This window comes from Mobula birostris, chromosome 10 (assembly GCF_030028105.1).
Source record: "Mobula birostris isolate sMobBir1 chromosome 10, sMobBir1.hap1, whole genome shotgun sequence".
Classification (NCBI taxonomy): domain Eukaryota; kingdom Metazoa; phylum Chordata; class Chondrichthyes; order Myliobatiformes; family Myliobatidae; genus Mobula; species Mobula birostris.
This window is the reverse complement of record NC_092379.1, coordinates 1,040,995-1,329,352: the sequence shown is the minus strand read 5'-3', so window position 1 is coordinate 1,329,352 and position 288,358 is coordinate 1,040,995. Positions and strand designations below refer to the sequence as shown.

General features: G+C 42.1%; 3 protein-coding genes across 12 annotated transcripts in view; all 3 read right to left on the bottom strand.

The window, feature by feature from the left end:
* Positions 1 to 85,424, bottom strand: part of LOC140203752 (WD repeat-containing protein 62-like) — a 140,533-nt gene extending 55,109 nt beyond the window's left edge. For both annotated transcript variants that reach the window (XM_072269799.1, XM_072269800.1), the window contains exons 1-20: positions 85,083 to 85,424; positions 57,172 to 57,263; positions 54,326 to 54,388; positions 45,113 to 45,170; positions 44,036 to 44,206; positions 38,924 to 39,061; positions 37,964 to 38,146; positions 37,716 to 37,876; positions 37,436 to 37,625; positions 30,941 to 31,090; positions 30,281 to 30,456; positions 28,232 to 28,323; positions 23,323 to 23,448; positions 19,248 to 19,318; positions 18,427 to 18,548; positions 16,929 to 17,004; positions 12,559 to 12,670; positions 11,181 to 11,244; positions 9,762 to 9,884; positions 2,883 to 2,998 (exon numbers count right to left, since the gene is read on the bottom strand). In XM_072269799.1, coding sequence (XP_072125900.1) covers positions 2,883 to 2,998; positions 9,762 to 9,884; positions 11,181 to 11,244; positions 12,559 to 12,670; positions 16,929 to 17,004; positions 18,427 to 18,548; positions 19,248 to 19,318; positions 23,323 to 23,448; positions 28,232 to 28,323; positions 30,281 to 30,456; positions 30,941 to 31,090; positions 37,436 to 37,625; positions 37,716 to 37,876; positions 37,964 to 38,146; positions 38,924 to 39,061; positions 44,036 to 44,206; positions 45,113 to 45,170; positions 54,326 to 54,388; positions 57,172 to 57,263; positions 85,083 to 85,199 — 2,401 coding nt within the window. In that variant the 5' untranslated portion in view covers positions 85,200 to 85,424. The remainder of the gene's footprint in view (positions 1 to 2,882; positions 2,999 to 9,761; positions 9,885 to 11,180; positions 11,245 to 12,558; positions 12,671 to 16,928; positions 17,005 to 18,426; positions 18,549 to 19,247; positions 19,319 to 23,322; positions 23,449 to 28,231; positions 28,324 to 30,280; positions 30,457 to 30,940; positions 31,091 to 37,435; positions 37,626 to 37,715; positions 37,877 to 37,963; positions 38,147 to 38,923; positions 39,062 to 44,035; positions 44,207 to 45,112; positions 45,171 to 54,325; positions 54,389 to 57,171; positions 57,264 to 85,082) is intronic.
* A 43,929-nt stretch (positions 85,425 to 129,353) lies between these two features.
* Positions 129,354 to 249,556, bottom strand: LOC140203750 (uncharacterized). Of its 5 annotated transcripts, none has more exons than XM_072269794.1 (30): positions 249,419 to 249,556; positions 247,887 to 248,786; positions 237,667 to 237,910; positions 234,733 to 234,837; positions 225,895 to 226,050; positions 224,231 to 224,356; positions 210,911 to 211,365; positions 207,762 to 207,876; positions 204,916 to 205,301; positions 198,886 to 199,018; positions 192,544 to 192,840; positions 191,801 to 192,025; positions 188,064 to 188,851; positions 182,992 to 183,065; positions 181,535 to 181,583; positions 179,479 to 179,640; positions 177,974 to 178,085; positions 176,793 to 177,235; positions 173,018 to 173,179; positions 167,517 to 167,628; positions 165,391 to 165,836; positions 164,218 to 164,312; positions 163,066 to 163,117; positions 161,419 to 161,496; positions 159,557 to 159,727; positions 151,319 to 151,430; positions 149,314 to 149,402; positions 147,042 to 147,096; positions 145,136 to 145,300; positions 129,354 to 135,213 (listed from the first exon to the last, which is right to left on the bottom strand). In XM_072269794.1, the coding sequence occupies exons 2-30, from the start codon at positions 248,559 to 248,561 to the stop codon at positions 134,402 to 134,404; spliced, it is 6,894 nt and encodes a 2,297-aa protein (XP_072125895.1). In that variant the 5' UTR covers positions 248,562 to 248,786; positions 249,419 to 249,556; the 3' UTR covers positions 129,354 to 134,401. The 5 variants fall into 5 exon arrangements, with proteins under 5 accessions (XP_072125895.1, XP_072125896.1, XP_072125897.1 ...); XM_072269795.1 differs by having other exon boundaries at positions 161,419 to 161,493; XM_072269796.1 differs by having other exon boundaries at positions 224,231 to 224,326.
* A 3,729-nt stretch (positions 249,557 to 253,285) lies between these two features.
* On the bottom strand, positions 253,286 to 284,325 carry LOC140203749 (uncharacterized). Of its 5 annotated transcripts, XM_072269791.1 has the most exons (5): positions 284,142 to 284,325; positions 272,947 to 273,139; positions 260,734 to 261,828; positions 254,283 to 254,378; positions 253,437 to 253,523 (listed from the first exon to the last, which is right to left on the bottom strand). In XM_072269791.1, the coding sequence occupies exons 1-4, from the start codon at positions 284,222 to 284,224 to the stop codon at positions 254,331 to 254,333; spliced, it is 1,419 nt and encodes a 472-aa protein (XP_072125892.1). In that variant the 5' UTR covers positions 284,225 to 284,325; the 3' UTR covers positions 253,437 to 253,523; positions 254,283 to 254,330. The 5 variants fall into 5 exon arrangements, with proteins under 5 accessions (XP_072125890.1, XP_072125891.1, XP_072125893.1 ...); XM_072269789.1 differs by lacking the exon at positions 254,283 to 254,378 and having other exon boundaries at positions 253,286 to 253,523; XM_072269790.1 differs by lacking the exon at positions 254,283 to 254,378 and having other exon boundaries at positions 253,286 to 253,523; positions 260,734 to 261,825.
* Positions 284,326 to 288,358: the final 4,033 nt, after the last annotated feature.

The following is a 288,358-nucleotide window of genomic DNA, read 5'->3' as shown; positions in this document are numbered from 1 at the left end:
CTGGAGAATAATAAAGGACTAACCTACTAATATGCTGCTTGTATGACAAACTCACCACCTCAGGTACCAGCCTAATGAATCTGAACTTCAACCTTCCTTTGGCAACTATATATATTTTTTTAAATAGACCAAGATTGTATATAGTACCTCAGGCATAGCCTTTTCTGAGCACTGTATAATCATAGGAAAATATCTTTACTATTGTACTCAAATCGTACTGCTGTGCAGGGCAGAAAACCAAAATTGTACTTCATCTCAAATTGCTTGCTACACCCACACATTAGTTCTTAGTAACCTATTTACAAATATTCCCACACCTCCTTCAACATTATCCCCGCACCCCTTCACCATTTTATAAAAAGTCAGCTTTTTCATTTCTCCACTGAAAGAAGATTACCTAATTTTCCTAAATAGTACTCAATCAACATGGTTGTCTACTTACTAGGTTTATCTGCTTGAAGCCTCTACATTCTCATCATTACTTGATTTCCCACATTGCTTTGTCATTAGTGAACTGAAAATGTATTAAATTTGATTCCCATATCTGCTGGGATGAGAAAACCAACCAATACAGTTTGTCATCACAAGACATGTCAACCAAAGAGGACCCATTTATTCCTAACCACTCAAGCCACTGAGTTACATGCTGTATATGCTCGAATATTATTCAATCAGCTCTATGCAAACTCACTGAAAGCCTTCTGAAAATCCAAACAGATCACATCTACTGGTTCCCTCTCAGCAAAGTACCTTCTCAAAGTACTCCAATAGATTGGTTAAACATGATTTTTCTTCTTGTAAATATGAGCAGAATTAATTGGTCAGAATCAGAATCACGTTTATTATCACCGGTACGTGACATGAAATTTGTTAACTCAGCAGAAGCAATTCAGTACGTAATAGCAGAGAGAAAAAAAAAAAGCAAATCTATTATGTAAATTGAATAATTTAAAACGTGCAAAAATAGCAATACTGTATATTAAAAAAAGTGAGGAAGTGTCTAAAGATTTAATGTTCATTTAGGAATCCAATGGCAAAGGGGAAGAAGCTGTTCCTGAATTGCTAAGTGTGAGCCTACAGGCTTCTGTATCTCCTACCTGATGGTAACTGTGAGAAAAGGACATGCCCTGGATGCTAGAGGTCCTTAATAATGGACGCTGTCCTTCTGAGACACCGCTCCCACTTTGTAGGCTAGTACCCAACATGGAGCTGACTAGACTTACAACTTTCTGCGGCTTCTTTCGGTCCTGTGCAGTTGCCCCTCCATACCAGACAGTGATGTAGCCTGTCAGAATGCTCTCCATAGTACAACTACAGAAGTTTTTGAGTGTATTTGTTGACATATAAATCTCTTCAAACTCCTAATAAAGTATAGCTGCTGTCTTGTCTTCTTTATAACTACATCAATATTTTGGGACCAGGTTGGATCCTCAGAGATCTTGACACCCAGGAACCTGAAGCTGCTCACTCTCCACTTCTGGTCCCTCTATGAGGATTGGTATGTGTTCCTTCGTCTTACCCTTCCTGGAGTCCACAATCAGCTCTTTCGTCTTACTGACGGTGAGTGCCAGGTTGTTGCTGCGGCACCACTCCACTAGTATGCATACCTCACTCCTGTACACCCTCTCATCACCACCTGAGATTCTACCAATAATGGATGTATTGTCAGCAAATTTATAGATGGTATTTGAGCTATGCCTAGCCACACAGTCATGTGTATATAGAGAGTAGAGCAGTGGGCTAAGCACACACCACTGAGGTGCACCAGGGTTGATCGTCAGCAAGGATACCTTGTCACCAATCTGCACAGATTGTGGCTTCCGGTTAGGAAGTTGAGGATCCAATTGCACAGGGAGGTAGAGGCCCAGGTTCTGCAACTTCTCAATCAGGATTGTGGCAATGATGGTATTAAATGCTGAGCTATAGTCGATGAACAGCATCCTGACATAGGTGTTTGTGTTGTCCAGGTGGTCTAAAGCTGTGTGGAGAACCATTGTGATTGCGTCTGCCATTGACCAATTGTGGCAATAGGCAAATTGCAATGGGTCCAAGTCCTTGCTGAGACAGGAGTTCAGACTAGTCATGACCAACCTCTCAAAGCAGTTCATCCCTGTCGATGTGAGTGCTACCAGGCGATAGTCATTAAGGCAGCCCACATTATTCTTCTTCTTAGGCACTGGTATAACTATTGCCTTTTTGAAGCAAGTGGGAACGTCCACACATAGCAGTGAGAGGTTGAAAATGTCCTTGAATACTTCCACTAGTTAGTTGGCACAGGTTTTCAGAGCCTTACCAGGTACTCCATCGGGACCTTCTGCCTTGTGAGGGTTCACTCTCTTCATTGGCGTCTTGATATCACATGGATATCATATAGTTTCCAGTATTTCCCCCCCCCCCCCTTACAATAATACAAGTTTCTTTGTTAACATTCACCTGCACTGCACCCATGGTTCACAGTATTTCTGGATAAGCTTTGTAGTAAAGACAGACACCATATTTTTTTTAAAATTCATCTCCATACAAGTCCTCTTCAGGTTACAATCACCCAATTTATGCACACCCTGTACATAAGAAGGAGCTTTAGGGAGACTGGTAGAATGGATTTGCTAGTTGCTGTAGAGTTTCAGGCATCTGCTGCTGGAGCAGTTCCACACAGCTTCTCTCTGTCTCCCACCAAGCCACAACAATTGAAAGCTGCATCGAATCAAGCAGAGTTGAGACCGCTGAGCAGACTCACTCACTAGTGCCTCTCCCACACAGTTCAGTGCTGACTTACAAACAGTTCAATTTACACATATTCCTCAGTAATGGAACACTCTTACCCAGGGAGGACTTGTATTCATTTTTAATACACTTCACAGTACACACAAATCTCTTCCTACCTCTGTCCACGTGGTCTTTCACAGGAGTTTGGAATGACCCGTCATCTCCATCTTCCTCACTCATATCATCCTCTTGATCATCTGAAGTTAACTTTTGTACCATGAAGGTCTCCCTTCTAAATTAATGCAGAAGAGTTAACAAATATTGAAGGTGAAATTTTTTCACCTTACTGAACAAATATTGAAGACAAGTTGCAATGCAAAAGCGGACAAAATTAAAAAAAGTGAGTATAGCCCTAAAGGTGTTATATTTAAATGCACACAAAATATGGAATTAGGTCAATGAACTTGTAGCTGAAAGAAGATTATAGCTGAGAGCTTAATATCCGAAAGTATACATTAAAAGGATAGGCTGGAAGGCAGAGGGGGTAGTATAGCTCTGTTGGTAAATAATGAAATTAAATTATTAAAAAGTGGTGACATAGGTGTTGAATCGTTGTGGAGAGAGCTAAGGAACTACAAGGGTAAATAGTCCCTGAAGGGAGTTGTATACAGACCCCCAAACAGTGACAAGGATGTGGTCTACAAGTTACAAAGGGAGATAGAAAATGCATGCCAAAAGGGCAATGTTACAGTTGTCATGGGGGATGTCAATATGCAGGTAGACTGGGAAAATCAGGTTGGTGCAGGATTCCAAGACTGAGAATTTCTAGAATGCCTATGAGATGGCTTTTAAGAGCAGCTTGTGGTTGAGCTCACTAGGGAACCAGCAAATCTGGATACGGTGTTGTGCAATGAACCAGAACTGATTATAGAGAGATTGATGTAAAAGAACCCTTAGGTGCAAGTGATCAAACCTTCCACCAGGCCATCAAACTGATTAATTCATGCTGACACAATTGTGTTTCTAAGCTACATTGACTGTTCTGTTGCGCATCTTACTGTACATACTATGACAAATTACAATAATTTGCACATTCAGACGGAGATATAACTTAATAATTTTTACTCCTCATGTACGTGAAGGATGTAACAAATAAAGTCAATTCAATTCAAATTCACCCTGAAATTTGAGAAAGAGAAGCTAAAGTCAGATGCATCGGTATTCTAGTGGAGTAAAGGAAATTACAGAGGCACGAGAGAGGAGTTGGTCAGAATTGATTGGAAAAGAACACTGGCAGGAATGAAGGCAGGCAGCAATGGATGGAATTTCTGGAAGCAATTCAGAAGGCAGAGGATATCCCAAAGAGAAGGAAGTATTCTAAAGGAAAGATGACACAACCGTGAATAACAAGAGAAGTAAAAGCCAACATAAAAGGTCAAAGAGAGGGCATATAATAGAGCAAAAAAAATTAGTGGCAATTTAGAGGATTGGTAAGCTTTTAAAAACCAACAGAAGGCAACTAAATGGTCGTTAAGGTGGTAAAGATGGATTATGAAAGTAAGCTACCCAATAATATTAAGCCGGATACCTGAAGTTTCTTCATATTATATATATATATATATATATATATATATAAAGTGTAAGAGAGAGGTGAGAGTGGATATTGGACCACTGGAGAGGTAGTAATAGGGGAGAAGGAAATGGTGAACAAACTGGTTAGGTATTTTGCATTAGTCTTCACTGCAGAAGCCACATGCAGCATGGTGGAAGTTCCAGGCGTCAGGGGGCATGAAGTGTGTGAAGTTCTCATTACTAGGGAGACAGTTCTTGAGAAACTGAAAGGTCTGAAGGTGGATAAGTCACCTAGACCAAATGGTGTTCACCCCAGAGTTCTGAAAGAGGTGGCTGAAGAGATTGTTGGGGCATTAATAATGATCTTTCAAGAATCACTAGATTCTGGCATGGTTCCAGAAGACTGGAAAATTGTAAATGTCACTCTACTCTTCAAGAAGGAAGAGAGGCAGAAGAAAGTAAATTGTAGGCCAGTTAGACTGACCTCAGAGGTTGGAATGATGTTGGAGTCAATTGCTAAGGATGTGGCTTTGGAGTACTTGGAAGCACATGATAAAATAGGCCATAGTCAGCATGGTTTCCATAAGACAGAATTTTGCCTGACAGATCTGTTGGAATTCTTTGAAGAAATAACAAGCAGAACAAATAAAGGAGATTTGGTTGATGTTGTGTACTTGGATTTTCAGAATGCCTTTGACAAAGTACCACATATGAGGCTGCTTAACAAGCTAAAGCCAATGGTATTACAGGAAAGATTCTAGCATGGATATGGCTGATTGGCAGGAGGCAGAGCGGGAGTAGAGGGAGCCTTTTCTGGTTGGCCGCTGGTGTTTAGCGGTCTTCTACAGGGGTCTGTGTTGGGACCAAAACTTTTTACATTATACAATCAATGATTTGGATGATGGAAAAGTTTGCAGACGATACAAAGATAGGTAGAAGAGCAGGTAATTTTGAGGAAATAGAGTACAGAAGGTCTTGGACAGATTAGGAGAATGGGCAAAGAAGTGGCAGATGGAATACAGTGTTGGAAAGTGTATGGTCATGCACTTTGGTAGAAGAAATGAAAGGGTTATTTTCTAAGTGGACAGAAAATACAAATATCTGAGGTGCAAAGGGATTTGGAAGTCATTGTGCAGGATTCCCTGAAGGTTAATTTGCAAGTCAAATCTGTGATGAGGAAGGCAAATGCAACGTCATCATTCATTTCAAGAGGACTAGAATATAAAAGCAAGTATGTAATGCCGAGACTTTATAAAGCACTGGTGAGTTCTCAGCTGATGTTGAGAGCAGATTTGTGTCCCTCATCTTAGAAAGGATGTGTTGAAACTATAGAGGGTTCACAAAAATTACTCCAGGATCAAACTGTTTGTCATATGAAGTGGCCCTGGGCCTGTATTCACTAGGATTCAGAAGAATTAGGGGTGACCTAATTGAAACATATTGAATGATGAAAAGGCAAACACCAGAAAATCTGCAGATGCTGGAATTTCAAGCAACACACATAAAAGTTGCTGGTGAACGCAGCAGGCCAGGCAGCATCTCTAGAAAGAGGTACAGTCGATGTTTCAGGCCAAGACCCTTCGTCAGGACTAACTGAAAGAGGAGCTAGTAAGAGATTTGAAAGTGGGAGGGGGAGGGGAAGATCCAAAATGATAGGAGAAGACAGGAGGGGGAGGGATGGAGCCAAGAGCTGGACAGTTGTTTGACAAAGGGATATGAGAGGATCATAGGACGGGAGGCCTAGGGAGAAAGAAAGGGGGGGGGGGGGAGGTGAAGCCCAGAGGATGGGCCAGGAGTATAGTGAGAAGGACAGAGGGAGAAAAAGGAGAGAGAGAAAAAGATTACATAAAATAATAAATAAATAAATAATGGATGGGGTATGAGGGGGAGGTGGGGCATTAGCAGAAGTTAGAGAAGTCGATGTTCATGCCATCAGGTTGGAGGCTACCCAGACGGAATATAAGGTGTTGTTCCTCCAACCTGAGTGTGGCTTCATCTTTATAGTAGAGGAGGCCGTGAATAGACATATCAGAATGGGAATGGGACGTGGAATTAAAATGTGTGGCCCCTGGGAAATCTTGCTTTCTCTAGCAGACAGAGCGTAGGTGTTCAGCAAAATGGTCTCCCAGTCTGCGTCGGGTCTCACTAATATATAGAGGGCCGCATTGGGAGCACCGGACACATCCTCCCGCCACCCCACTAGGAATAGGATTCCCCTTGTCCTCACCTACCACCCCACCAGCCTCTGGGTCCCACATATAATTCTCCGTAACTTCCGCCACCTCCAACGGGATCCCACCACTAAGCACATCTTTCCCTCCCCCACCCCCTCTGCTTTCCACAGGGATTGCTCCCTACTCAACTCCCCTGTCCATTCGTCTCCCCCATCCCTCCCCACTGATCTCCCTCCTGGCACTTACCCTTGTAAGCAGAACAGGTGCGACACATGCCCTTACACTTCCTCCCTCACCACCATTCAGGGCCCCAGACAGTCCTTCCAGGTGAGGCGACACTTCACCTGTGAGTCGGCTGGGGTGATATACTGTGTCCAGTGCTCCTGCTGCAGCCTTCTATATATTGGCGAGACCCGACACAGACTGGGAGTCTGTTTTGCTGAACGCCTATGCTCTGTCTGCCAGAGAAAGCAGGATCTCCTAGTGGCCACACATTTTAATTCCATGTCCCATTCCCATTCTGATATGTCTATCCACAGTAGTCTTTCCTCTACTGTAAAGATGAAGCCACACTCAGGTTGGAGGAACAACACCTTATATTCTGTCTGGGTAGCCTCCAACCTGATGGCATGAACATCGACTTCTCTAACTTCCGTTAATGCCCACCTCCCCCTCGTACCCCATCTGTTATTCATTTATTATATATTTCTTTTTCTCCCTCTGTCCCTCTCACTATTCTCCTTGCCCATCCTCTGGGCTCCCCCCCACCTTTCTTCCTCCTTATGCCTCCTGTCCCATGATCCTCTCATATCCCTTTTGCCAATCAATTGTCCAGCTGTTGGCTCCATCCCTCCCCCTCTTGTCTTCTCCTATCATTTTGGATCTCCCCCTCTCCCTCTCAAATCTCTTACTAGCTCCTCTTTCAGTTAGTCCTGACGAAGGGTCTCGGCCCGAAACGTCTTCCTATAGATGCTGCTTTACCTGCTGCATTCACCAGCAACTTTTAGTGTGTGTTGGATGATGAAAGGCCTTGACAGGCGAATGTGGAAGGGATGGTTCCTATGGTGGGAGAGTCTATGACCAGAGGACACAGCCTCAAATTAGAGGGGTATCCTTTTAGAATGGAGATGGAGGAATTTCTTTAACCAGAGAGTGGTAAATCTGTGGAAATTGTTACCACAGGAAGTTGTGGAGACCAAGTCTTTATGTATATTAAGGCAGAGGTTGGTAGATTCTCGATTGGTTGGGGGCATGAAAGGATATGGGGGGGGGGGGGGAGAAGAGAGGATGGGAAGCAAGGGATTGGGGCCGAGAGGAAAAATGGATCAGCCATGATGAAATGGTGGAGCAGATTCAATAGGCCAAATGGTCTGGTTCTAGTCCCACTTCTTATGTCATCTCCCCAAGCTAGAGTTAGCATCACTGAAGGAATTTGTGGAAAGGTCCACAACTCCAGAGGTTTCATAAGTAACACCAATTTTATTTCACAGTACATGGCCATCGACTTAATTGTGGATTTCAGGAAGGGGAAGACATAAGAACACACATCACTCCTCATTTAGGGGTCAGAAGGATGAGGGGGGGGATCTCACTGAAACCTTTTGAATGTTGATAGGCCTAGACAGAGAAGTGGAGAGTCTAGGACAAGGGGGCACAGCCTCAGGATAGAGGAGCTCTGTTTTGAAAGGGCGATGTGGAGAAATTTCTTTATAGCCAAAGGGTGGCGAGTTTGTAGAACTTGTTGCCACATGCAGCTGTGGAGGCCAGTTCACTGGGTGTATTTAAGGGAGAGATTCTTGATTGGACATGGCATCAGACATTACGGGGAGAAGGCCGGGAGCTGGGGCTGGGGGGAGAAGGGATTTTCAGCCATGATTGAATGGCAGAGCACACTCGATGGACCAAATGGCCTAATTCTGCTCCGATGTCTTATGGATCTTGGGGTTCAAGTTCATAGCTCCCTAACAGCAGCTACAGCAGATGCGAAGGTGGTTAGGGCAGCATAAGGCATGTTCATCTTTATTAGTCTGGGCACTGAGTTCAAAAGTCAGGAAGTTATGTTGCAACTTTATAAAATACTAGTTCGCCTGTATTTGGAGTATTGCATACAGTTCAGGTCACCCATTAGAGGAAGGATGTTGTGGCTTTGAAGAGGGTGCAGAAGAGGTTTATCAGGATGTTGTATGGATTAGAAAGCATTGACTATAATGAGGGGTTGGACACAATTGGGTTACTTTCTCTAGAGTGACAGAGGCTGAGATGAGATCTGATAGAAGTTTATAAGATTATGGGAGGCATAGGTAGAGCAGACAAGACAGTATCTTTTCCCAGGGTTGAATTGTCTAATACCAGAGGGATGCATTTAAGGTGAGGAGGCAATTTCAAAGGAGATGTGAGGGGCAAGTGTGTTGTTGTTGTTGTTGTTGTTGTTTTTTTTTTTTAAAAACAGAGTGGTGGGTGCCTGGAATGTGATGCCTGGGGTGGTGGTAGAGGTGGAAACATTAGGTACTTTCAAGAATGTAAGGAAAATGGAAGGATATGGATATTGTGTAGGCATAAGGGATTAGTTTAGTTACTAATTTACTTAGTTCAGCACATTATTAGAGTCATAGAAAACTACAGCACAGAAACGGGCCTCCCGGTCCATCTAGTCCATACAGAACCACTTAAACTGCCTGTCCCATCGACCTGCACCATAGCCCTCCATAACCCTCCCATCCATGTACCTACCCAAACTTCACTTAAATGTTGAAATCGACCCTGCATCCATCACTTGTGCCAGTAACTTGTTCCACACTCTCATCATCCTCTGAGTGAAGAAGTTTCCTCTCATGTTCCCTTTAAATATTTTACCTTTCTCCCTAAACCCATGACCTCTAATTGCAGTCTCACCCAACCACAGTGGAAAAAGCCTGCTTGTATTTACTCTTATCTATACCCCTCAATTTCGTAGATGTCTTATCAAACGTCCTCTCAACCTTTTACATTCTGGGGAATAAAGTTCTAACCTACTCTTACAACTTTGATCCACTAGTCCCAACAACATCCTGGTAAATTTTCTCTGTACATTGTGTTCCAAAGGGCCTGTTCCTGTACGCCACCACGAGAGACTAAAAGTTACAAATTACAGGGGCCTAATGGTGTGCATTTAAATTAATGTTCAATATAGTATTAGCACACATCTATGAATGGTGCCATCCACACACAAGTATTTGATCAAATTTTGCAATCTCCAAGATTAAAAATACTTGAAATCCATCTGACTTTCTGAAGCACTTTGCAAGCTTACAGCTTTAATTTTGAACATACCTTATTGGTGCAGGAAACTTGGTCCCAACTGTCTTGTCCTTTTTAGCAATCTGTTTAATTTGAAATAGACGACGCCTCATGCATGCTGTCAACTCAGGGTCCAAGTGCCATATGAAAATGCAACTGTGGATTTTAAATAAAGTTTAGAATTCTGAAAATATATTTAGAACCATAGAACCATAGAAACTACAGCACAGAAACAGGCCCTTTGGCCCTTCTTGGCTGTGCCGAACCATTTTCTGCCTAGTCCCACTGACCTGCACACGGACCATATCCCTCCATACACCTGCCATCCATGTATCTGTCCAATTTATTCTTAAATGTTAAAAAAGAACCCGCATTTACCACCTCCTCTGGCAGCTCATTCCATACTCCCACCACTCTCTGCGTGAAGAAGCCCCCTCTAATGTTCCCTTTAAACTTTTCCCCCCTCACCCTTAACCCATGTACTCTGGTTTTTTTTCTCTCCTTGCCTCAGTGGAAAAAGCCTGCTTGCATTCACTCTATCTATACCCATCATAATTTTATATACCTCTATCAAATCTCCCCTCATTCTTCTACACTCCAGGGAATAAAGTCCTAACCTATTCAACCTTTCTCTGTAACTGAGTTTCTCAAGTCCCGGCAACATCCTTGTAAACCTTCTCTGCGCTCTTTCAACCTTATTTATATCCTTCCTGTAATTTGGTGACCAAAACTGAACACAATACTCCAGATTCGGCCTCACCAATGCCTTATACAACCTCATCATAACATTCCAGCTCTTATACTCAATACTTCGATTAATAAAGGCCAATGTACCAAAAGCTCTCTTTACGACCCTATCTACCTGTGACGACACTTTTAGGGAATTTTGTATCTGTATTCCCAGATCCCTCTGTTCTACTGCACTCCTCAGTGCCTTACCATTAACCCTGTATGTTCTACCTTGGTTTGTCCTTCCAACGTGCAATACCTCACACTTGTCTGTATTAAACTCCATCTGCCATTTTTCAGCCCATTTTTCCAGCTGGTCCAAGTCCCTCTGCAGGCTCTGAAAACCTTCCTCACTGTCTACTACACCTCCAATCTTTGTATCATCAGCAAACTTGCTGATCCAATTTACCACATTATCATCCAGATCATTGATATTGATGACAAATAACAATGGACCCAGCACTGATCCCTGTGGCACACCACTAGTCACAGGCCTCCACTCAGAGAAGCAATTCTCTACCACCACTTATATTTACAATATAATAATGTGATACACAGATTTAATCAATAAATAGATGGGGCAATGTTTCATAATCAAAAAAGTACAACATGACAGTTTTTTTTAGTGACAATCAGTTACACGTATGGTGCTGGCTTACAAAATAAGGCCTTTCAATAATTCTGTTTACATCACAATGAGCAGATTTGGTGGCAAGTATTTACCTGTCTCCTGATACTGTTATCAGATATTTGCAATCATGAGTAAATTTCATGCCAGTTACAATTTCTAAAACAGAAGGATAAAAGTTAATTTGAAATATTGTGTGATTTGCAAGCTATATGCAATATTCTGTAACTGGGGAATGTACAATTCAAGGCAATAAAACTGTTTTCAGGGAAGGCAAAATACTTGATGTGAATTTCAGCACAAAACTAGTTACCTGTCAACTCTAAACACCTATGCCCCCCTCCCCTACTCTCCAGATGAACATGCAATAAGGATAGAAACTAAATTCCATCACAGCTTTGAAATCCTGGTATGTTTCAGCAACTAAAAAGCAAAGAACAAAAAAAAAAACAAAAATAATGCAGGTACTAGAAATTTGAAAAATAAATACCCAGGGGATCAGGCAACATCTGGGGTCAATGAAACAATCAACAGTTTCGACTGGTAACTTTTCATCACATCCAAGATAAAGCAAAAAGAAGGTTTGAAGTTGCAGAGAAGGGGAGGGATCGATAAGACAAAAGGGTTTTGTGACTAGATAGAAACTAACTGAATGATATGAATCTTGGTACTGTCAACTGAGCAAAATGAAGGTGGGGTGATGGAAGGAATGCTGAATCGCAGCCGATCTGTCTAGAAACGTAAACCGAGAAAAATGAAAGGGAACATTAGTGAAAAGAACGTAATGCTGGCGATACAGAACACGACAGGTTGCTGGAAACCTGGAAAGAGAATGCTGAACGCAGTCAGCAGCTTAGACAGAAAAACCTGAGTTAATTGACCGTTAAAGTAGATGGATCTGTATTCTTTGCCATTTACAATGACAAGTAATTTTATATTATTGAAACACAAGATGCGAAAGAGAGATTACAGGACAGAGATTGAGATGGGTTTTCTCTAATTGTAGAAGGACACAGGAACTGGGGTAGCCATGCTCATATTGAATGACAGAGTAGGCTTGTGGGACCACATAACCTTCATGGTTTTTTTTGGTGGTTTTGTATTTGTTGTAAAAATTCCATGCTAAAAATTTTGATTGCAATTGTTTACATTTGTACCAGTCACATTCATTTAGTCACATTTATTCTTTTAAATCATAAATTCTTTTCATTTAGAGACATTATACAATCCGATATCTTTTTTAAAATATCCATATTTACAAAAAAGATAGATGAGTAAATGGAAATAATTTCCAATTGACAAGTTCAGCTTAGACTTGCTCTGTGTACTCAAACCTCAAACAATTCAAACAAGAATGCACAAGATCACCAGATATCTCACAAGAGGAAAAAAACAAAATATGGGGCTCAAGGAATGAAAGCAAATTTAGTACAGACTGAATACAAGTTGTCAACTGCTTATAAGTTTAACTACCTGAATGTCCAAACATACTGGCTACACATTCTCCAGTGTAGAAGTCAAAGATGGAAATATTCTTGTCAGAACAACTAGTTGCTACGAATGTTCCAGAAGGATCCATCTGAACCTAAAATTGAAAGCAGACAATCTTCTAGGAAAATAGACCATAGACCAAATAAATTAATTCAAGAGTCACTGGTAACAATGCAGATAGTATGAAAAAAAAATCACAGAAATGAGTAATTCACTGCATAGGAAGCAATCATTCAGCACAATCTGGGACTTGAATCCATTTTCCTAGCTGTTGATCAAGAAATTGCGTGTTTATTTTTAATGCTCATTTTAAATCTTTCTAAAGCTGCTAAAACAATAGGCATTCTATTCATTCCCTTATATTCAAGTGCTTTCATTATTCTGGCAGCAGAGGCCAGCCCATATCACCCTTTGGTTTAAGGGTTGTCTACTTGCTTCAGCATACTTTCTATTTTGAAATAGATGGGAATGGAGGCAAGGAACAGAACTGTAGTTCATGGAACCAGATGACGGAATATCTCGAACCCCAGGAATACAAGCAAATTTCTGAAGATGACAAGCAATATCATATATTGAAGTGCAAAGCATTGGGATACACAAAACACCATAGGAACCACTTTGGTGGTCTTTAAAATATCTGTGCTCTTCTAACCTTTGCTTTGTTGTTTTCTCGCATATAATTGAGAAAGGATCATATGATAGTATGTATATAAACAAAGGAAAGCATATGTGCCCATTCACCAAACCGTAAGTTTTTCTGGGAAATTATTTAGTTAGCCACATTCCCAGGCTTTTCCTCTCATTCCTGCAGAAAATGAACAATCCACAAGATCATAAGATAGAAGCATAATTAGGCCATTTGCCCATTTGTCCATTTTTCCTCTCAGCCTCAATCTCCTGCCTTCTCCCCGTATCCCTTTCATGTCTTGACCAATCAAGAATTATCAACCTCGGTCTTAAATATACATAAAGCCTTGGCCTCCACAGATGCCTGTGGCAAAGAATTTCAGATTCACCACTCGCCGGCTAAAGAAATTCTTCCTTATCCGTTCTAAAAGGATACCCCTCTACTTTGAGGTTGTGTCCACTGTTCGTAGAGTCTCCCAGCATGGGAAACATCTTCTCCACATCACTCTATCAAGGTCTTTTCATCATTCATTAGATTTCAATTAGGTCACTCCTCATTCTTCTGAATCCTAGTGAATACAGCCCCAGAGCCATCAAACACTCTTCATATGACAAACAAGACATATGACAATCCTGGAATCAATTTCGTGAACCTCCTTCAGAACCTCCCCGGAGTCAGCACATCCTTTCTAAGATAAGGGGCCCAAAACTGCTCACAATACTCCAAGTGAGGCCTCAACCTTACATCCTTGTTTTTATATTCTAGTATTTGCAATGGTCTTTTAAATACGAACATCTGTCAAACGTGACTGTCAGCATCCTTGCTCTTCCATCTTCTCTCACATTTATTGACAGCAGATCTACAAAGGTGCTGTGATTAAGTGTGACTGATGCTTCTCAACAATACCCTCAACTTCCAACTACGCTAATTTCTATTTATTCTGAAAGCAAGGAATCATTAACATTTTTCACTGAATGCAAAATCCAGGGTATTGGGTCTTGTGGGAGGTCTGGGAGACTTCCAGTTTCCCTGATGATGTACCTGTGCATAATGCACCAAGCATGTTAAGGAGCTGGAGCCGCAGTTCGATGACCTTCAGATCATATCGGAGAATGAGGAAGTGTTCGATAGGAACTACAGGGAGGTAGTCATCCCCAAGTTGCAGGACACAAGTACCTGTGTAAGTGTCAGGAAAGGGAAAGGGAACAGGCAGCCGGTGCAGAGTACCCCTGTGGTTATTTCCCTCAAAAATAAGTAAACTGCTTTGGATACTGTTTGGGGGGGGGGGAATAAGGGGGAGAATGAGGAGCCTGAGGTCTTGGTACATATTGATATAACGCCATAGGCCAGAAATTGGGGTGGTCCTAAAGAGAGAATTTAGGGAACTAGGTAAAAAGCTGAAAAGCAGGACCTCCAGAATAGTAAACTCTGGATTGCTGTCTGTACCACATACCAGTAGGTATAGAACAATTGGGCAGATGAATGCGTGGCTGAAGGATTGGTGCAAAGGGCAGGGTTTCAGATTTCTTTATCATTGGGATCTCTTCTGGGGATGGTATGACCTGTACAAAAAGAACAGGTTACACCTTAAGCTGACGGGGACCAATATCCTTGCAAGCAAGTTTGCTAAAGCTGCTGGGGAGGGTTTAACTGATTTGGCAGGGAGATGGGAACGGAATGATGGGGCTTCGGATGGGGCAGTTGGTATACAATATATGCAGAGTGTAGTAAGTTTGTGAGGAAGGACAGGCAGATGATTGGGCAAAATTGCAGTCAGTGTACGAGTTGAAATGTAACATGGGGGCAAAATCAAAAAAGGGTGATGAATGCAGGAATGAAGGTGATACATTTGAATGCACACAGTATACGGAATCAAGTAGATGATCTTGCAGTGCAGTTAGAGATTGATAGGCATGACGTTGTGGACATCACTGAGACCTTGCTAAAAGATGATCATAGCTGGAAGCCTAAAATCCAAGAATACAGACAGTATCGAAAGGACAGGCAGGGTGGGGTGACTGTAGGTAAAAAATCAAATCAAGTCCTTAGAAAATGATGGCATAAGATCAAAAGGTGTAGAATCCTTGTGGGTAAAGTTAAGAAACTGTAAGGGTAAAAAGTCCCTGATGGGAGATATGTACAGGCCTCCAAACATCAGCCAAGAAGTGGGCTATAAATTACAACAGGAGAGAGAAAAAGGGTAATGTTATGATAGTCACGGGGGATTTCATTATGCAGGTAAATAGAGAGAATCAGGTTGGTGGTGCATACTAAGAGAGGGAATTTGTAAAGTGCCTACAAGGTGGCTTTTTAGACCAGCTTGTCATTAAGCCCAGTAGGGGAAAGGCAAGTCTGGATTGGGCATGGTGTAAAGAATCAGATTTGATTAGGGAGTTTGGGAGGCAGTGATCATGATATGATAGAATTCACCCTGCAGTTTGATAGGAAGAAGATAAACCTATTTTCTATTTATGATTTATAATTTAAATTTTTAATATTTACTATCGATTTGTAATCCAGGGAGCGCAAAGCGCAGAATCAAATATCGCTGTGATGATTGCACACTCTAGTATCAATTGTTTGGCAACAATAAAGTATTAGTATAAATGGATGTATTAGTATTAAAATGGAGTTAGGGGAATTACAGAGTCATGAGATGAGCAGGCCAAAGTTGATTGCAAGGGGATACTAGCAGGGATGACGACATCCCTGCTAGAGTTTCTAGGAGCACTTTGGAAGGCGCAGGAGAGATGTATCCCAAAGATGAAGGAATTCTAAAGAGAGGATGAAGCAACTGCGGCCGACAAGGGAAGTCAGAGACAGCACAAAAGCAAAATATTGCAAAAATTAGTGGGAAGGTAGAGAATTAGGAAGTTTTAAAAACCAATAGACTTGGGAGTCCTTGTGCAGGATTCCCAAAGATGATCCTGCCAGTAGTAAGGAAGGCAAATACAACGTTAGCATTTATTTTGAGGGGATTAGAAAATAAGAGGAAGTATGTAATGCTGAGGGTTTATAAGGCATTGCACAGACCATAATTGGAGTATTGCGAGCTGTTTTGGTCCCCTTATCTAAAGGGTATGCTGGCATTGTAAAAGGTCTAGAAGAGCTTCACGAGAATGATTCTCGGTTAACATGAGGTGTGTTTGATGGCTCTGGGCCTGTACCTGTTGGAGTTTAGAAGAATTTTGGGGGGGGGGGGGGGAGAGAGGAGAGAAATGAATCATTGAAACCTATTAAATATTGAAAGGTCTGGATTCCAATAGTGTATGAGCCTACAACCACCAGAGGTCACAGTCTCAGAATTCAGGGACATCCATTTGTAATAGAGATGAGGAGAATTTTTTTTTAGCCGCAGGGTAATGAATCTATGGAATTCATTGCTACAGATGGCTGTGGAAGACAAGTTATTGAGTATATTTAAAGTGGAGTTCGATAGGTTCTTGATTAGTCAGGGCATCAAAAGTTACAGGAAGAAAACAGGAGAATGGGATTCAGAGGGATAATGAGCCATGATGGAATGTCAGAGCAGACTTGATGTACAGGGATAGGCCTAACTCTGCTCCATGTCCCATGTTCTCTCCTTTCCCTGGTCTCAACTTTTGTTGGTGAGATGTCAAAGTCAGGACATGTATGAGGTTTTGTCATCTCATGTTAACCATGCACAGGAGAGTCAGCTCCCCATTGATAATAGAAGAAATTCTGAAAATGATTTTGAGATTACTTTGAGAAGGATCCCATCTTCACTCTGTGAACCTTTGAAGCATCTTTTTTGCTTTCCATTGCTGATGTTATATATTCTGCAAAATTGAAAAGAAGAGGGAAAAAAACAAATGAATTTTCTTGTACCTCCTTACTTTTCTCCTCTCATAGATCAGCCTAATTCTCAGTATTTCCAGTACAGTGTATGGCTCGAGAGCTTGAATGTTGGTAACAGTAATACCCTAGTTAAAACGAACTAACATACCTGGTAATTTAAGGTGTACACAGCTCAGATACTAAAATGAATTGATTTCTGGAAGCTCAGTTGGGATGTGACAGCAGATCTCTGCCTTCCTACCTGCAGGTAGCACACAGCGCATAATAAAGATTGCAAATGATACCAAAGCTCATCTTTTGGTTGACAGTAAAGAAGGATTTGCTTTAGTCAGAGGGTGGTGAATCTGTAGAATTCATTGCCACAGATGGCTATGGAGGACAAGTCATTAGGTATATTTAAAGTGGAGGTTAATAGGTTCTTGATTAGTCAGGGTATCAAAAGTTATACAGAGAAAGCAGGAGTATGGAATTGAAAGTGAAAATAACTCAGCCATGACTAAATAGCACAGTGGTTTTGATAGGCCAAATGGCCTAATTCTGCTCCTATGTCTTATGGTCTTATAAATCACTTGGTCAACTGGCCAAAGTGGGAAATAAAATTTTTAGCACGAGTATGAGTAATGCATCAGGGGAGGTGCAACAGGGCAAGGGTATTCAATATTGGCAATAGACAGACTTTGGAATATACATCTACAGATCCTTAAAAAGCATTACAAGCAAACTAAGGTGGCCAATAAAAGCATACAAGATGCTTTCTTTTGTAAGTCAACCCCAGAATATAAATGCTAGGAGTTGATAATACAATTATCATGCTAGTTAGGTCACAGTAAGAGTACAGCGGTAAAAAAGAATTGTGACTTCACTGGAGCGGTACACAGAAAATTTACAAAGGTGTTGCCTGGACTGGTTACAAGGAAAAATAGCTGTATTTGTTTGCAATAATGGAAGCCAAACGGAGACTTAACATGAGGCAAATAAGATAATGAGGGGCCTCAAAAAGGGAATTAGGAAGGGTCTATGCCAATTAGCTGAATGATCAAAAACCAAGGAACATAAATTTAAAAGTGATTGTCAAATGATCGAGGAAATGAAAATACTTTTCGCCAGTGTTGTACTCACTGCTTGAATGAGGGACAGAGGCAGAAGCCTTCATTAATATTAGATGTATTTGAACAGGGATGTCCTAATGTCCTGCAGATCGAGATCTGGACAGTTGGTACAAGTTGGATAGCACCTACTTTTGATCAACATGGACATAATAAAGAAATGACCTCTTTCTATGACATGCATTTTATAACCTTACCTTCTCAAGAGAATTTAAATTATAGCATCTGAATTGGGAACCCTGATGTAATAGCTTACAAAAAAATTAAGACCATTCCCTCTGAAAAAAAGAAACTTACCTAATATTTCTGTCCTGGCAGCCTATAGTTGCATATTTTCGAGAGATATCAACATCCATGTCATACAGTGTTGTCTTTCCAACAACATGATGAGTTCTTGTAAACAGAACTCCATTGACAGACTGTCAAAAGAAAATTTAAAGAAAATACTACCCACACTCAGCAAAACAACATTAACATATTGATGGATACAAACATTAAAAAGAGGAAAAGGGCAGGTCTTCCAGAAAGTCAAGTAATTCATGTGTTGATCAATAAGGAGTTTTACACCTCTGTGATCATTTCCCATTCTCCTATTGAATGTCCATTATTTTAAACATCTCCATAAGGTCATCCCTCATCCTCCTATTGAATCTCCATGAATTTATACACCTCCATAAGATCATCCCTCATTCTCCTATTGAAACTCCATGAGTTTATACACCTCCATAAGATCATCCCTCATTCTCCTATTGAATCTCCATGAATTTATACACCTCCATAAGATCATCCCTCATTCTATCGAATCTTCATGAATTTATACACTTCCATAAGTTTTTCCCTCATTCTATTGAATCTCCATGAGTTTATACACCTCCATAAGATCATCCCTCATTCTCCTATGCTCCAATGAAAAAAATTCCCAACCTGCTCAACCTCTCTCCATAACATAGTCCTTCAAGTTCGAGGAACATCCTCATAAATATTCCCTGCATTCTTTCCAGTTTGATGGCATCTTTCCAATAGCATTGTAATCAAACTGAACATAATGGCAAGTCACCAGAGAAAGCATGCATTAACTATAGAGGAAATGATGAAGAAAATAAACTAACGAGGTTTACCTTGTGTGCAGTTCGAAAGTAGATACTTTTATCAGCTCCACAACTAACCATTTTAACAATATCGTTACTGGCTGCAGGAAAGAATAAACAAAACACAACAAGGTTATCAACAATCTGTATCATAATACGTGGAGTGACTGGGACTTTGGCTCAACTAGACCATACTAAACAATTACTCTGCCTAGTCTTGTCAGGCTGCACCTGGACCATAGTCTTCTATATCTCTCCCATCCACCTATCCAAATTTCTCTGAAATGTTGAGATCAATCCCACATCCATCACTTACGCTGGCAGCTCGGTCCACACACTCACCACCCTGAGTTAAGTAGTTCCCTTTCATGTTCCCTTAATTTCACCTTGGCCCCCACAAACCCATGACCTCTAGTTGTAGTCTCACCCAACCTCAGTAGAAAAGCCCTGCATGTATTTACCCTATCTATACACCTCATAATTTTGTAGGTCATATTATATACATTTTGTTCTCAGTATGGATTAAAAAAATACACAATGAACCCATAACTGACATCTCATATAACTGAACAATACAGTACCTGATTTAATAGATTATAAAAGCATATTTCAAAACAATATGTAATGAGCCCTCTAAATTCCTCTAAGTTCATTAAAAATCCTATATAAAAATATTCAACATTCAACAGCAGTAACATAAAAATACATCAAACCACGGAAAGGTCAGTTAGGACCATGGAAGTTACAAGAGATAGAGGTGAAATATTACAGCAAGGTAACTCCAGAACTAAGTGCTTTGGTAAATCCAAGCCCCAAAAACCCAGACATTCACCACCCTCTATGAAAACCTCCAGCCCAGGTTAAATGATCATCTCCTTATTTTGTAGGAATGGCTCATCTGAGACTTTCCCACTAGTGGAAACAGCCCAAGACCTACAATGTCATGCTTCCTTAGAATCTTATACTACATTAAGATCACCCTTCATTCCAAGCTCCAGAGAATACAGATCATTTTTTTAGCCACTAGAGATAGGACAGCTCTCCCAGCCCACAAATTACCTTTGTGAATGACTTTTGGACTTCCATTAAATTTACTGGACAGAGACCATGCAGAGAACAATGTGACCTCACCAACATGCTGTAAAATTGCAAAATACTCCCTTAGTTCTAAACTCTAATCCCCTGGCAACATATCAGACCAATTAATTAAAATCCCATGTCATTTTATAATTAAGAGTAAAAGAGCACTAGGGAAGGAGAAAAACACCTCAGGTCCAAAGAGGCAATCTGTGTAGGGAGTCACGTATGCTTATCACATGAAACAATGCTGTTTGTCAAATACAAATTGACTTTGTTGTGATTATAGTTGGTAAGGTTTGTAAGTGACATGAAAATTAGCGTGATTTTTAGATTGCAGAATGATATTCGTCTGCTGGTGGATTGTGCGGAACAAAAACAGATGGAATTTATTGCTCTTCGGTATGAGAGGATGTATTTTAGGATGTCTAATCAGAATAAGACATGTATAAATGAGTGTTGGGACCCTAAAGAACATTGAACATAGAACAGTACAATACAATCTCCAGTCCATGATGTTATGCTGACCTATATAAACCTACTTCATGATCTAACCCTTCTCTTCTACAGAACCCATAACCCTCCATTTTCTTATATACATGTGCTTATATAAGAGTCTTTTATACGTTCGTAATATATCAGCTTTCACCACCACTGTGCAGAGTACATTCCAGGCATCTACAACTCTTTTGTATAAAAAGAAACTACCTCTGACATTTCCACTACCTTTTCCTCGATTGACCTTAAAGCCCTCTTGTATTGGCCAATTGCCACTCTGGGGGAAAGGTGCTGAATACCGACTCTATTTATACCTCAAAATTTTGTACAACTCTATCAAGTTGTCTCTCCTTGTCCAAACCTGTGCAACCTTTCCTCATACATCACGTCTCCAACCCAGGCAGCATCCTGCAAGTCTGTGCATTTTTATAAACCTTCCACATCCTTCAGTGGCTGGTAAATTGATGGAGAAGATCCTGAGAGGCAGGATTTATGAACATTTGGAGAGACATAATATGATTAGGAATAGTCAGCATGGCTTTGTCAAAGGCAGGTAGTGCCTTACGAGCCTGATTGAATTATTTTTTTTATATAAAAAGGATGTGACTAAACACATTGATGAAGGTAGTGCAGAAGATGTAGTGTATATGAATTGCAGAAAGGCATTTGATAAGGTACCCCATGCAAGGCTTATTGAGAAAGTAAGGAGGCATGGGATGGTTGTGGATGGGTCATATTCTGCTTGAAGGCCGGTGACCAGTGGTGTGCCTCAGGGATCTGTTCTGGGACCCCTACTCTTTGTGATTTTTATAAATGACCTGGCTGAGGAAGTGGAGGGATGGTTTAGTAAGTTTGCTGATGAGCAAAAGGTTGAGGATGTTACAGATAGTGTGGAGGGTTGTCAGAGGTTAGAGCAGGACATTGATAGGATGCAAAACTGGGCTAAGAAGTGGCAGATGGAGTTCAACCCAGATAAGTGTGAAATGGTTCATTTTGGTAGGTCAAATATGATGGTAGAATGTAGTATTAATGGTAAGACTCCTGGCAGTGTGGAGGATCAGAGGGATCTTGGGGTCCGAGTCCATAGGACACTCAAAGCGGCTGCGCAGGTTGACTCTGTGGCTTAGAAGGCACACGGTGCATTGGCCTTCATCAACTGTGGGATTGAGTTTAGGAGCCGAGAGGTAATGTCACAGTTATATAGCACCCTGGTCAGACTCCACTTGGAGTCCTGTGCTCAGTTCTAGTGACCTCACTACAGGAAGGATGTGGAAACTATAAAGGGTACAGAGGAGATTTACAAGGATGTTGCCTGGATTAGGGAGCACGTCTTATGAGAATAGGATGAGTGAACTCCGCCTTTTCTCCTTGGAGCGACGGAGGATGAGAGGTGACCTGATAGAGGTGTAAGATGAGAGGCATTGATCGTGTGGATAGCCAGAGGCTTTTTCCCCAGGGCTGAAATGGCCAACACGAGAGGCCACAGTTTTAAGGTGCTTGGAAGTAGGTACAGAGAAGGTGTCAGGGGTAAGTCTTTTACGTAGAGAGTGGTGAGTGCATGGAATGGGCTACCAGCGATGGTGGTGGAGGTGGATACGATAGGGTCTTTTAAGAGACTTCTGGATAGGTACATGGAGCTTAGAAAGATAGAGGGCTATGGGTAACCCTAGGTAATTTCTAAAATAAGTACATGTTTGGCAGAGCATCGTGAGCCAAAGGGCCTGTATTGTGCTGTAGGTTTTCTATGTTTCTACATTCTTCCTATAATGAGGTGACCATAACTGTACACAATACTCCAAATATGGTCTAACCAGTTTTCTAGAGCTGCCACATTACCCACAGTTCTTGAACTCAAGCTCCCAACTAATGAAGGCCAGCATACCACGTGCCTTCTTAACCATCCTATCAACTTGTGTGGCAACTTTGTGGAGGAACAGAAGAATCTTCAGGTGTAGATCCATAATCCTCTCAAGACTAAGAATTCAGCCATTAACCTTGGACTCTACCTTCAAGACCTACCTTCCAAAATGCATCACCTTACACTTTTCTGTATAGAGCTTCATGGGCCAATTATAAAAACACATTTGAAATAGGTTTTCTGGGCTCATGGCCACAAAATGGGACTAATGAGGAGCAAGGATCTTTTTGAATTCTCCCACCAAACTATTAGAGTTGCTCAACTAGCTACTTATAAAGCAATTCTGTTGTAATAAGGAAACTGAGTGAAGTTAGAAAGAACTGTATGTAGAATGTCAGTCATGATTTCACTAAAATCTACAACAGGTTTAAGGGATCTATGGCATATTCTTGCTATTTAATTTCTTTCCTTTAAGCAAAGATCCAGACGAGCAATACACTACTTGGTTTAATAACCCAGGTCTAAGAAATAATAAAAGTCACTATGACACCTTACTAATAGGTTAAAACCAGCAGAACAGAAGTGAAGGAATGAACATATACATCTTTTTAAGTGCTGAACAAGGAATTAAGTTCAATCAATATAATGAAGCAGAAATATTGCTTAAAGTACCTGCAAACTTCACAGCAGTAATTGAAGAGGAATGGTCATCTAGTGTCTGTGCCAGGCTATACTGTTTGTCCACATTTAATATATGGATTAGGCGGTCTCTGCTTGCTGTTGCCAACAACTTCAATCCTTAATAAAATTTAATAAATGTGTTAAAATAGTAACAAGGGATTGAAAATTATTACGGAAAAATAATGACAAAACATTAAAATTATTTGATATTAAATATTAATATCAAATAGTGGATTCCAGTTAATTGGGTCATTGGTTAATCGGCACAGTCATTTGAGACAACTCAAATTACAAGAACCTAATCGTGAAAATAACCAGGATTTTCTTCATTTATTTGAGACACTATGCTGCTTAACTGGGACATGAGGCTGTTATCAAACAATTTCTCACTAATGTCAGACAAGTGTGCTTGTGTGGCCATTAGACACTACACCGGATTTACAGCAAAACATTTTTACTGTCAGTTGCATGTGTGTATAAGTTCAAGAAGCAGTGATTTTTTTCCACTGATAGTTGGTGAGAAATAAGCAGCAAGACAATTCAGAATTGTTTTGCTCACTGCAGTTTCAAGCATTCAGGCTTGGAGATACCAGAAACAGCTGGGAGTGAAAATGAAATTATTTCACCACTTCAACAAGTTAAGAAATATGAATAATTTGAAGGTACTGAAAATAAGCTTAAATGTTACCTTTAGTCCCTACCAGACGCTCAGCTCTCACCTGTGGCTCCAAGTAGCTGCTTGTATGTGACAGTGGCCACACCTCGGTACATCACTTCAACAAGGGGGCTAAACCAGGTGAGAGTAGCCTGCGGGTCTCATACTTTGCTGAGGAAGGGACATGCCTGTCCAAGGATGCAAAGTTGAATCTGGTGGACTGGGCAAATGAGATCTACAGTGAGATCCAACTGCCAGGAAGGCAGATCTGCAACGCTCATGGAGAGCGAAGGGCATGATGAGATACAGAAGACATGGTCATCCATTCCAACCAAGGAAGACTCCAGCTGAGACAACTACACAAACCACTTCCGAGGCTGAGTGTAACTGCCCCATGCGATAGCTTTTCCACTTCAAAAACTCTCCTGGTCTAATACACTAGAAAACAAACAGTTGTATTGGTAGTGTTCCAATTTATTCTCTATTTCATTTAAATACATGGGTAACCCTAGGTAAGTTCTAAAGTACGTACCTGTTTGGCACAGCATTGTGGGCCAAAGGGCCTGTATTGTGCTGTAGGTTTTCTATGTTTCTATGTTACATAATTTGTTACTCGGTTAAACTCTAGTTTGTCCTTTTAATACCTTTTTAACTATTTCCATGAAACTTCAGCTAATTGGGGCATCCACTTAATTGGGTGGAAATGTACTGGTCCCAGTATGTCAGGGGAATCCTCTGTACATTGAAAAATACATTTGTAAAAGTTACTGATTTACACGACATGCAACATGAGAAATGGCAGCAGGCTGTTGAAAAACAACATTTAAGGCAAGGTTAAATACAAACCTATTTGGTGATTTGTTCAAAGAGTAATTAGACATGGAATAGCAGAAATAATTAGCCATTGGGAAATAAAAACTATCCTTGAGGTTTCCTCTCATTAATAGTTGACAAAATAAAAAAATCACTCTCTTCCACCAACTTTGGGTCAAGAACACAAGAGCACATATCAAAATTGGATTTCCATTGCTGGATTTCGCACTTTGGAAGCCTGTTCAAGTATTATGAAGAGCTGCTTCTGCATAAATCACAGAGATTTGAGCAGGATCACACGAATGGCCAAGCGTGGCTTTGGACACCACACCACAGGTGTGGTCTCGGGTGTTCTCAAGGATTAATTACCCAGAATAAAAACAGTAGACTTCTACAATCAGTTTCCTCAGTAATTGATTGCATTGTTACTTCCCTGAGAAATTGAGTGTTCAGCTAATGTTACAATGGGAATGGGGAATCAAAATGCTGTTGAAATCTGTCATGATCTTATCATCTGCTTGTGGCCTACTCTTTACTATCTTATGTTTAAATAAAAGCAAAACTTCTTCTGTATCATCTGATCGAGTAACCAGGGCCTCGATGCTAGATATTGATCTGAGGAAAGGACATTGGTATTGGCTTGCTTATGTTTCCAGCAATGTAACAGATTTTTGTGGTATTTTCTAGTGCCTTGAGATGTCGACTGTAGTTGGTCCATGCCTCAGAAGCACATGGAAGGGAAAGAGTCTCAGCTGCTCAGCAGACTGATTTTTTTTCGTGGCCAGGTCTGAAGTTGAATACTCCATTCCTCGCTTAAAACTGTTGAATTTTATGAACGTCTGTCTTGACTGAGAAATAGAACATAGAATAGTACAGCACGGTACAGGCCCTTCGGCCCACAATGTTATGCCGACCCTCAAACCCTGCCTCCCATGTAATCCCCCTCCTAAAATTCCTCCATATACCTGTCTAGTAGTCTCTTAAACTTCACTAGTGTATCTGCATCCACCATTGACTCAGGCAGTGCATTCCACGCACCAACCACTCTGAGTAAAAAACCTTCCTCTAATATCCCCCTTGAACTTCCCACTCCTTACCTTAAAGCCATGTCCTCTTGTATTGAGCAGTGGTGCCCTGGGGAAGAGGTGCTGGCTGTCCACTCTATCTATTCCTCTTATTATCTTGTACACCTCTATCATGTCTCCTCTCATCCTCCTTCTCTCCAAAGAGTAAAGCCCTAGCTCCCTTAATCTCTGATCATAATCCATACTCTCTAAAGCAGGCAGCATCCTGGTAAATCTCCTCTGTACTCTTCCCAATGCTTCCACATCCTTCCTATAGTGAGGTGACCAGAACTAGACACAGTACTCCAAGTGTGGCCTAACCAGAGTTTTATAGAGCTGCATCATTACCTTGCGACTCTTAAACTCTATCCTTCGACTTATGAAAGCTAACACCCCATAAGCTTTCTTAACTACCCTATCTACCTGTCAGGCAACTTTCAGGGATCTGTGGACATGTACCCTCAGATCCCTCTGCTCCTCCACACTACCAAGTATCCTGCCATTTACTTTGTACTCTGCCTTGGAGTTTGTCCTTCCAAAGTGTACACCTCACACTTCTCCAGGTTGAACTCCATCTGCCACTTCTCAGCCCACTTCTGCATCCTATCAATGTCTCTCTGCAACCTTCGACAATCCACTACACTATCTACAACACACCAACCTTTGTGTCATCTACAAACTTGCCAAATCACCCTTCTACCCCCACATCCAGGTCGTTAATAAAAATCACGAATAGTAGAGGTCCCAGAATTGATCCTTGTGGGACACCACTAGTCACAACCCTCCAATCTGAATGTACTCCCTCCACCACGACCCTTTGCCTTCTGCAGGCAAGCCTATTCTGAATCCACCTGGCCAAACTTCCCTGGATCCCATGCCTTCTGACTTTCTGAATAAACCTACTGTGTGGAACCTTGTCAAATGCCTTACTAAAATCCATGTAGATCACATCCACTTCACTACCCTCATCTATATGCCTGGTCATCTCCTCAAAGAACTATCAGGTATGTTAGACACGATCTGCCCTTCACAAAGCCATGCTGACTGTCCCTGATCAGACCATGATTCTCTAAATGCCCACAGATCCTATCTTTAAGAATCTCTAACAGCTTTCCCACCACAGACGTAAGGCTCACTGGTCTATAATTACCCGGACTATCCCTACTACCTTTTTTGAACAAGGGGACAACATTCGCCTCCCTCCAATCCTCCGGTACCATTCCTGTGGACAATGAGGACATAAAGATCCTAGCCAGAGGCTCAGTAATCTTTTCCCTCGCCTCGTGGAGCAGCCTGGGGAATATTCTGTCATGCCCTGGGGACTTATCCATCCTAATGTGTTTTAACAACTCCAACACCTCCTCTCCCTCAATATCAACATGCTCCAGAACATCAACCTCACTCTTATTGTCCTCACCATCATCAAGTTCCCTCTCATTGGTGAATACCAAAGAGAAGTATTCATTGAGGACCTCGCTCACTTCCACAGCCTCCAGGCACATCTTCCCACCTTTATCTCTAATCAGTCCTACCTTCACTCCTATCTTCCTTTTGTCCTTCACATAATTGAAGATGAATGCCAGAATATTGATAGTTGTCCACATTTTCAGGGCTTCTCTATTTATCGCCAATGGATAGTGAGACATAAATGGGGTAGGCTGACAAATGACCTCTGCATTGCATATATCAAGTTCAAGGCTCATCTTCCCACATGCATTGTTGAACAAGTTAATGACATAAAGGAACTTGGCCTCAGGACATGCACAAGATCAAATACGTGAGCAGCTTGATCAATGGCTTTCATCTGCTGAACTGTTGAATAGCCTTCTTTTGGATCTGAAGATTAGTTCTGCTCACACATGAAAACATTTTAAGGAGGTGAACATTGCAAAGAGAAGACTAAAAGTGCACAGTGATTAGTCTTCGATAAGATTAGTTTAGTTAGATACATTCTGGTTAATACCTTGGTTTACATGCTGTTACAAAACAAGTAAAAGATGGCAGTAATTAGGAATGCTCAAAGTCAGCTTCCATAAAAATTCATTTCCATGAAACATTTAATAAGTAAACATTTCTTAAATTATGTTGCCATGATTTTGTTGATGTCTCAGACAATGATGCGTCATAGTAGCTTTAAGACATTCAAGATGCATCATAAGAGTTTTAAGGTATGTATACAGAGTTTGGAGGATTTTTTTTTAATCAATTATGCTTATTTGGGAGTGACAGCTACTCATCTTCAGTCCCCAGGCCCTTTCCCTACAGACAGTGGGAGAAACAAATAGCAGCTGCCTTCAAACAAAAAGACTAAGCATTTGCAAACTCAATAATCAGTAGGCAGTTGAAAGTAAATTGTACAATTACTCACCAGTTTCAGGTTTTGAGTACTCAAGACAGAGAATCTCAGAATCATGAGCTTCAACTTTCATTAGTTCATCCAAGAACTGCAGATCAAAAATTCTGAAAACAAAAGAAAAACACTTTACCATGTTTCAGACTATTGTGTTTAATATAAAACTCTACTGGTTACATAACACAGTTGCACTTAAATACCCATCAGCCCCCAGCCCTCTATTTTTCCAAGTATAACTGGGAGAAGCAACATTTGCCAGCCAGGACTACAAATAGAGATAGGGAAACAAGTAATGTTCAATGTACTATTGATTGTTCAATAAATATTATGAATTTTAAATTAAAACAGAGGAAGATGAAATTGTTCATGAGGCCAGGCAGCCCCTGTGGATATAATGATGCTGAGGAAATTTTGCTTTTATTTAAGCATAAGGATCAGGAAAAAGAATAGGCCACACGCACTTGATAAGATCATGACAGATTTCAGCATTTTGCTCCCCTAATCTTCTTCAATGAATTCCTGTTACTCCTTGAACTTATTCCTTGAATAAACTTATCCATACCCCTGAAGGTTTAGAATTTCCAGAACTTAATGATTAAAAAGCATTTTCAAAAGTATATTACAATGGCTGTGAAATGAAGGCCAAGGGGTTTGGAAACACCCAGCAGTTCAGGCACAGTTCATGGAGAGAGAAAAACTGACTTATAGATAATATACAGCAGAACTGACCAATTCTGGAAAACAAAGGCTAAAATACACAAAACTATTGAATATGATAAGACACTAGTACGAGGCTCCATTAGCACAGGGTGCAAAGCCACAGATGGTCAGAGTGGATTAGGATCATCATCATCATTATGTGCAGTGTCATATGACATAGACAAACATGGTCTTCCATCTATCATGACCATGATTGTTCTTGGCAGAGTTTTCTACAGAAGTGGTTTGCCATTGCCTTCCTCTGAGCAGTGCTTACAAGACAGGTGATCCTAGCCATTATCAATACTTTTCAGAGGTTGTCTGCCTAGTGTCAGTAGTTGCATAACCAGGATTTATAATATGCACCAGCTGCTCATATGACCATCCGCCACCTGCTCCCACGGCTTCAACTGACCCTGATTGGGGAGCAAAGCCCAGGGTTGACACCACAAATAGAATGTGCATCTCCCACAAAGCAGGAATCAAACCTGCTTTTGCTTTTTCCTCAGTCAAGCGATGGGTGAACAACTGCAGGACTCTATACTTGAGGTTAAAGTGAATTACTGCTTCACTTGTAAAGACTGTTCAAGTGCCTGGACGACCAGAAATGAAGAGGTAAAAGGACAATTGCTACACTTCCTGCTGTTGTATGAGAAAGTACAATAAGAAAGGATGAGTGGTTGACGGAGCTGGAAAAGCACCCTCAGCATGCTGAAAGGGGACAGGTTGATGTGTGCGATGATGAAATCTTACTGAAGGCAGCAGAAACTGCTAAACTATAAATTCTGAAGGCACAGGCTGGGAGGGTATAAAATATAACTAAGGGAACTCTACCCGTACAGGAAAGGTTATAACTCTATCTGCAAGGTTATGTACAGGTACAGGGAATGTGATCAAGAGCTCTATCAACTATGGTAGAGATGTAGTCACTGCTCAGGAAGGAAGACGTTTCAGAGGCATCTATGGGAAAATTCATGGACCAGACAGTTAAAGTGGAGATTGAGGAACTCAGAACAGAATAGATTTCCAGCGAGATAGCTGTGGGAGTCTGTGGGCTTTTCATGGATAGGTTAGTGATAATCATCCATTGAGTCACATGAATTCAGAAAGAGAATGATGATTTTTATTTAAAATTCCTCTTTCATGTGCTAAAACCATTTATAACTGTCCAATGATTATCTTGCTGCCTTTTGAACCAGTATGTAAAACAGTTAGCTTAATTGCATAATAACACTTAGATTCTTCAAAGATCCTTTCACAATCATTTAAATGGCAAAGTAAAAGAATAAATCCTCACATATTTTGTCCCAAAGTCAACATTGATATTAGACTGTTGAAGAAATCTTCATTATCAATTATTTGTACCTCAGGGTCCCCATCCTATCCCCAGATGCCAGGTGTTGCCCATCAGGGCTGATGGTTATGACCCGAATTCCTGATTTTATCTCAGAATTTCCTCCATTTTCAGTTCGGTCAGGATTGTTACTAGCATCGTGGAGATACTGAACATTGTCACCAACATACACAATTTTGATCAAGTCCTGGGGGGTGGGGTGGGGGGTAAGGTAAAAAAAAACAACAAGAGTCAGATTTCTCGCTCACTGAATTCCATGTTTTGCTTTCTAATGTAAAGACAGGTGTAAAATATCTGTATAAACTCTTTAAAATGACACCCTCAGTCTGTCCAAGATAGCCACATTTAATCGCTATGCTGATTTTTTTTTGTTTCTCAGGATATTACCCACATTACCTCTTTAAGAGGTAGTGTTAATTTGCAGTTCCCTTGTCCATCATTAAGATTCTAAATTTCAATTAGCTATATTTATTTAAGCACTCTGCAGGGAATTCATTCTCTTCATTGTAAGTCTCTCTCCTGACATACATCCTGAGCAGTGACACCTTATTAAAACCCATCAAACATCCTGAATTGAAAAATAACATAAAATGCTGTTTTCATTACTAATTCTGGTAACTAAAATAAAATTGAATGTTTTCGATAAGGTTAGAGTGGAAGTTGAAACTCACTGTGCTATAAATATTTTTACGGAATGATGTGAATTGAAATTCAGGAGCATCACCAGGATTCCACAATCGTATAGTATTGTCCGATGAACAAGTTAGAAAAGATGCAGGTGGCAGACAAGCTAGATTACCATTTTCCAACTCTGGATAAACCTGCAAAGGCAAGGAAAAACCAAATTAATACACTGGGCTTTTAAATAAAGGAGTGACTTAAGTTAAAGTGAACACTATTATTCAAGTTCTCATCCACAGACTGGAGAATGAGAATCACAAAGGCAATTGCAGAGAGATAGCGAACAAAAGGGTTTCAGATTTGTAGATCATTTGGTTCTCTTCTGGGGATGGTATAATCTGCACAAAAGGGTTGGGTTACACCTAAACAAGGAGGACCAATATCCTTGCAGGAAGGTGTGTTAGAACTATTGGGGAGGGTTTAACCTTGGTTGGGATGGGATCCAGAGTGATGAATCAGAAGATGAAGCTATTAGTTTAAGTATAGAGAGACAGTGAGGACTAAGGTCACTTGGATGGGTTGAAATTTATCTGTTTTAATCCAAGAAGCAGCAAGAGCAAGGGTGATGAACTTAGAGCATGGGTCAGTACATAGAACAATGACATTGTAGCCATTATATAGACTCGGTTGTCACAAGTGCAGGAACAGGGCTGCCGAATTTTCTAGAATTTAGAAAGGAGTAGGGAGAGAGGGAAAAGATGTGGGGGAGAGGCATTGTTAATCAGGGAAAGTATCACAGCTGCAGAAAGTGAGGACATCATGGAGGGATCATCTGCTGAGTCAGTGTGGGTGGAAGTGGAAATAGGAAGGGAGCAATCACTCTATTAGGAGCATTCTATAGACAACAGAGACACTGAGGAACTGACCAAGAGGCAGATTTTAAGAAAGGTGCAAAAATAACGGGATTGTTGTCATGGGTGACTTCAACTTCCCTAATATTGATGGCAACTCCTTAATGGTAAAAGGTTTAGATGTGGCATCATTTGTTAAGTGTATCAAGGCAGAATTCCTTACACAATATGCAAACAGACTTACTAGAGGAGAGACCACACTGGATGTAGCATTAGGCAATGAACCTGTTAGTTGACAGATCTCTCAATGGGTAAGCGTTTTAGAGACAGTAACCATAACACACTGATCTTTACCATAGCCTTGTACAGAAATAAAAGCAGAAAGCCTGGAAACAAATTTATTGGGGGGAGAGCAAATTAGAATGCTAATGGCAGGAACTTGGGAGCATAAATTGAAAACACATGTATTCAGGGAAATGCACAACAGAGGTGAGGAAGCTGTTTAGGGAGCACTTGCATGGGGCTCTAGATAAGTTTGTTCCATTGAGGCAAAGAAAGGATAAGGTGAAGGAACTAAGAATGATTAAGAGATATGGAACATTTAGTCAAGAGGAAGGGGAAAAAAAAAATTTAAGATTTAGGAAGCAAGGGTCAGACAGGGCTGTGGAGAGTTACTAGTTAACCAGGAAGGAGCTTAAGAAGGGTCTCGGAGCTAGAAGAGAACATGAGAAGGCCTTGGCAAGTAAGATGAAGTTCTCAAGGGATATTGGAACTCTGATAAAGAAGGAGAGAGATGTATGACACGTATAGGAAACGGAGCAAATAAGGTGCTTGAGAATATAAAGTGCAAAAAAACACAAGAAATCAGGAGGGCTAAAAGACATGAAGTTGCTTTGGCAGTCAAGGTGAAGGATGATCTAAAGAGCTTCTACAGGTATATTAAGAGCAAAAGAACAGTAAGGGATAAAATTGGTCCTCTTGAAGTTCAGAGCAGTCGCTATGTATGGAACCAAAAGCAATGGGGGAGATCTTAAATGGGTTTTTTGCGTCTGTATTAACTAAGGAAACTGGCATGGAGTCAATGGAAATAAGGCAACCAAGTAGTGAGGTCATGGAACCTACACAGATTGAAGAGGAGGAGGTGCTTGCTATCTTGAGGCAAATCATAGTAGATAAATCCCCAGGACCTGACAGGGTATTCCCTCGGACCTTGAAGGAGACTAGTGTTGAAATTGCAGGGGCCCTGGCAGATATATTTAAAATGTCGGTATCTACGGTGAGGTGCTGGAGGATTGGAGGATAGCTCATGTTGTTCCGTTGTTTAAAAAAGGCTCTAAAAGTAACCCGGGAAACTTCAGGCCGGTAAGTTTGATGTCGGTAGTACGTAAATTATTGGAAAGAGTACTAAGAGATAGGATCTACAAGTATTTGGATAGACAGGGACTTATTAGGGAGAATCAACATAGCTTTGTGCGTGGTAGGTCATGTTTGACCAATCTATTGGAGTTTTTCGAGGAGGTTACCAGGAAAGTGGATGAAGGGAAGGCAATGAATATTGTCTACATGGACTTCAGTAAGGCCTTTGACAAGGTCCCGCATGGGAGGTTAGTTAGGAAGATTCAGTCGCTAGGTATACATGGAGAGGTAGTAAATTGGATTAGACATTGGCTCAATGGAAGAAGCCAGAGAGTGGTAATGGAAGATTGCTTCCCCTAGTGGAGGCCTGTGACTAGTGGTGTGCCACAGGGATCAGTGCTGGGTCCATTGTTATTTGTCATCTATATCAATGATCTGGATGATAACGTGGTAAATTGGATCAGCAAATTTGCTGATGATACAAAGACTGGAGGTGTAGTGGACAGTGAGAAAAGCTTTCAAAGCTTGCAGAGGGACCAGCTGGAAAAATGGGCTGAAAAATGGCAGATGGAGTTTAATACTGACAAGTGTGAGGTATTGCACTTTGGAAGGACAAACCAAAGTAGAACATACAAAGTAAATGGTAGGGCACTGAGGAGTGCAGTAGAACAGAGGGATCTGGGAATACAGATAAAAAATTCCCTAAAAGTGTCATCACAGGTAGATAGGGTCGTAAAGAGAGCTTTTGGCACATTGGCCTTTATTAATCAAAGTATTGAGTATAAGAGCTGGAATGTTATGATGAGGTTGTATAAGGCATTGGTGAGGCCGAATCTGGAGTATTATGTTCAGTTTTGGTCACCAAATTACAGGAAGGATATAAATAAGGTTGAAAGAGTGCAGAGAAGTTTACAAGGATGTTGCCAGGACTTGAGAAACTAAGTTACAGAGAAAGGTTGAATAGGTTAGGACTTTATTCCCTGGAGTGTAGAAGAATGAGGGGAGATTTGATAGAGGTATATAAAATTATGATGGGTATAGATAGAGTGAATGCAAGCAGGCTTTTTCCACTGAGGCAAGGGGAGAAAAAAAACCAGAGGACATGGGTTAAGGGTGAGCGGGGGAAAAGTTTAAAAGGAACATGGAGGGGGGGCTTCTTCACAGAGAGTGGTAGGAGTGTGGAATAAGCTGCCAGATGAAGTGGTAGATGCGGGCTCACTTCTAACATTTAAGAAAAACTTGGACAGGCACATGGATGAGAGGTGTATGGAGGGATATGGTCTAGGTGCAGGTCAGTGGGATTAGGCAGAAAAATGGTTTGGCACAGCCAAGGGCTGTAATGTTCTATGGTTCTATGGAAAACCCCCATGGTGTTCTACATGTATGTGAAAAAGACGAGGATGACTACAAGACATAGGAGCAAAATCAGGCCCTTCAGCCCATCAAGTTTGCTTCACCATTCCATCATGACTGATCCTGGATCCTCACCATTCCATCAAGGCTGATCCCGGATCCTACTCAACCCCATATACTTGCCTTCTCGCCATATCATTTGCTGCGCTGATTGATGAGGAAATAATCAACTTCCGCCTTAAATATAAACATGGACTTGGCCTCCACCACAGTCTGTGGCACAGTATTGCACAGATTTACTACTCTGGCTAAAAAAAAAATTCCTCCTTACCTCTGTTCTAAAAGGTCACCCCTCAAGTTTGAGGCTGTGCCATCTAGCTCTGGATACCCCCATCAGAGGAAACATTCTCTCCACATCCACCACATCTAATCCTTTCAACAATCAGTAGGGTTCAGTGAGAGCCTCCCCACATTCTTCTAAACTCCAGTGAGTACAGGCTGCCAATCGCTTCTCATATGTTAACCCCTTCATTCCCAGAATCATCGCCACGAACCTCCTCTGGACTCTCTTCAATGACAATACATCCTTTGAGATATTGGGCACAAAACTGTTGACAATACTCCAAGTGTGGCCTGAAGTGTCTTATAAAGGCCAGCATTATCTTCTTGCTTTTATATTCTATTCCTCTTGAAATAAATTTCAACATTGCATTTGCCTTCTTTATCACAGACTCAACCTGTGAATTAACATTCTGGGAGTCTTGCATGAGGACTCCCAATTCCCTCTGCATCTCAGATGTTTGAACCTTCTCCCCAGTTAGATAACAGATTGCACTATTGCTCCTTTTACCGAAATGCATCATCTTACATTTCCAAACACTGTATTGCATCTGTCACTTTTTTACCTTTTCTTCCAATTTGTCCAGGTCTTGCTGCTATTGTATTGCTTCCTCAGCACTACCTACCCCTCCATCTATCTTTGTTATCATCTGCAAACTTTGCCACAAAGTCATGAATTCCATTATCTAAGTCACTGAAACAATGTGACTAGAATGAGTGAGGATCAGGGGTAAAAGAGGAAACATTCTTTGGGTCAGAGGAAGAGAGGTCCTGGGCACCATGGTAGAGTAGCAGTTGGCACAATGCTACTACAGCTTGAGTTGTTCCAGTGTTAAAGTCCTCCGCTCTGCTGTAAGGAGCCTCCTCATGGAATGCAAGGGTTTCCCTTGGGTGCTCCGGTTACATTAATTGGTCATCGTAAGCTGCTTCATGATTAGGTTAGGGTAAAATTGGGGTTGTGGGATTGCTTGGGTGGCATGGCTCAAAGGGCGCACTAAGAATTGCAATGCTAAGTAAAATAAGTAAATAAATAATTATAGAAATTTGCTTCAGCATTCACTAGTGACAGGAACCTCGACAAATGTGAGGTCAGTGTAGAACAGCTTAATATGCCAGAACATGTTGATGATTTTGAAAAAGATTACAATAAATAGGTCTCTGGAGCTGGATGAGATATACCCCAGGTTACCTTATGCAGTGATGGAAGAGATTGTTCACAAGGATCTTTGCATCCTCACTGGCTATAGTAGTACCAGAAGATTGGAGAATGGTAAACTTTAATCCTTTGTTCAAGAAAGGTAATAGGGATAATCCAGGGAATTATAGACAGGTGAGGATTTATAAGCATTTGGAGAAGCATAGCCTGATTAGGTTTAGTCAGCACAGCTTTGTGAGGGGCAGATTGTGACACAGGAACCAAACTGAATTTAAGGAAGTAGCAAAACAAATTGATGAATGTAGAGCTACTACTACTATGTCGACTCAGGCCTTGGGGGCCAGCGTCGAGCAGTGGATGTGATGTATATGGATTTTAGTAAGGTTTTGTCAAGGCTTCCCATGGTAAACTTATTCAAGATGTCAGGAAATGTCTTACAGGAAAACTTGGCTATGTCGCATTAGAATCGGCTTGCCCACAAAAGGCAGAGGATGACAGTAGATGGAATGTATTCTACCTAGAGGTCAGTAGTGTTCCACAGGGATCCGTTTTGGGATCCCTGCCCTTGGAGAGTTTTATAAATTATTTAGCTAAGGATGTGGAATGGTGGGTTATTAAGTTTGCAGATGTCACAAAAGTTGGCAGTGTTATGGATAGCGTAGAATGTTGTCATCGGTTACAGCAGGACATTAATTGGATGCAGAGCTGGATTGAAAAGTGGCAGTGACGCACAATTGGGAAAAGTATGAAGTGTTACACTTTAGAAGGTCGAACTTGAAGGCAGAATACAGGGTTAATTGGCAGGATTGATAGGTTGGCAAGTTGGTGTGTTCACCTTCATTAATCAGGAGTCTCAAGGCAATGTTGCAATTCTACAAAACCCTGGTTACACCATACTTGGGAGTGTTGTGGTCAGTTCTGGTTGCCTCATTATAGGAAGGACATGGAATCTTTAGAGAAGGTGCAGAGGAGATTGACTAGGACGCAGCCTAGATTAAAGAGCATGGCTTATGAGGAAAGGTTGAGTGAGGTAGGGCTTTTATCTTTGGAGTGAAAGAGGATGACATGCAACTTGACAGATGTATAAAATGCTAAGAGGCATTGATAGAATGGGCAGCCCCATGTTGGAAATGACTAATATGCAAGGCACAATTTTAAGGCGATTGAAATTGTATGGGGAGGGAATGTTTAGGGGTAACTGCCAAGGGTGGTGGAATAGGCAGATGCATTAGAGACATAAAAGAGACTCTTGGATAGGCACAAGATGAAAGAAAAAAGGATTATGCAGGAGGGAAGCATTAGATTGATCTTTGAATAGTTAAATGGTTAGTACATCGTCAGATGAAGGGCCTGTACTGTGCGAACTGTTCTATGTTCTAAAACCCTAAAACAGGATCATTTTACACATTTACTAAAAATGCCAACACACATCAATGACAATCCTGTTCAAGAGAAATGAGCAAGACATTGTGTACAAAGTAACATCGTACCTCTACATTCCATATGCTGGAACTATGATACAACGCAGAGTAAACCTTCCCAATTTTCTTAATGTCTTTCGTGTCCCACACATAGAGACTATGATCACTGTATACACATGACAACCATTGATTGGAAGGGTCAAAAGCCACACCGACGGTGTCAGGATACACGGCATCTGTCCTCTTATTGAATAAACGGCTGTGGAAACACACCAAAAGTTAGTAACTTTGCATTTTACATCTTGTATTAGACTTTAAAATAAAAACTTAGTGTAACATTTATTTTTACCTTGGTTCAATTCCTGCTGCCACATTCACTCCCAGATAGTGTGGTTTCGGCAGATTGGTAATAAAGCGGAGATTTAAGGAGTTAAATAACTTCAGTGTTCCATTGGAACAACCACAAAAGATGAAGTCCTGGGTTGCGGAGATACAATTTGCTGCAGAGGTCTAAAGGGTACAAAGAAAACGTACTTAATTTACCAAAAGGGAATTTTACTTATTCACTTGTATTAGAGAAAGCAGAGATCAGCATACCTTCAAATCCAACCATTTATCAAGCACTCTTTTCCCATTGAACTGGCAAAGGAGACCAGAACTGGTGATGCAAAACGTACTTCTTGCCATCTTCCCTTTACCACATGCCACTCCAGAGAAAAAATTATTGTGGAGCTCACCCAGCAATCCAGATCGCCCTATTAAGGGAACAGTAATATTTGCCTGGATAGGAAAACATACAAGTATTCAGATTAGCAGTGAGTGAAAGAATGACAAGTTACACAAGGATACTACCATTCAGATTGCCCAAAAACTAGGCTAAAAACAATTAGTTTATCATAAAATTTCATCTCCACGTCATTCTACAAAACAAAATTTCTTGGCTATGCCAGATACTTAATCACATTGATATGTAAATGACTTAAGATCCAAACTAGAAATTGTATATTATTTAAACTCATTTCAGTTTGGTAGACATTTTAAATGTTATGGTTCAATAAAGGAAACAACTATGGCAGGCATCACATCTTCATTGCGATGTGGAATCAAACCTCCAAGTGATTAGCCCCAACACCAGTTTCTAACAGCTGACCTTGGGCAAAGAAAAGTCAAATGATGTGACTGCCATTAATAGTTAGCCTCGTCTTACATTCTATCAAAACTGTCCGAGTCATCAATCGAGCAGGAATCAAACATCTGTAGATTTTTGTGTGGCTACAAACAAAATACACAAGACATTGAATTTCATGGCTTATGTAATTTCAAACAAAATCCAAGAAAGAAAATAACGCACAAACTGAACTATAACTCATCACAAAATACTCATCCACATTACAGCAGAACAATGCTTATAAAAGATAAAAACACAGGATCTTGAAATAAAACTACTTATCTCATAACTGCATAATTGTCAAGTCCAAAGCAACTTTCATTAAAGTGATGAGCATTTCTAGGCAGGTTACAGTTAGAAGATGCTCGTAGACAATAAGAATAAATTACCTTGCAGGTTTTGGAGTCGTTTAAGTACCAGAACTTAACATGTCGGTTGCCAGCTGTGACAAAGTAACTGCTGTCTTCAGAGAACGAAACAGCTGAGACCTTACTGGAAACTTTATTAGATGCTACAATGGAGTTTTTCTGTCAAACGAAAGTATTTCTGTAAGTACCAATGTACAAAACTAAACTCTTTACCATGTTAGCTTAGGATAATTTTTTACTACAATATCATTTTGGAGGAGAAGGTAAAATAAGGCCTATAATATTTCAAAAGATAAAAAGTATGGGAATTCAGAAGTAGACTGGTGTTTTTGTTTGAGCAGAGTGGAAGTGGATCTTGGATGAAGTTGGCTCCCTGGGTAGGAGTTACATAATGCAATATAGATCATGAGGGGATAGCAAGATACAAATGAATTTTCTTAAATTTCATTACTACTGGCTACTAGGTACCACTTGCATTACTACATTTGGAATTCAAACTAGAATGAAGATCTGTTGGTTTTCATTCCAGATGTTATTCCCCTTGGATTTTAACCCTTAGCATAACACCATAAAATATAGGAGCAGAATTAGGCCATTCGGCCATTTAGTCTGCTCCATCATGGCTGGTTTATTATCCTTCTCAACTTCATTCTTGTGCCTTCTCCCTGTACCAGTCAAGAATCCAACAATTTCTGCATTAACTATACTCAATGACTTGGCCTCCACAGAATTCACCACCCTCTGGCTAAAGAAAGTCCTCATCTTTCCTAAACGGATGAACTTGTATTCTGAGGCTGTACCCTCTGGTTCAAGAATCTTCCATTTGAAACATCCTCTCCACATCCACTATCTAGCCCTTTCAATATTTGGTAGGGTTTAATGTTCTTCTGAACTCCAGCAAGTTCAGGCCCACAGCCATCAAACACTCCTCATACACTAACCCTTTCATTGCTGGGATCATTCTCTTGAACTTCCTCTAGACAAGGGTTCTGAAACATTTAAAAAAAAAACACACACCATTGTAGAGCATTATGTCATTGTAGAGCATAGGAATAAGGGTATGACCACGTTAATGGGATTATATTGCAGACCACCCAATAGTCTGTGGGATTTAGAGCAGCAAATTTGTAGAGAAGTTGCAGATTGTTGCAATAAACAAAGTTGTAATACTAGGTGATTGCAACTTTCTACACATTGACTGGGACTCCCATATTGTAAAAGGACTAGATGGGATAGAGCTTGTCAAACGCTTTCAGGGAAATTTCCTTAATCAGTATATAGCCATAGAAAAGTACAGCATAGAAACAGGCCCTTTGGCCCATCTAGACCATACTGAAATCATTTAAACTGCCTACTCCCATTGACCTGCACCAAGACCGTAGCCCTCCATACCCGTGCCATCCATGTACCTATCCAAACTTCTCCTAAATGTTGAAATAGAGCTCGCATGCACCATGTTCCCCTTAAATTTTACACCTGTCACTCTTAACCCATGACCTCTGGTTGTAGGCCTATTCAACCTCAGTGGAAAAAGCCTGCTTGCATTTACCCTATCTATAACCCTCTAATTTTATATACCTCTGTCAAATCTCCTCCCAATCTTCTAGTCATACAGTGATTTATAGTTGTATCCTTTACTCATTTGAGGTTTCTGTTCTGGTGATAAATGTGACAGCAGGTATGAGCAGAATACTACTTTCATGAAAAACAGGGGTTTCCGACTTGGGGTCCACAGACCTCTCGGTTAATGGTAAGGCTGTATTGCATAAAAAAGGTGGGATACCCGATGTAGAAATATACTCCAAGGTAGCATGTACAAGACAACACAAAATGCTGGAGGAACTCAGCAAGTCAGGCAGCATCTTTAGAAATGAATAAATAGTTGACGTTTCAGGCTGAGACCCTTCGTCAGGACTGAGAAGGGGAAAGACACCAGAATAAAAAGTTGAGCTGAGGGGTGGAAGGAGGAGGATAGCTGAAAGGTAGAAGGTGAAGCAGGTGGGTAGGAAAGGTCAAAGGATGGGGGAAAAAAATGTCCCAATTACAGAGTATGGTACTAGATCTCCTATTATGGAATGAGGCAGGGCATGTGACAGAAGTTTGTGTAGGGAAACTTTTAATGCCATTAGCTTCAATTATGGATAAGGATAAGTATAAGGCTGCTCCTTGGGTTCAGGTTCTAAACTGGAGAAAGGCCATTGCAATTTTGATGGTATCAGAAAGGATCTGGCAAGTGTGGATTGGTACAGGCTGTTTTCTAGCAAAGGTGTACTTGGTAAATGGGAGGCCTTCAAAATGAAGTTGAGAGTACAGGGTTTGTATGTTCCTCTCTGCATAAAAGGCAAGAATAACAGGCTTAGGAGACCTTGGTTTTCGAGAGATATTGAGGCCCTGGTTAAGAAAAAGAAAGGTGCGTAGCAGGTATAGGTAGACAGGAACAAATGAGGTACTTGAGGAATACAAGAAACGCAAGAGAACACTTCAGGAGATCAAGAGGGCTAAAACAAAACATGAGGTTGCTCTAGGAGCCTAATGGCTTCTACAGATATATTAAGAGCAAAAGGATAGCAAGGGACAAAAATGGTCCTCTGAAAGATCAGAGTGGTAATCTATGTGAGGAGCCAAAAGAGATAGAAGAATATCTTAAATAGATTTTTTGCATCTGTATTGATGGAAATTGTCTATAGATGACAGGCAATGGAGCAGCGAGGTCATGGACTCTTTTCAGATTTCAGGAGGAGGAGGAGTTTGCTGTCGAGGCAAATTAGGGTGGATAAATCCCCAAGGCCTGACGGCATGTTCCCTCAGACTCTGTGGAAGGCTAGATCCTAGTAAATATAGTTTAAAACATCCTTAACCACAGTAAGGTGCCAGAGGCTTGGAGAATAGTTAATGTTGTTTAAGAAAGGTGCTAAGAATAAGCCAGGAAGTTATAGGCTGCAGAGCCTGACATCAGTAGTGGGCAAGATATTGGATGGTATTCTATGGGACCAGATATACAGTACAAGTATTTAGATAGACAGGGACCGATTAGGGATAGTCAACTTGGCTTTGTGTGTGGTTGGTCACATCTAACCAATCTTAAGACAGCTTTCAGGAAATTATCAGGAAAGTTGATGAAGGCAAGCCAATGGATATTATATACAACGTCCTACATGGGAGGTCAGTCAAGAAAGTTCAGTTGCTTGGCATTCAATCAGGTAGTAAATTAGATTAGACACCGGCTGCGTGGAAGAAGCCAAAGAGCGATTGTAGGAGGCTTGTGACGAGCGATGAGGCACGGGGATGGGTGCTGAGTCCTTTGTTGTTTGTCATATATCAACAATCGGGATAATAATATTTAACTGGATGAGCAAATTTGTGAATGAACACTAAGAATGGAGATGTAGTGCATAGCAAGGAAGACCGTCAGAGCTTCAGAGTGGGATCTGGACCAGCTGGAAAGCTGGGCTAAAAAACTGGCACATTGAATTTAATGCACATAAGTGTGAGGTGTTGCACTTTGGGAGGACCAACCAGGATAGGTCTTACACAGTGAACTGTAGGGCACTGAGGAATGTGCTAGAATAGAGGGATCTGGGAATACACACCTATAATTCCTTGAAAGTGGTATCACAGGTAGGTAGGATTGTAAAGAAAGCTTTTGGCACATTAGCCTTCATAAATCAATGCACTGAACACAGGAGCTGGGATATTATGTTGAAGTTATAAAATGATGGTGAGGCCCAATTTGGAGTACTGCATGCAATTTTGCTTACCGGCCTACAGGAAAGATGTAAGTACAACTGAAATAGTACAGAGAAAATTTATAAGGAGTTTTCCGGGACTCGAGGACCTGAGCTATAGGGAAAGGTTGAATAGGTTTGAACTTTATTCCCTGGAGTATAGGAGAATGAGGGGAGATTTAATAGAGGTATACAAAATTACCTTTTTAGATAAGGTAAATGCAAATAGGCTTTTTCCACTGAGTTTGGGTAAGACCACAACCAGAGCTCAAAGGTTTATGGTGAAAGGTGAGAAGTTTAAGGGGAACATGAGGGTGAATTTCTTCACTCAGAGGGTGGCAAGAGCGTGGAACATGCTGCCAGCGCAAGTAGTGGACACGGAATTGATTTCAACACTTAAGAGAAGTTTGGATAGTGCATGGAGGGTTATAGTCCAGGTGCAGGTCGATGGAACTAGGCAATGGTTCAGCATAGTCTAGATGGGCTCAAGGGCTTGTTTCTGTGTTGGAGTGTATGATGACTCCTGTGAAAACAAACATTACACTTGCCTTCCTTACCACTAACTCAATCTGTAAGTTAACGTTTAGGGAATCCTGCATGAGGACTCCAAAATCCCTTTGCACTTCTGATTTCTGAATCTGCTCCCCGTTTACAAAGTAGTCTATACCATTATTCCGTATATGAAAATGCATGACCAAATACTGTATTTCCCTACACTGTAGTCCATCTGCCACTTCTTTACCCATTTTCCTAATCTGTCCAGGTCTTTCTGCAGACTCCCTACTTCCTCAAAACTACCTGCTCCTCTACCTATCTTTGTATCATCCACAAATTTGGCAACAACGCTATCAATTCCATCATCCAGATCACTGACATATAAGGTGAAAAGCAGTTCCAACACAGACCTCACGGAACATCACTAGTCACTGGCAGGCAACTAGAAAAGGCAACATTTATTCCTACCCTTTGCCTCCAGTCAGTCGGCCCATCTTCCATCTTCTGCCCATGCTGGTATCTTTCCTGTAATACCATGAGCTCTTACTTTGCTTAGCAGTGGAATCTTACCAAAGGCCTTCTGAAAATGCAATTAATCAACATCCACTGACTTTCCATTGTCTAAACTTCCTATTATTTCCTCAAAGAATTCCAGCAGATTTGTCAGGCATTACTTTGGCCTATTCAGTACCTCCAAGTACCCCAAAACTTCATCCTTAACACTGGACTCCAACATTTTGCCAAGCACTGAAGTCAGACCGGCTGGCTCCCTCTTTTGTCTCCCCCTTTTCTTCAGTTTTCCAGACTCTAATGAATTTAGCACATGCACTTCCAACACACTTGCTTCAGTTTTAATTATATCTACAACAAAAAATACATATGCTACTATTTTCTAATCTATTTGACATCCTACCTTCCAGTCCCAGACATTCACAAGTTTATCATGCTGGTAACCCACTGAAACAATATACTTCATATTAGGAGAGAAAGATACACATGATACTCCATATTTGTGGCACTGTAATTCCGCCACCTGGGTCGTTTCAGCCACATCCCAGACCCGCACCGCAGGCATATGTCCACTCTGCATTTAAAAAATTAAAATCACATCAGCACATTTATACAGCATACAATAGGGATCAATAAGTATCAATTACTGAATTTCAATACTTTGCATTTATTCTTTGTGCTATAGCAATATCTACTTAATTTATAGTACACCTAACTCTTTTTAAAAAAAATCTTCCTCCCATTAACTTTGAATCCCCTACTGATTTATTTTATAGAAAGTATAAAACTCCAGCTCATCTATCCATCCACAAAATATTAACTTTTGTATCCCTGCGTTTTCCAGTGAGTTCTCCCCTGTTATTACCAATCTGGATGTTATGTTCCTATTTTCCCCTTCAAGTAGATCAAGGAATCATAAAGACAATTTATAGTCATTTCCAATTATTATTTTAGCACAACGAATAAATTTCTCCGATTTACTGGTGCAGGCCCTTGGTCATAAGCACCATATGAAAGCTTACGTTACTATTAGGCTGCAGCAAGAATTTTCAAACCTTATCCACAGTTTAGCAGAAATTCCCACTAAGACATGGCAATTTGCACTCGTAATGTCTCTAATATATTTAGGTGAAGAGTAAAAAAAGTTAAGGGGACAGTTAAGTTTGTTTCAATGCCCAATGTACCATATTTAGAGCATTTAGTGGGATATAGAGCAAACTAAAAGCCTATCAAAATAACTATGTTCAAACAAAAACATTGTAAAGACGACTGATTCATAAATTGACACAAATTTTGTTTCTTTACACTTATATAGTTAAGTGAGGATTGCCATAACACAGAACAATGACATTCCATGTTATATTTTGAAATGATCTGTATGGATGATTTACAAAACTAAGTTTTTCTACTGGATACATACGACAGTAAATAAAACAAAACAACTTGCAAACTATTCCTGTCATTTTAAAAACATACTCACCTCCCCAGTAACTAAATATTTTCCATCTGGTGAGAATGCCAAAGAACAGATTGCTTTTCTAAATTAGGACAAAACGTCATGTCAGTAATTGAATTGAAGCACTATTATTCATTTTAAATGCCATTTGCACACCAGAGAGTCTTACAACTTTCTCAGCTACCAGAACTCAACATGATGTGCAATTTGCACAAGCTCTCCAAAACCTTTTCCCTAGGGCAAAGGACTAAGGTTAAAAGAGTTCTCCCCAACCCAACTTCCAACTAGAATTAAAGAATCCATGGCTAATTTAGATGGTAAATTTCCTGGTGGTGGCTGATGAAGTAACAGCATTCTGCTGTTGCTCCAACTTTAATTATCTTACTATTTCCAACCTGTCTTAATTTGCGAATCTTGTCGAAGAGGCATGATTGACTATAATGGTCGCAAGATTATTCGCCTGAGGTTATGCAGGAACGCGTTAAGTTCAAAGAAGTTATGTCCGAGCTTTTTAATAGGAGTTTCAAGCCTTCCCTTCGCTACCCAGCCCAACTCAGAATCACACTTAAAAGTTTCTTTCGAATGGTTCCGCATGTCTTTTGAAGCACAAAAGTTTTTAAAATCCGAAGGCTAGCTGTTTAGTTTCTCCTTACATGAAGACACAAGATTAAACTTTTAATTCGCAAATCTTGTCGAAGGTGCATGATTGGTTACAGGGTGGAATATTAAGATTCCCGAAGATTATTCGCTTGAGGTTATGCAGGAATGTGCTAAGTTTAAACAAGCTCTGTTGGAATTTTTTTTTGATAAGGGTTTTAACCCATCCCTTGGCTACCCAGTTTGACTGAGAATCTCATTAAGATGGATCGTTCGAATGGTTTTGTTTGAATGTTGAAGCACAAAGATTTTTTAATTTGAAAGCTAACTGCTTAGTCTGTTTTTCCATGAAGACACAAGATTAATGTTTAACATCTTTCTGTATGAATAATTGTATCTTTTACTTTTGGTAAACCTTTGTAACTAATTTCCTTTCGCATTTTTTCCTTTCGTATCGTACGGCCAGATTTGGGAACAGCTTCTTTCCAACTGTGATAAGATTGCTGAACGGATCCTGATCCAGATCTGGGCCATACCCTCCAAGTATCTGGACCTGCCTCTCGTTTTTTTTGCACTACCCTACTTTCCATTTTTCTATTTTCTATTTATGATTTATAATTTAAATGTTTAATATTTACTAATTTTTACTATTTTTAATATTTGTAATCCAGGGAGTGGAAAGCGCAGAATCAAATATCGCTGTGATGATTGTACGTTCTAGTATCAATTCTTTGGTGACAACAAAGTATAAAGTAACAAGTATTTTTTAATACTGTAATTCTTGATATAGGAGAATTGAATTTCTTGTTTGGATATTGTTTAGCCTAGGTTACGATATAAATAACCTTGAAACTAATTGGAGCAATCATCAGGTTTTTTGGGGGGCTGTCCGTAGTTTTAGATGCTGACTTTCTATTCGTGGGTTTTCTTCCTTTGAGAGGTGGGCGGGGATATGGTTTCCCCCACAGAAGCTGTTTTCGAATTTTTAGCCAACTTGTTGCTTGGTTACCATTTCTCAAAGTTTATGGCTTGGTTTTTAACTTACATTTTAACCCTTCCTTTAAATAAAATTAAAAATGGACCAAACTATTAATTTACTTAGTTTTAACGTGAAAGGGTTAAATCACCTTGTTAAACATAATAAGATTTTCGCTTATATTAAGAAATTTAAGGTCCTTTTTTTTTTTAAATATATACAAGAAACTCACATACACAAATGTGATAATCTATGTTTTTTTAGCTGTTGGAATAGACTTTGGTTTCACTCTTCTTTTCAGGCCAAATCAAGAGGAGTTTCAATTCTTATAGATAATACACTTTCCTTTGTCCAACATAAAGTAGTGTCTGATACTAATGGACGTTTTGTTATAGTTTTAGGAAAACTAGATAATAAATTAATAGTATTTGCCAATGTGTATGCCCCAAATGTAGATGATCCAGGATTCTTTGAGCATTTTTTTTCCTTTTTTTTTTAAACCAGATCTGAATCTTTATTCTTTGGTGATGGGAGGAGATTTTAACTGTTGGCTAGACCCAATTTTAGACCGATCATCTTCTAGACCAGCATCTCTTAATAAATTAGCTTTGTTTATTCTATCCTTTCTATTGAAGTGTGGTGCAGTTAATGTTTGGCATTTTTTTAACATCCTTTAGATAGGGAGCATTTGTTTTTTCCCCATGTTCATCATACATATTCTAGGATTGTCTGTTTATTTATTTATTTATAATCGCTAGTCAAATGATTTCATCAGTTTGTTCCTGTGAATATAAAGAGATTGCTGTTTCAGATCATGCTCCTATATTTCTATCTTTCAAACTCTCTGCTCTTCCTCAAACCAACAGATTTTGGTGTTTTAATACAACTTTGTTATCTGATAAGGAATTTTTAAAATTTCTAGAGAAGCATATTATTTTGTTTTTTGAAGAGAATAAAAAGGAAGAGACTTCTAATGTTATTGTATGGGATACCTTCAAGGCCCATATTAGAGGACGAATTATTTCTTGTACTGCGAGTATAAGAGTAAAGCTAATAAAGAAAGAATTGAATTAGCCAATCAATTGAAACAATTGGATCAAAAATATGCTATAGCTGCAGATCCTGTTTTATATAAAAGACCTGTTTAAGTTAAAACTAAATATGATCTTCTGTTAACATATCCAATTGAAACTCAACTTCTTAAAGATAAAGCTCAATTTTACATTCACGAAGATAAATCAGGCAAAGTATTGGCCAACCAATTAAAAACTTCTGTAGTTAAATGACAAATTAAAGAAATTTGCAAAACTAATGGTGATAGGACAACTGGTTACTCTGAAATAAATGATACCTTTACAGAATTCTATTCTAAACTTTATAGTTCTGATTCCCCTAAAGATAATACTGCAATGAATAATTTTCTAGATCAATTAAGTATCCCTGCACTTTCTGCAGATAACTGCAAACAGATGGATCAACCTATTTCTTACAAGGAAATTGCCGAGGCTATACGTTCATTACACTCAGGGAAGGCTCCAGATAGATTTCTAAAGAATTTTATAAGGCTTTTTCTTTATTAATTATACTGCAGTTACACTTAGTCTTTTTGGATTCTTTCAAATTGGGTAGTTTGCCTCAATCTTTTTATGAAGTTTCTATTCCGCTTATCCTAAAAAAGAACAAGGACCCAACTGAATGCTCTTCATATCGGCCAATTTCATTACTCAATGTTGATACTAAAATTCTTTCTAAAGTTCTGGCTCATAGGATTGAAAATATTTTACCTTCTATTATTTCTGATGATCAGACTGGAATTATTAAAAACCGATTTTCCCATTTTAATATATGCCGTGTATTAAGTGTTATTTACTCTCCTTCTCAGGAGATATCGGAATGTGTGATATCCTTAAATGCTGAGAAGGCCTTCGATCGGGTTGAATGGAATTATTTATTTAAAACCTTAGAAAAATTTAATTTTGGACCAGATTTTATTCAATGGATTAAATTACTTTATTTATGTCCTTCTGCTCGGGTTCTTACTAATTTTCAAAATTCCAAACCATTTAAACTTCACTGCAGAACTAGATAAGGTTGTCTGTTGAGTCCTTTGCTGTTTGATCCAGCTTTAGGACCCCTTGCCATTGCTTTTTGAGAATCTAATGATATCTGTGGTATTTTAAGGAGCGGTATCACCCACAAAGAGGATATTAAAAGCTTTTTCAAGGATATAAAGAGTAAAAGACAGGTGAGAGTAGATATAGGACCGATAGAAAATGATGCTGGAGAAATTGTAATGGGAGATAAGGAGATGGCAGAGGAACTGAACGAGTATTTTGCATCAGTCTTCACTGAGGAAAACATCAGCAGTATACTGGACACTCAAGGGTGGCAGGGAAGAGAAGTGTGCGCAGTCACAATTACGACAGAGAAAGTACTCAGGAAGCTGAATAGTCTAAAGGTAGATAAGTCACCTGGACCAGATGGAATGCACCCACGTGTTCTGAAGGAAGTAGCTGTGGAGATTGCGGAGGCATTAGCAATGATCTTTCAAAAGTCGATAGATTCTGGCATGGTTCTGGAGGACTGGAAGACTGCAAATGTCACTCCGCTATTTAAGAAGGGGGCAAGGAAGCAAAAAGGAAATTATAGACCTGTTAACTTGACATCGGTGGTTGGGAAGTTGTTGGAGTCGATTGTCAAGGATGAGGTTACAGAGTACCTGGAGGCATATGATAAGATAGGCAGAACTCAGCATGGATTCTCTAAAGGAAAATCCTGCCTGACAAACCTATTACAATTTTTTGAGGAAATTACCAGTAGGCTAAACAAGGGAGATGCAGTGGGTGTTGTATATTTGGATTTTCAGAAGGCCTTTGACAAGGTGCCACACATGAGGCTACTTATCAAGATAAGAACCCATGGAATTACGGGAAAGTTACATACGTGGATAGAGCATTGGCTGATTGGCAGGAAACAAGAGAGTGGGAATAAAGGGATCCTATTCTGGTTGGCTGCCGGTTACCAGTGGTGTTCCACAGGGGTCCGTGTTGGGGCCGCTTCATTTTACATTGTACATCAACGATTTGGATTATGGAATAGATGGCTTTGCGGCTAAGTTTGCTGATGATACGAAGATAGGTGGAGGGGCCGGTAGTGCTGAGGAAACGGAGAGTCTGCAGAGAGACTTGGATAGATTGGAAGAATGGGCAAAGAAGTGGCAAATGAAGTAGAATGTTGGAAAGTGTATGGTTATGCACTTTGGCAGAAGTAATAAACGGGCAGACTATTATTTAAATAGGGAAAGAATTCAAAGTTCTGAGATGCAACGGGACTTGCGAGTCCTTGTACAGGATACCCTTAAGATTAACCTCCAGGTTGAGTTGGTAGTGAAGAAGGCGAATGCAATGTTGGCATTCATTTCTAGAGGAATGGAGTATAGGAGCAGGGATGTGATGTTGAGGCATTATAAGGCGCTGGTGAGACCTCACTTGGAGTACTGTGGGCAGTTTTGATCTCCTTATTTAAGAAAGGATGTGCTGGCATTGGAGAGGGTACAGAGAAGATTCACTAGAATGATTCCGGGAATGAGAGGGTTAACATATGAGGAACGTTTGTCCGCTCTTGGATTGTATTCCTTGGAGTTTCGAAGAATGAGGGGAGACCTCATAGAATCATTTCGAATGTTGAAAGGCATGGACAGAGTGGATGTGGCAAAGTTGTTTCCCATGATGGGGGATTCTAGTACGAGCGGGCATGACTTAAGAATTGAAGGGCGCCCATTCAGAACAGAAATGCAAAGAAATTTTTTTAGCCAGAGGGTGGTGAAGCTATGGAATTTGTTGCCACGGGCAGCAGTGGAGGCCAAGTCATTGCCAAGGCAGAGACTGATAGGTATCTGAGTAGCCAGGGCATCAAAGGTTATGGTGAAAAGGCAGGGGAGTGTCTTATGGCCCTGTGGTAAAATCTCGCTTTATGCTGATGATATATTGCTTTTTATCTCTAATGTTGAGACCTCATTACCTTGCATACTTTCTTTACTCTCCCGTTTTAGCCAGTTTTCAGGATATAAATTGAACCTACATAAGAGTGAATTATTTCCTTTAAATAATTTGGTATCAATTAATACTAATCTCCCTTTTAAAATTGTAAGGAATCAATTTACTTATCTGGGTGTAACAGTCACTGAGAATTACAAACACCTGTTTAAAGAAAACTTTCTTACTTTATTGAACTATGTAAAAAAAGGTATCATTAAATTGGTCACCTCTTTCAATATCGTTGATTGTACGAATTAATTCTATTAAAATGAATATTCTACCCAAATTTATATATCTTTTTCAGGCCTTAACCATCTTTATTCCCAAATCCTTTTTTGATTCTCTTGAATCGATTTTATCCTCCTATATAAGGAAAAATTAACGTCCTCGTTTAAATAAAGTTCATCTTCAAAAACCTAAAAAGTCTGGAGGTTTATTTAGCCTTACCTAATTTTAGGTTCTATTACTGGGCAGTTAATATACGTTATCTTGCATTTTGGCTATATTATGTTAATCGTGTAGACCGTCCGATATGGGTTTCTTTAGAAGCTAACAGTGTTAATAAATTTTCTATTATTTCTCTTCTTGGATCCTCACATCCTTTATTTGTAAGTAAACTAACTGATAATTTAGTAGTTAAAATGAAGATCTGGATTCAATTTAAAAAACATTTTGGTTTATTGATATTTTCCCTTTCTAGTCCCATTTATTCTAATATTTTTTTTAAACCCTCCATGACTGATTTAGTTTTTAAAGAATGGGACAGGTTGGGTGTTAAGTGTTTTTGGGATCTGTTTGTTGGAGGAAATCTTTTTTCATTTGAGCAATTGTCAGCTAAATATAGCTTACCCAAAACGTACTTTTTTAGATATCTACCAATCAGAGACTTACAAAGATCTCAATTATGCACATTTCCTATAAGCTCAGATAAGAACTTACTAGACGTAATTTTTAATATGACACCTTTTCATAAAGGTTCAGTATCTAATATTTATGGTATGTTACTGGAGATGAGGAATGTTCCTTTAGACAAAATTAAGAATCTCAGGGAACAAGATTTACAGACATCAATATCTGAGGAAACTTGGAATGAAATTTTTAAACTGGTTAACAATTCATCGCTATGTGCTCGCCATTTCCTCATACAATTTAAGATGGTACATATAGCCCATATGACTAAAGACAAGCTATCTTGCTTTTATTCGGATATATCTCCCTACTGTGACAGATGTAATAATGGAGAAGCTTCATTAATTCATATGTTTTGGACTTGTCTATGTCTTGAAAAATATTGCAAGGAAGTTTTTCAAACTTTTTCTTTACTTTTCAAAGTTAATTTTAAGCCTAATCCTCTGACGGCTCTATTCGGTATTGTTGCAGGACAAGATATCAAGCTGAAGACATCTGATTTACGCATTTTGGCCTATAGCTCTCTTATAGCTAGGAGGGCGCTTTTGCTTAAATAGAAAGATGTTTTTCCTCTTACTCATGCTCAATGGTTATGCGATGTTATGTCATGCTTAGACTTAGAGAAGATTTGTTGTTCAATTCCTGAATCTCGTCACGACTTTCAAACATTGTGGGACCCCTTTCTGAATTATTTTCAAAACTTTCAAAACCCTCAATTTGTTTTTTAAATTTAGATGTTGGCTATTATTAATTTTTATTATATGAGAAGGTATTTTGCCTTTTTTTTCCTTAATAAACGGCTTCGGTCTTGGTAGGGGTTAGACTCTTCTTTTGTAATAAATTAGTATATTTCAGTATAACTATTGACTAACCTACATCCGCCCTCTCTGCTGGGAGAGAAGCTGACAGCGATGCAGGTGGATGCTTTCCTGGTGTCATGGATTCTTGATTACGTGACTGGCAGACCACAGTACGTGTGCGCGCAACACTGTGTGTCCGACAGAGTGACCAGCAGCACTGGGGCTCCACAGGGGACTGTCTTACCTCCCTTTCTCTTCACCATTTACACCTCAGACTTCAACTACTGCACAGAGTCTTGTCATCTTCAGAAGTTTTCTGATGACTCTGCCATTGTTGGATGCATCAACAAGGGAGATGAGGCTGAGTACAGGGCTACGGTAGGAAACTTTGTCACATGGTGTGAGCAGAATTATCTGCAGCTTAATGTGAAAAAGACTAAGGAGCTGGTGGTGGACCTGAGGAGAGCTAAGGCACCGGTGACACCTGTTTCCATCCAGAGGGTCAGTGTGGACGTGGTGGAGGATTACAAATACCTGGGGATACGAATTGCCAATAAACTGGACTGGTCAAAGAACTCTGAGGCTGTCTACAAGAAGGGTCAGAGCCGTCTCTATTTCCTGAGGAGACTGAGGTCCTTTAACATCTGCCGGACGATGCTGAGGATGTTCTACGAGTCAGTGGTGGCCAGTGCTATCATGTTTGCTGTTGTGTGCTGGGGCAGCAGGCTGGGGGTAGCAGACACCAACAGAATCAACAAACTCATTCGTAAGGCCAGTGATGTTGTGGGGAATGAACTGGACCCTCTGACAGAGGTGTCTGAAAAGAGGATGCTGTCCAGGTTGCATGCCATCTTGGACAATGTCTCACATCCACTACATAATGTACCAGTTGGGCACAGGAGTACATTCAGCCAGAGACTCATTCCACCAAGATACAATACTGAGCGTCATAGGAAGTCATTCCTGCCTGTGGCCATCAAACTTTACAACTCCTACCTTGGAAGGTCAGACACCCTGAGCCAATAGGCTGGTCCTGGACTTATTTCCTGGCATAATTTACATATTACTATTTAATTATTTATGGTTTTATTACTATTTAATTATTTATGGTGCAACTGTAACGAAAACCAATTTCCCTCGGGATCAATTAAGTATGACTGACTATGAATACGGGGTAATGAGATTGTCATTATGAATAGATAGAATGTAATTGATAGTTTTTTCTTATCGTTTTCGACCTTTTATATATACTTTCTTGTACTCTGTATTCTTCTATGTAGAAACTAATAAAAATATTGAAAGAGATGGTACAAATTCTTTTACTCGATCTTTTCTACTCTGGTCTACTGATATTTAACCCATTTATTCAAGCAATCATAACTAGGAACTACTAAACAGGGTGGCTAATTGGGACCAAACTAAAAATAATTCCATCTATCTACATTTAAAGCCTACTTAATGGTTTTAAAATTGGACTGGAATTTGAAAAATTATCAGTTTTGCATTTCATAAATTCTTTTAATGATAATTAACAGCACGACTGAACTCAAGGTTACTAGTTTCAAGCCTTTGATGAGTGCAAAGTTAACTAACTCCTGGAATATCATAATTGGGAGCAATACTTTCAAGGTTTAGGGTAATCAGTATTTTGATTCATGATTTAATTCATGAATAGTAGGAAGAATTTAAGATCAGGCAAGAAAAAATAAAATTTACTTTTTATTTAAATAGCCCTTCATTACTTTGTGCGGACCTTTTGCAGAGGAAAGGAAATGTAGAGGATAAAAACCCCAACTGTTGAATTTGAGCGTGGATCTAAAACAAAATACATGGTATGAAAAGTCAAGGCCCTCAAGCAATATTACTGATCAACTGCTTTGCTGAAGATGTTTAACTGTTTTCTTTGGATTCCCCTTACCTGGAAGCATTGAGAATGTGAGTCTGCTTATTCTTCTTTGGGTCACAGAGAACCACCACACACCTTGAAATAGAAAATTAGAATTCAATTTTTGTTACACAGTCAAAACAAATTGAATTAGTTATACTATTTGAGAACAATTTCAATGTTAAAGTAATCCTTAAGTTCATCAAAAACAATTCCACACCAAAATTACAATGAAATCGTGATGACATGCTATGAACAAACCTTTTGTTATTCTTCAAAGTTGCTGGTGAATGCAGCAGGTCAGGCAGCATCTCTAGGAAGAGGTACAGTCGACGTTTCAGGCCGAGACCCTTCGTCAGGACCGTTAGTCCTGACGAAGGGTCTCGGCCTGAAATGTCGACTGTACCTCTTCCTAGAGATGCTGCCTGACCTGCTACGTTCACCAGCAACTTTGATGTGTGTTGCTTGAATTTCCAGCATCTGCAGAATTCCTCGTGTTTGCTTTTGTTATTCTTGCTTGTTTACCTATTTTCAAATAAATCTTACTTTATCCAGTCAACTTTAACTTTGTAGAAACATCACTTTCACTCAATTATTTGGGCTAATTGTATTTGAATTCCACAAACTACTTTCGTCAAACTTTCAAATTAATTCAAACAAGAAAACACTGTAATTAGCATATCAAACAGGCCATAGCTGTCTTTCTTTAAGAATATTACAATACTTCACACCTTTAATTCTAAGTTTTATTATTTAATTTTATTTCAACACCAAAAATAAATGAATAAAAATTGACTGTTGCACTCAGTGTAGTGACTGGGGCTGAATACTTTCTGTTAGTTTCCTAAAATTTGGCTCATAACTACAGCCAGTCTGAGACAGTCTGTGAGGTGTAGGGTTGCCAACTGTCCAGTATTTCCCCTGCTAAGGTAGAGCGTTCCTATGAAACCTTTTGTGCTGAAGTGCTTTACGCCGAAGGAGCAATTACCATTAATTTATATGGAAAAAGATTCTCAGTGTTCCCAGACCCAAAAAAAACCTACCAAATAACAAATAAAACCTAAAATAGCACTAACATATAGTAAAAGCAGTAATGATATGATAAATACACAGCCTATATAAAGTAGAAATAATGAAGATTAAGCCAAAACTGATTTGTGGGGTTAAAACAAAATCAGCACATACGTGCATGCGCACACAGGTGCCCACGCAAAGCTTCATGGGCATGGTAGTCTTTCTCGGGATAAACACAAATGTCCTGGGATTTGACTGCTACTTTTGTCCCTTATTTGGGAGTGAGAAAGTTGGCAACCCTAGTGTCTGTCAGTAAGTCAGCTCCTGTACTTAGATTTAATAATTTTCATCTGTGAAAATGCAACTTCACATAGATAAGTTGACCTGAAGTAGGCACTGACTTTTAGTGCTATAAAACTAACGCACACACTGCGCATTGCTGGGGCCCCATCAGTAGTAATTGCCACCAGCTTATGAATGGGGATGTCATTTTCACGGACATATTTTTTAAACTCATTATAAATATCCTCACCTCTCGTTCTCTCCTTTAATTGCAAAAGAGTGAGGAAGTCCTCGTTGTTGTAAAATCCTGGAAAGCCATTCTGACAAATACAACAAGCTGAGCTGTTTGCATTACATCCGGGGATTCATCGAACTGTAGTGAAAAAATATCCACGCCCTCGGAGGATGACTCTGCCCTCCTTGTCACTGTTGCAGAGCCAAGCGGTATATTATGTATTGCGGTTGTGATGCCGTTTTTGTTTTTAAAGTCATTAAAAACAGTCTCTGCGGTAATGGCCATTGTTTCCTTGAATAAATCTGTAAAAGGCTTCTTGTGTTTAGCCAAAAGGTGACTTACACGAAATAATGCTTCAATAGCAGCCTTATTTTCAGCAGCATGTTTTGTGGAAAATGATTGCTGAGCCTTCAACCCTGATTTCAGCTCCTCAACTTTCCAGGCATGAATTGCGCTCTTTGGGGGGTAGGTGTCTTTAAATTCCTGGTGGTTGGTGTTGTTGTGCCACTCCAGATTCCCTCTTTTAGTCAGTGCTTGTGTTTGGTGGCACCAAACCTGTCTTTCACCAAGGTAAATAGAAATTCTTCTTCCCATTCTGGATGGAATTTGTACGTTTTCACCTTCTTTCGTGCAGCCTCCGCCACGCTATCAGGATATCACGAGCGATTGCGTCGCCTCTGATCTGGGCCGACATTTACGTGCCGGGCGGCACCTAATTATCTTGTTTATTTCGTGTTTTTTTCTTAAAATGTGCTGTGTGCATCCCGACTACTGCTGCACCACTGCATTCTTCGTGGCCCAGTGGTTGGGGACCACTGCCGTATATTGATGTTTGCGATAATCTGTACTCTTATCTAATCTGATTGGTCACTTTGATGCAGCACAAGCTATGCTGAAAACACGGTGTATAGCGGGGGAACTACACACATGCGCACTGGGCAGAAAGAACAGAACTAAAACCCCGCAACCCAGAAACAATCTCTCTTTACAAACAGCTTTGTAGTGAAAATATTGCTATATTACTATTATCCTAATAAGTATTACTTACTTTTATAATGCTCACATTACAACAGTATTTGTGTATTTATTTTTGATTTTTTTCGGGATCTACTGGGAAAGTCTCAAAGATCGACCGGTTGATCGCGATCGACGGGTTGGCGACCCCTACTATAAACTATACAATAAAAATATAATGCTACCAAGAAAATAAAGACAAAGATAAACAAGTATGAAGACTGAATTGTCCAATTCCTGAGAAACATCTTAAAATTAATCTCATTAACCATCAACTGCCTTAATGGCCATTCGTGCATTTCCCCACAAATCGTGGGTCTACTTTGCCACTTACCCTGCTGGATACGCCACTAGTCCTGTGGTTAAATCACAGGCTAAACTACTGCTGCTGGATGCTGTAATCCCAAGAACTTTGTCTAGTGTAATCTGAAAAATACAATTTTTTTAAAAAACACATCCAGATTACTTTGCATGATCAGAAATTGTACTTCAACAAAGCAAAGAGAAACCTGAATGTTAAAAGCAAGCACACAAATCCACTGCATCATACTTATAATCCAGGATGCAATTCTAAATATTTATTCTTTCCTTAAAAAAAAGGCACACCAGGTTATAGGACTAGAATTACAATGGTTGCCAATCTGAAGGTAGAAAGGTGAAAAATAAACAGATTTGAATAGCCTCATTCAATAGATGAGACAAAATTTATTTGCTTAGAATATTAAAATTGATTGCATTGTTGCTGTAATACACACTATGCAAATACAGAAGAGATGACAGGGAAGAAAGAGTTCATTAGTAACCATGATGGAACTGTTACCAGGCTCAAGGTCACTTAGCAAATTGAATGTACTCTCCCCCCAGTCCGAGAATGGATTAAAGATGACTTCACTTTGTGGATTCCAAAATGTCTGATAAGGCAATGAGCAAAAGGATAACTGACAGGACAAGTGAGTGGGTAAGCGATGCCCAGCTTACCTTTGTCTCACCAAGGTTCACAATACCATTCTGAATGGCTCAGCTGCACTTTGAACAGTCACTTGCCAGAGATTTTCAAGAGACAGTGAGATTTACATTTGTGGCTTTGAGAACATCCTTGAAGCATTCGCTTTGTCTGCCTGTAATCTCTTTCCATGAGCGAATTTGAAAGTGTCTGTTTCAGAAGTCTGATGTCAGCATGCAAATAATACACCCTGTAAATGTAGTCAACTGAAAGCAACTAATGGCAGCAATAGGTATCTCAAGGATTCCAATATTGGTTTGCTTATCCTTCTAGAAAATTTGTCAGATTTGAACAGACAGTACTGATACTGCTGTAGGTACTTTAGGTGATAGTATACAAGGAGTTTACTGCCAGTCTGTAGTCCACTCAGCCAGCTGAATGATCTCTATCTTTCTCAGAGCCCACATTGCTACTTTGCTTTGGATTATCTCAGGACATCAACCTCTCAGTTCTATTTCCCTACTGTTCCCTTACCGCCCTTCAAAGCTGGTAAGCATTTTGAACATCTCAATTCCTGCTCTTTAAAATTCAAAAGTACAAATACATTTTGCTTACTTTCTCCTTATCTAACTAAGCCAACATTCCAGCAATCAATGCTAAAATTTGTCTACACCCTCTCTCCCAAACATTATTTTAGGCAGCAAAATTAGACTTGTAGACTACAAAGACAGTCTCACGAGAGCTCTACATAAATGGAGAAAGATTGCAAGATAATCTGAACTCAAGAAGTTTAATGACCCACAAACAATATGACTTCCTAAATGTTTAACTTTGTGTACAGTGAAACCAATCATTTCAAAGGTTCATTTTATTATCGATGTACGTAGAATACAATGTAGAATTCGTCTTTTCCAGATAGCCATAAAATACAGAAAAACCATGGAAGTCGTTGAGGCTCCCCCCCCTGCCACACACACAAGAAGGAACAAACAATACTCATAACCTCAAACCTCCCAATCTCTCCCTCACCCACACGGACACAGCAGTTAAAACATCAAACCCCCAACCCCAAGCTCCTTACACACAAAAAAAACCACATCAACAATAACAGCAAACACCCAAACCCTCCCTCACCCAAAAAAGTAACATATCACCCACCTGCCAATCAGTAACAAGAAAGAAAACACAGAAAAACATAAGGAGATCAATACAAACTATGATCCACATTGATAATCCCATTTCTTAGTCAGCATCAAAGACAGCAACTGCTTGAACTCAGTCCTTCCATGGTATCTTCATCTGCTGAGAAATGGTTTCCCTATTACCACCCCAACTTGCTCTCCCGTGGGGAGCAACCTCTGGCCCAATGTGGCCTCCCGTGGAGAGCGACCTTTATACATTCCCAGTGGACATTTAACTCTTAACTAACATTTGAAATAACAGTTGCTTATAAAATTATAGTTTTTAGGCTATTAATGGAAATAAGTATTGTTGGTGGGGGAAAGAAAAGGGAGAAATATGATGGAACACGAGAAGAAGCTACATAAATCAAACTAAAAGCTCATGCGTAAAAGTCACCAAGAGTAGTGGGAAACTGGAAGATTGGGAAGATTTTAAAAAGCAACAGATAGATTATAAAAATAAACCAACACAAAATATAAAGACAAATAGTAAAAACTTTTTATAATTACATAAAATAGAAAAGGGTGGCTAAAGTGAACACAGGCCCCTAAGGGGAAATTGATATTGGGCAATGAGGAAATGACAGAGGCTCTGACATCAATTGCTATGAAGTGCTTCAAGCGATTGGTTATGGCACACATCGACAGCAGCCTACCGGTCAACCCCGACGCTTTACAGTTCACCTACCAGAGCAACAGGTCAATGGCAGATGCCATCTCTCTGGCCCTACATTCCTCCTTAGAACACCTGGAGAATAAAGAGGCTTATGTAAGGCTCCTTTTCATTGACTACAGCTCTGCCTTTAATACCATCACTCCAAATAAACTGATTCCTAAGCTCTGGAACCTGGGCCTTAGCACTCAGATCTGCAGCTGGATCTTCAACTTCCTCACAGACAGGACCCAGGCTGTAAAAACAGGGGAGAAGCTCTCCTCTACAATCACTCTGAGCACCGGTGCCCCACAAGGCTGTGTATTTAGCCTCCTGCTGTACTCACTGTACACCCATGATTGTATAGCCAAGTTTCCATCAAACTCAATATATAAGTTTGCTGATGACACCACAGTTGTAGGCTGTATCTCTGGTAATGATGAGTTTGAGTACAGAGAGGAAATCAAGAACCTGGTGGCATGGTGCAAAGACAATAACCTATCCCTCAATGTCAGCAAGATGAAGGAATTGGTTGTTGACTTCAGAAGGCGTAGCGGCCCACACGACCCCATCTACATCGGTGGTGCGCAGGTGGAACAGGTCAGAAGCTTTAAGTTCCTCGGGGTCAATATCACAAATGACCTGACTTGGTCCAACCAAGCAGAGTCCATTGCCAAGAAGGCCCATCAGTGCCTTTATTTCCTGAGAAAGCTAAAGAAATTTGGCCAGTCCCCTAAAACCCTCACTAATTTTTATAGATGCACCGTAGAAAACATTCTTCTGGGGTGCATCACAACCTGGTATGGAAGTTGCCCTGTCCAAGACTAGAAGAAGCTGCAGAAGATCGTGAACACAGCCCAGCACATCACACAAACCAATCTTCCGTCCTTGGACTCACTTTACACCACACGTTGTTGGAGTAGTGCTGCCAGGATAATCAAGGACAAGACCCACCCAGCCAAAATACTTTTCGTCCTTCTTCCCTCCGGGAGGAGGCTCAGGAGCTTGAAGACTCATACGGCCAGATTTGGGAACAGCTTCTTTTCAACTGTGATAAGATTGCTGAACAGATCCCGACCCAGATCTGGGCCGTAGCCTCCAAATATCCGGATCGGCCTCTCAGTTTTTTCCCACTACCTTACTTTCCCTTTTCTATTTTCTATTTACGATTTATAATTTAAATTTTTATTATATTTACTATTGATTTGTACTCCAGGGAACGCAAAGCGCAGAATCAAATATCGCTGTCATGATTGTACGCTTTAGTATCAATTGTTTGGCGAAAATAAAGTACAGGTTTCACCGCCATCCAAAGGTAGAGCGCTCCTATGAAACGGTTCGTAAACCGGAATGTCGTAAAGCAAAGAATTACCATTTATTTATATGGGAAAAATTTGTGAGCGTTCGCAGACCCAAAAATAACCTACCAAATCATGCCAAATAACACATAAAACCTAAAATAACAGTAACCTATAGTAAAAGCAGGAATGATATGATAAATGCACAGCCTATATAAAGTAGAAATACTTCTCTACAATCATTGCCGCACTGTTCTCCATAGCGAAAATCTCACGCAAGCGCTCTCGGCAAAAACACTCTCCAGTAACCTTTAAGCTATGAAGCTGCCAAATCATACCAAATAACGCATAAAAATACACAGCCTATATAAAGTAGAAATAATGCACATACAATGTAGTATCACTTACTGGAATCGGGAAGACAGCGCAGAGCACACTGATGATGGTGTGTTAGGCTGAGTTGTCGGGGGTTGGGAGGTGCAGTGGCCCCCACCCTCCAGGCTGCCGATCAATACCAATCCAAAGCATGCAGGGGTACAGCTGTAGCAGGACGCACCCAGCACATCTTTACGAAAAAAGCCGAAATAAACAAGCTAATTAATTAGGTGCCCCCCGGCACATAAATGTCGGCCCAGATCAGAGGCGACGCAATCGGCAATCGCCTATCGCCTCTGATCTGGGCTGACATTTACGTGCTGGGCGGCACCTAATTAATTAGTTTGTTTATTTCAGCTTTTTTTCTTAAGATGTGTTGGGTGCGTCCCGGCTACTGCTGCATTCTCCACGGCAATGTATCTGTCCGCGGCCCGGGGGTTGGGGTGGTGGGACACTGGGGTGTCATCTCATCGTCGTCTGTTTCCATGGGCAGCCAGGTCATCTTCTTCTATGTCTGCCTGCCTCGATGTCGAAGGCTGAGATTCATTATCTGCTGTGGCTGATGTGGAAGGTTTGAAAAATGACAGTACGCTTGACTGCTCAGCCTCGTGCATTTTTCTATCATACAGTTATTTGTAAGCACTCAAACCATCTTGCAAATATGCCCTAAACCGACGTACCCTTTCAAAATTAAAGTCATACTTTATCATTGCAGCGAAAATCTCACACAGTTGTTTCACGTTCAGTTCCTGGACGACTTCACTTTTGGTCCGTTTACTACTGCATTCGGTTTCAATTGTTACCCTTTCCTCTTCCAATTGCATCAGCTCTTCATCTATCAGTTCTTGCCCATGGGATGCCAAAACCTGTTCAACATCATCTTCGTCAACTTCCACAAGCCAAACTCACTTTGTCCTTACTCCGTTCACCACAATCAAAACGCTTAACTATGTCTAGTTTTATGCTAAGTGTAACACCCTTATGAGCTCTTTTAGGCTTTTCCGATACCTTAGACCTCATCTTGCAAACGGCTGCTCACAGGCGTGTGTTTAAGCAATGCCGGCTAGAATGCAGTTCTGAATCTGGGGGAAGAGCAGCTGCTCGGGGCGCGCGCTACCTTTTTTTTTGCGCACTGCCTTTTTTCACTACAGTGAAAACAGCTTCTGTTAGCGAATACAGGCAACTAATGTAGGTCTTTTGTAACAGTGAGGTTTCGTAAAGTGAATGTTCGAAAAGCGAGGGACACCTATAATAAAAAATAATGACTATTTTGTGTCGACCTTCACGGTGGAAGACACGTCTAACATGCCAAAGAGAAATATTATGAAAGCGATGGGAGGTGAGGATCATGATACAATAGCTATCACTAAAGAGGTAGCGCTGAGCAAACTTGTGGACCTGAAGATAGACAAATCCCATGGTCCTGATGGAACGTATCCCAGGATAATGAAAGAAATGGCATGTTATAGTAGAGGCTTTGGTGATAATTTACCAAAATTCTCTGGACTCTGGGCAGGGCCTGGCAGATTGTAAGACAGCGAATATCATGCCACTGTTCAAAAAAAGGATGCAGGCAAAAGGTAGGTAACTATAGGCCAGTTAGTTTGACATTTGTAGTTGAGAAAAAGGGAGGCGAGGCTAAGTTAAGATAGCGCTGAACTGCGACTCCTCTGCTTGCATCTTCAGAAATAGATCTATTTCCATCTTTAATATCTCTATTTTTCTCTTTCAGGGTTCTTTTGAAGAACTTGACCTGGAGTTAAACGCTGACTCCAGTTCTTTGCAGGAATGGGACATGTTCTCAGGGTTTCAGGGCTGGCCATTGTTCAGCACACTAAGGGTTCGGCCTGAGAGTCTGGCTTGGATTTGGAAGCCCAAGATCTCAGGGCTGTGGAGACGGGCAGATCGGGGGTTGGTGTCACTGTAGAAGACTTGCGTGTTGTCAGGGGAGTTGGAAAATCTACTGCTGTGTGCCCGAAGACCCAGGATCCTTGTGACCTTCAGGCACAGAGCTCGAAGAAAGCAACGTAATGGACTTTTAGCATTGTAATCCAGCAAGTTGTTTGTTATGTCTCCCCTCTTGCTGGAAAAATGGAGACACCTCCTCCTCCCTTATTAGGGAGAGAGAATCTATCGTATGTCGAATGCCAGGTGAAACACGAAGTCTTTGGGGTAACTGCAAGTCTGCGTATTTGCTATTGCTTTACTCACTTGAGTGTTTGGTGGCGGTGCTGATGCTTGCTTTTTTTTGCCGGTGGTGGGGGGGGGGGGCGGAGGAGGGATTGTTGCTCACTGCCGCTTACAAGCGTGAGGGAGGGAAGCCGGGGAGGACTTCGGGGTTCTATGTTTAACTGTCATTCATTCTTTGGGGGCACCTCTCTGTCTTTGAGGATACTTGCGAAGAAAAAGCATTTTAGGATGTATATTGCATACATTTCTCTGACATTAAATTGGATCATTGAACCTTTGAAAATGCTTGAAACTATCATTAAAGAAGAAATCATGAGGCATCTGGAAAGAAATGGATCCATCAAGCAGACGCAGCATAAATTCAGCAAAGGCAGGTCCTGTTTGACAAACTTACTGGAGTTCTTTGAGGATATAACGAGCCCAGTGGATGGAGGGGAACAGATGGATGTTACTTACTTGGATTTCCAGAAGGCATTCAATAAAGTGTCACATAAAAAAAAACTTATTCATATGATAAGGGTGCACAGAGCTGGGGGTGATGTATTAGCATGGATAGAGGATTGTTTAATTAATAGAAAGCAGAGAGTTGGGATACACGAATGTTTCTCTGGTTGGCAATCAGTGGTGAGTGGTGTGTCGCAGGGGCTGGTGCTAGGCCTGCAAATGTTCATGATATACATTAACAATGTGGAAGAGGGGGCCGAGTGTAGAGTATCTAAGCTTGCTGACAATACTAAATTGAGTGGAAAAGCAAATTGTGCGAAGATACGGAGAGTCTGCAGAGAGATATAGATAGGTTAAAAGAATGGGCAAGGGTCTGGCAGATGGAATACAATGTTGGTAAATGCAAGGTCATCCACTTTGGAAGGAAAAATGGAAGAGCAGATTGGAAGAACTTCGGTGGGAGGAGAAGATGGCAGCGCACTGTGCGTGCGCAGCTCTCCGGTGAAAAATGATGTCGTATCTGTTAAATAGGGGCCATAGACAATTCTGATTTGATGGAGGATGGACGTGAAATCAGAGGAACATTTAGAGAAATTTCTGAAACGCCCGTTCGCTGCTGTTGTTACTGTGCGGTCAGGAATCTTTCAGAGGGTAGGCCTCAAAATCCCCAGCCTTGCCTGCTTTTGGCGACAGAGAAGGAGGTTGAATCTTTCGGCAGAGATGCCACTCGGTACTTGGTGTCAGAGAGCTGATCAGGGCTCGAAGTTTTCGGATGACTCAGAGTCGGATCCAACCAATTTCCCCAGGGATTAATAAAGTATGACTATGACTATGGACTGTGGTCGGCATGGCAGGGAGTGTTTTTCTTCCCTCTCCCATCTGTGTGAGATGTGGGACATTTGAGAAACTTTGAACTTTACTGTGCTCACGGACTTTCTTCATCAAGTTATGGTATTGTGCACTGTTGTAACTATATGTATAATTATGTGGTTTTGTCAGTTTTTTCAGTCTTGGTTTGTCCTGTGTTTTGTGATATCACACCGGAGGAAATAATGTATCATTTCTTAATGCATGCATTACTAAATGACAATAAAAGGGGACTACGTCTCTTCATAATCTATTTAAATGGTAAGAAAATTGCAGCATGCTGTTGTGCAGAGGGACTTGGAAGTGCTTATGCATGAATCACCAAAGGTTGGTTTGCAGATGCAGCAGGCTATCAAGATGGCAAATGGAATGTTGGCCTTCATTGCTAGAGGGATTGAATTTAAGAGCAGGGAGGTTATGCTGCAACTGTACAGGGTACAGGTGGGGCTGCACCTGGAGGACTGCGTGCAGCTCCGGTCTCCTTACTTGAAGAAGGATATACTGGGTTTGGAAGTGGTGCAGAGGAGGTTCACCAGGTTGATTCCAGAAATGAGGGGGGTAAACTATGAGGAGAGATTGAGTGTCCTGGAACTATACTCGCTGGAATTCAGAAGAATGAGAGAAGATCTCACCGAAACATATGGAATTTTGAAAGGGATAGTTAAGGTAGAGGCAGGAAAGTTGTTTCCACAGGTAGATGAGACTAGAACTAGGGGACATAGCCTGAAGATTCATGGGAGTAGATTTAGAATGGAGTTGAGGAGGAACTGCTTTTCCCAGAGAATTATGAATCTGTGGAATTCTCTGCCCAATGAAGCAGTGGAAGTTACCTCAGTAAATATATTTAAGACAAGGTTGGATAGATGTTTGCATAGTAGAGGAATTAAGGGTTATGGGGAAAAGGTAGGTGGGTGGAGATGAGTCCATGGCCAGATCAGCCATTATCTTATTGAATGGCGGAGCAGGCCTGTTGGGTCAGATGGCCTACTCCTGCTCCTATTTCTCATGTTCTTATATGCACGTACAACAAAAGCATACTTGCAACAGCATCACAGGCACATAGCATCAGATACTCAACACTTACAAGACAAACAAATTAACACAAATTCTACAAAATTTACCAGGAAGATGACAATTACAACAAAAGATCAACGCAAAGTGACCACGGTGCTGCTATAATGAGGTGGTGATTAGAACTGTGTATGTTTGCTCAAGGGAACTTTGAAGGAAAGTAACACATCCAATGAGGGTTACTCACTGGAAATAGAAATTACACCATTAGGGACAGCTACAAAATATCATGTACTCTTTGCCACCTATTAAAAAGTCAAAAGAAATTAAGCAAAGTCAAAGATACTATGCTAGTTGCATCATCCTCAAATTAATTATGTTGCGATACATTGTTGCAAAAACAGAAATAACCCACATTAATAAAAAGTAACATATGCAAAATCATGGCAAAATCCCAGTACACCAGGTAACCAAGTGGAATTTGAAGTACACCACTGAAGAACTGAAAGTAAACCACCGTAGGGGGTCTTTAGTCCCTGCTAGTTAGTCATAGAAAAGATAGTGAAGGACCTGGAAGCCCTCTGATTCTGAGGCCTCCGTCAGTCAGGGTTAACTATGGATATTGCTTTCTAGCTGTTTAGATACACAAGCCTGGGCAGTACAATATGGAGAGCAAGCTGTTACCCATGAAGCAACCTTCCCCTCTCCATGTATCTGATGAACCCAAAGGAACCGCACAGACCGATACAGTTTAGTACCAGCAGCGCTAGAGTTGCCAGTCTGCATTGAACTCAATATAGGACTGCGTCAGGGACTCCAGCTCTGGATTTTTCCCTTTGGGTTTACTCCTGAAGCTTTCCCCATGAATGGGTATAGCCGCAAGGCAGCAGAAGTTTGAGATCAGAGTTTTTCTTCTCCTAGATGAGCTGCCAACCACGGCTGATGAGTCCCATCTGCCTGAAGCAACTAGTTTTAAGGTGCCAGTAACCCGCCTTTGCCCCTTCTCCTGTCAGTAGAAACAGCTCCACCAGGCTTACTAGCTAAGCCACACGTGAAGGCCAAGAACTGGACTTGGTTGTCAGAGGCCATTTGGCTTGGAAGCCCTAGTTGAGCATAAAACCAACTGGACCGTAGAGGAACAATTTCAAAATGTTCTAGCAGATTTAAAGTGTTCCTGAACTGATTTAAGCATTGACCTTGAATCATATTAATAATACAATAAATAATATACTAAGCTAGAATTGTAAATGCTCAGAACAAATATATTTTTATTTGCGTGTACGTGAGAGAATGGTTTAAATACCAAGTACAACAATGGCCTTGAAATGCTGGACAAGAATCATTTTTAAATTGCCCACAAAAGATAAAGTTTCCTTTCTGTGTACAATTAAGGACATTAGACCATATCAAAAGAGATTCAGTGATGTAGATATCTTAGGCACTTTCCATTAAACTGTGAAAAACATTACACTGAAATCCTGCCCTTTTAAAATGTCGTCAACAACCGTCTGCTCTCACTGCTTTCACAAAATATCAGAGTGCAACATAAATCTTGATGTCATATGCATTTACTTTTAAATTATTTGAAAATGTTTAAATATAGTTTTAATGGGTTACTTATACCAGAGTTGTCAACCACAAATCAGCCACTTTCACAAATTTAATTAAAAACAGAAGTTCAAACTTAGTCTCTAGTGAAGTTACAACTGCAGTAAATTAATTATGACAAAATAATTATGGTGCATTGTGGTGCAATGCTCCTGGAGTGGAGTTGAATTCTAAGGTATTCCTGACACAGCTAATAACTTATTGGTTTAGGATTAGACTCACGTGGTTTCTAGCCAAACACTAGAAGCTTTAATAAGTCCACAACATTTTCAGTCAGTATTTACAAATCTGGTGAATTTTAAGAGGAGCCTTTTTACTTAAATGATGAGATTAAACCAAGGCTTCATTTTGTTTGGTGCTCTTTGTTCTACAAGGGTCCAGATGAGTAATGAGCCAGGATGAATACACAGGTGAGCTACAATCTTGGATTGGTCCTTCTTCAATCAACACTACGTTAAATAAGCACTCATTTTTACCTCTGAAATCAGAATTCTGCAGTTTAGAAAGCAAGGCATCTGGTGTATCATATCTATGCTGGCTCTTTAAAAGCCCTTGCTAATTAGCTCCGCCTTTCTGCTCTTTCCTCAAAGTCTAGGATTTCCTCTCCCATCTGCCCAGCTACTGTAGTTGAGCAACTGCCCTTGAAAGTTTTTGATAGTGATGAGATACTCAGGAAAGTTTCAAACAACTTAATGTAAATAATAAGAGTTCCATTTTCACTCTTTCAACAGTGAAAAATATAAGAACAGACCATACAAACAATAGAGATTTTGATAGAATGCAGGGGAAAAAATGTTTTTAAATTCTGAATGTCACCAGATTTAGGGTCAAGAAACCACTCTGCTCCACTTCAGCAAATGTGACACAACACTTTCAAATTTTAACACAACCGTAGCAATTGGAAACTATTTTTAAAAAATCCTAATAAAATTTTAGGCTTGAAATCAGTTATTTATGCAATCTTTCCATGTTAAATCTCACATCTTCCATCACTAAAGCCAAGTTTTACTGTGCTGTTTAACCTTTCCCTGTCAGATCTCAGATCTTCCATCACTAAAGCCAAAGTTTACTGTTGCTATTCAAGTTATGCAATCCAAAGCAAATTTACGACATGACGTCTTTAAAAAAAATGAAATACAAGCACTCAGATTTTTACTAAGAAGCTTCTTCCACTGCAGAAACAATTCTCTTCCCTTTCTTCATATTTTAGCAAGTACTTAATATTTTAGACCAAATAAACTTTAACAGAGTTCATTGCAATTCACACCTGAATTAAGTTATTAATCTACAGCAGAATACAGCATTATGTCTAGTAGAACAAGAGGATAACTGGGGAGAGGGTAGGACTACTCAAGAATAAAAAGGGGAGCATTTGCTTGGATGTGGAGAATGTGAGTGAGGTAATTAGAATCAGGTTTAGTAACACCAGCATATGTCGTGAAATTTGTGGTCTTTGCAGCAGTGATTCAACAGAAAGAAAACAGAATTACAGTAAAAATATATTACATATATTGAATAAATTAAGTAGTGTGAAAATAGAAATAAAAAAGGTAGTGAGGTAGCATCTGCTTTAGTATTTACCAAGGAAAAGGACATGGAGGACCAAGAGATTTACCCCAGGTTATGGGAGGGGGGGGGTGCAAACAAGAGATGAGATTGCTGGGGCCTTGACCAGTATCTTCATGTCCTCTCTAGACACAAGTCCCAGAGGCACAGGAGAGATACATCACACAGAAGTAGTTCTCAAATGGCAGGGTTAGGCAACCGTGGCTGACAAAGGAAGTTAAGGACTGCATAAAAGCCAGGGAAAGGGCATATAAGATTGCAAAAGTAAGCAGGAAGCTGGATGATTGGGAAGCTTTTAAAATCCAAAAGGCAACTAAAAAGCTACAAGAAGGGAGAAGATGAAATAGGAGGGCAAACTAGCCAATAATATAAAGCAGGATACTAAACAGTTTTTGCAGTTATATAAAGAGTAAAAGGGAGGTTAGGGTTGATATTGGACCACTGGAAAATGATGCTGCTGAGGCAGTAATGGGGGACAAAGAAATGGCAGATGAAGTTAAAAGTACTTTGCTTTAGTCTTTACTGTGGAAGACACTAGCTATATGACAGAGGTCCATGAGTGTCAGGGAGCAGGAGTGTCATTGCTATTACAAAGGAAAAGTGCCACGCAAACTCAAAGGTATTAAGGTGGGTAAGTCACATGGACCAGATGCACTACATCCCAGAGTCCTGAGAGGGATTGCTGAAGAGACAATGGATGCATTAGTCATGGTCTTTCAAGAATCACTATATTCTGGCAGGGCCCCAGAGGAATAGAAAATTGAAAATATCATTCTACTCTTAAGTAAAGAAGGCAAAAGAAAAAAAATTACAGGTCAGATAGCCTAACCTCAATTGATAGGAAAGTGTTGGAGTCTATTGTTAAGGATCAGGTTTCAGGGTACTTGGAGACTAATGATAAAGTAAGTCAAAGACAGCAAGGTTTCTGTAAAGGGAAATCTTGCCTGACAAATCTGTTAGAGTTCTTTGAGGATACAAGCAGGGTGGACAAAGCAGAGGCAGTGAATGTCATTTACTTGAATTTTCAGAAGTCATTTAATAAGATACCACACACGAAGCTGCTTAACAAGATAAAATCCTATGGAGTTACAGGAAAGATACTGGCAAAGATAGAAAAATGGCTGACAGGCAGGAGGCAGTGAGTGGGAATAAAGGGGGCCTTTTCTGGTTGGCTGCTGGTGACTAGTGGTGTTCCTCAGGAGTCAGTATTGGGACGGCTACTTTTCACATTGTTTGTCAATGACTTAGGTAATGTAATTGAAGGCTTTGTGGCTAAGTTCACGGAAGATGGGTGGAGAGGTAGGTAGTGCTGAGGAAGCAATACGATTACAACAGGACTTGGACAGATTGGAAGAATGGGCAAAAAATGTGACAAATAGAATAGTGTTGGGAAATATATGATAATACATTTCCATAAAAGGAACAATAGCGCTGACTATTATCTAAATGGGTAGAAGGTTCAAACATCAGAAGTGCAAAAAGGCTTAGAAGTTCTCATGCAAGACTCCCAGAAGGTCAATTTACAGGTCGAGTCTATGATAAAGAAGGCAAATGCAATGTTGGAATAAACAAGAGAAAATATGCAGATGCTGGAAATCCCAGCAACACACACAAAATGCTGGAGGAACTCAGCAGGTCGTGCAGTATCTAGGAAGAGTACAGTCAGCAGACCTTTCAGCAGGACTGGAGAAAAAAAGCAGAGGAGTAGATCTAAAAGGTGTGGGGGGGGGGGGGAAGAGAAGGAGAGAGAAACACACAAAGTGAGAGGTGAAACCTGCAGGGGAATGGATGAAATAAAGAGCTTGGAAGTTGATTGGTGAAAGAGACAGAGGCCATGGAAGAAAGAAGGGGGAGGAGAACCAAACGGAGGTGATAAGGTGAGGAGGCGGGGCATTCTGGAATGGTTCTGAAGGATGGGAAAATTGCAAATGTTACTCCACTCTTTAAGAAGGGAAGGAGGTAGAATAACGGAAAATAAAGACCAGTCAGCCTGACTTCAGTGATTGGAAAAATGTTGAAGTCCATTATTAAGAATGAGGTTTGGGGTACTTGGAGCCACATGATAAAATAGACCAAAGTCAGCAAGGTTTCCCTCAAGAGGAAATAGCAAGCAAGATAGATAAAGAGTCAGTGAGTGGATGTTGTTCACTTGATTTTCAGAAGGCCTTTGACAAGAAGCTGCACATGAGACTGCTAAACAAATTTAGAGCACATGGTATTATAGCATGGGTAGAAGATTTGCTGACTGGCAGGAAGCAAGGTGTGGGAACTAAAGTGGCCTATTCTGGTTTGCTGCCAATGATTAGTGGTGTTCCACGGGTCATTCTTAGGACACTTTCCATTCAAGTTAGATTTGAAAGATTTGGATGATGAAATTGACGGGTTTGTGGCCAATTTTGCAGATGACACAAAGAAAGATGAAGGGGCAAGTAGTACTGAGGAAGCAAGGTGCCTGGAGAAGGACAGACAGATTGAAAGAATGAACAAAGAAGTGGCAGGTGGAATATAGTGTAGAGAAATGTATGATCATGCACGCTGGCAGACTACTTGTTCTGGTCTCCTTGCGTGAGGAAGAATATACTGACTTTGGAGGCGGTGCAGAGAAGTTTCACTAGGTCGATTTCAGAGATGAGGGGGTTAGACTATGAGGAGAGATTGAGTCGCCTTGGACTAAAGGCGCTGAAATTCAGAAGAATGAGAGGAGATCTTGTAGAAACATAAAAATGTGAAAGGGATACATAAGATACAGGCAGGAAAGTTGTTTCCAGTGGTAGGTGAAACTAGAACTAGGGGACATAACCTCAAGATTTGTGGAAGTAGATTTAGGATGGAGTTGAAGGTGAACTGCTTTTCCCAGAAAGTGGTGAATCTGGGGAATTCTCTGCCCAATGAAACAGTGGAGGCTACTTCAGTAAATATATTTAAGACAAGGTTGGATAGATTTTTGTATAAATAGTAGGGAAATTAAGGGTTATGGGGAAAAAGCAGGTAGGCAGAGATGAGTCCATGGCCAGATCAGCCATGATCTCATTGAATGGTGGAGCAGGCTCAATGAGCCAACTCCTATTTCTTATATTCTTATGAAAGAATACAAATAAAATTTACAAGGATGTTGCCAGGTCTGGAGGACCTGAGTTAAAAGGAAAGATTGAATAGGTTAGGACTTTATCTCTTGGAACTTAGAAGATTGAGGGGAGATTTGATAGAAGTATACAAAATTATGAGGGGTAGAGATAGGTTAAATGCAAGCAGGCTTTTTCCACTGAGGTTGGATGGGACTACTAGAGGTCATGGGTTAAGGGTGAAAGGTGAAAAGTTTAAGGGGACCACGAAAACTTCTTCATTCAGAATCGTGTGTGTGTGGACCAAGCTGCCTGTGCAAGTGAGCTTAATTTCAACGTTTAAGGGAAGTGTGGATAGGTACAGGTGTCCCCCGCTTTTCGAACGCTTTACAAAACCTCACTGTTACGAAAGACCTACATTAGTTACCTGTTTTCACTAACAGAAGGTGTTTTCACTGTTACGAAGAAAGGCAGCGCGCGTCCTGAGCAGCCGCTCTCCCTGGATTCGGAACGGCATTCTCGCCGGCATTGCTTAAACACACGCCTGTGAGCAGCCGTTTGCAAGATGGGTTCTAAGGTATCGGAAAAGCCTGAAAGAGCTCGTAAGGGTGTAACACTTAGCATAAAACTAGACATAATTAAGCATTTCAATCGTGGCGAACGAAGTAAGGACAAAGTGAGTTTGGCTTATGGAAGCTGACAAAGATGATGTTGAAGAGGTTTTGGCATTCCATGACCAAGAACTGACAGATGAAGAGCTGATGCAACTGGAAGAGGAAAGGATAGCAATCAAAATCGAATTCAGTAGCGAAAGTGAAGTCGTCCAGGAACTGAACGCGAAGCAACTGCATGAGATTTTCGCTGCAATGATAAAGTACGACTTTAATTTTGAAAGGGTACGTCGGTTTAGGGCATATTTGCAAGATGGTTTGCGTGCTTACAAAGAACTGTATGATAGAAAAATACGCGAGGCTAAGCAGTCAAGCAAGCCTTCCACATCAGCCACAGCAGACGACGAACCTCGACCTTCGACATCGAGGCTGGCAGTCATAGGAGAAGATGAGCTGCCTGCCCTAATGGAAACAGATGACGATAAGATGACACCTCAGTGTCCCATCACCCCAACCCCCAGGCCGCTGAAAGATACCGATTCGCGGAGAATGCAGCGGTAGCCAGGAGGCACCCAACACATCTTTAAGAAAAAAGCCGAAATAAACATGCTAATTAATTAGGTGCTGCCCGGCACGTAATTGTCGGCCCAGATCAGAGGCGATCGCCGATTGAGTCGCCCCTGATCTGGGCCAACATTTACGTGTTGGGCGGCACCTAATTAATTAGAATGTTTATTTCAGCTTTTTTCTTAAAGATGTGCTGTGTGCTTCCCGGCTACCACTGTACCCCTGCATGCTTTGCAGATCGGTATCGGTCGGCGGCCTGGAGGGTGGGGGCCACTGCACCACCCAAACTCTGACGACTCAATCTAACACACCATCGTCAGTGCGCTCGGCAAGTTGTTTTCCTGATTCCTGTAAGTGAGATTTTCGCTACGGAGAACAGTGCCGGCAATGATTGTGGAAAAGTATTTCTACTTTATATAGGCTGTGTATTTATCATATTATTCCTGCTTTTACTATATGCTACTGTTATTTTAGGTTTTAGGTGTTATTTGGCATGATTTGGTAGGTTATTTTTGGATCTGCGAACGCTCACAAAATTTTCCCATGTAAATAAATGGGAATTGCTTCTTTGCTTTACAACATTCCGGCTTACAAACCATTTCATAGGAACGCTCTACCTTCGGATGGCGAGGGAAACCTATATATGGACAGTAGAAGTACGGATGGTTATGGTCTGGGTCCTGGTCAATGGACTAGGCAGTTTAAATAGTTCAGTATGGACAAGATGGGCCAAGGGGCCTGTTTCTGTGCCCTACTTTTCTATGACTCTAATGAGAAGGGATCTCATTGAAATCTATCAAATATTGAAAGAACTGGAAAGAGTAGATATACAGAGAATGTTTCCTACAGTGGGTGAGTCTAGTACCAGAGGGCGCAGCCTCAGACTAGAGGGACATGGAGGAATTTCTTTAACCAGAGGGTAGTGAATCTGGGGTATTCATTGCCATAGGTGACTGTGGTGGCCAAGTCATTGGGTATACTTAAACTGGAGTTTGATAGCTTCTTCATTAGTCTGGACATCAAAGGTTACAGGGTAAAAGCAGGTGAATGGGGTTGAGAGAGATAATTAATCAGCTGTGATGGAATGACGGAACAGACTCAATCAGCCAAATGGCCCAAATTCTGCAAGAATGTCTTATTTTGGACATTTAAACCAGGGTAGAACCTACTTGATGAATAGTAGGAATGTGTTGAGCATTGTGGAACAGAGGGACCTGGGAGTACAAGTGCACAGATGGCTGAAAATGCCATGCAAGTAGAAAAGGTGGTGTAAAAGGCATTTTGCATGCTGACCTGCAGTCACAGCACTGAGTTTAGGAGTAGGGACATTATGTTGCAGTTATACAAGTTATTAGTACTTGGGAGTACTTTGTACAGTTTCATATTCCACCTTTACCTTCCTAATGACTTTATAGTTGCATTTTGTTGTTATTTGAAAACTTCCCAGTCCTCAAACTTCTAATTTTTATTCTATTATATGCCCTCTCTTTGGCTTTTATGTTGGCTTTATCTTGTTAGCCATGGCTGTGTCATCTTGCCTTTCGAATACTACTTCTTCGGGATGTATATATCCTGCACCTTCCGAATTGCCTTGCAGAAATTTCAGCTATTGTTGCTCTGCCATCATTCCTGCCAATGTTCTTTCCCAGTTAATTCTGACCAACTCCTCTCTCATGCCACTGTGATTCCTGTTACTCCATTGTAATACTCATTTGACTTTGTCTTCTCCTTCTCAAAATTCAGGGTGAATGCTATCATATTATGATCACTTTCCCCCAAGAGTTCTTTTACCTTAAGCTCCTTAATCATTTCCAGATCATTGCACAACACCCAATCCAGAACAGTTTATCCCCTCGTGGCCTCAACCACGAGCTGCATGAAAAAACCATCTCTTAGGCATTCTAGAAGTTACCCCTTTTTGGAATCTACCACCAACCTAATTTTTCCAATCTACCTGCATATTGAAATCCCATGTCTATTGTTACATTGCCTTTTTGGCATTCATTTTTCATAGTGTAATTTATAGACCATATCTTTACTACTGTTTGGGGGTCTGTATAAAACCCCCATCAGGGTCTTTTTACATTTGCAGTTCCTTCACTCTATCCACAATGATTCAACACCCTCTGTTTCTAATGATTTGATTTCATTTTTTTTTTAAACCAACACAGCAATGCCACCTCTTCTGCCTTTCAATGTGTATTCTTAGACACTGAGCTCCCAGTTATAATCTTTTTTCGGTCAGGATTCAGTGATGCCTACAACATCATACATGCCAATGTGCAACTGTATTACAAGTTCATCTACTATATTACATATTTCGTCCACTGTCTTCAGACCTGTATTCACGCTTTTCTATTTTGTCCATCTTTTATGTTGCAACTCACATCATTGCCAGCAAGGATATTGGACTCCTCTGATTCAGGTGCATCCCATCCCATTTCTAAAGGTCATACATTCCTCAGAAAACAGTGCCTTGCATTGTTTTGTGCACTTTATGTAGTCCTGTGCAGATCTGTAGTCTAGTGCAGTTCTTATGTTGTTTTACGTAGTCCAGTGTAGCCTTGTGCTGTCTCACATAGTCTAGTATAGCTTGTGTCATTTCATGTAACACCAGGGTCCTGGAGGAACGTTGTTTCGTTTTTACTGTGTACTGTACCAGCAGCTTGTGGTCGAAATGACAATAAACTTGACTTGACAAGAGATCCCAACAATCCATAAATCTGAAACCCTATCCCCTGCACCAGTTGCTCAGCCATGCATTTACCTGCTAAGTCATTCCATTCTTACCCTTACTATCACATGGCACAGGCAGCAATCGAGAGATTTCTACCCTGGAGGTCCCATTTCTCAGCTTTCTACCTAGCTGTCTAAAATCTCTCTTCAGGACTTCCTCACCTTGGCTACCTATATCATTGGTTCCAATATGCACCAACACTTCTGATGCTCAGCCTTGTCCTCCAGAATGCCATGCACCTGATCTGAGACATTCCTGATCCTGGCACCAGGGAGGCAACATACCACCTGAATGTTTCTATTGGGTCCACAGAACTTTGTCTCTGTTCTTCTGACTAAGGAATCTCCTATCAAAACTGCAGTTCTCTTCACCTCTAGCACCAGACTCAGTGCTAGAGATCCACTCGCTGTGGCTTCCCCAGTAGGTCATCCCCTTCATTAGTATCTAGTTATATACTTGAGATGAATGGCCACAGGTGTACACTGCACTTACTGTGCATTTCCCCTCCTCCTGACAGTCACCCTGTCTCTTGCAACCTAGGAGTGACTACCTCCCTGTAGCTCTTGTCTATCACCTCCACATTCTCCTGTATGTCGAAGGTCATCTAATTGCAGATCCAGTTCCTAAATACATTCTCTCAGGAGCTGCAGCCTGGTGTAGATCTGTTTATCTGGGAGACTGAAGGTCTCTCAGACTTCCCACATCCCACACAGTACAGAACACTGCCCCTGGAGCCATTCTCACTAACTTACTATGCCCTAACAGATGAGAAATGAACAAGGACAGGAACAGAGTAACTTGCAAGACCATGTACCTCACCAAAAGCTGATCTTGTCTAAGCTCAATGAGCCAAAGCCACTCTAAAGACTGACACACTGAAAATGAATCACCACTCCACTTGCACTTGAATTATTCTTATTGGCCCTTTCTAACCCTGTGTTTGATTGGTTGCTCAATTCAGAAAAACTGCAGCGAAACTCTGTCTTCAAAATCTCTTTCGCTGCCCTGATTAAAAAGTAACTCTTTTCACACACCCTTGGTGTGGATTATCCAACTCAGAAAGGTCAATATAATGATGGAGGATTCAATAGTTAAGGGAGTAAATAGGTGGTTCTGTGGTCACATAAATGATTGCATGATGGTATTTTACCTCCCAGTAAAATACCATCCAAGTCAAAGAATATCATTGAGCAGCCACTGATCATTCCGGATAGAGAGTGAACAGCTAAAGGCTCATGGTTCACTGCAGGACCAACAGTACAGAAAGAAACAGGAATGCGATGCCGCTGAGGACAAGAAAAATCAAGCCAATGCTGAATGCTGATAATATCCAGTACCACCCAACAGTGCAGATGAATGTGAGGCTGTGGAGGTGCTGGAGGGAGACTTTTAGATTCATGGAAATTTAGAAAACCATAGAAACCATAGAAAAACTACAGCACAGAAACAGGCCTTTTGGCCCTTCTTGGTTGTGCCGAACCATTTTCTGCCTAGTCCCACTGACCTGCACACGGACCATATCCCTCCATACCCCTCCCATCCATGCATCTGTCCAATTTATTCTTAAGTGTTAAAAAAGAACCCGCATTTACCACCTTGTCTGGCAGCTCATTCCATACTCCCACCACTCTCTGTGTGAAGAAGCCCCCTCTAATGTTCCCTTTAAACTTTTCCCCCTTCACCCTTAGCCCATGTTCTCTGGTTTTTTTTCTCCCCTTGCCTCAGTGGAAAAAGCCTGCTTGCATTCACTCTATCTATACCCATCATAATTTTATATACCTCTATCAAATCTCCCCTCATTCTTCTACGCTCCAGGGAATAAAGTCCTAACCTATTCAACCTTTCTCTGTAACTCAGTTTCTCAAGTCCCGGCAACATCCTTGTAAACCTTCTCTGCACTCTTTCAACCTTATTAATATCCTTCCTGTAATTTGGTGACCAAAACTGAACACAATACTCCAGATTCGGCCTCACCAATGCCTTATGCAACCTCACCATAACATTCCAACTCTTATACTCAATACTTTGATTTATAAAGGCCAATGTACCAAAAGCTGTCTTTACGGCCCTATCTACCCGTGATGCCACTTTTAGGGAATTTTGTATCTGTATTCCCAGATCCCTCTGTTCTACTGCACTCCTCAGTGCCTTACCATTTACCCTGTATGTTCTACCTTGGTATGTCCTTCCAAAGTGCAATACCTCACACTTGTCCGTATTAAACTCCATCTGCCATTTTTCAGCCCATTTTTTTTAAGCTGGTCCAAATCCCTCTGCAAGCTTTGAAAACCTTTCTCACTGTCCACTACACCTCCAATCTTTGTATCATCAGCAAATTTGCTGATCCAATTTACCACATTATCATCCAGATCATTGATATAGATGACAAATAACAATGGACCCAGCACTGATCCCTGTGGCACACCACTAGTCACAGGCCTCCACTCTGAGAAGCAATCCTCTACTACCACTCTTTGGCTTCTTCCATTGAGCCAATGTCTAATCCAATTTACCACCTCTCCATGTATACCTAGCGACTGAATTTTCCTAACTAACCTCCCATGCGGAACCTTGTCAAAGGCCTTACTGAAGTCCATGTAGACACCATCCACTGCCTTCCTTTCAACCACTTTCCTGGTAACCTCCTCGAAAAACTCCAATAGATTGGTCAAACATGATCTACCACCCAGAAAGCTATGTTGGCTCTCCCTAATAAGTCCTTGTCTATCCAAATGCTTGTAGATTCTGTCTCTCAGTACTCGCTCCAATAACTTACCCGCTACCGACGTCAAACTTACCGGCCTATAATTTTACTGGATTACTTTTGGATCCTTTTTTAAACAACAGAACAACATGAGCCATTCTCCAATCCTCCAGCACCTCACCCGTAGACTCCGACATTTTAAATATATCTGCCAGGGCCCCTGTAATTTCAACACTAGTCTCCTTCAAGGTCCGAGGGAATACCCTGTCAGGTCCTGGGGATTTATCCACTTTAATTTGCCTCAAGATAGCAAGCACCTCCTCCTTTTCAATCTGTATGGCTTCCATGATCTCACTACTTGTTTCCCTTAATTCCATAGACTTCATGCCAGTTTCCCTAGTAATAAATACCGACGCAAAAAAAACATTTAAGATCTCCCCCATTTCTTTTGGTTCCGCACGTAACCGACCACTCTGATCTTCAAGAGGACCAATTTTATCCCTTACAATCCTTTTACTCTTAATATACCTGTAAAGGCTCTTTGGATTATCCTTCACTTTGACTGCCAAGGCAACCTCATGTCTTCCTTAAGCACTCCTGATTTTCTTAAGTATTTTCTTGCACTTCTTATACTCCTCAAGCACCTTATTTACTCCCTGTATCCCATACATGTCATTCAACTCTCTCCACTTCTTTATCAGAGTTGCAATATCCCTTGAGAACCAAGGTTCCTTATTCCTATTCACTTTGCCATTAATCCTGACAGGAACATACAAGCTCTGCACTCTCAAAATTTCTCCCTTGAAGGCTTCCCACTTACCAATCACATCTTGCCAAAGAACAACCTGTCCCAATCCGTGCTTTTTAGATCCTTTCTCATTTCTTCAAAATTGGCCTTCTTCCAGTTCAGAACCTCAACCCTAGGACCAGATCTATCCTTGTCCATGATCAAATTGAAACTAATGGTGTTATGATCACTGGAACCAAAGTGCTCCCCTACACACACTTCCGTCACCTGTCCTAACTCGTTTCCCAATGGGAGATCCAATTGCATCCCCTCTAGTTGGTACCTCTATATATTGATTTAGAAAACTTTCCTGAACACATTTTACAAACTCTAAACCATCTAGACCCCTAACAGTATGGAAGTCCCAATCTATATGTGGAAAATTAAAATCCCCTACCGCCACAACTTTATGTTTCCTGCAGTTGCCTGCTATCTCTCTGCAGATTTGCTCCTCCAATTCCCGCTGACTATTGAGTGGTCTATAATACAACCCCACTAATGTGGCCATACCTTTCCTGTTTCTCAGCTCCACCCATAAAGACTCTAGACAAACCCTCTAATCTGTCCTGCCTGAGCACCGCTGTAACATTTTCCCTGACAAGCAATGCTACCCGCCCCACCTTTCATTCCTCTGCCTCTATCACATCTGAAACATCGGAACCCTGGAATACTAAGCTGCCAGTCCTGCCTCTCCTGTAGCCAAGTTTCACTAATTGCTATATCGCCATAATTCAACGTGTCAATCCACACCCTCAACTCGTCTGCCTTCCCCGCAATACTCCTAGCATTGAAATACATACACCTCAGAAGATTTTTACCACCACTCACAATCTTTCTATTTGCGGCTTTGCTTGAACTTTTAACATCATTTATTTTCACCCCAGCCACACTGTCAGCTCTGGCACCGTGGTTCCCATCCCCCTGCAAATCTAGTTTAAAGCCTCCCCAATAGTACTAACAAACCTCCCTGAAAGAATATTGGTCCCCTTGTAGTTCAAGTGTAACCCGTCTCTCTTGTACAGGTCCCACCTGCCCCAGGTCGCAATGATCCTGAAATCTGAAACCCTGCCCCCTACACCAGTTCCTTAGCCACTTGTTCATCCTCCAGAGCATCCTATTCTTACCCTCACTGGCACGTAGCACAGGTAGCAATCCTGAGATTACCACCCTCGAGGTCTTGCTTTTCAACTTCCTACTAAGCTCTCTATACTCACTCTCCAGGACCTCCTCACTCTTCCTTGGTGCAAGAGAATGAAGTTAGGTGGGTGACAGGATCATCACGAGAGCATTTCTGTGGCGGTGGTCAGAATAAATAATATTTATGGGAAAAGGCAAAGATAAAACGCAAATCAAGATGAAAATTGGGGAAGCACCCACACTCATTCCAAACTTTATTTGCCTCATCTTCAGGGACTCTGACTAAACCTTCCATGTTCTACATTGATTTTATCTGGATGTTCCAAATCCTCTCACATCCTACTGTGTGGATGAGAGCTTTAAATTTGGTTCAGAAGTTGATGGGAACATGGGGAGAATAAAATGGTATTAGTGCAGTCAGTGCTCAATGGTTGGCACAAACAATGAACCAAAGGAGCTGTTTCCATGCTCTATGACTGCCTGACTAGAAGTGGACTGGAAATAACAACCTGAAGCTACATCAGAAACATTCAAAGAGATTCAAGGAGTTTAGAGTAATCATATTCCCACAAGTTAGAGTCTCTGGTTGACAAGATGAATAGGAAGTTTGGTCTGATGCCAACAGTTAAATATCCCCAAAAAGACTAGAAGAACAAAGTTTAAAGCGACATCAAAAAGGTAAATTAGGAAAGCAAACAGCAGATATGAAAAGCATATCCAGAAGACAGAATATATAAAGAGCAAGAGAATATGGAAAATGTAAGGCCAACCAGGGACCAAAAAGCTAATAAAAATCATAATATGCTAGAAATAACTGGTTGGTCAGGCAACATGTGTGGAGAGAGAAACAAGATGCCAGGTCCTGTTCCTCTATGTATGAACATTCTTAATATATACTTTGTAGTTGGCTTTGGAAGAGGTAGATAATGATGTTATAATTAAAAAAAAAAAGAGTATTAAACATTGGGATAAGGAGGTATAGAAATGCAGGCCAGAAAAGAGTCAGTGGATTTTCATAGAGCCTTTGACAAGGTGCCACACATGACACTGCTTAACAAGATAAAAGCCCATGGCATTACAGCAAAGATACTAGCATGGATTGACGTTTGGCTGACTGGCAGAAGGCAAAGACTGGGAACAAAACGGGTCTATTCTGGTAACTAGTGTCCCACAGTACTCGAGATTGGAACCACATCTTTTCATGCAATATATCAATTATTTGGATGACAGAATCGATGGCTTTGTGGCCAAGTTTGCAGATGATATGAAGATAGGTGGAAGAGCAGGTAGTGTTGAGGAAACAGGGAGTCTGCAGAAGAACTTAGACTAGGGGAATAGGCAAAGAAGTGGCAGATGGAATATAGGGAAGTGTATGGTCATGCATTTTTGGCAGAAATAATACAAGGTGTAAACCTGGAGGAAGATCACTCAGTTACCGGGAGAACGTACTAACTCCTTACAGACAGTGGCAGGAATCGAACGCCCATTGGTTATCACTAGCACTAACCACTATGCTACTGTGCCTCCCCAATATGCCATGGGCCAATATCATTAAGGAAAGTATCTAAAAATACCATAAAACATAGGAGCCGAATTAGGCCATCTGGCCCATCTAGTCTGCTCTACCATTCAATCATGGCCGATCCTTTTTTACCCCTCCTCAGTCCCACTCCCCAGCCTTCTCCCCATAACTTTTGATGTTGTGTCCAATCAGGAACCTATCAATCTCCGCCTTAAATACACCCATCGACCTGACCTCCACAGCTGCCTGGGTAACAAATTCACCATCCTCTGGCTAAAGAAATCCCTATTTCAAACAGATGGCTATCTATCCTGAGGCTGTACACTCTTGTCCTCAACTTCCACCATGGGCAACATCCTTTCCACATCGATTCTGCCACTTCTTTGTCCATTCTCATTGGAGCTGTCTCACCACCCACAGCTCCAATCTGCTAAATAAATTTGCTGACGCTACTACATTGATTGGCCTTATCTCAAATAATAACAAGGCAGCCTACAAAGTCGTCATCACCCTGACACGGTGGTGTCAAGAAAACAACCTCTCCCTCAATATCACAAAAACAAAGGAGCTGGTTGTGACTACAGGAGGAATGGAGACAGGCTCAGCCCTATTGACATCAATGGATCTGGGGTTAAGAGGGTGAACAGCTTCAAGTTCCTTGGCATACACATCACCGAGGATCTCATGTGGTCTGTACATACCGGCTGTGTGGTGAAAAAATGCACAACAGCGCCTCTTTCACCATAGACGGTTGAAGAAGTTTGGTGTGGTCCCACCAAATCGCAAGAACTTTCTACAGGGGCACAGTTGAATACATCCTGACCAGCTGCATCACTGCTTGATGTGGGAACTGTACTTCCCTCAATCGCAGGACTCCGCAGAGAGTGGTCCGGACAGCCCATCGCATCTGTAGATGTGAACTTCCCACTATTCAGGCCATTTACAGAGACAACTGTGTAACAAGGGCCAGAAGGATCATTGGGGACCCGAGTCACCCCAACCACAAACTGTTCCAGCTACTACCATCCGGGAAACAGTACCACAGCATTAAAGCCAGGACCAACAGGCTTTGGGACAGCTTCTTCCACCAGGCCATCAGACTGCTTAACTCATGCTGACACAACTGTATTTCTAAGTTATATTGACTGTCCTGCTGTACATACTATTTATTACAAATTACTACAAATTGCACATCACACATTTAAATACAGACATCACTTAAATATTTTTCCTCATATATATGGATGTAAGTAATAAAGTTAATTCAATCAAATCTAAGTTCTTCTGCAGACTCAGTTTCCTCAACACTACCTGCCCTTCCACCACCCTCATATTATCTGCAAACATTTGAAAGGTTTCAATGAGATCCGCCCTCATCCTTCTAAATTCCAGCGAGTACAGATCCAGAGCGATCATACGTTCCTCATATAATAACCCTTTCATTCCCAGAATCATCCTCATGAAACTCTTTAAACCCTCTCCAATACCAGCACTTTTTGTTTTAAAAAAGTGCCCAAAACTGTTCACAATGCTCAAGGTGAGGCACCACCAGTGTCTTGTAAAGCCTTAGCATCACATCCCTGTTCTTATACTCTAGACCTCTTGAAATGAATGCTAACATTGCACTTGCCTTCCTCACCACCAATTCAACCTGCAAGATAACCTTTAGAGTGTTCTACACAAGAACTCAGATTTTTGAATATTCTGTTTAGAAAATAGTCTGCACATGTATTTCTTCTACTAAAGTGCATGAGCATGCATTTTCCAACATCGTATTTCACTTGCCACTTTCTTACCCATTCTCCTAATCTGTTTAAATCCTTCCGCAGCCTTCCTGTTTCCCCAACACTTCCTGTCCCTCCACCAATCTGCAAACTTGGCAACAAAGCCATCATCTAAATCATTTATATACAGCACAAAAAGAAACGGTCCTAACATCGACCCCTGCAGAACACCACTAGTCACTGGCAGCCAACCAGAAAAGGATCCTTTTATTCCTACTCGTTACCTCCTCCCAATCAGCCAATGCTCTAACCACGCCAGTAACTTTCCTGTCACACCACGGGCCCATAACTTGGTAAGCCGCCTCACCTTGTCAACGACCTTCACAAAATCCAAATATACAACATCTACTACATCCCCTTTATCTATCCTACTTGTACTCTCCTCAAATAATTCGAACAGGTTTATCAGGCACAATTTTCCCTCAAGGAAATCATACTGACTTTGTCCTATGTTGCCCTTTATCACCAGTACTCCACAACCTCATCCTTAACAACTGACTAACATCTTCCCAACCACTGAGGTCAGGCTAACTGGTCTATAATTTCATTTCTGCTGCTTCCCTACTTTCTTAAAGAGTGGACTGACATTTGCAATTTTCCAGTCCTCTGGCACCATGCCAAAGTCCAGTGATTTTTTTAAGATCATTACTAATGCCTCCACAATCACTACTGCTACTTCCTTCAGTTTTTCAGGCATCTTCCCCCTTGTAATAGTAACTGCACCCAGTCCTCTTCCCTTCAACATCTGGAACACTGCTAGTGCCTTCCACAATGAAGACTGATTTAGTTCATCTGCCATCTCCTTGTCCCCCGTTATTATTTCTAGCGGTCCTATGTCCACTCTCATCGCTCTATCATCTTTTATGTACTTGAAAAAGTTTTTTCTATCCAGTCCTGACGAAGGGTCTCGGCCCGAAACTCTTCCTAGAGATGCTGCTCGGCCTGCTGCGTTCACCAGCAACTTTGATGGGTGTTGCTTCCATCCAGCTCGATATCGTTTGCGCGCGCGCGCAGTCAGCACATACACACGCGCAGGTAGCGCAGACACGCGCGCACACACGCAGTGCACGCACAAATCGCGCGGGCACGAGCAAAAACACCACCTCCTTAGCCCAACTGCCAGTGTTTCCCAAAGCTTACAGCCACAACACCAGGAGTGCGCACTCCCCGACCACCCAGTCCGGCCTTACACCCCTTACCCGCTCCGAGACATCCCTGGCGGCCGGACGGGACCTCCTGAGGTTGAGGGCCGGCGGCGAGCGCAACAGGTTCCTGATGCGGCTGGTGATACTGCTACTCTCCCCGGCCGTCGCCATCTGGCAAAGCCCACTGGCTCCGGAGGCCTCGCTTGGCAGAACTTCCGAACGACAGTAAAACGAACACCTCAGAAGCTGCCCGTCTCCGGGCGCCGCTCTGACTGGACTGGCTCGAGGACTCTCGCCGCTGTCTGCTGTTTATTTACTCGGAAGACCGCCTCACGCTCACGAACCGAGATTTAAATTCCAGCCTCCAACGACTACCCTCGCTCGCGGCACAGCGCGTGGACCCGATTCAAACTCAATCGGCGGCAGGCGATTGGATCACCGAGAGTGATTGAGTGGCGGCCTGCCCAATCCCCTCGAGATCCTCTTCACCGGGGATACGGTTTCGCCTGGTGATTGGATTGAATAGGGATTGGCAACCTTCTTAACCAATAAACCTCAGAAATAAACTTTAAGACACTGCCTTCTTCACCCGACTTTCTGAAGTACGGATCGACTCGCTGAACTATTCAGATCAGCCTTTTTGCTCCAGTCATTGGATAAAGCTAGAATGATTGGCAGAACATTGAGCCAATCAACGCTGCCGACATCCAAAACTCATGAAATTTTGCAGCTTATATTTCACATTCTTTAAACCGGCTATCTTCTTACAGTATATTTTTGACCCTCTTGCTTGGTCAGTCTTTGTGTGGGAATCTTTACATACAACATGTGCCAGTGCAGTAATAATTCTGCTTCTGTGTTTGGGGGAAGTACAAACGGCAGAAAGGACGCGCGTTATTTTATTTAATTTAAATTGAGCATTGATGCTCGGCAGATGTTTTCACCTTTACTCGAGTTCCGGGGTGAGTGATTTGTAAACTCTGTCACACACAGGACAGCTGATGCTCGATGAGGTGGCCAGATGATTTTCTTATTCCTCGAAGCGACGTGGGCTTCGCGGGTTGAAACATGTAGTTGTTCATGAGGAGACAGATCCTAACGCGATTGCTGGAATCTGGAGCAATCTGGGCGGGGGTGGAAGAGGAATTATTAGTAACACACACACACACACACACAATTACAAGAACATAAGACATAGGAACACAATTAGGCGATTTGGCTGACCCTTGTTAACTCTCCTCAGCCCCACTCCCTAGCCTTCTCCCCATAACCTTTGATGCTGTGTCCAATCAAGTTCTGTCTTAAATCTGCCCAGTGACCTGCTTCCACAGCTGCCTGTGGTAATAAATTCCATAAATTCACCACCCTTTGATGAAAGAAATTCCTTGACATCTGTTTTACTGAGCCCTTTTGTCCTAGACTCCCCCACCATAAGAAACATCCTTTCCACATCTACTCTGTCTAGGCCTCTCAACATTTGAGAGGTTTCAATGAGAATCCTTCATCCTACTAAATTCCAATAAGTAAAGACCCAGAGCTATCAAATGTTCCCATGTGATAACCCTTTCATTCCCAGAATCATCCTTGTGAACCTCCTCTGGACCCCCTCCAATGCCAGCACATCTTTTCTAAGATGAGGAGCCTAAAACTGTTCACAATACTCAAGGTGAGGCATCACCAGTGCCTCATAAAGCCTCAGCATCACATCCCTGCTCTTATATTCTAGACCTCTTGAAATGAATGTGAACATTGCATTTGCATTCCTCACCACTGACTCAACCTGCAAGTTAACTTTAGGGTGTTCTCTACAAGGACTCCCAAGTCCCTTTGCGTCTCAGATTTTTGGATTTTCTCCCCGTTTAGAATAGTCCACACATGTATTTCTACTACCAAAGTGCATGACCATGCATTTTCCAACATTGTATTTCATTTGCCACTCTCTTGCCCAATCTCCTAATCTGTCTCAAGTCATTCTGCAGCCTACCTGTTTCCTTAACACTACCTGCCCCTCCACCAGTCTTTGTATCATCTGCAAACCTGGCAACAAAGTAATCTATTCCATCATCTAAATCATTGATATCCATCATAAAAGGAAGTGGTCCCAACACCGACCCCTGTGGAACACCACTGGTCACTGGCAGCCAACCAGAAAGGACCCTTTTATTCCCACTCACTGCCTCCTACCAATCCGCCAATGCCCTAACCATGACTCCGGTTCATTTAACACCCAATCCAGTATAGCTGATCCCCTAGTAGGCTCAATGACAAGCTGCTCTAAAAAGTCATCTCGTAGGCATTCAACAAACTCACTCTCGAGATCCATTTCCAACCTGATTTTCCCAATTGACCTGCATGTTGAAATCTCTTTTGACGCTGCCTTTTCCATTTCCCATTGTAATCTGTGGTCCACAATCCAGCTACTACTGGGAGGCCAGTATATAACTGCCATCAGGGTCCTTTTAACCTTGCAGTTTCTTATTCAACCCACAAAGATTCAACATCTTCCAATCCTTTCTACTGATTTGATGCCATTTTTTACCAGCAGAGCCATGCCACCCCCTCTGCCTACCTCCCAATCCCTCCAATTTAATGTGTAACCTTGGACATTCAGTTCCCAAATACAACCATCCTTCAGCCACAATTCAGTGATGGCCACAACATCATATCTGACAATCTGTAATAGTGCAACAAGATCATCCACCTTATTTCTTATACTCTGTGCATTGAGATATAACACTTAGAGTACTGTATTTGCTACCCTTTTTGAATTTGCATTCCTAATGCACTGGTACTCACCCGGCTGCTGCAATTTTGTCCTATCATCTGTCTGCCCTTCCTGACAGTCTGACTGCTCGCTATCTGTGCTTTTAATAAAGAGTTGACTTTTTGAGCCCAAACCCCTTCATTCCAAGGGTCTGACTTGCCGAGTTCCTCCAGCATTTTGTATTTGTTCCTTTAGATTTCCCACATTTGCAGAATCTCTTGAGTTTATGAGAGGATTTGTTGGTTTCCAGTGGAATCCCCGAATCAGGACCCAATTCAAGCTCAATCAGCAGCAGATAACCGGAGAATTCGCCACCCCCAGTTGTTATCAAGAAGGTGGTAGTGGCTAGCTGCATGGTTAAATCTCAGAAGTCCTTGAGGTGAAGGTACTGGGGAGTTAGGGAAGAGAGTTCCTACCATTCAGGTAGTTCTATGAAGGAATGGCAATACATTTCCAAGTCAAGATGGTGTGTGGGTCGAAGGGCAGCTCCCAGTTGGTGGAGTTCCCCACGCTTATGCTACACCTTCTTCTCCAGCTGACTGACGTCGTGGATTTGGAAGGTGCTGTCTCTGGAGTCTTGGTGAGTTGCTGCAGTGAACCCTGTAGGGCAGCCGTTCTCAACCTTTTTGCCCTGGAGGAACCTCTGTGTAAAAATTATTATATCTTCAGCTCACGGTAACTTAGTGTGACCAGTAAATTGTAGATATAATAATCCAAAAACAATTGTCAATGATCTTTTGAGTAAAGTTTAAGTTTCAGCCAACCTTTCTTGAAAAACAACAGGTAGTTAAGCTTAGCTTGCCTTTCTTGAAATTAATCTCTTCCTTCCCCTTTCATAAATTTTAAAAGTTCATAAAGCAAACATAATAAATTTCTGTTAAATAACTGGCTTAAGCCAACATGGGATTTAATTTTTCAATAGGTAGGCTCCTGGATTTAATTTAAATAAAAGTTGTAAATTGATTTTGATTAATGCTACTTACAGCATGAAAATTTATTGACAATGTTAAAGAGTAAAGTCACTAAAAACCATAAGCCAAAATCTAATTTGAATAAAAAATATAGCCCAAGACACAATTTTATACAATACTTTGAAAAACATTTTTACTAAGTGACATAATCAGATTCAAATATAGGCCTAGCATGTGAAACCTGTGTTTGTTTTTTGCTGCACAAATACTCAATACTGGGTCAAATTTGAGATAAGCACACATGGATTTCATCTTCAACTGAAATGAGAGTATTTCTATCATTGCTCTTGATGCTCATTAAACAAGAAAAAAACTTGCTCACACATGTTAGAAGTTGAAAACTGTGGCAAAATGTTCATTGCTTTCCTATGAATGGCAGGATACTCTTCTCTCACAGAAATCCCTGAACTTGTCCTGGGGCAGGTCAGTAAATCTCACCTTGAGTGCACGATCAGACTGCAACTCACAAATTTCTCAAAGTCAAGTTCTCAGGCTGAGCAGAAGATTCAGAGAAAGAATCCCTCACCCAGTCATACACTTGTATTGAAAGGGAGGAAAATTACTGTTCAATTTTGTTCTGTATTTCTTCCAGATAGTTTTCAATAAGACTTGAGACTTTCTCATATTCTTCCCCACTCTCAAGCTCAAGCAGCAGTGGAAACACTAAGATTTCTTTTCGAATTAGAATCAGAATTAGATTTATTATCACTGGCATGTGACGTGAAATTTGTTAACTCAGCAGCTGCAGTTCAATGCAATACATAATATAGAAGAGAAGAATAAATAAGTAAATCAATTACAGTACACATATATTGAATAGATTAAAAAACGTGCAAAAAACAGAAATACTGTGTATTAAAAAAAGTGAGGTAGTGTCCATTTAGGAATTGGATGGTAGAGGGTAAAAAGCTGTTCCTGAATCGCCGAGTGTGTGCCTTCAGGCTTCTGTACCTCCATCCTGATAGTAACAGTGAGAAAAGGGAATGGATGCTGCCTTTCTGAGACACTGCTCCCAAAAGATGTCCTGGGTACTTTGTAGGCTAGTACCCAAGATGGAGCTGACTGAATGTGAGGATGTGACTAAACACACTGATGAAGGTAGAGTCTTAGATGTAGTGTATATGGATTTCAGCAAGGCATTTGATAAGGTACCCCATGCAAGGCTTATTGAGAAAGTAAGGAGGCCTGGGATCCAAGGGGACATTGCTTTGTGGATCCAGAACTGGCTTGACCGCAGAGGCAAAGAGTGATTGTAGATGGGTCATATTCTGCATGGAGGTCGGTGACCAGTGGTGTGCCTCAGGGATCTGTTCTGGGACCCCTACTCTTCGTGATTTTTATAAATGACCTGGATGAGGAAGAAGGCATAGGGTGCATTGACCTTCATCAACCGTGGGATTGAGTTTAAGATCTGAGAGGTAATGTTGCAGCTATATAGGACGCTGGTCAGACCCCACCTGGAGTACTGTGCTCAGTTATGGTCGCCTCACTACAGGAAGGCTGTGGAAACCATAGAAAGGGTGCAGAGGAGATTTACAAGGATGTTACCTGGATTGGGGAGCATGTCTTATGAGAATAGATTGAGTGAACTCAACCTTTTCTCCTTGGAGTGATGGAGGATGAGAGGTGACCTGATAGAGGTGTACAGGATAATGAGAGGCATTGATCCTGTGGATAGTCAGAGACTTTTTCTCAGGGTTGAAATGGCTAACACGAGAGGGCATAGTTTTAAGGTGCTTGGAAGTAGGTACAAAGGAGATGTTAGGGGTAAATTTTTTTTTTACGCAGAGAGCGGTAAGTGGGTGGAAGGGCTGCCAGTGGCGGTGGTGGAGACAGAAACGAAAGGGTCTTCTAAGAGGCTCCTGGATAGGTACATAGAGCTTAGAATAGAGGCTATGGGTAAGCCTAGGTAGTTCTAAGGTAAGGACATGTTCGGCACAGCTTTGTGGGCCGAAGGGTCTGTATTGTGCTGTAGGTTTTCTATCTTCTTTGACTAGATTTACAACCCTTTGCAGCTTCTTTTGGTCCTATGCAGTAGCTTCCCCCCACCCCCATACCAGACAGTGATGCAGCCTGTCAGAATGCTCTCCATGGTACACCTATAGAAGTTTTTCAGTGTATTTGTTGACATAATAGATCTCTTCAAACTCCTAATGAAGTATATCCCCTGTCTTGCCATCTTTTTAACTATATCAATATGTTGGGACCAGGTTAGATCCTCAGGAACTTGAAACTGCTCACTCTCTCCACTTCTGATCCCTCTCTGAGGATTGGTATGTGTTCTTTCGTTTTGCCCTTCCTGAAGGCCACAATCAGCTCTTTTGTTTTACTGACGTTGAGTGCCAGGTTGTTGCTGCGACACCACTCCACTACGTTATCTCACTCCTGTACGACCTCTCGTTTCCATCTGAGATTCTACCAACAATGGTTGTATCATCAGCAAATTTATAGATGGTATTTGAGCTCTGCCTAGCCACACAGTCATGTGTATAGAGAGAGTAGGGCAGTGGGCTAAGCACACATCCCTGAAGTGTGCCAGAGTTGATCGTCAGCGAGGAGGAAATGTTATCACCAGTCCGCACAGATTGTGGTCTTCCAGTTAGGAGTCGAGGATCCAATTGCAGAGGGAGGTACAGAGGTCCAGGTTCTGCAACTTCTCAATCAGGATTGTGGGAGTGATGGTATTAAATGCTGAGCTATAGTCGATGAACAGCATCCTGACGTAGGTCCTGATTTTTCCAAAGGTTCAATTTCCTTTTCACTTGAAGTCAAACCATTTTCTCTAGGGCCTTGCAGAGATTTGTTCAACTGATTCATATGATGAAAAATGTCTGCCAGGTAGACTAGTTTCTGCAGCCATTCTTCATCTTCAAAGCACTCAGCAGAATCTGACCTACTATTTTCTTGAAAGTACTCCTGCGACTTACCTTTTTGACTCAAACAACCTGTTGAGAACTCTTCCTCTGCTGAGCCATCAAATTTCTGTATGTAGCAGGAGATTGGTGTACTATTTGTTCACCTTTTCACACAGCTTTTTAAAAAAATTCTCCAGTGAACTGACCTTTGTTTAGTAAAGTTAACTATTTTTGTAGCATAATCCAGAACCTTCTTCATTTCATCTCCAAGAGTTTTTGATATCAGCACCAATCTGTGAAGAAAGCAGTGTGTTGTGACAACACCAGGATTTTGTTTTGAATGAGAGTAACAAAACCTCTCATGGATGGGGCACCACCTGTATAAATGTCAACACCGTTCCTCCAAGATAAAACTGTTTCCGGATATGAAGACAAAACATTCAATATATCTTGTCTTTGCTTGTTTCAGGCAGCTCTTTGCAACAGAAAAAAATTCCTTGAATGTCACCATCATTTACAAATCTTACAAATGCTACAACTGTTATTACCATAAGAACCATAAGACAAAGGAGCAGAAGTCAGCCATTTGGCCCATCGAGTCTGCTGCGCCATTTTATCATGAGCTGATCCATTCTCCCATTTAGTCCCACTCCCCCGCCTTCTCACCATAACCTTTGATGCCCTGGCTACTCAGATACTTATCAATCTCTGCCTTAAATACACCCAATGACTTGGCCTCCACTGCCGCCCGTGGCAACAAATTGCACAGATTCACCACCCTCTGACCAAAAAAGTTTCTTCGCATTTCTGTTCTGAATGGGCGCCCTTCAATCCTTCAGTCATGCCCTCTCCTACTAGACTCCCCCATCATGGGAAACAACTTTGCCACATCCACTCTGTCCATGCCTTTCAACATTCGAAATGTTTCTATGAGGTCTCCCCTCATTCTTCTAAACTCCAAGGAACACAGTCCAAGAGCGGACAAACGTTCCTCATATGTTAACCCTCTCATTTCCGGAATCATTCTAGTGAATTTTGTCTGTACCCTCTCCAATGTCAGCACATCCTTTCTTAAATAAGGAGACCAAAACTACCCACAGTACTCCAAGTGAGGTCTCACCAGTGCCTTATAGAGCCTCAACATCACATCCCTGCTCCTATACTCTATTCCTCTAGAAATGAATGCCAACATTGCATTTGCCTTCTTCACTACCGACTCAACCTGGAGGTTAACCTTAAGGGTATCCTGTATGAGGACTCCCAGGTCCCGTTGCATCTCAGAACTTTGAATTCTTTCCCCAATGGGATTATTCTGCCTAATCCCATCAACCTGCACCCAGATCATAGCCCTCCATATTCTCCCCATGCATGTACTTATTTAAAATTCTCTTAAATGTTCAAATCAAACCTGCATCCACCACTTCTGCTGGCAGCTCGTTCCACACTCTCACCATCCCCTGAGCGAAGAAGTTCCCCCTCATGTTCCCCTCAAACTTTTCACCTTTCACCCTGTGACCTTTAGTTCTAGTCTCACCAACCTGAATGGAAAAAGCCTGCTTGCATTTACTCACTCTGTACCTGTCATAATTTTGTATAGCTCAGTCTCCCCTCATTCTCCCATGCTCCAGAGAATAATGTCCTAACCTCGTCAACCTTTCCCTATTATTCACATCCTCAAGTCCTGCAAACATTCCTGTAAATTTTCTCTGTACTCTTCTATCATATTGATAGCTTTTTTGTAGTTAGCTGACCAGAATGCACATAATACTCCAAATTAGGTCTTACCAACATCTTATATAACATCAACATAACATCCCAACCCTCTACTTAGTATTTTGATTTGTGTCAAAGCCAATGTGTCAAAGCTTTCTTTATGACTCTATCTACTTTAAAGGAATTATGGACCTGTATTCCCAGATCCCTTTGTTCTACCACACTCCTCATTTCAGTGCCTTAAACAGTCCAAATCTGTGCTGGTACACTGGAGGTGATGTCAAATTCCATCCTCAATGTCTGTCAACACTGAGAGGTAGTTTAGAGATGTGGAAAGTTATCCAGGATCTTTTTTTTTTCATGAAAGTGTTTGGTGAGGGGTTTATGCTCTGGAAGATGATCCTCATGTAAAATAGTGATCAGATTGACAATGGCCTGGAACACGGTCTCTGAGCTTTTACAAGCACTGTCTCTGTGCTGTAGCTCAGTGACAGAGGCAGAGTGCTCTTGTTCTGGAGCAAAGCAAAGTAAGCAGATCAGTTTCCTCTTGGTCCTGCAGATGAGCTCCTTGCAGAATGTTGTTGCAAGATTCCTCATGTAAGATTCCAGTTAATTGGGGCACATCCAGTACATTTTGGCCCAATTAAGCAACTGTCCCAATTAGCTGAATTTTCATGTAAATAGTTAAAAGACAATCTACTGTGAATTGAGTAACAAATTATGCACACCAAGGAATTTAAAGCTGCTGACCCTCTCTACCTCTGATTCCCCGATAAGAACTGGTACCTGCACTCCATCAGAGACTTTCTTCTCTCTTAACTTCCTTCTGTCTTATCAAGGTTTTGTTCTCTACCCAAAAAGTCTTGAGCCCAAAACATCCACTGTTCATTCATTTCTACAGATGCTGCCTGGCCTGCTGAGCTTTTCATCGTTTTGTGTGTGTTGTTCATTGATCCTCCAGTTCCAACCAAGTCTCCTCAACCTGAAACAGTCTATCGCAGTCTCTCTTCCTAAAGATTCAGTTTGGTGTTCAAATGTCGGCATTTTCTGTATTTGTTTTTATTTTGTAAGTCAATACTTGCTGACAGTGAGTGAGAGGTTGTTGACGTGGCACCACACAGCCTCCTAAATGCTGAGTTGTCTCCAGCCTTGATTCGGTCAACAGCAAAGTCCTCAGTCTTCAGTGTTCTGAGAGTAAAGTCCTAACCTGTTCTACCTTTCCCTATATCTCAGGTCCTCAAGTCCTGGCATCATCGTCGTTAATTTTCTCTCTACTCTTTCAATATTATTTACATCTTTCCTGTAGGTAGGTGACCAAAACAGGACACAATACAAATTGGTGTCAAAATGGTTGTTGTGAAGCATCTTGTGTGGTGGTGTCGCTCTCACTTTCGGCTTCCACTGCTGGCTAGCAGTCTTGCGAAAAGGAGAGCTGAATGTGCAAGTCTCTCCCTGCCAGTACACAGCCTCTCCACAACAGCAAGCCTCACGTAGTGCCTCCTTGCTGGCGACACATGGAAACTGAACTAGTTTTGGACTCGGGCTGAGCTACAGAGGACGGGGAGGAGGTCTGGCCCCTGCACAGGTAGCAGGCAGGCCCACCGGTGTGTGGACACGCCCTGGTGCTCGTGAACCAGATCCTCAGCTAATGGTAATTAGCCCCACTGCCTTATGGGGAGCCTCGGGAGAGACGAAGGCTACGGGAGCAAACCCAGACAGCAAATCCAGCGTGGAGCCCCAAAGGCAGCTGCACGTCTTTGAATGTCCTTTCTATTTCTGGCCTCACTACCATGTGACAAGGGTAGCAATCCTGAAATTACAATCCAACTCCCTGAACTTATCTTGCAGGACCTTGTCAGCCCTTCCTACCCACGTTATTGGTACCAACATGAACCACGACTTCTAGCTCCATCCCACTTAAGAGTGCAATGTACTAGATCCAAGATGTTCCTGACCCTGGTACCTGGGAGGCAACAAACTATCCGGGAATTGTGTTTTCATCTGTCAAACCTCCTTTTTGTTCCCCTAACCGTTAAATCCCCCATCGCCATCACTCGATTCTTCCCTTCCTCTCCCTTCCAAGCCACAGAGACAGACTCGGTGCCAGAGACCTAACCACTGTGGCTTTCCACTGCCAGGCATCTCCCCCCAGCAGTATCCAAAGCGGAATACCTATTGTTGAGGCGAATGGCCACAGGGGTACTCTGCCTGTTCCCTTTCCCCTCCTGACGGTCACTCCGTTATCCATGTCCTGCACTTGGGTGCAACTACCATCCTGTATGTCTTGTCCATCAACCCCAAGCCTCCCAAATGATCAGGAGCTCATCCAGTTCCAGCTCCAACACCTTGATATGGCATGTTAGAAGCCACAGCTCTATGCAGCTAAGATATTAGTCACTGATCGAATCACCTAGACATGTAACCACTTGTATGAACTTGATGAACCTGATATTCCAGAATTCTAGAAGTTAAAGCAAAACAAATGAACCCCTCGTATAATTTTAATTTAAACACAAATCCATTGTAGCAAAATAGCTTCAGTGCAGGTGTGCTGTCATCTTTGAAGATATGTCCTGGATCCAACACAATGATGCAATCATGAAGAAAGCATGCCAGCAACTTTACGTCATGATGGACTGTCACCAACCAAAAACATTTGCCATAAATTGCAGACTCTTCCCATCCAAGACATTCCACCTTCATTACAGACTCTGACCACCCGAGATATTCCCCCTTCATTACAGACTCTCACCATCCGAGACATTCCACCTGCATTACAGACTCTCACCATCCGCGACATTCCCCCTTCATTACAGACTCTCACCATCCGAGACATTCCCCCCTTCATTACAGACTCTCACCATCCGAGACATTCCCCCCTTCATTACAGACTCTCACCATCCGAGACAATCACCCTTCATTACAGACTCTCACCATCCGAGACATTCTCCCTTCATTACAGACTCTCACCATCCGAGACATTCCCCCCTTCATTACAGACTCTCACCATCCGAGACAATCACCCTTCATTACAGACTCTGACCACCCGAGACATTCTCCCTTCATTACAGACTCTCACCATCCGAGACATTCTCCCTTCATTACAGACTCTCACCATCCGAGACATTCTCCCTTCATTACAGACTCTCACCATCCGAGACATTCCCCCCTTCATTACAGACTCTCACCATCCGAGACAATCACCCTTCATTACAGACTCTGACCACCCGAGACATTCTCCCTTCATTACAGACTCTCACCATCCGAGACATTCCCCCTTCATTACAGATTCTCACCATCCGAGACATTCCCCCTTCATTACAGACTCTCACCATCCGAGACATTCCCCCTTCATTACAGACTCTCACCATCCGAGACATTCCCCCCTTCATTACAGACTCTCACCATCCGAGACAATCACCCTTCATTACAGACTCTGACCACCCGAGACATTCTCCCTTCATTACAGACTCTCACCATCCGAGACATTCCCCCCTTCGTTACAGACTCTCACCATCCGAGACAATCACCCTTCATTACAGACTCTGACCATCCGAGACATTCCCCCTTCATTACAGACTCTCACCATCCGAGACATTCCCCCTTCATTACAGACTCTCACCATCCGAGACATTCCACCTGCATTACAGACTCTCACCATCCGCGACATTCCCCCTTCATTACAGACTCTCACCATCCGAGACGTTCCCTCTTCATTACAGACTGTCCTCATGCGAGACAATCCCCCTTCATTACAGACTCTCACCATCTGAGACATTCCCCATTCATTACACACTCTCCCTTCATTACACACTCTCCCCATCCGAGACATGCCCCCCTTCATTACAGATTCTTACTATCCCAGACATTCTCCTTCATTACAGACTCTCCCCATCAGAGACAATCACCCTTCATTACAGACTCTCACCATCAGAGACATTCCCCCTTCATTACAGACTCTCACCATCGGAGACAATCCCTCTTCATTACAGACTCTCCCCATCCGAGACAATCCCCCTTCATTACTGACTCTCACCATCGGAGAAAGTCCCCCTTCATTACACACTCTCCCCATCTGAGACATGCCCCCTTCATTACAGATTCTCACCATCCGAGACATTTTCCCTTCATTACAGACTCTCCCCATCCGAAATTCCCCCTTCATTACAGATTCTCACCATCCGAGACATTCCCCCTTCATTACAGACTCTCACCATCCGAGACATTCCACCTGCATTACAGACTCTCACCATCCGCGACATTCCCTCTTCATTACAGACTGTCCTCATGCGAGACAATCCCCCTTCATTACAGACTCTCACCATCTGAGACATTCCCCATTCATTACACACTCTCCCTTCATTACACACTCTCCCCATCCGAGACATGCCCCCCTTCATTACAGATTCTTACTATCCCAGACATTCCCCTTCATTACAGACTCTCCCCATCAGAGACAATCCCCCTTCATTACAGACTCTCCCCATCCGAGACAATCCCCCTTCATTACTGACTCTCACCATCGGAGAAAGTCCGCCTTCATTACACACTCTCCCCATCTGAGACATGCCCCCCTTCATTACAGACTCTCACTATCCCAGACATTCCCCTTCATTACAGACTCTCCCCATCAGAGACAATCACCCTTCATTACAGACTCTCACCATCGGAGAAAGTCCCCCTTCATTACAGACTCTCCCCATCCGACATTCCCCCTTCATTACAGATTCTCACCATCCGAGACATTTTCCCTTCATTACAGACTCTCACCATCTGAGACATTCCCCCTTCATTCCACACTCTCCCTATCCGAGACATGCCCCCTTTCATTACAGACTCTCACCATCCAAGACATGCCCCCTTCATTACAGACTCTCCCCATCCGAGACATTCCTCCTTCATTACAGATTCTCACCATCCGAGACAATCCCCCCTTCATTACAGACTCTCCCCATCCCAGACATTCCCCTTCATTACAGACTCTCCCCATCTGAGACAATCACCCTTCATTACAGACTCTCACTATCGGAGACAATTCCCCTTCATTACAGACTCTCACCATCTGAGACATTCCCCCTTCATTACAGACTCTCACCATCCGAGACATTCCCCCTTTGTTACAGACTCTCCCCATCCCAGACATTCCCCTTCATTATAGACTCTCCCCATCTGAGACAATCCCCTTCATTACAGACTCTCACCATCCGAGACATTCCTCCTTCATTACAGACTCTCACCATCCGAGACAATCCTCCTTCATTACAGACTCTCACCATCCGAGACATTCCCCCTTCATTACAGACTCTCCCCATCCCAGACATTCCCCTTCATTACAGACTCTCCCCATCTGAGACAATCACCCTTCATTACAGACTCTCACCATCGGAGACAATTCCCCTTCATTACAGACTCTCACCATCGGACATTCCCCCTTCATTACAGACTCTCACCATCAGAGACATACCATTTTCATTACAGACTCTCACCATCCGAGACATTCCCCCTTTGTTACAGACTCTCCCCATCCCAGACATTCCCCTTCATTATAGACTCTCCCCATCTGAGACAATCCCCCTTCATTACAGACTCTCACCATCTGAGACATTCCTCCTTCATTACAGACTCTCACCATCCGAGACATTCCCCCTTCATTACAGACTCTCCCCATCCCAGACATCTCCCTTCATTACAGACTCTCCCCATCCGAGACAATCCCCCTTCATTACAGACTCTCACCATCGGAGGCAATCCCCTTTCATTACAGATGCTCCCCATCCGAGACAATCACCCTTCATTACAGACTCTCAACATCGGAGACAGTCCCCCTTCATTACAGACTCTCAACATCGGAGACAGTCCCCCTTCATTACAGACTCTGACCATCCAAGGCATTCCTCCTTCATTACAGATTCTCACCATCCGAGACAATCCCTGTTCATTACAGACTCTTCCCATCCGAAACAATCCCCTTTCAGTAAATGAACAAAGACAACTGTAGATACTGGAAACATATTAATCAATTAAATGAAAGTAGATCTAACATGGATTGAGGGTTGGGTAAGGAGATTCGGAATATACAGGCCGTTTTTGGCTTGATAAGCTATGACTGGTGGAGTGGCTCAGAGGTCGGCACTGGATCCAAGCTATTCACAACCGACCTCAGCAATTGTAATAACAGAACCAAGAATCTACTGAAATAGGATGAAGGTTGCAACTTGACAGCAGTGTGAATAATGAGGGTGCTGAGAACCTTCAGTGGGATATTGATGAATGTTCACATACCAGATAGATATAATTTCTAAAAAAATAGGGGTTCATCAACTTTGATTTAAAAAACAGAGAGCAAGGTATTTCTTTTAAATGATGAGAGATTAAAAGGTGGTTTTAAAGATGGAAATATGGTTGTATTCAAATTACTGGAACTTAAGTGTGGTGACAGTGAGCAATTAACAGGGCAAGTAGTTGTGCAAGTAGCTCCTTTCCTCTCCAGTCCTGCTGAAGGGCCTTAGCCTGAAATATCAGCTTCCCATTCCCCTGACCTGACCTGCTCAGTTCCTCCAGTATTTTGTGTCTTCTTCTTTGGATTGCCAGTATCTATGTTGGTGCCTTGGATCAAGGCCGGGAAAGAAGGGGACAGAAGCCAGAATAAGAAAGTGAGCAGAGTGGCGGGTGATCGGTAAAACCAGGTGAGGGGTAAGGTGGCCGCTGCAGGAATGTAGAGCAGAGGTTTTTAAAAAAATCAGTTACATCCTACTAAATGGTTGCATAGGGCAAGAGGGGCCGATTGGCATCCCTGAAACTTCTGTGTTTTTGAACTGTAACGAAAACCAACTTCCCCCGGGATTAATAAAGTGTGACTACTATACCGTACAGTGTGGGGTCAGCTTGCTCTACCAGCAAGAGATGAACCAGTTACTTTTCCTGAGTCACTGAATGAAGGAAATCAGAAATTTCCTGGAAACAGCAGTTGCCACACACAAGGTCTATTGAGAGATCTCATCAGTTTCTGCCAGAAATGCAGGGGAAGGTTGATGGGAACATCAGGAATTTCAGTAGCTATTAAAACAAGAATGATATGACAAAGGATCAGTGGAATCGTGTTTACCTTTTCCCAGCTCATTGTTCAGCCCATCTCAGATTTCACCACTGCACATTGCAAAGTACAAGTTGGAAGAAAAGCTGGAGGTCACTGGCAGGTGATCTCTTCTCCTGCTGGACACTACAGAGTTTAGAGTGGGAACATTTATATGTCGAGGTGAGGGGCTTCATTAGGAAACAAGCAATTGAGTTCAAAGTAAATTTATTATCAAAATACATACATGTCACCATATACAACCCGGAGATTCATTTTCATGCAGGCAATCACAGTAGAACAAAGAAATACAATAGAATCAATGAAAAACTGCACACAAGCAAAAACCAAAAATCAACCAAAGTGCAAAAGAAGACAAATGTGCAAATATATAAAAATAAATAAATAATACTGAGAACGTGAGTTGTAGAGTCTTTGAAAGTGAGTCCATAGGTCGTGAAATCAGTTCAGAGTTGAGGTGAGTGAAGTTATCCACACTGGTTCAGGAGGCTGATGGTCGAGGGGTAATAACTGTTCCTGAACCTGGTGGCGTAGGACCCAAGGCTCCTGCACCTCTGCATGGCCTGGATGGTGAAGTTTTGTGTTGGAGTATGTTGAGATGAGTGACTTCATTAGAAAACAAGCGATGGACTAGCTGAAGAGTTGCAATCATACATTATGAAGAACACCAGTTGCTGCTGGGCCAAAGCAGGGCTGAGTCAATCGATGTTACTGAGGTGAAAAAAAAACACAAACTTTACCATAACTGACCTGGGGGTGAGGTTGCTTACCAGCACTGTGATAAATACAAGAGATTCTGCAAATGCTGGAAATCCAGAGCAACTCACAAAATACTGGAGAAACTCAGCAAGTCAAGCAGTGTCTACGGTGGGGAATAAACAGTCAACATTGTGGACCGAGAATGCTAATCAGAATGTCCAGATGACAAGTTTCATCCCAAAATGACCCGACAAAGGGTCTAGGCTAGAAACATCAACTGTTTCTAGCAACACACATCAAAGTTGCTGGTGAATGCAGCAGGCCAGGCAGCATCTGTAGGAAGAGGTACAGTCGACGATTCAGGCCGAGACCCTTCGTCAGGACTAACTGAAGGAAGAGTTAGTAAGAGATTTGACTCTACAGAGCTTGACAGAAAGGGGATGGAGGAATGCAGGAATGGATACCCATGGCACAGTTATACAGGGTGCCATACTTTTAAAGGAAGCTGTAAAGATGGTGTGGCAGTGACAGGAGGGATTGGAAGTATCCATCAAGGAGTTCTGAGTAAGATGGGATCCAACTTGGACAGCCATGGCATATTCAGAGAGGTTTACAGGGGAAGAAGGTTATGTTGGCAGTATTAATAATGGTAGATTTGATTGTTAAGTACCCTGTGGTTGGTGAATTTTTTTTTAAACAACATCAGGTGAGAAATGAACGGTCAGTGGGTGTGCAGTATATTGTCTTGAAAGTTTGCACAGATTCAGCATGTCACCAAAAACTTTGACAAACTTCTATAAATGCACAGTGGAGAGTCTCCTGACTGGTTGCATCACGACCTGGTATAGAACATAGAATAGTACAGCACAGCACAGGCCCTTCGGCCCACAATGTTGTGCCAACCTTCAAACCCTGCCTCCCATATAACCCCCCACCTTAAATTTCTCCATATACCTGTCTAGCAGTCTCTTAAATTTCACTAGTGTATCTGCCTCCACCACTGACTCAGGCAGTGCATTCCATGCACCAACCACTCTCTGAGTAAAAAACCTTCCTCTAATATCCCCCTTGAACTTCCCACCCCTTACCTTAAAGCCATGTCCTCTTGTATTGAGCAGTGGTGCCCTGGGGAAGAGGTGCTGGCTTTCTATTCCTCTTATTATCTTGTACACGTCTATCATGTTTCCTCTCATCCTCCTTCTCTCCAAAGAGTAAAGCCCTAGCTCCCTTAATCTCTGATCATAATGCATACTCTCTAAACCTGGTAAATCTCCTCTGTACCCTTTCCAATGCTTCCACATCCTTCCTATAATGAGGCGAGCAGAATTGGACACAGTACTCCAAGTGTGGCCTAACCAAAGTTTTATACAGCTGCATCATTACACTGCGACTCTTAAGCTCTATCCCTTGACTTATGAAATCTAACACCCCATAAGCTTTCTTAACTACCCTATCCACCTGGTATGGAAACACCAATGCCCAGGAATAGAAAAGGAGAGGGGTGGGTACAGCCCAGTCCATCACAGGCAAAGCCCTCCCCACTGAGGCACTGCCACAAGAAAGCAGCATTGATCTTCAAAGACTACCATCATCCAGGCCCAGCTCATTTCTCACTACTACCATTGGGTAGGTACCACACCACCAGGTTCAGGAACAGTTATTAACTTTCAACCATCAGGCTGCTGAACTGCTGTGGATAACTTCATTCACCAGTACTCTGAACTGATTCTACAACTTACAGACTCACTTTCAAAAACTCTTTACAACTTGTTATCAGTATTATTTATTTGCAGTTTCTCTTCTTTTCCACATTGATTGTTACTATTTGTCTGTTCATGTATAGATTTTCATAAAATTGGGCACCACGGTTAGCGCAACACAATTCAGTTTAGGGCGTTGGCATTCAGAGTCCAATCCCAGCATCCTCTGTACATCCTCCTTGTGGAATGCAGGGGTTTTCTCCAGGTGCTCTGGTTTCCTCCCACAGTCTAGATGCACCAGATGGGTTCATTGGTCGTATAAATTGTCCTTGATTGGGGTTAAATCAGGATTGTGGAGAGTTGCTGGGCAGTGCAGCTCAACGGGCTGGAAGGGTCTTTTCTGCACGCTATCTCCAAGTACATAAAGATCTATTGTATTTCTTTATGTTATGCTCGGACGAAAATGAATCTCAAGATAATATATGGTAACATACGTAACTTGATAATAAATTGACTCTGAGCTTTGAAGGAACGAGAAGTAAGCTTGCAGGGAGCGGAGACAAGTAAGAAACTGGAGAAAGGTGCATGGGGACACAAACATATGAGTGGATGGTTTAATCCCAGATCGGAGGGCACACACAAACGTATGAATTAGGAGCAGGAGTCGGTCACTCAGCCCTCGGGTCTGTTCAGCCATTTAATAAGACCATTAGTGTTTGTGTTAGGAATGTGAACTCTACTCTACATTGCTCCCCACCTATGGGAACAAAAGGGTGAAAAGTTATTAAGTATCTATCTGCCTCCTGCTTTTAGTTCAATATTCTGCATCTACCACCCTTTGAGGAAGAAAATGCCAAAGACTCGTGTCCCTCTGAGAAGAAAAAAAAAGCTTTCTGTCCCTTAAGAGGCCATTCCCTGTATCTGTTAAACACTGATCACTAAATCGAGATTCTTCTCCAAGCAGAACGATGTTCTCCAACTGTCAAAAGTTTGGTCTGGTAGGCAAAGAAGAGAGCAGGAGGGAGATGACAGAGACAACAATGTCAGTTTCTAATCTCAGTTTTAGTGCGATTTGCAGGCTCCTGCGGGGAGATGTGTGGAAGAAATCTGTGGGAGGAATATTAATCCCTAGCCCAGAGGTTACAGACATGTTGCATTTTGCATTTCACAGGGCAGCGTCTCTCATGCCCCACCCAGGAAGAGAGACTTTTTTTGCAAGTCCAGATATATCAGCAGAGCAATAAAAAAACACATTAGCAACAGACAGAATCATGTTTCAAAAACATAATTGTGCCAGAATGTGTTCCAATCAGATTCCAACTCAATTTCCAAATATAGCTCATCCAAAACAGTGACAAAAATGGAGAAGTTCTTCATTCTCTTCCACAGTTGATGAGACTTGTATCCAAATTCTAAATACATAAAAACACAAAAAGTCTGTCAGTATGGTGATTAATTCAGAAAGGCAAACAGAACTTACAGACGACTGTATGAGTTTGCAAACAGCACTGAACCACAAAGTGAGAGTGATCCAGTTTCTGGACTGTCATATTTGTGACGTTTAGTTTAAAACTGTTATGTATTGGTTATTTATTTTGATAAGCTAGTAACAGGGCCAGCTCTGAATGTATTCCTGGAAGTCCCATCGCCTGACCTTCTGCCTCGAACTTCCCCAACCCACAACACTAAAAATATAATTTTCTGTGCTCTGTCTATCACCAGGACTTATTGCCTTTGGGAAGGCGAGTCAAGATTTTGAACCACTGCCATACTTCTGGCTAAACTGCTTCCCATTGTGCTGTTGGGGTGGGGCAGATTCCAGGATTTAAACTCATCACGGTTGCAAGAATTGAGCTTGATTAGAGAGCTTAAGGTAAATAACTCTTAGGAAACTGTGATCATAATATGACAGAATTCACTCTGCAATTTGAGAAGATAAAGTTAAAGTCAGATGCTTCAGTATTACAGTGGAGTAAAGGGAATTACAGAGGCATAAGAGAGGAGCTGACCAAAGTTAAATTGATTGGAAAAGAACACTGGCAGAGATGATAGCAAAACAGCAATGACTGGAAGTTCTGGGAACACTTCAGAAGGCGCTGGCTTATCACAAAGAGGAAGAAGTATTCTAAAGGCAGAATGACACAACTGCGGCTGATAAGTCAAAGCCAACATAAAAGTCAAAGATGGAATTCAAAAGTAAGCTAACCAATGATATTAAAGAGAATACCAAAATGCTCTTCAGATGTAAAAAGTGTAAATGAGACGAGTGTAGGTATTGGACCACTGGAAAATTATGCTGGAGAGATAGTAATGGGGGGATAATGAAATGGCGGATGAACTGAATTAAGTATTTTGCCTCAGTCTTCACCGTGAAAGACTCTAGCAGTATGGTGGAAGTTCCAGTTCCAGGGTCATGAAGTGTGTGAAGTTACCATTACTAGGGAGAAGGTTCTTAGGAAACGGAAAGTTCTGAAGATAGATGAGTCACCTAGACCAGATGGTGTGTACCCCAGGGTTCTGGAAGATGTTGCTGAAGAGATTGTGGAGGCATTAGTAATGCTATTTCAAGAATCAGTAGATTCTGGTATGGTTCCGGAGCAAAGAAAACATCCTCCACTTTTCAAGAAGGTAGAGAGGCAGAAGAAGGGAAACAACAGGCCAGTTAGTCTGACCTCAGTGGTTGGGAAGACGTTGGTGTCGATTGCTAAGGATGTTGGTTCAGGGGACTTGGAGGCACATGATAAAATAGGCTGCAGTCAGCGTGGTTTCCTTAAGATCTGTTGGAATTCTTTGAAGAAAAAACAAGCAGGATAAACAAAGGAGAATCAGTGAATATCCTGTACTTGGATTTTCAGAAGGCCTCTGATAAGGTATCACACATGAGACTGCTTAACAAGTTAAGAACCATGGTGTTACGGGAAAAGATACCAGCAGGATAGAGCATTGGCTGTTTGGCAGTAGGCAAAGGGTGGCAATAAAGGGACCTTTTTTTGGTTGGCTGCCAGTTACTAGCAATTTTCCACAGGGGTCTGTGTTGGGACTGCTTTTTATGTTATATGTCAATGACTTGGAATTGTTGGCTTTATGGCCAAGTTTGCAGATGATATGAAGGTAGGTGGAGGAGCGGGTAGTTTTAAGGAAGTAGGGAGGCTACAGAAGGATAAACAAATTAGGAGAATGGGTAAAGTAGCAGATGGAATACAGTCTCATGCACTTTGGCAGAAGAAATAAAAGAGTAGAATATTTTCTAAATGGAAAGAAAATTCAAAAATCTGAGGTGCAAAGAGACTTGGGAGTCCTCATGCAGGATTCCTTAGAGGTTAACTTGCAGGTTGAGTCTGTGGTGGGGAAGGCAAAAGCAATGTTAGTATTCATTTCAAGAGGACTAGAATAGAAAAGCAAGGGTGTAATGTTGAGGCTTTATAAAGCACCGGTGAGACCTCACTTTGAGTATTGTGAGCAATTTTGGGCCCCTAATCTAAGAAAGGATGTGCTGACATTAGAGAGGGTTCAAAGAAGGTTCACAATAACAATTCCAGGATTGAAAGACTTGTCATTCGTTGGCTCTGGGGCTGTATTCACTGAGATTCAGAATGAGGAGTGACATAATTGAAATCTGTTGAATGTTGAAAGGTCTACATAGACTGTACGTGGAGAGGATGTTTCTTATGGTCGGGGAGTCCAAGACCAGAGGACACAGCCTCACAATCAAGGGTGGAGGATTACAAATACCTGGGGATATGAATTGACAATAAACTGGACTGGTCAAAGAACACTGAGGCTGTCTACAAGAAGGGTCAGAACCATCTCTATTTTCTGAGGAGACTGAGGTCCTTTAACATCTGTCGGACGATGCTGAGGGTAGCAGACACCAACAGAATCGACAAACTCATTCGTAAGGCCAGTGATGTTGTGGGGATGGAACTGGACTCTCTGACAGTGGTGTCTGAAAAGAGGTTGCTGTCCAAGTTGCATGCCATCTTGGACAATGTCTCCCATCCACTACATAATGTACTGGTTGGACACAGGAGTATATTCAGCCAGAGACTCATTCCACCGAGATGCAGCACTGAGCATCATAGGAAGTCATTCCTGCCTGTGGCCATCAAACTTTACAACTCCTCCCTTGGAGGGTCAGACACCCTGAGCCAATAGGCTGGTCCTGGACTTATTTCCTGGCATAATTTACATATTACTATTTAATTATTTATGGTTTTATTACTAATTATTTATGGTGCAACTGTAACAAAAACCAATTTCCCCTGGGATCAATAAGGTATCACTATGACTAATCTTTCAGAACAGAGATGAGGAGGAATTTCTTTAGCCAGAGAGTGGTGAATCTATGGAATTCATTGTAGAAGCCAAGTCATTAACTATATTTAAGGCAGAGGTTGACAGATTCTTGATTATTTAGGGCATGAAAGGATACGGGGAGAAGGCTGGAGACTGGGGCTGAGAGGGAAGATAGAACAGTCATGGTGAAATGCTGGAGCAGACGTGTTGAACCAAATGGCCTAATTCTGCCCCAAAATCCTGTGGTCTTACATTTCACTATTAAGAATGATGTGCATCTTGTAGGAGGTCACTACTGATGGCTCTCCACGCACCTATTGTACTTTGGCAGTTTAGTTTCGGAGGTATCGTTGGAAAAGCCTTGTTGTGAACAATGTGGTCTTTGTAGATGGTACACTCTTAAGGCTACGACGATTGACCTTGGGCGACCACAACCACCACCTCTTGTGTGAGATACCACTCCAGCAAGAGGCTTCCTGCTTTGATGTCCACCTCGTTTGGTTTTACCATGGTGCCTTTATAACACCCTCTGTGAAAAGCTGCCTTGATGTGAAGGGTAGTCACTCTCTGTGGCAGAGGGCAATGGATGGAACCAACCTCCGCTGTCTACAACTACTGCTTTGATTTTCATGGTTAATCTGATACTGGGTTCAGTCCACTTCCCTGCTTGCTCCCAATGCCTCTGGTTTCTCTTGAAGTATAACAATCCCTCTACAATCAAACTTGGCTTCTCAGTCTTAAAATAGAGAGTTTCAATTATCCTTCATGAGAAAAGTATCTTCATTTCCAAATTAAAGAAACCAAGGCTGTGCTCCTTTGTTGTAGACCGTGCACCCCACCCCTTCCCACAAGGGGAAACACCCTTACAGCATCGACCTGATCATGCCCCCATGGAACCTTACATGTTTCAATGAATGCTCCTCACTCCACTAATATACAGTACTTAATCTCTTAAATTGACATTCACCCTCCTGCCCAAAAAGCTACCAGGAGGGCATGGTTACATTCAAAACCAGGTCCTGTGGACTCCTAACTCACTATGTCAAACAAAGCATTTCTCAGTAGGGAGATGCCCACTATTGTTCCATGGTGCCAGAAAGTTGGTTTTTGTTAGGTCTTGTAGGAACAAGCCCTCTGCCAGGTTTGGAAGGAATAATTTATTTAGACCATAAGATATGTGCCATTTCATTATAGCTGATCCAATTTTCCCTCTCAGCCCCAATCTCCTACCATCCCCCGTATCCCTTCATGTCCTGACCAATCAAGAATCTATCAACCTCTTCCTTAAATATACATAAAGACTTGACCTTCACAGCTGCCTCTAGCAAAGAATTTCACAGATTCACCACTTTCTGGCTAAAGAAATTCCTCCTCATCTCCATTATAAAAGGACACCCCTCTATTCTGAGGCTGTGTCTCACCATAAACTCTCCCACCAGAGGAAACATCCTCTCCACATCCACTCTATCAAGGCCTTTCACCATTCAATAGGTTTCAATGAGGTCACCCCTCAAACTTCTGAATTCCAGTGAATACAGGCCCAGAACCATCAAACACTACTCATATGACAATCCATTCAATTCAGGAATCATTTTCATGAACCTCCTTTAAACCCTCACCAGTTTCAGCATATCCTTTCTACAATAAGGGGCCAAAATTGCTCACAATATTCCAAGTGAAGTCTCACCAGTGCTTTATAAAATCTCAACATTAGGGTTGAGATTAGGGTTGAACATTAGGGTCCTTGCTTTTATATTTTAGTCCTCTTGAAATGAATGCAAACATCCGTTGCGAGACCACGGATCTGCGCCTGGAAAGTCTCCACTCTCCAGGGCGCAGGCCTGGGCAAGGTTGTATGGAAGACCAGCAGCTGCCCATGCTGCAAGTCTCCCCTCTCCACGACACCAGTGTCATCGCCAAGCAATGTGTGGTTAAGTGCCTTGCTCAAGGACACAACACGTTGCCTTGGCTGGGGCTCGAACTCACGACCTTCAGGTCACTGGTCCAATGCCTTAACCACTTGGCCACGTGCCCACACATGCAAACATAATGTACTACATTATATGGTAAGGTTTTAGTTACCTTCTGTTGGGTTTTAAAAAGCTTGCCAATCCTTTAACTTCCTATTAATTTTTGCTCTATTATATGCCCTCTCTTTGGCTTTTATGTTGGCTTTGACTTCTCATTAGCCACAGCTGTGTCAGCTAATCTTTAGAATACGTACTTCTTCCTCTTTGGGATGTATATATCCTGTGCCTTCCGAATTGCTTCCAGAAATTCCAGCTATTGCTGCTCTGCTGTCATCCCTGCCAGTGTTCTTTTCCAATCAATTTTGGCCAACTCCTCTCTCATGCCTCTATAATTCCCTTTACTCCGCCGTAATAGTGATCCATCTGATTTCAGCATCTCCTTCACAGATTTCAGGGCGAATTTGATCATATTATGATCACTTTCCCTTAAAGGGCTTTTTTTTAACCTTAAGCTCTCTAATCAATCCTGACTCATTGTGTAACACCCAATCCAGAATAGGTGATCCCTTAGTGGGCTCAAGCACGAGCTGCTTTGAAAAGCCATCTCATAGGCACTCTAGAAATTCCCCCTCCTGGAATCCAGCACTAACCTGACTTTCCCAATCTACCTGCATATTGAAATCCCCCATGACTATTGTAACATTGCCCTTTTGGCACACATTTTCTATCTCCCATTGTCATTTGTAGGCCACATCCCTTCTACTGTTTGGGGGTCTGTATATAACTCCCATCAGGGAACTTCTACCCTTGCAGTTCTTCTGCTCTATTGACAAGGAATCAACACCTTCCTACCCTACATCACCTCTTTCTAATGATATGATTTCATTGTTTAGCAACAGGGCAATACCTTCCTACCTATCCCTTTGATACAATGTGTATCCTTGGACATGAAGCTCCCAGCTATAAATCTTCTTTCAGCCATGATTCAGTGATGCCTACAACATCACACCTGCCAATCTGTAACTGTTCTGCAAGTTCATCTACCTTATTCCGTATACTGTGTGCATTCAAATATAACACCTTCAGTCCTGTATTCATCCTCTTCGATTTTGTCTGCCTTTTACGCTGCAACTCATCCTGTTGACTGCAATTTTGCCTCATCAACAGCCTCTCCTCACTACACATTGCCTCTGTTTGTAAACCAGCTACCTCATCTTCAGCATTATAATCAGATGTTCCTGCGATATTCTTGCATTGAAATATTTACAGCCCAGGACACTAGTTACACTTTGCTCCGCCTTCTGATTCCTAACTTTGAGGTCTTACCAACATCTGCCTCCACCAACTGTTCTGGCACTCTGGTTCCCATCCGCCTGCAGCTCTAGTTTAAACCCCACCGTGCAGCATTAACGATCCATCCTGCTAGGATATTAGGCCCCCTCCAATTCAGGTGAAAACTGTCCCTTCTGTACAGGTCCCACCTTCCCTGGAAGAGAGCCCAATAATCCAAAAATCTTATGCCCTTACTCCTACACCCGAATGATCTGGCGTTTATCCAGTTCCAGCTCCAGCTCCTTAATGCGGATTGTTAGAAGCTGCAGCTGGATGTACTTCTTACAGTTGTGTCCCTGATAACCACTGGAGATTCCCTGCCTTCCCACAATCTGCAAAAAGAGCATTCAACTATCCTGCCTGGCATCTCCACAATCCCAGCTGAGCAGATATAAAGAAGAGAAGGGGGGGGGGGGCGGAAAACACTTATCCCTGAGCTTTTCTTCCCTTTGCTTTCTCTGACTAAAGTTTCTCTTTGCAGAAGCCTCGAAGAGCTGAAGCCTCAAGATCACCACTCTGACGACAGCCACTGATCCTCTTAACCTCACTCTCCCAACTTCTCCCTGTACCATTTGATGATCTTGCTATTCGAGAACCTTGCTTTAAGGTTCACTAGGGGATCGGCTGTACTGGATTGGGTATTGTGTAATGAACCAGAGGTGATTAGGGAGATTGAGGTGAAGGAACCCTTAGGAGGCAGTGAGCATAATATGATAGAGTTCACTGTGAAATTTGAAAAAGAGAAGCTGAAATCTGATGTGTCAGTATTTCAGTGGAGTAAAGGAAATTACAGTGACATGAGAGAGGAACTGGCCAAAGATATATTGGAAAGGGACACTGGTGGCAAAGACAGCAGAGCAGCAGTGGCTGGAGTTTATGCGAGAAATGAGGAATGTGCAGGACAGGTATATTCCAAAAAGAAATTTTCGAGTGGAAAAAGGATGCAACCGTGGTTGACAAGAGAAGTCAAAGCCAAAGTTAAAGCAAAGGAGAGGGCATACAAGGAAGCAAAAATTAGTGGGAAGACAGAGGATTGGGAAGTTTTTAAGACCTTACAAAAGGAAACCAAGGTGGTCATTAAGAGGGAAAAGGTTAACTATGAAAGGAAGCTAGCAAATAATATCAAAGAGGATACTAAAAGCTTTTTCAAGTATATCAAGAGTAAAAGACAGGTGAGAGTAGATATAGGACCAATAGAAAATGATGCTGGAGAAATTGTAATGGGAGATAAGGAGATGGCAGAGGAACTGAACGAGTATTTTGCATCAGTCTTCACTGAGGAAGACATCAGCAGTATACCGGACACTCAAGGGTGGCAGGGATAAGAAGTGTGCGCAGTCACAATTACGACAGAGAAAGTACTCAGGAAGCTGAATAGTCTAAGGGTAGATAGATCTCCCGGACCAGATGGAATACTCCCTCGTGTTCTGAAGGAAGTAGCTGTGGAGATTGCGGAGGCATTAGTGATGATCTTTCAAAAGTTGATAGATTCTGGCATGGTTCTGGAGGACTGGAAGATTGCAAATGTCACTCCGCTATTTAAGAAGGGGGCAAGGAAGCAAAAAGAAAATTATAGACCTGTTAACTTGACATCGGTGGTTGGGAAGTTGTTGGAGTCGATTGTCAAGGATGAGGTTACAGAGTACCTGGAGGCATATGACAAGATAGGCAGAACTCAGCATGGACTTCTTAAAGGAAAATCCTGCCTGACAAACCTATTACAATTTTTTCAGGAAATTACCGGTAGGTTAGACAAGGGAGATGCAGTGGATATTGTATATTTGGATTTTCAGAATGCCGTTGATAAGGTGCCACACATGAGGCTACTTAACAAGATAACAGCCCATGGAATTAAGGGAAAGTTACATACGTGGATAGAGCGTTGGTTGATTGGCAGGAAATAGAGAGTGGGAATAAAGCGATCCTATTCTGGTTGGCTGCCGGTTACCAGTGGTGTTCCACAGGGGTCAGTGTTGGGGCCACTTCTTTTTACATTGTACATCAACGATTTGGATTATGGAATAGATGGCTTTGTGGCTAAGTTTGCTGACGATATGAAGATAGGTGGAGGGGCCGGTAGTGCTGAGGAAACAGAGAGTCTGCAGAGAGACTTGGATAGATTGGAAGAATGGGCAAAGAAGTGGCAAATGAAGTACAATGTTGGAAAGTGTATGGTTATGCACTTTGGCAGAAATAATAAATGGGCAGACTATTATTTAAATGGAGAAAGAATTCAAAGTTCTGAGATGCAGCGGGACTTGGGAGTCCTCGTACAGGATACCCTTAAAGTTAACCTCCAGGTTGAGTCAGTAGTGAAGAAGGCGAATGCAATGTTGGCATTTATTTCTAGAGGAATAGAGCATAGGAGCAGGGATGTGACGTTGAGGCTCTATAAGGCGCTGGTGAGACCTCGCTTGGAGTACTGTGGGCAGTTTTGGTCTCCTTATTTAAGAAAGGATGTGCTGGCGTTGGAGAGGGTACAGAGAAGATTCACTAGAATGATTCCGGGAATGAGAGGGTTAACATATGAGGAACGTTTGTCCGCTCTTGGACTGTATTCCTTGGAGTTTAGAAGAATGAGGGGAGACCTCATAGAAACATTTCGAATTTTGAAAGGCATGGACAGAGTGGATGTGGCAAAGTTGTTTCCCATGATGGGGGAGTCTAGTAGGAGAGGGCATGACTGAAGGATTGAAGGGCGCCCATTCAGAACAGAAATGCGAAGAAACTTTTTGGTCAGAGGGTGGTGAATCTATGGAATTTGTTGCCACGGGCAGCAGTGGAGGCCAAGTCATTGGGTGTATTTAAGGCAGAGATTGATAGGTATCTGAGTAGCCAGGGCATCAAAGGTTATGGTGAGAAGGCGGGGGAGTGGGACTAAATAGGAGAATGGATCAGCTCATGATAGAATGGCGGAGCAGACTCGATGGGCCGAATGGCCGGCTTCTGCTCCTTTGTCTTATGGTCTTATGGTCTAAATATACCCAGTGATGGCCCCCACAGCCATCCATGGCAATGAATTCCACCAACTCACCACCCTCCAAGTAAAGTAATTCTTCATTCCCTGTTCTAAAGGCACCTTCTGTTCTGAGGCTGTGCCCATTGGTCCCAGATTTCCCTCACTATAGGAAACATCCTCTCCGCATCTACTGTTAAGACCTTTCGCTGTGAGATTATCCCACACTGGCTTGCCATTCCCGTCTCAGCCTTACTCAGTTCTTTGATGCTTGGGTTAGCCAGGCTTTAAGTGGTTTCCAGAGCTAGAACAGAGAGAGTAATGGTATGTACTCTCTCTCTCTTGATGGGGGTGGGGGTTGTTCCTCGTAGTGCTCTATTCACTTTTCTGGGTAAAGATGGCTTTAATCCTCAGCTAAACGTTGCTTGTCACTTTTCTTCACTCAATAGCGAAACTGAGATTCAGAGTGGTGGTTTCTTTAAAAATTCCCTACTCACAAGATCGTAGGTCAGAATCGACTACTCATGCCCGATAAGCACGTGCACTGGTGGTGTTGGTATATGCGGAATCACACACAGGTTGGATAGAAGGGTGACAGGTTGCCTTCTCTGAAAGACATGAATAAAGCAGATTATGGAAATTTGATAGCTTCACAATTCTAGGGTTTTATTCCAGATTTATTTAAATTTCCCAGATGCCCTGGTAGAATTTATCCCTGGAAGCCTTAAAGACTAGTTCAGTAATTTGAGGACCCTACCCCTATACATTATCAAAATGGTATGTGTTTGCCCCGAGCTGGGTTATTATTCTCCAAGGGCTACAGTAAAACACCAAGGATAAATCTCTACACAGAGTTAGTTAGACAGGAAGACTTGTACAAGACTGACTCAAAATGTTTGTTATGTCCTTGTCAGAGGTTTGCTCTCTGCAGAATTTGGTATGGAGAACAGGTCTGATCTACAAACCCTTGAAGGAATTTAACAAATACGCCCTGACAAAAACCTACATTATGGGGGCATTACTCCTGAGGCCCAACCAAACGTCACGTAACTGACAACCTCCCAGCTGACACGAATATCAGAATCAGAAATGGAAACGTTGGGAAGTTGAGTAACAATAATTGGAGCAACCTGACCTGAATGTGTCTGTGTCTGATTTCTACACGCTTAATCCTTCCTGGAAAGGAATGAGGGACAACTTGTCAAAGAAACAAAGAAACACAATTCTTTCTTTATGTCATTTCGTTACAACCCAGATGATACAGGAAGAAACATCGAAGTGTATTATGCACTGTTGGACTAGTGTACAAGATAGAAGGGCGTTAACTGAATCTCTCTCAGGGAGTTCTCAGGAGGCAAGTGGCTAGCTGCCCGATCACCACAAGATGCATAGAATGATCCTTATGAATAGAGGCTTGGAATACAAATGTAAGTCATTGCTTTAACTGAGTATTAAAATTCTTAGCACCACACATTAGAAAATGACGTCAGGTCTCAGAGTCGGTACATAAACATGAGGATACTGAGATACCGAGGGAGCAGATTGGGAGGCAGATTTTGGAAAGGTGCAAAAATAACAAGGTTGTTATCATGGGTGACTTTAACTTCCCTAATATTGATTGGCACCTGATTAGTTCCAAGGGTTTTGACGGGGCAGAGTTTGTTAAGTGTGTCCAGGACGGATTCTTGTCACAGTATGTTGACAGACTGACTGGGGGAATGCCATACTAGATCTAGTACTAGGTAATGAACTGGGTCAGGTCACAGATCTCTCAGTGGGTGAGCATCTGGGGCACAGTGACCACCACTCCCTGGCCTTTAGCATTATCATGGAAAAGGATAGAATCAGAGAAGGCAGGAAAATTTTTAATCAGGGAAGGGCAAATTATGAGGCTATAAGGCTAGAACTTGCAGGTGTGAATTGGGATGATGTTTTTGCAGGGAAATGTACTACGGACATGTGGTCGATGTTTAGAGATCTCTTGCGGGATGTAAGGGATAAATTTGACCCCGGTGAGGAAGATAAAGAATGGTAGGGTGAAGGAACCATGGGTGACAAGTGAGGTGGAAAATCTAGTCAGGTGGAAGAAGGCAGCATACATGAGGTTTAGGAAGCAAGGATCAGATGGGTCTATTGAGGAATATAGGGAAGCAAGAAAGGAGCTTAAGAAGGGGCTGAGAAGAGCAAGAAGAGGGCATGAGGAGGCCTTGGCGTGTAGGGTAAAGGAAAACCCCAAGGCATTCTTCAATTATGTGAAGAACAAAAGGATGACAGGAGTGAAGGTAGGACCGATTAGAGATAGAGGTGGGAAGATGTGCCTGGAGGCTGTGGAAGTGAGTGAGATCCTCAATGAATACTTCTCTTCGGTATTCACCAATGAGAGGGAACTTGATGATGGTGAGGACAATATGAGTGAGGTTGATGTTCTAGAACATGTTGACATTAAGGGAGAGAAGGTGTTGGAGTTGTTAAGGTACATTAGGACGGATAAGTCCCTGAGGGCCTGACAGAATATTCCCCAGGCTGCTCCACGAGGCAAGGGAAGAGATTGCTGAGCCTCTGGCTAGGATCTTTATGTCCTCATTGTCTACGGGAATGGTACTGGAGGATTGGAAGGAGGCAAATGTTGTCCCCTTGTTCAAAAAAGGTAGTAAGGATAGTCCGGGTAATTATATACCAGTGAGCCTTACGTCTGTGGTGGGAAAGCTGTTGGAGAAGATTCTAAGAGATAGGATCCATGGGCAGTTAGAGAATCATGGTCTGATCAGGGACAGTCAACATGGCTTTGTGAAGGACAGATCATATCTAACAAGCCTGATAGAGTTCTTTGAGGTGGTGACCAGGCATACAGATGAGGGTAGTGCAGTGGATGTGATCTATATGGATTTTAGTAAGGCACTTGACAAGGTTCCACATGGTAGGCTTATTCAGAAAGTCAGAAGGCATGGGATCCAGGGAAGTTTGGCCAGGTGGATTCAGAATTGGCTTGCCTGCAGAAGGCAGAGGGTTGTGGTGGAGGGAGTATATTTGGATTGTAGGGTTGTGACTAGTGGTGTCCCACAAGGATCTGTTCTGGGACTTCTACTTTTCGTGATTTTTATTAACGACCTGGATGTGGGGATAGAAGGGGGGAGGGGGTTGGCAAGTTTACAGGCGACACAAAGGTTGGTGGAGGTGTAGATAGTGTAGAGGATTGTCGAAGATTGCAGAGAGACATTGATAGGATGCAGAAGTGGGCTGAGAAGTGGCAAATGAAGTTCAACCCGGAGAAGTGTGAGGTGGTACACTTTGGAAGGACAAACTCCAAGTAAATGGCAGGATACTTGGTACTGTGGAGGAGCGGAGGGATCTGGGGGTACATGTCCACAGATCCCTGAAAGTTGCCTCACAGGTAGAAGGGGTAGTTAAGAAAGCTTATAGGGTGTTAGCTTTCATAAGTCGAGGGACAGAGTTTAAGAGTCAAGAGGTAATGATGCAGCTCTATGAAACTCTGATTAGGCCACACTTGGAGTACTGTGTCCAGTTCTGGTCGCCTCACTATAGGAAGGATGTGGAAGCATTGGAAAGGGTACAGAGGAGATTTACCAGGATGCTGCCTGGTTTAGAAAGTATGCATTATGATGAGAGATTAAGGGAGCTAGGGCTTTACCCTTTGGAGAGAAGGAGGATGAGAGGCGATATGATAGAGGTATACAAGATATTAAGAAGAATAGATAGAGTGGATAGCCAGCACCTCTTCCTCAGGGCACCACTGCTCAATACAAGGGGACATGGCTTTAAGGTAAGGGGTGGGAAGTTCAAGGGGGATATTAGAGGAAGGTTTTTTACTCAGAGAGTGGTTGGTGCGTGGAGTGCACTGCCTGAGTCAGTGGTGGAGGCAGATACACTAGTGAAGTTTAAGAGACTACTAGACAGGTATATGGAGGAATTTAAGGTGGGGGGTTATATGGGAGGCAGGGTTTGAGGGTTGGCACAACATTGTGGGCCGAAGGGCCTGTACTGTGCTGTACTATTCTATGTTCTATGTTCTATGAAGTCTGGAGATGCTGGAAATCCAAAGCAATGCACACAGAATACTGGAGGAATTCAGCAGGTCAGGAAGCACCTATGGAAATGAATAGGTAGTCGATGTTTTGGGCTGGAAATGACGAGGGAAGATACCAGAATAAAATAAGTGGGGGGGGGGGGGAAGAGGGGAAGGAGGCTAGCTGGAAGGTGAGAGGTGAAGCCAGATGGGTGAGAAAGGTATAGAGCTGGAAAAGAAGGAATCTGATAGGAGTGGAAGATGGACAATAGGAGGAAGGGAAGGAGGAGGGGACCCAGGGGTATGTAATAGGCAGGTGAGAGTGGAGAATAGAGGAAGGGGAAGAGGGGGGTGCAGATGTTTTCAGGGATGTGGAAATAACAGACAACTTGTTATTTCTGGAACTTGAAAGATGAAGAGATTTGATAGAGTTGTTCAAAATTGAGAATGTTGGTCGTAGAGTAAATAAGGAGAAACTGAAAAATACATTTAGGGATACAAGACACTATTGCTTCTACATCTAGACCAAAACACAACTGCAGAACCTGCAATGTTGACCAAATCACGTTGAGAAGAGAAGATGGCGGCACAACGCAGCGTACAGCGGCCACTCCAGAATGAATATCTGTAATCTGTCAAGTAGGATGCCGTGCACAATCCTGATTTGATGGGGATGGGCGTGAGAAGCACGGAACAACATCTGGAGAAACTTCTGAAATGCTTGTTTTGCTGACACTGCTACTGTGCGATCCAGAATCTCCAGAGGGGAAGGCCCCGAATCCTTGGCTTTGCCTGTTGCTCGACGGCCAGGGCTGGGGTCGAAGCGCTCGACAGAGACGGTGCTCGGTGTCGGAGGCTTGAAATGTTTGGATAGACTCAGAGTTGGCCGGCAAGTTTGCAGCGCTGGAGGTTCATGGCAGGGAGAGTTTTCTTTCTTCTACTGTCTGCGTGAGGTGATGGGACTTTCGGGACTTTGAGACTTTTTTTACTGTGTCCTTTTTTTACCGTTATTTATCAAATTACGGTATTGTTTTGTAGTGCTGTAACTATAGGTTATAATTACGTGTTTTTTTTTATCAATTTTAGTCTTGTTCTGTCTTGTGTATCTGTGATATCATACTGGAGGAACATTGTATCATTTCTTAATGCATGCATTACTAAATGACAATAAATGAGGACTGAGTGTCCTCATAATCTAATCTAATCTAATCTAATATTTTTGCCTTCGCTAATGCCGAGTTCTTCTGGCAGTTAGTTTGACATGGAGTTTAGGTTTTCACCCCAAAAAAAAAGAGCTGATACAGTGGGAAAATTTGCTATGTCCTGGATTTTAAAGGCTGACAAGATAATGGAAGTTGCAATAACTATACTGCCACAGTTGGCATCTGTTCCTATGAGTGCACATAAAAGATTCAGGAAGAATGGTGGAGATATCATCCACATTCTGGCAAATGTTTGTCTTTCACTACATAACATGAATCAACTGGCTAATGCCGAAAACTCAATCCTATCGCAATTGACTGCTTCACTGCTTACATTTCAGAAGTATTTAACTAATTGTGTCATACACAAAATGCCTGAGGAACTCAGCAGGCCAGGAGAGAAAAAAACATAAGGAGTCCAGAGTTACGGGTGGGGAGGGGAGGAAGAAAGCCCAGGTGATAGGTGAAACCAGGAAGGGGGCGGGGTGTAAAGAGCTTGGAGGTTGATTGCTGAAAGAGATACAGGGCTGGAGAAGGGGGGAGGCTGATAGGAGAGAACAGAAGGCCATGGAAGAAAGAAAGGGGAGAAGGTCCACCGGGGGGAGGCGATGGGCAGGCAAAGAAATAAGGTACGAGGAGGAAAAGGGGATATTTCCTTCGTTCCAGAATGAAAAGCCTCATCCTGAAAGCAAATGTGGCAGAGACGGAGGAATTAAGAGAAGGAGATGGTGTTTTTACAAGTAACAGGGTGGGAAGAGGTATAGTCCCCTTCTCTCAATCCCCCATCTGTCGCATCTGCTCTCAGCACGAGGCTTTTCATTCTAGAACGAAGGATATGTCCTCCTTTTTCAAAGGAAGGGGCTTCCCTTCCTCTACCGTCAACGCTGCCCTCAATCGTAGCTCTTCTATTTCACATGCTTACTCCAACCTCATCCTCCCCCCACCCTACCAGGTTCCTCTTGTCCTCACCTACCACCCCACCAGTTTCCGTGTCCAGCACAGAATTCTCTGGAGCCTCCACGATCTCCAACGGGATCCCACCACCAAGCACATCAACCCCCCCCCCCCCCGCCAAACTTTCTGCAGGGATCTCTCTCTATCTGACTTCCTTGTCCATTCACCCCTCCCCGCTGATCTCCCTCCTGGCACTTATCCTTGCAAGCGGAACAAATGCTACACCTGCCCCTACACCTCCTCCCTCACTACCATTCAGTGCCGCAACCAGTGCCTCCAGGTGAGGCGACACTTCACCTGTGAGCCTTTTGGGGTCATATATGGTATCTGACTCTCAGTGTGGCCGCCTGTATATTGGTGAAACCAGATGTAGATTGGGAGATTGCTTCACCAAGCACATATGCCCCATCTGCCCAAAAAAGCGGGATAGCCCAATGGCCACCCATTTTAATTCAGAATCAGAATGAGGTTTATTATCACCAGCATGTATTGTGAAATTTGTTAACTTAGCAGCAGTTCATTGCAATATATAATATAGAAGAAAAAATTAATAATAAATAAGTAAATCAATTACACTATATGTATAATGAATGGATTAAACATTGTGCAAAAACAGAAATAGTATGTTTAAAAGATGAGGTAGTGTACATGGGTTCAGTGTCCATTCGGGAATCAGGAGTGGCAGAGGGCAAGAAGCTGTTCCTGATTCATTATGTATTTTTAGGCTTTACCTCCTACCTGATAGTAGCAATGAGAAAAGGGCATGTCCTGGGTGCTGGAGGTTCTCAATAATGGACGCTGCCTTTTTGAGACACTACTCCTTGAAAATGTCCTGCATTCCTTGTAGGCTTGTACCCAAGATGGAGATGACTAAATTTACAACCTTCTGCAACTTCTTTTGGTCCTGTGCAGTAGCCCCTCCATACCAGACAGTGATGCAGCAGGTCAGAATGCTCTTCATGGTACATCTATAGAAGTTTTTGTCGACATACCAAATCTCTTCAAACTCCAAATAAGTATTGCCTTCTTTATAGCTGCATCGATATGTTGGGACCAGGTTACGTCCTCAGAGATCATGACACCCAGGAACTTGAAACTGCACACTCCCTCCACTTTTGATCCCTCTGTGAGATCGATATGTGTTCCTTCGTCTTATCCTTTCTGAAGTTCATTATCAGCTCTTTTGTCTTACTGACATTGAGTGCAAGGTTGTTGCTGTGACACCACAACACTAGTTGGTATATCTGCTCCTGTATGCCCTCTCGTTTCCATTTGAGATTCTACCAACAAAGGTTATATCATCAGCAAATTTATAGATGGCATTTGAGCTATGCCTAGCCACACAGTCATGTGTATATAGAGAGTAGAGCAGTGGGCTAAGCACACACTCAAGATGCACCAGTGTTGATCGTCAGCGAGTAGGAGATATTATCACCAATCTGCACAGATTGTGGTCTTCTGGTTAGGAAGCTGAGGATCCAAATGCTGAGGGAGGTACAAAGGCCCAGGTTCTGTAATTTAACAACCAGGATTGTGGGAATAATGGTGTTAAATGTTAAGCTATAGTCAATGAACAGCATGGTGTTTGTTTGTATTGTCCAGGTGGTCTAAGGCCATGTGAAGATTGCGTCTGCCATTGACCAATTGTGGGAATAGGCAAATTGCAATAGATCCAGGTCCTTGCTGAGGCAGAAGTTCAGTCTGGTCATGACCAACCTCTCAAAGCATTTCATCACTGTAGATGTGAGTGCTACTGGGTCATAGTCATAAAGGCAGCTCACATTATTCTTCTTCAGCACTGGTATAATTGTTGCCTTTTTGAAGTGGGAACTTTCGTCCATTGCAGCGAGAGGTTGAAAATGTCCTTGAATACTCCCATCAGTTGGTTGGCACAGGTTTTCAAAGCCTTACCAGGTACTCTGTTGGGGACTACTGCCTTGCAAGGGTTCATCATCTTTAAAAGGAGCCTAATATCGACCTCCGAGACAGAGATCACAGGGTTATCAGGTGCAGCAGAGATCTTCACAGTTGCAGTTATATTCTCCCTTTCAAAGCAGGCATAGAAGGCGTTGAGTTCATCTGGTAGTGAAGCACCACTTCCATTCATGCTATTGGGGTTTGCCTTTTAGAAATCAATATCTTGCAAACCTTGGCAGAGTTGTCATACATCTGATGTTGTCTCTAACCTTGATCAAAATTGTCTCTTTGCCCTTGAAATAGCCTTCTGCAAGCCATACCTGGTTTTCTGGTACAGACCTGGGTTGTCAGACTTGAATGCCACAGATCTTGCCTTCAGCAGATGATGTACCTCCTGGTTCATCCACGGTTTTTGGTTTGGGAATGTACAAGAACTCTTTGTAGGCACACACTCATCCACACAGGTTTTAATGAAATCGGTAACAACTGCAGCATATGCATCCAGATTCAAGTCATCACCTTTTATTGTCATTTCAACCATAACTGCTGGTACAGTGCACAGTAAAAATGAGAATGTTTTTTAGGACCATGGTGCTACATGAACAACACAAAAACTACACTAAACTACGTAAAACAGCACAAAACTACACTAGACTACAGACCTACCCAGGACTGCACAAAATGCACAAAACAGTGCAGGCATTACAATAAATAATAAACAAGACAATAGGCACAGTAGAGGGCAGTAGGTTGGTGTCAGTCCAGGCTCTGGGTATTGAGGAGTCTGATGGCTCAGGGGAAGAAACTGTTACATAGTCTGGTCGTGAGAGCCCGAATACTTCGGTACCTTTTGCCAGATGGCAGGAGGGAGAAGAGTTTGTATGAGGGGTGCGTGGGGTCCTTCATAATGCTGTTGGCTTTATGGATGCAGCGTGTGGTGTAAATGTCTGTAATGGCGGGAAGAGAGACCCTGATGATCTTCTCAGCTGACCTCACTATCCGCTGCAGGGACTTGCGATCCGAGACGGTGTAATTTCCGAACCAGGCAGTGATGCAGCTGCTCAGGATGCTCTCAATACAACCTCTGCAGAATGTGGTAAGGATGGGGGGTGGGAGATGGACTTTTCTCAGCCTTCGCAGAAAGTAGAGACGCTGCTGGGCTTTCTTTGCTATGGAGCTGGTGTTAAGGGACCAGGTGAGATGAATCCCTGAATACGGTCCAGTCCACCGATTCAAAGCAGTCCTGGAAGTGCTCCTGTGCTTCTCTCGTCCATATCTTCTTGGTCCTCACGACTGGTGCTGCACACTTCAGTCTCTGCCTACACTTAGGGAGTAGAACTACAGCCAGGTGATCAGACTCCCGAAGTGAGGGCATGGAATAGCATGGTGGGCATTCTTGATGGTGGTGTAACAATGGCCCAGTGTGTTGTTTCCTCCAGTATTGCGAGTGATCTGTTGATGTTAATTGTGTAGTGATGTTTTCAGACTGGCCTGGTTAAAATCCCCCAAAACAATGGTGAAGGCGTTAGGGTGTGCGGTTTCAAGCATGTTGATCCCATTGCTCAGATCATCTCAAGCCTGATTGACCATTGGCCTGAGATGGAAAGTATACCACTACCAAACTGATCATGGAAATCTCCCGCAGTAGGTAAAATGAACAGCACTTTTAACTGCAAGATATTCCAGGTCTGGTGAGCAGAATTGGGACAGGAGCGATATATTTGTGCACCAAAAGGAGTGGTGCATGAGGCACACTCCACTTTCCATTCCCATATCTCAATCCATGGCCTCCTCTACGGTCACAATCAGGCCACTCTCAGTTTTGGAGGAGCAAAACCGCTATATTCCATCTGGGTAGCCTCCAACCTGATGGCATGAACATAGATTTCACGACCCCCACCCCCCCAATCTCTCACTTCATCTCCTTGCCCGCCCATCACCTCCCTCTGGTGGTCTTCCCCCACCTCCCTTTCTTTCTTCTATGGCCTTCTGTTCTCTTGTATTAGATTTCCCCTTCTCCAGCCCTGTATCTCTTTCAGCAATCAGTTTCCCTGCTCTTTACTTCACACCTCTCCCTCCCAGTTTCACCCATCTCCTTGTGTTTCTCTCCTCTCACCCCACCTTTTAACTCATCTTTTTTTCTCTGGTCTTGCCGAAGGGTCTTGGCCCAAAATGCCGCCTGTACTTTTTATACTGCCACCCCCCCCCACCCCCCCCCCCCAGATGCTGCCTGGCCTGCTGAATGCCTCCAGCATTCTGCGTGTGTTGCTTGGATTTTCAACATTGATGAATTTCTCGTTTATAATTAATTAACTCCAGAAAGCCATTAAGGGCGCCAAGAGACAATATCGAGCCAAGCTGGAAGCCCAGGCTAACCAGAGGGATGCCAGTAGACTATGGCAGGGTCTAAATGAGATCACTGGGCGCAACGAAAAGGCTGGGAATATCATTAACTGTGGCGCTTCTGTTCCCGACGAACTTAATGTATTCTACGCAAGATTCGAACAGAAGAGAGGCGTCCCGCTCCCTCCGGATGAACCAGACCTGGTAGCATTGAGATTCATCGTCACCGAGGAGGATGTTAGAAGGGCTTCCTGAAGATAAGTCCAAGGAAGGCGACAGGCCCAGATGGCGTCCCAGGACGGGTTCTCCGGGCCTGTGCAAGCGAGCTAGCTGGAGTGTTTGCTGACATCTTCAACTGCTCCTTGCTTCAGTCTAAGATCCCCTCGTGTTTTAAGAAGGCAACGATAATTCCAGTGCTGAAGAAGAGCAAGGTGGCATGCCTGAATGACTATCGACCTGTGGCTCTGACATCAATTGCTATGAAGTGCTTTGAGAGATTGGTTATGGCACACATCAACCGCAGCTTACCGGTCAACCTTGACGCTTTGCAATTCGCCTACCGGAGCAACAGGTCAATGGCAGATGCCATCTCTCTGGCCCTACATTTCTCCTTAGAACACCTGGAGAATAAAGACGCATACGTAAGGCTCCTTTTCATTGACTACAGCTCTGCCTTTAATACCATCGTTCCAAATAAACTGATTCCTAAGCTCCGGAACCTGGGCCTTAGCACTCAGATCTGTAGCTGGATCTTCAACTTCCTCACAGACAGGACCCAGGCTGTAAAAATAGGGGACAAGCTCTCCTCTACAATCACTCTGAGCACCGGTGCCCCCCTGCTGTACTCACTGTACACCCATGATTGTCTAGCCAAGTTTCCATCAAACTCAATATATAAGTTTGCTGATGGCACCACAATTGCAGGCCGTATCTCTGGTAATGATGAGTTTGAGTACAGAGAGGAAATCAAGAACCTGGTGGCATGGTGTGAAGACAATAACCCATCCCTCAATTTCAGCAAGACGAAGGAATTGGTTGTTGACTTCAGAAGGAGTAGTGGACCGCACAGCCCAATTTACATCGGTGGTGCGCAAGTGGAACAGGTCAAAAGCTTTAAGTTCCTTGGGGTCAATATCACAAATGACCTGACTTGGTCCAACCAAGCAGAGTCCACTGCCAAGGAGGCCCACCAGCGCCTTCACTTCCTGAGAAAACTAAAGAAATTTGGCCAGTCCCCTAAATCGCTCACTAATTTTTATAGATACACCACAGAAAGCATTCTTCTAGGGTGCATCACAACCTGGTATGGAAGTTGTCCTGTCCAAGACTGAAAGAAGCTGCAGAAGATGCTGAACACAGCGCAGCACATCACATAAACCAATCTTCCGTCCATGGACTCATTTTACACCGCACGCTGTCGGAGCAGTGCTGCCAGGATAATCAAGGACACGACCCACCCAGCCAACACACTTTTCGTCCCTCTTCCCTCCGGGAGAAGGCTCAGGAGCTTGAAGACTCGTACGGCCAGATTTGGGAACAGCTTCTTTCCAACAGTGATAAGACTGCTGAACGGATCCTGACCCGGAACTGGGCCGTATCCTCCAAATATCCGGACCTGCTTCTCGGTTTTTTTGGACTTCCTATTTTTCTATTTTCTATTTATGATTTGTAATTTAAATTTTTAATATTTAATATTTGTAATCCAGGGAGTGGGAAGCGCAGAATCAAATATCGCTGTGATGATTGTACGTTCTAGTACCAATTGTTTGGCGACAATAAAGTATAAAGTAAAAGACAATTCTTTCAGGTTGTACACTGTATACGTTCTCTGATAATGAACCATTATAATTCCAATCCCCATTGCAATACGTCAGTCCATGGCCTCTACTACTACCACGATGAGGTCACTCTAAGGTTGAGCGAGCAACACCTTATATTCTATATGGATAACCCCCAACCTTATGGCATGGACACTGATTTGTCTAACTTCCAATAATTTCTCTGCACCCTCCTTTTTGGCTCCTCTTACTTCACCCTTCTCCTCATCTGCCTATCACCTGCCTCTAGTACCCCTCCTCCTTCCCTTTCTCCCATATCCATTCTCCACTCCTTTCATTCCTACCTCTTTCCACTCATCACTTCCCAGCTTCTCACTTCTCCTCCCCCCTCCATCTTCTAGCTTGTACCTCTTAATTGAGAAATTACAGAACCTGGGCCTCTGCAATTGGATCCTCGACTTCTTAACCAGAAGACCACAATCTGCGCAGATTACATAGTGATAATGTCTCCTCCCTGCTGACGATCAACACTGGTGCACCTCAGGAGTGTGCTTAGCCCACTGCTCTACACCCATGACTGTGTGGCTAGGCATAGCTCAAATACCAACTAGTGGAGTGGTGTCGCAGCAACAACCTTGCAAAACGTCAGTAAGACAAAAGAGCTGATTGTGGACTTCAGGAAGGGTAAGACAAAGGAACACATACCAATCCTCACAGAGGGATCAGAAGTGGAGAGAGCGAGCAGTTTCAAGTTCCTGGGTGTCAAGACCTCTGAGGATCTAACCTGGTCCCAACATATCGATGTAGTTATAAAGAAAGCAAGACAGTGGCTATGCTTTATTAGGAGTTTGAAGAGATTTGGCATGTCAACAAATACACTCAAAAACTTCTATAGTTGTACCGTGGAGAGCATTCTGACAGGCTGCATCACTGTCTAGTATGGAAGGGCTACTGCACAGGACTGAAAGAAGCTGCAAAGGGTTGTAAATTTAGTCAGCTCCATCCTGGGTACTAGTCTACAAAGCACCCAGGACATGCCCTTTTCTCACTGTTACCATCAGGTAGGAGGTACAGAAGTCTGAAGGCACACACTCAGTGATTCAGGAACAGCTTCTTCCCCTCTGTCATCCGATTCCTTAATGGACATTGATCCCGTGAACACTACCTCACTTTTTAATATATATTATTTGTTTTTGCACAATTTTAATCTATTATATGCATATTGTAATTGATTTACTCATTTATTTAATATTATTATTTTTTTCTTCTTCTATATTATGTATTGCATTGAACTGCTGTTAAGTGAACAAATTTCACGACACATGCCGGTGATATAAACCTGAATCTGATTCCCCTTGACCCAACTTTTTCTGAAATCTTCCCCCTTCATTTCCAGTCCTGATGAAGGGTCTCGGCTTGAAACATGAATGGTTTATTCATTTTCGTAGATGTTGCCTGAACTGCCGAGATCCTCCAGCATTTTGTGTGTGTTATTCTGGATTTTCAGCATCTGTAGAATCTCATGTTCATCCAGCTCTTTAAACACTGTCAACAGATCTCCTGAAACCAGTGGAACACACAATTGACATTTTGGTTTAGTGTCACATGCAAATGGAGGGAAGGAAGCCTTTTCTTGTAAAATAGGACCAGATGGCACACAATGCTGATGCAGAGCCAGATAAAGTACTGGAATTCAGATGGCAATGGGTAGGAAAGCAGGTCTTTGTGATTCAGGGACCGATAATCAACAATGGAGTTAAACTGACAGAAGAGCAATCTTCTTAGAGTCACAGAGTACAGAAACAGCCTTTCCGTCCATATAGTCCATATGTAACAACTGTCTGCTCAGTGACATAACATGAAGCATTCTTTAATTCCATTTAACTTCATATCTGCAATAAATGAGCTCATCTTAAAAATCAAACCTCAGATTTCAGTTTCAAATGATCAAAGTTGCTGAACAGCTTGAAATTATGCCACCTTGCTTTGAACTTCTCCACCTTGACTGCTTCTCTTACCAAACTGTTTAGTCATAAGCATCTCAACTACATGTACAGAAGAGCCCAGTCTCTGAAGCTTGGGTCTACAGTCCCAAAGACTGGCACCAACAGCCCAACTACTTGAATGGACAGAGGTCTGTCATTTACGAGTCAAATATGTCCATAAGCCATCTTTTCATTTTAAGCACATGGCATGGAATAACAAGAATGGTGCTGGAAGTGCATTAGGGATCTGAAATCAACAGGTATGACTAAAACTGAACAGAAGTGGATGAAACATAGGAAACAGGAGTTAAGTTTAAGACAGAGCACAAAAGAGAAGAGGGTGGAGAAGTCAAAAGTTGTGATCACCAATCAGATGTTAAGCTTCATCACCTGTATTCACACACGGCCATCTAACCAAATGAAACACTGCAGCAAACAGGCTTTTTAAATCAGTTTGCTGTATTTACAGAGTATTCATACTAAAAATAATTCTCACCAATTGTTAGGTGACGCACCTTTCATTGAAAAATATTAAAATACAAATAACACTGGTATAACTTTACAAACAGGTTTCGATAAATTCATTAGCAAATCATTGCTTGCCATTTAAAAAAGATATCCTTTAGTCACAACGAACCACAATATGATAGGAAAAGTTCCATTATGGAGACAAGCACTTGAACACACCATGAATTTAAAAATTTTTAAGTCACGTTTTCTACATTTTATGAAATAACATTAAGAAATTTTTCCTCAGTCATGCTCTGGAGTCTTCACAAAGTCCAGCTTACATCCATATTCACAGAATTCTTGCAACACAAATTAGTTACATTGATAAATACCTTGTATGTTACAATAATAAAAAAAAATTGCATTCACATAGCACCTAATTACATCTCCTGAACGTCTCAAGGAGCTTCACACTTACAATTATCTTGTAATGTATTGATATGTGTGTAAATAAAAGCAGCCAATTTGGGTAACGTAGAATGAGTGTGACACACAGGAAGGAGAGGAATGTTGGCCAGCTCAGCCTGTGGTCCACTGCTATACAGGTCTTTAATGCATACCTCAGCAGACTTACAGAACACCTTGCTTAAAGCCTTGACTGAGAAAATCAACTCCATAAACATCACTTGGGTCAGCCTAAATTATGTACTAGAGTTCTAAAGTAGTGATTGTCCATAATTTTCTCACTCGCTAAGTGTTAGCAACTGAACTAAACTAACACAACCACCATTTTCCTTCAAATATAAATGTTGTGCTCACGATTAAACAATTATTGAAATTCTAGTACTTGGCCAAACACTAGAGAGGAGGGTACACTTATCTTTTTTTTAAATGGACTATGCAAGTTTTCTTCCAACTAGTCACCAGTACAGGCACAGCAACCCGTCCTGTGACCCACCATCACTGTACACAACAACCTATTCAGTGAATCACCATCTCTGCACACAACAATCTGTCCAGTGAATCACCATCTCTGCACACAACAATCTGTCCCGTGACCCACCATCTCTGTACACAACAATCTGTCCCGTGACCCACCATCTCTGTACACAACAATCTGTCCCGTGACCCACCATCTCTGTACACAACAATCTGTCCCATGACCCACCATCTCTGCACACAATCTGTCCCATGACCCACCATCTCTGTACACAACAATCTGTCCCGTGACCCACCGTCTCTGTACAGAACAATCTGTCCCGTGACCCACCATCTCTGTAAACAACAATTTGTCCCGTGACCCACCATCTCTGTACACAACAATCTGTCCCGTGACCCACCATCTCTGCACACAACAATCTGACCCGTGACCCACCATCTCTGTACAGAACAATCTGTCCCGTGACCCACCATCTCTGTACACAACAATCTGTCCCGACACCCACCATCTCTGTACACAACGATCTGTCCCATGACCCACCATCTCTGCACACAACAATCTGTCCCGTGACCCACCGTCTCTGTACAGAACAATCTGTCCCGTGACCCACCATCTCTGTAAACAACAATTTGTCCCGTGACCCACCATCTCTGTACACAACAATCTGTCCCGTGACCCACCATCTCTGCACACAACAATCTGACCCGTGACCCACCATCTCTGTACAGAACAATCTGTCCCGTGACCCACCATCTCTGTACACAACAATCTGTCCCGATACCCACCATCTCTGTACACAACGATCTGTCCCATGACCCACCATCTCTGTACACAACAATCTGTCCCATGACCCACCATCTCTGCACACAACAATCTGACCCGTGGCTCACCATCTCTGTACACAACAATCTGACCCGTGACCCACCCTCACTGTACACAACAGTCTGTCCCATGACCCACCATCTCTGTAAACGACAATCTGTCCCGTGACCCACCATCTCTGTACACAACAGTCTGTCCCGTGACCCACCATCTCTGTACACAACAATCTGTCCCGTGACCCACCATCTCTGCACACAACAATCTGTCCCATGACCCACCATCTCTGTACAGAACAATCTGTCCCATGACCCACCATCTCTGCACCAATCATGGTATCAGTGGGTACATTTTGTGAAAAGAAAATCTGGCCTTAAGATAAATACAAGCAAAATGGTGGCCACCTATGTGTTTGTGTAGTTTTAAATTCCATTAACTGATCACTTAATGACTGTGTACTTGACTGTATTAGCCCTGGTAAGTGTGAAAAATACCCGACAGCAGGATTGCCCGATGGAACTGGATGATCAGTAGAGGTAGGTGAGTAAAATCTTGATGTGGAGTGAAAAAACCTCATTAAGCATGTCTTTAGTCTGCTCAAAAAGTGGAGATAATCAAAATGTATTTATTACTATTCACTTGTTTTGGGAATGCAATCCAAAATTATTTCCCAATTAAAATTCACATATGGTTAATCACTGACATAACTGACAGCTTCCATATGGACATATTCACTCCCTCATCTAGTATATCAACTAAACAATCTAAAGACTAGCTTAAATTAAAAGTATAATTGTTGAAGACAGACCAGGTTATCTGCCACAGTGCATAGATTACATTTAGCTCTGCAGTTTACGCCAGGTGCCCACATTTTCTCAAACTGTAATTTTCCAATCTTCACCATTTCTGTAAGCTGCAGCAAGGTTTAATTGAAATGGAAATGGAAAAGAACAGAGGCGCTAGCTGCATGAACAGAGGAAACAGTAAAGGTTTGGAAGGCTATAGGTCAAAAGGGAATTAAAAGAAACTTTTCCCACACGGGGAATGGATATGTGAGCTGTTGTGAGGCATGCAGAGGTGCTGTAAACTGGCTTTGCCTCAGGAGAGTTCATCGCCTGTGGCATCAAACGGGCTTCTCATTCTTACACCTGCGCAAGAGAACAAACAGCATTTCACATTTACCCTGAGTTTCACCAGATTCACCTCATGTTCAAGTAGGGACTGACAAGCTGTCTCTGTGGTGTCTCCTCATCCTATCTTCCAAATATATAGAGATCAAAGTGCAGTGTGGGGGTGAGGGGTGTGTGAGGGTGTGTGTGTGTGTGTGGGGGGGGGAACAACAACCATTTTTGGATTGACCATCAAAACTAAATTAAGAAAGGTTTTAATCTGGATTGAGAAACAGAACAGCAATGATCAGGTAAACTTGGTCTCACCAGTAGTCCCCCACCCTTTAAAATGATTAACAACAGATTAATTTTGCATGCAGCTTTTCATGACAGGAAATCTGAATTTAAGTAGTGTGCTGGTTAACAGTAATTTCCTCACTGCAAGAAATCAACCAGTAACAATCAGCTAATTGACAGACACATTAACCTGGATCATTCTATTTTGAAATCCCTGGTCCTTGCAATTGTTGGTTTTTAAATTCTGATTTCTATTTTTTCTATTCTAACAAATACATCTTTCCCTCAATCAAAATCTTTTCTTACTTCATATATTGCATTCTGGTATGAATGGAATTACAATCTGTTACTGTAGGTTTGCTTTCGGAACAGGGAATAGGAAGATACAAATCCCTGCAGACCTTAATCACAAGTACATCCTCCCATTGGACATGAAACACTTACAAATGTCTCCTCTTCATTTACCAAAGTTACAAGCCAATTCTATTACAACTGCTGTGGTTAGTAAATGATTAGATGCTGTTAAAATAAAAACAACTATTTTGTAAGTACAGTTTGCTAATTAGCCCTACAAATTTCCATTGATAAGTTCTGCTCAAGCTATTGAAGTGAGTATTAATTTTCTATCTATTATGGACAACTAACCCTTAGTGTTATACACATTCAACTCAAGAGATTATTGGAGACTAGGATTTAATAAATGTAGTGTTATCAACCTATTTAAGGCAGCATCTTCAAACATACTAGTCCCATCCAACAGGCTGAATTCTGCAGGTACATTCCAACCTGATGAGTAAATAACATACACAAAAGAATTTCAGAAACTGTACATAGAGCCTTGATCTCCCTTCCGTACGAAAAACTCTTCAACGATACATAACAATGCCATACCTCTGACCTTAAAGCACTGTTAAATTAGGCAGAAAATTTCAAAAGCATTCAAACAGAATATGAAGCACAAGTGTCAGAGGTGGCTGTGCACACACACTGAAAATATGCAACAGGTTGCTGGGCTCTGTGGCTGCGAGGGCCTCTTCCACTCTGTATCACTAAATAAAATGTTTTAAAAAAAAGTGCCTGAGGAGATTTCCTCAGGGCAATGAAAGGCTGTATCATGAGGAGGTAGAACATTGGTGGCCCTTCAAATCCATTATGGCACAGTGTGAAAATATACAGTACCAAAAAATGTGCATAAGTATTCTCACCTATTCACCACTTGCAGGATCCATTCTAATCTGACATCACACCACTGTGTTCCCACATACTCCCCATAATCATGTCATAGAAAGGAGTGGAGTTTCCTACAACTTACAGCAACAACTGATCCTAACCAGAGATGTTCCAGTGGATTTTCTGGGCTGCATACTGTTTGCAGAGACTGGAAGCCCAGAGCACATGTATAAAGGATTAAGTCCATGTTCCCATTTCTAGCCACTTGTTATGTTCTCTTTCAAGATCTGCCCATCACTAAGGCAATTGTCTTAAAACAGACTTTTGCAAACTGTTTGACCTACAAAGAACTGTGGTACAAACTGACACTCTGAAGTACAATACAGTGCTGGGCCACATGAGGAACATCGTAACCTCAGCCAAGTATTGGTTAGAGAAAAAGCCTACGCTGTATGGAGACAGCACCAATACACCCAAGTGAAAAGAAGCTTATAAACTTGCTGTTCACATCCAGAGCTACCAGTGGAAATAGCACAAGGGATCTCCTGCTTCCTATAGAAGATGATGTGGATAAAATAACACAGCATTATTTACATCTGATCAGACAAGATAATTCTGGATGAGGCAACCATAGGGCTTAATTTAAGTTTATTTAACCAGAATGACACAGAGGTCCAGTCAAATATTACAAAAGAGTGCCTGGTTTTCCCCCTAGACTACTGTATAGGGAGTTTATTCCAGGATTGGTTTGTTCAGAATGTGGAAGCAGGGCCTAAACTAGCTCTCAGCTAGGGGACAGTGAATATCCAGCACTGGAATCACGAAGTAATCTTTTCAAATCTTTTAACTTGGAATTATAATAAAATAACTCACCTTGTAGTCAAATGCACGTACATTTGAACCCAATGTTCATATACTGCCCCATGGTGAGAGCCGCTGCGAGTGATAAGCCTGAAGAATTACAACTTTGAAATTTTTAACTGTTTAACTTCGTTCAAGTGTAGCCCATAAATGGCTAATTTGCAAAAGGACAGATATCCTCTCAGGCATTTTAACATTAGTGTAAGATTGTAAAACCTTTTTTGAAATGTCAAATACAATTGGCAAATGCTGCACACAGTAACACCCACACAAGGGGAAAAATAACCTTTCGTGAATGCTTTTGTGCAATATGTTCCCATGTTAAAAATGGAAGATCCCAACCTGTAAGCTTAGTGAGCACTTGAAACTTGAAAGATTTAACCCATATCTCAATGCTTTATGCACAACAAATAATCAGGATGTCACGCCTTCCAGAAGTTCAGAGTTTGATGTGTAAAATGACCCCATTCCTACAGATTTTCAATAACTTGTAGAATTAGGGCCCCCTCATTCACATTAAAAAAACATTCTTATGGTTTATTTTTGCACATTAAATATTCATTTCAACTACTAACCTACATGGGATGGGAAGGAGCACTGATTTTGCTGTTAGTATCTCCATAAATACAACATTTTGCTAGACAGTCCACTTGGGATGCAGTCTTCACATAGGGTATTGTAATTTCACTGTGGTTTGATTTCCCTGCCCATATTTGCATCCAGCAATCATCTTTATTGTGTAAGTACTAATATTGCAACAAGGTTCAACAGCTGTGGGGTTTGCAGGTCTGTCTACTCATAGAGCTACTCCCCTCCTGCTGGCAGGACAGTAACTTCGATGACGGCAGAATAAGGAGAGCTTGGGCTTTAGTTTGGCCAAGAAAGCAGCATAGCATGACTTTCTTGAACAGTTTTAAAAAGGTTGTGTGTAAACATCAAGTCAAATCCAACATCAGCACAGGGTGCAGGTAGCCCTTGCTATTAGTTTCAGAAACTCGCCTTGGGCAAACACAGTCTCTAGTCACTGCCCCTCTGTCCAAAACAAGAAACATGCTTATTGGTTACTCAGTCAGTCTTCCATTAAGGCGTGGAGAGATCTTCAGCACAGGAGTGCAAGAGAAAGAAAGGCAGTAACACTTGTTTTGGTCAGTTACTTCATTCTGGATCTTTTCCTACTATTGTGTGGAATCCAGGACCAAGTAGCCTCCATTTGCATTTGCTTCATTGGCTGAGTGAATATCTATGGAAGATATGAATATTTTGGGTTCTCTGACTGCATGTGCTGCTGTGGTAGAATCCATGGAGGAGGCAGAGTCCATGTCCAGTTCAGATTCCATTTGCTCCTGTTCTCCTCTATTCTGTGCTGGACCCTGCTTCAATATTTGGTCTGGCAGAAGTCTATGCAAGCTTTTACCTTCCCCAAAGACCTTTGTTGTATCTGTATATTCAAATGGAGCGATGGGAGATTCACTGTCAGAGACGGTGGAAGCCTTTTGGAAACACTGGATTAACTTGCTACCACTTTCAAACAATGTTTGTGGAACATTCTCTGAATCTTCTCGCTTTGATTTCCATACCCACGGTTTAATTGCTGCCTCCTGCACTTTCTTGGCCAGTTTTTGAAGAATATCCTGTCCCTTTGTTGATCTGATTACCTGTAACTTCCCTTTCCCTGCTAATCTTGGATCTGACTGATCTTTTGTCAGAGGGACTGCCGTACTGCCATGGCTTGGTGACATTGACCAAAACAAAGGACCTTGTGTCTGCTTTTCGAGTTGACTTTCATTTAGTGGCACCAACTCTGTTGTCGCTTTGAACTTCTGGCTCAATGAGTTCACACGCTCTTCATCATTCGCAGTCTTACGATTCTTGGATGCTACATCTACAGCTCTCGGTACCACATCAGAAACTTGTCCGGATCTGAACACCTGCCTCTGTATGACCACTTCCTCTCTCGATTGGGCTGATGACTTATGCGTGTAATCCTCTATGTAAAAAAGATTGAAAGAAATTTTAATACATTTTAAAGCAACAATTTTGCAGCATATTTAAAAATCGCATAAATCACAAAAAGTGGATTTTAATACCATGTCAATTATACAGATGAGAGCAAATTCAACTTAAAACTCAAAATGAGTTCCAAAAATGTTGTTTGCTTCATACAAACAGGACACTGACAACCTCAAAAGGGTGAAGTCCACCGTGCCCCTCTGCTGCTGCTAGACAGTCATTAGGGAGGGTCAGGATTGCAATCATTAAGCTGCAATAGGGAGAATAACACAGGCAATGAGCACAGGAATGACTGAATAATTTTCATGCTGTAAACTGACTGGCTGTGCATACGAAACTCACGCAGAACCATCCCATTACCTACTACATTTTATTGAAGAAATTAACATATCTTTATTGGGAGAAGTTACTATGGTTTTATTTCCTCAACTCTTTAAATGATTGCCATTGGAGTAAATAATTTTAAAGTTTTGCTACTGAGTACACATACACTCAGTGGTCAGTTTATTAGTCATTATTCAAACTGAACATCAGAATAAAGATGAAATGTAATCTAAGTGAATTTGTCTGTGGAATGATTGTTCTTGCCAGATGGGGTGGTGTGGTGACCCACTTTCTGGCACACACGAACCGGCTCACAACAGCGCGCGCAGGCAGAGGGCCGGCCCCAAAAAGGGCGCCAGGCATCTTCGCCAGCAGGGAGAAAATCCCGCGTGCGGAAAGGGTCTGGGAATATGCATTCCCCACAGCAGTCCCGCCCCAGGGAGGGCGGGAACGGGAAGGCTTTAAAGCAGGCCGCGAAGTCTGAATAAATCTTTTTCATCGCAACTCTAACTCACCGACTCCGTGTGGTTATTCTAGCGCTGTGTGTAGCACACCGTTACAATTGGTGACCCCGACGGCCCAAACGATATTTGGCCCAGAGATGACCGACGCCGCATCTGTTCATGCAGTTTCGTTACAACTGCCAAGCTTCTGGACGCTGCGACCCCAATTATGGTTCGAACAAGCAGAAGCACAATTCCACATTCAGCAGATAACCTCGGAGCCCACTCGCTACTACTATGTGCTGAGCTCACTCGACCAGGAGACAGCTGCACAAGTTGAGGAGTTTATACAGTCGCCCCCGGAGGACGGCAAATACACAGCATTCAAAGCCCTGCTCATAAGGACTTTCGGACTCTCAGGGCGCGAACAAGCACGCCGCTTAATGCACCCGGACGGTTTGGGAGACAGGCCGCCGTCAGCATTAATGAACGAGATGCTGGCCCTGGCTGAAGGACACAAACCCTGCCTCATGTTTGAGCAGGCGTTCCTAGAGCAACTGCCCGAGGACATATGCCTGCTGCTGTCCGACGCAGATTTCAGCAACCCCCGGGAGGTGGCAGCCCGAGCAGATGTGCTGTGGAATGCCAGGAAAGAGAGAGGGGCATCCGTCGCACAAATCACCAAGCCGTGTGCCCAACGACAGACCAGACCAGGCCCGGCAGCAGAGCCTACAAAACCTGGTGACGAATGAGGAGCCCAATGAACAATGGTGTTTCTACCACCAGCGGTGGGGCACAGAGGCCCGCCGCTGCAGACCACCCTGCAAATTCCCGGGAAACGCCAGGGCCAGCCGCCGCTGATGGCTACGGCGGCTGGCCATCAGGACAGCCTCCTGTACGTCTGGGACAAGCAGTCGGGACGCCACTTTTTGGTCGACACCGGAGCAGAGATCAGCGTCTTACCTCCAACGAGTTATGACACCCGCAACAGAGAACCGGGACCCACCCTGAGGGCCGCAAATGGCAGCACAATACGAACCTACGGCACCCACACGGTGCGGTTACAGTTCAGCTCCAGCCGGTTCACGTGGGACTTCACACTGGCCGCCGTGGCCCAGCCACTCCTGGGGGCAGATTTTCTGCGAGCCCACAGTCTGCTGGTCGACCTGCAAGGGAAGCGATTAGTCCACGCCAAGACTTTTCAAACGTTCTCCCTGGGTGAAGCACAGTTGCCAGCCCCACACCTGGACTCCATCACGCTGTCTGACGACGAATTCACCAGGGTCCTGGCGGATTTCCCATCAGTACTGACACCGCAGTTCACGGCAGCCATGCCCAGACACGGAGTACAGCACCACATCCCGACCCAGGGACCACCCCTCCACGCCCGTGCTCGAAGGCTTCCCCCGGACAAGCTCCGACTGGCAAAGGAGGAGTTCAAGAAGATGGAGGAATTGGGGATCATACGACGGTCCGACAGCCCATGGGCCTCCCCCCTTCACATGGTGCCCAAGGCAACGGGGGGCTGGAGACCATGCGGTGACTACCGCAGACTGAACAAGGCTACAACGCCAGACCGCTACCCTGTGCCGCACATTCAAGACTTCGCAGCAAACCTACACGGCGCAAGGATCTTTTCCAAGGTAGACCTCCTCCAGGGATACTATCAAATCCCTGTACATCCAGACGACATCCCCAAAACAGCACTTATCACCCCGTTCGGACTTTTCGAATTCCTCCAAATGCCGTTTGGTCTAAAGAATGCCGCACAGACTTTCCAGCGGCTAATGGACGCGGTGGGACGCGACCTGGACTTTGCATTCATCTATTTGGACGACATCCTCATAGCCAGCAGTAGTCGGCAGGAGCATCTGTCCCACCTCCGCCAGCTCTACTCCCGCCTGAGCGAATTCGGCCTTACAATCAACCCAGCCAAATGCCAGTTCGGACTCGACACCATCGACTTCCTGGGCCACAGGATTACTAAAGACGGGGCAACCCTGTTGCCCGCCAAGGTAGACATGGTCCGCAATTTCACCCGACCCAACACAATCAAAGGCCTGCAGGAATTCATGGGTATGGCGAATTTCTACCACCGTTTCCTCCCCTCAGCAGCCCGAACCATGCGACCCCTGTTCACTCTAATGTCGGGTAAGGGCAAGGACATTACCTGGGACGAAGAGGCCGCAACCGCTTTCGTTAAAACCAAAGAGGCCTTGGCAAATGCCGCGATGCTAGTGCACCCCAGAACGGACGTTCCTACTGCCCTCACGGTGGATGCATCCAACACAGCGGTCGGTGGAGTGCTGGAACAACTCATCGAGGGTCGCTGGCAACCCCTGGCGTTCTTCAGCAAACACCTACGACCACCCGAACTCAAATACAGTGCTTTCCACCGGGAGCTATTGGCACTATACCTGGCAATCCGGCATTTCAGGTACTTCTTAGAAGGTAGGCCCTTCACCGCGTTCACAGACCACAAACCGCTTACCTTTGCGTTCATGAAGGTGTCCGACCCCTGGTCGTCCCGCCAGCAGCGACATCTGTCCTACATCTCCGAGTACAAGACGGACATCCGGCATGTCTCGGGAAAGGACAACGTCGTGGCGGACGCACTTTCCAGACCGACCATACAGACCCTGTCCCAGGGGGTGGACTATGCAGCGCTGGCAGAGGCACAGCAGGCAGACGCTGAGATCCCCAGTTACAGGACTGCAGTCTCCGGTTTGCAGCTCCAAGACCTCCCCGTAGGCCCAGGTGAGTGGACCCTACTGTGTGACGTAGCTACCGGCCAACCCCACCCCATCGTCCCAGCAGCCTGGCGCCGGCGGGTTTTCGAGTCCACTCACAACTTAGCGCACCCCTCCATCAGGACAACCGTCCGGCTGGTCGCCAACAGGTTTGTGTGGCATGGACTGCGTAAACAGGTCAGTGAATGGGCCAAAACGTGCACGCAGTGCCAAACGGCCAAGGTGCAGCGGCACACCAAGGCTCCGCCGCAGCGGTTCGAACCCACCCGCCGGAGGTTCGACCACATCCATGTGGATATCGTGGGGCCCCTGCCAGTGTCACAAGGAGCGCGGTACCTCCTAACTATGATAGACCGGTTCACCAGATGGCCAGAGGCAGTCCCGCTCACCGACACCACCTCCGAATCCTGTGCCTGAGCACTGATCGCAACCTGGGTAGCCCGCTTCGGGGTACCGGCCCACATTACCTCCGACAGGGGCGCCCACTTCACCTCCAGTCTGTGGTTAGGTATGGCCAACCTTTTAGGATCTCAGCTACACCACACAACTGCCTACCACCCACAGTCGAACGGACTAGTGAAGCGCTTCCACCGTCACCTGAAATCGGCTCTCATGGCCCGCCTGGAGGGGCCTAACTGGGTGGACGAGCTTCCCTGGGTCCTGCTCGGAATCTGCACGGTGCCCAAAGAGGATCTGCACACCTCGTCGGCTGAGTTGGTGTACGGCGCACCCCTGGTAGTCCCAGGAGAGTTCATACCAGCCCCAAGGGGGCAAGAGAAAGAACCCACAGCAGTCCTGGACAGACTACGGGAGAGGCTTGGTAACCTGGCCCCCAAACCCACTTCACAGCACGGACAGAGCCCGACCTGCGTACCCAAAGACCTGCAGAACTGTAAGTTTCTTTTTGTACGACGTGGCAGACATCGGGCACCACTACAGCGGCCCTATGAGGGGCCGTTTAAGGTGATCAGGAACAATGGGTCTACGTTCGTGCTGGACATTGGGGGGAGAGAGGAGGTATTCACGGTGGACTGACTCAAACTGGCCCATGTGGACTTGGCGCAACCGGTCCAGGCTCAGGCACCGCGGCGCAGGGGCAGACCTCCCAAACAGAGGCCGATCCAGACTGTGGACATTGGGGGAGGTATCGCCGGTTCTGGGGGGGGGGGGGGGGGGGGGTTATGTGGCGACCCACTTTCTGGCACACACGAACCAGCTCACAACAGCGCGTGCAGGCAGAGGGCCGGCCCCAAAAAGGGCGCCAGGCCATCTTCACCAGCAGGGGGAAAATCCCGCACGCGGAAAGGGTCTGGGAATATGCATTCCCCACAGCAGTCCCGCCCCAGGGAGGGCGGGAACGGGAAGGCTTTAAAACAGGCCGCGTAGTCTGAATAAATCTTTTTCATCGCAACTCTAACTCACCGACTCCGTGTGGTTATTCTAGCGCTGTGTGTAGCACACCGCTACAGTGGTTTCAATATCTCAGAGCTGCTGATCTCCTGGGACTTTTACACACAACAATCAGAGTATGGTGCAAAAAAAAATCCAGTGAGTGGCTAAAATGCCTTGTTAATGAGAAGTCAAAGGAGAAAAGACAGACTGATTCAAGCTGACAGGAAGGCAAAAGTAATTCAAATAACCACACATTACAACAGTGGTACACAGAAGAGCATCTTTTAATACAGGTGTCCCCCGCTTTTTGAACGTTCGTTTTACGAAACCTCACTGTTACAAAAGACCTACATTAGTTCCCTGTTTTCGCTAACAGAAGGTGTTTTCACTGTTACGAAGAAAGGCAGCGTGTGCCCCGAGCAGCCGCTCTCCCCCGGATTCGGAACGGCATTCTCACCGGCATTGCTTAAACACGTGCCTGTGAGCAGCCGTTAGCAAAATGAGTTCTAAGGTATCGGAAAAGCCTCAAAGAGCTCGTAAGGGTGTTACACTTAGTGTAAAACTAGACATAATTAAGCGTTTCGATCGTGGTGAACGAAGTAAGGACAAAATGAGCTTGGCTTGTGGAAGCTGACAAAGATGATGTTGAAGAGGTTTTGGCATCCCATGACCAAGAACTGATAGATGAAGAGCTGATGCAATTGGAAGAGGAAAGGATAACAATCGAAACTGAATGCAGTAGCAAATGGACCGAAAATGAAGTCATTCAGGAACTGAACGTGAAGCAACTGCATGAGATTTTCGCTGCAACGATAAAGTACGACTTTAATTTTGAAAGAGTATGTTGGTTTAGGGCATATTGGCAGGATGGTTTGAGTCCTTACAAAGAATTGTATGATAGAAAAATGCATGAGGCTAAGTAGTCAAGCAAGCCTTCCACATCAGCCACAGCAGACGACGAACCTCGACCTTCGACATCGAGGCAGGCAGACACAGAAGAAGATGACCTGCCTGCCCTGATGGAAACAGAGGACACCCCAGTGTCCCACCACCCCAACCCCCGGGCCGTGGACAGATACCGGTCTGCGAAGAATGCAGCGGCAGCCAGGAGGCACCCAGCACATCTTTAAGAAAAAAAGCCGAAATAAACAAGCTAATTAATTAGGTGCTGCCCGGCACGTAATTAATTAGCTTGTTTGTTTCGGCTTTTTTCTTAAAGATGTGCTGGGTGCGTCCCGGTCACCACTGTACCACTGCATGCTTCGCGGATCGGTATCGGGTCGCTGCCGGGAGGGTGGGGGCCACTGCACCACCCCAACCTCCGACGACTCAGCCTAACACACCATCAGTGTGCTTGACGTCTTCCCAATTCCCGTAAGTGATACTACACTGTACAAACATTATTCCTACTTTATATTGGCTGTATTTTTGTGTGTTATTTGGTATGATTTAGCAGCTTCATAGCTTAAAGGTTACTGGACAGAGTGCTTTTGCCAAGAGCGCTTGCGCTGTGTTTCTGCCGAGAGCGCTTGCGTGAGATTTTCGCTACGGAGAATAGTGCGGCAATGATTGTGGAAAAGTATTTCTACTTTATATAGGCTGTGTATTCATCATATCATTCCTGCTTTTACTATATGTTACTGTTATTTTAGGTTTTATGTGTTATTTGGCATGATTTGGTAAGTTATTTTTGGGTTTGCAAACGCTCACAAATTTTTCCCACATAAATAAATGGTAATTGCTTCTTCACTTTACGACATTCCGGCTTACGAACCGTTTCATAGGAACGCTCTACTTTTGGATGGCAGGAGGCAAAGTGGCCACTGCCTGTACGGAGTGCCTCATCGTCAAGCTTTTAGTTAATGCAGTGTTGCCAATTAGTGTAAATGGACGTTTTGGTCAGCATGGATTTGGTAGATGGTTCTGTGCTCTAACTCTCTGAATTACTGTTTAGAAATTGCCCCTACGTACATAGAACATAGAAATCTACAGCACATTACAGGCCCTTCGGCCCACAATGTTGTGCTGACCATGTAACCTACTCTAGAAACTGCCTAGAATCTCCCAAGTGAATAGCTCTCTATTCTAAGCTCAACGTACCTATTTAGGAAGCTCTTAAAAGACCCTTTTATATCCACTTCCACCACTGCAGCCGGCAGTACATTCCATGCACCCACCACTTTGCGTGAAAAACTTATCCCTGACATTCCCTCGGTACCCATTTCCAAGCTCCTTAAAACTATGTCCCCTCATGTTAGCCATTTCAGCCCTGGGAAAAAGCCTCTGAGTATCCACACGATCAATGCCTCTCATCATCTTATACACCTCTATCAGATCACCTCTCATCCTCTGTCGCTCCAAAGAGAAAAGGCTATGTTCACTCAACCTATTCTCATAAAGTACACCTTCCAATCCAGGCAACATCCTTGTAAGTCTCCTCTGCGCTCTCTCTATAGCATCTATATCCTTCCTGTAGTGAGGTGACCAGAACTGAACGAAGTACTCCAAGTGGGGTCTGACCAAAGACCTATATAGCTGTAACGTTACCTCATGGTTCTTGAACTCAATCCCACAGTTGATGAAGGCCAACAAACCATTCGCCTTCTTAACAACACTGTCAACCTGTGCAGCAGCTTTGAGTGTCCTATCAACACGGACCCCAAGATCTCTCAGACCCTCCACACTGCCAATAGTCTTACCATTAATATTATATTATCTTCAAATTTGACCTACCAAAATGAACCACTTCATACTTTTCTGGGTTGAAGTCCCTCTGCTACTTCGCAGCCCAGTTCTGCATCCTATCAATGTCCCACTGTAACCTCTGACAACCCTCCAGACAATCTACAACACCCCCAAACTTTGTGTGATCAACAAACTTACTAACCCACCCTTCTACTTCATCATCCTGGTCATTTATAAAAAAAATCTCAAAGAGGAGGGGTCCCACAACAAACCTCTGCAGAACACCACTGGTCACCAACCTCAATGCAGAATACAAACCACCTACAACCACCTTTTGCCTTCTGTGGGCAAGCCAATTCTGGATCCACAAAGCAAGATCTCTTCGAATCCCATGCCTTATTTTCTGAAGGAGCTTTGCATGCAGAACCTTATCAAATGCCTAACTGAAATCCATATACACTACATCCACTGCTCTACCTTCATCAATGTGTTTTGTTACTTCCTCAAAGAATTCAATCAGGCTTGAAAGGCATGACCTGCCCTTGACAAAGCCATGCTGACTATCCCTAATCAGATTAGTCTCTCCAAATGGTCAAAAATCCTGCCTCTCAGGATCTTCTCCAACAACCTGGCCAACACTGAAGTCAGATTCACTGGTCTATAATTTCCTGGGTTATCTCTACTCCTTTCTTAAACAAGGGAACAATATCTGTAACCCTCTAAACTTCCGTTACTTCTCCCATCCCTATTGATAATGCAAGAAGCTCAGCAATCTCCTCCCTTGCTTCCTACAGTAGCCTGGGGCATATCTCATCCCATCCCAGTGACTTATCTAACTTAATTCTTTTCAAAGGCTCCAGCACATCCTCTTTCTTAAATGTCTATATGCTCAAGCGTTTCAATACACTTGCAATTCTCCCACATTCCTATCACCACTCCCAGGTTCTACCAACTGACTACCCCCTAGGCACAATCTACTGTGAGCAATTAACCTATTAACTTGTATGTTCTTGGACATGAGAAGAGACCTGAGCACCCCAGGGAAACCAACATCAGCAAATTCCGTTCTGTACATAGTTCACAAGTTTCACCTCTTTTCAATCTTTGAACACAGAAATCTGTCACAGCTCAGCAATAAATCCTATTCATACTCTTCCTATCTCCTTACAAATTATTTTTAAGAACACACAGAAGTTCAGCTTTCCTCATCTGCTTTAGGTGTGTTAAACCTTATTCGCAGCTCGGTGTTGGTCTTGGAAATATTTTCTGGCTCAAATTCCACTCTAGTTACATGATGCATAATCTGTGCTGATATTTCAGTGCAGAACTGACAGAGTGTTACGTCCTCCCTCAATTGATCTTAACCATCCCATAGCACTGTTTAAGAAACAGTATGGGAATCATTCCTCTCTGAACATCACTAAAGTACATTCAGTGGCCACGTTATTAAGTACAGGAGGTACCCAATAAAGTGGCCACCCAGTGTATGTTCATGTCTTCTGCTGCTGCAGCTCATCCACTTCAACGTTGATGTGCTGGGGTGTTCAGAGATGCTCTTCCGCACACCACTATTGTAACAACTGGTTATTTGTCTTCCTGTCAGCTTGAACCAGTCTGGCCATTCTCCCCGATCTCTTCATACCAAGGTGTTTTTGCCCATAGAACTGCTGCTCACAGGATGTTTTTGGCTTTGCATACCATTCTCTATAAACTCTAGAGACTGTTGTTGTATAAAAATCCCTGGAGATCATCAGTTTCTGAGATATGCAAGCCACTCCATTTGGCACCAACAATCATTCCAGTCAAAATCACTTAGATCACATTTTTCCCTCATTCTGATATTTTGCCTGAACCACAGCTGAACCTCTTGACCAGGCTTGTGTGCTTTTATGCGTTGACTGCTAATTAGATATTTGCATTAATGAGCAGGTGCACAGATGTACCTAATAAAGTGGCCAATGTGCCAGCATTACTGTCTGTGGGTTTATGTGAAATTTGTTTCTTGTTCCCATTTATACAATAATGCCTCTGTCATTGATTACATGATTTAGAATGCCTCACATCATTGTTATTCCATAATTTTCCAAGTACTGAGCAAATTATTGGCGTGACTTCATTAATGAACACAAAGTCCCTTTAGCTGCTAAACCTGATAAATTAAAAGAGCCACCTCTCCCAACAACTGTGCTGTAATTTTGGACTGGACTGCATTTCATATTTCATAGAAACATAGAAAACCTGCAGCACAATACAACATCCTTGAATTTAAAAAGTATCTTGACAAACTCTTTAAAGGCTACTGTACCTGAAAAAGTTAAATGAGTCTCCTCTTGATGGCATACCAAAGCACTCTCTGACGTCAGTTGTTTGGTGCCACGTCCTTCTGGCTGTTCAACAGGACTGATTCTTCCAAGCTCTTCACCATGAGGAGGAACTGCAATTTTCTCACGGAGAAGATGAAAAGGAGTTCCTGCAACAGGTGCATTGCATTATCAAGCTAAAAATGGCATACTTCGAACAATGATGCTTAAAAATGGATGTACAAGAAAGCTGACATTAACTTCACTGATGTTTTGTGATTATGTGGTTCATCTCTTTTTATAGAGCAACTCTGTAGTAACTTTTGGAGTCCCTCTGTTGGATGTATTTATTTGTCAGCTGACTTAGTTCTTGCCCCTTGCACCTTTAGATTTGGGCTTTTAAGCAGCAACCTCTCGTATAGTTAGGACAAAGATCTCTGCCTAAATTAATGTTGTCAAGCACATCTCATAATCTTAGAAAAAAGGTCAGCACAACATCACAGTGCGAAGGGTCTGCACTATGTTCCGATAAAGTGCAGTATTTTCAGTCTTTACTGTTGGATGATTTCAATCATGTTCAACATGTGCAGACAAACAAACACTGATCAGAAATAGTTTTTTTTTTAAATGTACATTTCGGAATGCCTTGGGAGCTGTCATCAGATTCATAACGTATATAGTGTTAAGTACTGCATAGGAAAAGAGCATGAGCCTTTAGCTGAAAGATACTGAGTCATTCTCTGGAGATGTTGCCAGACCTTCAGTACTTCCAGCATGTTGACAATATGCTTTAAACCCACTGTGTTGTTCAGCCGTGACTATGAACTCTCCAACTCTTATCATCATACTTTTATCTAATAAGCTCCTCCAACTCCCATCTCTTGAGTTGGATGCCAAATTCTGATCATCATGTGGGACACCTTTACCATAGCAACGCTGTCAATCCCGTTAGTTATCCAGAATGAAAAAGAACGCATCTGTTCCATCCTTCTTGTAACTAATTTTTTCGCTTTTATCCTATTTACTCCAACATCTCTGTATCTATGAATTCTAAACTGCTGACAATAATGGAGCAGGGTATTCCCATTTCCCCAACACCTCCATCGCAGATTCTGAACTGTTTACAATAATGGAATATGCTGTCCCCAGTTCTCCAATTTGGATGTTATGTAGTATAAATAGAAACTTTGAGAACTCTCTTTATAGGCTGGGGGAAGACAGAGAGAAAATTCAGAGCTTTGATCCCAATGCCTGAAGCTATGATCAGGGATGCTCAAGGATTGCCAAATCACTGATCTGAAAGATTAACAGTTTCTCTCCTCACAATCACTGCCTGACTTGCTGAATATATCCCAAACTTCCACTTTCATTCAGAATTTACGATTTTGCTTGGTCTTCAAACGACATCAGTGGTTATAAAACAGTCCAGGAAGCCAAGGTTGAGAAAATGCCATATAAAACACATCTTTTATATTTTAAGTGAAATCTGTGTGAATAGAACAGCATATCAATATGGCAGTCTTCATTCCTAATAGGGTGGCAATTCAATTCTGAAATGCCTGGACAATCTTTTTCTAAAGACTAATCAACCCTGCTGTTATATTACCTCTGAACAGAACTGGCTCGATAATCTTACTTCTATATTTGAAGGATAGCCCCAGATAATATTTTAGATTTTCAGGGAGGTATTTTTGTGGAATAGAGATAACTTGATCTTGAAAGGACAGGAAGTGATGCAACTATTCCTCTTCAAGTTTCTCTTTCACTATCTTACTTCAAATAGTTTAATAATTGGTTCTCAACCAGTATCAGGAAGGTCAAAAAGAGATGTGGTTTTGTTACGTGCTACTGAAGGGTGGCGGGGGGGGGGGGGGGTGGGAGAGAGGAGAAGAGAAACAAGATAAATCTTACCAGCTATTGGTACGAGTGCTGATTCTTCACTACTCTCCTTTGCAGCAGATGACAGCTAAAAAAACACAAAGTGCAAGTCATTTAATGTAACTGATGGTCTTTGGTTATTTTAACAGCTGAAGGTCTTCCCATACCTGTTTCAGCAGTAGACTGGTGGAGACCATCAGACATAACAGAATTAGGCCATTTGGCCCTTTGAGTCTGCTTCACTATTCCATCACAGCTGATTTATTATCCCCTTTCAAACCCATTCTCCTTCCTTCTCCCCGTAACTTTTCACACTCTTACTAATGAAGAACCTATCAACCTCTGCTTTAAATATACCCAGTGACTTGGCCTCCACAGCCACCTGTGGCAATGAATTCCACAGACTCACCACCCTCTGGCTAAAGCAATTCCTGGTCATCTCCATTCTAAATGGACGTCCCTCAGTTCTGAGTCTGTGTCCCCTGGTCCTAGACTCACCCACTATAGGAAACATCCTCTCCATATCCATTCTGTCTAGGCTTTTCAATATTCGATAAGTTTCAAGGTGATTCCCTCTCATTCTTCTAAAGTCCAGTGAGTAAAGGCACAGAGCCTCTTACATTAATCCTTTCATTCTGAGGATCATTCTCGTGCACCTCCTCTAGATCCTCCCCCAAGCAAGCACATCCTTTCTTAGTAGGAGGCCCAAAACCTGTCTAATCCTTTTTATCTTCATCAGCAGCGACTTTTCCCACCACAGTCTGCTATGTATAACACTTCAGATAACGAAGCAGTCGATGTATGCATGCAACAAGACTTGGACGGTATTTGGAGTTGACCCAGTCGATGGGTAGTGTCATTTAAATTACACAAGTAGCAGGCAATAACACTAAAACCGAGTCCAAGCACTTCCCACAATCTTCAAATCCATTCCCATAACGGTCTAGGGCCTCATCATTGACCAGGATTCCTAACCTGCATAAAAACAATGCAGGATGTTCCACAATGAACGATTTGTCTTCATAAGCCATACAGTCAGATTATTGATGGGATACTGGACTGAATGGCAGCAGTAACAATGAAGAAGCCTGACCTTAGAGAAAACAGCAGCTCATTGGAAGGCATTTAAAATAGTTAATGGAAAAAGGTAATAACAGATTACAGTACTGAACTGGCGTAGGGTGAACTTCCAGGGCATTAGCCAGGATCTAGTCCGGAAGGAAGGGGGAACTCTTTAACAGCGAAGTACCAGTTGGCAAGTGGGAGGTTTTTAAAAGGGTCACATCTAGAATCAGAGGGCCCAAGAGCAACAGGTTTCTGTTAGGGTGAAGTAGACATACCAAATTCTGAGAACCCTGGCTGATGACAGGTATTGAGGGAGCAGAAGAGAGTTGGAGATGCTGCCTGGACTTGACGGCCTGAGTTATAGGGGAAGGTTGGCCAGGCTGGACCTTTGTTCCCTGGAGTGCAGGAGAATGACAGGTGAAAGCAGAGAAATTTATGAAATTATGAGGGCTATAGCTAGGGAGGACAGTAATTCTCTCTTCTTGAGGGTCAGGGACTCCAAAACGAAAAGGGACAGATACAAGACATGACGAAAATAATTTAAAAGAAATCTGAGAGGTAACTTCTTTACACATAAGGTAGTGAAGACCTGGAATGAGCTGACAGAGGAGGAGGTCAAAGCGGATACAACTGCAACATTTAATTAGCACTGAGATATACAGACAGAGGGGAAGGGCTTGGAAGGTTATGGGCTGAACAGAGACCACTGGAACTAGCAGACAGATGGGCAAAAGGACCTGTTCAATGTCATATTACTATCAGACTCTACCTCCTGCAAACCACCAATGCAGCATATACCAGTAGGGTAAGGAACAGAACCCCACCCCTAAATCCCTAATACTCAGGAAAATTAAAGCAGAACATATGTGAGAGGACTACTGTTTAAAGGATCCTCCAAGTCATATACTATCCTCAATTACCATTCCTTCATCCTTGCAAAGTCCTGCAATGCCCCGTCCAACAACATGATACCACACAGACAGGTTGTTTCTGGAGACTCGTTCATTATCATGTTCCCAACAGCACTCAAGGCTAGACAAAATAAAAGTGCTGATAAAATTTAAGGTTAAAATTAGCTCTGTCACATGTACATGGAAACATACAGTGTAATGTGCTGTTTGTGATGCCAGTACCCCCATCTCCCAAGGAAGAACAAAAACAGTATATTTGAGAGGAAAATACTTTGCTAGACTCTGTATGTATTTGTGGGTCAATTAAGAGAAGAACACGACATACTTACAGGCTGTCCTGTAGAAACAGTGGCTCCATTATATTCACAGTCCTGAGGATTCTTCTCACTACCTTTCTGATTCTTAACTTTCTTCTCAGCTGTTAACATACGTGAAATTCACAATTAGTCTGTTTGCACCAGATACTGTTAACAACACGATGTTCCTAAGTTTGCCTTTTGAACCATGTGGACTTAGCTAATCACAACTTAGCAATTCATGGTTCCAGAAAGTTGACACATAAGGACCTTCACTTTCACATTAGCAACCAGATTTCAAAATGTGTGCACACGGGCAAATTCTGATCAACACACACAAAATGCTGGAGGAACTCAGCAGGTCACTCAGCAGCTATGGAAATGACTTAACCCTAGCCTTATCACAGGACAATTTATGAAGACCAATCAACCTACAAACCGGTACGTCTTTGAACTGTGGGAGGAAACCTATGCAGTCACAGCAAAAACATACAAACTCCTTACAGGCAGTGACGGGACTTGAACCTGGGCTGCCTGTACGTAAAACATTTGTAGACTGTAGGAAAGGGAAACTAGAGGTCCATGAGCCAGTCCTCATCGATCAGAGGTAGAGAGGGGGAACACTTTAATACCTGGATATTACTACTTCAGAGGACCTGTCCTGGATCCAGCATATAAATACAATTGCGAAGAAAGTACAGGAGTGCCTCTACTTCCTTAGCAGTTCACAGAAAAATGAATCTCAGGGTCGTATGTGGAGACATACATATGCTCTGATAATAAAATTTTCTTTGTACTTTGTTGTGCTAACTACTACACTACATGCAAATATCACTCAAAAACTTGTTATTCTGAAGACATCAGGACTTGGCCTAATTCTTAAAAAGCTTAATTAAGAGGATGAATTCATAAAAAGACAAATAATTCTCACAACTTTGGCATGTTTGTGTAGATTGTCGGCATATTATTGGCTACTAAAGTTCAGAGGCTTATGTACATTGAAAGCTTGTGGGCAGGCACTAAAAGTTAACAAAAGAGAACTATTTTTGACTTCAATTAGCCACGTAGCACAAGGTACCCACTAACTCACTAGTGAGCATTTATTATCATGACTAATAGAATGTACCAGCTCAATTCACCTTAACGAGTATAGTACAATGACAGGCAGCACTGCTGCCTCATAGCTTCAGTGACCACAGTTCAATTCTGACCTCAGCAGCCATCTGTGCACTGAGATCGTAAGAAGCAATGAAATTGATCTTTTTAACATCATAAACCAGCCGGTTGTTATGTCTCCAGCTCGCTGTGAAAATGGGGGAGGGGGGGGAAGAGGGAGAAAAATATTTGGGTTGCTGAATAGCGGATGAATTACGATAGTCTTTAGGGTAACTGCCAGGTCTGTGTCTTTGCTATTGCTTAGCTCACACTTGTGCTCTGTAGCAGGTGCACTTTTTGTTTTGCCGGAGGGGGGACTTCGGGGGTTCTCATGTTTAATTGTCATTCATTCTTGGGGCACTTCTCTGTTCTCGTGGATGTTTTGTGAAGAAAAAGCATTTCAGCATGTATATTGTATACATTTCTGACATTAAATTGAACCTTTGAAGCTTTGAGTTTATTGTCATATGCATAAATACATATGTGCAAAGGTACAGTACAGAGGTAGGATAATTTGGTCAAACCTTTCACAGATCTGACATTGGCCTAACATATTGAATGGCGTCTATTATTCGGTTTGTCTGGTCTCAATGCTTCTTCAGTTCCTTTCTACGTTTGTGCAAAGTTTACACATCTTAGCAAAATGACATGCTTGCAGTGAATAATTCGGTAAACAATTCCATCTCATATCTCTTCACAGAGCTGTTTTTAGCACTCTGGATTGAAAAGTTTACACAATGCAATCAACGACAAATACTGCAAACCATCACAGGTGAATATTTACAGCATTACTAGATTAACTAAATTTAACACAGCTATTTTATCTAGTTTGGTCTTTAACTCTTTAAGAATTAAAATTAACAAATGCTCATAGGCAGTATACCTGAGAGGACTGAAATTATTTTTAACAATGCCTTGTGCTTTTTCATCAGCAGCTTCTTCTCCATACACAGTTTGCGGCTTTGTTGACACAAATTATGGATTTCGTTGATGCTCTGTCAGGAATCAACAAAATGATGTAATCAAAAGCTTGGTATTAACACTGCTGTACATCAGTACAAGCCACAACAAAAAAAAGTTATAACAATATAAAATGTTGTAAATATCCATAAATTTACATCATTTTAATATTCATAAAATTCAGTGTTTTTCTGGCAGCATGTCATTAATAACATGTAGATTGCCAGACTCTGGACAGTATGTGAACCGTATCAGATCAATTGCAAGAATACAAGTGTGCATGCAGCCAATTGATCATGTGGTGAATCGACTGGGCCTTCCACATGCGGGAGACCCTCTTTTTGGTGCAGGCTTTCGAGTGCTTTATGTTTTGGTCTCGGTGAGCTTGGGTTCATTACAAGTTGCCCAGCGTGTACCATTATCAATATAACTCAGTAAAATCATTTAATCATACTACTCTGTTGTCATTCTTGCTTCGTACATAGTGAAATCAGTGCAGCAGCAGATTCTGAAACACTCCAACCAGCATCTGTATCAACACAACTTTCTGGCATTTTTGCCTACCAATCAATGTTATCAGCAAATATTCATCAGGAACAAGTGAGTACCACGTGGTGTTTTCTTTCCATCGCTCCTGCAGCTCCTTTGACTTTTTAGTAAGGTTGGTATACATACTTTATTTTTTCTTATGGAAGGTACAAGAGTAACTCCAAATATCCAGACAGACTGTATCACGGCAGCTATGGAAACATGCCCAAGAACGACAAAAAGTAGTGGATACAGCCCTGCCCATCACAGTAAAAGCCCATCCACGAGGAACATTGCTACAAGACAGCAGCATCTATCAAGGACCCCCACCGTCCAGGCTGTGCTCTCTTCTTGCTGCTGCCATTGGGATGGCAAAGCAGGACCCTCAGGTGCCAGTTTGCCCTCTCTTACACATTGATTGTTTGTCAGTGTTTGTGTAGTTTTTCATTGAATCTATTATATTTCTTTGTTCTGTGAATGTCTGCAAGAAAATGAATCTCAAGATTGCATATGGTGATTATAAATTTACACTGATAATAAATTTACTTTGAACTATGAAGCATCAATTATGCAATTATCTGTTGGAACTTCTATTTCTACAGAAAACTAAATTTAGATATGAAGGGAATAAAGGAGTATGAAGTTTCTACAGGAAAATGCACTGAGGCATAAGCTGAAGCAGACACAAGGAACCAACTGGCCCAGCCCTAATTCTATACATTGTATACCCTACAGAAAATAAAACACCACGGCTGGCTGTGCCTGTGTGTGTATACACAAAGAGGCAGTGTCCTACTTGCAGAATGAAATGCTCATTGTTATGTCAGTAGACAGTGCCAATAGTTCACTGCTTTGTTTTAATTGGTTTATTCTGGGTCACAGGATGCCAACTCTTGGGTTCCCTTAAACACACCAGGGGCACACTCCCCATGTTGTGAAGCTGGTCAGGTCCTCCTCTGCTAAACTCCCTGAGATCTGGTTCCCTATGCTCTCTCTAAATTAATCAGGTTCACTGTCTAAGTTATACTACTTTAAAAAGTATTAATCAATATCCAACAGTCTCAAACATCTACAGTACCTATAAAACATATTCACCCCCCCACCAGAAGTTTTCATATTTTATTGTTTTACAATAATGAATCACACTGGATTTAATTTTTTGACACTGATCAAAAAAACACTGAAAAAGATACTTTCATGTCAAAGTGAAAACAGATACTCTACAAAATGATCTAAATTAATAACAAATATAAAACAATTGATTTGCACCCCCTCCCCTTAATATAACACACCAAATCATCACTGGTGCATCCAACTGGTTTAGAAGTCACATAATTAGTTAAAGGGGGATCTATTTTTGGAGACCTGTGTGCAGTCAAGGTGTTTCAATTGATTGCAGTAAAAATACACCAGTATCTGGAAGGTCCAACTACTGGCGAGTCAGTATCCTGGCAAAAACTACAGCATAAAAACAAAAGAACACTCCAAGCAATTCTATGAAAAGGTTATTGAAAAGCACAAGTCAGGAGATAGATACAAGAAAATTTCCAAGTCACTGAATATCTATTAGAGTAAGAAATGGAAAGAATAGGGCACAGCTGTAAATCACCTACAGCAGGCCATTCTCAGAAACTGAGTGACTGTGCAAGAAGATGACTAGTAAGGGAAGCCCCATGTTGCCGGCCTCAGTGGCAGAGATGGGAGAGACTGCGCATACAACAGCTGCTGCCCAGGTGCTTCAACAGTCACAGTTTTATACCAGAGTGGCAAAGAGAAAAAAAGAACTCACATGAAATCTTGGCTAGAGTTTGGCAGAAGGCACGTGGGAGACTCTGAAGTCAGCTGGAAGGTTCTATAGTCTGATGAAACCAAAATTGAGCTTTATGGCCAGACTAAATGTCATGTTTGGCACACATCATCAAAAACACACCATCCCTACTGTGAAGCATGGTGGTGGCTGCATCATGCTGTGGGGATGTTTCACTGCAGCAGACACTGGAAGGCTCGTGAAGGTAGAAGATAAAATGAATGCAACAAAATACAGGGAAATCCTGAAGGAAAACCTGATGCAGTCTGCAAGAGAACTGCGACTTGGGCGAAGATTTGTTTTCCAGCAAGACAATGACTTCAAGCAAAAAGCTAAAGCTACATAGGAATGGTTTAAATACAACAAAGTTAATGTCCTGGAGTGGCCAAGTTGGAGCCCAGACCTTAATTCAATTGAGAATTTTTGGATGGACTTGAAAAGGGTTGTTCACTCACAATCCCCATGCAATCTGACAGAGAGCTACCTATGCAGGCTCAGGGCTGAAATTGTTGCCAAAGGTGCGTCTACTAAATACTGACTTGAAGGAGGTGAATACTTATGCAATCAATTATCTTGTTTTATATTTGTTATTAATTTAGACCACTTTGTACAGATCAGTTTTCACTTTGACACGAAAGCGTCTTCTAGTGACAAAAAAAGCCAAATTAAATCCAGTGATTCAATGTTGTAAGAAAATAAAACATGAAAACTTCCAAGGGTGGAAGGGAAATAGTTTTTATTGGCACTGAATCAATCTAGTACCAAGTATGCTGGATTTACGGTTTACTGTATTGTAAACAGCATTCACATAATTAGTACAACTTGGAGACAGAATCCAACTTCAAAAACAAGTCTGAAACTAACCGAGGTTGTAATTTACAAGTCAGTTTACATTAACAATGAGATGTTACAAAAAAGTTTGTTGAGTGTAAATAAAATGTGGGTGATCTAAATGCATTGATTCTGAGGCATGGTGAAACAGTCTGTGGTTTCAAGGAGGGAAGGAGGTGATCACAGTGAGTCCAGAGTCCAGCAATCTACACTGAGGTTTGTATGAGAAGTTTTCCCTTTGGCAGCTTGGAACTGAAAAAAAAAAAGCGTGCAAGTTATAGTACTGAACCCCACCCAGCTGGCATTGAACCCAACCTAGTTGAGTCTGTGTGGTAAACAAAAGGAAGACAAATAACACAGATGCAAATATTATTTTCTAGGTACAATAAATCTTAGTGACTATGGGAAAAGGAATGGCCATCAGCTTCAGCATGTGAGGGTCACACGAGAAAATAATAAAAAAAAGAAACTTTACATAATTCAGGGTTCAAAGAGCAGATACTAGAAAGATACAAAAACAAGAAGGTTGTTTTCACAAATGATAACAACTTCCCAAATATTGATTGCTGTCTCCTTAGTGCAAAAGGTTTAACTGGGTAGAATCAATTAGATGTGTCAGGACCATTTCCTAACACAGTATGCAGACAAGTAGACTACAGAAGAGGCCACACTGGATCTAGTATTAGGCAGTGAACCTGGGCAGGTGACAGATCCTCAGTAGGCAACAACAGAGATAGGGAGCAACACAACTCCCTGACCTTTAGCATAGCCATGGACAAGGATATGAGCAAATGAAATGGGAAAATATTTTATCAGGGGAGGGTGAATTATGATGTTGATAAACCAGAAATATAAATTGGAAAATGATGTTTACAGGGAAATGCCCAGCAGAAATCTGGAAGCTGTTTAGGGACACTTGCTTGAGGATTTGGACAGGTGTGTTTGGCTGAGAGAGAAAAAAAGATGGTAAAGGAACCATAGTTGATAAGAGAAGTGGAATGTTTATTCAAGAGGAGAAAGAAAGCATACTTAAGGTTAAAGAAGCAAAAATCAGACAGGGCTCTTGAGGTTTATAAGATAGCCAGGAAGGAGATTAAGAGACTGAGTAAAGATTAAGGGCACATGAGAAAACCTTGACAAGCAGGATTAAGGAAAACCCCAAGGTGTTCAACACATATGTGAAGAGCAGGAGGATATCTAGTGTGAGGGGAGAAAACATGCTTGTAAGTGGAAGAGGTGGGGGTTCTTAATGAATACCTTGCTTCAATGTCTACCAGGAACTTTGACAAATGTGAGGTCACATGTTGGAGGATGTTAACATTAAGAAAGAGGTACTGTTCGAGCTTCTGAGAAATATTAGCATAGACAAGTCCCCAAGGCTGGATGGGATATATCCCAGGTTACTACTGGAAGCAAGGGGAGAGATTGCTGGGGCACTGACAATGATTGTTGCATGGAAGATGACAAATGTTGTTCAAGATAATCCTGGCAATTAGAGACCAGTGACTCTTACATCAGTGGTGGGCAAACTATTGAAGAAGATTCTTATGGACAGGATTTACAAGCACGTGGAGAAGCATAGCTTTATTAGGGATAGTCAAGATAGCATTGTAAAGGGCCTAACAAATTGGTGACAAAACAAACTGATGAAGGAAGAGCAATGGATTTTTTTTAAAAATTGAGATTCAGCACGAAGTAGGCCCTTCTAGACCATTTGAGTCTCACCGCGCAGCAACCCCTGATTTACTCGTAACCTAATCATGGGACAACTTACAACGACCAATTTGGCCTACCAACCGGTACACCTTTGGACTGTGGGAGAAAACCCACACGGTCACGGAGAGAATGTACAAACTCCTTACAGGCAGTGGTGGGAATCGAACCCGGGTTGCCTGTACTATAAAGTGTTGTGCTAATCACTATACGGCCGTACGTTGTATGTACCGTGTGGTGTATGTGGATTTTAGTAAGGAGTTTGACAGGATATGTTCATTTAGAAAGTCATGAGTCATGGGATCCAGGGAAATTTGGCTATAGGGATTCAGAATTGACTTGTCCACCGAAGGCAGAGGGTGATAGTAGATGGAACATATTCTGTCTGGATGTCAGTGACAAGTAGTGCTCTGCATAATCTGTTGTGTGATTTTTTAAATATAAATTACATGGTTGAGAAATTGGAAGGGTGGGTTAGTAAGTTTGCAGATGACACAAAGGTTGGAGGTGTTGAAGATCACAACTGGACACAGAGTTGGGTGGAGATGTAGCAGATGGAATTCAATGCTGAAAAATGTGAAGTGATATACTGTGAAAGATCAAACTTGAACACAAGAAATCTTGCAGATGCTGGAAATCCAGAGCAACACACACACACGAGGTAGCATACTGGTTAGCACGGCACTACTACAGCTTAGAGTGTTCCAGAGATCAGAATTGGGTTCTCCAGTTTACTCCCAAAGTCTAAAGACTTATTGAGTAGGTTAAATGGTCATTGTAAATTGTCCTGTGATTAGGGTGAATCGAGGATTGCCAGTGTGGCATGGCCTCGAAGGGTCCAATCTGCACTGTATCGTTAAATAAAAAATAAACCCATTTCATCAGGACTGGAAAGGAAGGAGGAAGATACAAAAATGAAAAGGTGGGGCAAGAGGTGAACTAGGCAAGTTAGAAAGCAATAGGTGAAGACATGTGAGTGGGGAGATGAAGAAGCTGGGAGGTGGGTAAGTGGAAAAGCAAAGTCTGAAGAAGGAATCTGACAGAAAAGGTGAGTGGACCATGGGATAAAGGGAAGGTGTGTGGGGGGTGGGTGGAGGAAAGAGGGGGGTACTGGGGCGGGTGAGGAGAAGAGGCAAGAAACCAGAGTGCAGAAATGAAGGGGGGGGGGGGGAAGGAAGGGGGACGGGAAAAAATTACCAGAAGTTAGAGAAATCAATGTTCATGCCATCAGGATGGAGGCTACCGAGAAGAAATATGAAGCGTTGCTCCTCTAACGTGAGAGTGGCAGAAGAGGAGGCCATGGACCGACATGTCAGAAGGGGGATAAAGATCAAAATGGTTGGCCACTGGGAAATTATGCTTTTCGTGGATGGAGCTAAGATGCTTGTCAAAACAGTCCCCCAATCTATGCTGGGTCTCAGCAATGTAGAGGAGGCTGTATTAGGAGCACCAGATACAGGAGGTGACAATGACAGATTCACAGGTGAAGTGCTGCCTCAGCTACAAGGACTGCTTGGGGTTCTGAATGGGCAGGTGTAGCACTTCTACCGCTTGCAGGGCGATGTGCCAGGAGAGAGATTGGTAGGGAGGGACAAATGGACAAGGAAATCACAGAGCGAGCAATCGCTCCTGAAAGAGGGAAGTGGGGGAGGTAAAAATGTGAACTGAGAAAAGGGAATGGTATTTTTACCGGAGACAGGGTGGGAAAAGATATAGTTAAAACAGCCATGGGAATTAAAGGGTTTATAAAAGATGTTGGTAGACAGCTTATCTTCAGCGATGGAGGCTGAGAGAATGAGAAAGGGGAGAGTGGTGTCATAAGTGGACACCAGAAAGTGAATTTAAGAGAAGGCTGGCAGATTGGAGGCAAAGTTGATAAAATTGATGAGCTTAGCCTGAGTGCAAGAAGCAGCTCCTATACAGCGCAGACAGATCTGGGAGCATTTCCAGGGAAGGCTTGGAACATGGACTGTTCTACGTAGCCAATGCAAAGGCACATAACTGGGGCCGATGACTACACCCCGAGTTTGAAGAAAGAGAAATTGTTGAGGGCGAGGAGCAGTTCCACCAGATGGAGGAGAGTGATGATGATGGGGAACTGGTCGAGTCTGCTGTCAAGGAAAAAGCAGAGAACTTTAAGGCCTTCTTGCCGGGGGATTGAAGTGTACAGGGATTGGACATCAATGGTGAAAATGAGGCAATCAGGGCCAGGGAATTGAAACTTGTTGAGGAGATCGACAGCATATTGCGCATATGCGCACGTAAGAGGGAAGGAACTGAACCAGGGCGAGGCGGGGGGGGGGGGGGGGAGGAGGGATAGGAGGGGAAGAAAAGTGAGTGGAGCAGGAGTAGGCAGAAATCTGAAGGAGTACAGGGTTAATGGCAGGATTCTTAGCAGTGCAGAGAAATAGAGAGATCTTAGGATTCAAGTCTATAGATCTCTCAAATTTGCCAGGCAAGTCAATAGGATGGTTAAGAAGGATTATATGCTGGCCTTCATTAGTAAGGGGAATGAGTTGAAGAGACACAAGGTAACGTTGCGCCTATACAAAACTCCAGTAGACCACAGAACAGCATTACAGTCAGTTTTGGCACCCTCACTATAGAAAGGATGTGGAAACTTTAGAGAGGGTGCAGAGGAGATTTACCAGGCTACTGGCTGGATTACAGGATGTCTTATGAAGATGGGTTGAGCAAGCTAGGGCTTTTCTCTTTGGAGGGACAGAAGATAAGAGATGACCTGACACAGCTGTATAAGATTATGAGAGACAGAGTGGACAGCCAGCATCTTTTTTACCCCCCAGGTAATTTCAGAGGTACTTTTTTTTTTACTATTATAACAAGAGTGGTGGGCGCCTGGAATACACTGCCTGGGGTGGTGGTAGAGAATGATACAATAGAGACTTTTAGATAGGCTCATGCATATAAGAAAAACAGAAGGTAATGGACAGTGTAGGAGGTAAGAGTTAGATTGACAGTGGAATAGGTTTATATAGGTCAGCACATCATGGGCTGAACATCCTATACAGTGCTGTACAGTTCCATTTTCATAAAATGGGTACAGATTTTGTTGCCTCGCCCCATTGCCTTTGGGGATCAGATATTTTAATGCATTATCTTCCTTTGACAGTGGGTCACAGTGCACAGTACAGCAGGAATAAAAAGCTCTTTACTTCTATGATTTCTTCATTACCAAGATGGAACATACACCTGAAGGGAACAGTAACTGTTAAGATTCTTAGCTAGTCAAAGAAATAAAGTCATAGAAATTCTTTAGCCAACCTCAATGAGGATGGCACGCTTTGAAACTCTCTCATCCTGAAACAGCAGCTCCCTCAGCTCGTTGAAACGTTTCTGCATCTGCTTGCGCCATTCTCGCTCTCTCAGGGTGTGCAGCAGTGGATTCTTCCTAGTCTTCCGTAGGTCAGACACAATGCCACTCTTTAAAATAAACTACAACACACGTTGCACAGTAATGTAAGATCACATCCATAGGCAATGCCTGTTATTGCTTCTAAAGATAACATGCTGCATAGAAAGATCAAACTTTTGTTGAACTGCAGAGATTAAACAGCCAGGACACCAACATGAGCACACTCAAAGTACTGAATGAAGATCTGAATCTTAAAGATGATTTGGGAGACAGCTTTTTCCGCACAGGGGGTGGTAAACATCTGGAATGAGCTGGTGAAGGCAGGTACAATCGCAATGTTTAAGACACATTTGTACAGGTACTTGGAAAAGAAAAGTATAGAGGAAAACACAAGAGACTACAAATGTTGGAGCAAAGAAATTGCTGGAAGAACTGAACAAGTCACACAGTATCTGCAGAGGCAAAGAGACATTTGACGTTTCATATTGAGATCATGCAGGAGGACAGCCTGGAAGGCCTAGAGGGATATACGCCTGACATGGGCAAATGAGAGCGGTAAATAAATATGGTTAATATAAGACCATTCGGCAGAGGAGCAGAATGAGGCCATTCAGAAGAATATGGAGTCTGCTCCGCCATTCCATTACATCTTGTTATCCCTCTCAACCCCATTTTCCTGCCTTCTCCCTGTAACCTTTCATGCCCTTACTAATCAAAGAAGATATTAACCTCCACTTTAAGTATACCCACTGATGGCCTCCACAGCCATACATCATAATGAATTCCACAGATTAACCACCCTCTGGCTAAAGAAATTCCTCCTCATCTATGTTCTAAAGGAACATCCTTGTATTTTGATGCTGCGCCCCCTGGTCCTAGCCTCCTCCATTATAGGAAACATCCTCTCCATATGCACTCTATCTAGGGCCTAGGCTTTTCAATATTTGATAGGTTTCAGTAAGATACTCTCTTATTCTTATATACTTCAGGGGTTTCAGGCCCAGAGCGATCAAATGTTCCTCACATTAACCCTTTCATTCCTAGCATGTTGGGATCATTCTCATGAACTTCATATGGACCATCTCGAATGCCAACACATCCTTCCTGAGATAGAGGACCTAAATAAACCTACTCCAATACTTCAAGTATGTGATGTGGGCTGATAAGCCCCACTTCTTTGCTGTATACTACAATAATTCAAATGATTTACAATCTGCACTGATTTCAAACTGAGGTTATTTTAATTTCACACAAAATCTTTTGCTGCCCTGTGTAGATTAGGGGACCACTCTCCGTTCCACCTGTAAAAAGCAGTTTCCCAGTGGCCAACCATTTTAATTTCTATCCTTATTCCCATTCTGATGTTGGTCCATGTCCTACTTTTCTGCCACACTGAGGGCAGGTTGGAGGAGCAACACCTCACATTCCATATGGGTAGTCTTTAACCTGAAGATTTCTCCAACTTTCAGCAATTTTTTTCTATCCTCCTCGTTCCATAATTCCACACTCTGGAACCTTATAATTTCTCCTCACCTGCCCATCACCTCCCCTGGTGCCTCTTCCTCCTGCCCTTTCTTCCATTATCCACTTTCCTCTCCCATCAAGTTCCTTCTTCTCCAGCCCTTTACCTTTTCCAACTATCACTTCTCAGCTTTTTATTTCATCCCCCTCCTCCCAACTACCAGGCTTCACCTATCTAGCTTTCAGTTCTAATGAAGGGCCTCGGCCCAAAATGTCAATTGTATATTCATTTCAGTATATGCTGCCTGACCTGCCGAGCTCCTCCAGCATTTTGTGTGTGTTGCAATGGATGTCCAGCATCTGCAGAATTTCGTGTCTTTATAATCTGCTGCCCAATAAAAAAAAACACACAGTGAATTGTTGTCAAGAAAATCCACAGCTACTGGAACTTTTATTTATTAGACAATACAAAAAGTGTATTTTTTAGTAAAGTAATAATTTTCACAACCAGCAATTGTTCAGATCTTATATGTATGGTTGGCTCCCAAGACCTTAAAAGTATTTAGATAATGAAAAACCTACAAATGCGTTTGAACTTATTGTCACAATATGTATGTAGCAGGTGGCAAAACAGTAATGAGAGCACAAAGACCACAAAAAGAACGAAGGGGCAGGTTAGTTTACAAAAGGCTTTGCAGAAGTGTGGCATCTTCTGCAATAATTCTCTGCCAAATGATCAACCACCTTGGCAGTTGCTGAGGAACTCTGAGTTCCTAGTAGGATGAATGGATGCATATGGATCTGTAAGCTCTGCCAAGGTGCTGGAGATCAGCATGACAAGAGGTTTTCTTTCCCACCATTTTCCCTGGCCCATGCAGGCCCCAGAGGAGACCAAGGTCTCTCAGCGCCTTCCTGGATACTTTTATTCCATTCTCTGATTGAGCCAAGAATGTTTTTTGCAAGGATGTTCTGAGACAATGCTCGACATATCTGACTTCACTATGACAAACCTCAATGGAGTGTAGTTGTTTCCAGTATTTGGTGTCAGGTATTCAAATGATACGGCCTGCCCACTGAAGGATGGCTTAGTGTAACTAGGTTCTCAGTGTTGGGGGTGCTGGCCTGGGGAGGTTACTGATATAACGCTCACTTTTCCTGTCAGTGGTCTTGGGATATTTTACACAGACAGTCTTGATGAGTTTTGGGTAGCTACTGTCAGGAGCACACATCTATCTATTTAGTTATTTGGCTATACAGTGCAGAGTAGGCTCTTTGAGCCAGATTAACCCTAACCAAATCATTGAATAGTTTACAATGGCCATTTGACCTGCCTGGTACATCTTTGGACTGTGGGAAGAAACATGAGCACCTGGAGGAAACCCACACATTCCAATGGGAGGACGCACAGAGAGTGTTGGAATTGAACTCCGAACCTCTACGCTACGAAGTTAAGGGAGCGAAGTTTAGGGGAGACATCAGGGGTAAGTTTTTTTTTTTTACACAGAGGGTTGTGGGTGCCTGGAATGACTTGCCAGGGATGGTGATGGAGGCTAAAACATTAGGGGTATTTAAGAGCCTCTTGGACAGTCACATGGATGAAAGAGAAATAGAGGGTTACAGGGTAGTGTGGGTTTAGTACATTTTTTTAAAAAAGGAATATATGGGTCAGCACAACATCGAGGGCCAAAGGGCCTGGACTGTGCTGTAGTATTCTAGTGTCTAGTACCATTATGTCTTCGAAACTACTGGAGGATACGACTCCAAATAATAAGATTCACTGAAATGTGAAAGAGGCTGGCCACTGGGTTTATACCAGCTGGATAAGGGTAATATTCTCCAATATTTTATGATTTCATCATTCTATTTTCAAGACACTTTATAAAATAAGCATCTTACTAGAACAGCCACAACTTAAATAAATACAGGACATGATTAAATCAACACTATCGGGGCTTACCCTTTTCTTGCGTGGAACCTTGTGCGATTGTGAATAATTATGAAAATGCCACCTAAACAAAATAAATGTTAATTGATTACAATGCACAATTATGGAGCACAGAGTCATAGAGCCACGGAAGACTACAACACAGAAACAGGCCCTTAAACCCATCTAGTGTATGCTGAACCATTAATCTGCCTAGTCCCACTGACCTGCACCCACAACGGAAGTGTCTGTGTGGGACAAGACAAATCACTGTGCCAAGTGATTATTTGATTGACACTGGACAGTTACAAATGGAAGCATACAACAGCCCCTCTGCTCCACTTTTTGTCCCTGGAACCATATTCCTATTCTCATTTAAAATTTCTGCATCCTAATACAACAGACCTGTTCTCCTGTCCTGTATCTGCCATCATATAACTACGTTACCAATTACTTTTGCCGTGCAAAATAGCCAGTAATCTAGAAATTAGGAACACACACAAAACGCTGAAGGAACTTAGCATGCCAGACAGCATTTACAGAAAAAAGTAAACAGTCAATGCTTTTCACCGAGGCTCTTCATCAGGACGGAAACTCGGACATTTGGAAGAAATTAACTGTGTGCCACATTTAGTGCTGCCATGCATCAAATGACATCAATCCTCTTACAAGGGAGACATGTATCTGTAATTCTGAGCAAAGGAAGTTGTTATTTACATGTGGAAACCAGGTTTCTCATACAGTTACTTGGGCTGACATCTCACTCAACGAAGTCACATTACTTAGCTTCACTTCCCACAACAGCAACTCTCTGACGTAACCCCATCACTCCAAGCCATGATTGGACCCTCAAAGTCCCGCTCCCGACATTCATTCACTTCCTACCCATAAATCTGAGCTGATTCATATACCATCATATACGAGCTCTGTGTCACTTGAAGGGAAATTTGCAAAGCTAATTCAGTTGCAAGTGACTCCTTGGCGCAGACATATCGGTGCCGCGACCTTATGAAGAAGCCCTTTAAAGGGGCACATCTTCACCATGACTTTTTCCAAGAACAAAGCTGTAAATGCATACACTTGATTTAGATAGATAGATATACTTTATTAATCCTGAGGGAAACTTGTTTCAAAACTTTTTCTAGAAAACAGAATGATAGCAATTGTTAGAATCTTTGCACTGACCTGGGAGGTGCACATAATTTCTCACACACTGAGAGGTCATAATTTACTTCATCATCCTCCATCTCAAAATCCACATTTTCACTCTCCGAATGAGTCTGTAGGGATAGTAATAATGATTAGGGTTACTGTATTAATAATAGTTGGAATTATCCACAACCAACTTACCCAACCAACACTTTACAGATGGACAAGTGCTCTATCCACAGCAGCTCCCTCCAAAGCAAAACTTCCTCCAGCACCCACATACACATTGGTCTAATAGGATGACATTATAACCTGTGCCAATCCCTTCAATCTTTGGAATTTGTTGCAATGAAAGCTGCAAACATTTGCCTGCATTAGACTGAGCACAAACTTAAAAAGTAAGGTGGTTATACATTCTGAAAACACTAGCTGGAACAGTCTGTGCATTTGTTTATGCCATGCTATAGGAAAATTGTGACTGCATTAGAGAGGATGCAGTTTTACTAGGAGCTTGGCTGGGGTGGGTGTCAGTTATAGAGAGAAACTGGATAGGTTGGGTGTTTTCTCCCAGGAGTGCTGGGGGCAGAGGGAACGTGATAGGGGTTTACAAATTTATGGGTATAGGTATGGTTTGTTTGTTATGTGGCAAATTTTTTCTGCAGAAGTGGTTCTGCCTTCTTCTGGGCAGAGTGTTTACAAGATTGTAATTGTTATATGGTTATAAGACAGGTGACCCCACCCATTATCAGTACTCTTCAGAGAACAGCTAGGTAGATAGCAAGAAATACTTCCTGCAACACAGATGTCTCATAGGTTTTGGATAAAGGATGGGATTTCAAGAGGATTTATTTTTCAGCCAAAAGATTGGTATCTGAAAAGCACTGCCTTGGGGGTAGAGGAGGCAGGAATTCCTTAACCTCTACAGCTATTCTGACAAGGACTTGAATCACAAAGGCAAAGGTGTCTATGGAACAAGTGCTGATTGAATGAGATGAGTACATTACAACCCGGGCCAATCCTCTTCCATGACATTAGGGAGCTCTGGAACCCTAGCTGAGACCAGAGCACCCCCTTCCGTCTGCATGCCTCAGGTTTCTTGGTCAGCACTAACATGGTGGGCTCCGGTTCTGGGTTATATGACTGAATGAAAATAAACCTACTCCTGGATATTTTTAAGCAGATTCATTTCAACAGCATCCCAATACATACCAATATTTCCACATCAATTTCATTTACTTCATCCATATTTAAGTCGAAATCAGAATGACTGCCAAAATCAGAGCTGCCAATAGGCGATGCTTTCCCTACAGAGAAGAAGGCATCTTCATCTTGACCATTACAAGCCTTTTGTCTTATTGAAGAGAGGTCATAACAATCAGTGCTCATAACTTCTTGGTGACTCTCTTTGGTGTTTCCTTCCATCTTGACGGTATTTAAGCTGCTGACCTTCACTTCATCTTGCTCCCATTGAATTCCTTTATCACTCTGACGTTCTGACATGCTATCGTTTATTACCACAGCTTCAGAAGGATCACTGTTTTTAAGCCACTGAGTATCAGATGGTTTCTGAAAGGTTAATGCCTGTACGTCAGAGGTTCCCTTTGCACTGAAATGTCCATCATCTGTCTGTTCCTGAAGTACTTCAGATCTCAAACCTACAAAAGGAAGCAGCTGATCAGATCATCAGAACTGACCCTTGCATAATGGTTGTGGAGCACTTCAGATGGCAGGTAAAAGTCCACCACACTACCATGCATGTAACAATTAGGCCATTTAAAGTTTTACATGACCCAGCTGCTTTGTGATCACATCATTCCACACCTGCATCTGAAAGTTTCAAACAGTTGGGATGAGATTTGAATGCATAGTTTTGAATTTCAAGGCCATTAGTACATGTTACTCTTTCAAGAGGACCACAACCTTGTCGTGGTTTGGAGGCTTGCGTGCCTCAATGAGCCAGAGAGCTATATTGGCAGGACTTTGTGCTTTGGCTCTTGGTAAGGTCACCTATGCCAAACAGGTCAAAGACCAGGCTAAGTGTAGAGACTAGATTGAGTGGCCTACTGGTCCTCCAGGTTCAGGGGGTCAGCTCAGGGCTAATAACCCTGACAGGACAAACAAAATTATTATGAAAACATGAAGAATCCTTCTTCCTCTGAGTGTGGCAGTATTCCTGAGTCTCCATCCAGAACCTGCATGACTGACAGCAGTGAAAACTGAGGGAAAGCTACTGACATGGTGAAGGAAGCCCTGAGATGGAGGACCTTTGTTGCTGCCCTAAACACCAGTGGCATAATGGGCTTAAAAAAAAACATGTTACTGTAGCTATCCTGGATTTCCTTTCATGTCACAAAGATCGGAAAGAAGGACAAACTGTTTTCTTTCATTCTAGAACATCAATCTCTCTTCCTGCTCAAAATGGCGACTGTACTTATTTTTTCCCCTTAGATGCTCCCTGGCCTGCCAAGTTCCGCCAGCATTTTGTGTGTGTTGCCAAAATTTACATGTATGATGTCAGGTCTAGAGGACCTGAGTCATGAGGAAAGATTGAATAGGTTAGGACCGTATTCTTTAGAACAAGAAGACAGAGGAGATTTGATAGATACACACAAAATTATGAGGGCTGTAGATTGGGAAATGCAAACACAGTTGTTCCACTGAGGCTGTGTGTGGTATTACAACCAGAGGCTATGGCATAAGGGTGAAACGTGAAAAGCTTAAGGGGAAACTTCTTCAATCAGAAGGTCGTGAGAATTTCGAATGAGCTGCCAGCACAAGTGGTCCATGCGAGCTCGATTTCAACGTTTAAGAGAAGTTTGGATAGGTACATGGATGGTAGGGGTATGGAGGGCCACGGTCCAGGTGCAGGTCGCTGAGAGTAAGTAGTTTAAACGGTTTTGGCATGGACGAGATGGGCCAAATGGCTTGCTTCTGTGTTCTACTTCTAAAAATAAGCTATGAACTCACTTTCAATGACTCTATAATTCATGCTCTCAAAGGTGTTTGAATGCCTGCAAGAAAATGAATCTTAGGGTAGTAACAGTAGCGCTTTTATAATAGATTTGCCTTGAACTTTGAATTCTCAAAACAAGGACTACTTCAATTTATTTCCGGCATACCAACCCCACTACAACCAAATACAAAAATCTGGTTTGTCATCACATTCATGAGAACACAACGGAGTGGTATCTTCTTCACTGACTTTGAAACTGCAGTAGCACGGGACACTTATTATGCAATCCCTCACACAATGAGAGAAGTATTGTACAGATAAAAATTACAAGAGTCTGAATTATTTCGTTACCTCACAAAGGTAATGCAAAAACCCCTCTTACTTGAAAGATGTGAAATTTCCGCTAGCAATTTACTCTGCTTTTTCATTAACAGTTCCTTTTCCATGGAGAGTTGATCTGATTGTATATCTAAGTCGCTGATTACATTAATGGCCTGTGAAGATAAAACCGAGATAACAATGCCTGATCAAGTAGTGCCAGAAATTATCCCGTCAATTCTCTGACATAATTACATCCAGATGGCAAGTCTACCCCACATGCTGGAGTAGTCCCACAAGAAAATTTGTTTTCAAAATGCTCAAACACATCTCCTCCACAATCCCCATCAGCACAGGTGCACTACAAGCTGTGTGCTCAGCCCCTTGCTCTACCTATGACTGCGTGACTAAGCACAACTCCAACGCCATATTTAAGTTTGCTGACAAAACCACTGCCATTGGACGAATCAAAGGTGGTGACAAATCAAAAAATAGGAGGGAGATTGAAAATCTGGATGAGTGGTACCACAACAACAACAACTCACTCAATGCCAGCAAAACCAACAAGCTGATTATTGACTTCAGGAGGAAAAAAAATACACAAAGGTCCATGAGCCATTTCTCATCGGTTGGGGGGGGGGGACGGGGGAATGAAAATCAAGGTGGAATGGCCTGCAATTAATTTGCTTAGTATTATTATTTCAGAGAATCTGTCCTGGGTCCAGCACACGTGTGCAATTACATAGAAAGCATGGCAGTGTCGCTACTTCATTGGAAGTTTGTGAAGATTCGGCATGAATCCTAAAACTTTGACAAACTTCTATAGATGTGTGGTGGAGAGCATATTGATTGGCTACATCATAGCTTTCTATGGAAACAGCAATGCCCTTGAATGGAAAACCCTACAAAAAGAAGTGGATACAGCTCAGCCCATCGTGGATAAAGCCCTCCACACCGAGCACATTTACATGGAGAGCTGTTGCAGGAAAGCAAGAATCATCAAGGACCCCCACCATCCAGGCCATACTCTCCTCTTGCTGCTGCCATCAGGAAGGCAGTACAGATGCCTCTGGACCCACACTAACAGGTTCAGGAAGTTATTACACCTCAACCATCACAGGCTCTCGAACCAGAAGGGATAACTTCACTCATCCCATCACTGAGCTTTTCCTACAACCTATGGACTCATTTTCAAGGACTCATCATCTCAGGTTCTCAATATTTATTGCTTATTTATCATTACTTTCCTTGTGCACGTGCACATTGGTTGTTGGTCTGTCTTGGTTGTGTGTAGTCTTTCATTGATTCTACTGTGTTTCTTGTACCTACTGTGAATGCCTGCAAGAAAATGAATTTCAGGGCTGTATACGGTGACATTTGTACTTCGGTAAATTTACTGTGAACAAGTTTGAAATATTTATATCTTTTACAACCATCGTGATATGCTATGCACTACATTGAAATTCAAAGGGAAAGCAATTGAACAGAATGACTATTTTGCCTATAGTCTGGTATATCAATTACTTAATGTTTTCCCAGTGTCTGCCATGTAGGTAACTCCAGTGAGATCAACTTTTAACCAGTTTGGGAGCAATTAGGGATAAATTCCAGGGATGCCTGTCCCCTATACGCAAAACTGTGGGAAACAGAAGACTTTACTTTTAGCAACTATGATGAAAAAGTATGCAACAACACTTTTCAGGTTGAGAGTCTTATCTGGCTGGCTGTCAGTGACTAGTGGTGATCCTTAGGAGCCAGTGTTGGGACTGCTACTTTTCACATTGTTTGTCAATGATTTGGATAGTGGCATTGAAGGTTTTGTGGCAAAGTCTGCAAATGATACGAAGATAGGTGGAGGAGTATCTAATGCTGAGAAAGCAATGCAATTGCAGCAGGACTTATTAGACAAATTGGAAGAATGAGCAAAAAAAGTGACAGATGGAATACAGTGTTGGGAAATGCATGATAATGCATTTTGGTAAAAGGAACAAAAGTGCAGACTATTATTTAAATGGGGAGAAAATTCAAACATCAGAGGTGCAGAAAGTTAATTTACAAGTTGAGTCTGCGATAAAGGCAGCAAATGCAATATTGACATTCATTTCAAGGGGAACAGAATATAAAAACAAGGAGATAATGCTGAGCCTTTATAAGACACTAGTCAGGTTGCACTTGGAGTATTATCAAGAGTTTTGGGCTCCATATCTCAGAAAGAATGTGTTGTCATTGGAGAGAATCCAGAGGAAGTTCACTAGGATGATTCTGGGAACGAAGGGATTAACATATGAGGAGCATTTGGCAGCTTTGGACCTGTACTCACTGGAATTTAGAAGAATGCCGGGGGGGGGGTGGGGGGGTGGAAGAGAGCTCATTGAACCTACCAGATGTTGATGTTTTCTATGACGGGGGTGTCCATAACTAGAAGCCACAGCCTCAAAATTGAGGGGCGACCTTTTAGAACAAATTTTTTTTTAGCTGGAGACTACCAAGTCTGTGGAATGCTCTGCCACAAACAGCTGTGAAAGCCAAGTCCGTGGGTATATTTAAAGCAAAAGTTAATTGTTTTCTGATTGGTCTGGCATCAAAGGATACAGTGAGAAGGCAGGTGTATGGGGTTGAGTGGAATCCGGGATCAGCCATGGTGGAATGGCAGAGCAGGCTCAATGGGCTGAAGGGCCTAATTCTGAGCCCATGTCTTAACTGAGGAGGCAGGACAATGGATTTCCTTCCCCAAGATGGAATTCAAAAACAATTGCCTCATGATTGTTATTTTGTTTAAATGAGGAGAGCAATGCTTCAAGGGGAGCACTCAGCCTCACAATGGAGGTATTGAATGGGAATCAGGTTTATTATTATAGACAGTTGTTGTGAAATTTATTGCTTTGCGGCAGCAGTATAGAGCAATACACAAAATATTGTAAAATACATTCAGAAATATATATTAAAATTACTTTAAATTAGTGCAAAAAGAGAACAAATGTATTGAGGTAGGATTCATTGTCTCCTCAGAAATCTAATGGTGAAGAAACGTTAAATGTGGGTCTTCAGGCTCCTCTACTTCTTCTCTGAAGTAGTAATAAGAGAGTAAGTCCTGGTGGTCTTCAATGATGGATGCTGCCTTTTTGAGGCATCGCCTTTTAAAGAAGTCTTTGATGGTGGGGAGGCTGTGCTCCTGATGGAGCTGAATAAGTTTACAACCCTCTGCAGTGAACGAGGGTTGAAGTGTCATTACAAAGACACATCACCTAGATCGGAGCTTTGCAACCTGGGTTGTTTAATGGTATTGGGCTATGGCATAAAAAAGTTGGGGAACCCCTGATCGAGATTATATGGTTTCCACCTGGCTTGCAGATTGGTCTTGGAAGGACCAATAGCACATTTAAAGAGCTGCGTTTTTTAAACACAAATATCAGCAGCTGCACGAGGCCACAGAGATCTCAGAGGAGGTTGTGGAGAACAGAAAGGCTGGTGCAAGGGATTGATTCGGAAGCAAGAATGAGAATCTTAAAATCAAAGCCTTTTTGGATCAGAAGTCAAGGTGGGAAGTGGTCTTGGCTATGATACAGATTAAAGATTAATGATTAAAAATTAGATTTATTTGACACATGTACATAGAAACAGTGAAGTATATCATTTGTGATGACCAACACAGTCTGGGAGTTATGCTGGGGGCAGCCTGCAAACCAACACAGCATGCCAACAACTCACTAACCCTAACTGTACGTCTTTGGAGTGTAGAAGGAAACCAGAACGGCTGGGGGAAACTCACAGAGAGATCGTCCAAGCAGAAACTGCATCCCAATCGGTGTTTGCTGGCCTTGTAAAGCACTGCAGTAATCACTATGCTACCGTGGCCAGTAGATAGCACGTTTATGGATTTTTTTAAAAAATAGATGTTTCCAGATGGAATAATCAGCCAGAAAACCATCGGAATGGTTAGCCAGTAAATGGAACGGGGAAATATTTATGCAGACAAACTGTGGTCTGAGTAGAATTGGATGCATTCGGAGGTGGAAATAGGTGGTCTTGATGATGGCACGGATGTGTAATGTGAAGCCTCCATTATAACCAAACAGAATGACAAGGTTGCAGTGTCAGTACCTTGTAACAAGTATGCGAAGGTGAAGTAGAGTGGATTCAATCATGTCACTACCTAGCTGGTTGGAGTTTCTGCTCAGCTAATTTTAGACTCTTGCCACACACCTCTGCAATTTGGAGGCATGGAGAACTGATGGCAAGTACAGACGGGATACATTCCACTTGGCCTATCAAGTCATTCATTCATTCATGGCTGATTTCTACTCCCTCTTAACCTCACTCTTCTTCCTTCAGCCCGTAACCTTTGACACCTTCACCACTCAAGAAACTATTGACCTCTCTGCATTAAATATACCAAATGACTTGGCCTCTATAGTCATTCCAGATTCACACAGCCAGTATGCACGTGCAATATGATTTAGCTTTGTGTGACTTTTTGATATAGTGACGTGGGTAGCAGAACTGTTGCTTCACAATACCCGAGACCAGCACAGACTCTGACCTCAAGCTGCTGCCTGTCTGAAGTCTGCAGGCCCCTTGGTTAATGGTAAGAGTCCATGGCATAAGAAAGGCTGGGAACCCCTGCTCCAGGTATTCTGGCTTCCCCCTACATCCCAAACACAAGCAGGTTGGTAGGTTGAATGAATGCTGTTTTCTTGTGTGTAGGTAAATGGTGAATCTGGGCATATTGATGAAAATGTGGGGAGAAATAAAGGATTTATGTAGATTTAGTGCAAATGGGTGGTTGATGATTGGTCCAAACTCAATGGCGGCCTGAGTTTAGGCCCTATTTTTGTGCTGTAGGGGTGGACCAGATGATACCCTTTACATTTTAGAGGTAAGTATGCAGCAACACTTATTTGCTGGCAGCCAGAGCAATACAGATGAACATGTTGTAGCTACATTTTCTGGTGGACTACTTTGCTGCTACTGAATCAACAACTTCATCATCCTTTTTTTTTAAAAGGCATCCGTTAGTCTTGCGAGACCATGTTAGTCTTCACTCTCCAGGGCGCAGGACTGGGCAAGGTTGTATGGAAGACCGGCAGTTGCCCATGTTGCAAGTCTCATCTCTCCACAACACTGATGTTGTCCAAGGGAAGGGCATTAGGACCCATACAGCTTGGCACAGCAATGTGTGATTAAGTGCCTTGCTCAAGGACACAACATGTTGCCTCGGCTGGGACTTGAACTCACGACCTTCAGGTCGCCAGTCCAATGCCTTAACCACTTGGCCACGCGCCCACAGGATCTAACGAAGATAAATGCAGCAGCAAATGCTATCCTGTAGCCCGCCCCAGCCATCTGCGCCACTGGTTAAGGGAAAAGCACATTTATGGGAGAGGAATCGCTGTGAGAAATTCAAATTATTATGCAGAAAAAGAGACAGCTCAACAAATCACACTTCAAAAAGCAATTAAACCATCAAAATGAAAGCAGTGGTCATACTTCAAGCTCAGACAGAATGTGAAATGTTTCTTCTGTGCACAAATAAGGAAGTACAGCTCAGATTTTTCCTAAACAAACCTTGAGGAGAATGGCTCCTTTTGGGGCCTTTTTGTCATTAAAAACTGTGCTCTCCAATAATTTAAACCGATCTTCCATCAAAGTGCGTGATTCTTTTTCTTCCAGTGTATGACGTGTTCCATTCCCCCTGGCTGTCCAATGAAACTTTGGTTCACCACACCCCTGGAGAAGTGAAATTTAAAAAGTGGGAAAAAGACATGGCCGAGTGAAACCAAAGAGTTACTAAATTATGCACATTTTTGCTGAAAAATGCCCCTACATAACCCATTCAACTTGAATCTTTCATTACTTTTCTGGGTATTAGCAGATTAAAAAAAAACTCAAGTTGACTTATTACTCCAGATTCTATGCAAACTCAGCTCAAGTGGAAACGGAGAAGAGGAGGATTTATTCATCACTAAGGCTACATCCACACTACACCGGATAATTTTGAAAACAAAGCTTTTTCTCTTTGTTTTGACCTTCTGTCCACATTGAAACGGCGTTTTCATCCCCCGAAAACAGAGCTTTTCTAAAACACTCTCCAGAGTGTGTAAATTTGAAAACGATTGTTGCGCGTTGTAGTGTGGACGGGGTAAACGGAGAGAATTAAAAACGCTGTCATGACAACACAACAACAACGCTTTTTCTGCTTCTGCCTGGTACTACGCAAGCACTGCCGGACGGCTGTTATAACGCGCAGTCGGTGTGAACAGCGTGAGAGTTAAATTGTAAAGTGAGCTTTTTTGACTATTTAAAAACGCTGTCATGACGTGCCGGAACAGATGGCGGCAGCGTGGCGTTTCATTGTTTCCTTGAACACAACCCCCCACACAACCTAGCAATTTCAGAACAGACGGCAACGAGACTGAAGTCAGAAGAGTTAGAAATGTACTTACCAAATACTTTGACCCATAGCTTACTGAATAAATAAGTACAGTCACTTTGCCGATTTTTGTTCTTGCTTGTATGAAGGTGGTTTACCTATTTATTCAAGTACTTTTCTGACAATAGATGTGTAACAGCCTAATGTAATGTTGTATGGAAATACACTGATGCAGACATGTTTTATATATTTAACAAGGTGCTTTATTAATGCAACAGAGTTAGTCAGTTTTTCAATGTTTGTCGTCAGCCGGGTCATACTGTCTGTGAACTCCTTGTCAGCTGCCTCCATACGCTCCAGAATTTGCTGTTTTTTAGTTTTAAGTCCTCCTGCGTGAGGGCCAACGGCAACTCCTTTAAAGTTTTTCTAGTCTGTAACTGGACAAATGCGCACCAAGTATACTGTTTACTCTTCGTTTGTTTTCTGTGTCCTGCGCATGCCCAGCAGGAGGAGATTCGCCCAAATATCCATTCTAATGTGGACGGAGATATCTTGGTGTGGACGCCTGTCCTTTTTACTCGAAACTGGCGTTTTCAAAATTATCTGGTTTAGTGTGGACATAGCCTAAGGCTACGTCCACACTACGCCGGATAATTTTGAAAACGCCGGTTTCGAGTAAAAACAACAGGCGTCCACACTAAGTGTTTTTCAAAATATCTCTGTCCACATTAGATGGATATTTGGGCGACTCTCCTCTTACTGGGCATGCGCAGGACACACAGAAAACAAGCGAAGAGGAAACGGTATACTTGGTGTGTGTTTGTCCATTTACAGAGTAGAAAAACTTAAAAGGACTTGCTCTTGGCTCTCACACAGGAGGACTTAAAACTAAAAAAAACAAATACTGGAGTGCATGGAGGAAACCGACAGGGAGTTCATGGACAGTATGACCCGGCTAACGACAAACATTGAAAAACTGACTAACTCTGTTGCATTAATAAAGCACCTTGTTAAATGTATAAAACATCTGCATCAGTGTTATCTTGTACTTCCATACAATTTTACATTAGGCTGTTACACATCTATTGTCAGAGAAGTACTTGCATAAATAGGTGAACCACCTTCATACAAGCAAGGACAAAAATCGGCAAAGTGAGTATACTTATTTATTCAGTAAGCTATGGGTCAAAGTATTTGGTGAGTACATTTCTAACCCTTCTGGCTTCAGTCTCGTTGCCGTCTGTTCTGAAATTATTAGATGATTGCGTTCAAGAAAACAACGAAATGCTGCGCTGCGGCTATCTGTTCCGGCACGTCATGACAGCGTTTTTAAATAGTCAAAAAAGCTCACTTTACAATTTAACTCTCACACTGTTCACACCGACTGTGCGTTATAACAGCTTGCGCAGTACCAAGCAGACGCTGAAAAAGCATTGTTGTTGTGGTGTTGTCATGACAGCGTTTTTAAATCTCTCCGGTTACCCTGTACACACTAAAATGGATATAAGGCGTTTTCAGACTTATTCACTCTGGAGATCGTTTCTGAAAATCTCCGTTTTCGGGGGATGAAAACGCCATTTCAGTGTGGACAGAAGGTCAAAATGAAGAGAAAAGGCTTTGTTTTCAAAATTATCCGGCGTAGTGTGGACGTACCCTTAATCACTCTTTGTCCACCCCTGTTTCACACCTCATTGTTTTCTGGTGTATTCACTTTTTTGCATGTCTCTAACTACTTAGAATTCTTTAGCTCCTTAATTCCTTCAGAATTCAGGTACATTTCTTTTCCTAGTGGTGCAAGTCTGATTTCACGAGCAAAAAGTCAAACCATTTATATGAAAGTATTGCTCCACAATGTTCTTATAGGCACAAAGGCAATCGGGATTGGAAAATGCTTGGGAATTCAATCTCTTGGCCTATTGTTGAGTGTCAGACACAAGGGAACTTGAGCATTAAGCCATTATACTTTTATTTCTCTTCTCATCTTATGGTCAATGGGACAGCAGCATTAAACTCTGCTTTTTCATTTAACAGTTTGGTTTGCTAGGTAGTGTGGTACATTGAGTGCTCGTCCCAGCATAACTGAGATCTGGGTTCACTAACATTCCACAGATGTTTGGTGACACTTTTCTAATTTTAAAATTCCAAATCATTTTTAAATGCTTATTCTCATGATCTTGCAACTTACAACACTGCGTTTTCATGTACAAAGCTTAAGAGGCACTGAATAAATGCTTCATGTAAAAAAAGCACTGCAAGGATTCAGGGAAAGGGCAGGAAAATGGAAGTATTGCCAGTCAAGTTTTAAGTGCTATCAAGTCTATGTATACAAGCTAATCTTGTGTATATACAGCCACACTCAAGTTACTTGTAGATTGTGTTTTATGTTAATTGTGCTTTTTAATGCTGCATTAGATCCAGAGTAATAATCATTTCATTTCCTGTTACACATGTTCTAAAGAATGACAATAAACAATTTTGTATCTTGAGTTGGACAGAAGAGGTACACACCTGATGGGTTGAATAGGTGATACAGTCTCTGAGCTGGGCAAATCTGCAACACTACTGATTGCCCAGCTGGCCCCAGTGTACAATTCTACCCCAATTCTCCCCCTCTTAGGTGTAAGCAATACCCAAAAAGCAAGAATTTCTAATACAGAGTTATAAAGTGTAGTTATAGACAAACTTGTGTAGTGCCTGGCCCTTCCCCTAGTCCCTACCTTCTCTTCAAATTTACTGGTGAAAACATTACAGCCGTCACAATGGGAAGGAAAGAAACAAGAGGGACCATGCAGAAAGTACAACTATCTAAGATTGGGCTGGAACTACTTATGAATATAGGTTTCCATAATATCTTGGAAATCTTTTATACATTTCAAATTTGGGTAATAATCATTATCAATTATAGTCAAACTGACTACAATAAAATTATAAAGAGCCATTCAATTACCTACAGTTCATTTTGACACGTACCTGTGTATCCACGTTGAGTTTATTCAATGCATCCATATCAGTGCTGAAATCTGAAAAGCTACAGAACCTGGAGCTTCCAAAACAATGTTCCTTTGAAGAATCAAAGGCAGGGCATTCATCATCATTAATATTCTCTTCTTTCACTGGAAAGGTGCCAGTCCCATCAGGATAGTCTAGCTGATTGTTATACTTCTCACTTAAGTAGTCGCCAACTTTAACAGCAACTATATCATCAGAATTGGCTGAATTACTCTCATAATTCATAGTCACTCCAGTTTCTGCCCTGTGATCAGGCACGCCTTCCAAAGGACTACGTTCTGAATACCATTTCATTCCAAAGGAATTCTGAGAAGGGTCTCTCTCCCTTGAGAAATTCAAAGTATCTCCTGATTCGATTATTTCACCATCTTCAACGCCGCCTTGTGTTATAGTTGGTTCCATTTCTGTTGGAGAAAACAATGCACTTCAACTGCTGCTCATCAATTCAAGCTGATAAAGTCACAATAAAATCAATATGAGTAAGTGGAATATTCCCAAAAAAATTAAATCATATAGAAACATTCAGTTCATCTAGAGAAATTAAAGGATTCATTTCTGAATATTCTCTTATGGCAGCAATCCTTATAGATGTGCTCAAAGACAGGGAGGGCTATGCCTGTGATGGGCCTACATTTACAGGCTTTTCCTTTCAAGGGCATTGGTGTTCCCATACCGGGCCATTATGCAACCGGTTAGGATACTCTTCACCGTGCATCTATAGAAGTTTGTCAAAGATTCAGATGACATGCCGAATCTGCATTGATTTCTAAAAAGCAGACATGCTGTTGTGCCTTCTTTGTAATACCAGGGCAGATCCTCTGATATGATAACACTAAAGAATGTAAAAAAATTACTGACCCTCTCCAATCAGATCAAATATAAACTTGTACATCCGAGTCTCTTACCCTGACTTTGATTTTTATGGTGCCAAAATCCAGAAGTTTAATGACAGTACAGAAATGTCATCACCTTTCGAGCCTACACAGGGCACTCTTAATCCAAGTGTACGATCCTTAGTTCAGCCAGGGAAGTGGCCTCTCAGCATCCACCCTCTTTAGCCCTCTGTGAATTTTGTTTCAATGGAGATCAATAAGCATATTTCACATTGGTCTGTCTGTGGAATTCAACAGAAATGGTCTTACCAGATAAGAGGGAAAGCTTCTCTAACAGAATCTTTTGTTTCCCCAGAAGGAGTTCCTTCTCCATTGTTAGATTTTTAAACTGTTTATCCAAGTTAGTGATTACATCAATAGCCTACAGATCAGAAGCAAAAACATGAAATACAAAAACATTATCAATACCTGGTTTAAATGTTTGGTAACATTAAGCAATGACCATTTATTTCTATACTCAACATTAACTTCAAAAAGTTCTGAGTAGAACTAAGTGCTGGATGTAAAGAAGTGATACATCTGCATCTTCTTTCTGATTTTCCAATCCAACCCTATCATCATTCCAACGTCAAACCACTTGCTGCCTTCTTGTTGCTACCTGTTCCTGGAGGAGTAACCCCTGTCTGGGCAGCCTCCAACCTGATGGAATGAACACTGACTTCTCTAACTTCTGGTTATTTCTCCCCCTATCCCCTTTTCTTCAATTCCTCACATTGGCTCTACTCTTACACCTTTCTCTTTTCCTCACCTGGTGCCCCTCCTCCTTCCCTTTCTCCCAGAGGGTCCACTCTCCTCTCCTCCGATTTCTTTTTCTACACCCCTTTATCTTTTCCACCGCTTCTTAGTTCATCCCCACCCCCCCACCATACCTGGTTTCACCCATCACCTTCTAGCTAATACACCTTCCAAACCTTCTTATTCTGGCTTCTTCTCCCTTTCTTTCTAGTCCTGATGAAGGGTCTCAGCCCAAAACATCAACTGCTTATTTCCACGGATGCAGCCTAACCTGTTGAGTTTCTCCAACATTTTGTGGGTGTTGCTTGAGATTTCTAGCATCTGCAGAATCTCATGGTTATGACTTCAGCACATTTTTATAATTTTAATGATCTTTCAGAATCAGAATTGGGTTTATCACTGACATGTCATGAAATATGTTGTGACAGCAGTACAGTGCAAGGTGTAAAAAAATTATTAACACAAGATTCTGCAGATGCTGGAAATCCAGAGCAATGCTGGACGAACCGAGCCAGTCAGACATCATCCATGGAAGGGAATAAATAGTCAACGTTTCAGGCCGAGATTCTTCATCAGAACTGGAACAGAAGCAGGCATAAGTCAGAATAAGAAGGTGGGGCTGTGGGAAGGAGTACAAACTAGCAGTTGATAGTGAGACCAGATGAGGGGTAAGGTAGGTGGGTGGTGTGGGGGGGATGGGGGTAGAAGAAATAAGTTGGGAGGTAGTAAGTTGAAAGGGTAAAGGGTTGAAAAAGTCGAATAGGAGTACAGCGGAAGAAAGGAGAGGAGGGGGATGAGAGGGAGGTGATGTGCAGGTGAGGAGAGGGGTGAGAGAGTAACTAGAATTGGGAATGGAAAAAGAAAGAAGGACAAGGGGGTGTTATCATTGGAAGTTAGAAAAATCAAAGCTTATGCCATCAGATTGGAGGCTTCCCACACAAATATGAGGTGTTCCTCATCCAACGGCAGTTTCCTAGTAATGCCTCACACTCTGTGCATTAACCAAATCATAAACAAACCTCATCAAGGATAGCACCCTTTGAAGCCATTTGCCTGTCATCAAAAAGGTTGTTCTTCAGTATTTTAAAACGATTTTCCATCATCTTGCGGGACTCGCGTTCTCTCAGGTTATGCAATATTGCCTTCTTTCGAGCTTCACACAGCTCAGAGGGCTGAAATGCCTAAGAATTGAATAAACCATAAAGAAGAAAGCTGAGTTTCCATAAGAGATCAAGTACGGTACAATGACCACATCAACTATTGAAAAATGAGGTCAGATTCATTATATTTTAATGACCTCAAACTTGACATAATTTGGAAGCTTGCGTGCCTCCATAACCTGGACAGCTATGTTGTCTGGAGTCAGGGCTTTATGCTTTGGCTCTTGGTGGGATCATCCATGCCAAATGGGTCAAAGCGTAGAGGGTAGACAGAGTGGTCCACCAGTCCTCCAGGTTCAGGGGTTCAGCTCACAACACTAACTGGTAAAGCAAAATTATTACAGAAACAGCAACAAAGAATGCTTCTACATCTGAGTGCAATGGAATTCCCATGTCTTCACTTGGGACTTGCATGACTGACAGTAGTGAAAAACGAGAGGAGGCTACTGACACAATGAAGGAACCCCTGATCACCGCCAGAGATGCTGCCCTAAATGCCAACGGCATGAGGAAGATGCACAAGACCATAAGGCACAAGAGCAGAATTAGCTCATTTGGCAATTCCATCATGACTGACTGACTTATCTCCTTCAACCCCTTTCTCCTGCCTTCTCCATGTATCTTTTGGCACCTTTGCTAATCAGGAACTTATCAACCTCTGAGATAGACCGATCGATATATAGTCATGAGCTCTTGGTGGGATCATCGATGCCAAATGGGTCAAAGCTTAGAGGGTAGACAGAGTGGTCCACCAGTCCTCCAGGTTCAGGGGTTCAGCTCAGGGCTAATAACACAGACTGGTAAAGCAAAACTGAGATTTCCAACATCTAGCTCATGAGTTTCCTCTGGACTCTCTCTAATGCCAGATAAGGGCCCAAAACTGCTCACAATACTCCAAGTGTGGTCTGACCAATGCCTTATAAAGCCTCAGCATTACATCCTTGCCTTTATATTCTAGTCCTTTTGAAGGAATGCTAGCACTGCCCTTGCCATCCTTACCATGGACTCAAACTGCAAGTTAACCTTTTAGGGAATCCTGCGTAAACTCAAAATTCTCTTTGAAGCTCTGAATTCTCATTTTTTGACACATTTAGAAAATCGTCTAGGCCTTTATTCCTTCTACCAAGTAGATGACCATACTCTTGCCCACACTATTTTCCATCTGCCAATTCTTTTCTGTGACAGATCTCCTAATCCATCTAAGCACTTCTGCAAACACCCGCTTCCTTAACATTACCTGCGCCTTCACTTTATCTTTGTATTGCTCATAAACTTGGCCTCAAAGCCACGAATTCCATCATCCAAATCACTGACATACAAGAGAAGCGGACCCAACATTAACCCAGCGAAACACCACTAGTAACTGGCCGCCAACCAGAACAGGTCCCCTTTATTCCCACTCTTTGCCTCTTGCCAGTCAGCCAATCTTTATCCAGCCTAGTATATTTCCTATAATACCATGGGCTTTTATCTTGTTTAGCAGCCTCACGTACGGCAGCTTGTCAAAAACCTTCTGAAAATCCAAGTCAGCAACATCCAATGACTCTCCTTTATCTACCCTGTGTTATTTCATCAAAGAGTTCCAACAGATTTGTAAGGCATGCTGACTATGGCCTATTTTATCATGTGCCTCCCAGTGCCCTGAAACCCCATCCTTAATAATACGACTCCAACATCTTACCAACCTCTGAAGTCAGTCTAACTGGTGTATAATTTCCTGTCTTTTGCCTCCCTCCCTTCTTAAAGGGATATTTGCATTTTCCCATCTTCGGGAACTATTCAAGAATGTAGTAATTCTTGAAAGATCATTACAAATGCCTGCTAGTATCCCCTTTCAATCACCTTTGGCCAGCTCTTCTCTCATCTCTCTGGAGCTCCCGTTTTGCAATATAACAGAATGTTGACTTCGACTCACCTTTCTTCGAGTGGAGTGGGTGATTGATTGTGGACTCTGGAAAAATCCCCTAGAAAACAGGGTTTGCAAGGGCTTATAAAAAATTGAAAATGCTGCACGCAATTTCCCAAATTTGTACTGCAGTGAAATCCCACCTGCATATTTAGCAGACTGAGTCTTACAACCAAGATTCAAGGTATCTCACATAACAGAAATGGTCACTTCTTCCCGATTACACATCACTACAGAGTGGAGACTACATCAATGTGATGTGAGCTGGAGAGAAGACTTCAGAGGCAGCTGTTGAGGATGTTGTCTTTCATCATTATTAACTAATTCACATGTTTAGTATTTCTGTGTTTGCCCAGTTCCCTTCATTTGACAGGTATGTTTGTTATCTTTTGTTGTATCCTGAACATGCCCCAAGCACAAGTGTGGACACCCTTGAGAGAAGTAAATGATTAACTAATCGCTGATCAATGTGTGCTCATGCTTTACTGCAGAAGGCGTTGTGGCAGAAAAGTGGTGCAGCAGTACTGGGGGTTCAATCCTGCGCTCCAGTTCTAACTGGAGTTTTGAGTTCTCAGCTTTTCAGGTGACTCAGTATCCTTCCACACCCCAGTGAAGTTTAGATTAGGAGCTTAATTGGTCACTGCAAATTTTCCTAGTGGCAAGTGAGGGCTGGAATCTGGAAGGGGGTGTTGATGGGAATGTGAGGAGAATAAAAGGAGATTTTTTTCAAAGACTTGGCCCCCACAGCAGTCTGTGGCAATCAATTCCAAATTTCTTCCTCATCTCTGCTCTAAAGAGACATCCTTGTATTCGGAGGTTAATTTAAATAATCTGTAAAATGTGGACAGATGAAAAAAAAAGTTTTGAACATCTGACTTTTAAAAAGATTCAATGTTTTGATGGCCACAACACCTATTCAAGCTTAGTCAGCTGTTCAAGCTTATATCAACTGTTCTGCATCTTGTGATGCAATAAATCTACATTACAAGGCTGGGAATCAGGACAGCTTTATCCAGAAAATTCTCTGTACCACTATAACCTGCAAATTACTGTTCTAAGGATTTACCCAGGGTGTTATCTTAATCACTAAAACCTTATGACACCATATGCACAAGGAGCCCTCATATTCCACACAAACTGAACTTTCAATTTTGCAGTTGAAGATAGAATACAACACAACTTCCTCACATACACAAGGATCAGGATAAATGTCATTCTCTCAGAACATACAAAGAAAATGGGAATTAAAGATTATTCTGAATGAAGAAATGTTTCATTCCACTTTCTTGGAGTACAACTCTATTGACGTATCACTATAGCACTAGGCTCTCTCTTTAATGTGCTCACGATAGAAATACATCAAGACCCTTCACAACTCCTGATTCTTTAGCTGACTGTCATAGGCTTATATTCACTTTATAACAGATAATTAGAACAAACTTTCACTGTACTTAACTGTTACTGACCTGTGAGGCACATCAGGCATATGGTCAGTTAATGAATTTCCAAATCCAATTCGACCTCTAGTATTCGAATGAGTCTGCAGGGAGGAAAAAAAATCAATTGTTACAGGAATGGCAAGTGTCATTAGATGGAAAACATCCTTCAAAACAACAAATGATCACTTGAAATCATGTGCTGCCACATCAAGGTACTCATACCAACGTTTGAGTCAGATATTTCTCCAGTTAGCCTGCCAAGAGTTTGTCTAGCTTAATAAAATCATCTGACAAATAACAATTTGCTTTTAAAATGGGTAGAAGCCTTCACAGTGCTAAACCAAGAACAGCTTCCTTCTGGAGGCTCTGGAGAGTACGCACAATTCTAGCATGGCTGAGTTGCAGAAGTGGAAATGGATAAGCTCAGCTCTACTATTTAAACTCAAAAGTGCATGTGTTGGTGTCTGTCATGGAGTATGTAATTGACTGACTGCCTGGTTCCTGGAGTTCAAGTTCCCATCACTGGTCCAAAGGTCTATTCAGCCTGGAAGTTGAAGACTGATGACAGAGGCCTGGATACTGGCGGGTGAAGCCTGTGTTTGGGAGTTGACGACTGTCCGTGTGTGTGGGAAGGAGAAAAGTAACAGGGTTGCTTTGTTGGTGTTGTTTTATTGTTTGTGGTGTTATAGTGTCAGAGTGTGTTGGTGCGTGGCCAAGTGGTTAAGGCGTTCGTCTAGTGATCTGAAGGTCACTAGTTCGAGCCTTGGCTGAGGCAGCGTGTTGTGTCCTTGAGCAAGGCACTTAACCACACATTGCTCTGCAACGACATCGGTGCCAAGCTGTGTGGGTCCTAATGCCCTTCCCTTGGACAACATCGGTGGCGTGGAGAGGGGAGACTTGTAGCATGGGCAACTGTCGGTCTTCCATACAACCTTGCCCAAATCCATGGTCTCACGAGACAAACGAATGCCTATAAAGTGCCAGAGAACATAACAGCACAGAAAAGAGCCTTTCAGCCCATCTAGTCCATGATAAACTATTAATCTGCCAAGTATCTTTGACCTGCTCCCTAACCCTAGCCCCCCATACCCCTCCTATCCAAACTTCTCTTAAATGTTGAAATCCAAACCACATCCACTACTTGTGCTGGCAGTTCATTCCACACTCTCACCACTGAGTGAAGAAGCTCCCTATGCACGGTCCCATGTTCCTCAAACAGTTCACCCTTAACCATGACCACTAGCTGTAGACTCACCCAACCTCGGAGGAAAAAGTCTGCTTGCATGTATTTTACCTATACCTCTATCAAATCTCCCCTTAATCTTTTACATTAGAAACATAGGAAACCTACAGCACAATACAGGACCTTTGGCCCACAATGCTGTGCCAAACATGTACTTACTTTAGAAATTACCTAGGGTTACCCATAACCCTCTATTTTTCTAAGCTCCATGTACCTATCCAGGAGCCTCTTAAAGGACCCTATTGTATCCGCCTCCACCACAGGCGCTGGCGGCCCATTCCACGCACTCACCAGTCTCTGTGTTTAAAAAAAAATTATCCCGACATCCTCTCTGTACCTACTTCCAAGCACCTTAAAACTGCACCCTCTCGTCTTAGCCATTTCAGCCCTGGGAAAAAGCCTCAGACTATCCACATGATCATCTTATACCCTTCTATCAGGTCACCTCTCATCCTCCATTGCTCTAAGGAGAAAAGGCCAAGTTCACTCAACCTACTCACACAAGGCATGCTCCCCAATCCAGGCAACATCCTTGTAAATCTCCTCTGCACCCTTTCTATAATTTCCACACCCTTCCTGTAGTGAGGTGACCAGAACTGAGCACAGTACTCCAAGTGGGGTCTGACCAGGGTACTATATAGCTGTAACGTTACTTCTCAGCTTTTGAACTCATCCCAAGGTTCATGAACGCCAATGTACCATATGCGTTCTTAACCAATCAACCTGCACAGCAGCTTTGAGTGTCCTATGGACATGGACCCTAAGATCCCTCTGATCATCCACACTGCCAAGTCTTACCATTAATGCTATATTCTGCCATCATATTTAACCTACCAAAATGAACCACCTCACACTTGTCTGAGTTGAACTTCATCTGCCACTTCTCAGCCCAGTTTTGCACCCTATCCATGTCCCGCTGTAACCTCGGAAAACCCTTCACACTTATCACAACACCCTCAACCTTTGTGTCATCAGCAAACTTACTAACCCATCCCTCCACTTCCTCATCCAGGTCATTTATAAAAATCATGAAGAGAAAGGGTTCCAGAACAGATCCCTGAGGTACACCACTGGTCACCAAACTCCATGCAGAATATGACCCTTCTACAACCACGCTTTGCCTTCTGTGGGCAAGCCAATTCTGGATCCACAAAGCAAAGTCCCCTTGAATCCTATGCCTCCTTACTTTCTCAATAAGCCTTGCATGGGGTACCTTATCAAATGCCTTGCTGAAATCCATATACACTACATCTACTGCTTTACCTTCAATGTGTTTAGTCACATCCTCAAAAAAATTCAATCAGGCTCGTAAGGCATAGCCTGCCTTTGACAAAGCCATGCTGACTATTCCTAATCATATTATGCCTCTCCAAATGTTCATAAATCTTGCCTCTTGGGATCTTCTCCATCAACTTACCAACCACTGAAGTAAGACTTACTGGTCTATAATTTCCTGGGCTATCTCTACTCCCTTTCTTGAATAAGAAAACAACATCTGCAATCTTCCAATCCTCTAGAACCTCTCCCGTCCCGATTGGTGACGTAAAGATCACTGCCAGAGGCTCATCACTCTCCTTCCTCACCTCCCACAGTAGCCTGGGGTATATCTTGTCTGGTCCCGGAGACTTATCCAACTTGATGCTTTCCAAAAGCTCCAGCACATCCTCTTTCTTAATGTCTATATGCTCAAGCTTTTCAGTTCACTGCAAGTCATTCTATAATCACCAAGGTCCTTTTCCATAGTGGATACTGAAGCAAAGAATTCATTAAGTACCTCTGCTATCTCCTCCAGTTCCATACACACTTTTCCACTGTCACACTTGATTGGTCCTATTCTCTCATGTCTTATCCTCTTGCTCTTCACATACTTGTAGAATGCCTTAGGGTTTTCTTTAATCCTGCTCACCAAGGCCTTCTCATGATCCCTTCTGGGAATGTCCCGAGGATATTCTAGGGAATAAAGTCCTAACCCATTCAACTTTTCCCGAGAACTCAAGTCCTTAAGTCCCAGCAACATCCTTGTAGACAGTCTCTGCACTACCCTCAACCATCCAAATGACCCATAGTTCATCCAGTTCCAGCTCCAATTTCTTACCGCAGTCCGTTAGAAGTGGCAGCTGAACGCACTTCTTGCAGTTGTCAAGAGCCCTGGAGGTTTCCCTACCTTTCCACATCCCGCAAGAGGAGCATTCCACTACCCTGCCTGGCATGCTCACTCCTCTAAATGTGCAATAATAAGTAATGAAAAAAAGTTCTATGACCTACACCTCAACTCCCCACTCCAACACAGTCCACTCACCACTCACACAATGGCAACTCTGCTTAATCCCAGCTTCTTTTTATTGGATCTTGCCAAGTGCCTAACTGTGCAATCCAATGCATCCCTGGGAACCGTGGCATGCAAAATATCGTCCAGGCTGCCCCCATTTATTTCTTTTTAAACTCACTCTCCCTCAATGCAATCCAATGTTCTGTTTCGTTGTACTCGATGTTGATCTGCTGAACATTGTGGATATGCTATGTAGACTCCGGAATGTGTGGTGACACTTGTGGGCTGTCCCCGAGCACATCCCTAGGTGTGCTGGTCATTGATGCAAACAACACATTTAACTGCATGTTTCGATGACAAAATCTGAATTTAAATCTGAATCTAAATTACTGAACTTCCTGCTGCCCAAGGAACTCTGGGGGGGCTGTTGCAGTGACAAGCTTCAAGCCAACTTGTCACATGAGAAACAGATTCAAGCACTTAGAAAATAAAAGTGGACAGCCTTACTGATCCTGGTGGAAAGTCTGCCACCTTCACCATCTTGGTTGTGTACTGAAGAAGGTTTCTAATTTTAGTCTAGTTTTCAGAAGAAGTCACCCCAATCCTTGGATACAGATTTCCTCCCTTCTCCTCAGCAACCACACTGCCCATTTGCAGCTACACAGCTGCCTAAATGGAAAGAATCCTCAATTTTTATTAGTGGCCATTATCTCAATGTAACTTTTCCCCTTGACAAACCAATCTAATCTCCTGACATAATGCCATCCAAATGCTCCTGGATACTGGCACCCATTGAAGTTACAAATTATGCTCAGAGAAGGAAGTGAATCTCATATCAAACCTAAACTAACTGCCATCTCAATGCTCTGAGGCATCTAGTAACAAGACTGCAGTTTATTTTCTCCATTTAAAACTGATATTTAAGGCAAGACTTGAACATGTCACTCTGCTAAGGAACTCTTGGAAGATTGTTTTAAACATTATCACTTGGTTCTGGGGGATCAAGCAATTATAGCTCGGGACAGTTATGGAGTTTGGAGTTTGGAGTTCAACCCTGGTGCCATTTGCAAGGACTCTAAGCTCTCCCTGTCACCAGGTGGATTCCTCCAGGTGCTCTGGTTTCCTCCCACAGTCCACAGACAAACCTGGTTAAATGGTCATTGTAAGTTGTCCTGTAATCAGGCTAGGGTGGGCTGCTGGGTGGTGTGGCTTGTTGGGCTAGATGGGCCTGTTCTCCACCACATCTCTAAATGAAGCAAATAAATATCCTTACTTATAGGCTGTAATTTTCTTCCACAAAGATGAAGGAAAAGGAAAAACTCCCTATCACAGAGTGTGCTCTGCTTAACCACTTACTAAACAGACTTTTTTTCTACCTAGGTATGTGTAACTAATTTGCATGGAACAAGCTTCTTTCCAACTGGCAATTAATGTCAAATGACCACTTTTAGTCAATGGCATTTCCACTGAAATATAAACACTGGTCAATTTAAGTTCCAGATTTCTCTTTCTACTACCATTATGGCAAAGCCAATGAACTATAAAAATATATAGTTTTTTCATAATTATTATTTCTTCCACACTCACCTGTACACCTAATTCTGCTTCAGTCACAGCTTCTGTGTTCAAATTGAATGACTGGTTCCACAACTTGGAGCTTCTAAATGCATCATCTCTTAATGCAGTAAAACTATCATTTTCTTCATCATTCAAAGGTTCCTCCTTTACTCTCATAGTGCATACTTCAGAACTATCAGAATCAACCAGCTCACAGGTATTGATTTCCGATACTTCCCTCTCAACAAATGCTTCTCTAGGGTTGTGTACATCAAACTGTGTGAGATCAGTCCTTTTGTGATACTCTTCAAATCTGTTTGCTGGCACCCACTGAGTTTCATAAGCTTCAGTGACAGCAAACCCTCTACCTTTCATAGGAAAGGCCCCGACATTACCAGTGATTTCATTGTATTCTTCAGGCTCGGGAGATTTCACTGGACCCATTTCTGTTTTTATGTCAAGTATATCATTGCTTGATTCATCAGAATTTGGTTTGGATTGGCAATCAGCTGAAGGAATGATAGCATATGGCCTGTTGAGCCGTCTGACCTCTGTTGGGGTGGTTTCTGGGAAGAAATGCCTCGATTGGGGTGGGGAAACTTCATCCACTAACTTCCAAGTTGTCGAACTGCTCTGAAGTGGTGGTGTTATTGGATCACAGGCAACAGCATCATGAAGAGATTCAGAGGTGCAAAAGCCTGTCCTGGCGTTCATCTCTGACGGACTATGTTTGGTATCTGATTCTGAACTCGTAGCAGCTGTTGTGCAATGAGGAGTGACACCATCACTTTCCAAAGCAGCAGCAGAAGGTGGGGTTTCTGCAATTAAAACAATATTAATCTTCAAAATCATTACTTATTGTTCACGGAAAAGGACAAGATAGTATTTAAATAAAACAATGAACCAGCAGCCATCACACAACAGGAGTTTCATGCGAACCCATCAAAAAGATAAAAAAGCCTCTTAACGAAAGATACTTCTGCATGGCAACTATGATGTGCTCTAACAAACCCATGGCTTTCAATTTACCCATACACAATCTCAAGAAGTTAGACCAACCTCTGGATCTTTGAATCGAGACATAACTTCAAGGAACCATGTTTTCAAATCTGAAACACAATCAAAAGGTGCAATACAGGTAAACAGATAAAGTGTTCTGTTTACCCGCAATACATTTTCTCTGTTGTTTCCTTTTTCCTACCTTGCTGCACTGACGTGTGGCATGACCTGCCTGGATGGCCCACTCAAACTAAGTTTCTCCATTGCATCTTGGTACAGATGAGAATAATAGACCAATCAGCAGTTTAAAAGAACAATCGTATTTCTGAGTAACTATGAAGGTGCGAAGAATGAAAATATTGTTTTCAGAAAGAAAAATGTTATCCAATAAAATACAGAATATAGAACACAATAATATAGCAGCGGAACAGGCCCTTTGGCCAATGACGTCCTGCTGAACTGATTAAAATGCCTAACCATGATAATCCCCTCTGGCTAGCTTTAAATCCCACCTTTATCCACAGGTTCATGTGTTTATCCAAGAACGTCTTAAATAGCTCTATTATACCTACCTCCACTACCACTCCTGACAGTGCATTCTGGGCACCCACCACTATGTAAAAACAAAATTTGCACCACCTATCTCCTTTGAACATAAATTTTTCCATATAAATGCATACCCTCTAGTATCAGACATATTGAACATGGAATAAAAATACTGTTGATCTACTCCATCTATGCCTCTTATATAAACCTCTATCAGATATTGCCTCAGCCTCTGTCACTCCTGAGAAAACAGCCCAACCTTTCCTTGGAGGCACATGCCCTCTAATCCAGGCAGCATCCTGGTAAACCAATTTCTGCACCCTCTCCAAAGCTTCCACATCCCTTCCTATAATAGGTTGACTAGAATTATATGCAACACTCCAGATACAGTTTAGAGTTTAAGAAAGCTGCAACACAACTTCTCAGCACACGAACTCAATGGCTTGACCAATAACATCAAGCAGGCCAAGTGCCCTCTTCACCACATCAACCTGTGTAGTCACCTTCAGTGAGCTAAGATATGGATTCCAAGACCCATGTTGTACAAAAGCACTGTTAAGGGTCTTGCTGTTAACAGTGCACGGTACATTTACATGTACTCTCCCAAAGCACAACACCTTACTTTTGGCTGGCTTAAACTCCAAGACATTACAATTCAAGGTATAATATGAGATTATTAATTAACGCACATTTCCCCTGAAATCTTTTATCAACAGTACCTTTGCCTCATGATCAACCTTCACTCAGCCTAGAATTATTAGGTATTTCGTACCCATACACAATGCAGGATTATAAACATTCCCTAGGTACTGAATGACTAATCTCCCACCATACTGCTTTAATGGCGAAAAGTGATCTTACTGGAGTTCTTTTGAGCAGGTAACAAGGGCAGTGGATAGAGGGGAACAAATGGATGTTATTCACTTGGATTTCCAGAAGGCATTCGATAAGGTGCTACATAAAAAACTTATCCATAAGATAAGGATGCAAAGAGTTGGGGTGATCTATTAGCATGGATAGAGGATTGGTTAACCAACAAAAAGCAGAGACTTGGGGATACATGGGTGCTTCTCTGGTTGGCAATCAGTGGAGAGGGGTGTGCCACAGGGATCGGTGCTGGGCCCACAAATGTTCACAATATACATTAATGATCTGTAAGAAGGGACCAAATGTAGTGTATCTAAGTTTGCTGAAGACACTAAATTGAGTGGAAAAGCAAATTGTGCAGAGGGTATGAAGAGTCTGCAAAGAGATATAGGTAGGTTAAATGAGTGGGCAAGGGTCTGGCAGATGGAGCACAATGTTAGCAAAGGCAAGGTCATCCACTTTGGAAGAGAAAGTGGAAGATCAGATTATTTTTTAAATGGCAAAACATTGCAGCATGCTGCTGTGCAGAGGGATTTGGGAGTGCTTGTGCATGAATTACAAAAGGCTGGTATGCGGGGGCAACAGGCTGTCAAGGCGGCAAATAGAATGTTGGCCTTCACTAGTAGGGGGATTTAATTTGAGCGGGGGGGGGGTTATGCTGCAACTGTACAGGGTATTGGTAAGGCTGCATCTGAAGTACTGAGTACAGTTCTGGTCTCCTTACTTGAGGAAGGGTATACTACTGGCTTTGGAGATGGTGCAGAGGAGGTTCACCAGGTTGATTCCAGAGATGAGGGGGTTAGACTATAAGGAGAGATCAAGTCGTCTGGGACTATACTCGCTGGAATTCAGAAGGATGAGAGGAGAACTTATAGAAATATATGAAATTATGAAAGAGGGAGATAAAATAGAGGTAGGAAAGTTGTTTCCACTGGCAGGTGAGACTAGAACTGGGGGACACAGCCTCAAGATTTGGGGGAGTAGATTTAGGATGCAGATGAGGAAAAACTGCTTTTCCCAAAGAGTGGTGAATCTGTGTAATTCTCTGCCCAAAGAAGCAGTGGGGGCCATCTCAGTAAATACATTTAAGACAAGGTTGAATAGATTTTTGTATACTATGGGAATTAAAGGTTATGGGGAAAGGCTAGATGAGTCATGATCTCATTGAATGGCAAAGTAGGACTCCTGCTCCTATTTCTTATGTTCTTGTGTCACGATGTGTGATTCAGAAGCCATATTTTCCCCAATGACAGTTTTTCCTCAAATACTGCAACAAAAACAAACTGAGATACAGATTCTGAATGCCAAATATAACTTACTGGACTGAAGATAGCATTTGTTTCTACATTACATACCTTGAACAGGTGACTGAGGGCTGTCAAGCTTTTTTACAGGGATCTGTCCTGCAGTTTTTCTGTAAACCAGTTGGAAAACTTTCCCACTGGAGTGTTTGTATAATTGTCGTCCATCTAAAGACTTAACAGGATGAAGTATTAGACTGTCTCCCGGCGGTAGCTTCAAAGTGCTTGGGACGGTGACACAGTACCGTCGACCATCTTGATCAAGAGAGTCAGTTGGTCCTAACAAAAAGATGGTGAACAATTAAAACACTGGAAGAGAAGGCAGAACTGAATGCAGCCGAACTAAAGATTTAAAGATTAAAGACAATACTTTACGTTATGTGCCAAGGAAGGAAAGTTGTACAGAAATTATTCTTGCTTATCCCTGCCAATACATTTTTAATGTTATGATGACAGCAGAACATTTTAGTATATTACACACTGTGGAAGTTTAGAACATTTAGTATATTGCACACTCGCAAGTTCAAGGCTGACACACTGATGATAAATTAAATAGGTGTTAAATTATGCTTTGGCTGAATCACGTTGATTTGAACTGTTAATTTTCAGGGAGGGTTTTCATGTTTTTTTTATTATTATTATCAACTGAAATACCCAAGTCTCCATTCCTCTCCATGACACATCTTTGTTGATTCTGCACCATCCAGACTTTAGAACTTAAAATTATTTTCAAGTAGGTAATGTTAATAAATCACAAGGTTGCTGATGTGACTGGAAATCACAAACACCAAGCCTACCTAAAGGCAATCCAGAATATTTTGTTTTACACAACAGGTAACGAGTTGGAGCAGAAGAGGTTTCAGTTTTGTTCTGTGATGCAATGGGATTCACAAAGCAGCTTGAAGTAGGTATTGGAGTTGTACTGGTCACCAATGTACTCAAAGCCCCAATCTTCCGGAATGTAGTGACAGCAGATTTAATGGAAGAGGGGGCGTTGGTAACACTTTTCACTGTAGTGTCAGTGGTTGACATAAAGACATCTTGTTCCTTTTGCTGGGCAATCAACATGGGAGGAGACTGAGCTGGATCTTCTGCTGCAGATAAAGAAGGAACACAAAAGTGAAGCACCTCAGAATCAGATTTATTATCGTTTTGTACGACATGAAATTCGTTTTGTCGCAGCAGTACAGTGGAAAGACTTAATTATTCTCATTATTCATATCATCAGGAGAAACATTTTATTAGTGTCCTGTTAAAAAAAGATTATATTTACAGTGGTGTTAGAAAGTTTGTGAACCCTGTAGAATTTTCTCCATTTCTACATAGATATGATCTAAATTGTGATCAGATCTTCACACAAGTCCTAAAAATAAAGAAAACCCAATTAAATAAATAATACAACAACAACAACAAGGGTCCTGATGAAGGGTCTCGGCCTGAAATGTCGACTGAAACTCTTCCAATAGATGCTGCCTAGCCTGCTGTGTTTACCAGCAACTTTGATGTGTGTTGCTTAAATAAATAACACAAAGGGTTATACTTAATTTATTTATTGGGAAAAATGATCCAATATTACGTTTATTTGTTCGAAAAAGTATGTGAACCTTTGCTATCAGTAACTGGCGTGACCCTCTTGTACAGCAATAACTTTAACCAAATGTTTCTGCTAACTGTTGATCAATCCTACACATCAGTTTGGAGGAAATTTTTGCCATTCCTCCTTACAAAACTGCTTTATCTCTGGCATGTTGGTGGGCTTCCTTGCATGAACTGCTTGCTTCAGGTCCTTCCATAACATTTCTATAGGATTAAGGTCAGGACTTTGACTTAACGATTCTAAAACACAAGCTTTCTTCTTTTTAAACCATTCTGTTGTTGATTTACTCTTGTCTTTTGGATCATTGTCTTGTTGCATTATCTAACTTCTATTAAGCTTCAGGTGATGGACAGCTACCTTGATTCTTCTGAAAAATGCCTTGATATCATTTTGAATTAATTGTTCCCTCAACGGTTGCAAGCTGTCCAGGCCCTGAGGCAACAAAGCCGCCCCTAACCATGATGCTCCTTCCATCATGTTTCACATTTGGGATGAGGTTTTGGTGTTGGTGTGTGGTGCCCTTTTCCCTCCAAACAGCAATGTGCATTGCTGCCAAAAAGTTCAACTTTTGACTCATCTGTCCACAGAACGTTGCTCCGGAAGTATTGGAGAACATCCAGGTGGTCTTTTGCAAACTTGAGACATGCAGCAATGTTTTTTCTTTGGAGAGCAGTAGTTTTCTCTGTGGTGTCCTTTCAAGAACACCATTTTTGTTCAGTGTTTTTCTTATAGTGGACACATGGACAGAGACTTTACCAAGTTCTAGAGATTTCTGCATGTCTTTTGCTGTTCACCTTGGGTTCTTTTTCACCTCCTTCAGCATTGCACGTTATGCTCTTGGTGTGATCTTTGCAGGATGCCCACTCCGAAGGAGAGTTGCAACCGCACTGAGTTGTTTTCAGTTGTCTTACTGTGGAGTGATGAACACCAAGGTCTTTAGGAATGCTTTTGTAGTCTTTTCCAGCTTCATGTATCTCTACAATTCTTCTTCTTCTACTAAGGTCCTCTGAAAGGTGTTTTGATCGAGGCATGGTGCACATAAGCAGATCTTTCTTGAGAAGAGCAGGTTCTGTCGTAACCTAACTGTGTGTCCTTTTTCTACAAAATATATAGGGCAGGGCACCTCTACAATCCACACCTCCAATCTCATCTCATTGATTGGAATAACCAACTCCAAAAAGCTTTTGTAGAAGGCATTACCCCAGAGGTTCACATATTTTTCCAACGAATACATGTAATAGTGGATCATTTTTCTCAATAAATGAACATGTATAATGTTTCTCATGTTGTATATTTAGTTTAGTTCTCTTTGTCTAACTTTAGGGCTTGCAAGAAGAACTGATCACACTTTAGGTCATATTTATGAAGAAACAGAGAAAATTCTACAGGGTTCACAAACTTTCTAGCACCACCATATATTAGTTCAGTTCAGTTCATGTCTGTATTATACAACTGATTCACTGCTGATATTCAGATGTTAACAGCACGGGCATGATGACTGATTACATAGACAAGGATTTTCATGTAGAATAGAAAACATTAAATGGAAAAAGAACCAAGCAGTCCATTCCAAGGACCAGAGATAATCTTGCACTGCTTTACTGCTTTTTCTTGTTCTTTAACCTACAGTGGATTCACTAAAATACTTCCCTAGACAAGAAAGGGAAAGTGACTAAATAACTTCTTTGCCATAACTATCATATAAAATAGTCCATTACTGAAAGATAAAACAAGGGGATTGGAATGCAATAGCAAGCAAAATACAAGGGGAAATTTCCTCACTCCGTCATTATGTTTTGTCTCATGGGGGGGGGCATAAAAACTCAAGTGTCACAGGAACTCACAGGAACAAGATCAACATGATGTAACTGAGTTGAACTGTAATTTCTTTCTGCAGATGTTTGTAAATCTTGGGAATTCTTTGACAATTATAATTGCTCATTGACTATTGAGATGAACCAGACTTTTGGATACTAGAGGTCTCAAAATGTCAATGGGGATCAAGTGGCAGAATGGATTTAAAGACATTAGCCATCAACGTACTGAAAAGCACAGATTCCAGCATCTATATGGCCAATAATTTTTTTAATAGGATGATCAACTTATGAAGCATTAACAAAAAACCTGACACATTAGTTTTCCATTAAGTGTGAAAAATAAAATTGAACAGTTCTTGCAGTGAAGTTCAGCTCACTAGATTCTTATCTGCTACCAGGCCAGATGTTGTCACCTGCCCACACCAGTCCTGCAAACATCTCCAATCCCTTCATTTAATTGTACATGCACATTTCAATTTTTACTTGGACTGTCCAATTACTCTAGTTTGTGTCTTGCATGTTTAAACAATTTAATAATGACCAAACTGTTTCTATGCCACAGAATTCATAACTTCAAAACCTTATCTAACAAACCTAAACAATCTATCAACTTGTTTGAAGATAGTGAATTGATACTGTGCCTCAGCTTTCTGTTGAACAGATTTCCCCTTCCTTTTGTGTGAAGAACTTCCTCTGGTTATCACCTTTGAACAGCCAAGCTCCAGCTCTATTTTACTGCATCCTTGTTGACTGAAACCCCTCAAATTTAATGATTTTTGAACCCTCAAAGCTTAAAAAAAATTAATTTCTGCAACCTGTCCTTTTTTGTTTTGGATTATTGTTGTCACATGTACCAAGATACAGTGAAAAGCTTGTTTTGGATACTGTTCATACAGATCAAAGCAGTAGATAGTGCACCTTGGTAGAACAAAGAAAACAAGTACAATGCAGAATAAAGTGTCAGGGAGGAGTCTCAAATTCTCTTCTAATTGTGCCATGGATTCCTCACATTCAACTAACCTCATGCTGGTCAGGTCCAAGTGATAAACAACACTCAGTGGCCACTTTATTATGTACTCTTGCTCATTTATGCAAATACTTAATCAGACAATCATGTAGCAGCAACACAATGCAGAAAAGCTTGCAGATATGGTCAAGAGGTTCAGCTGTTGTTCAGACCAAACAATAGAATGAGGGAGAAATCTGATTTTGACCATGGAATGACTGCTGGTTACAGAAAGGGTAGTTTGAGTATCTCAGAAACTACTGTATTGATTTCCTGGGATTTTCACACACAGTCTCTAAATTTACAAAGAATGATACACACACACACACACACACAAAAAAAACACAAAACATCTGGTGAGCAGCAGTTCTGAGGGCAAAAGTGGCTGCTCATTTAGCTCAGCACTTAATACATCATTCCCACAATCCTGATTGAAAAGTTACAAAACCTGTGTGGATTGGTGATAATATCTCCTCCTCTCTGATAATCAACACTGGTGCAAGTCAAGGATGTGTGCTTAGCCCACTGCTTTACTCTCTCTATACCCATGAATGTGTGGCTAGGCATAGCTCAAATACTATCTATAAATTTGCTAATGATACAGCCATTGTTGGTAGAATCTCAGATGGTGATGAGAGGGCGTACAGGAGTGAGATATGCCAACTAGTGGAGCGGTGCTGCAGCAACAATCTGGTACTCAACGTCAGTAAGACGAAAGAGCTGATTGTGGACTTCTAGAAGGGTAAGATGAAGAAACACATACCAATCCTTATAGAGGGATCAGAAGTGGAGAGAGTGAGCAGTCTCAAGTTCCTGCATGTCAAGATCTCTGAGGATCTAACCTGGTCCTGACATATCGATGGAGTTATAAAGAAGGCAAGACAGCGGCTGTACGTTATTAGGAGTTTGAAGAGATTTGATATGTCAAAATCTATAGGTGTGCCGTGGAGAGCATTCTGACAGCCTGCACCACTGTCTGGTTGGGGGGGGGGGGGAGCGGGTTGGTGGGGCTACTGCTGAGAACCAAAAGAAGCTGCAAGGGTTATAAATTTAGTCGGCTCCATCTTAGGTACTAGCCTACAACGTACCCAAGACATCTTCAGGGAGTGGTGTCTCAGAAAGGCAGCGTCCATTATTAAGAACCTCCAGCACCCAGGGCATGCCCTTTTCTCACTTTCTTACCATCAGCTAGGAGGTACAGAAGCCTGAAGGCACACACTCAGCGATTCAGGAACAGCTTCTTCCCCTCTGCCATTTGATTCCTAAATGGACATTGAATCCTTGAACACTACCTCACCTTTTTTTAAAAAATATGTATTTGTTTTTTTGCACGATTTTTAATCTATTCAATATACGTATACTGTAATTGATTTACTTATTTTTTTATTTTATTTTTTTAATTTTAGTTTTTTTCTACATTATGTGTTGCATTGAACTGCTGTTGCTAAGTTAACAAATTTCACATCACATGCTGGTGATAATAAATCTGATTCTGATTCTTAATGAGAGCTGTCAGAGAAGAATAGCCAGACTGGTTCAAGCTGACAGAATAACCACACATTACAACAGTGATGTGCAGAACAGTACCTCTGAATGCACAACACATGGAATCTTGAATTGAATTGGAACCTTGAACAGCAACAGAACACTATAAGATTATAAGATATAGGAACAGAGGCCATTTGGCCCAGAGTCTGCTCCACCATTTCATCATGGCTCATCAGTTCCCTCTCAGCCCCAACCTCCTCCCTTCTCCCCATATTCCTTCGCGCCCTGACTAATCATAAATTTATCAACCTCTGCCTTAAATATACACAAAGACTTGGCCTTCACAGCTGCCTGTGGCAAAGAATTCCACAAATTCACCACTGTCTGGCCAAGAAATTTCTCCTCAACTCCAGTCTAAAAAGACACCCCTCTATTCTAAGGCTACATCCTTTGGTCTTATAGATCATCCCACCAAAGGAAACATCCTCTCCACATTCATTCTGTCTAGGCCTTTAAACATTTGGTAGGTTTCAATGAGATCTCCCCTCCCCCTTTCTAAATTCCAGTGAATACAGGCCCAAATACTCATTTGATAAGCCTTCCAATCCTGGAATAATGTTCATGAACCTTCTTTGAACTCTCTCCAAAGTCAGCACATTGTTTCTTAGACAAGGGGCCGAAAACTACTCACTATACCCCAAGTGAGGCCTCACAGTGGCTTATAATGGCTGAACATTACATACTTGCTTTTATAATCTAGTCCTCTGGAAATGAATACTAATATTGCATTTGCTTTCCTCATAACCAACTCAATCTGCAAATGAACAGTTAGGGAATCTTACATGAGGACTCCCAAGCCCTTTTGCACCTTAGATTTTTGAACTTTCTCACCATTTAGAAAATTTCTAGCAAAGTACATGACCACAAACATGCACACAGTGGCCACTTTATAGGTACAGGAGGTACCTAATAAAGTGGCCAACTGTGTAAAAGTGATACCTTCACTAATAAGGCAGCATGAATGCTAATGAACACACTTATGCAAATATATAAGACAGACTTTAAAGGGTCAAATGTATTCATTGAGTCAGTTTTAACATGTTATATTCAGAGATGTTTTGAGTCTTCAACTGTGCTTTAAAAAGGTACCATACAACTTTAAATTAGTGTAATGAAAGAAAAGGATGGAAAGTATTCAGATGTAGATAGTTTACCATAAGCTTTTACTTACTAGTCAGTCTATCGGTAGTAGTGCCACTCTGGGACTTTTCAGGTGACGATACAATCTTTTCTAAATCCATTACAACATGGACTGGCGAACTGATCTGTTTGACAGGTGGTGGGTTGGAACCATTCTTGGAAGCCTAAAGCACAATATAGAAATCACAGACAAAAACTTCACAAATTTTGTGCAAAGACATTAATTTTCTTCCATACTGCAGACATTACAAACATAGAAGCGAAAAACTTCTCCACAGTTGGGGAACAGGTTCCAAATGTGCTATGGATGAACTGCTGAATATGCAAAATAAACACAATGAATTCCAGTTAATTGGGATACATCAGGATCAGTACATTTTGGCCCAGTTAGCCAAACTTTCATAGAAATAGATAAAAAGGTATATAAAAATGGCAAACTAACTAACAATTTATTTAAATTACATAAGAAAAAAAAAGAACACTACCAACGCTACTATAAAACTGTAAACACGAGGAAGTCTGCAGATGGTGGAAATCCAAAGCAACACACACAAAATGCTGGAGCAACTCAGCAGATCTGGCAGCGTCTATGCAAACGACTAAACAGTTGATGTTTCGGGCCAAGACCCTTCTTCAGGACTGCATTAGTTCCTAATAGTTATCAACAGAGGAATATATCCACATCACACCTTTTGACTGAATAAACAAAATCAGCAGACACCTAGTGTAGATAATGGACTGCTTCACACAATACTATCAACAATGGCATCTTCCAAATCTTCACCTTCATTGTAACATTCATTGGTTGTTTGTCCACCCTGCGGTGTGAGATCTTTCAATGACTCTGTTTGGGTTCTTGGATTTATTGAGAACACCCACAAGAAAACAAATCGCAGAGTTTTATATGTGACGTACATGTACTTTGATAATATATTTACTTTGAAAGTTCGAAGTTCAGTACCTTCAAGGTATGTCAATACTTTCCTAGTATAACTTGAAGTACTGAAATCATTTCATTTTCATTCTCAGCAGTTTCTGGCACCTCCAAGCCCGAATGATTGAACTGAGGTGAGCAAATCAGTTCTGAATTGTCTTACTCGGCAAGACACACAAAATGCTCCACTTGGGTGCTGTCTAAGTTGCATGCCATCTTGGACAATGTCTCCCATCCACTACATAATGTACTGGGTGGGCACAGGAGTACATTCAGCCAGAGACTCATTCCACCGAGATGCAACACAGAGCGTCATAGGAAGTCATTCCTGCCTGTGGCCATCAAACTTTACAACTCCTCCCTTGGAGGGTCAGACACCCTGAGCCAATAGGCTGATCCTGGACTTATTTTATAATTTCCTGGCATAATTTACATATTTACATATTGCTATTTAATTATTTATGGTTTTATTACTATTTAATTATTATGGTGTAACTGTAACCAAAACCAATTTCCCCCGGGATCAATAAAGTATGACTATGACTATGCTTGAGGCACTTAGTAGGCCAGGCAGCATCTAGGAAGAGTACAGTCAACATTTCAGGCCGAAACCCTTCAGCAGAACTTGTTTGTGAATTGTCTTACTGCTCATTTCTCACCAACTACCAGTGACAAAAATCATTGTTTTGAACACAAACACATGCAATTGACACAATTTAAAAACTGTTCACTCTAATTACATTGCAGTCTGTCATCCATGCAAGTGCACGCGACTGCTACTAGTTAGAAACTGTACAGCAAGTCTCCTGCCCCAATTAAGCAGCATAGTGTCCCAAAATAAATGAAGAAATCCTGACTATTTTCTCAGTTAGTTTTTTGTTCTTTAAGAGATGCTCCAAATAGGCAGCTGCCCTGACTAACTGACGGCTCAATTAACCAGTATCTGCCGTATTCATCTGAACAACACTAATCAGTGAAGAAGCAGATGATTTAAGAGAACAATTCCTCATTTCCCCACCATACCCAATTGCACAGCCCACCCACCCCACTCCCTGTCCCTGCTATCTTGCCATCAATGAAACTTTCTTATAGCACACACATTTGTACTCAAGTCAGGTCATCAAAATTGAAGTTTCCTCAAGATCAGCACTGAATTATTCTGCGACAAGTCCAAACCTAATCACTCCACTGTTGAATGAAGATGTCATGTTATACCTTGGAACTACAATACACACTCAGCAGCCACATTATTGGGTCCACCTGTTCTTTAATGCAGATATTTAACCATCCAATCATGTGGCAGCAACTCAATACACAAATGCATATGCACATATGGTCAAGAGGTTCAGCTGTTGTTCAGACCAAACATCAAAATGGAGAACAAATGTGATTTAAGTGACTTTGACTGTGGAATGATTGCTGGAACCAGACAGGGTGGTTTGAGCATCTCAGAAAACTGTTGATCTCCTGGGATTTTCACATATGACAGTCTCTAGAGAATTGTGTGAAAAAAATTAAACATCCTGCAGTTCTGTGGACAAGAATGTCTTGTTAATAAGAGGTCAGAGGAGGAAAGATTGTGCCAGTGAACCACAGCAGCATTCTGCAGGCTATGTACGATACTTCTAAATATATCTCCTTTGAATTCCTGTCACTGCAATCTGCAGCATGTAATTTTCCTTTAAGCAATGCACTTTTAAATTCCCTTAATAAACTACAGATTTCACGATCTTCTGAAGGACTTGGCAGACTTAACTCTCAAGAAAGCAGGTACAGCACTTTTAAGTGAACAAAGCGAAGCAGTGTGGGGGATGCTCCAAGCCAGGCTGAAACAGAGGAATGAGACCCACCTCTACCCAGCATCTTGTTAGCAAATGTGCATCTGCAGGAGAACAAAATTGAAGACCCGAGGGCAAGATTGCTGTTATAGAGGGAAATGAGAGATTGTTATGATCTGTGAGTAATCATGACATGGCTTACTCCCAGCAAGCCAGAAATGACGATCAGTCTTTAAGGCTTGTCGATTCACATGATGGATTGAACTGCTATATTCGGAAAAGGAAAAAGCAGGAGGTATTTGTTTCACAATAAACTCTTGGCTGTGTTCTGATATGGAGGTTTTGTCAAACCCATGTTCTCCTGACCTTGAACAGCTAATGGTCAAATGACATCCATTCTATTTACCTAGGGAGTTCTCTTCCATAATCCTGACCACAGTTTACAAACTACCTGCAGCCGACTTTAATCAAATGCATGTCAACATCTCCAGACAAGAAACAGTTCATCCCCATGCATTTCAAATCATAGATGGGGACTTTAACCAAGCTTGTTTGAAGAAATCCTTGCCTAATCACCATCAGCATAACCTGTAGCGCCAGAGGACCCAGCATTCTAGGCCACTGTCGTAAGAAATGCCTACCGTTCCATGCCCAGGCCACATTTCAGTAAATCTGATCACTTGGCTATCCTTCTCCTACCTGCATACAAGCAAGATTAAAGAGCAAAGGTCCAGAAATTTGGACAACTGAGGTGGTCGCAGGAGGCAGAAGGGTGGCTGAGAGATTGCTTTGGGTTGGTGGACTGGACCGTGTTCAAGGACTTACCTATGGATCTGAATGAATACACCATGGTTTTCACAGACTTTATTAAAACAGTTATAGAATAGTGTATCCCAAAATCATTCAGTCTTCCCAAACCAGATGTCCTGGAAGAACCATGAGATCCGCAATCTGCTGAGGGCAAGGTCAGATTCATGTCTGGTAACCAAGAAAGTTATAAGAGGTCCAGGTACAATCTCCAGAAAGCCATTTCATGGGCCAAGTGGCGATGCTGGACTAAACTTGAATCAACAAAGGATGCTCGACAGTTGTAGTAGGGCTTGAATGCTGTTATCTCTTAAAAACAAAATCAAGCGACATGGATGACAACAGGGTTTCACTTCCAGATGAGCTGAAGAATTTCTGTGCTCGCTTTGACTGTCAAAACATGGAGGAACGATCACCAACTCCCACAGCCCACAATGATCCTGTGATTTCAGTCTCCCAGGCCTGATATGCCAGTAGCCTTCAGGAGGGCGAACCCAGGACAAGCATCCGGCCCAGAAAGGATACCTGGCAGAGTGCTTAAGACCCGTGCTGATCAACTGGCTGGAGTGTTCACTGAGATTTTTTAACTACTCACTTTGGCAGTCTGAGGTACTCACCTGCTTCAACAATACTTCACTTACACTGGTGCTTAAAGAATGTGGTAACCTGCCTCGATGACTATTGTCCAGTAGCACTTACATCCACAGTGGAGAGGTGTTTTGAGAGGTTGGTGATGAAACATCAACCTTTGCCTGAAAAGCCACTTGGATCCGCTCAAATTTGCCTATCACAGCAACAGGTCCACAGCAGATGTCATCTCATTGCCTCTTCACTCAACCCAAATATCTGGACACCAAAGATGCAGACATCAGGATGCTTATCAACTACAGCTTGGCATACAGTACCATCATCCCTTCAAAACTAATCGATAAGCTTCAAGATCTTGGCCTTAACAGCTCCTTGTGCAATTGAGTCCTCAGTGTCCTCACTTGTAAACCCCCGTCAGTAGCATTGGCAATAGCATCTCCTCCACAACCTCCATCAGCACTGATGCACCAAAAGCCAGTAGAGTGGTAATTAGATCCCCACTCTACTCGCTTTATACTTGTGAATGTGAGGCTAAGCACAGCTCCAATACCATATTCAGGTTTGTTGATATTACCACTGTCATAGGTCATATCAAAAAGTGGAGTCAAAGCAGCAGATAGGAGGGAGGGTGCAAATCTGGCTGAGTGGTGCCACAGCAACAATCTTTTACTTAATGTCAGCAAGACCAAGGAGTTGATTACCAACTTCAGGAAGAGGAAATCAGAGGTCCATGAGCTAGTACTCATCGAAGGCTCTGAGGAGGAGAGGGTCAGCAACTTTAAATTCCTCAGAGTTATCATTTCGAAGTGCAATTATGAAGAAAGTACAGCAATGCCTCTACTTCCTGAGTAGTTTGCAAAGATTCTGCACAACACCTAAAACTTTGACAAACTTCTATAGATGTGCAGTGGGGAGTTTATTGACTGGCTGCATCACAGACTGGTATGGAAACACCAACGCCCTTGAATGGAAGATCCTACAAAGAGAAGTGGATACGGTCCAGTCCATCAGAGGTAAAGCCCTCCACACCACTGAGCACATCTGCATGAAACACTGTTGTAGAAAAGCTGTATCCATCATCAGCATCCCCCATCAACCAAGACACGCTCTCTTCTTGCTGCTGCCATCAAGAAGGCGGTAAAGGAGCCTCAGGACTCCCACCACCAGGTTCAGGAAGTTATTACACTTCAACCATCAAGCCCTTGAACCAAAGGAGACAACTCCACACACCTCACTGAACTGTTCGCACACCTATGGACTCACTTGCAAGGACTCTTCATCTCATGTTCTTCATATTTATTGCTTATTTATTTATTATTATTATTATTATTTATTTTTGAGTTTGTTGTCCCTTGCATACTGGTTGAACACCCAAGTTGGCATGGTCTTTCATTGATTTATTATTATTTATTATGAATTTACTGAGTACACCCACAAGAAAATGAATATCAGCATGTATATTATTTGATAACAAATTTACTTTTGAACTTTGAGAATGGCTAGACTGGTTCAATCTGACAGGAAGGCAACAGTAACTCAAATAACCACATGTTACAATAGTGATGTGCAGAAGAGCATCTGAACACACATCAAACCTTGAGGTGGCAGACCATGAGGTATCTATTAAAATGGCCTCTGAGCATAGTTGGCTAGGCAATAATACTCAGAGCGAAATGCTATAATTCCTAATCTGCACCAGCTTGAATCGCATCCACTGATGAAAGTCACACAACATCTAAAACACTCAGCAATCCTAACTTTGTTAATATAACAAATGTTGTGCCTCAAGAGAATCTAACACTGGGAACAATCTCCTACTTAAATAACTTCGGAGTCATGACATCTTAAATTTTAACTCAGGTTGGAACACCGCACTCTTTTAGACAGCATCGTAAATGACAGAGATCCCACTGATCTCTGTCAGGAAGGAATGTATAAAAACCGAAGCTCTTACCTTGGATATTAAATGACTCAGTTTTGCTTTAAAAGCAGAGTTGCCAACCACGGCTTCGATCACCATGGTTTGCATCATTGGCTTGTCAAAGACGCCCTCAGAGTCAGAGAAATTCTGGATGGTTGCTCTTAAATCGACACACTTTTTAGGGGAAAACAGCGAAGTGCCTTCTCTTTTCTCCAAATGGATTTCATACTTGTCTAGCCGCTGTGTACAGGGAAGTCTATTAGCCATAGCACACTCTGCAATCAGCTTAATAATTTTAACACGACTCTCATTCCATGAACAGTAGGATATTATTTCAATAGTTTTAGAGTCAGACGATCTGTTTGTTGTCGCTGGTAGCTGCTTACATCTTTCTTCTAGCTCTTCACCATTTTTATAATCTATTGAAGAGGAAAAAATGCTTATAAAAATGGAAAAAATATTTAGCAGTTGGTGAGGGGTGTATTATAGCAATAAAAGTAACATTAACTGAATTAAAATTTTATATTGGCTCCTTATCTATGCCAAAATACTTTACAGTGTTAAAACAAAAATGGCAGAAATAACCACCAGCCCTTCAGTGAGGTGGTGGATTAGTCATGAACTGCTACCTTCATTCAGTAGCGTCAATAGACGGAAAACAAAGCAGAAGGAAGCCTCAAAGGAGGTAGAAGTTTTCCGAATTGGTGAGGAAAGCATGCATGGAATGAGTGAGCTAGTATAAAGAAGATGAACATAAAAAAAAATTGCCATCGGTCAGAACAGCTCAAGAGCATTGACATCAAAGCAATAACCTTTCACCCTCTTGTCAGTAAAAGATTAGTGATTGGGACATGCTTAGATTTAAAGAAACTCAGTCACATAAATATTATAGATATTTAATGTACAGGTCTCGCCAGGTTATAAATGCTTGACTTGTTAGCAGCACCTCCCAAACTCCCCCGAACTATCAGGAGCTTGGTCAAGCTGAGCAGTGCTGCAAGAACTGAACAAATTCATTATCCCAGTCAGTGGGGCCACTTCTCCCGTGCCTGTTTGCTCTCCTGTCGCAGCTGTTGCTGTTAATTTCCAACTTGTGAACTGTTTGCAGGAAAGAGGTGCTGTTGTAACCTAGAGACGTACTGCATGGCAATCTATAATCCAAAGAAAATTTATCAAAGTACATACATGTCACTATATACTACCTTGAATTCATTTTCTTAGTCATTCACAGTAGAACAGAGAAATACAATATAATTAATGAAAAACTACTGTTTTTCTCTGTTCTACTTTGAAAGCTTGCAAGAAAATGTATCTCAAGGTAGCATTTATTTAGCTAAATTAGCAATGAAGGTATAGCACTGAAGAAGACAATTGATGCAGAGCTTTGCATCAAGTTTAACATCCACACAGAGTAAGACAAGTTGACTAACACTATAAGAGGGAATTAAGATTTTCATGTCTCTGCATATTTTTTTTTAAAAAAACCAAATGAGTCAGAAAGACTGTCTTAATAAAACCTGGCTCTCAAATAGGTTGCTCATGTGCTCAATATGAAGTGCTGTACATCTTGCTTATGAAAATCTAGAGCCCAGATTCATGCTTAATGTCACTATCACAGATGTGATTGAAGGCAGGGAAGGACTTGTAAATCAACATTCTAGACTATAGAAATATTCAGGCATAACAGCAAAGGAAATGGAGGGGAGGATAATACTAAAGCGGCAGTATTGCAATTCAGGATAATCTGCCAAAAGTGGAATTTCCCAGTGGCATTTTAAATCCTATCCCCATTCCTATTCCAACAAGTCAGCACATAGCCTCCTCTTTTGCCGTGACAAGGCCACTCAAGGTAGAGGATCAAAACCCTCCAACCTGATGGTATGAACACTGATTTCTCTTCCAGTAATTGTCTTTCTCTCCTCCTTCCCTCTTCTCTTCACCTCCCCCAGTGCCCCCCTTCCCTTTCTTGCATGGTCAACTCCCCTATCAGATTCCTCCTTTCCCACCAACCTGGGTTCACTCATCTCCTTTTAGCTAGTCCTCCCTCCCCTCCACCATCTACCTTTGTAATCTGGCCCCCTTTCTTTCCAGTCCTGAAGAAGGGTCTCAATCTGAAATGTCATCTGTTTATTTCCCTCCATAGATGCTGCCTAACCTGCTGAGCCCCTCCAACATTTTGTGTGTGTTGCTTTGGATTTCCAGCACCTGCAGAATCTTGTGTTTGCTATTGCAATCAATGAGTTTGTTATTGCAGGAATGAGGAAGGATATTCTAGAAGGTTCCTCAAATGAGGGCCTAAGGTGTGAAATATTGAAACAAAATTAGGATGATGATTTTACCATCCTAATAGCAGAAAATTGACAAGCAGTGATGTACACAGATCACAGAAGTTTAAAAAAAATAGGTTAAAGCTTTTTACTTCCCAGTTATATTAACTAGAACTGCCTTAGTGTGAAAGGTTAAGAGGAAGTTAAATTTTGAAATTAAGAGGAAGCATTTCAGAGTTTTTTTGAGACTATAGAGATAAGTCCAATTATCTATGCAAATTAATATTCCAATATCAAATGATGAGTATTGTTTAGAAGTAAGATTTATCTGAGTAATAGCCAATGCAAATGATGAGCAGGATCCAAATGTGAGATTTTTTAAATCCCTTTATCATTAGTAAGGCTCACCTCCAATTTAGGTATATGAGAATCTTCAACCTTATCAGTCCAAGCTTTCAGCAAATACAAATTCAATTTGTGTGGAAATAAATAGCTTATATTTTTCATGATATAGAGAGATTTTCACTTAAATACTCATTTAAAAGCATTACTAAGATGCTGTATGAGGTCTATGATACCTTCCATTTTGTAGGTCTTCTTTCACCATCTCACCTGAAATGTACACTGCTTCATTATGACTTCCTGAACCACCAGATTTCTTTCCACCTTTAGAACCTGATGCCACACGCACAACCTTAAGGTTCGTAGAACTTGTTTTCAATTTTTTCTAAAATATAAAAACACAGTACACGAATTATAGTTCAGGAGGAAAGATGTGGCCAATGGCTACAGGACAGACTGTAGGTACAATGAGTAGAGAATGCTTAGTGTTGGGTTGGATACCTGTCAGGTGGGCTGACCTGTTAACTCCTGAAAGAGGCTTGTCAAAGCAGCAACCATGTAGGAAAGTGGACAGCATTTCATTCTACTGACATAGGAAGTTATGATGTTTCATTTAAAGGCTAGTTTCTCAAAATCACTAACCAGCTGTCACAGCTGGAGTGATTTCCCCACTCCAAACCCACAGTGAAAAGGCTTTAGGAACAGAGCGGGGGATGGGGGGGGGGGCGTTCTAAAGAGAACATCAAGCACCAGAGAACATCCAAACTCTGATGGTCTTATGGAGCTTTGCTAATGGGACAACAGGGTTTTCCATCACTGTCAGGACTCGTAACTTTCAATGGCAAGGAGTAGTTCTACTTATTTGAAGGAGATAGGCTGTCTGATAACACACATTAATTGAGAAGTCTTAACTTAAATATTGTCCAAATCAAGCTCCAAATGAGCAAATACTAATTCAATAGTAAGGACATGCAAACAGAAAACAATCCCCACTTTAGCCTAATAATGGAAGAGAATTCACTGATGGATAGCTGAAGGTTGAGTAGAGGACTATGATCTGAGGAACTGTACCAATGCCTCAACTACCTTTGTACCAAGCTTGACCTCAGCTAGTGCAGAAAACCCCCAAACCAATTCCCCAAATGTCACGACCACTCAATGTCACATTTTAAACATTGCCTCTGAAGTTTAACTTCTCAATCCATGTTTTAATCAAACCAGCAGGAAGATCTAGGTCCAAGCAGTGCAGGTTAAAACCCAAAATAAGCACTTGAGAGTATCTGTCGCTTGACAGTAGGTTAGAGAATACCTTCTATCATATTGTGTAGGCCAGGTCATTGGCTACATTTAAAGTTGAGGTTGATCAGTTCTTGATTAATAAGGATATCAAGGATACAAGGAGAATGCAAGAGAATGGGATTGAGAGGGATAATAAATCAGCCACGATGGAATGGTGGAGCAGACTTGATGAACCAAATGGTCTCATTCCACCCTTAGATTTTATAGAAAGTTAAGTGACCAGACTGATTTGCCTTGTTTTCTTTCGACTTCCTGCCGTCAGGTAAAGCCCATGAGACCATAAAACATAAGAGCAGAATTAAGCCATTTGCCCATCAAGAATGCTCCACGTTAACATCATGGTGGATTTATTATCCCTCTCAACCCCATTTGACTGCCCTCTCCCCATAACCCATCAACCTCCGCCTTAAATATACCTAATGAGTAGGCCAGCACAGCCATCAGTGACAATGAATTCCACAGAATCATTACCCTTTGGCTAAAGGAATTCCTCATTTCTGTTCTAAATGGAAATCCTTCTATTCTGAGGCTGTGCCCTCTGGATCTAGACTCTCCCACTGGATCTAGACCCAATTTCCCTCGGGATCAATAAAGTATATCTATCTATCTATCTATAGGAAACATCCTCTCCATGTCCACTCTCTCTAAGTTTTTCAATATTCGATAGGTTTCAATGAGATCCTCCCTCATTCTCTAAATTCCAGCAGGTACAGGCCCAGAGTCATCAAATGCTGTTCATACCCTTTCATTCCCAGAATCATTCTCATGAACCTCCTCTGGACCCTTTCCAATGCCTGCATATCTTTTCTTAGATAAGGGGCCCAAAACTGCTCACAATACTCCCAAGTGCATTCTGACCAATGCCTCTCAGCATTACATTTTTGCTTTCATATTCCAGTCCTCTTGAAATGACTGCTATGCCTTCCTCACCATCCACTCTACCTGCAAGTTAACCTTTAGAATCCTGCACAAGGACTCCCAGTCCCTTTACATCTCTATTTTCTAAGCAGATAGAAAATTCAAAAATCAGTTTACATCTTTATTTCTTCTACCAAAGTGCAGGACCGTACACTTCCCGACACGGTGTTCCATCTGCCACTTCTTTGCCCATTCTCCGAACCTGTCAGGTAGTGTTGAAGCTCCCTGCTTCAACACTATCTGCCCCTCGATCTACTTTCGTATGGCCACAATGCAATCAATGCCAGTGTAGCAGTTGTATTAGAACAGCTTAGGCACAGCAGCAGCCAGTTCTGTGGTACAGATCCTATCATTAATTCCAGGATGTTGTCCAAGCCCATAAGTTATACTCTTGCCTGTGACTCAGCATTTAGTTATTTGTTCAAAGATGCAATACAGAACAGGCCTTTCTAAGACAACGAGCTACCTAGCACCCCAACTGTATTTAAGCCTAGCCTAATTACAGCACAACTTTACAAGGACCAATTAACCTACTAAACAGTACGTCTTTGTACTGTGGGTGGAAACTGGAGCACTCAGAGGAAACCCATGTAGTCACGGGGAGAATGTCCAAACGCCTTGCTGGAATTAAACCAAATGGGATTAGTGAAGGATAGCATGAGGGCAAAAGAGCAGATATGATCTGACTGAAGAGTGGAGCAAACATAAGTGGCCAAACTAATTTTGTTTCTAATATACATATAAAAGTAAAGTACAAAATCATATACACACATACACCATTTTATACAAGGCTCAGAACAATACATTTTTCATTTACACATGGAATGCCTCTTTACTAAAGCTACAGAAGAAAGGGCCAGCTTCCCATTCCATACAGTTTAGTCTCCCATGATTGTCTTACAATAAGTAGGCTGCGTACTAATCTAACAACTTTAAAAAGGAAACAAAGTCCCTGTGAAATTACCTTCCTGGAGATCATTAACTCCAGCCAAGGCAAATGCATATCCAAATTAAAAATGATAATGTGATTATCTATGTTGCCAGGGTTATAGTTTATCCTTTTTGCATTGGTGCACGAGAAGATGATCCATCCAATACTGTTAGGAGCGTACTGAAGAAATTTATTTGTTTCTCTAAGCCCCTTTACCTGGTGAACAAGATTCATCAAAAATTACAAAGAAAGTCATGATTAAATTGCTCACCTTTTGTTGGGATGTAGCATGAAATCCAGTCTGGCTACTTTTATTCGATAATCGCGAAGCATTCTTATATTTAGTGGATAGTTTCGACCTTTTAGTCGCAGAATTGCTGTTCTGCTTTCTCCTCCTTGCCTTCCTATTCATGCTGTTGCTTTGAATATCTCTGATAAATATCCCTTTGTTTGTAACGCTGAAGTGTTTCTCCAAGACAGGTGACATATCCAATGGTGAAGATTTAATTTTTGGGGGCACAACAAAGTCAGGTGAATGGATGCTAGTGTTTTGTTGAATATTGCATGGTGAATCGAACAGGTTAGGAGTACCACAACCAATTTCAGGCATATCATAGTCGTACAGTAGAGATTGCTGCTCGATAATCTTTCCTTCTTTCTCTAAATATTCATCCAGCAGATCGCTAACAAATGCTGATCTATTTTTAAGAACTGTAGTGGTGGCACCTATTAAAAGGGAGAACAAATAACTACCAATTTGAGAGAAACAAAGTTACTAAGATATTGCATTATATTCATTCAACTTGCACAAAAATCAACTCATCTGATCAGCAAGCTACAAACTTTTCCCAATTCAAACTTAGCTCAGAGAAAATAAAGGGTAAGTTCACATGCTTTATTTATTTATTTCTGGTTCCTAAGGTTGTCATAGCCGGGGGTGGTAGTGGGGATAAGCTCCCACTACCTATAAAGTGCTCCAAATGGCGTGCGACTCTAACAACCAAGTCGAACTCTCGGCCTTCACATGCAGCTTAGCTACTCGGCCCGGTGAACTGTTTCTACTGACGAGAGGGGGCAAAGGCAGACCACTGGCGCCTCTAAACCAGTTGCTTCAGGTTGTGGGGCACGTCAGCCTTGGATGGCAGCCCACCTAGTGGAAGGAAAACTCTGATTTTAAACCTCCACTGCCGAGCAGCCATACCCACCCATGGGAAACCCAGACCAAGACATCTGGAGCCAGGGTCCCTAAGGCAATTTGATGTTGTTTACAACTTCACTCCGGTAACCTCTGCGATGACTCTGGTGCCAAGCTGTATCGGCGCTTGCCCTTCCCTTGGACTACATCAGTGATGTGGAGAGAGGGAATCCACTACAGGGGCAACAGCCGATTCTTCAAATCTTCCTACCCACGCTCGCGCCCTGGAGAGTCTGCCAGAAGCGCAAACTCATGATTGCCTGGGATCGACGGCTGCCTGCCATTTATTTAGGGATACAGTGCAGAATAGGCCCTTCTGGGTCAATGAGCCACACTGCCCAGAATCCCTATTTAACGTCAGACTAATCACTGGAGAATTTATAATGACCAATTAACCTAATAACTGGCATGTCTTTGGACTGTGGGGGGAAACTGGAGCACCCAGGGGAGAACGTGCAAACTCTTTCCAGACAGCGCCGGAATTGAACTCCGAAACACTCCAAGTTGTAAAAGCATTGTGCTAACTGCTACACTCCCGCGTCACCCCTATCTTCTAATTGGAATTGTTCCTCTGATCCTTTTTTTAAAAATAAATGCCGGTTTAAATCAAAAGCCCCCTCCTCCTACATCTCTCACTGACATCCAGCAGGGCTCATGTCCACTCAATTCTTATTTAACAAATCATTGACTGCGATTCCCAACCCTGTTTATGCCATGGACCCCCTACTATGAATGAGGAGTCTGTGGACCCCAGGTTGGGAACCCCTGCCATAGAGTCCAAAACCTGATAAGCAGTAATCACACAATTGAAAATAATGAACTGATGACCAATAAAATCCATCATTACTGACTCCAATTTCCTTCTAAGCAACTTTCCAGAACTGATCACAAACGTGGTATCATCTTCAATCCCCAAATGAATTTCAAACCTGACCATAAACTTGCATCATCAATAACATTTAAGTTCACAGCTACACTCTTCACCAGTCTCAACTCATGTACTGTTGAAAATGTCAATCTGTTGCATTGACAATGAACTCCTAGCTAAGCTCTCTATTCTGTCAACTCTAGGCAAGGTAATGAAAAACTCCGCTGTTAACTTGAATCCACCCTCAATCATGCTTTGCTTCTGTGCTCACCAATCTGTAGTCCAGTCAAAGAGACGCTGATCTGATTGATACTGAAGCTGTTGTGGCCGTTCAGGTACTTTACATTGTGGACAACTGACTAGTTGCTGGCCAGTGGTGTAGTGGCATTAGCACTGAACTGCGAGTCAAATGGTCCTGGGCTTGATTCTGGCCGGCTTCTTCCACGCTTTCCATCCCTGCCGGGTTGAGTGTTGAGCAAGCAACTCGGACTCATCAAGAACAGACAAATGCTAAGGAAGTGGCAAAAATGCCGCCCAATGCGCCACATGGTGCAAAAGGGAACAACAGCTCTTGACTAGGACTGATAACCTGGGCCTCAACTAAGGGGGACAGGAGACTCCAGGACATGAACAGGACACCTGAATGGTATGTTGCCTCCCAGATGCCAGCATCAGGGAGTCTCGGATCGTGTCCACAGCATTTCAGATGTATATTGTACACATTTCTCTGACATTAAATGTACCTTTGAAAGCTGAGAGGCAGGACCTCCAGGGTAGTAATTTCTGGATTGCTGTTTGTGCCATTCGCCTTTGAGAGCAGCCCTTGGCAGATTAATGCGTGGCAGAGAAGCTGGTGCAGGGCGTAGGCCTTCAGCTTCTTGGAGCATTAGGATCTCTTCTGGGGGAGGTACGACCCATAGAAAAGTGATGGGTTCCACCTAAACTCAAGGGGGACCGACATTCTTATGGGCAGGTTTGTTAGAGCTGTTGGGGAGGGTTTGAACTGATTTAGCAGTGGGGTGGGAACAAGAGAGAAGGCAGTCAGGATAGGATAGATGGTTAAAAAAAAAGCAAAGATATCATGCAGTCAGACTGTTAGGAAGGGCAGGCAGATGATAGGAGACAATTGCAGCCAGCAGGGTGGGCATCAGTGCATTAGGGATGCAGAGTCAAAAAGGGTAGCAAATACAGTACTAGAATGTTATAGCTCAATGCACAGTATAAGAAATAAGGTGGACGATCTTGTTGCACTTTCACAGATTGTCAGGAAAGATGTGACTATCACCGAATCATGGCTGAAGGATATTGTAGTTGGGAGCTGATTATCCAAGGTTACACGTTGTATCGGAGGGATAGGAAGGTGGGCAGAGAGGGTGGCGTAGCTCTGCTGTCAAGAATGGTATCAAATCAGTAGAAAGATGTGACATCGGATTGGAAGGTGCTGAATCTTTGTGGGTTGAGTTTAGAAACTGCAAGGGTAAAAGAACCCCAATGGTAGTACTATACAGGCCTCCCAACAGCAGCTAGGATGTGAACCAAACATTAGAGCGAAATAGAAAAAGCATGTCAAAAGGGCAACCTCACAAGTCAGGAGAGATTTTAACATGCAGGTCAATTGGGAAAATCAGGTTAGTAATGGATCTCAAGAAAGTGAATAAAAGTGAATTTGTTGAATGCCTATGAGATGGCTTTTTAGAACAGTTTCTCCTTGAGTCTACAAGGGTATCAGCTATACTGGATTGGGTGTTATGTAATGAAGCGGAGGTGATTAGGGAGCTTAAAGTAAAAGTATGGAGGCAGATATCACAATATGTTTTGAGTTCAACTTGAAATTTGATAGGGAGAAAGTAAAGTCTGATGTAGCAGTATTTCAGTAGAGTAAAGTAAATTCGAAGGAGATGCTGGCAGGGATGACAGCAGAGCAGCAATGGCGTGAGTTTCTGGAAACAACAAGGAAGGTGCAGGATGGATGTATTCAAAAAACAAAGAAATATTCAAATGGCAAAATAGCACAACTGTGGTTGACAAGGCAAGTCAAAGCTAATGTAAAAAAAAGACAGGGCATACAACAAAACAAAAATTAGTGGAACAATAGAGGATTGGGAAGCTTTTAATACCCTGGATAGCAACTAAAAAACAATTCAAAGCAAGCTAGCAAAGTGTTTAAAAACTTTTTCAAACAGTAAAATAAAATAGAAAGGAGAATGGATATAGGAACGGTAGAAAATAAGACAGGAGAAATAGTCGAAGCAAGCAGCTGAGAAGGAGTGAAGAAATCGGGTTGAAAGAGTCATTTTTTTTTTAAAATACTGCTCGGGGAGAAGGGTCTGCACTGCGCAGGCGCGTGACGTAGCGCGTCAAGGTTTAAAAAGAGAAATTTTCAACGGTTCTTGTTTCAATCGAAGCAAGCAGCTGAGAAGGAGTGAAGAAATCGGGTTGAAAAAGTCGTTTTTTTTTAAAACACTGCTCAGGGAGAAGGGTCTGCACTGCGCAGGCGTGTGACGTAGCGCGCAAAGGTTTAAAAAGCAGACCACCATATACAGCAGCCGTCGTCAGAGTGGGATGGCTTTGGCTTAAACAGGCTTCGGCGAGAACAGGCAGAGGCCAGGGTAGGTTCTGGTAAGTTTTTTGTTCAGATTCTTTAGAGTAGAGAGAATGCCAGGCAGTATGTTGGAATGCTCCTCTTGCAGGATGTGGGAAGTCAGGGAGCCCTCCGGTGCCCCTGACAACAACACCTGCAAGAAGTGCATCCAGCTGCAGCTCCTGACAAACCGCGTTAGGGAACTGGAGCAGGAGCTGGATGACCTGCGGATCATTCAGGAGAATGAGGAGATTATAGATCGTAGCTACAGGGAGGTAGTTACGCCAAAGGAGCAGAGGACAGGAAATTGGGTCACTGTCAGGCGAGGGAAGAGGAAAGGGCAGGCAGAGCAGGGTTCCCCTGTGGCCATTCCCCTCAGCAGCAAGTATACCGCATTGGATACTGTTGTGGGGGATGACTTACCTGGGACTGAGTCTGGCTCTGCAGTGCAGAAGGGAGGGGGGAGAAAGAGGAGAGCGGTAGTGATAGGGGACTCGATAGTTAGAGGTGCAGATAGTAGGTTCTGTGGTCGTGACAGAGAATCCAGGATGGTTTGTTGCCTCCCAGGTGCCAGGGTCAAGGATGTCTCTGATTGATTGCATGACATTCTGAAGTGGGAGGGTGACCAGCCAGATGTCGTGGTGCACATCGGTACCAATGACATAGCAAGGAAAAGTGAGGAGGTCCTGGACAGTGAGTATAGAGAACTTGGTAGGAAGCTGAAAAGCAGGACCTCAAGGGTGGTAATCTCAGGATTGCTACCTGTGTTAGATGCCAGTGAGGGTAGGAATAGAATGCTCTGGAGGAGGAACAAGTGTAGGGGAAAGGGTTTCAGATTTCAGGATCATTGGGACCTCTTCTGGGGCAGATGGGACCTGTACAAGAGAGACGGGTTACACTTGAACCACAGGGGGACTAATATCCTTTCAGGGAGGTTTGTTAGTGCTATTGGGGAGGCTTTAAACTAGATTTGCAGGGGGATGGGAACCAGAGTGCCAGAGCTGACAGTGTGGCTGGGGTGAAAATAAATGATGTTGAAAGTTTAAGCAAATCTGCTGATAGAAAGGTTGTGAGTGGTGGTAAAAATCTTCTGAGGTGTATATATTTCAATGCTAGGAGTATTGCGGGGAAGGTGGATGAGTTGAGGGCGTGGATTGACACGTGGAATTATGATGTTGTAGCAATTAGTGAAACTTGGCTACAGGAGAGGCAGGACTGGCAGCTTAGTATTCCAGGGTTCCGATGTTTCAGATGTGATCGAGGCAGAGGAATGAAAGGTGGGGGAGTAGCATTGCTCGTTAGGGAAAATATTACAGCAGTGCTCAGGCAGGACAGATTAGAGGGCTTGTCTACCGAGTCCTTATGGGTGGAGCTGAGAAACAGGAAAGGTATGGCCACATTAGTGGGATTGTATTACAGACCACCCAAAAGTCAACGAGACTTGGAAGAGCACATCTGCAGAGGGATAGCAGGCAACTGTAGGAAACATAAAGTTGTGGTGGTAGGGGATTTTAATTTTCCATACATTGATTGGGACTCCCATACTGTTAGGGGTCTAGATGGTTTAGAGTTTGTAAAATGTGTTCAGGAAAGTTTTCTAAATCAATATATAGAGGGACCAACTAGAGGGGATGCAATATTGGATCTCCTGTTAGGTAACGAATTAGGGCAAGTGACAGAAGTCTGTGTAGGGGAGCACTTTGGTTCCAGTGATCATAACACCATTAGTTTCAATTTGATCATGGACAAGGATAGATCTGGTCCTAGGGTTGAGGTTCTGAACTGGAAGAAGGTCAAATTTGAAGAAATGAGAAAGGATCTAAAAAGCGTGGATTAGGACAGGTTGTTCTCTGGCAAAGATGTGATTGGTAGGTGGGAAGCCTTCAAGGGGGAAATTTTGAGAGTGCAGAGTTCGTATGTTCCTGTCAGGATTAAAGGCAAATTGAATAGGAATAAGGAACCTTGGTTCTTAAGGGATATTGCAACTCTGATAAAGAAGAAGAGGGAGTTGTACGAAATGTATAGGAAAAAGGGGATAAATCAGGTGCTTGAGGAGTATAACAAGTGCAAGAAAATACTTAAGAAAGAAATCAGGAGTGCTAAAAGAAGACATGAGGTTTCCTTGGCAGTCAAAGTGAAGGATAATCCAAAGAGCTTTTACAAGTATATTAAGAGCAAAAGGATTGTAAGGGATAAAATTGGTCCTCTTGAAGATCAGAGTGGTCGGCTTTGTGCGGAACCAAAGGAAATGGGGGAGATCTTAAATAGGTTTTTTGCGTCTGTATTTACTAAGGAAGCTGGCATGAAATCTATGGAATTGAGGGAATCAAGTAGTGAGACCATGGAAACTGTACAGATTGAAAAGGAGGAGGTGCTTGCTGTCTTGAGGAAAATTAAAGTGGATAAATCGCCGGGACCTGACAGAGTGTTCCCTCGGACCTTGAAGGAGGCTAGTGTTGAAATTGCGGGGGCCCTGGCAGAAATATTTAAAATGTCGCTGTCTACAGGTGAAGTGCCGGAGGATTGGAGAGTGGCTCATGTTGTTCCGTTGTTTAGAAAAGGATCGAAAAGTAATCCGGGAAATTATAGGCCGGTGAGTTTAACGTCAGTAGTAGGTAAGTTATTGGAGGGAGTACTAAGAGACAGAATCTACAAGCATTTGGATAGACAGGGGCTTATTAGGGAGAGTCAACATGGCTTTGTGCGTGGTAGGTCATGTTTGACCAATCTGTTGGAGTTTTTCGAGGAGGTAACCAGGAAAGTGGATGAAGGGAAGGCAGTAGATATTGTCTACATGAACTTCAGTAAGGCCTTTGACAAGGTCCTGCATGGGAGGTTAGTTAGGAAAATTCAGTCGCTAGGTATACACGGAGAGGTGGTAAATTGGATTAGACATTGGCTCGATGGAAGAAGCCAGAGAGTGGTGGTAGAGAATTGCTTCTCTGAGTGGAGGCCTGTGACTAGTGGTGTGCCACAGGGATCAGTGCTGGGTCCATTGTTATTTGTCATCTATATCAATGATCTGGATGATAATGTGGTAAATTGGATCAGCAAGTTTGCTGATGATACAAAGATTGGAGGTGTAGTAGACAGTGAGGAAGGTTTTCAGAGCCTGCAGAGGGACTTGGACCAGCTGGAAAAATGGGCTGAAAAATGGCAGATGGAGTTTAATACGGACAAGGGTGAGGTATTGCACGTTGGAAGGACAAACCAAGGTAGAACATACAGGGTTAATGGTAAGGCACTGAGGAGTGCAGTGGAACAGAGGGATCTGGGAATACAGATACAAAATTCCTTAAAAGTGTCGTCACAGGTAGATAGGGTCGTAAAGAGAGCTTTTGGTACATTGGCCTTTATTAATCAAAGTATTGAGTATAAGAGCTGGAATGTTATGATGAGGTTGTATAAGGCATTGGTGAGGCCGAATCTGGAGTATTGTGTTCAGTTTTGGTCACCAAATTACAGGAAGGATATAAATAAGGTTGAAAGAGTGCAGAGAAGGTTTACAAGGATGTTGCCGGGACTTGAGAAACTCAGTTACAGAGGAAGGTTGAATAGGTTAGGACTTTATTCCCTGAATGAGGGGAGATTTGATAGAGGTATATAAAATTATGATGGGTATAGATAGAGTGAATGCAAGCAGGCTTTTTCCACTGAGGCAAGGGGAGAAAAAAACCAGAGGACATGGGTTAAGGGTGAGGGGGGAAAAGTTTAAAGGGAACATTGGGGGGGCTTCTTCACACAGAGAGTGGTGGGAGTATGGAATGAGCTGCCAGACGAGGTGGTAAATGCGGGTTCTTTTTTAACATTTAAGAATAAATTGGACAGATACATGGATGGGAGGTGTATGGAAGGATATGGTCCGTGTGCAGGTCAGTGGGACTAGGCAGAAAATGGTTCGGCACAGCCAAGAAGGGCCAAAAGGCCTGTTTCTGTGCTGTAGTTTCTATGGTTCTATGGTTCTAAATAATTACGGGAACCAAAGAGATAACAGATGAACTGAGAATCTTGCATCATTCCTCACGGTGGAAGACACTAGCAGTGTGCCAGTTGTTGAAGGGTGTTAGGGAAGAGAAGTGAATGCAGTTACTATTACAAGAGAGAAGATACTCAAGAAGCTGAAATACCCAAGGGTACACAAGTCACCCGGACCAGATGAACTGCACCCTAGAGTTCTGAAAGAGTAAGGTTGCAGAAGGACTTAGATTAGTTGGTAGTGAGGAAGGCAAATGCACTATTAGTATTCAATTCAAGAAATCTAGAATACAAGAACACGGATGTGATGTTGTGCTTTTACAAGGCACTGGTGAGGCCTCGCCTTGAGTATTATGAACAGTTTTGGGCTCCTCATCTAAGAAAAGATGAGCTGGCATTGGAGAGGGTCCAGAGGAGGTTCACAAGGATGATTCTCGGAATGAAAGGGTTATCATACGAGGAACATTTGATGGCTCTGGGTCTGTACTCGCTGGAATTTACAAGGATGAGGGGAGATCTCATTGAAATTCTTCAAATGTTGAAATGCCTAAACAAAGTAGATGTGGAAAGGATGTTTCTCATGGCGGGGGAGTCCAGGACAAGAATGCACAGCCTCAGGACAGAGGGGCATCCATTTATAGCAGAGATGTGGAGAAATTTTTTTAACCAGAGAGTGGTGAATTTGTGGAGCTTGTTACCACATGCAGCGAGGGAGGCCAGGTCGTTGGGTGCATTTAAGGCGGAGATTCATATTTTTTGATGGACACGGCATTAAAGATTATGGGGAGAAGGCTGGGGAGTGGGGCTGAGGAGGGGAAAGAAGGATCAGCCATGATTGAATGGCAGAGCAGATTTGATGGGCCAAGCAGCCTAATTCTGCTCTTATGTCATAGGTTAATCCAGAGATGATTTGAGATGTTTTGCATCGCAGGTGATCCTATACTGTTGCAAACGGCCAACGGCTCACAAGGACTCATCCACAAGAGATCCAAACCACCCTCACCACTCAGCTGCTGGGCAGCCGTGACAATTCATGCCAGATAATTTAAACATGGCACAGACAGTATGGATTTACAATGGAACAGAGTAGAAGAGGGGCTTGAACAAGGACCTAATTTAATAACTCTCCATTGAGTAATAAATCACCTTGTTTGCAAATACCTCCATAGCCTTGTCTACTCTCTCAATTTCTACAACCTTTCGATCTTTTCAAGTATTTTACACTCTGCCAATCCTAGCCCTTTCATCATCTCTGATTTGTTGTCTTGCCTTGGGTACAACTGAAGCAGAGGTTGATATGTTCTTGATTAGTAAGGGTGTCAAAGGTTACAGGCAGCAGGCAGGAGAATAGGGTTGAGAGGGAATATTAAATTAGGAGTGACCAAACAGAGCAGACTCATCAGACCGAATCCTCTGAATCTGCTTCCATAGTCAAGATCTCAAATTCTGGAATTTTTCAAAACATTTTCCTTCTTGGCTAAAGCCACCTCTGTTCCCAGGCATCTGCCCCAACAGCTCCTCTTCATCAGATTTTATTCAATAATGGGAAGGTGTTACATACCTCATGGATATCTTGTGACTGTCTTGTGAGGATGATGTAATGGTCTTTTGGAGGTCACCTGATATAATTTTCCCGCCGATGTGAGGTCACGTGATGACATGTTCACCACGGGTATAAAAGCAGACCCCTGGGGTGACGCAGTTAGTTTTTCCAATTAGAACGTTAGTCAGATACTCCGCTCCGCTGCGTATTCGCCTTATGATGCAGTTTTGATTTAAAACAGAGTTTTACATTCTGTTGTAAGGTACAAAAGTGCTGTACCGGCAGTTTAACCAATTTCTGCCAAGTTTGTTGATGTATCTTTTCAGTAGTATTGGAGAGTGAAGACTTGAACCTGAAGGAGTCATTCGACGGTTGAAAAGGATCAACCGTCATTGAATTCGTTCAAGAAAGAGTGATCAGAATGAGATAGTCTCTGCTAAAAGTGGCAGAAGAGGCTGTGCAGGATCTAGTATCAAAAGGTAAAGGTCAGTACCTTTAAACTGTTTTATTTCCGTCGTCGTGAATCCTGCAGACAAGGCAGGATCCAGCTGGGATTGGCGTGACGTCGTGTCTTCGAGGAATTCTTTACTTCAGGAAAGTCTCTCCTAATTGACTGTATTAATCTCTTGGACTTTCGAATTTACCATTCTAAGTACTGTGTTTGAATTTACCACTTTAAGAACTGTTTTGGCATTTATCGCTTTAAGAACTAGTACTGAGTGGCGGTTTGTTAAATGGCCGCATAGCAGTTTACTTCCGGTTAAGATTTTCGTTTGTTTATTTTATTATGTATTCAGCAGAGTTTAATAAATGTTCGATTGTCTTTATAAAACTTGACTCAATTCAGTTCTATTTTCATTGTTGCCAGTCACGTGATATAAAGCAAGCCACGTTCCTCTATTCAAAAAGATGTTGTGATCCTACTTTTCTTCAACTCCATCTTTACTGATCAAAAATTTAATCAGATTTATAATAAATGATTCAGTATGGAGGAAGAGCTCAAAGCTTCACGCACAATTGGATCTTGCTTTTCATCCTGATTGGTACATCCCCTGAACTCTGACTCGCCAAAAGCAGCAATAACTTCTGTCTTTACTATCTTCAAAACTTCAATAAATCACCTCTTAAATCTTCTGAATTCCAAAGAACAGCTTGGAACTTATCCATTGAGCGTGGTATCAAACTTGTAAGTCTACCTTGAACTCTACAAGTAGTCTACATTACTGCCTTCTAAGGTGACACATGCAGAATTGCTCACAGTTCTCCAGGTGCTATATGAAAGGCTACATACAGGTATTGCACAACTTTGTTGTTCTTGTACATCATTCCATTACATACAAAGTCCGGAATTACATATATCTAACTATTTTCTAAACCCATCTTGACATTTTAATGCCCTATCTATTCAAACTTTCTTCCTGGCATTTCACTAGTATATATTCTGTCCCTTTTTGCCCAATGTTCCTATCAACAAGCTTGGACTGCTAAATATTACTGACATTATATAATTGTGAGTACGGTAATATTGTTTATTAACCTTCCTATCAGGAATGAAAGATTATTACAGCCAAAAAGAGAAAAAGACATTACCAAAATGCAAGATGTGATTTACAAATATTATTTAAACAGGCAAATGTAGCAAGTTAACATCCATCAAATTAATTAAACCAAGAAATGAAAAACATCGAGAAGCTTGCAATGCGAATAGATATTGTACAGAATAATGAAATTTAAAACTGCGAAATGCAATGCCCATAATTTCTTTTCGATTTTAAAAACTGATCTGAATCCTAGTGATTTTTGTCCATGTGGGAAAACTTAATACATCAGCTTGAAATAGTATTTCTACATTATATCCAACCACCAGGGCCACAGAACTTCAACAAGCTGAATGACCTTTTTCACAGAATATTCTTTTTGCTAAACAATTGAAGGCAGTCTTTACAAAGATAACAAATACAGGCAGAGGACTGAAGTCACAATGCAATTTCTCAGGTTTGTGGTTACTGCCATACAGTTAATGGTCTAGCACTAGCACTGGTCTTGAAGTAACTTTACTAAGAGAACTTGGGAGGAGAAAAGGACAGAAGTGATTTCAGCAACTACTGTTAACAACATGAAATGTATCCTGCTCTAAATGCTTAAGAGATTCACTACATATTTTCTTCCAGTTTCGACAGAAACCGGTTAGGCATTTAATCTTTTGTACTGATACCACCCAAGTATCAGAAATGTGTCACTCCCTGAACTTTCCCAAATATACACATATATAGCATTTAATACCATCATTCCCACAATCCTGATTGAAAAGTTGCAGAACCTGGGCCCCTGTACTTTCCTCTGCAATTGAATCCTCAACTTCCTAACCAGAAGCCACAATGTACGGATTGGTACCTTCTCACTGACGATCAACACTGGCACACTTCAGGGGTGGTTGCTGAGTCCACTGCTCTACTCTCTATATACACGACTGTGTGGCTAGGCATAGCTCAAATACCATCTATAAATTTGCTGACGATACAACCATTGTTGGTAGAATCTCAGATGGAAACGAGAGGGCGTACAGGAGCGAGATATACCAACTAGTGGAGTGGTGTCACAGCAACAACCTTGCACTCAATGTCAGTAAGACAAAAGAGCTGATTGTGGACTTCAGGAAGGGTAAGTCAAAGGAACACATACCAATCCTTATAGAGGGATCAGAAGTGGAGAGAATGAGCAGCTTCAAGTTCCTGGGTGTCAAGATCTCTGAGGAGTTAACCTGGTCCCAACATATCGATGCAGTTATAAAGAAGGCAAGACAGTGGCTGTGCTTCATTTGCAGTCTGAAGAGATTTGTATGTCAACAAGTACACTTAAATTCCTATAGATGAACCGTGGAGAACATTCTGACAGGCTGCATCACTATCTGGTATGGGTGGGGGGGGAAGAAGAGAAACTGCACAGGATCGAAAGAAGCTGCACAGGGTTGTAAATCTAGTCAGCTCCATCTTGGGTACTATCCTACAAAGTAACCAGGACATTTTCAGGGAGCAGTGTCTCAGAAAGGCTGCGTCCATTATTAAGGACATCCAGCACCCAGGGCAAGCCCTTTTCTCACTGTTACCATCAGGTAGGAGGTATAGGAAGTCTTAAGACACACTCAGCGATTCAGTAACAGCCTCTTCCCCTCCGCAATCCAATTCCTAAATGGACATTGAATCCTTGGGCACTACCTCACTTTATTTTAATATACAATATTTTTGCACGATTCTTAATCTATTCAATATAGGTATACTGTAATTGATTTATTGCTATTTTTATTTTTTTCTTCTATATTATGTATTGCATTGAACTGTTGCTAGGTTAACAAATTTTACGTCACATGCCAGTGATAATAAACCTGATTCTGATACAATTTCCAAGGAGAACAAAACAATTCTTACTCACTTGTAGGTAATGGATTTGGTTTGTCATCAGGTGACCCAGGCTGCAGATTAAACTTGTTCTTCCAGCCTTTAATCTTGGTGAGGTCATTTGTTTTTCCTGTCCGGGAAATAAAGGGAATCCCGGTTTCTGCAAGTAATACATTCACAAGGTATGTAAACTTAAGGGAAAGTCACAAATTTAGCACGTATGGAGAGGTTACATGGATGTTGCATTTAGAACTCCCAGTACCAGTATCAGTTGACTAAAGCAGAAGTGTGTGTGACCAGTGTAAAAATTAGCAGTTTCAAATAGCAAAAAATATTTGTGGTTTTCAGGGCACACAATTCTCAGATATATTGAGAGGTTATTTGCTTGCAGATAACTTTATTAATGATCACTTACATAACTCTCAAAGATTAAGGAGGCCTTAATCAATGGAAACCCTACTTATATTGAGGCCAAGTCACGAATGGAATTAAAACATTTATCATCAAAGTTCACCGATGTTTGGGGGCCATAGTTATAAGGTGCTTGGAAGGAAGTACAGAAGGGATGTCAGGGATAAGTTCTCAGACAGAGTGGTGGGTACACGGAATGCACTGCCAGCAACGGTGGTAGAGGTGGATACAATAGAATCTTTTAAGAGACTCTTGTATAGGTAGGTGGACCTTAGAAAAATAAAAGGGCTATGCAGTAGGATAATCCTAGCTAATTTCTCGAGTAGGTTACATGGTCTGCACAACATTGTGGACCAAAGGGCCTATAATGTGCTGTAGATTTCTCTGTTCTGTTTATTTTTCTCTTTTTCTTCCTTTCCTCAAAATATTAGCAGCAGAAGCATTTAAACTATGGATTCAGCTAAACTGACCAGTAGATATTGGGCAAAGGTTCTTTGACCTAAAATATAGCTGCTGCTACGTGTACGGATGCAGCCTGATCTGCTCAGTCTTTCTATCGTTTTGTTTTTTTTTCCTACATTAGAACAAATTTTCCACCAGATGCCAGGATATACCAGTGCTTCCCTGATTGGCAGTGCTGGGAGTCTAAATCAGCAAAAGAATTTTCCATCCTGGCACATGCTCACATCTGATTCTGAATGACTCCTTGTGGAAAAAGAAAATTATTTTTGACAGATGTCTCAAGTGTTTCCGCTAGGACAAGCGTCTTTGTATGTGTACCAGATTCAACTTGCTACATCACCAGCAGTCTTCGTTCAACTGAATAGCAGAAATAATTTTGATTCTATGTATTTAAGGTAGCATTGATTTGCTCTGATTTTTTTTAAAATGTAGGTGTGCTTTTAAACTTCTTTAACATAAAAAATTTAATACAGCGCTGATGGACTATCTGGCGATTTTGTCTTCTCTCGTGGAGTCAAACAATGTTATATCAACACTTGGTGCTAAATATAAATATATAATATTAACAAAATCCTCCAAGTTTCCATAAGATGCACCCAATTAGCCTATGAAGTTAATGCTTTATGCCTAGAATCCTATATTGTCAGATGATTCACTCTCTAGACATCGCCAAACTAATGTTTACAATTCAGCTGCCAAATTCACACAGGCAATGCAAGAATGGAATTGTTACCCTTTCCAGCAATACTTCCTCTTACAACACCAAAACCTTGGCTGCACTAACTGGATTATCCAAGAACACATCAGGCGGAATGCTTTACTTACCTCGAATCGTATGTGTCTCAGATCCAGTAATAGAAGAATAACTCGATTCAACATTCTGCTCGGAACTGGGAACAGAATGCTCATGGGTCAAAGCTGGTCCCAAATGTTTCAAGTTTAACCATTCGGTGGGGTGAAGGTCACTTAGCTTTACGCCAGCTGGAAAAAAAAGAGCAAACATAAGCACAATTATTTCAAAGATTTGAATTATGGTTATGATTAAAAGACCAGGGATTATTAACATGGAGTATCACTGTGGGAGTACTACACAGTATAAGCAGTGAGCAATATGCACCGACTTTCTGACTCAGGTCACAGCACTAAAGCGAGGAATAAGGAATAACATGAGACAGATTTGCTCACTTTTGAGGCGTACTACTGCACACTTTGCCAGAGAGCACAAGTGGTTTAAGCAAATACATAAATTGGGTGGAGTGGTGAAAAGTGCTAAGCTGTTGTTATAAGAACAGTATCATTCTCTAAGTCCCTCATTGTCTCATAACTCACTGTATTTTGTTATATAATCCCAGCCATCAGGCTCTTGAACCAGTGGGGTTAACTTCACTCTTCATCTCATGTTCTCAATAGTTATTGCTTATTTATTTATTATTTCTTTTGTATATGCAGTTTGTTGTCTTTTGCACATTGGTTGTTGGCCCATCCTTTTGGGTCTGGTCAAACATTGATTCTATTGTGTTTCTTTTATTTATTGAGTATACCTGCAAGAAAATGAATCTCAGGGTTGTATATGGAGACAATAGGCAGGTAGATTGGGAAAATCAGGTTGGTGCAGGATTCCAAGAGAGGGAATTTCTAGAATGTCTACATAATGGCTTTTTAGACTAGCTCGCAGTTGAGCCCACTATGGGATAAGGTGTTCTGGACTGGAGTTGTGCAGTGAAATGGAATTGATAAGAGAGCTTCAGGTAAAAAAAAACCTTAATGGAAAGTGATCATATGATCAAATTCACCCTGAAATTTGAGAAGGAGAATCTCAAGTCAGATGTATCAGTATTACAGTGGGGTAAAATAAATTACAGAGGTATGACAGAGGAGTTGGCCAGAATTGATTGGAAAAGAACACTGGCAGGGATGACAGCAAAACTGCAATGGCTGCAACTTCTGGAAGCAATTCAAAAGGCACAGGTATGTACCTTCCAAAGAGGAAGTAGTATTTTAAAGGCAAGATGACACAACCATGGCTAACAAGGGAAGTCAAAGCCAACATAAAAGCCAGAGAGAGATGCCATATAATAAGAGCAAAAATTGGTGATAAATTAAGATGATTGGGAAATGATGGACAAACTGAATAAGTATTTTGCATCAGTGTTCACTGTGGAAGACACTAGTAGTATGGTCGAAATTCCAGGTGTCGGGGGCATGAAGTGTGTGAAGTTACCATAACTAGGGAGGAGGTTCTTAGGAAACTGAAAGGTCTGAAGTTAGATAAGTCATCTGGACCAGATGGTGTACACGCAAGTTCTGAAAGAGGTGGCTGAAGAGATCATGGAGGCATTAGTCATGATTTTCAAGAATCACTAGATTCAGGAGACCGGAGATTTGCAAATGTCATTCCACTTTTCACAAAGGGAGGGAGGCAGAAGAAAGGAAATTATAGGCCAGTTAGTCTGACCACAGTGGTTGGGAAGATGTTGGAGTCCTTATTTCAGGACGTGGTTTCGGGGTACTTGGGAGGCAAATGATAAAACAGGCCGTATTCAGTGTGGTTTTCTCAAGGAAAATTCTTGCCCGACAAATCTGCTGGAATTCTTTGAAGAAATAGCAAGCAGGATAGACATAGAAGAGTCGGTTGATGTTGTGTACTTGGATTTTCAGAAGGCCCACACACACAGGAGTACTGCGCAGATGCAACAGGAGCATTCCTGCACATGTCCAACAAAGAGCTTTTAAAAACCCAGTCTCTATAAAAGAGAGTTACCAGCTAGCGAAGCAGTCATCATGGAAGTGGTCATCATTGGAATAGTCTTGAATCAGAGTAGTAAGGTTTTGGCTCAAATGGAGCCTCAGCGAGAATAGGCGGAGGTTAGGTAACACACATCAAAGTTGCTGGTGAGCGCAGCAGGCCAGGCAGCATCTCTAGGAAGAGGTACAGTCGACGTTTCAGGCCGAGACCCTTCGTCAGGACTACCTGAAGGAAGATGCTGCCTGGCCTGCTGCGCTCACCAGCAACTTTGATGTGTGCTGCTTGAATTTCCAGCATCTGCAGAATTCCTGTTGTTGGAGGTTAGGTAAGTTCTTTCCTTATTTCTTATTCATTTCGAGAGAGAATGGGGGTATGTCTATAGACACAGTGTTCTGTTCTGATGTGGAATGATGACAGACGTAGGATTTCCAGGAGACTTCCAGCTTCCTCAATGGCCACATTATTCAAGAAAGGGAGTAGGGATAGCCCAGGAAATTTTAAACCAGTGAGTCTTATTTCAGTGGTTGGTAAGCTGATGGAGAAGATCCTGAGGCAGGATTTATGAACATTTGGAGAGGCATAATATGATTAGGAGTAGTCAGCACAGCTTTGTCAAAGGCATGTTGTGCCTTACGAGCCTGATTGAATTTTTTTTTTGAGGATGTGATTAATCACAGTGACGAAGGTAGAGCCGTAGATGTAGTGTATATGGATTTTAGTAAGGCATTCGATAAGGTATCCCGTGCAAGGCTTATTGAGAAAGTAAAGAGGCATGCGATCCAAGGGAACATTGCTTTGTGGATATAGAAATGCATACCCACAGAAAGCAAAGAACAGTTGTAGATGGGTTGTATTCTGCATGGAGGCCAGTGACCAGTGACCAGTGGTATGCATCAGGGATGTGTTCTGCAACCCCTACTCTTTGTGATTTTCATAAATGACCTGGATGAGGAAGTGGAGGGATGTGTTAGTAAATTTAATGATGACACAGAGATTGGGGGTGTTGTGGATAGTGTGGATGGCTGTCAGAGGTTACAGCGGAACGTTGATAGGATGCAAAACTGGGCTGAGAAGTGGCACGTGGAGTTCAACCCAAATAAGTTTGAGGTGGTTCATTTTGGTAGTTCAAATATGATGGCAGAATATAGCATTAATGGTAAGACTCCTGTCAGTGTGGAGGATCAGAGGGATCTTGGGGTCCGAGTCCATGGGACACTCAAAGCTGCTACGGAGGTTGACTCTGTGGTTAAAAAGGCATATGGTGCATTGGCCTTCATTAATCGTGGGATTGAGTTTAAGAGCCGAGAGGTAATGTTGCAGCTATATAGGATCCTGGTCAGACCCCACTTGGAGTACTGTGCTCAGTTCTGGTCGCCTCACTACAGGAAGGATGTGGAAACCATAGAAAGGGTGCAGAGGAGATTTACAAGGATGTTGCCTGGATTGGGGAGCATGCCTTATGAGGACAGGCTGAATGAACTCGGCCTTTTCTCCTTGGAGTGATGGAGGATGAGAGGTGACCTGATAGAGGTATACAAAATAACGAGAGGCATTGATCATGTGGCTAGTCACAGGCTTTTCCCCTGGGCTGAAATAGCTAGCACGAGAGGGCATAATTTTAAGGTACTTGGAAGTAGGTACAGAGGAGGTGTCAGGGACAAGTTGTTTTTTTAAAAAAAAACGCAGAGTGGTGAATGCATGGTATGGGCTGCCAGCAGCAGAGCCGGAAACAATCGGTTCTTTTAAGCGATTCCTGGATGAATACATGGAGCTTAGAAAAATAGAGGGCTATGGGTAAGCCTAGGTAGTTTTAAGGTAAGGACATGTTTGGCACAGCTTTGTGAGCCAAAGGCCTGTATTGTGCTGTAGGTTTTCTATGTTTCTATGTCTATCTGTGCTAGGTGCATCGAGATACAGCTCCTTAGAGACCATGTTAGGGAACCCGAGCTGCAGCTCGATGACCTTTGGCTTGTTAGGGAGAGTGAAGCAGTGATAGACAGGAGCTACAGGGAGGTAGTCATCCCAAGGCTACAGGAGACAGATAAATGGGTGACTGTCAGGTGAGGGAAGGGAGAACTTCAGATAGTGGCGAGCACCACTGTGGCCATCCCCTTCAACAATAAATACCCCATTTTGAGTATAGTTAAGGGGTAAAATGAGCTACCTGGGGGAAGAAACAGCGGCTGTGCGCCTGGCATTGAAACTGCCTGTGGCTCAGAAGGGTAGGGAACTAAACAGGATGGTAGCAGTAATTGGGGACTCTATAGTCAAGGGGACAGACAGGTGATACTATGGATGCAAAATGGCAGGAGATGGGAACGAGTATGATACAGCTGAGGATCAGCCAGGCTTACAAGTAGATGATGGGTGTAACATGAATGTAAGGAAGGACAAGGCAATGATTGGGTACAAATGCAGACAGAGCAAACAGTTAAATTATACCACAAAGGCAAAATTCAAAAGGGCAAAGAATGCAGGACTGAAGGTAATGTATTTAAATGTGCATAGCATTCAGTATAAGGTGGACAAATTCGTGGCACAATTCGAGACTGGTTGATATGACATTGTGAGCATCACCAAGTCTTGAGTCGTGGCTGAAAGAAGTTGAGAGTTGGGAGCTTAACATCAAAAGATGATTCCTTTGTATTGAAGGGACAGGTAGGAAGGCAAAGACGGTGGTGTGGCTCTGTTGGCAGGAGATGGAATTACATCTTTAGAAAGAAGTGACATAGGGTCAGAGAATATTGAATCTTTGTGGGTAGAGTTAAGAAATTGCAAGGGGTTAAAAAAAAACATTATGGGAATCATATATAGGCCTCCAAATAGTCAAGATGTGGGGTTGAGATTGCCGAGGGAGCTGGAAAAAGCATGTAGTAAGGGTAATTAAACAATTGTAATGGGGGACTTCAATATGCAAGCGGATTAGGAAAATCAGGGTGTTAAGTAATAACCCAGAACTTAGTAGGGAGTTTAATGTAAATGAACCCTTTTAAGGAGGCAGTGATCATAATATGATTGAATTCATACTGCAATTTGGAACAGAGACATTTATCAGTGTCGCAATGGAATAAACTGAATTAGAGGCATGAGAGAGGAGCTTACCCAGGTGGATTGGACGAGGATACTGGCAGAGAAAGCAGAGATGACTGAAGTTTCTGGGAACAGTTCACAAGCCACAGGATCAACATTCACCACAGAGGAAGAAGTTCTCAAATGGCAGGGATAGGCAACTGTGGCTGACAAAGGAAGTTAAGGACTGCATAAAAGCCAAAAAATGGGCATACAAAGCAGCAAAAATGAGTGGGAAGTTGGATGACTGGGAAGCTTTTAAAATCCAACAAAAGGCAACTAAAAAAAGCTATAAGGGGAAAGATAAAATTAGAGGGCAGACTAACCAATAATATAAAGCAGGATACCAAAAGTTTTTTTCAATTATATAAAGAGTAAAAGGGAAGTGAGAGTTGATATTAGACCACTGGAAAATGATACTGGTAAAGCATTAATGGGGGACAAAGATATGGCTTAATGGATACTTTACATCTGTCTTCACTGTGAAAGATACTAGCAGTGTACCAAAGGTCCTTGAGTGTCAGGGAGCAGGAGTGAGTGCCATTGTTATTACAAAGGAAAAGGTGCTTGGCAATCTCAAAGGTCTTAAGGTGGATGAGTCACTTGGGCCAGCTGGACTGCATCAGAGTCCTGAGAGAAATTGCAGAAGAGAAAACAGATGCATTGGTTATGATCTTTCAAGAATCACTTGATTCTGACAAGGTCCCGGAGGACTGGAAGATTGCAAATGTCACTCCAATTTTCAAGAAGGGAGGAAGGCAAAAGAAACAAAATTATAGGCTAGTTAGCCTAACCTCAGTGGAAAGGAAAGTGTTGTTCGAGTCTATTATTAAGGACGAGGTTTCAAGGTACTAGGAGACTAATGATAAAATAAATCAAAGTCAGTATGGTTTCTGTAAAGGGAAGTCTTGCCTGACTAATCTGTTAGAATTCTTTGAGTAAGTAACAAGCAGGGTGGACAAAGGAGAGGCAGTGGACATCATTTACTTGGATTTTCAGAAGGCATTTGATCAGGTGCAACACATGAGACTGCTAGACAGATACTGGCATGGATAGAGGAATAGTTGACAGGCAGGAGGCAGCAAGTGGGAATAAAAGGGCCTTTTCTGGTTGGCTGCTTGTGAATAGTGGTGTTCCTTAGGGGGTCAGTATTGCTTGTCAATGATTTAGATCATGTAATTGATGGCTTTGTGGCAAAGTTTGCGGATGACACGAAGATAGATAGGTAGTGCTGAGGAAGTAGTGTGATTGCAGCAGGACTTAAGACAAATTGGAAGAATGGGCAAAAAAGTGACAGACGGAATGGTAATGCATTTTGGTAAAAGGAACAATAGTGCAGATTATTATCTAACTGGGGAGAAGGTTCAAACATCAGAGGTGCAGAGGGACCGAGGATGCCCCGTGCAAGACTCCCAGAAGGTTAATTCACAGGTTGAGTCTGAGGTAAAGGCGGCAAATGCAATGTTGGCATTTATCACAAGGGAAATAGAATATAAATCCAAGGAGATAATGCTGGGGCTTTACAAGACACTGGCCAGGCTGCACTTGGAGTATTGTCAACAGTTTTGGGCCCCATATTTCAGAAAGGATGTACTGTTATTGGAGAGAGTCCAGAGGAGGTTCACGAGGATGATTCCAGGAATGAAGGGGTTAATATATGAGGAGTGTTTAGCAGCTTTAAGCCTGGACTCACTGGAATTTAGAAGAACTTGGGGGAATCTCAGTGAAACCCTCTGCACATACCAGCTGTGTGGTGAAAAAGGCACAATAGCGCCTCTTTCACCTCAGCCAGTTGAAGTAGTTTGGTACGTCCCCCCCCCCCCCCCCCAAATTCTATGAACTTTCCATAGGGGCACTATTGAGAGCACCCTAACTGACTGCATCACTGCCTGGTATGGGAACTGTACTTCCCTCAATCGCAGGGCTCTGCAGAGAGTGGTGCGGACAGCCCAGCGCATCTGTAGATGTGAACTTCCCACTATTCAGAACATTTACAAAGACAGGTGTGTAAAAAGGGCCTGAAGGATCACTGGAGTCCCAAGTCACCCCAAACACAAACTGTTCCAGCTGCTACTATCCAGGAAACAGTACCCCAGCATAAAAGCCAGGACCAACAGGCTCTCGGGCAGCTTCTTCCACCAGACCATCAGACTGATTAACTCATGCTGACACACCAGTATTTTTATGTTATATTGACTATCTTGTTGTACATAATATTTGTCAATTACTGTAATTGCACACTTGAACATAAAGATTTTTACTTGTGTATATGAAGGATGTAAGTAATAAAGTCAATTCAATATATATACACACACACACACACTTTGATGATAAATTTACTTTGAAGTATAGAGCCTGATCCTGATTCTTTCAGGTTCTGAATTTTATGCTGAGATGTCACAAATGTGAAATCAGTTCAAAGTTATTTGGGGTTTATGAGATTCCATCATCGGAGTGTCTTGGAACAGCCTCTTAACTCGAGCTGTTACTGAGGCTGTGTTTGTACCTTAGCAACAGACCAGATAATTTTAAACTTACTCTAATTAAATTCTGCATTCAAAGTAAACTTATCAAACTACATACATGACACCATATACAACCCTGAGATTCATTTTCTTGTGGACATACTCAATAAATCCATAGAAAAATAACGATAAAAAGGCCACGCCAACTGGCCGTTCAACTAGTCTACAAAAGACAAAAAACTGTGCAAATACAAAATAAATAAATAAATATCAGCAGATAAGATGATGAGTCCTTGTGAGATGTTAAGAAGTTAGCATCTCATAGGCCTCTTGTGACCCTGGCTATTTTGTAAGGGTCATAGGGGCTAAGACTTTGGAAAAAAAAAGCACAGAAGCACAAATATTTTCTTATAAAATAAGCTGAGTGGGTGACATTATCCTTGGTATGCGACCTGTGCTTAACTTCAGTTCTTGCTTCGAGTAACTTGTATTATTGCTTGATTAATTGCTGTAAGAAGCCATACCCTGCTTTGTACTCACTAGAGAACCTGCAAGATAAACATTAAAAGGAATGGCTATTTCAAGGGTAGGAGGTTTTGAATAAGCCTGTGCCTGTCTATATCCAGGCACAGTGGCAATTAAAACTGTTACATGAACACTTTATGGCTGATAAGGTTAACAATACTCATCTGTACAGAAACTAAGGAGGTGAACTGTGTACGTGACTGCACGTGTATAAAAAGAGCTGCATTTGCTTCAGAAGCCAGAGACCTCCGAAGCAGCCTCCAAGAGTGTGCTTAAGGAGGGTTCTCTCTGGTAGCTTGCTACTAATAAAGAGTTAAAGTTCCATTCACCTTAGTACGTGGTGTCTTTGCATCGGGTAGATCGAAACAAGGTTATAACACTTGAAAATGAGCCCATAGGTTGTGAGAACAGTTCAGTGATGATGCAAGTGAAGTCATCTCCAATTTTCAGATATAACAAGAGCAGCAATGAGGAAATTACAGCTGAAGGAGTACATATATCAAAAGGCTCTTGATTTGGTGTCACATATTAGACTTCTAACCAGCACTGAAGATCATATTCAGAAGGGTCTGTAACAACAGGAAACAACGCCTTCTGCTCCAATTTTCAGTAAAGCATGCCTCGTTTCTCTAGCATCGCATTTCCCCTGCAGCTTTAAATGCCAATCACTCTCTTTACCACACATGCAAATATAAAATGCCGCTCAGCAGCCAGAATCCAGTTAACGTGAAGTTTAAAGTGAATATTCAAGTTTCTCTCTGCATGCCTTTTTGCCCACCTGCAAAAATGAAAAAGGATAAAAGACTAATGGAACTACAAAAGGATTATTGTATGTCAAACAGCAGAAAATGGACTAACATTGCTGTAGCACTGGATGTAGTATTTCGTGCGATCCATTCCATCTCAGCTCTTCCCGTAGTTTCTCTTCAAGCTTTTCAATCTCTCCAGTCTGGTCCTGAGGATCTGTTGGAGAGTTTTTGCAGTTAATCCATTGAGTACTCTTATGTGGATAAAAAATTTCCCAGGAATTACAAGGAAATATTCCTTAATTTACTTTTTCCCAGCCAGCTTTACCCCATGATCCAGTAAGTGTCCTACCCAGATGCCCCCCTGCTTTGACCACCTCCACTGCCCAACCCACCAGTGCTTCTACTCATTTCCTCCTTACTCTTGTTTGACACTGTCCTACCAAGCAATGCCCTTAACAAGGAGACAACAGTGAAAAGCAGCATTAGGACAGATGTCTTGTACACTGTTCTGTTCTTACTCAATCATTACAACCCAAGGAGTTCAGAGAATTTACTGCTGTCAACTGACTCTGTGGTAACAAATGAAATGGGATTAAATTTCATGGGATGTTCACTAACAGAAAACTTCATTAGCAACAAAATAACAGCTCCTTATTTCTAGCAGACGAACATATGTGTATGAGAACACAGTACAATAATTACAGATGCACTAGTGCTGGGGCTCTCAACCTTTTATATGTCATGGACCAATAACATTAAGGGATCCATGGTCCCAGGTTGGGAACCCTTTGCTCTAGGCCACATCTGACAGATGCAGCCCTTTTAACAAGATATTCTCGTTGATAAAGTACCCATAAACGAAGCATTAAGTTGTACAAACCGATTTCTGGCATCAAATTAAATATAAACCCCATTTTATAATTTTAAGCTTACTATATGTGAGCTATTGTTTAGATTCATTATTAATCACATCTACATTGAAACACACAGCGAAATGTGTTGTTTGTATTGACGACACAATCTGACAATGTGCTGGGGGGGGGGGGCCAAAGAGTTGCCACACATTCTGGCACCAACAATGCATGACCACTATGGTCAGCAGAGCATACAAAGAGAAACAGCATCAAACCAACATCCCATCCAGCACACAGATGATCTTTCAACCCAAAGACAGGCCTCCAACCTCCAGATGGGAACTCAGACTCAGCAACAGTATTAAAATTTTATTATTTTACTTTATTTGGAGATACAGCATGGAATAGGCCCTCCAAGCCATGCTGCCCAGTAACCCTCCCAACAACCACTAACTTAACCCTAACCTAATCTCAGGACAATTTACTATGACCAACAAACCAGTATGTCTTTTGACTGTGGCAGGACACCCACACATTCCATGGAGATGACGTACAGACTCCTTACAGAGGACGCCAAGATTGAACTCTCGCACCCCGGGCTGTAATACATTACACCATGAAATCTAGGTCTCCAGTCCCTAGACCAGCCAACCCCTGGCCTCCAGCTCCAAGGGCATGCAAACTACGGGGACCACTGGCCCTCGTTCTTGGGGCTCTGTCCTCAGATTGCTGGCCCCTGACCTCAGAATGCTCCGATCTGAACTCCAACTTCCATGTCCTTCCCTCAACTTCTTTTTTTTAAACTGCCCCTAACATCTCACTCCTTAACTTCATACATTGCCCCCAAAAAAACTATCCTTACAAACCTAAAGAACTGTGAGCCACAAACACAATGTACAGACCCATTGAGAAATGTATGATGATGCATTTTGATAAAGGGAACAATAGTGCAGACTATTATCTAAATGGGGAGAAGGTTCAAACATCAGAGGTGCAGAGGGACTTAAGAATCCTTGTGCAAGACTCCCAGAAGGTTAATTCACAGGTTCAGTCTGTGGTAAAGAAGGCAAATGCAATGTTAGCATTCGTTTCTAGGGGAATAGATCATAAAAGCAAGGAGATAAAGCTGAGGCTTCATAAGACACTAGTAAGGCCACATTGGAGTATTGTCATCAGTTTTGGGCCCTATACCTCAAAAATGTGTTGTCATTGGAGAGTGTCCAGCTGAGGTTCATAAGGATGATTCCAGGAATAAAGGGGTTAACATGAGGAGCGTTTGGTAGCTTTAGGCCTGTACTCACTGGAACTTAAAAGAATGCCGGGGTGGGGGGGTGGAATCTCATTGAAAACTACTGTATGTTGAAAGGACTAGACAGGGTTGATGGAGAGAGCGTTTCCTACGGTGGGGATATCCAGAGCCTCACAACTGAGGGTCAGCCTTTTAGAACAGGAGAAGAAGAAATCTCTTTAGCCAGAGAGTAGTGAATCTGGAATGCTCTGCTACAGACTGCAGCGGAGGCCAAGTCCATGTGTATACTTAAGGCGGAAGTTGACAGTTTCTTGATTGGTCAGGGCACAAAAGGATGTGGCGAGAAGGCAGGTGTATGGGGTTCAGCGGGATCCAGGATCAGCCATGACGGTATGGCAGAGCAGACTTGATGGGCTGAATGGCCCAATTCTGCTCCAATGTCAAATGGACATGGTACATCATAGCTTGGCATCCAATGAAAACCCTAGTAACATTTCATAAAAAAGTAATATTTTTACTTAACTTTGCAAATCACAACTTGAAACTGGAACATTTACAAAATATTACAAAATTTACAAAGAATGGCTTCCACCCGAAGGAGGACGAGTTAAAGAATACTACAGAATTCTGGACTCAATATCTCGTGTTCTACTGGATCTCAGAGAAGCAGTGAAAATGCAGCAAGATCAGATCAGTCTGTTGTACTGGTGCCGCTAATATAATTAGCCTCAGAGCCAATAAATGAGAGGAGCTGAAAAGGTCACTCAAGAAAGGTACAACATGGCATCAAGGACTAGTGAAACCTTGCCCCAATGACGACGAAACTTTAAGAATGAGAAATAAAATTACAATAACTAGATTGGAGAATTAAATCAGCATTCAGGAGCATAACAGGCATGTGTGCATAAGTATTCCATGAATGAAGAAACAAATTACTTACCTTCAAAACTGAATAACTGTTTTATTTGCAAGTCATTTTCTGCACGCATAATTGTTCTCATTTGTTTCAAAGGTTCTTCATTATTTGTAGATTCCTGGATTTTTCCTGCTCCATCCTTTAAGGGAATAATTGCTTTCAGTTTCTGCTCTGACTCTTGATCATTTGTGGTGCCATGTATTTCAACTACATCAAAGAAGGGCTTCTTTTCACATCGCCTCCGAGGTCTTCGGCTATTTGCAACATCCTGTGGACAAGTAAGGGACCGAAGCTCAATGTTTTGTAGGAAGAAACTTCAAACAATTGCACACAAATGTTCAAAGTAAATTTATTATCAAGGTATGTATATGTCACCATATACTACTCTGAGGTTCATTTTCTTGTGCATATTCACAGGATACAATAGAATCAATGAGAAACTAGATACACATACACACAAAGACTGACAACCAACATGTAAAAGACAAACTCTGCAAATACAAAACTAATTTAAAAAAAGAAATAAGTAAATAATATTGAAAATACAAGTTGTTGAATCCTTGAAAGGGAGTCCTTAGGTTGTGGAATCAGCATTCTGCAACATCCATGTACTTGGTTATCAGCAAAACTTTCCGGACAGGAATTCCCCGATTTTAACCATGGCTTGAAAATTAAAAATTTGGTACTTTCCAAAATAAAACAAAAAAAATCTGTACAAAAGATTACTCTAAAGAAAATTTCCTTTAGGACAGATAAAGGCTTTGTCACAGACCCCATGCAAAACCTCAACAATGACAAATGAACACACACTTCTTTGACTATACCTGTAAAAACGCTGTTGCCTTTTCTCTGCCGCATCTGATCCCAGAATGAGGCTATCCTTTCAGGACATCAGAAATGTCCTCATTCTTCAAAGAATGGGGGTTTCCCTTCCTCCACCATTGATGCTACCCTCACCTGCATCTCCTCCATTTCCCAGACATCTGCACTCATCCCATCTTCCTGCCGCCTTAGCAGTGATGAAGTTCCTCTTGTCCTAACCTACCCTCCGCATCCAACATATCCTTCTCCGCAGCTTGTCATCTCCAAAGGGATCCTACCACCAAACACCTGTGAATCTTAAGGGGTCATCTACTGCTCCCAATACTCCCAATTCAGCCTCATCATAAAGCGGGGAACCACTTTGTCAAGCAACTCTGCACCACCTGCCAAAAGCCAAATTTCCCACTGGCCAACCATTTCATTCCTACTCTCATTATGATATGTTGGTCCAGAGCCTCCTCGTGCCATGATGAGACCTCTCTCAAGGTGGAGGCAGAACACCTCATATTCCATCTGGGTAACCTCCAACCTGATGGCACAAACATCAATTTCTCCTTCTGGTAAGAAAAAAATTCCCTCCAACTTCTCTCTTCTTCTATACCCCAACTCTTACCTCTTCTCTCCTGCCCATCACCTCCCCCTGGTGCCCTTCCTTCTTCCATTCCACTCTGGTCCACTCTGTTCTATCAGACCCTTTTTTCTCTAGCCCTTTCCCACCTGCCTGGCTTCACTCATCACCTTCCAGCTATGCTCCTTCCTCCCCCCCACCTTTTTATTCACCCCCTTCCTTTCCAGGCCCGAAGAAGGGTCTCGGCCTGAAGCATCAACCATTTATTTCCATAGATGCTGACGACCAGCATTTTGTGTGTGTTGCTCTGGATTTCTACCATCTGCAGAATTTCTTGTGTTAAATGACAAAGCCTGTCTCAAAGCCAATGCTTTCCCCAGCTGACTATTCTTCATCATCCTTCTTGATTAACTTGTAATTCAGTTCTTTTTTTAAACCAAATCTTTCTTCCTTAGTTTCCTCCTTTCCTTTTAAAGGAAAAAAACACAAAGCAAAGAAAACCATCTTTTCCTTCAGAACAAATTTATGTCAAAACTGTTAATCACTTTCCTCCTAACCTTTCCAATAAAGGAAGTACCTTCCCAGCTGGTGTGATAAATACATTACACTGCTCTTAGCCTGGAAGCTTATTTTTGAAGGGAGCCAAGAGGTAGAGAAAATACTCAGGACTTCTGACCAATAATCAGTAACTTCCTGGAAATGCTCTATTGGATATCATGAGATTAGGACTAGTTTAGGGAAATTAGCTACCTTCATCCCATTCTACGCCAAATTTATTCTTAATCCAATCCCATAATCAAGTATTACAGCTGTAGCTATTTGAGAACTGCTCCAACATCAAGACTGTTGGAGTAAGTGGTCCTGTAGGAACCTCAATTATTTAGAGTCTGAAGATACAGAAACAGGCCATGGAGCCTCAACTCAGCAACTTTGGCAGTATTCGCTGTGTGTCTGTGCGTGTTGGAGTGGGGAAGTGGAGGATCCATAGGAAACTCCTACATGCAAATTCCACCCAGACAGCACAGATCACAACTGAACACAGATTGAGGCAGCATTTCCACTAATAAGAATGTGTCCCATCAAAATTCCAGCTCCAGAGTTTTTCCCCCATTACTCAATTATAAAGTTTAGCTGTTATGACCGAGTAAACAGATGAGCTAAATCCTCCCTAGAAAGGGTGATAATTAAAGTGAGTCATAAATAAAGTTTTAAGCATTCACATGGCTTTCGTATACCAGCAGAAAATCTGACAAAAATATTTATTCATCTTATACAGTCAGTGGTAGAACTACTTCAGGCACAATTTGTGAGATGATTAATTTTAATGGCTGGATTAAATCAGAGCAAACCCCATAGGAAATGTGCTTAGTTTTTTTTAATATACCAAATATTTTATATCTTGGTCTGCATCTAAAACACATCCTAGCTAGCATTATGTAACATTTGGAACAATGTTATGAGACTTCAAAATATATGTTTATTTGGCCTATAGGGTGCCACGTTAGCTAACGGTTAGCACAACGCTATTACAGCTCACAGCATAGGAGTTCAGAGTTCAATTCCAGCACTGTCCGCAAGGAGTTTGTATGTTCTCCCTGGGACTGTGTGGGTTTCCTCCAGGTGCTCCAGTTTCCTCCCACAGTCCAAAGGCATACTGGTTAGTAGGTTAATCAGTCACTGTTAAGTTATCCTGTGATTAGACCAGGGTTAAATAAGTGGGTTGCTGGGCGGCGCGGCTTATTGGGCCAGAAGGGGTTGATCTGCACTCTCTCTAAATTAAATTTTACATCTAAAGATACAAGGAAATCCAGGACATGCACTCTGATATCTGTGAAGATTTCACAATATTGATACTGGGAAGAGTATTAAAGTTATTGGACTCAGGTAAATGATCTAACTGAAAGGCATCATAGTCTTTAACAGATGCATGACCTAATCCTTGGCTAAGAGTACTTACTATAACTACTCAGTCCAACACTCCAAGTATCCTTAACAATGTACTTTTTAACATTGTGCTGAAATCAGATATTAACAGACTTCCCTTGTCCCAAAGTTGTCACAGGAGGAATAAAAACAAAATGACCTCCCTACAAAGGAAGAGAAATTATTACAGGTGACCAACAGGAGTAAATATCAGGTTATGCAAAAATTGGTAGTGTAAAGGGGTCAATCCAGCCCTCGGGCCTACATGATTGAATAGGTCCCTACATACGATCTAGCTGCCTTGAGATGAAGGCCAACATTCTATGCCACTCTTCTAGAGTAAAAAGTGCTCTTAGGTTTAACTTAAGTGGTTAGCAGAGAGATATTAAAGTTACGAAGGAGTTTAAATACAAGGGCAAGAAATTTAAAATGGAAATGGAGGATTTCAAAACTGGCAAACCGTGTAGAACAGTGAGCACTGATGACAGAAGTCAGGGACAATACAAGAATGAATACAGTTTTGGATAAATTTGTAGAAGGGGGAAGTCTAGGATAGCACTGGAACCATGAGGTAGAGACAGCAATGCAGAATGTTTGAAACAAGGGGACAGATGAGTCTAACATCTGTAAGGGAGATGTTATAGAATCTAAAGTCCTTCTCATTGCCAAACAAGATCCCTGAACTCTGTAGTTCAGTTTAAGACAGTTACCAAGAACTGACTCCCCAAAAGTGGCTGCACAGGTTGATAGTGTGGTTAAGAAGGCATACGGCTGCTTGCCTTTGTTAGTCGAGGCATGATTTCAAAAGTTAGGAAGTTATGTTACAGCTTTCGAAAACTCTAGTTGGTCCACATCTGGAGCATTGCATACAATACTGGTTACCCCTTTATAGGAAGATATCGAGGCTTTGGAGAGTGCAAAAGTAGTATATCGATTCAAGTGCATGTGATATAATGAAAGAGTGGACAAACCTGGGTTATTTTCTCTGGAGCAGTGGAGGCTGAGCAGATATCCCATAGAGGTTTATAAGATTATGAGAGATATAGATAATGAAGTTTCAAACATCAGAGGTGCAAAGGGACTGAGGAGTCCTCGTGCAAGACTCCCAGAATGTTAATTTACAGGTTGAGTCTGTGGTAAAGAAGGCAAATGCAATGTTGACACTTATTTCAAGCGGAATAGAATATAAAAGCTAAGAGATAATGCTGAGTCTTTTCAAGACACTAGTCAGACCTTACTTGGAGTTTAAAAACGCAAACACGAGGAAATCTGCAGATGCTGGAATTTCAAGCAACACACATCAAAGTTGCTGGTGAACGCAGCAGGCCAGGCAGCATCTCTAGGAGGGGGTACAGTTGACGTTTCGGGGGGAGACCCTTCGTCAGGACTAACTGAAAGAAGAGCTAGTAAGAGATTTGAAAGTGGGAGGGGGAGATCCAAAATGATAGAAGACAGGAGGGGGAGGGATGGAGCCACAAGCTGGACCGGTGATTGGCAAAAGGGGTATGAGAGGGTCATGGGACAGGAGGCCCAGGGAGAAAGAAAAGGGGGGGGGGGGGGAAACCAGAGGATGGGCAAGGGGTATAGTCAGAGGCACAGAGGGAGAAAAAGGGGAGAAAGAGAGAAAGAATGTGTGTATACAGGTGTCCCCCGCTTTTCGAACGTTCACTTTACGAAACCTCACTGTTACGAAAGACCTACATTAGTACCCTGTTTTCGCTTTCAGGTGTTTTCACTGTTATGAAGAAAGGCAGCGTGCGATAAAAGGCAAAGCGCACCCCGAGCAGCCGCTCTCCCCTGGATTCGGAACAGCATTACTTAAACACGTGCTTTGAGCAGACGTTAGGAAGATGAGTTCTAAGGTGTCGGAAAAGCCTGAAACAGCTCGTAAGGGTGTTACACTTAGCGTAAAACTAGACATAATTAAGCGTTTCGATCGTGGTGAGTGAAGCAAGGACAAAGTGAGTTTGGCTTGTGGAAGCTGACGAAGATGATGTTGAAGAGGTTTTGGCATCCCATGACCAAGAACTGATAGATGAAGAGCTGATGCAATTGGAAGAGGAAAGGATAACAATCGAAACCGAATGCAGTAGTGAAAGTGAAGTCATCCAGGAACTGAATGTGAAGCAACTAGGTGAGATTTTTGCTGCAATGATAAAGTACTACTTTAATTTTGAAATGTACGTAGGTTTAGGGGATATTTGCAAGATGGTTTGAATCCTTACAAAGAACTGTGTGATATAAAAATGCTCAAGGCTCAGCAGTCAAGCAAACCTTCCACATCAGCCACAGCAGATGGCGAACCTCGACCTTCGACACCGAGGCAGGTAGTCATAGGAGAAGGTGAGCTGCCTGCCCTGATCGACGATGAGATGACACCCCCTTGTCCCACCACCCCAACCCCCGAGCCCCGGACAGATACTGTACCGATTCGCAGAGAATGCAGCAGTAGCCGGGAGGCACACAGCACATCTTTAAGAAAAAAGCCGAAATAAACATGCTAATTAATTAGGTGCGGCCTAGCACGTAATTGTCAGCCCAGATCAGTGCCGATACAATCAGCAATCGCCTCTGATCTGCGCCAACATTTACATGCCGGGCAGCACCTAATTAATTAGCATGTTTATTTCGGCTTTTTTCTTAAAGATGTGCTGTGTGCCTTCCGGCTACCCCTGCATGCTTCGCGGCAATGTATCAGTCGGCGGACTGGAGAGTTGAAGCCACTGCACCACCCAACCTGCGACGACTCAGTCTAACACACCATCATCTGTGTGCTCGATGTCTTCCCAATTCCCGTGATACTACACTGTACATACATTATTTGTACTTTATATAGGCTGTGTATTTTTACATGTTATTTGGTAGATTTGGCACTTCATAGTTTAAAGGTTACTGGAGAGCGCGTTTATGCCAACAACGCTTGCGTGAGATTTTTGCTACGGAGATCTGTGCAGGCAATAGTTGTAGGGAAGTATTTCTACTTTATATAGGTTGTGTATTTATCATATCATTCCTGCTTTTACTATATGTTACTGTTATTTTAGGTTTTGTGTGTTATTTGGCATGATTTAGTAGGTTATTTTTGGGTCAGCAAAAGCTCACATAATTTTCCCATATAAATAAATGGTAATTGCTTCTTCACTTTACGACATTTCGGCTTACGAACCGTTTCAAAGGAACGCTCTACCTTCGGATAGCGGAGGAAACCTGTACAAATAAATAACGGATGGGGTACGAGGGGGTGGTGGGGCATTAATGGAAGTTAGAGAAGTCAATGTTTATGCTATCAGGTTGGAAGCTACCCAGACAGAATATAAGGTGTTGTTCCTCCAACCTGAATGTGGCTTCATCTTTACAGTAGAGGAGGCCGTGGATAGACATATCAGAATGGGAATGGGATGTGGAATTAAAATGTGTGGCCACTGGGAGATCCTGCTTTCTCTGGCGGACAGAGCGTAGGTATTCAGTGAAACCATCTCCCAGTCTGCGTCAGGTCTCGCCAATATATAGAAGGCCACATCAGGAGCACCGGACGCAGTATATCACACCAGCCGACTCACAGGTGAAGTGTCGCCTCACCTGGAAGGGCTGTCTGGGGCCCTGAATGGTGGTAAGGGAGGAAGTGTAAGGGCATGTGTAGCACTTGTTCCGCTTACAAGGATAGGAGATCGGTGGGGAGGGATGGGGGGGCGAATGGACAAGGGAGTCGCGTAGGGAGCAATCCCTGCAGAAAGCCGGGGGGGGGGGGGGGGGGGGGAGGGAAACATGTGCTGAGACCACCCCACCAGCCTCTGGGTTCAACACATAATTCTCTGTAACTTCCGCCACCTCCAACGGGATCCCATCACTAAGCACATCTTTTCCTTCCCCCCCCCCCCCCCCCCCCCGCATCTGGTGCTCCCAATGTGGCCTTCTATATATTGGCGAGACCCGACACAGACTAGGAGACCGTTTCGCTGAACACCTACGCTCTGTCCGCCAGAGAAAGCAGGATTTCCCAGTGGCCATACATTTTAATTCCACGTCCCATTCCCATTCTGATATGTCTATCCACCGCCTCCTCTACTGTCAAGATGAAGCCACACTCAGGTTGGAGGAACAACACCTTATATTCCGTCTGGGCAGCCTCCAACCTGATGGCATTAACACTGACATCTCTAACTTCCGTTAATGCCCCACCTCCCCCTCGTACCCCATCCGTTATTTATTTATATACATGCATTCTTTTTCTTTCTTTCCTTCTTCTCCCTCTGTCCCTCTCACTATCCCTCCTCCTCCTGTCTTCTCCTATCATTTCGGATCTCCCCCTCCCCCTTTCAAATCTCTTACTAGCTCGTCGTTCAGTTAGTCCTGACGAAGGGTCTCAGCCCAAAACGCCGACTGTACCTCTTCCTAGAGATGCTGCCTAACCTGCTGTGTTCACCAGCAACTTTTATGTGCCATACTTGGAGTAGTGTCATCAGTTTTGGGCCCCATATCTCAGAAAAGATGTGTTGTCATTGGAGAGAGTCCAGAGAAGGTTCACAATTGATGATTCTAGGAATGAAGGGGTTAACTAAAAGAACGTTTGGCAGCTTAGGCCTGTACACACTGGAATTTAGAAGGCTGCTGGCGGGGGGGGGGGGGGGAGAGAAGAGAGGAGATTCTCATTGAAAACTACCGAATGTTGGAAGGACTACATAGGGTGGATGTGGAGAGGATATTTCCTATGTTGGGGGTAACCAGAACTAGAGGGCACAGCCTCAAAATTGAGGCTCTTTAGAACAGAAAGAAGGAGAGTTTTTATTTTAAAGCCAGAGTAGTAAATCTGTGGAATCAGCCATGATGGATGGCAGAGCAGACTCAGTAGGCTGAATGGCCTAATTCTGCTCCAATATCTCATAGTAGATAGTATCTTTTTCCCCAGGGTTGAAATGTCTAATACCAGAAGGCATGCATTTAAGGTGAGAGGAGGCAAGTTCAAAAGAGATGTGATGGACAGGTTTTGTGTGTTGTTGTTGTGTTTGTTTGTTGTGTGTTTTTTTTTATACACAGAGTGGGTCTGTGGAAAGCACTGCCTGGGGTGGTGGTAGAGGCAGAGGCATTAGGGATTCTTAAGAGATGTCTAGATAGGCACATGAATGTAAGGAAAAACAGAAAGACATTGTGTACAGTAGGTAGCAGGGATTAGTTCAGTTGACCATCCAATCACTAACTTAACTGGTATGGTACCACATTGTGGGCCAAAGGCCATGTCCCTTTGTTGTACCATTCTATGTCCTAAGGGGAATGGAATTGACAGCTAGGGGGAAAAAAATGCAGTGAGGGCCAAGGACAAACAGGCTTAATGTATTCCAAATGCTGAAATGGAAGAATTTCCAGTTTACCCAGCCTAATAGACAGTGGTGGGGCAGAGACCTGATATAGAATAGGAGATTTTCACCAAATGGATAGAAAATATTTGGTCTTCATATATCTTCGCTGTGGGCGAATGAAGTGGGAAAAAAATGAATTACAGGGATGTATATGGTGACACACAAGTACTTTGTTAATAAATTTATTTTGAACTTTGAATGCAGAGTTTAATTGGGGTAAATATTACATTATCTGCTTTGTAGCTAAGAATAACAAACACAGCATTACAATGGTCATAGTCATACTTTATTGATCCCAGGGGAAATTGGTGAGCTGGCAACTTGGAATTTACCGTCCTGGGTAACAGCACCAGTTAAGAGGCTGTTCCAAGAAACTACCATTGTGCTTCTGGAGTCTCATAAACCCCAAATCACACAAACACTATACTATAGCTTTTCCTTCCTGAAGACAAAGATGGGAATTTATGAAAATCTGGAGGTACCATTACCACCATTTACTATTAAAAAATTACAAAGTTATTTGAATTCCATTTCATCAGCTGCCAACTGTAAAATTCTAACTCTTGCCAGCACAAGATTTCAAGCTGCTCACCAAGTAACGTAACCATTTGTTGGAAGTGAATGGAGAAAGATTAAAAATGGTGCCATTGCTTCTATGGGCCTTTGAGGAGACCTGCAGAGCCCCAGAAAGGAGTACAGTAAAAGTACTAGAACCAGAGGTCATGGGTTAAGGGTTAAAGGTGAAATGTTTAAGAGGAACATGAGGAGGAACTTTTTCCACTCAGAGGGCATTGAAGAGGATGGAACCAGCTGCCGGAAGAACTGGTGAATATGGGTTCAATTTCAACATTTAAAGGAAGCTTGACAGGTACATGGAGGGAGGGGGCATTGAGGGCTATGGTCCAAGTGTGCTGGATGGAACTAGGCAGAATAATAGTTCGATACCGACTAGAAGGGCCAAAGGGCCTGTTCCTGTGCTGTACTGTTCTATGACTCCAAAGCTCTTAATCCAGCATTGTTGGGACTTGGGAACAAGACTGGCAGGTTTTCAGAATTACTGGATATTAATTCTATTAATTCACCACTTTTAACTCACTTTTCTTAAAAGTACAAATAATGTCTCCAGTAAAGCAAGTGGATTTAAATGGAACACATGAAACAGAGCCCCCCCCCCCACCACCCCAGGTTTAAAGGGAGTTTGGAAAACAGGACTAGGCAAGCCCAACAGTAGATCCAATTATACACTGACAATTACAAATGACACCATAATACACCAACTTCTTTAAACATTCAGTTACCACTGCATCATCACCATACAAAACAGCCAAAAACAGAGAAGTTCTGTGGTGTCTAAATTCTTTAATTTGTGCAATTTCACCTACACCTGTCAGAATTTGCAGTGTAGTTGTCAATTACTGAGGGCAAGTGCCAAGACTTTTAAATATTATTAAAGCTTACAAATGAAAGCCAACTGCTTTCTGATGACTATAAGCTTGACCAAGTTTGTTGGGCTTCCATTAGCAAGGCCACATATTTAACAAAACGTCTCCATCAAAAGTCTACAGCTGATCATTTACCTGTTTGGAGATCTTCATGTCACGAAATGCAGTGCCGTAAGGATTATAGAAGTGTTTTAGCTGCCTGATAAACTTATTCTCATACTTAGTCACAGCAAAAAACTCAGTTTGTTGAAAGACAAACGTGTAAACACGAGGATCATTCAGGTTCAGCTTCTCAATGATTCCATCAGCCACAATAATGTGTAATTGGGGGATATATCGATGCATTGAATGAAGGATTGCACTGCCTTCGGCTGCAGTAGGGCAATTGGTTAATCTGAGTTTGGCAAAAGACAATGGCCTTACCATCCACTCTTTTCCAGAAACACTGCCATTTGGATGAAAATAAAGCCTCCCCATCACATGTGGCGTTGCTTTCCCATTTATCTGCCATTTGCATCCATTGTACCTATAGCGATAGTTGTCCACTGGAGAGATGTCCATTGCCATGATGTAGTTTTTCTCAGGATCCAGCCCAGAGATGGAATATTCACAGTATGGAAACATAAACCTGCCCCTTTTGGACATTCTCATCTCGGTCCCCAAGTTGTAAAATTTGTCCCAGATGCTCCACTTTTTGAGATAGACCTTGACGTTGCCAGACTTGAGGCAGGACGGTGGAGACTTCATCACCTCACTGTCTTCAAGCTGAAGATGACGGGGGGCGACGGCATCAGTTTCTGTTCCGTCCATGGCGGTGAGTGTATGAGTGTGAGTGTGTGCGCGCGTGTTATTAAACTAGAGAGGTCTGCGCTTGCAATCCGTTGAGTAGCCTGCAGTTCGCAGCGACGCCTCAATCAATGCACGGCCATGGAGCAGAAAGGAGGGCGAGAGCAGCCCGGCAGCTCCTGGCCGCCGTCAGCCATCACCGAGTCGGTGCTCAGGCGTCCTCTCCACACTCGGCTCGGCAAGGACATCCTGGAAGGGAAGCAGCAACAACTCCCATTTATATTAATAAAGCGGCGGAGGAATAAATGGGGGGTTTAATGCGCCGTTTTCGCGGCGGCCAACTTCACATGGACCGATTCTGCAGCGGGATTTTATTTGTGGTGCTTGCCTGATAAAGAGAGAAGGGAGTCGGGATGCGTTCAGGAACGGCTGTCAGGGCAGATCGTTGAAGGCTCGCAGACAATGGGCGCAGCCGGACATGTGATTGCTCTCCATTGTGGGAGGCGGCCGGGCTGGGGCTGGGGCCCTGTTCCTGTTCTCCCCGCCGGACGAGCCAGGCTGGCTCGGGTCCGGTCAATCCAAGCGCAGCGGCGGTTGTCAGAGGTCCGGCGCCCCTTCTCACCGCTCAGCTCGCCTGTTCCTCTCTCTCAAGTGTCTGGGCAGCCCGTGGGTGGGAGGGAGGGAGGGAGCGCGCAGCCGAGGCCAACGCCAACCCCCATGCACAACCGAACAAAAGGCGCCTCGGCCTCGGCCTGGTTTTCTCCGCTAGCGGGTTGGTGTTGGTAGTAGTGGTTACTCCCCGCGCCCTCCCCTATCTCCATCCCCATCCCAATCCCACCACTACTTTTTCTCACCGCCGCACACGCCGGCCGATTCGTTACCTCGGACTAGTGGCAGCCTTCAGCGGGCGGCGCTGGCTGTCTGCTTGCCCACCCCCTGGGGGCAGCCGCAGGTGTCCGTTCTCTGGCTGTGGAGGTGCTGGAGCCCGCTGCCAGGCCTCTAAATAACACACGCACCGCCCGCCCGCACCACGTGACTCCCCACCCCCACCCCACGGGCCACGTGGTAGCAAATGGTGGCATCGGTGTTCTGCCCGGCCGAGCTGGCACCGACCTCCCGCTCGTTCGCCTGACGCAATTTCTAGAGCTGGCCGGGCAGGCATGGCCCCGGGCTGCAACGCCAGCGGGGCTCTGGTGCTATCAACAACCGCTTCCTTAGACAACGAGGTTCCCGCAAGGAATAGTCAACGTCAGTGTTTTCTTCTCTCTGCTAACGCAGTCGCATGTCCAAATAGTTTTCTCTCTCCCCCAACCGCCGAACGGAAGCACAGCCAAACTCTAGCCATGCAAAGCTGCTAGAAACTTTATCCATGTAACAGAGGCTGCCGGCAAACACTTTCGCACCGTGAGAAGATGATGGCCCATACTCAGCCCCCCATTTTCCCGCCTATTAGTTCAGTTCCATACCCCTTGGCTGCAGCACTAGAATAGCAAGAGAGTAAGGATACATTATCTCTTTTTGCAGTTTCCACATAATTGCTATGGCACTGGGTTCAGAGGCTTACTGGGAACAACAATAAAGCAATTTTGAAAATGTTTAACTTTTCCAAAAGGTGAAAATGTGTGTAATTTACTATCTAAACCAGTTTATGCTTCACTTAAAATTAAGTGTAGAGGATATTCAAAAATAGACTGGAATCACTTCTGCATTGATAGCATTCAACTTTGTGTCTCAGAAAAGGGTTACAAGAGGCAATTATAATTATACTTTAACTATAAAACTAATTAAGTATCATTGACTTGAAACCCCCATTCTCTTTCCACTGCCCCTTTTTAACCTGTCATCTGTCTCCAGTAGTTCAGATTTCCAACATTTTCAATTTTGTTTGAAACATTTCAGTTATGCAACATTTTTATTCTACTGTTGTAATTTGTTAAGATTGCACAATTTCCCAGGGTACCAGCATCAATCAAAATCCCACGTCTTGGAAAAACATTAAAAATTTTGTCACTTTGGCAATTCAGCAATTTTGCTCAATTGGAATTGTAGAATGAAGCACGCATTTGTCAAAATTCCAGAATACTAATGTAATACAGAAACAAATTCAACAAAGATCAATGTCCTTTAACAGAGCTTAAATATATCTGAAAATATAGATGCAATATTGTTGTGATCCAACACTGTTCAGGATGCAGCAAATTACAGATTTTTAAAAATGAGTTTCTGTGCTTTGTAAATCAACAAATTATACAATATTAATGCCCTGGTAGGTGGCAATCCTGCCTCAAACTCTGTGCCAGTACTCTCATTAAATATCCCCCTTTACATATTTTAACTATTTAACACTATAAATTCAAAGAGAATAAGTGGAAACTCAACATAGCATCTTTTTTTTTAAAAAAAAAAGAATGCAACTTAGCAAAAGAAGCTGAACAAAAATTGTCACTTTGTCCAAGCATTCAAGAATTTGACAACCAAACTAGGGAGCAAAGCCATCAACAGAAAGATAGAAAAAGCAATACAAAATACATAGCAATATATTTACTTTTAAAGTACTAGATTACTTTAAATTCTCTATGCTGGCTGAAGAGTGTTTTAGAATATCTGGAAGACTATACAAATATTCTTAACACAGTGTTAGTAGTTCAATAAAGTTCTTTAGAACTCAGAATCTTAACTCCCTTGTTTGGGTTGGAGATTATGTTTACTGAAAACAAACTAATTCCTTATGATGGGACATTTTCCCCCTTTGAATTTGAAGATAGTGCCCTTGTGGGAAGAGATGAATTATCAAAAAGTTGGATTCAGTTTTTGAATAAAAGAAAGACGCTGGAATCCAAGGATGTCACACAAGTTTACACCAATAATTTACAAAGCAGTCATTGCAAAGTGGGAAACGAGGCAGGTAATTCATACGCAGCAAAAAACACACAAAAGGGTGTGAAAATGATCAGTAAAATTTTTAATTAAGTCAAAACTAAACATTGGACAGGACAGCAGCAATAAAACCCCTGCTGCTCTTCAAAGTCATACGGTGGCATTTTTCAACATTCACAATCAGTCAGCCAGCATCCTAGTGCATCAGCGTCTTTGATCTTCAGACTCAGAAGATAATTTGGTTAAGACTTAATGGAAGTATCATTTCTTACTGCACAATTTGGTGAATTCGTTGAATAGCCAAATGCTTAATAAAATACAATGTTTCTAGTTTTCCTTTTACTGGAATGCTTTGCCTAATAGCTTTGAGATATGATTTCCATTATGTTCTCAATTATTTCCTCCGCTACTGTTTCTGATATTGCTTCTGATATTGTGGTTATCTGAACTGTGAAACTGATGATCGTATTTCAGCCTGGTAGCTCTATAGTTAAGCTTGTTCCTGCCTTTCTAATGAAAATTAAACTGCAGAATATTATTTAGAATAAATTCCTTTACCCTCTCCCCACCCTATGAATTATTGCAGCAAAATGCCCGAGAAATTTTAACTTTCCTGAGTTAGATATAAAGTCTTGACAGTCTGGACTAAATATAAATGTCTCTCAAATCTGGAATGCCCTTCAGCATTTTACAGTCTATTTAGTTCTTATTTTTAAAAAGTATAATTTGTGTAGTCTAGTTATCTTAAATAATTTGCACATAATGTTCCGTAACCTTAGTCATTTTGGATAGATTGTCTAGGATGCCAGGAAAAAATCCTCAGCTCTATTTCAAAAAAAAAAAACAGGCATTACTTTACCTGCAATAGTGAAACAGCTAACATTACAGCCAAGACACTACCTGCAACAGAACAGCATTGGAATTAAATCTACACTACAACGTTGGAATATCAATATACAGCAGATAGGATGGCGGCCTGAATGCACAGCCTTCTAATCAGGCTGAGAATGCTACCTCTGAGACATAGTCGAAAAAAGAGCATTGAGAAATCTGTGAAAGAAAAACAATCTTATTTCCAAAAAAGAACACAATTTCCTGTGGCAGATATATTGCCTACCTCAAACTTTATATACGCTGGGAAATTGTCCCCCATAAGTTCAATATTAGCAGCCATCAGGTTAAAAATACTCTAATGAGAGTGTACAAGAAAGAAATCTAGACCTTTAGCTGCAGAACGAACAAAAACTCAAACCAGCAAAGAAAATAAAACTGCAGAATTTCAAAATAGTATAAACTACCAGTTCAACAAGACATATACACAAAATGTTGGAGGAAGTCAGCAGGCCAGGCAGCATCTATGGGAAAAGAGTAAATAGTCACCATCCTGGGCCAACACCCTTCATCAGGACTGTCTGGCTTGCTGAGTTCCTCCAGCATTTTGTGTGTGTGTTGCTTGGATTTCCAGCATCTGCAGATTTTCTCGTTTGTAATTCAACAAGATAAATAGCTTATTATTCATAAGTTTCCAAAGTTAGGTGGTTGGAAAATTATAGCCATTGGAATTGTAAACATGGTTATATTTACCATGTGTGGTGGGCATGTCATATTGGCACTGGTAACATGGCAATACTTGCAAGATGTTCCCACCACAAATTCAGACTGTCTTGCATCAATGATCAACACAACAGATTTCACTGAATGTTTATGTACATGTGCAAAATAAAAAGATAATCTAATCTAATTACAAAAAGGCTGAAGAGAACAATGTCTCACAGGAATCAAAGGTTTCTTCAGTTTATTCAAGCATACCACACTCCATCTAGTTAAGATTATCACTGCAATTGGATTAAGGAAAGCTGACAACAGAGTCATGGTAGAAATAAAACATAATTTAATCTTTTCATTAAAAAATACTTTTATGAACAAACAATAACCATACAATGAATAATAACCAATTATTCTTAAAGTTGAACATCTCCTTCAAGGGACATGATTAGCATCTTCAATTGGTGACTGTTGAAGTGTGTAAATTAGATTTCCATCATCTTCACAAATGACTGTGAAAGTACCGGAGGGATTCATCGCCTGACCATTTGTCTGTGAGCAAGTCTGAAAATTGCAACAACAAACAACAATTAACCAAAAACTCCACAACTTCCTATGACATTGTACACATTGTCAAATTGTGAAATACAGCTTATAAAATCAGGACTTATTCCCCAAATTTAAAGAGTAAATTTTGTGAAATTCTCCCAGAACTACACAAGTTCCATGCAGTTTGATGAATAGCAGAACAAAGAGCAAAATTCACCAAGTTACTCTTACATGGTACACTAACTGCAGGTTAACAAACCCAACACTTAAAATGATCTTACAATGATGTACCAAAAATCTAGCCACAAACTAACAAAGTGCATGCCCATAATCTCAGTCTTGATTTCTGAAGCAGGGAATGAAGACAAGATACTTCTACTATGTGGGGATTTTAAAAGTCAGAATGAAAGTATTAAAAATAAATCAAAGTCAGAATTATGTATTCAGCTGTCACTAGTTGCTATTCTGACTCCTTTAACAAAAGTAAGACAAATATATTTGTTCAGTGATTTATAATATTGTAACCTTTTTAAAAAGCTGTATCAGTTTTAATCCCTGACATGCAGACCTTGAGATGATGCAGTGTTAGCAGCCCACAACATTGTGCAGAAACACCCTGAAACAATTCTGTTTCAGAGTGATGCTGTTTATTATTTCAGAACAGGATTTCATTCTGCTCTGATCCCACTCTATGCTACAAGCAAAGGATACACATTTCCCAGCCTATTATTCAATATCCTAACAACTAAGTGCTCCACATAAATTCATACCTACCTTAAGACACCTACCGCATGACATTTCACGGTAAAGCCTTGATCAAGCTTACAACACACAGGAAATACTGGAGGAACTCAGCAGGTCAGGTTGCATCTATGGAGAGAAATAAACCATCGACATTTCGGACCAAGACTCTTCACTGGGACTGGTAAGAAAGGCGGCAAAAGCCAGAATAAGAAGGTTGGAAAAGGGCGAGTACAGACGGGCAGGTAATAGATGAGATCAGGTGAGGGAGAAGGTGGGATGATGTGAAAAACTTGAAGTTATAGGTGGAAGCAGTATACAAGGCCCCAAACAGTACTTCCAGGTGAGGTGACACTTCACCTGCAAGTCTGTTGGGGTCATTTATTGTATCTGGTGCAGCGTCCTCTAAATCAGGGTTACTCAACCAAATTGGGAGCCCTGTCTGTCACAACAGCTTGGATCTCCTGGTGGCCACTCATTTCAACTTGAGTTCCCATTCATGGTCTGACATGTCTGTCCTGGGCCTCCACTAATATGTAGACTCTAACTTGATGGCATGAACATTGACTTCTCTAACCTTATCTTTAAACCCCTTCACATACCATTGTTTTTATGTTTTTCCTATTCCCACTCTGACCGCCTTCTCACGCTTCCTCTTCTCCCGGCTTTGTGATCTGCCCATCACCTCTCTCTGTTCCCCACTACCTTCTCTATATTTCATGGTCCACGGTCCTCTCCTATTAGATTCCTTCTTCAGCCTTTTACCTCTCACACCTATCAGCTTCTAGATTCTCAAATCATTCACCCTCCCCCACTCACCCACCTTCCTCAACTTCCCCTTCACTGGGTCTCACCAATCACCTGTACTCCTCCCCCTTTCCATACCCTTTCCTAACTTCTGCCCCCTTCCTTTTCTGTCCTGATAAAAGAGTCTCAGCTGAAATGTCAACTGTATTTCCCTCCACAGATGTAGCCTGACCTGCTGAGGTCCTCCAGCATTTTGTGTGCGTGTTGCTCAAGATTTCCAGCATCTCTTGATTGAACAGCATGCGCAGAACTAAAACTGATACAATGACATTGCTCAATTTGTATTGTGGTACTTGCTATCAGAAATAAATTTTCCTCAACCCCTCAAAATTCTGAGCAAACTTATATTCTCAAAAAAAAAATTTCAATTTAAAGTTTCTCTTCTTCGCAAGGTTGTCAAGAATGTTATGTCCTCTGATAACTGGAATCTCTCATGTCATTTTGGCACAATTTTAAATTCAAATTCCAGCCTCAATGTTTAATTATGAAATATGGAGCATCACTTAAACATTTCCCATGAAGTTTCTTCCAATATCTGCAATCTGATTGAGGAGGAACTATTTTAATTATATGCAACAAGAATCTATATTAAGACAGAATATTAAAGTCCCATAGCAAATATCCAAGGCTTCAATGTAACTTTGAGATCTCTCTATTAGGATGAAAGCAACTATTCTATAAATGTGTCATGATGGGTACAAGCCTTTCCAATAACGAGAACATCTCAGAATCATTATCAGAATCAGATTGTATATCACTGGCATATGTCATGAAATTTGTTGTCCTGTGACAGCAGTACATTGAAATACATAATAATAAAGAAAATTATATATTATAAGAAATATATAGCTAGTTCTGGTTTATTGGGACATTGGTTAATCAGGACAACCGTTTATTTGGGAGAACTCTTAATGAACAAAAACAACTTGAAAACAGTCAGCATTCCTTTCCTTTATTTGGGACACTATACTGCTTAATTGGATAGGAGACTTGCAGAAAAGTTTCTAACTAGCGATAGACTTGTGCACGGTGTGTGTCTGTTAGACACTACACCATGTTTAAAGTGAAGTTTTTAAAATAGTGTCATTTGCATGAGTTTGTGTTCAAACACAGTATTTTTTGTCACTGATAGTTAGAAATAAGCAGCAAGACAAATGAGAACCATTTTGTTCACTGTGGTTTTAAGCGTTCAGGCTTGGAAATGCCAGAAATAGCCGGGGGTGATAATGAAACAATTTCACTACTTCAAGTTAGGAACTATGAAGAATTACGGTATTGACAATCATCTTGAAAGTGACAAAGAATATGAAGATTTGGAAGATGCAATTGTCAAGAGCATTGTATGAAGGCAGTCCATATCTACACTAGGTGTCTGCGCTGATTCGGCTAACTTACAGTCAAAGAACATGACAGCATATACTGGATGAATTCTTCAATCGAGAACTGTTAGGAACTAATACAGTTTTATAGTACTGTAGCAGTCCTGGTAGTGCTCTAATTTATTCTGCATTTCATTTAAATAAATAATTTATTACTCAGTTTATATTTTTTTTTATATACCTTTTTAACTATTCCCATGAAAAATCGGCTTATCGGGCAGACAGTTAACTGGGCCAAAATGTACTGGTCCTAATTACCCAGAGTCCACTGCATATAAAAAAATACAATTAAATAAGTAGCGTGAGAGCAAAAGAAAGGGAAAAAGGTAGTGTACATGGGTTCATTGTTCATTAAGAAATCTGATGGCAGAAGGCAGGGAGTTGTTTCTGAAATGTTGGGTGTATGTCTTGCGGCTCCCGTACCTCCTCCTTGATGCTTTTTTGAGGCGCTGCCTTTTGAAGGTGTCCTGGATGCTGGGGAGGCTAGTGCCCATGGTGGAGCTGGCTGAGTTTACAACTTTCTGCAGCTTTTTTCTGGCCCCTCAATACCAGACGGTGATGCAACAAGTTAGAATAATCTCCACTGTATATCTGTATAAATCTGCAAGTGTCCTTGGTAACATACCAAGTCTCCTCAAGCTCCTAATGGAATGTAGCTGCTGTCGTGTCTTGTTTGTACTGGGCCAGAAAAGATCCTCAGAGATATTGACACCAGGAACTTGAAAATGCTCACTCTTTCCACTGCAGATCTCTCGATGAGGATGTGTATGTTCCCTCAACTTTCCCTTCCTGAAGTTCACAATCCATTCCTGGGTCTTACTGATGTTGAGTGCAAGTTTGTGATCCTGCAAGGTGCGGATGCCTCAAAAAGGCAGCATCCATCATCAAAGACCGCAGCCACTGAGGACATGCCTTCTTCTCATAACTACCAGAGAGGAGGTCGAGGAGCCTGAAGAGACACACTCAACATTCCAGAACAGCTTCTTCCCCTCCACCATCAGATTCCTGAATGGATAATGAACCCGTGAACACTGCCTCACTATTATTTTTCTTTTATTTTAACTCTTTTTGTATTACTTACTTAATTTTTTATATTTTTATTGTAATTTATTGTATTTTATGTATGGCACCGTATTGCTGCTGTAAAACAACAAATTTCACAACAAATATCAATGATAATAACCTGATTCTGATGTTCTTTGAAGTATAATACATTACTCTGAATTATATTATTAAGCAAACTTTTGAAAGAGATTTATATAGTCATGGAGGTAATCTTAAAGGGAAATCTAGAAGGAAAACAGAACCAAAAATATTTATTGATGCAATTCTTGAATTTAAGGTTAGGCAGGTAAAGGTGAGGATGTTAATCATGAGATGGCATAGATATATAAAAAGCTGGAAGCACTCAATCAGATTCTGCATAAAATAAAAACAGGGTCGTAAAGAATGGTTTTGCCACATTGGAGATGGGACGTTATGTTGAAGTTGTATAAGACAGTGGCGAGGCCTAACTTTGGTCAGTTTTCGTCACCTAACTACAGGAAATACGCAAATAAGGATGAAAGAGTAGAGAGAAAATTTACAAGGATGTTGCTGGGACTGGAGGTCCCAAGTTATAAGGAAACATTGAATAGGTTAGGACTTTATTCCTTAAAACACAGAAGACTGAGTGGAGATTTCATAGGGTATACAAAATTATGAGGGGTATAGATAGGGTAAATGCAAGCAGGATTTTTCCACTGAGGTTGGATGGGACCACAACTAGACGTCATGGGTTAAGGGTGAAAGGTAAAAAGTTTAAGGGGAACTGAGGGGAAACTTCTTCACTCAGAGAATCTTGAGTATGTGTAACAAGCTACTAGTGCAAGTGGTGCATGCGAGCCCGATTTCAACAGTTAGGAGCTTAGATAGTGACATGGATGGTAGGGGTCTGGGTGCAGGTCAATGGGACTGGATAGTTTAAATGGTTCATCACATACTAGATGGGCTGAAGGGCATGCGTGTGCTGCACTTTTCTATGACTATGACTCTAACTTATTTTTCAGTAGTGGAGAAGGTAGGGGTGCGATAGGTAAAACAAAAAAAAAACAGGGAAGTCTCTGGTAGGGTGAACCCAGATGAGCTAATGTAAAAGCAGCTTCTAGGACAAGATAATGCAACTTTGTCTGTGTACAGTGGATATAACAGGAAGATATGTCCTCTGACAACAGTGATAATTCGCTGATAGTATCTCATGTATTGATAACATTCGTGCCTAGCAGGTCAGACTATAAAAGTGGGGAAAAATTGACGACAGGCAGAAATGACCAGTCCTGATATAAACAGAAAGAAAGCCGGAGTGGGCTCTTACTATCTGGATTACAGAGCATGTCTTATGAGGATAGATTGAGCGAGCTAGGGCTTTTCTTTGGAGCGAAGGAGGATGAGAGGTGACTTGACAGAGGTGTACAAGATGGACAGCCAGAGACTTCCCCCCAATACAGAAATGGCTAACGCAAGAGTGTAATCTTAAGGTGATTGGATGAAAGAATAGGGGGAAATGGCAGAAAGAAGATTTTTTTAAAAAAACACACATACAGTGGTGCATGCTTAGAATGCCTGCCAGGGGTGGCAGTAGAGGCCAATATTATGTTAGGGGCATTTAAGAAACTCTTAGGTAGGAGTATGGATGATAGAAAAATGGAAAGGTATGTAGGAGGGAAGGGTTGTATTGATTAGTAGTGTAGCGGTTAGCACTACGCTATTACAGCTCCGAGCGTTCCAGAGTTTAGAATTCAATTCCGGTGCTATCTGTTACATGTTTGTACGTTCTTCCCATGAACCATATGCATTTCCTCCGGATGCTCCAGTTTCCTCCCAAAATACAAAGACATATTGGTTAGCAGGTTAATTGGTCATTGTAAAGTGTTGTGTGATTAGGCTAGTGTTAAATAGGTGCATTGCTGGACAGTGTAACTCGTTGAGCCAGAAGGGTCTGTTCCATGCTGTGTCTCTTAAATCAAATTAAAACTTAAAGTAGATTAAAATGTCAGTGCAACATCATGGGTTAAAGGGTCTGTACTGTTCTATGTTTCTTTTGCAGTATTTGATGTTGGGTCTGGAAGGCTACAACATGTGGAATTAGATATGTAGTTCTTCAGATACATGTTGGGCTTCTGAGTAATACTGCAACAGGCTACAGTTAGAAAAGGTCAAGTAATGGTTGCCTGTTGAATCAAAGTGGCAGACAAACAGAAGCTCAGTGTCACTCCTGCAGAATATAAACGAACAGTATGTGATCACCCAATCTGCATTTGGCTTTTCTGATGTAGGGAAGGCTACACTGTGAACACTGAATGCAGTGCTCCTGAATGGAAGAAACGCTGCTTCATCTGGAAAGACTGCTTGTGTCCCCAGATGGAGGAAAAGGAATGAATGAAAGCATAGATATTATATTTATATTATATTTTCCCATGGTTGCAAGGGAAAGTGCCACAAGACAGACAGCATTGAGTGTGGAAGAGCAGGTAGGATGGCTTGGGACAACAGAGGCCTCAGAGTTGCAGCTGGGAGCAAGCTACAGAAGTAGGGAGGGAGAGAGGCCATGGAGTGTTTTAAATGCAAAAATGGAATTTAAAATTTGCTTTGTTAGATTTAGAGCAAATAGATGTTGGTGAGAAGAGCTGAAAGGTAAATGAGATTTTGTGTAAGTTACAATAAGGAAGACATACTAACTTTTACAAAGGTAAAGAAGCTAGCCAGGAAAGCAGGTGGTTACTAAACCCTTTCCATAAGCCATAAGAGCAAAATTAGGCCCTTTGGCCCACTAAATCTGCTGCGCAATTCCATCATGAGTGAATTATTATCCTGCTCAACCCCATTCTCCTGCCCTTTTCCTGTAACTTTTGGTGCCCTGACTAATCAAGAACCTATCAATCTCCACCTTTTGTCTTATCACTATTAGACTTCACAAGTTCGAGAATTTCTATTAACCTTTATGACATTGTATGTTGTTTATTAGGGGTAGTGGCTAACATAACACTTTACAGCAAGGGCTTGATTCCCACTGCTTTCTATAAGAAATTTGTACATTCTCCCCTTGACTGCACGGGTTTCCTCCCACATTCCAAAGATGTATAAATTAGGATTAGTGAATTGTGAACATGTTCTGTTGGTGCTGTAAGTGTGGTGACACTTGTGGGCTGCCCCTAGCAAATCACGCACTGCGTTGGTCTTTGATGCAAAACAATGCATTCCACTGTATGTGACAATAAAACTGATAGAATCTCTTGATAAACATAGTTAATTCCACCTACCATCTCCATTATTTTCAATTTCTCCTCTGATATAATATTTTCCTTTCTCAGTTGGTCCACAAGATTTTCCATGGCTTTTAGACGGGCTGAATTCCTCCTCTCTCGTTGCTGTATAACTTTCACTTTTTTCTGCAGCCTAGCAACAATCTCTTCAAGCTGTTCAACGGTGAGGTCATTTTTGTAATATGAATGTTCATCTTGCACTTCCTGTGTATCACGTTGTGTGGTCACAACTGTTTCTACTGCCGCAATAATTGTCTCAGGAGCTATAGCTGAATGGTTTGGGTCAACTGGTAGAGTTGACATAATTGGCATAATGAGCGAAGAGGGCAACGTCAGCACTGTTTCAAAAGCAGACACAGATTTCAGAGGCTCAGTTGCTGCAGTCAGTAAATGTGGTGTCTGAGAAGGTAGGTTTGTGGGTGATAATGATTGTGAAGTTGACTCTACAGCTAAAGCATCCACATTCTCAAAAGCAGGCGTTGCAATGGCAGAAAGGACTGGTGTAGGAGGCTCTTGGAAGGATGACAATGTTTCAACATCTTGTTGGTCTTGTGCCGGTAATACAATTTCAATTGATGTAAACGTTGACTTTGGTTCATCACATGGCTGCATTGGTGTAAACTGTAAAGTTTCGACAGATGGCAGCATTGTAGTAGTTCCTACAGCATCAATTGATGCCAACGTTGATGCAAGTTGTACAGTTTCAATAGCTGCCACATTTTCAAATGGTAACACTGATTGCTCTTCTAGTAAAGTTTGAGATGGTTCCACTTTGGCTATCTGTAGTGAACCAAAGGAATTCACTGCCGTATTTGGTAAAGATGTGGTATTTGTTGTCATTTTTTGGGATATAGAGTCATCACATGGATCAACCTTATCAAATTCAGTTAGTGAATTTGATGTTGTTGCCCCTGTTAAACGAGTTGATTCTGTTGGCATGGTTAGGATGGTAAGAGCGTGTGACTCGGTCAACGCAGGAGACCTGTCTGGAACAGCTTCCTCTGGCTGCAAAAGTTCTTCTTTGCTTTGAGCTTCCAACTTCTGTTTTTGACGTTTATTTCCATTTGATCTAGCAATTGCTTTCCTTTTCTGCTGAAAGTTTTTTTTTTTTGAAGAGTTAGAAACTTTCATTAAAATTTTCCATTTCAAAAGTTTAATTTCAAAGTTACAAACAACACAACCTTCAATGAAATCATGCCAACAGCAGAACCATGACAGTCAATACAACATGCCACAAGCACATGTAGTAATGGCTCTTCATTATTGGTCTAATATGATATTCTTCAAAATTGATCTAATATGATATTCTTCAAAATTGAATGGTTACATGCTTAAAGCTATTTATGACACCTCCCTCTCCCTTCTTGACCCATTTCTGACACTTTCCTCCCCTTTCCCAATCTCTGGACCATCACTGACACGTCCCTCCCCTTTCCCGATCTCTCTGTTTCCATCTCTGGAGACAAACTTTCCAACAACATATTTTATAAACCTACCAATTCCCAATTATCTTGACTATGCCTCTTCCTACCCTGCCTCCTGTGAAAATGCCATTCCCTCATCTCCGCCTCATCTGTTCCCAGGATGCAGCATTCCTTTCCTGGATATCAGAGAGGTTCTCCTTCAAAGAACAGGACTTCCTCTTCCTCCACCATTGATGCTGCCCTCACCTGCATCTCTTTCATTCCATCTTCCCGCCATCTTAACAGTGTTAAGAGTTCCTCTTGTCCTTACCTACCACCCCATGAGTCTCTGCAACTTCCGACACCTCCAAAGGGATTCTACCACTAAACAGATCTTTACTTTCACCTTTCACTGCTTTCTGCAGGGGTTTCTCCCTCTGTGATTCTTGTTCATTTGTCTCTCCCTACTAATCTTCCTCCCAATGCTTATTCCTGTAAGTGGCCAAAGTGCTACACCTGACTATTCACTTTTTCCCTCACCTCCATTCAGGACTCCAAACAGATCTTCCCGGTGATGCGACACTTCACCTGCGAATCTGCTGGGGTTGGCTGTTGTGTCTGGTGCTCCCAATGCGGCCTCCTCTATATTAAGGCCAGTCGTAAATTGGGGGAACCGCTTCGTTGAGCACCTCCGCTCCATCTGCCCAAAGCAGAACTTTCCAGCGTCCAAACATTTTAGTTCAGATTCCCACCCCGTTTTGACATGTTGGTCTATGGCCTCTTCTTGTGCCCAGAGGCCATACTCAGGGTGGAGGAGCAACACCTTATATTCTGTCTGGGTAGCCTCCAACCTGATGGCATGTATATTGATTTCTCCTTCCAGTAAAAATATTTTCCCCTCCTCCTCTCTTTTTCTATTCTGCATTCTGACTTCTTACCTTTTCTCACCTGCCTACAACTTCTGCCAGGGTACCCTCCTCCTTCCCTTTTTCCTATGGTCCATTCTCCTCTCCTATCAGATTCCTTTCTTCCAGCCCTTTACCTTTCCTACACACCACCTTTGAGCTATCCTCCTTCACCTCCCCCCATTTTTAGTGTAGCATCTTCCCCCTTCCTTTCCAGTCCTGAAGAAGAGTGTCAGCCCGAAACATCGACTGTTTATTCATTTCCATTGATGCTGCCAAACCTGCTGAGTTCCTCCCGTAATTTGTGTGTGCTATTTAAAACTATATTTTAAAAGAAAATTATATAAGCTGTCTTCATGCCCTAATTGACATGGGTAAGATGCGGAAAAATATGACACCTTGGACAGAACTTACAAAGTATTATTACCAAATTACATAAAACTTTACAGCACAAGAACAGCTCCTACAGCCCACGATGTCTACAATACCTATCTAAACTAATCCCACCTACTTGCACATGGCCTATATCCTTTTATTCCCTGCCTATTCAAATACATCTTAAATATTACTATTGTACCTGCTTCCACTCCTTCCCCGGTAGAATGTTCACACACCTAGTAAAATAAAAAAAATCCCTCAAACCTGCTTTAAACTCCCCCCCCCCCCCCCCCCCACACACACACTTTATATTCATGCCTTCTGGTAATTGACATTTGCACCTGATTATCTACCCTATATGTACCTCTCAATTTGATTTACTTCTATTTTGTGTTAGGTTATCCAGGTAACAATTAAAGCACTTTACCACTTGACCACATCACTTTAAGGGAGGGAGATGAGAGAATCATTGAATTTCTGTTTATTATTTCGTTTATTTCCCCCACCCCAAAAAAAACTTACTTCACAGCATCTTCTATGACTTCAGAACATAGCTTTACAACTTATTCTTTTCTTTTAAATTGTGGTTACTGTTATATTGTGTATGAAATGGAGGCAAAAAAAAAAATCAAGGCTTTCCAATTACAAATTTAATTTGGTGGAAAGTGCTTGTGCTTAGATATGAAAGATTAGAACCAAGTTCAATCACAGTGCCCTTCATGGTATAATAAATACTACCACCCACTATGTGCCTCACAAATGAAGAATGACTATCCAGGAGAGACCAAAAAATAGAACTCACTCTATTGGAGCTTTCATTCAAACAGCTACAATTTATAGAATTCTATGACTGAATCATAGCGGAGGCAGAAGCTCTCTGCATATACACAGACCCTTTCATGTCAAAGTGAAAACAGACCTCTACCAAAGTGACCTAAATTAGTTGCAAATATTAAACACAAAATAATTGATGCACAAGTATTCACCCCCTTTAATATGACAAAATCATCACTGGTGCAGCCAATAGGTTTTAGAAGTCACATAATTAGTTAAATGGAGATCACCATGTGCAGTCAATGTGTTTCAATTGATTGTAGTGAAAATACAGCTGTATCAGGAAGGTCCAACTGCTGGTGAATCAGTATCCTGGCAAAAACTACACCATGAAGACAAAAGAATACTCCAAGCAACTCCTCAAAAATATTATTGAAAAGCATAAACCAGGAGATGGATGCAAGAAAATTTCCAAGTCACTGAATATCACTTCAGTGAAGTGATATTAAGTGAATTGTCAAATGGAAAGAATATGGCACAGTTGTAAATCTGCATAGAGTAGGCCGTCTTCAAAAACTGAATGATTGTACAAGGGGTCTAGTGAGCCACCAAGAGACCTATGACAACTTTGGAGGAGTTACAAGCTTCAGTGGCTGAGATGGGAGAGACTGCACATACAACAACTGTTACCCAGGTGTTTCACCAGTTGCAGCTTTGTGGGAGAGTGGCAAAGAGAAAGCCACTGTTGAAAAAAGAACTCCTATGAAATCTCAGCTAGAGTTTGCCAGAAGGCATAAGGGAGACTCTGAAGTCAGCTGGAAGAAGGTTCTATGGTTTGATGAAACCAAAATTGAGTTGCATGGCCATCAAACTAAACGCTATGTTTGGCAAAAGCCAAACACCACACATCATCAAAAACACCCCATCCCTATAATGAAGCATTGTGGTGGCTGCATCATGCTGTGGGGATGTTTCACTGCAGCAGGTCCTAGAAGGCTTGTGAAGGTAGAGGGTAAACGAATGCAGCAAAATACAGGGAACTCCTGGAGGGAAACCCGGTACAGTCTGCAAGAGAACTGTGACCTGGGAGAAGATTTGTTTCCCAGCAAGACAATGACTCCAAGCTAAACAATGGCTTAAAAACAAAGTTAATATCCTGGAATGGCCAAGTCAGAGTCCAGACTTCAATCAAATTGAGAATTTGTGGCTGGACTTGAAAAGGGCTGTTCACTCACGATCCCCATGCAATCTAACAGAGTTTGAGCAACATGCACAACACACTGGAGGAACTCGGCAAGTCAGGCAGCATTCGTGGAAACTCGGATCCACGTTTCCACGGATGCTACCTGACCTGCTGAGTTCCTCCAGCATGTTGTGTGTGTTGCTTTGACCCCAGTATCTGCAAAGTATTTTGTGTTTAGAGCTTGAGCAGTTTTGTAAAGAAGGGGAAAAAAAATGCAGTGTCTAGATGTGCAAAGCCGATAAAGACCTATCCACACAGATTCAAGGCTGTAATTCCTACCAAAGGTGCATCTACTAAATATTGACTTGAAACAGGTGAGTAATTATTCAATTACTTTGTGTTTAAAAATTGTAATAATTATAATAAATTTAGACCAATTTGTAGAAATTTGCTTTCACTTTGACACAGGAGTCTTTTCTGTTGATATCAAAAACGCCAAATTAAATCCATTGTGATTCAATGTTGTAAAACATTAAAACATGCAAACTTTTGGGTGGGGGGGGGAAGAGGAGGTGAATACTTTTTATAGGCACTGTACACCTGGTTGGGCACATTTTGCACTAACTACAAGGCTACAGACCACTAACTGGAAGATGGGATTATTTAGTTGATGAGGTGGATATAAAGCACCCATTTGCCTCCTGAAAGTATACTTCTATAATTCTACTCTGCAATGTGTTTTATTTCCTCAGCTTTTCAACTGCAAAATTCAAGCAAATTATCAATTTTTAAAAATTTAAATTTACTAAATTTATTAACAAATTTAAATGTCACCACATACTACCCTGAGATTCATTCTCTTCCATGTATTCACAATTGAACAAAGAAATACAATAAAAATCAGTGAAAAACTACACATGAAGACTGACAATAAATGAGCAAACGGAAGTAAATAAATAATTTTGAGAATATAAGTTGCAATCGTTGAAAGTCAAAAGGTTGTGATAACTTACAGTGACACTACTGTACAAGACAACTGTTAGCCTGAACACCTTTATTATTTTTCTAATTATACATGGGATTTGTTTATCCAAACTGGGGGGGGGGGGGGGGGGGAAATCACATACAAATAACCCTCAGTATTCTGCATCATTATCTGGATTCTGCCCTTAAAGCCACCAGCTGTCTAAGGAGACAAAAGCAGGGCATCCAAACAGAGGTGCCCACAACTCTGCCCAAGAGAGTGAAAGTCAGTGCCTTCAAAAGAAATGTGGAGAAACTATATAATATAAAATTCGAGTTACTGTATTTCAAATACCATTCAAACATAAGAATACCAGCCCTTTATGACCAAAATGAATGGAGGAGAATGTTAGGAGGTTACGTACCCCTGCTTATTCCCCAGCAAGCTTTATTTCATCATTAACAGCTGAGATATGCAATATGACACACTAACTTTGGTATTACAATAAATCAAAAGTGGAACCAGCTCCTTTCGATACACTGCTGAGCTTTAGCTATCAAAAGATTTTTTTTAAACTAAACATCTGTAAATATTAATTATCACCTACCCAAGAGCTCAGTGAAGGTTGTTGTACTGGGACACAAACCCCTCTTGAAACATCAACTGTTGGCACAGAAAATCCTTTATTATTCAATGTGTTTGATCACAGCTACTTTTCTGACACTTTCAAAACCCCCCACCTTTTAATTTTATAGCTGTGATCACAAAAAATGCTTGATATTGACTCAACTCCGGTACAGTGCGCTACTTTTCTATTGGATTATTTTCACAAAGCTGAAAATTAAAACTATTGAATGAGGGGTATTCGGCACATATTATAATAATTGATTTACATTTAACTGCTTTCACACCTCTGCCTGTAACTAATTAACCAGTTATAGTCAATAATTAACTAGTACCTGCATAAGTTTCCAATGTACAAATACAAGTTTTGATACCAAGGAACACATTTAGAAAACTGGCATCACTGTCATTATATCAAATCCTGCAAATCCCTCCACAATAGCAGCATTGCAGGCATAACCAGCACCCTCCACAACAGCATTGCAGGTGTACCCAGCGCTCTCCACAACAGCATTGTTGGCATACTCAATGCTTCAAGGACTGTAGTGTTTTAAAAGGGCAGTTCATCACCACCACCTGCACAAGGACAGTTAATAATGGGTATTTAATTGCTGGCTCAGCCTGCAAAGTCCACTTCCTTTGAATAAATGTTTTAAAAATCAACACATGGAAGATGTGTATTGGAAATTTGTTGAGATACTATAGATTAAGGAGTTGTCACATTGTATCTGAATATACCAGGGGTGATTGATAAGTTCATGGCCTAAGGTAGAAGGAGTCAATTTTAGAAAACCTAGCACATTTATTTTCAACATAGTCCCCTGCTACATTTACACACTCAGTCCTCCAGCGGTCGTGGAGCATACGGATCCTTTCTTTGTAGAAGTGGTCTACAGCAGGGGTGATTGATAAGTTCATGGCCTACGGCAGAAGGAGATGAGTTATACCGCTCCCGTTACATGCACGTGCAGTTCAAGTCTGAGCGAAAATGTAGAAAGTTTGAAGTTAATAACTCATCTCCTTCTACCTTAGGCCACGAACTTATGAATCGCCCCTGCTGTGGACCACTTTCTGGAGGTCTAAGACGCCGACTTCTACAAAGAAGGGATCCGTATGCCCCACGACCGCTGGGCTAAGTGTGTAAATGTAGGAAAAATAAATGTGCTAGGTTTTCTAAAATTGACTCCTTCTACCTTAGACCACGAACTTATCAATCACCCCTCGTAATACAACAAGAATGCCACCTTTAGTCAGTCATACAGGAAAGAATTGGAGTAAGTTGGATTGGAGTAAGCATCCTAGAGATGCTGCCTGGCCTGCTGCGTTCACCAGCAACTTTGATGTGTGTTGCAGGAAAGAATTGGGCTGTTTGGCCAACCAATGCTCAAAGTAGATTTATTATCGAAGTGCGTATATGTTACCATAAAGTACCATGACATTAATTTTCTTGTAGCCATTTACAGTAGAAGGAATTCAACTGTATCAGTGGAAAAGCTATACAATCAACTAACGTACAAAAGACAAACTATGCAAAAAAAATAACGAGAATGCAAGTTTCCTGTCCATCAAGTACCTATTCCTCATTATATCCATACTAACTTCATTTACCAGTAGTTGATCCTTGGCAATTCAAATGCTCTTTTAGATCTTCCGTAAATCTAAAAGAGGTAGAGCAGTGGATGTAGTATATATGGATTTCAGCAAGGCATTTGATAAGGTACGCCATGCAAGGCTTATTGAGAAAGTAAGGAGGCATGGGATCCAAGGGGACCTTGCTTTGTGGATCCAGAAATGACTTGCCCACAGAAGGCAAAGAGTGGTTGTAGACAGGTCATATTCTGCATGGAGGTTGGTGACCAGTGGTGTGCCTCAGGGATCTGTTCTGGAACCCTTTCTCTTCGTCATTTTTATAAATGACCTGGATGAGGAACTGGAGGGATGAGTTAGTAGATTTCCTGATGACACAAAGGTTGGGGGTGTTGTGGATAGTGCGGAGGGCTATCAGAGGTTACAGCGGGACATTGATAGGATCCAAAACTGGGCTGAGAAGTGGCACATGGAGTTCAACCCAGATAAGTGTGAGGTGGTTCATTTTGGTAGGGCAAATATGATGGCAGAATATAGTATTAATGGTAAGACTCTTGGCAGTGTGGAGGATCAGAGGAATCTTGGGGTCCAAGTCCATAGGACACTCAAAGCTGCTGCGCAGGTTGACTCTGTGGTTGAGAAGGCATACGGTGCATTAGCCTTCATCAACTGTGGGATGGAGTTTAAGAGCCGAGAGGTAATGTTGCAGCTATATATAGGACCCTGGTCAGACCCCACTTGGAGTACTGTGCTCAGTTCTGGTCACCTCACTACAAGAAGGATGTGGAAATTATAGAAAGGGTGCAGAGATTTACAAGGATGTTGCCTGGATTGGGGAGCATGCCTTACCAGAATAGGTTCAGTGAACTTGGGCCTTTTCTCCTTGGAGCGGCAGAGGATGAGAGGTGACCTGATCGAGGTGTATAAGATGATGAGAGGCATTAATTGTGTGGATAGTCAGAGGCTTTTCCCAGGGCTGAAATGGCTAACACAAGAGGGCACAGTTTTAAGGTGCTTGGAAGTAGGTACAGAGGAGATGTCAGGGGTAAGTTGTTTTCTCATATATAAATGCAGAGTGGTGAGTGCGTGGAATGGGCTGCCGGCAACAGTGGTGGAGGCGGATACGATCGGGTCTTTTAAGAGACTCCATAAGTACACGGAGCCTAGAAAAATAGAGGGCTATGGGTAACCCTATGTAATTTCGAAAATAAGTACATGTTCGGCACAGCATTGTGGGCCGAAGGGCCTGTATTGTGCTGTAGGTTTACTATGTTTTAAATGTTTTAAGAGTACTCGCCACCTCCACGTATGCCAGATTCCAATGTTCTCTGGGTGAAAAAGTTATCCTCATCTTTTATTTAAACAGCTTGCCCATTTCTCCAAACTTATGCCCTCTAGTTTTAGTTGCCTTTCATCGGGAAAATTTACCCTTGGCTGGTCCCTCCCTCACTCCAACAAAAACAGAACCCAGCCTATTAAGACTCTCCTCCTAACATCAACATTATGGTGAATCTCTCCAGTGCAATCATCATAAATGTACATGTTACTCCACTGCAACTAACCCATGTTTCATTAAGTTGTGCCTTAACCTCCCTGTTCTTGTATTCCACATCCAGATAACGCACGTATCCTTGTATGCCTTCTTTACCACTTTTATCTATCCATGCTGCCATCTTCAGGGATCCTTGGCATTTGTACAGTTTCCTCTCTTCCCCCTTACTCCTGGGGGGCTCTGTCATTCACTGTGCTTGTCCTACCCTTATTCGTTCACTATTTCACACTCACCAGGATGCCTCTGCTCTGTCCATTTTACCAACTCATCAATATCAACCTCTTCACTGGCAACAGCACCATCAATTTTCTCGAGATAACTTAATTCCTCTGATTAACTTGATCTATAAAATACCCAACAACAGGCAAAAAGATATTGCCGGTGCCTTCATAGAACAGCCCTTCAGCGACAATATTATGCCAACTTGTGCTAAGATCAACTTAACACTTCCCTCCCACATAGCCCTCCCTTTTCTACCAGTCATGTGCCTGTTTAAGAGTCTCTTAAATGTCCCTTATGTATCTGCCTCAATCACCACCCTTGGTAGCCCATTGCACACACGATCCACGCTGTGTAAAACATTATCTTTGACATCCCCCTATGTTATCCTCCAATTACCTTAAATTTACGCCCTCAGATATTGGCTCTCTCCGCCCCAGGAAAAAGGCTTCTGGCTATCTACTCGATCTATGTGTCTTATTATCTTGTACACCTCTATCAAGTCACCTCTCGTTCTCCCTAGAAAAGCCCTAGCTTGCTCAACTTATAAGACCTACTCGCCAATCCAGGCAGCATCCTGGCAAATCTCCTCTTTCTAAAGCTTCCTCATCCTTATGAGGTGACCAAAACTGAGCAAGCACAAAAAAAAACAAGTGTGGTTTAACCAGAGTTTTACAGAGCTGTAACATTACCCAGATCAGTTAGCAGTTCCCATCTCTGTCATTAGGAGAATAAAAGTATTTGTTTTCAAAGTATTATCAGGAATGGTATAGAAAGGCACCTTACAATTTGCAGATTTTGTTTTGAAATGGGATTTACATAATCAGTTTAAATTTAATAGCTACACTGTGATAAATCAAATGATACAATTCCAATTGATTGAACCTTATGTAATTCTGTTAGACTATAAATTATTAAACTTTGAAGCAAAAGACACAACTGAACTAGCACACTTTACGATATTGTACTCTTCGCTCTTGCATGTCAGTATTTAAACCCAGTGGGAAATGCCAAATAAAGTGATAGTTTCCTAGCAGTCTAAATTAACTATGACAGTAATAACTGCTGTATATCCAATTTTTACTGACCTATATAGTTTGTGTCTCAATATTACCTTGTATTCACATATGATTCAGGAGTGGAGTCAGTCAGTCCCTCTCTAATTTACATGTAGCCTGTTCTTCAGTAAAGGAGCTGTGAATCAGACTGATAAACTGGCTGTTTAACACATTGAGAAACCATTCAACACACCTACCTCAATCTCAACCTGTTTTCACATTTGAATTCTTGAAAAGTTCTCATTTTTTTAAAAAAAACTTCCATTTCCCTTGATTATTTGAGGTAACAGTTCTGTGTTTCTTTCTTCGATTTCTGAATTTGTGCTTTTCACTTGTTTATATGCCTGTCTTATGCTGAAATACTGATCTAAAATCAAATTTAGTTCATTATCAATGATTCTTTCTCATGAGCTCTTTTCAAGAAGTCTTTTTAAACTGCTCCTCACCTCTATTCTTCCTTTACTGATTATGGGCAAATATGTCTGCAATACAGGCTGATATTCTTCTGTAGCATTACAAAGTTTCAACAAATCAACCCAAATTTATACTCTACTGACACTGACCCCTACACTTTGGCCCAGATATTTCGCCGAGTTCAAAGAAATATGATGAGCAATCCCTCACCATTTGATGCAGGGGTCCAGCATCTGCAGAATTCCTGTTGTTTGCAACAAGAAGGGAGTTTGGTTAATCTCAACCCTTGAGGATACCATATTATGTGCACAAAATTTCAGTTCTTCATCGTTCCCACTCTTCTTCCAACTCCAAGCTGCCTTATTTCAGAACTTCAGCTTTCCAGATTAAACACAGTTTATAAAGATATACCTTGACTAATCTGGAAGGCTAGCCTCAGAAATATGATAATCACACTTTGCTGCAGACTCGTGTTACATCAAAGTAACTTAACCTGGCCCTTTTTCAGCTCTCTTTTTTTTGGAATCCATCTGATTATCAAAGGTTATTGATTCTCCAAGAAACATCCTTTATACAAAAGGCTAAAATAATCTCAAAAATGCAATGTTTTTTGATATAATGTCTCAGGTTATAAATTCTTGTACACATTTCAGACTGATTTATTTAGTGGCTATACCTGATTTACTTTTTTTTAAAAAAAGACCATAAAATTAATTCTCTGGTTTTGGCAATCAATGGAAATGTCAGTTCTTAGATCAGAGGCACCCCATGATGCAGTGAATAATGAACACCTGGGTCTAATACAAAGCTAGTAGGACAATAGTAGTCTTCCTTTCTAATCAATATAGCTGAGGTTATAGAAAGTTTGGCTGGCGGAAAGTTGCCATTTATTTCCAGCAATAAACAAAAGACTTCAAATTGTCAGTGTATGGTGGGATTTGAATTCACATTTTCAGGTTTATTAACCTAGGCCTTAAGCCACCTAGGAATCACTCTGCAGTAACAAATTCACTTAGATAATGAGGTCAGAAGACATTAAGGCTTTAACGTGTCCCTTCTCCTTTGATGCACTACATACGAAGCTAATCAGATCCATTTGCAGTAGTATTCCAGCTTTTGGTGTAGGCAACAAATTGCCAGCAAACATACCGTAGGCTGCTCCGGAAAAGAAAAAATTGTAGGTACAGCATCTGCCTTCAAGTATCGTGTTCCCCACCTCCATTCAAAGCTTTCAGGAGTAAAATGTTCACTGCAGATGTACTGGTACTGCGATGGAACCCATTTCTCCCTTCTCATATTTGAAAGCCACTGTGCGAGTCTTTCTTTGTCATTCGATGGAAACCTCAATCAAAACAAAAATGTTGCTTCTGTGAGAGTCAAAAAAAAAATGGGACTCTTCCTGCCAGTGTAAGCAATAGCTTACTCAAACCAATTATCGTTAAAGAAACATTTTCATTAGCTCTTCTGCACTCACTCTCAAGACTTCATTTACACATTTACTGTATATCCTGTAAGGATTTCTCCATGATTCAATCCCATTGTAATGTTCAAAAGTTCAAAAAGTTCAAAGTAAATTTTTTATGAAAGTACATATGTCACCCTATACAACCCTGAGATTCATTTTCTTGTGGACAAACTCAATAAATCCATAATGGGACGATAACCATAATAGAATCAATGAGACACCACACCAACTGGGTGTTCAAAGTACACAAAATACAACAAAATGAAAATACAAAAACAAAAATAATAATGATAAATATGCAATAAATATCAGGGACATGAGATAAAGAGACCTTGGAAATGAGTCCATGGGCTGTGGGAACATTTCAGTGAAGGGGCAAGTGAAGTTGAGGAAAGTTATCCCCTTTGGTACAAGAGCCTGATGGTTCTGTTCCTAAACCTGGTGGTACAAGTCCTGAGGCTCCTGTACCTTCCTCCTGATGGCAGCAGTGAGATGACAGCACATCAACCAAGATAAGCTACTAGCCCAAAAACAGACTCAGTACTAACAAACTTTCATTAACTTTCAGAGTTACTGTTTTGTACAATTGTGAAGGGTTCAGTAAATTGACCAAATTATTTCTTTTGGGTGGGGATTCAGAGACAAAGGGATCATAAATTTAAATTCTTCACACAACAAGCAAGAATTGAGTGCAATTTGATTTTGAAAAGTGATGTCAGATTAACAATTGTTTCTTCGCAGGAAAGAGAAACATCAATTTTAAGGGTAAATTAAATAAATAAATGAGAACATTGTGTCATTATTGAGACAGAAGAGAACAAAGTGCAAACAACAGGAATTCTGCAGATGCTGGAAATTCAAGCAACACACATCAAAGTTGCTGGTGAACGCAGCAGGCCAAGCAGCATCTGTAGGAAGAGGTGCAGTCGACGTTTCAGGCCGAGACCCTTCGTCAGGACTAACTGAAGGAAGAGTGAGTAAGGGATTTGAAAGTGGGAGGGAGGGGGGAGATCCAAAATGATAGGAGAAGACAGGAGGGGGAGGATGGAGCCAAGAGCTGGACAGGTGATAGGCAAAAGGGGATACGAGAGGATCATGGGACAGGAGGTCCGGGAAGAATGACGGGGGGGGGGGGACCCAGAGGATGGGCAAGAGGTATATTCAGAGGGACAGAGGGAGAAAAAGGAGAGTGAGAGAAAGAATGTGTTCATAAAAATAAGTAACAGATGGGGTACGAGGGGGGAGGTGGGGCCTAGCGGAAGTTAGAGAACAAAGTGGTTACTTTTAATTTCTTTAAACAAAGGCAGAGCAGACATTAGATGACAAATAGCTTCTAGGTGTCAAATATTATAATTTTATTAGAACATTGGCATGCAAGTGAAAGGTCTCCAATCAGGTGTCAGCTACACAAATTCTAAGCAACAGGATTGCAGACAAAAAAAATGATGAAATCCAATGCAACATGTCATAAGTATGAGACCAAATGAAAAATGCTAAACTTTTACCGGGATTATATAAGTGGCTGGACATACTAACAATACATTAAAGGTTATAGAAACCTTTATTGCACTAAAGGTTATAAGAATGCAGAAACAAGTTACGCAAATAATCAATTATCAGTTTGGCTCCATCCGTTGAATTTTATCCAATTATGGGCACTACTTAAAAATGCAAAGATTTCGAGAAGGATTCAAAAGTGACCAATCCCCAAGAGCTGCTTTAATGACTATCGCCCGGTAGCACTCACTTTTACAGTGATGAAATGCTTTGAGGTTGGTCATGACTAGACTGCACTCCTGCCTCAGCAAAGACCTGGACCCATTGCAATTTGACTATCTCCACAATAGGTCAACAGCAGATGTAATCTCAATGGCTCTTCACATGTCTTTAGACCACCTGGACAACACAAACACCTAGGTCAGGATGCTATTCATTGACTATAGCTCAGCATTTAATACCATCATTCCCACAATCCTGATTGAGAAGTTGTAGAACCTGGGCCTCTGTACCTCCCTCTGCAATTGGACAGTGTAATTTCTCAGGTTTGTGGTTACTGCCACACAGTTTATGGTCTAGCACTGGTCTTGAAGTAACTTTACTAAGAGAACTTGGGAGAAGGACAGAAGTAATTTGAGCAACTACAGTAAATAGCATGAAGTGAAACCTGCTTTAAGTACTAAAGAGATTCACTAGTCATTTTCTTCATGTTTTGCCAGAAACTGGTTAGGAATTTAATCTTTTGTACTGATGCTACCCTATCAGTAATGTGTCACTCCCTGAACTTTCTCAAATATACACATACATAGCATTTAATACCGTCATTCCCACAATCCTCATTGAGAAGCTGCAGAATCTAGGCCTCTGTACCTCTCTCTGCAATTGGATCCTCAACTTCCTAACCGGAAGACCACAATGTACAGATTGGTACCTTCTCACTGACGATCAACACTGGCACACTTCAGGGGTGTGTCCTTAGTCCACTGGTCTACTCTCTATATACACGACTGTGCAGCTAGGCATAGCTCAAATACCATCTGTAAATTTGCTGACGATACAACCATTGTTGGTAGAATCTCAGATGGAAACGAGAGGGCGTACAGGAGCGAGATATACCAACTAGTGGAGTGATGTCGCAGCAACAACCTTGCACTCAATGTCAGTAAAACAAAAGAGCTGATTGTGGACTCAAGGAAGGATAAGACAAAGGAACACATACCAATCCTTATAGAGGGACCAGAAGTGGAGAGAGTGAGCAGTTTCAAGTTCCTGGGTGTCAAGATTTCTGAGGATCTAACCTGGTCCCAACTTATCGATGCAGTTATAAAGAAGGGTACTTCATTCAGAGTCTAAAGAGATTTGGTATGTCAACAAATACCCTCAAATTTCAACAGATGTACCATGGAGAGCATTCTGACGAGCTGCATCACTGTCCACTATGGCGGGGGGGGGGGGGGGTGGAGAAAGACTACTGCACAGGACCGAAAGAAGCTGCAGAGGGTTGCAAATTTAGTCGGCTCCATCTTGGGTACTAGCCTACAAAAAACCCAGGATATCTTCAAGGAGCGGTGTCTCAGAAAGGCAGCGTCCATTATTAAGGACCTCCAGCACCCAGGACATGCCCTTTTCTCACTGTTATCATCAGGTAGGAGGTACAGAAGCCTGAAAGCACACACTCAGCGATTCAAGAACAGCTTCTTCCCCTCTGCCATCCGATTCCTAAATGTACACTGACATTGGACATTGAACCCTCACTTTATATATATATTATTTCCATTTTTTGTACAATTTTTAATCTATTCAATATATGTATACTGTAATTGATTAACTTAATTATTTTATTGTTTATTTTCTTCTATATTATGTATTGCATTGAACTGCTGCTAAGTTAACAAATTTCACGACACATGCCAGTGATAAGAAACCTGATTCTGATTTACTATGATTTCACGAATCAGAGAATTTCCTTTCGAATCCGACTCATTGCATCAATCTCCTTGTCGCCTAGACAGTTCTTTCTCCCCTTGCCTAGCTTCTATCCTATCCACTTCTGTGATAACTCACTTGCCCTCATCATTTCCCTCGCCCCAAACAACTACTTCTCAACATAGGTTTTTGCTCTCTCCACACAACCAGGGTAGTCTTTGGCCCTCAGTGAGCAAAAGCCCAAGCTGGTCCCCATTCACCACCATCTTTGTCCGGATGAACACACTTTCACATCAAACAACTTCATTATTTTAATGACTTGCTTCAAATATGAAAGCAATCTAGCAAACAATATCAAAGTGGACAGTAAAATCCTTGCTTAAAAAAATAAATGAGAGTGGATATAGGACTGCTAGAAAAAGAAGCCAGAGAAATAATAACGGGGCCAAGGAGATGGCAGATGAACTAAATGAGTATTTTACATCATTCTTCACGGTGGAAGATACTAGCAATGTGCCAGACGTTGAAGAGTGTAAGGAAGGGAAGTGAATGCAGTTACTATCACAAGGGAGAAGGTGCTCAAAAAGCTCAAAGATCGAAGGGTACACAAGTCACCCGGACCAGATGAACTGCACCCTAGGGTTCTGAAAGAGGTAGAGATCGTGGAGGCATTAGGAATGATGTTTCAAAAAAATTATTGGGCTCTGACATGGTGCCAGAGGACTGGAAAATTGTGAATATCTCTTTGCTCTTTAAGAAAGGGGGAAGGAAGCAAAAAGGAAATTATAGTCCAGTTAGCCTGACCACAGTGGTTGGGAAGATGTTGGAGTCAATTGTTAAGGATGAGGTTAAACAGTACTTTGAGACACAGAACAAGAAAAGACAAAGTCAACATGGTTTTCTCAAGGGAAAATCCTGCAGACGAACCTTTTGGAATTCTTTGAGGAGATTACAAGTTACATAGATACATTGGATGCAGTGGATGTTATATATTTGGACTTTCAGAAGGCCTTTGACAAGGCTGCTGACTGAGTTGAGAGCCCATGGTATTAAATGAGAGTTACTAGCATGGGTCGAGCATGGCTGATTGGTAGGAGACAGCGAGTGGGAATAAAAGGGTCCTTGCTTGGTTGGCTGCAAGTGAGGAGGGGTTGGTGTTGGGACCACTTCTTTTTATGCTGTATATCAATGATTTAGATAATGGAATAGATGGCTTTGTTACGCAGTTTTCAGAGGATATGAAGATTGACAGAGGAGCAGGTAGTGTTGAGGAAACAGGTAGGCTACAGAAGGACTTGGATTAGGAGAATGGGCAAGAGAGTGGCAAATGAAATACAATGTTGGAAAATGCACGGTCATGCACTTTGGTAGTAGAAGGAAATGTGCAGACTATTTTCTAAGTGGGGAGAAAATCCAAAAATCTGGAATACAAAGGTACTTGGGAGTCCTTGTGCAGAACTTCCTAAAGGTTATCTTGCAGGTTCAGTCAGTGGTGAGGAAGGCAAATGCAATGGTAGCATTCATTTCAGGAGCTCTACAATACAAGAGCAGGGATGTGATGCTGAGACTTTATAAGGCACAGGTGAGGCCTCACCTTGAGTACTGCTAACAGTTTTGGGCTCCTCATCTACGAGAAGATGTGCTGGCATTGGAGAAGGTCCAGAACGTTGGTATTTTAAACATAATTTTTTTTTAATATATAAATCGGAGCAGGCGGCTGAGAGTGAAGGAATAAGGAATCTCAGAGAGAAGTGTTTTTTTTTTCCCTCCACTGCTCGGGGTAAAGAGGCTAGACTGCACAGGTGTGTGACGTAGAGTGCCAAAGGTTTTAAAAAAAGACCACCATACACAGCGGGCAGCGGAGTGAGAGGGATCAGAGTGGGATGGCTGTGGCTCAACAGGCTTCAGCATGAACAGGCAGAGGTGAGGGTAGGCTCCAAATTTCAGTCCTGGGTATGACTCTAAACTGCAACCGGTGATGAGGCTCTAATTGGGGACTTTCAGAGCTTTGGGGAAAGTGGAGTTTCCCCTTAGTCATTCATTGCTCCCAGGGCCACTCTGACCTGGAACGGTAGCACCTGCAAGGACTCCTGCTCAGGATACGAGCGAAGGGTCAAAGGCAGATCCGGCAGGTTCAGTAACTAAACTTATGACGGAGAAGGCGGATGAGCTACGACCTCAAATGTCAACCGCTATAGTATAGGCGGATGAACATTTGGGAAGAGAAATGACGATTTCTTTAGTTCGCCCAATGGTAGGCAATAGCAAACCAATGTTGCAATTTGCTAGAAAACCATGGTCAAACTCACAAAATGCATCACACAACAGCGTCAAGAGGATCTTCACGACAACTCTGAAGATGTTTCGCTCAGTAGGGTTGATTCTGGAAAGCAGGGGATCCCCAACCATCATCAAGCTACTGCTCATAAAATTAAAGTAGCAAAAAAAAACTGCCACTTGGAATGCCAGAACCCTATATCAAGCAGGACGATTGGACAACGTGATAAATGAAATGGAAAGACTAAAGATTAACATCATGGGAATTAGCAAAGTTCGTTTGGATAGGTGCTAGAACATGTCAGATTAGAAATAAAACACTAGTTTATTCTTGTGGAACATCCCATACTAATGGAGTAGGAATTTTTATGGATGAAAACATGGCAAAAAGTGTTTTAGGACATTGGGTAATATCAGAAAGAGTGCTCCTTGTTAGATTCAGAGGGCAACCATTTGATTTAGCAATTATACAGGTATATGCACCAACAACAGATGGAACAAATGAAGATATAGATAAATTCTATGAAGAGCTTAAACAAGCAAAGAATGGATGCGAATCTCAAGATAGTTATTGGCATGGGAGATCTAAATGCTGAAGTAGGACAAAGTGCTGATGGAAATACCATAGGAAAATTTGGACTAGGGGAAAGAAATGAAAGAGGTGAGAAATGGGTAGAATGGTGCAAGATGAATAATCAGGTCATTACGAATATCTACTTTAAAAAACCATCCAAGACCCTTGTGGACCTGGAAAAGTCCAGGTGATAACACTAGAAATCAGATTAACTTTATTACTATAAACCAAAGATTTAGAAACTCAGTGACTCAATGCAAAACATATCCAGGTGCAGACTGTAATAGTGACCATAACCCAGTAGTATGCCATGTAAAAGTAAAACTTAAAAAACTAAAGCAGCAAATACCTGAACAATCCCTTAACTACTTGCAATTAATTAAAGAAGAAAACTTAAGACAAAAATTTACAACTGAGGTAAGGAATAGATTTCAAAGTCTAGAAATAGAATCGGTTGAAGATGATAGCAATCACGTAGAAATGAAATTTAACTCTCTAAAGGATGCCTTGGTAGAATCAGCTAAGTCAGTGATTCCTAAAAAAGAAAAAAAAGCACAAAGAATAAATGGATGACAGATGAAATCAAAAATGTAATGGAAGAAAGGAGACGGAAGAAAGCAAATCCTGTAGAATACAAGTCCTTAGATAAAAAAAGTTAAAAGCTTATGTCAAAAAGCCAAAGAAGAATGGTTAAACCAGGAATGTGAGCAAATAGAAAGAATCTCTATTACTGATCCAAAAAGGTTACATCAACAAATCAAGAATATCACTGGTAAGAAGCTCCTCTGTTCTTCAGGTGGATGTTTGAAAGCAAAGGACAGTACCATTATCATGAAAAAAAGATGAGATTATGAACAGATGGACTGAGTATATTCAGGAATTGTCTGAAGACGATTGAGGCGAAAAACCAGAAATTAAGAAAAACGTTGAAGGTCCAGGTATTTTAAAATCTGAAGTTTGTAATGCAAGGGAAGGCAGCAGGTCCTGATGAATTAGTAATAGAACAAATTATTGCCCTTGAAGATTATGGAATTGAGAAAGTTAATGATTTAATCAATGACATTTATCAGCCTGGAATAATACCAGAGGAGATAAAAAACAAATCAGTATTTATCAACACACATCAAAGTTGCTGGTGAACGCAGCAGGCCAGGCAGCATCTGTAGGAAGAGGTGCAGTCGACGTTTCAGGCCGAGACGAAGGGTCTCGGCCTGAAACGTCGACGGCACCTCTTCCTACAGATGCTGCCTGGCCTGCTGCGTTCACCAGCAACTTTGATGTGTGTTGCTTGAATTTCCAGCATCTGCAGAATTCCTGTTTCAGTATTTATCACTCTTCCTAAGAAACCTGGTGCAATAGAATGTGAATTACATAGGACCATAAATTTAATGCGTCATATCACCAAGATATTTCTAAGAATTTTGATGATGACAGCTGAAAGTAAGATACAAGCTGAAATAGGCAAAGAACAATGTGGTTTTGTGAAAGACAAAGGTACAAGAAACACAATATTGATGTTAAGGTTACTATCAGAACGAGCTATTCAAGTGCAAAAAGATTTGTTTTATCGACTACACAAAAGCATTTGATAAAGTGAAGCACAATAAGTTATTTGAAATATTACAGGAAACTCTAGATCTAGATTTGAAAGACCTCCGCCTAATCAGAAATCTGTACTGGGAACAAACTGCCGCTGTAAGAATGGATGATGCAAAAATGGGTCTATCAATTGCAAAAAGACAGAATGTATGGTGATATCCAAAAAGGAGAATCCTATCTGCAGGCTGAGAATAAATAGGGAAGACATAAAACAAGGACAGAACTTTTGCTACTTAGGAAGCTGGGTGACATCATATGGCAGGTGCGACTTGGACATCAAAAAAGAATAGGGATGGCAAAAGACACCTTTACGAGAATGAGGAGTATCCCGACCAATACTAAACTAGGTATGACAACCCGCCTCAGAGTACTGAAATGTTACGTTTATCCAGTTATGTCATATGGCTTAAAATGTTGGACAATATCTAGTAAGATGAGGAAACGAATTGTAGCAGCAGAGATGTGGTTTTTAAGGAGGATGCAAAGAATATCATGGATGAAACGAATATCTAGCCAGGATGTCATGAACAGAACAAAGGCGAAAAGAGAAATAATGTATGAGATCATGAAAAGGCAACGCAACTTCATTGGACATGCGATTAGGAAAGAGGAGTTAGAATGCACAGTAATTGTGGGAAAGATTGAAAGGAAGAAAGCAAGAGGAAGACAAAGATTAATGAAGACGGAGACAGCAGCCAGAGAATTGGAAATGAATACCAATGAGTTGATCCACTTGACCCGAAACAGGAGTGTGTGGGCCATGGCAGTCAAAGCTCAAACTAGGCACGGCACCTGATGATGACGATTGCCCAGAACCACAGCAAATGAGTGACTTCAGTACAGAAAATTAAGCTTTGGACTAACTGACATTAAGATGTCTATGTTCATCTGGTTTCATGATGCTAATGGAAGCAAGGGAGGAGATTGTTGGAGGCCCAAATGGAGAGTTTTGTATCTTCATTAGCCACCGGTGGTGTACCAGAAGATCAGTCAATAGTGAATATTGTTCCTTTGTTTGAAAAGGGATGAGCCTGGAAACTACGTCAGTTATTGGAAAAGATTCCAAGATACAAGATTTGTGTTGATTTGGAAAGGCAGGGAGTGATTAGGAGTCGGCATGGGAGATCATGTCTCACAAATCCAAATGACTAGGAATGTATGATGAGGGCAGAGCAGTAGAGCTGGTTTACGTGGACTTTAGTAGGGTTGGTCCACAAAGTCAAAGCCCAAAGGATACAGGGCACACTGGTAAACTGGATCAAAAACTGGTCTGGTGACGGGAGGAAAAGGGTAGTAATGCAAGGCCATATTTTCTGCCTGGAAATCTGTAATAAGTAGAGGACCACAGGGATTACTGCTGAGACTCCTGTTGTTCTAATATATACTAATTACTTGAATGTGACCGTAGACAGCATGATTATTAAGCTTTACAGACAATACATGCAGCTGGTGGATTCTGACAGTGAAGAGGGCTGAGTAAACATGGAAAGAAACATAAATCAGTTGGAGAGTTTCATGGAGAAATGCAAGATAATACATTTTGGAAGATCAAGTTCTGGTAGAATGTACAGAGTAAACGCCAGGGACCTTGGGCACAATGATGGATGGAGAGGCCTTGGGCTGCAAGTCCATAGCTTCTTGAAAGTGGTAACATCAAAGGATAAAATAGTGTAAAAGGCATTCAGAACATTTGCCTTCAGATGTCAAGGCAATAAACATAAAATTTGGGATGTCATGCTGCACCTGCACAAAATTAGTGTATTACAGCTAAAGTATTAAGTACACTACAGGAAGGCTGTGTAATCAATAGAGAGAGAAAGGAAAGAGATTCACCAACATATTAATAAACAATTTGCTGGAGAAACTCAGCAGGTTGAGCAGCATCTGTGGGGTGGAGAGTAATTTTTGTCTGGAATGAAGGGCAGTAGTTTAAGGAGAGATACTCACTGAACTGAGGAGAGACTTTGCAGGTTTTAAAAAATGAGGGGTATTGATAGGATAGAGAATCAGACTCTTCCTCCCTGGGCAGGGCAGTCTAGAATTAGTGGGAATAGGGTGAAGGCTAGATGGAAGAAATGTAGAAGAGAACTGAGTGGTAATGTTGCGCACACAGAGGCCGACAGTAGTGGCTGATATAATTTCTAAGTTTGAAAGGCTTGGAGCAACATGGGCCTTGTGGAGGCAAATATAATTAGCCTGGATGCAGTGGGTCTAGAGACCTGTCAGCACTGCACAAAAAAGTTGTCAAAGTACCCCAGCAGGTCAGGGCGCATCCATGGAGGCAAAGATATGATCAACATATCAGCTGAAGACTGGAAGCATTATGGCCACACACCAACCAATGTGTACTCAGCAAGGTCCCAGGGCAAAGAAGTTGATATTGGTGGAGGAACAAATAGAATACAACAACAATCCAGCATCCATTTGGAATTCCTGATGATCCAGCATCTGACTCTCTGGTCAGCCTGGAAAATGGGGCAGGACTCCACAAAACAAGCAGGGTACTGGTCAACATGGACAAGCTGACCAAAAGGCTTGCTTCCGTGCATCATTAACTTTACTATCGTGTGTCCACAGCAAAGCCCGAGGCCTGACCCGTTGTGGTCGAGACCAAGATTGGTATTCTGAGCAACCAGGGGCAGGGACATCGGCACATTTTGTGGCCAGACAGGGGTCCAGGGTCCTTCAGTATTTCAAACTCCCTTTAAACTTACCGGGTCCTCTGGAACATTTATAACACAACTGTGCAACATACAGGAATGAAGTAGAAAGCAAGAGAATAGGTTGAGAGGTATATTAAACCTGCCGTGGTGGATGGCCAAGCAGACTCGATGGGCTGAATGGTCTAAATCTAAAATCTAATTGCCCGGTACAAGAGCCGCAGGGTGTCGGGATAGCGGTGTCAGAAGGGCCGAGCGGCCGCCTGCTGCCAGCCAGCTCCCATGGGCCGATCACAGAGCTCTGCCCTCCGCCCAACACCCGGGCCCCACCGCCAACACCACTCACTTATAGAAGCTGATCCTCCTGTTGTCGGCCGCCAGCTGCCCCGCGTTCCGCGAGCACTCGATCACCGCGCAGTTCTTGGGCATCACGGCCGACGCCCGTGCAAACTCAAATTCAAATTTAAACCTAAACCAACGGCCGGTCTCCGGTAACGCACGCACGCCCTCTCCGCCTCACCCCCCTCACACGTGATCCGGACCAGACCGCGCGTCTCCGCATTCTGATGCCCTTATCAAATATGGCGACACCCAACGTGTCGTATGGCAAGAGTAGAGACCAATTCGCCATATTTACTCCTGGCGCTTTATTGCCACTGTTGGCCAGCTTCAAAGTCATAGACAACAGGAATTCTGCAGTTGCTGGAAATTCAAGCAACACACATCAAAGTTGCTGGTGAATGCAGCAGGCCAGGCAGCATCTCTAGGGTTTCAGGCCAAGACCCTTCGTCAGGACTAACTGAAGGATAGGAGAAGACAGGAGGGGGAGGGATGGAGCCAAGAGCTGGGCAGGTGATAGGCAAAAGGGGATATGAGAGGATCATGGGACAGGAGGTCAGGGAAGAAAGACGGGGGGGGGGGGGGAACCCAGAGGATGGGCAAGAGGTACAGTCAGAGGGACAGAGGGAGAAAAAGGAGAGAGAGAGAAAGAATGTGTGTATAAAAATAAATAACAGATGGGGTATGAGGGGGAGGTGGGGCCTAGCGGAAGTTAGAGAAGTCAATGATCATGCCATCAGGTTGGAGGCTACCCAGACGGAATATAAGATGTTGTTCCTCCAACCTGAGTGTGGCTTCATCTTTACAGTAGAGGAGGCCGTGGATAGACATGTCAGAATGGGGATGGGACATGGAATTAAAACGTGTGGCCACTGGGAGATCCTGCTTTCTCTGGCGGACGGAGCGTAGGTGTTCAGCAAAGTGGTCTCCCGGTCTGCGTTGGGTCATAGTCATACTTTATTGATCCCGGGGGAAATTGGTTTTCGTTACAGTTGCACCATAAATAATAAATAGTAATAAAACCATAAATAGTTAAATAGTAATATGTAAATTATGCCAGGAAATAAGTCCAGGACCAGCCTATTGGCTCAGGGTGCCTGACCCTCCAAGGGAGGAGTTGTAAAGTTTGATGGCCACAGGCAGGAATGACTTCCTATGATTCTCTGTGTTGCATCTCGGTGTAATGAGTCTCTGGCTGAATGTACTCCTGTGCCCAACCAGCACATTATGTAGTGGATGGGAGACATTGACCAAGATGGCATGCAACTTGGACAGCATCCTCTTTTCAGACACCACCGTGAGAGAGTCCAGTTCCATCCCCACAACATCACTGGCCTTACGAATGAGTTTGTTGATTCTGTTGGTGTCTGCTACCCTCAGCCTGCTGCCCCAGCACACAACAGCAAACATGATAGCACTGGCCACCACAGACTCGTAGAACATCCTCATCATCGTCTGGCAGATGTTAAAGGACCTCAGTCTCCTCAGGAAATAGAGTCGGCTCTGACCCTTCTTGTAGACAGCCTCAGTGTTCTTTGACCAGTCCAGTTTATTGTCAATTCGTACCCAGGTATTTGTAATCCTCCACCATGTCCACACTGACCCCCTGGATGGAAACAGGGGTCACCGGTACCTTAGCTCTCCTCAGCTCTACCACCAGCTCCTTAGTTTTTTTCACATTATGCTGCAGATAATTCTGCTCACACCATGTGACAAAGTTTCCTACCGTAGCCCTGTACTCAGCCTCATCTCCCTTGCTGATGCATCCAACTATGGCAGAGTCATCAGTAAACTTCTGAAGATGACAAGACTCTGTGCAGTAGTTGAAGTCCGAGGTGTAAATGGTGAAGAGAAAGGGAGACAAGACAGTCCCCTGTGGAGCCCCAGTGCTGCTGATCACTCTGTCGGACACACAGTGTTGCAAGCACACGTACTGTGGTCTGCCAGTCAGGTAATCAAGAATCCATGACACCAGGAAAGCATCCACCTGCATCGCTGTCAGCTTCTCCCCCAGCAGAGCAGGGCGGATGGTGTTGAATGCACTGGAGAAGTCAAAAAACATGACCCTCACAGTGCTCGCTGGCTTGTCCAGATGGGCGTAGACACGGTTCAGCAGGTAGACAATGGCATCCTCAATTCCTAGTCGGGGCTGGTAGGTGAACTGGAGGGGATCTAAGTGTGGCCTAACCATAGGCCGGAGCAGCACCAGAACAAGTCTCTCCAGGGTCTTCATGATGTGGGAGGTCAATGTCACCGGTCTGTAGTCATTGAGGCCACTGGGGCGCGGCATCTTCAGCACAGGGATGAGGCAGGACGTTTTCCCACAGTACAGGAACCCTCCGGAGCCTCAGGCTCAGGTTGAAGACATGGCGAAGTACTCCACATAGCTGAGGGGCACAGGCTTTGAGCACCCTGGTACTGACACCATCCGGTCCTGCAGCCTTGCTTGGGTTGAGACGTTTCAGCTGTCTTTTCACCTGTTCAGCCGTGAAACCCACCGTGGTGGTTTCGTGTGGGGAAGGGGTATAGTCATGAGAGCAGGGTGGGGGACTGTGAGGAGGGGTAGGAGGGGAGAGTGGAATATGTGTTGGTTGGGGGCCGACAACAGATGACTCGTGGGGGATGGGCAGGGGCCACAATGTCAAATTTGTTAAAGAACATGTTAAGTTCGTTGGCCCTGTCCACACTGCCTTCAGCTCCTCTGTTGCTAGTTTGCCGGAACCCAGTGATGGTCCTCATCCCCCTCCAGACCTCTCTCATGTTGTTCTGCTGGAGTTTCCACTCAAGCTTCCTCCTGTACCTGTCTTTAGCCTCCCTGATCCTGGCTTTTAGGTCCCTCTGTATTGACTCAGCTCCTCCCTATTTCCATCTCTAAACGCCCTCTTTTTAGCATTCAGGATGTCTTTAATGTCCTTTGTTACCTATGGCTTGTTATTTGAATAACAAAGGACAGTTCTTGTCGGAACATTGGAGTCCACACAGAAGCTGATGTAATCAGTGATGCACTCTGTGAGCCCATCAATATCCTCTCCATGTGGTATGTTAATAGACAGGGTGATAATAGCACACCAATGCTTCATCAGATGTTGAAGGAATTTAACAAGTATTGGGTGTAGTTTATATATATATATATTAAGAGCTTCTATTAAGCATAAGTGTAGAACAAAATCAAATGCTTTTTGGTAGTCAAAATAGCAACATTGAAGATCTCTGCTTTTCCATTCGACTTGATTTGGAGTTACAGAATCTATCATCAGTTGTCCTTTATATCCTTTCTGTTCTTCTGTATTATATTGTGGTTATCTAAGTGAGTGCTGATTTGTTGTGAGATGTATGATGTTGCAATTTTATATATAATTTGTAAACAGGAAATAGGACAATATTTTGATGGGTAATTTGTGATTTCTCCTTTATATCAGAAATGAGTATTTTTTTTACTTTCTGTCAAAAATTTGGGAATTTTTCAGGATTTTGAAGAAAATTGTTGATGTATATTAGTAGGTATGGATGAAGGCAAGTGAATTTTTCATATTAATAGTTATATTCTCACTGCCAGTACTTTTCCAGATTGGGTATTTTTAATATATCCATCATAACTTCAGGAGTTAATTGTCTCCAATTGGGTGAGTGCATTCTTTTACCTGCTTGATCCAGCTTGCCGCTGCTTATTATTATGACGATGACTTTCTCTTTTTCTATTTGCACATTTTGTTGTTATTTTTTGCTCTTGGTTGTTTGTCTGCCCTACTGGGTGTGGTCTTTCATTGATTCTATTGTGTTTCTTGTACTTATTCACAAGAAAATTAATCTCAGGATTGTGTACAGTGACTTGCATGTTCTTTGATAATAAATTAACTTTGAACTTCACTTTCAATAATATATCCTTCTTTACTGCTTGATGCTTTTGTATCTAAAAATGTAACTATCTCCTTCTCAAACTCAGAAGCTTTTACTGTTTGAGAATTTCACAGCTTCACTAGCCACTGAGTGATAAAAAACACTTTTTCATCTGCATCGTAACTGTCTTGCTCTGTGATTGTGATTTCCCATTCTAGACTATGCATCCTCACCGTATCTCATTTAATCCTGTGCTGTCAGAATTCTGTGTGGTTCAATGAGATTTCCTCTCAAGTTTCCTAACAATACAAATGTCAATTTGATCTCATTCAACAGATTTCCCATCCCTGGAATCTGACTAGTGAACCTTTCCTGCAGTCTTCTTAT

Excerpts from the sequence above, each read along its gene's own strand:
- LOC140203749 (XM_072269789.1), bottom strand. The coding sequence starts at position 284,224 with ATGCCCAAGAACTGCGCGGTGATCGAGTGCTCGCGGAACGCGGGGCAG. Across the intron at positions 273,140-284,141 it reads AGGAGGATCAGCTTCTATAA|GTTTCCATCGAATGACAAAG; the intron begins GTGAGTGGTGTT and ends GTTTTGATTGAG. Across the intron at positions 261,829-272,946 it reads CTTTTCCGGAGCAGCCTACG|CAGAAAAGGAAAGCAATTGC; the intron begins GTATGTTTGCTG and ends AAAAACTTTCAG.
- LOC140203750 (XM_072269794.1), bottom strand. The coding sequence starts at position 248,561 with ATGGACGGAACAGAAACTGATGCCGTCGCCCCCCGTCATCTTCAGCTT. Across the intron at positions 237,911-247,886 it reads ACATGAAGATCTCCAAACAG|GATGTTGCAAATAGCCGAAG; the intron begins GTAAATGATCAG and ends ACTTGTCCACAG. Across the intron at positions 199,019-204,915 it reads TGAGTCATTTAATATCCAAG|GCTTCCAAGAATGGTTCCAA; the intron begins GTAAGAGCTTCG and ends ATTGTGCTTTAG.